This window comes from Oncorhynchus clarkii, chromosome 32 (genome assembly GCF_045791955.1).
Source record: "Oncorhynchus clarkii lewisi isolate Uvic-CL-2024 chromosome 32, UVic_Ocla_1.0, whole genome shotgun sequence".
Classification (NCBI taxonomy): Eukaryota; Metazoa; Chordata; class Actinopteri; order Salmoniformes; family Salmonidae; genus Oncorhynchus; species Oncorhynchus clarkii.
This window is the reverse complement of record NC_092178.1, coordinates 31,328,333-31,616,690: the sequence shown is the minus strand read 5'-3', so window position 1 is coordinate 31,616,690 and position 288,358 is coordinate 31,328,333. Positions and strand designations below refer to the sequence as shown.

The following is a 288,358-nucleotide window of genomic DNA, read 5'->3' as shown; positions in this document are numbered from 1 at the left end:
TTATGAATTTATTTGCAAATTATGGTGGAAAATAAGTATTTGGTCACCTACAAACAAGCAAGATTTCTGGCTCTCACAGACCTGTAACCTTCATTCTAGTGAAGGTTCTAGTCAGGAGGAAAAACCAACCAGAAGCCGTGATGATATTGATGAGAACCAACGACTGCTACCTGGTGAAGGTCTGTATATCAACCTCCCTCTCTATATTAATTACACACTTTCAGGTTGGTCATCTAAATGAGTAACTAAAGTTTGATTTTTTTCATTCAAAAGTAAATATGAATTGGAATTACAATAAATGCATATACACTGTTCAAAAAAATAAAGGGAACACTTAAACAACACAATGTAACTCCAAGTCAATCACACTTCTGTGAAATCAAACTGTCCACTTAGGAAGCAATACTGATTGACAACAAATTTCACATGCTGTTGTGCAAATGGAATAGACAACAGGTGGAAATTATAGGCAATTAGCAAGACACCCCCAATAAAGGAGTGGTTCTGCAGGTGGTGACCACAGACCACTTCTCAGTTCCTATGCTTCCTGGCTGATGTTTTGGTCACTTTTGAATGCTGGCGGTGCTTTCACTCTAGTGGTAGCATGAGACGGAGTCTACAACCCACACAAGTGGCTCAGGTACTGCAGCTCATCCAGGATGGCACATCAATGCGAGCTGTGGCAAGAAGATTTGCTGTGTCTGTCAGCGTAGTGTCCAGAGCATGGAGGCACTACCAGGAGACAGGCCAGTACATCAGGAGACGTGGAGGAGGCCAACAACCCAGCAGCAGGACCGCTACCTCCACCTTTGTGCAAGGAGGAGCAGGAGGAGCACTGCCAGAGCCCTGCAAAATGACCTCCAGCAGGCCACAAATGTGCATGTGTCTGCTCAAATGGTCAGAAACAGACTCCATGAGGGTGGTATGAGGGCCTGATGTCCACAGGTGGGGGTTGTGCTTACAGCCCAACACCGTGTAGGACGTTTGGCATTTGCCAGAGAACACCAAGATTGGCAAATTCGCCACTGGCGCCCTGTGCTCTTCACAGATGAAAGCAGGTTCACACTGAGCACGTGACAGACGTGACAGAGTCTGGAGACGCCGTGGAGAACGTTCTGCTGCCTGCAACATCCTCCAGCATGACCGGTTTGGCGGTGGGTCAGTCATGGTGTGCGGTGGCATTTCTTTGGGGGGCCGCACAGCCCTCCATGTGCTCGCCAGAGGTAGCCTGACTGCCATTAGGTACCGAGATGAGATCCTCAGACCCCTTGTGAGACCATATGCTGGTGCGGTTGGCCCTGGGTTTCTCCTAATGCAAGACAATGCTAGACCTCATGTGGCTGGAGTGTGTCAGCAGTTCCTGCAAGAGGAAGGCATTGATGCTATCCCCAGACCTGAATCAATTGAGCACATCTGGGACATCATGTCTCGCTCCATCCACCAACGCCACGTTGCACCACAGACTGTCCAGGAGTTGGCGGATGATTTAGTCCAGGTCTGGGAGGAGATCCCTCAGGAGACCATCCGCCACCTCATCAGGAGCATGCCCAGGTGTTGTAGGGAGGTCATACAGGCACGTGGAGGTCACACACACTACTGAACCTCATTTTGACTTGTTTTAAGGACATTACATCAAAGTTGGATCAGCCTGTAGTGTGGTTTTCCACTTTAATTTTGAGTGTGACTCCAAATCCAGACCCCCATTGGTTGATACATTTGATTTCCATTGATAATTTTTGTGTGATTTTGTTGTCAGCACATTCAACGTTGTAAAGAAAAAAGTATTTCATAAGAATATTTCATTCATTCAGATCTAGGATGTGTTATTTTAGTGTTAAGGCCTCTATTTAATCTCTAGCACAGATGCAGGGGCTCTTTGTGACATATTCATAGTACAAATAGATTGTATGTATACTGGTAGTTTTATACTGTGTGGACTACAGCAGTGGTGTCTAACATACATATGCTGGTCAAATCCGTCCCACAGGTGGTTTGTGTAAAAACAAAAGGTGTAAATATTTTTTGGGGGGCGGTGAAACTTACTCAATATCCTTAAAAATGACTAAAACCAAATCGTAACTGTGTAGAAATGATAATGGACCTAAATTAATTTATTGACTGCATAATCACCGAAATGAAAGCTAGACAGTCAGGTAGCATCGTAAATTCCAAAAACTATGGATAGAGGACTGTTTTGCCAATTCTGACGACGAGAAAATATTAACCAATTTTCGGTGCTGCCCTCCGGACCTCATTGAAGACCGGATGCGGCCCCGTAGTGTAGAGTCAGTGTCGTACATATCTTAATGAGTATCACCATATTTTTATCTTAAGGGAGCGAGAAGGACATTCAACTCCAGTGAAAGAACAAGAGACCCAGAACCCTCTGCTGGGGAAAGGATGGAGCTAATGTGTGTTTTATGCTGCTTTAAAATAGATTATTGTATCAGCTATCAATAATGTAAACATAGATACGCTTTCCCCCAAATATTTGATTATTTGTATAATTTATATTCTGGATATTTAACTACATGATCCTAATATATCTGTAATGAATACTCAGGGAGAAAACGGTGTGGATTCACGCGCAGAGCACGGCAGGTGTTTATTTCGCCTTATAGCAGAAGGCAGGAATCGTGGTCACAGGCTGGCAATGGTCATACACAGGTAGGCAAACAGGCAGGTGAATCAAAACTAGGACTGAAGGCTATAATTGGTTCTCACAAACGAGCTAGGAAAAGGCTTAGTAGAGTCAAAACGAACAATACTTCACAAAGGCACAAACAGAATGAACTGAACTAAATAAGGAGCTGATGAGACCAGGTGAGTAACTAACACAGGTAAAATCAATGAACAAAAATGAAAGCTAGGGCTACCTTCAAGAACACAACGAAACAGAACACAAGGCTGACTAAGAAAATAAATACAGAACCTTACAATGTCATACATATTTAACATTCTATTATAATTATCCTATTATATATCCTATGATGTGTATACTACATAAGTATTTGCAAAAGCGTAAGTGTTAGTGTTGTCTTGTAACTGTTTGGTACACCTTCTATCACCAAAGGGATATGTTCACAATATATAATGTAGACATTAGTTTTCCAAATGAAATATCTAAGGGGCATGATGATGAGCGAACACAGATATGAGTTGGCTAAATCACAAACAGACTGGACCACCAGGCTAGCATAGTATAGACAAATAATATAGAACGGAACAAAGAATTTAAGGGAAATTCCATTACCGTGGATTGTTACAATCACTATTACTTTAACTACTGAAGTAGTACGGAAATTAAACAAAAAACGTAGATATAATGGGGTATGGTTTATTTAATGGTTTATCTAATCTTGGGTGTGTGTTGCTGATAGCCCTTTTTTATACTTCAACAGAATGGGCTTCTTCGTGGTTATTTTACCACATACATTTAAGGGGATTTGTCGCTACAAAACAGTAGTAAGGCATTTAATAACCCAATAAATTACATATGAAGGATTTCATATGAGCCTTTGACTCGTACATCAAGTAACAATGCAATAATAACTTCATTTGATTTAGCTAAAAAAATTAGATGGGTTTGTTTCTTCTATCATCTTTTGGTATCTCATATGTAATTCTCAGACTTCTGACCTGATTTCTGTCTTTCAACAATTTCATTAAATGACATTGTGCTGTTCAAATGTGAAAGTAAATCAGATTATTTGGTATTGGTAAATAAATACAGAAAACAAAACATCTTTATTATTATTTTTATAATTTAACCATGAAATAACATTGTTTTTGGATACGCACATCCCATATTTTATTTTAGTTCATGCAAGAAATGATCATCCTAGATTACCCTATAATTTTGGATAACTACTATTTAAACACCCCAAATGTTCCTCTCGTCCCACATTTTACCCCTTTACCAAATGGTCTGTACCTTGTAGTAAAATCTCTTCCACCCAGGGGCGCTAATGTGTTTTTCTGGGCTCACCATACTGATAAGAATAAGAAAAAGACAACATGGAAGTAGATAGGGATGTTCCTCCATTGTTCCTCACAGATCCTGTTGTTGATCCAACCTTGGTAGGGAAAAGGGAAGATTGGTCAGAAGTCAGTGATATAGGGAAACGGGTTGGTAATTACATTGGTATAAGTTTTTATGCATTTTTACAGCTTTTCACAGATGGATCCAAGGACCCAGACAGTGGGCGCACAGGAGCAGATGTTTACTTTCCATAATTTGATGTGCAAATGTAGAAGATTAACAGATGATCTTTCAGAATACTCAGTTGAACTGTTGGCAATAGTAGTTGCCCTCCAGTGAGTGGAGGACATACAACCTGTCAGAAATAAAGTATGCTCGGATTCCTTGTCTGTATTTAATAGTTTATCATCTGGCAAATCTAATAGGAGTTACCTACTATTGGAGGTTTTCATGTTATTATGGAGAATTGAGAGACTGGGTGTAGTAGTGAGATTCTGCTGTGTCCCAGCCGTTGCTGGTGTGGAAGGGAATGAAATTGTAGACCAGTTAGCCAAAAGAGCTTTAAAATGAGATATAATTGATTTTAATGTTCCACTGGGTAGAGGTGAGGCCAAATGTAAGATCAAAGCCATTTTGATAGATGTGTAGCAGAAGAGATAGGACTCTGAGCCCAAGGGCCAACATTTATATGCCCTCCAAAGTAAGGTCGGTGGACCAAGATTCAAAGGTCAGATTCGGAAGGAAAAGGTTGTGTTTTCTCAATTGTGCCTAGAACATCATTAAATCAGGTGGGCAAGCATGCAAATGGTTTGTGTCTGGAGTGTATGGTCGCTGAAACGGTGGAGCATGTGTTGTTATATTGTTATAAGTATGTTGAAGAGAGGGAAAGATTTAAGTGTAGTGTCATTGAGGTTGGGGGGGCGGGTTCGAAGGGATTTTGGGGATGGGGGAGGGTCTATTAGAAGTTAGTATGGCAGTTTTTTGTCCCCTCAGAAGTACTGAGTTAGGTAGGAGGATTTAGAAATGTGGAGCTTATGTTGTAAACCGTGATTGACCACACACTCCAGCACAGTAGGTGGCGGCATGCACCTTTAACGTTTGTTTGCGGCCCGCTATTATATTATAGATGAAGAAGACGACGAAAAACATCAACAACACGGACGTAGAACTGAGAGGAAGGAGGGAGTTTGTTTTGATTTTGAACATTCTTTCCTCGCGGACGAAGCCAAACACTCAAGAGGGTGAATAACCACAAAACATGTCTAAATTACTGTATTTGAATGCGTTTCTTTCTGAGCGTTTAACGGATGTTTGGGACAGTTGAGAAAGCGGTAGTTGAGTACCAGATCTCCCGATCTAAACAGGAGAATGATTGGCTACGAAGACTGCTAGTATGGATCACACCGGAGATAAAACGATGTGCAATAGGTTCGTTGCTATGTAGGTATTATCTACTCAATTAATACATTGTTTATGGCTGACTAACATCGATTCACCTATCAACAACTTTTAAGTTGAACTTTCACCATTAAATAGCTAGCTAGTGCTATCTCGAAAACCTTGTACTAGTAGCTACTTAGACATGTCTAAAGGCTTTAGCTAGCTATAACTCAGCTTCTCTCTTATTCCCACCAGACTCCCAGCAGCTCTCTCACCCCGTCTCTGAAGGGGAGGTTGGCCCTGAGCAGCAGCACTGTGGGTCCTCCAGTCTGGGGAAGGAGGAACCAGAGCCCACACAGATTAAAGAGGCACAGGAGGAACTCAAGACCAGCCCTGAGGAAGTACAACTTCAAGGGCAAGAGGCTAATACGAAATAGTTAATTTCTTGCTGTGTGAAAAGTGAGTTGAGATGAAGAGGATCCATTTCAGTCCTTGTTTCTTCCCAAAACTCTGACTGTAAAATATTTTGGCACTGTGACCCAGCTAAAGTGTTTCGACATTCCCTCCAGATAATCAAAACAATGCCTCCAGCTACAGCTCAGCCGTAAGCAGCAACTCAGTACGACTTTACAGCAGCGCACCATTGGATCCCGACCCACCAGTGGGAGAACACTGTTCAGAATGTAGCACCATGTCTAATAAATCTCACTGCTGCTGTGACTGTGGCAGAGCATTTGCTCTGAAAGCTGGCCTGCATAGACACGTCACTCTTGCAAGGGAGAGACCCAGCGAATGCCCCATCTGCAAAAACTGCTATAATTTCACCTGTCAACTGAAGGCCCATGTCCAACTCTGTCAGCCTGCAAAAACCTGCCGTGCTACAGCTCTTCAGTACAACTAAGAAGAGAACGTACATCAACTACCTCCGAACACAGCAGTGCTGGCCAAAACTAAGCGCCGGGCACTGGTTGGACCACATCTAATCATGCCAAAGATACCTGCACAGAGGCAGCTATTCACCAAAGCACCAGCTGTCTGTAGCACCAGTGGTGGTCTGGTTGTTCAAGTCCCATCTGTCTCTGGACAGTACTTCATGCAATTTGTTCCCCAGGTGACGTTACAGACAGCACCCACTGTTACCATAACAGCTTCATCCGTGACCATACCCACCCACAAAATGGGCTGACAAGGTAAAAATCTGTCGTGCTTCCCCTGAATAAGGCAGTTAACCCACTGTTCCTAGGCCGTCATTGAAAATAAGAAGTTGTTCTTAACTGACTTGCCTTGTTAAATAAAGGTAATATATATATGTATATTTTAAAAGGGACTGTTTACTGCCCACAAGCAGACTTTCTCCAAAGAGGAGTGGCTGGAGACAATGTGCAGGTAGCAGCAGTGAATAACTCAATATTTCTGTGATTTATTTGTTTTCTCATAACATTAGCACATATGTTTAAACTTTTTTTTAAAAACCTTTTGTATTGTCCGTGTCTCTTTTTATTGTAGCCTATTGCTGTGTTTTGGCAACTTGGCCAGGTATTTTTTGCAAATGAGAACTGGGTCTGGGAGATAAATCATTAAGCTGTGGTGACTGCAGATAAAGCTTCAATCAGAATGGGAACCTAACCCAACATATACGGACTCACACAAGAGAAAAAACATTTAGCTGTGGTGACTGCTGAAAACGCTTCAATCACAAGGGGCATCTGACAATACTGACTCACACAACATTAGCCAATGAACAATTCCTGGTTGAATGTTTTGGAATGTCTCTCAGGGTGATGAGAAAATGGTCAGACTGATGTTATTGATAACATTAAAGAATATTATATACATTGCAGAAGAGATCTCCTTGTATTTGTTTAAGAGTATTTATCTTCCATTTTCACCTGATGCTGCTCATTCATGATATACAATAGACACCTGTAAAGTGCAAACTATTTTTATATGCATGTGCACTACAGTTGTTCAGTCCCAATTAGATTACATTCATTTTCATTCCTTCTGATAAACATCATTCATTATTAAAGTTCATGCAAAAAAAGTATCATCCTATATATCCTACAATTTAAAATTACAACCACACGTGGATACAATGCATTTAAAATGATTGAGGATGACACAATAACAAATGTATTTCCATTTTGGCCCTCTTGATGAAAACACAATATATACGCAAGATTATATCATAAAAACAAAATACATCATCTCATCAATAGGGAGGTACCATAACTTTTTTGTTGTTGCCTGTTCTCTCTTAAAGCATTCATCCCCCTGTTACAGTATGACTTTTTGCCCTCTATGGAGTTATCTGTAGCAAAACCCGATCCACCCGGGGCGCCAACTTTTGTTTCTGGGTACTCACCCACTCATAAGAACATAAGAAGAAGACAACACGGATGTAGAACGGGGATTGCAAGTAAAAATATATATTACATTCCTTCTTCGTAGACGAATTCTAGTTAGTTAAAACCAGAGATTTAGATTATTTTGGCAATAATAATTCCACTACTACAAGTCTACAAAAATGTATAAATTACAGTCTTTGAATTCGTTTCTTTCTGAGTGTTTAACGGCGGCGACAGTGGAGATTTTGGGGGCAATTGAGAAAGTAGTAGCTGAGTACCAGGAGGAGATATCCCGATCTAAAGAGGAGATTGATAGTCTACGGAGACAGCTAAGGATTACACCGGAGATAAAACTATGTAGAACAGGTTTGTGTGTATATCTCACCTACTCAATTAATATACTGTAATAGTGATGAACATTTCAACGTTTTAGTTTAACTTGAACCATGCATGATTATTTTGTCGCTGTCGCGAAATGCATGTGTAGTCTATGGAACGCCGTTTGGATCTTTGCATGTCAAAAAAGATACGCGTTAAATAAGCTTTTCATTTGACACGTCAAATAACACGATTCTATTATAGAATGTTGTGTGTCATGAATTTACACGTGCAAGCCCAGCGCCACCACTACTATCAGTAGCACTCAAACTGTACCAAAAAAGTCTGCAAACAAGCACACACCGGCCACGAACAATGTGTTTTACAATACCGCGTTGGTAATAAGGCATTATTTGTTCGACCGCAATTTCTGGGGTAGCTAGCTAGCTAGCTAGCTTTAGCTTGGTACCTAGCTAGCACCAATACAACCAGTCTGAAAACAATTACAAGTAGAAACTGCAGTCATTTTCATCATTCTTAGCAATGATTTAGGAATCCTTGTGAGTAAGTATTGGCTAGGTAGCCACTTGTTGTTCGCCTATTGAAATTGAACCCTGTTGCCCAAAGCTAAGGTTATAAGCAGGTTGGGGCAGGTAGCCGTTGGGCCAGTAACCGAAAGGTTGCAAGATCGAATCCCCGAGGTAAAAATCTGCCGTTCTGCTCCTGAGCAAGCCAGTTAACCCACGGTTCCTAGGCCATCATTGTAAATAAGAATTTGTTCTTAACTGACTTGCCTAGTTAAATAAAGGATAAATAACAGCCACCTAGCTTCATCTGGCTAGTGAGGCTAGCCACAATAAAGATTAGGCACAAGAGTCGAATTTGCCGGTTGCCTTCAAAATAAAAGTCCCAATTTGAAGTGATGCGGAAGGTGGAGTCATGCCGTATTTAGACTAGATAATTAAACAAGGTTGGAATGTGAAGTAATGAAATGGGGTATCAGTCTACACGTTGACACCAACAGACCACAACTGTGAAGCGTTTACACAAATGTTAGTGTTGTAGCTAATATTGTGTGAAATCCCCAGCCATGACATTCATATTGCACTGGAGGATTGGGGATCAATGAACGTCCTCCTCAGAGTTGTCAGACTCCAAAACATCCACGCAGAACTGTTTTTCCTCAGAAATAGTGTTCAATACACATAGCAGGTTGACAATACATGTGGCTCAATTTACAGTGGTTTCAGAGTCCCGTAATAAGAGCTACGATGCTAATGTTCTCTGGGTGTCACTGAGTACCCCATGTCATTGAACAACAATCCGTAGGTAAGGCTCTACAGTGAAATAAGTATGCCCCCAATGCAATTTTAAAGTCTAATACATCCAGTGTGATTTCAACAGATTTTTGTCAAATTAACAAATTACTGTCTTTTGTTGATTTTATATAACAACATTCTCGTTTAGCATGATCTATTCAATTATGGCATAATTATACTATTTGTATTCATTTGCATCACTATCAATGACATACTTTTATTTTGAAGGCTAACCGCAAAGTCCACTATTGTGGCTAGCTTCACATAGATGGTCCCGCCACCATTAATCAAATAAGAACTGTTTTATAAATTAGGGTTATTTTAGATGATGACACCTAGCTATATAGTTAACTAGATTATGTCGCTTTGCTATGTTTTTGGGGAAGAACATTGTTTGCATCTATCAGCTAGCTAGCTTTTTTTTATGACCAACACCGTAGGTGCGCGAGACAACTTGACCAGCACCATAGCACACGTATCGATGAATCTTTGTGACAAATGAAATACTTGTGATATTGTTATCAATGTGTAATAACTACGTAAAAATGTATTAACGCGTTAATTTATTATGTGAAGTGCAGTCATATTCACGTCCTGATTGGTCAACACACGTATAGTATTCTTGTTTTTGACACGCAAAGACCAAACGGCGTTCCATAGTAACCATGCTTGTCTGCGACTGTCTCCCCCCCCCCCCCCCCCCCCTCCAGACACACAACAGCTGTCTTTACCTGTCTCTGAAGAGGTTCCCTTTGAGCAACAACACTGTGAGCAGGAGTGGTACCCCACTCGGGGACAGGAGGAACCAGGGCCATCACAGATTAAAGAGGAAAAGGAGGAACTCAGGACCAGCCAGGAGGAAGAGCAGTTTCAAGGACTGGAGGGTAATACCATAGAGTTTATATTTAGTGGTCCCTGTGTGAAAAGGGAATGGGATCATGAGGCCTTAAGCCGCAGCTCAACTGTAATTAGTGACCAAGTAAATAGACCACCATTGGATCCCAAACCACCATTGGGAGCACACTGTTCTGAACTCAGCACCATGTCTAAAAAATCTCACTACTGCGGCAAAGTATTTGCTCTGAAAGCTGACCTTCAGAGGCATGTGACTCTCGCCAGGGAGAGACCCATTGAATGCCCCTACAACGCCACATGTAAACTGAAGGCCCATGTCCCACTCTGTCACGGTGGGAAACCCTGCCCTGTTTGTGGCAAGACCTTTAAAAATAAAGACCATCTATCCCAGCACATGAAAAAGGAAAAAGGAAAAAGTTTCTATAGCAAGGGGCTGCTAAATGTGCATATACAGACTCATAAAGGAGAGAAACCATTCATCTGTGGATACTGCGGGAAAAGCTTCTATCAGAAGGGGAATCTAAACCAACATTTACGGACTCACACAGGAGAGAAACCATTTAGCTGTGGTATCTGCGGAAAAAACTTCAGTCGTAAAACGCACCTGAACAGGCATATCCTGACTCACACAGGTGAGAAACAGCATGGCTGTTCTGTGTGTGGTAGAAGATTCGCTGAGAATGCTGACCTGCTGAAGCATGTGGATAAAGTCCACAAATAACAAAACCAGGATCAAAACCGAATGGAGAAAGAAATGTTGCGAAATGTTTTCAGTTTGTAGTAAACGAATCGGCTTAATGAATACACCCCTGTGTTTCTTTGTCTTTTGGTTCCGTGGCAAAGGAATGTTGCCACTGAGGATATTGTTTGTATATGCATTGAAATGATCTAATTATAAAATTATGGTGGATATATTTTGTAAATGTTTTGTAGTTAATTATTTGTTTAAGAAGTATGAGAATTATGACTAATAGGTTTTATATAATGATGATGAATCTCAATGCAATTATGTAATGTTGAAGTCATTATCATGATTATTCTGATTTGGATACTGGTTCTGAAATGTGTTGGAAATAATGATGTTTATGACTAATAATTGTTATCTTATGATATTCATATATGATAATGTGAATTCTTTATGAAATTATTTTAAATATGCTAATACACATTTTTTGGGTTTATATTTAGCAGATAAATCAATAAGGAAACAAGGCAAAAGTAAACATGCCATCCCTCACGAATGATGCAGTGTGCACCTCATCTCTCCTGTCACATCCAACCACTGAGCACTGAATCAGCGTACCATGAGTTTTAATGCTCGGTGGGAGACGGCACATTATTCCCATTGAGTCAGGAACTAAAACTCCCCCACAGTGACCCGTGAATTCGATGTCTGCAGCATTCGGTCACATGACAGCTCGATCAGCTGTTAGATTTCCGGCATGTCAACTAAGCCAGGATCACAGTCAAACATTTTGCTGATCAGATTTTGTGGATTCGGTCACTCATCTGTATAATTGTTTGGTATTTCCCCTGCATGCTTGCGTTCAGTTTGTTCAGTTTCCCAAATATGCCTGTTACATAGGCAAGGAGACACCATTTTATTTTCATTACACAGAAAGTCTGTTGTTTTTTGTTCTTTTTTTTAATTTTTTTTTTTTACATCTATTGCGAATAACAACAGCTCCTCTCTCAATTGAAAAAATATTTTCAACACTCTCCCCTCGACAATCACCAACCCTCGGTGTGAAATAGAACATTGTCATGTTATGATTAAATATCTCCACATCAGTGGCGATCAGTGCCTTTTAAGATGAGGGAGGACAATTTACTTTTCTTCATGAGCATGGCCTTATTTATATTACAGCATATTGTAGTATTTATTTAACCAGGAAAATATTTAATTCATATTCCAATTCACCTAGTTCAATGTAACAGCGATGGGTTTAGGCTACTATATAATTCTTCTAATTTGACCTATACCAATCATGAGGTTGCTACAACCTAGCCTATGAATTAAGGTTTATAATGTACAGTACCAGTCAAAAGTTTGGACACCTCCTCATTCAAGGGTTTTTCTTTATTTTTACTATTTTCTAAATTGTAGAATAATAGTGAAGACATCAAACTGGTACTGTAGGTGCACACAGGTCAATCAATACACATTCAATACCGCCTTGCACACTTTTGCCTGCATCTATCTGATATAGGGTGTAATCATTAGTCCAACACTTGCAAATTAGAGTTTCTATTGGACAAAATCATGTATGTTTATCCCTGTTATGTTCCGTTTTAAGATTTATTTTCAACAGAATAGGCAGAATGAATACACCCCTGATCACACGTAAACACAGTTAATTTTCATAACAGCCACATTGTATTCCTTCTCGCATCTATGTCCTCTACTCCTCTCACCTTTTCCCTTTGTTGCTTGTGGACGTCAATGCACAACACATCAGCTGTATGTGACCAGGCGAGACAACCTTTCCAAGCCAAACCATATCATAAAGTAACGACATAGTCAACATAGCTAATAGAACTAATGCATTAGTAAACCTGCTACAATCATGCAGTAACGTTAGTGTACAGCAGTTAACTGCTAACTGTGTAAGCAGTTAGCTCTTACACAGGCGGGCCCTGGGGGCAAATACATTTTTAAACCCGAAAGCTTACCTTGACTTGCAAGAGTTCCAGTGTTGTTGGATAGTCATAGACCGCTAGCTAATATAGCATCCCTCTGTTTGAGTAGGCTAAACTAGTTAGCTGCATTTGCTAGCTAAGTGAAACTGAAAGTGAGGGAAAAACACACGATTGCTTCTCCATTTTGGAAGAAATTAATTTGTTCAAAACTGTTCAACTATTGTCTTTTTCTCTCTGAGTCAACTACTCTATCTTACTCTATTCATTCTCTGATCCTTTGATTGGGTTGGCAACATGTCAGTTCATGCTGCAAGAGCTCTGATAGGTTGGAGGACGTCCTCCGGAAGTTGTCATAATTACTGTGCAAGTCTGTAGAAGTGGGTGAGAACCATGAGCCTCCTAGGTTTTGTATTGAAGTCAATGTAGCCAGAGGAAGACGGAAGCTAGCTGTCTTCTGGCTACACCATGGTGCTACCCTACAGAGTGCTGTTGGGACTACTGTAGACCATTGCATAATAGTATGTTTTAATCAATGATTTGGTGACGTGATTATATTTAGTATAGTTGTATCTAAAAAGGATAACTTTTTAAATGTTTTACCAAAATGTTTTGTTGTAAATCATTGGTCCTTCTCTGAGGAGCCTCCACTGCTCTACATAGTTTTGCGAACAGTGGTTTAGCCTACAATCGAAGTTACCTGCTACATATCTCAGAGTTCTCTACTCAGCTCTTTTGCTGCCTGTTGCACTCGGTGTATCCATTATAGCTCAGTAGGTGTATCATACAATGCGTCCATATGGCAGGAGACGCATTCATAACTAGAGTGCAGAGGCCTGCCCGTCGTCCTGCCATAGATGGAGCCCCATCTGTTCAAAAGCACACAATTCGATCCCATGGAATCTGTTTTTCATCAATATAGCTATGCAGCACACTGAACATTCGCTGTGCCATTTCATGCTCGGGAATCGTGAGACAGAACAAAATGTCCTCGTGAATACCACCCCCCGACATGGAGCGAACAAAGGTCAATGCATCTCGGCCCTCACAGCTAACGTCCATTTGGAGAACATAAGGTGGGGGAGTTTGAGTCGTTCAGTCAGTTTCCTCTTGATTGCTAGCTATAGCATCAATTCTTAGTTTCACAGTGTTATCTGACAAAGGTATTGATGTGAGTGTCTGTACCTCTGCCTCCCCACACATTGTTTTCACCATATCAATTGCGGTCAGTAATATCAAAGTCTCTACAATAGTGTGTGGTTTCATAGTGTAGTGGGCTTAGCCATTCACCGTGGGAATGATTCAAGTTCAGCCTATTCCCATGATCTCAGGGCGCTCTGGTTGAATTTGAACTTAGATTTGAATAATTTTAATTGTGGTTTTTAAGGTTAAGCACATTATAATGATTGAGAGACAAAGATGATGTTACAATATAACTTTTTTTTAACCAGGATTGTGGAAATGCTCCGACCCCATTTCATATCCGGTACTTTGGGAGTCAGGGAAAATGTGTGGAGTAAAAAGTACATTATTTTCTTTAGGAATGTAGTGAAGTAAACGTTGGCAAAAATATAAAAGGTAAAGTACAGATACCCCCCAAAAAGTACTTAAGTAGTACTTTAAAGTATTTTTACTAAAGTACTTCACACCACTGGTAATTATTAGTCCAGTTGAACGTTTGCAACTAAAACGAGAGTTTCTATTGGACAAATTCAGGTCAGTCCCTCCCCGTTTGCTTCCATTTAAAAAACATTTTGCAAGGGAATCCCCATATATCCTTTCCACCCCAGGCGATGTAAAACGAACGCAGCCAGGCATACGGTTTGTGACGTGGATGGTGCCAGAATGCTGTGTTTTGAAATTATACACGCACAGTAGTTTTGACATCTCAAAATTGGCTAGATTGTCGTTAACAATCTGCAATTATATGGAGATGGTAAGATCGATACATACCATTGTTAACATTGCAATTGTGAATAATTGACCGTAATATTAGCTAGTAAACTCATTAAACGCGCAGTTTATTCAACACGATGGTGATCATACGTAGCATTTCGGAAGCACACCAATCAACACTTCAGTCTTCACAACCAGACGCCGACGTTCCATCCCAGCAGACTTCATGGAGAAAGTCCGCACGCTTGACTAACGTGAGTTGAACAAATGACAGTCAGTGCGTGAACAAACGTTCTACGGTGTCCTCATATGAAAATATTGTCAGTCACCTCTGTGCAAACGGCAATCTGTAAATAATGTCACCGAATTTTTAAAATCTTAATTGTAGGTTAGCTATGCAGAACATTTCTAAACTTTGTCAAAACAAACTTAATTTATATTCAACAGATGGAAGACAATTGATTGTCAATGCCTTCAAGGTTGACCAATACTTTTTTATTTGAGTTCTGCTGTTCTCTTTCTCAGGGATATGTTGGTCAGAATGATCGGCATAATATCCTCTTGGAAGAGCTAAATGGACAAACATCGGAGAATGGGAGACCTGTCATGAAGATAACAAGGTAACTCAGTTCTCAATAGTTAAATCTTGATTGGTAGGCTAATGTTTCTATCCATAAACCAGATATAAAGTCCAGATGCGTCTTTGTCGGGAGTCAGTAGCATGGGTACCAGTCTGTTTATCTAACTTTCCACTCCTTGTAGGCCTACTCTGTGTGTTTGCTGAATTACAGGGAGTGGAATGTTAACTAAACATAATGTTACTCAGGCTAGTCCTACAGACCATTTTGATTCAGATACCATCAAGCATTCTTATGATATTTTAATGTTATTTTTTAAAAATTCCTTCACAGGAAATCACCCAGGTTTCAGGTCAATGGGGCCTGTGAGGATGACCAGCCTAAAGCATGTTTCACATTATGATGCAAACAAGATCTATTTAGACATGCATGTCATAACACACACAACTACAAAACACTTTTTACGAGGATGTCACACAATTTACTCCATGTAAATAATCATTCTCATTCACAGACTCATTTACCTACATGGAATTGTGAATGACATGAACTGTTTTGAATACCTGTTCCAGAGGGGTCTCCTAGACCAGAAGGACCCCAGGGGGTTGTGCGACGCAGTACCAGAACCACCAGATACCAACAGTCCATGATTTACTGCCTCATCCCTAAGTAAGGAGCGTCACAACATAACCCTGACCCCCCCCCCCCCCCCCCATGTGTCCTTGCTCCACAGTCTCTTGTTTACTTCCCCAGTAGAGTGTGTAACATGGGAATAGTCCTAATACAGGGAGTATTTTAAAATATTTTTTATTTAACCTTTAACTAGGCAAGTCAGTTAAGAACAATTTGTGACGGTTATTACTAATTCCTCTACTTCAGCCCCAAAATGATAAGTACACAATTTTTATTCTTATTGCATTGGGACCCAAAACCTCCATGAAATCATGCTAAAGAAAGATACTATCAGAAGTTATATTGTTACTTGATTTTCTCCATAGCACTGCTGAGGCAGTCCTCCACAAGATTGATGGCATGAATAAGATGCACTGCCACTTGAAAAACTCAGAACAAACAGTGAGGCTTTTTCCAGTTCGTAAAATATAATTTTGTCATTCAGCCATCCACAAAGACGGGGATGAAATACAATACAGGGCTATATTTATGCCGTATAATTAGCAAATAATAAGAAACCATTCATTGACATGCTCCCCCTTTGAGATTGGCATTGAAGACTCACACTAACTCTACCCAAACCCAAGGGCTTGTTGCACTGTAGAAATGTGTTTACATAATAACCGGCCACTTTTTCTAGGCTCTATATCTTCTGCTGCCACACACAATCTCTTATCAGGCCATTGTAAGGGTGTTGCACCCATCTGTGGTCCACCACCCTCTCGTGCTCTCTCTCTGCCCTCAGCAGCCCTCTGTGTTGTGTATTTAGGAACCGAATTCACACTGTTGTCACATTTTTGCCTCATTCACCAGCAGCTGACTGAAACTCTACACTGTGTCAAAAGCGTTCCACAGGGATGCTAGCCCATGTTGACTCCAATGTTTCCCATAGTTGTGTCAAGTTGTTTGGATGTCCTTTGGGTGGTGGACCATTCTTGATAAATGCAGGAAACTGCTGAGTGTGAAAACCCCAGCAACGTTGCAGTTCTTGACAAACCGGTGTGCCTAATACCTACTACCATACCTCGTTCAAAGGCACTTACATTTTTTATCTTTCCCATTCACCCTCTGAATGGCACACATACACAATCCCTGTCACATTTGTCTCAAGAGCTTAAAAACCCTTCTTTAGCCTGTCTCCTCCCTTTCATCTACACAGATTTTTGAAGTGGATTTAACAAGTGACATTAGTAAGGGATCATAGCTTCCAGCTGGATTCACCTAGTCAGTCTATGTCATGGAAAGAGCAGGTGTTCTTAATGTTTTTGTATATTCAGTGAACGTTCATTTGAATTTCACCAGATTAACCTTGAGATATGGGAAATAAGACTAGTGGAAGGAAATGACCAATAATACCTTTTGAGATTGAAGTCTCACTGAGATATGTGCCATTGTGTCATGCAGGCCACTGATGAAAGGAAATGGCAATACCATACCAGTTGTATCTATGAAGTTGTTTGAATTTCAGAGGATCTCTTCTAAAGCCCAGCGGAAGAAGACCACTGATTGTCCAACTGTAAAAGCAGTTTCCAAACAAGAAACGGAAGGTCTGTTTCCATTGTAGTTTAGGTCAAAGTCATGTTTGACCATAACATGAATTCATTAACTTTTGATCCAATACCTATTTCCAGAGTACTCTGGTGACGATGGTGAGGAGGATGACGATGATGAGGACCACGGAGATGAGGAGCACGATGAAGACAACAATAACAGCAAGCGCTATGAACCTCGAACAGAAAAAAGCAGTGCTTCGCTACCAGGCCCCTCTGGATGGTTATTTCTCTTTGCTGAACTAGTCTTCTGAAAAATGTTCTCCGTCATTTACTTAACTATTCATCTCAATTAATGAGCATAGCAGGGTCGTTCCACCAATTCCTTTTGAGAAGTTGGTCCAAAAAAACAATTCACTTTATTTAATCTAATTGAAACATTCTGTCATAAAGAGCACATGTTCAACTACTTCATAAAAAAAAAATGTTTCCCCATCTCAAGAGGTTAAGTGAAAAGATTATTATCATAAGTGCCAAATATAGTAGCAGGGTTGACCGTAAAGGGTTGACGATTTCCTCTTAACCCAACCATAAATCCCCCCCTTTCACCCCCCAATAATGAAATTAAAACATTTCTAGCCTATCTATCTATGGGTAACAGGCTTGACGTGTTTTCCATCACAAAACACCAGCAAATGGTCCAAAAGAGTAGAACAAGCTTTTACACTAGGGTTCGACTATTCAATGTTCAATTTCTTTCAAAAATATGTTTTAAGGAATTGTTTCACATAACAGGTTTGACCTTAAAACGAGGGAAAGATGTCAATTAATCACATTAAATAAATAATAATCTTCAGAAATGACTTTGTCAAAGCAACAAAATAACTAGGGCTGTCCAATAATGGTGAAAACTTGGAGGAATTCTGGGGTTGAGTTAGTTAAAATCTGCAGAGGGTGCACGGAGGGACATGCTGAGTTTGGGCACTTTAGCAAGTCTTTATATAAATAATCAGATTAAATTCTCCATGTGGTCTTTATTGAAGGGCACTTAATTTAATATAACAGGCTTTTAATATTCAATATTGGTGCACAATTTCTACTTAAAATATCAAAAGGCACCCATTTTGTGGAAGAATGCCACAGTGCTGATTGGGATCAGGTCCCCAGTCCATGTTATTCATGATGATCTCGTATATAATAATAAGAGTCTACCGCACACCCAAAACCAATAAGTAAAGGGTGCTGGAGGCAAAATATGAAACTGGAAAAACAGGAAAAAGTCTATGCACACCTCAAGTCAGATGCAAATGTATTTTAATAGTAGGTAAGCCTTCGATCAGTCGACCTTCATCAGAGTATATCTCCACAAAATATTCTGATCTAAAAAGCAAAAAAAATAATCCCCCACCTTTATTTAACCAGGTAGGCTAGTTAAGAACAAGTTCTCATTTACAACTGCAACCTGGCCAAGATAAAGCAAAGCAGTGTGACACAGACAACAACACAGTTACACATGGAATAAACAAGCCAATAACACAATAAACAAGTCAATGACACAGTAGGAAAAAAGTAAAGTCTATATACAGTGTGTGCAAAAGGCATGAGGAGGTAGGCAATAAATAGGCCATATGAGCGAATTATTACAATTTAGCAGATTAACACTGGAGTGATAAATGAGCAGATGATGATGTGCAAGTAGAGATACTGGTGTGCAAAAGAGCAGAAAAGTAAATAAAATAAAAGCAGTATGGGGATGAGGTAGGTAGATTGGGTGTACTAATTACAGATGGACTATGTACAGCTGCAGCGATCGGTTAGCTGCACAGATAGCTGATTTTTAAAGTTAGTGAGGGGAATAAGTCTCCAACTTCAACGATTTTTGCAATTCGTTCCAGTCACTGGCAGCAGAGAACTGGAAGGAAAGGCGGACAAATGAGGTGTTGGCTAAAGGAAAGATCAGTGAGATATGGAACGTTTGCTACGGGTTTGTGTTGTTATCGTGAACTGAGATAAGGCGGAGCTTTACCTAGAGTAACGGATGTGAAACGGCTAGCTTAGTTAGCGGTGCGCGCTAAATAGCGTTTCAATCGGTGACGTCACTTGCTCTGAGACCTTGAAGTAGTAGTTCCCCTTGCTCTGCAAGGGCCGCGGCTTTTGTGGAGCGATGGGTAACGATGCTTCGTGGGTGACTGTTGTTGATGTGTGCAGAGGGTCCCTGGTTCGCGCCCGGGTATGGGCGAGGGGACGGCCTAAAGTTATACTGTTACACTAGCATAGACTTATAGATGACCTGTAGTCAATGGGTCTGGCGATGAATATGTAGCGAGGGCCAGCCGACTAGAGCATACAGGTCGCAGTGGTGGGTGGCATAAGGTGATTTGGTAACAAAATGAATGGCACTGTGATAGACTGCATCCAGTTTGCTGAGTAGAGTATTGGAAGCTATTTTGTAGATGACATCGCCGAAGTTGAGGATCGGTAGGATAGTCAGTTTTACTAGGGTGAGTGGAGGCTTTGTTGCGAAATAGAAAGCCGATTGTAGATTTGATTTTGGATTGGAGATGTTTAATATGAGTCTAGAAGGAGAGTTTACAGTCTAGGTATTTGTAGTTGTCCACATATTCTAGGTCGGAACCGTCCAGGGTGGTGATGCTAGTCGGGCGGGCGGGTGCGGGCAGCGAACGGTTGAAAAGCATGCATTTGGTTTTACTAGCGTTTAAGAGCAGTTGGAGGCCACGGAAAGAGTGTTGTATGGCATTGAAGCTCGTTTGGAGGTTAGTTAGCACAGTGTCCAAGGAAGGGCCAGAATTATACAGAATGGTGTCGTCTGCGTAGAGGTGGATCAGGGAATCGCCCGCAGCAAGAGCGACATCATTGATATATACAGAGAAAAGAGTCGGCCCGAGAATTGAACCCTGTGGTACCACCATAGAGACTGCCAGAGGTCCGGACAACGTGCCGATTTGACACACTGAACTCTGTCTGCAAAGTAGTTGGTGAACAAGGCGAGGCAGTCATTAGAAAAAACAAGGCTGTTGAGTGCCGATAAGAATACGGTGATTGACAGAGTCGAAAGCCTTGGCCAGTTCGATGAAGACGGCTGCACAGTACTGTCTTTTATCGATGGCGGTTATGATATCGTTTAGTATCTTGAGCGTGGCTGAGGTGTACCCGTGACCGGCTCGGAAAACTGATCCTAGATCAGCACTCCCACTCTGAAATTATTGACTAGTGGCCAAGATCAGTGCTTATCATGATGTTATGCCTCTCTCACTGTTTCATCTGTAGAATTCAGGAAGCAGCCGCCCATGTTTTTCGACCGCCAGGCATCTTCCACTAGAGAGAGCTACCGCATCAGTGCCTCAGTGCCCAGGAGTGTCCACACCACCAGCCGAAGGAGTGGCAGGTCCATCCCACAGTACTGTACTTCACAGTACTGGCACTTGACCAATAGTCTTAGCCCGTACATTGGTTTCATAGTGTCCAGATACTTGTTTTGACACAAAAAAATCTTTGTTTTGACCAAAATATGTTGTAGGGTCCATTAATGCTGTGTTTCATGGGTTGGGTCCTTATAAATGGTTATGGTTTTATATATGACTATGGGCTATTATTGTAGGGTCTTGTCAATATATATTACTTTTCATTGTGATGGTTAATAGTTTTTCACTGTTTCAAACAACAGGATTGGGTCCATAGGCAGGTGAGTCTTTGGCACAATTTAAACAACTTAAGTCTCTCATTTGTTATTGGGGACTGACAACGTTGGGAGAGAGCAGTACAGTAAAGCAGTGAAGTTTTTTTTCCTTTCTCTGTCTCCTTATGGTTTGCTTTGACCCGCAGGAGAAAGCATGCTTGGCGCACACCTACAAAGCCAGCTCCTCTGATGAGGAAGACACAGAGCAAGAAGCCAAGAACAGGTCAGTGAACATGTCATCACGAGCAAGCCATTTGACACACTTCAACAGTTTGACTTGTCCCTATAATGATAACGTGTTTAATTTAGTTCACAGTTAAAATCTACCCTGGAAAGTAGTACTAAAGAAAGGAGAAAACGATGTTTTGTTGCATATTACTTGATTGTTTTTTATATTTGTTTACTGATCATCTGTTATTTGCCATGGCATATTATCTTGGACACGATTGAATCATATTTAAAGGATAATGAACATGGGTGAGCAGAGCAATGATTCCCCATTCCTGAATGTTTTTGAACTGTGTCTATGACATCATGAGTGGTGGTGATCGATGATGTAATAATAATAGACGAAGGTTCCATCTGGGTTATTCTGGTGATATCTCCTTGGTGAGCTTCATTGGGTGCCAGACCTTTTGTAGTGAACACATGATGTTGCTCAAGAGTTTCTCTGTATGAGACTGACACCACAAACAGAACATAATTATTTGGATTTTAAAGCAAAATCTGTCCAATATTTCACACCAGTGGAATCCAGTGTGGTTTTGAGCTTCTGGTCAGAATAAGCTTGCCAAAACCACAATCTCTTTCATTTGGAATCTCTCTCAGGTGTCTGCCTCTGAATTTGCGCAAAGAAGACATTTGGGGAATCCATAAGGACAGAATGAAGATGGGTGTGAGTCTTGCGGATGTCGACCCCATGGCGATTGACCAGTCGGTGAGCTCTAAACATCACAATTCAATTATTTGAAGCCGTTTTAATTTCAAAAGTTGGTTTGCCTATATTATATGATCTTTAAGTTATCAGACTGCATCTCCTATGTAAAGATCCAACCCCCTCTCTTCCCTCCAAAGGTGTGCTTTGACACTGTTGGCGGTCTGACAAGCCACATTTCTGCCCTGAAGGAGATGGTAGTCTTCCCTCTGCTCTACCCAGAGGTGTTTGAGAAGTTCAGGATCCAGCCCCCAAGGTGAGAAATTGTTTTAGGTTTGAATAGCTAACATATTTTGTTGGGTAACTTGCAGTTATTTTGACTATTGATTTATATTGCCTTTGGGGTAGCTTACCATAATGACATTGTGAGGAATTAGCCTACAACAGGATGAGGAACTTACTTGAGTGAGCAACTAGAATGGATCCTGTCAATGGACTGAAGCCCCACCCCACCCTAACTCTAATCACAGCCTCATTCACTCTTCATTTCATTGGCTCTTGGATCCTTTGAGTCCTTTGCAAGGATCCATTCAAAGAAAATTCCCTGTCTGTTGCAGGGGCTGCCTGTTCTACGGTCCCCCTGGTACGGGGAAGACTCTGGTGGCCAGAGCGCTGGCCAACGAGTGCAGCCAGGGGGAGAGGAAGGTGGCCTTCTTCATGAGGAAGGGGGCCGACTGCTTGAGCAAGTGGGTGGGAGAGTCGGAACGCCAGCTCAGGCTGCTCTTTGACCAGGTACAGTACAGTCCCTCATACAACACACTAAAGATCATTAATATAGTTATCACTGGTGCATTCAGTCTTAGTGAGACCATTGATTCTAGTATTTGCCTATCAGCATTTCCTGCTCAAGTCACTATTGGTCTCTTGTTGTAACTCTGTAAGGTGAAATGTAAGGGTGGCTGGCTATACTGTGTTTGACGGTCATGTCTATTATATAGGGACATACTTGCATTGATAGGATGACTCATTATTTGTACCCACAGGCCTACCAGATGCGGCCAGCCATTATCTTCTTTGACGAAATCGATGGGTTGGCTCCGGTTCGCTCCAGTCGTCAAGACCAGATCCACAGGTGAGACATTTCAGCCACTCTCATTTCTCACTCCACTGATTACAGAGACTTACCATTGATTGTGCCTGCATACTAAACATTGTATACTCCCAACTCGTGGTTCCTTCCTGCAGTTCCATCGTGTCCACCCTGCTGGCACTAATGGATGGCCTGGATAGCCGAGGAGAGGTGGTGGTGATCGGCGCCACCAACCGACTGGACTCCATCGACCCCGCCCTCAGACGCCCCGGACGCTTCGACAGGGAGTTCCTCTTTGGCCTCCCTGATCGCGAGGTAAGACTCACTTGAGTTAATATGTGTGCGTGCAAAACTCAAATGTCCATCCAAATCTTCCTTTGACTTGAGAGGCCTACATGCAGTTACTTTTTATTTGTGCACTTATCTTTCATTTCTGTCGACAACTTCAGTCCCGGGAAGATATCCTAAAGATTCACACCAGACAGTGGAATCCTACACCGTCCGATCCTTTCCTGGAGGAGTTGGCTGATAAATGTGTCGGTAGGTGATTTAATGTATACCAAATCAACTCTAGCGTTGGGCAAGTCAAGATTGTACAACAATTGTAAGAACAGAAATAGCTATGGCGTTTTGTTGTCTCATAATATTCAGACAGATCACCACAATTCATCTATTGATTTAACACAGTTCCACAGTCAATCTGACACATGCCACGTATTAACCACAACCTCTTCCCCCTCTGCACCCCAGGCTACTGCGGCGCCGACATCAAGGCGGTGTGTGCCGAGGCGGCCCTGTGCGCGCTGCGCCGGCGCTACCCCCAGATCTACGGCACGTCCCAGAAGCTCCTGCTGGACGTGGGCTCCATCAACATCAACAGCCGGGACTTTGTGGCCGCCATGAGGAAGATGGTGCCAGCCTCCCAGAGGGCTGTGTTGTCCCCTGCCAAGGCCCTGACCCCTGTGGTTACGCCCCTGCTGGGCCCCGCCCTCACCAACGTGCTGGACGCAGTGCAGAAGCTCTTCCCCCACGCCGAACAGGGCCTCAAGAGGAAGAGGGATGCAGGTGGGTCGGGTTAAGTTTTGTCTGAGAACTAAGTCACGGCCATTGTTATCTGGTCCCAGATTGATTTGTGCTGTCTTGCCGAATCCTATGGTCAATGTCATGCCAATGTTGGCTATACAACACAAACAGATGTGGGACCAAGCTAGGTCACTATTAGAGAGGATCATTGGTTAAGTTCAGTTGTTGCAATTACTTGATCAAGTTTTTCCTTTGATCAGATCTGACAGACAGCATTCTGGAGGATGAAATCATGTACAGTGAAGACGAGGGCCCCTCGTCCAATAATTCCATCACCAAACACGCCACCACCAAAGGGAGCTTCCTCCATTTTGCCAGGTAAGATGTAGCCCACCTGTAATTTGTAGATACGTTCTGCCTTGAAAGAAACACCCTATTCTCATTGTTTCCATTCATAATCACATCCCTGAGTCTCCATTCACTTCACCTCTCCGCTCGCCTCTGTTTCAGGAGTGCGATCTGCCACCCCACCACCTACCGGCCCAGGCTGCTGCTGGCTGGGCGTCCCGGGGCGGGTCAGAGCTCCCACCTGGCCCCCGCCGTGCTCCATGCCCTGGAGAAGTTCCCCGTCTACACCCTGGACATGGCTGTGCTGTTTGGAGTCAGCTGTACCTCACCCGAGGAGGCCTGTGCACAGGTACTGGCTGGAACTAATGTAGCCTTTAGAAGTAAAATGATAAAATGCATACCGACTTGCTACACTCGTTTGTGGTGCAGAGAATTATAGCCCCAGAGTTGACTTCATTGTAGAAAGGCAAACACCATCAAGCAAATAATTACTCAGTCAAATGCAGCGAGATGTCGGTGCAGTGCTGATAGTTTCAATCCCGACCTAAGTGCTAGGTTGGCAAGTGATAGTCATTGACCTCTTAGCCCCTCTCGCCCTGCCTGCCCCAGGTGTTCTGCGAGGCCAAGCGGACTTCCCCCAGCATAATGTACATCCCCCACATCCAGCAGTGGTGGGACACGGTGGGCTCGGCCCTCAAGGCCACTTTCCTCAGCCTGCTGCAGGACATCCCCTCCTTCTCCCCCATCATGCTGCTGGCCACCAGCAACGTGGCTCACCGCGACCTGGCCGACGAGGTAGGTCATATCTGGGCCTCTCCCACCATGCATTACACTACAAGTACTGTAGAGAAGTGATCCCTGGACCTTACTGGGCTACTCAACCCATGAGTAGATTCGTAACCACGTTCTTTTTTTTTGACACTTCAGTAAATACTCTTTGTAGAGGTGAAAACCCTAAATAGTCACTGAGGTAATTATTCTACACTTTGTCTCTCTCAGATCCAGACTCTGTTCCGGATGGAGTACGGAGAGGTGCACTCTATCCAAATTCCCACCCAGCAGGAGAGAAGGAAGTTCTTTGAGAATCTCATCCTTAGCCAGACTGCCAAGGCACCCGCGTCCAAGAAGAAAGCCTGTACCTACTAGATATTTATGCCTTTTGATAATCACTTGGTATAATTGCTGTTTGTGTCCCATCTCCATTTTAACCCTCCTTCTTTACCCCCCTCTTCCTCCCCCTCCCCTGACTTAGTGATGCATGCCATGGAGGTGCTCCCCCTTGCCCCCCCTCCTCTCCCCAGGCAGATGAGTGAGAGGGAGCGTCTGCGTCTGGAGGAGCAGGAGGAGGACACACTCAGGGAGCTGAGGCTGTTCCTGCGCAATGTCACCGAGCGCCTCTCCCAGGACAAACGCTTCAAGGCCTTCACTAAGCCTGTGGACATCGAAGAGGTAGGGAGAAAACACTGGGGGGAAAAGAGAGGAACAAGGAAGGAAAGAGGTGTTTTTGTGGTGTTGTAGTCCAGGGTGCTATTCAAGATTACTCTAATGGAAGCTATATGTTGACTGACCCAAACATAGTCAATACTTAACTAGCAAGTCTGAATACAAGTACATGCATTCTAAGTGAGCTCTGGCCCCTTAGAGGAATGCACTGTTGTCACTTCAGATTTCTGTAGCTTCGCTCCTTTACCGACGCTCTCATCCGAAACAACCAGAGTGGTATTGTGTCCCCCATCTTATCAATGGTTTGTCTTCTTCTCTCGCCAGGTTCCTGACTATATTAAGGTGATCAGGCATCCCATGGACCTCTCCACTGTACTGTCCAAGGTCGACCTCCACAAGTACGTGACCGTCAGGGAGTTTGTCAACGACGTGGACCTGATCTGGAAGAACGCCCTGGAGTACAACCCTGACAGCGACCCATCTGGTATACCTACAAGTCTCCACCTTACTAAACCGAGTGCTGTTGTCGTTATTATTATTATTATATTATAACTGACGTGTAATTCTAGCCTGGTTCCAGATCTGTTTGCGCTGTCTTGCCAACAACCATAGGAGTTAGCAAGACATAACAAACAGATCTGGGACCAGGCTAATCTTTCTCCAATATTATTTTTGTTCAGTATTTCTCTGAAGATATCTTTTTCCGTTCTCATTGTTCTGCAGCAGTTTAGTTGGTCCCATGGATGACGAGGCCCCCTACTGTGTACCTCTGTCATCAATGTCTCTCTCTTTGTGTTTCCAGATCGTCAGATTCGTCACCGGGCTTGTGCCCTGAAGGACACGACCCACGCCATCATCCGCGACGAACTAGACGAGGACTTCAACAGAACCTGTGAGCAGATCAGAGAGTCGCGCAACAAGAGAGGTAACTGCTGCTGCTTATAACGTTGACATATTGCTGTGATTTGAACGCTGAAGTAGTGACCTAGCTACATGGTAAAACCTCTCAGTAACACTTTATTTGAATAGTCTGTAGTCCATCTGTAGATGCTCTGCAATCAGTAACATTTCAACTAACTATGTACTAACCCTAGCCCAAACCTAACCCTAAACTTAACCCTAACCTTAATCCTTACTCTAAACCTAACCGTACCTTAGCAAGCAGTTGCTTATCAACAGATAGTTTGTTGATAGTATGACCATCTGTAGAGCATCTACAGATGGAAATCCGGACTATCCAAATAAAGTGTGCGCAACCTGTCTCCAGTTGTTGTCTCTCTTGCCGTGTTGTGTGTTTTGTCATATATATTATTATTATTTTTATCCCCACAGGAGGCATTTTTGCCTTTTGGTAGGCTGTCATAAATAAGAATGAGTTCTTAACGGACTTGCCTAGTTAAATAACCCAAAAAATAAAATAATGTGAGTTCAGCTAGCTCTTGTATTAGTTTCAGTGTCTCGTGTCGGCTTCTTTAACTATTTGTCCAATGATTAGATGAACCTTCTCTTATTTTCCTTAAAACATCTTTGTTTTAATTGACAATGCTAACAACATATTTATGTCTACTAACAGGGTGCACGTCCTCAAAGTTTGTCCCCTCCTACTACCAGACTTTGCCCAGAGAGGAAGGATTTGCCGAGTCCAAGAGGCTAGGCGGTAACACTGGCAAAGACGCCAGCACCCCGTTCGCTGCCAACACACCACGGCCCGCACGTAAGTCTCACCACTCTACTCCTTAACTGTTTATTGGTAGGTTATTTGTTACAGAGCAGAGTAGCATCCAGTGGAAATGATGGTAGACACTGGTCAACCACCAAGGGACAGCACTCAGGATTGAGCTTTTTACTGCTTGATTTGCAGTACATAAGCAGTTATTATTATCAGTGTTTAAACGTTTAAGGGCAAAAAACGAATACCTCCCAGATGTGTTACGAGTGATAGAAAGTGGAAGTGCCAAGGATCAGGACAGGAACAGAAGTAAGTGTAGCCACAGTGAAAGAGGAGGATTCTTTCCAGTTGAGTGAACCAGTCAAAAGACAAGACCAGAGTTAGAAAACCACGATGGCAGGCAAGAGCAGAAATTGAGAGCCAGGGGATATTCATTGATATAGAGAAGTCTCTGTCTGTCTGTCCCGTTCTCTATCATGTTAAAGGACCATCTCTTCTCTATTTAACTTTCCTAGCCTGTCCTCTAGCCCGTAAAAAGAAACCGCCCAAAACACGACGCGAAAGCAAATGGCTCTTCGGCATCATAAAGAAGAAGGAAAAAGAAACCTACTTCTTCCTTCGAACAAGGAGATCACAAACTCAGGGGCTGAAGAAGCGGATGTGAGTGATGGCATAGAGAAACAAGCTAAGGCTTTGGAGACTATTCTAGAGAACGGCTGTGGAGACTCCCCTATGGAGTGTACCTCAGAGAAGACCACTAAGCCTGCTGAGGATGTGGAAGAGGCCTGTGTTGCAGAGCAGCCCACCACCACTCCCATCCCCAATGGAGACTGGCAACAGCGAGCTCCAGACCCCACAGACGACTCACACCAGCCAGGCCTCACACAGGTCCAATCTGGGATCCAAGCCAGTCCAGTGGTGGCAGTCAATGGTGTTAACCACCAGCCTTCCAGCCCTCCAGTGGAACATGGCCCAAGTCCAGTCAACAACACCCCTACAAGGGAGGTAGATCAGGGGGAGAAACACACCACAAAGACCAAAGAGCCTGTAAGGTTGGAGGATGACTGGGACATAGGTCTGTATTAGGGTCCCAGACCCGGGCAGCAAGCAAGCTACTTCTTCTGGCCTCAGGGAACAGCTCATTCAGTTTCACTGACCTTTGGCCTCTTGGGCTCCAGCTGTTGGGGAGCTCTAACTCAACACAGCACATCAGTTAAAGGGATACATCCATAGCTGCACTGATTTAAATACTCTGTAAGAGTGAGTTCCTTTGGTTGTAAATGTGTTCACCACAGCATGAGGGCCAATGAACGCATGCAAAAAGGTTGACTTTGTTGTAGAAAATCAAACTACATTAATAGTGCAAATGCTTGTAATTGTGTCTTCTGTGCCTTAGTTCTAGAATAGGAAACCATACCCCCCTACTTAATGCTTGAGATCCAATGTTACTGGGTAGAAACCTCATTTGCATGTTAGGAGATATGCATATCAACACCAATAGCCCATTGTGTTAGCATTAGCCTGTTCAGCCAGCACTGATTAAAGGGACTTGAGCTTATCAGCTCCCCATCACACCCTCCTGATTGCTTCCTGTGTTTCCTTCCAACAGTGAGGCGTGTGACCCGTGCCACCAGGACTCTGGTGCAGCAGCAGCAGTTGATCGACGTGGACAAGGCCCTGGAGATCCTGACCCAGAAGACTCCTCAGCTGGTCGTGGACCACGACAAACTCAAGGTAACCTCCTGAACAGTTTTTTTTTTTTAGAAGGTTAGGCCATGCTTCTTACAATGTAGTTGTATCAGAAGTACACCCAGAAAATTGGAGACCAGAAATATGGTCATGGCAAGTCACAGCCAAACACTTATTCATTCATCCTATATTCATACATTGATTTGTGTATAATTTATTGTCCAGGAATTGCTCAAAAGAGTTGTGCCCAAGACTGAGGGCTATGAGGTGCATCAGCTGGAGAAGCTGTATGCTCTGTTGTGTCAGAGCATCTACAGACACCGTCAGAACTTTGATAAGACAGAGCTCTTACAGGTATGTGGCTTACAACTTCTCCGTCTTTTACGTCACTTGTTGTAGGAAATATATTGATTATGGAAACAAACCATTCCCTACATTGAAATGTGTGCATAATTAATTAACTGGTGTATGTGCATGTGAGTCACTTGAATGACTTAAAATCCTGATAAGTGATTTATACTTTGACATGCATTTTAATTTCCTTCCACTCATTTTAGGAAATGAAGAGAGAAATCAACAACTTTTCCTAACTTCCTCGCTTGATGTTTTCCTATTTTCCATATTGTAATAAAATGATGCATTTCAAGATTCCGTTTTTTTTTTTACCTATTACAATGAGCCTAATCATGCATTACATTGGTCAGAAATGTGGTTACCATAATTTATAGTATTTCAGAGGCACAGACTTGAGTCAGAATTGACTTGAGACGTGTATATTTTTCTTACTTGTGACTGACTCTAACACAGTGTGTATTTTTACGTATGCATTTGAAATATGTCTGAAATCACAGTCGCACACAGTATGTGCGCATATGCACAGGTTCACTTCACGCTCTTCCAGTGTGGGAGCCACGGGACCAAAACAGTGGCGAAGTTGAAACCTGTGCTTCAACACTCTTAGTGAGTCAATTTCTGCAACAACTATGCGGTTTACTTTCTGCATCTGTCATATCTCTGAGTCTACCTTTTTAATTGCATATTATTAAAGTATTTGTATCTTTTGTATGACTTTTTGATTTCTTTATGGGGCAATTTTATCCTCTTTTTCCAACATTTCACATCAACATTATTATGGGCCTTCAGGATATTTGAGAAGGGGTTAGTTCTTCTTAAGATTATCTACATAATGAGCCTATGATGTACTACAAACCCATGGCAGGATTAGACAGATGGGTATACAGATAAGATTTAGTTGGGTCCCAGCCCATGTGGGGGTGGAGGGGAACGAGGGAGTTGATGTACTGGCTAAATAAGCACTTAGTAGTTGGGATGTTGTAAATTCAATGAGCAAGGCAGAGGGCAAAAAGCCTGATTTGGACAGTGATGGTGCAGAGATGGCAGTGGAATAGAGATACTAAGGGCAGAGGAAAGTTGGTGAGGGGAAGATAGGCTATTTTTACATGATTAAGGGTGGGACACAGCTGGTTGAAATAAGACTTTAAATGTGATAAGAAAGCATTCAACAGGAATGTGTGATTACTGCCAGGAAACAGAGACCGTGGAACATGTATTGCTACATTGTGGGCAGTATGAGGGAGAATTAGATACAGGACATTAATTTAAAGAGTTTATTGAGTAGAACGCCATTAGATATGGTATCAAATATTTTATCTTATTTAAAAGCAACAAGGCTGGCCCACACTCCAGTACAGTAGGTGGCGTTAATGCACCATAACGTTGAATGCCAACCGCCGATAAACCCCACCGAAGAAGAGGAAGAAGGAAATAAAATAATGACTATCGTTAGATTCGATGAGCCATCGGTGTCTACATCTAGGCCGGTTTAAATGCATGAACAAACCAAACAAGGTGATGTTTTGTAGGCAAAGGGAAAGGGAGTGAAAAACCAACCGAATCTCGGCGCATTCACTATTCTGCGTCTATGATAACAACAGATGGACTCGTTGCTCCTGTGGGCCACTGCCGGAGTCGACAGTGCATTTGTTGGGGAGGGAACGACTGGGCAAAGGCGGAAGACGGCGCATCAGCAGTCAGATTGGAAGCTAACTGGTTGTTGCAAGATGCTTGTAAGCGACAGTTCTCTACGCGGGTAGGTAATAAAATTAACACCACGTGAAGGTAGTTTTACACACGTAATAGTTCAAATGAATAAGATTTGACTATCATTTCCCACTTTTTGCTAAATACTCCCACCCCCCCCCCCCCAAAACAGAAAAATACGTACACTCGTGACCGGCACAAGTGACAGATGAATATTATTTGCAGTGTGACTGACTGACAAGTTGGTTAACAAACTGGTAGTTAGCAGACTAATGATACGATACAGAGGCATTAGTAATACTACATCGATTTAGGAACAAAATGTCTTGTCCTGCAGTTTTCTCAAATCATTTTGCTTTGGGCCAGAATGCATATAAACAGCCACTTATTAATGGTGTTTCTGTGGAGCGCTTGCGCTATTTGAAGACTTCAATTGTGAGAGTTTTTAGTATTGGCAGTGGAAACAATGTAGCGACTTGCAAATGTATTAGTGAAATGAAACTTTCTCTACATGTCCCACCACACCTATCTGTTAAAGGACACTGCAGTGTCCTTAAATATTGTAGTAGATAGGCATTCATGTTTAGACCTTGAATTTTTCTCTCAATTATGTGCATATAATATGGATCTATTTCTTGCAGGATTTAAGTATAAGTCAACTTTGAAGTTTGAACTCCTGAAGTAACCTGCATGGATCGACAAGGGCTGAACTAAAATTTAGATTAAAAAAAAAATATATATATATATATATTCAACACAAGCACAGATAAGACACAATGGCGAGCAGAAGAAAATCAACAACGCCTTGCATGTTCCCTCCCGTTGAAATGGTGGATTCAGACCCTGACATGGAGGTCGTTACAGAGGGAGATGAACAGACTGACGAGGGGGCAGCTAACTGTCCTGTGGAAAACTCAACTGAAAGCAACCCGAGTGAGGAAGACACACAGGCCATGGACCACTTCATTAAAACTATGGACTCGAGTACAGCAGAAGGAGGTTATGAGTGCAAGTACTGCAGCTTTCAGACATCACAGCTCAATATGTTTACCTTGCATGTGGACACTGAGCACCCAAATATAGTTCTAAACTCATCTTATGTGTGTGTTGAGTGTGACTTTCACACCAAGAGGTATGATGCATTGTTGGAGCATAATGCACGCCACCACCCTGGAGAAGACAATTTCACCAGGACCATGGTGAAGAGCAACAATCAAACCATCTTTGAGCAGAGAGTCAATGACTTGACCTTTGATGGCAGTTTTGTTGAGGAGGATGAGGACACATTCTGTAAGGGTATTGCCCTAAGCAAGACACCAATCATGAAGCTCAAGAGTAGGGCTGAGGCCAAGAAGTTTACAGGCTCACACAAAATGGCAGATAACAATGTCATTAAAGTGGAGAGTGATGGGGAAGAAGAGGTGCCCCCCCCTCCTGTCACCCCCACTGTAGTGGCTGTGTCAACCCCTCTGACCATTCAACCTATTCAGCAAAGCATAATGGTCAACAGCCCAAATGTGCTCCAAATAAAGACCACCAACTCCACCACAATGCTCCCTCCAGGGACATTGGCTCAAGTTCTGTCTGCCTTGCAGAATCAGCAGACCTCCCAGACCCAGCTCCTCATCCCAGTCAGTAGTATCCCCACATACAATGGGGCCATGGACAATAATGTCCTGCTGGTCAGTGCCTATAATAGGTTCCCTTACCCATCTGTGTCAGAGATCATGGGTCTAGCAGCACAAACCAAGTTCACAGAGGAGCAGATAAAGGTGTGGTTCTCTGCTCAGCGGCTGAAGCACGGTGTGAGCTGGACCCCAGAGGAGGTGGAGGAGGCCAGGAGGAAGAAGTTCAACGGCTCAGTGCAGGCGGTGCCACAGACCATCACTGTCATCCCAGCCAATTTTGCTACGGCAGCCAATGGCCTGCAGTCCATCTTTCAGACTTGTCAGATTGTAGGGCAACCAGGGATGGTTTTGACTCAGGTAGGGGGTGGCAACGCTGTCCCTGTGGCCTCACCCATCACGTTAGCTGTTGCTGGGGTCCCCAACCCCAGAACCAGTGTCAGTAAGGTAACAGAACCCTCCACCTCTGAGACCGCTTCTCCACTCAGTACCGATTCCCTGGGAGCGCGACCCAAAAAATCCAAGGAGCAGCTAGCAGAGCTGAAGGCCAGTTACCTAAGGAGACAGTTTGCCACTGAGGCAGAGATCTCTCAGCTGATGAAGGTCACTAACCTCACCAAAAGAGCAATAAAGAAGTGGTTCAGTGACACACGTTACAACCAACGCAACTCAAAGGACCACCAAGGCATTGCCTTAAATGACATTTCAGTCAACACCAACAGTAACGATGGCAGCAGCAGCACAGCCATTGTGATCGACTCCAGCGACGAAGCCAGTGAATCCTCTCTCACAACCCAAGGGCCCATCTATGATCCACGAATCAAGTTCCGCCACGCCTTTCCTGACTTCACACCTCAGAAGTTCAAGGAAAAGACTCCGGAGCAGCTTCTGCTTTTGGAGGCCAGCTACCAGAAGTCTGACACGCCAGGCGATGAGGAGCTAAGTAGGTTGAGGATGGAGACTAAACTGACCAGGCGAGAGGTGGACGCCTGGTTCTCTGAGAGGAGAAAAATGCCACTGGACTCTGATGGCACAGAGGAGCTAGAGAGTGAAATGGTCAAGGTGCCTTCCTCTGGGCAAGAAGCTCGGACGCCATCCAGCGGCCGGAAGATAATGAAGAAAACCCCAGAGCAGCTCCACGTCCTGAAAAGCGCTTTTGTTCGTACCCAGTGGCCCTCTGCTGAAGAGTACGACAAGATGGCCAAGGAGAGCGGGTTACCCAGAACCTACATTGTCAACTGGTTTGGAGACACCCGTTATGCCTGCAAGAACAGTAACCTGAAGTGGTACTACTTGTATCAGAGTGGAAAGGTTAACGAGGCAATGAACGGAGGTGATCTTAAGAAGAAGCCACGGAAACGCTTTCGTGGTTGGTCCAGGAGAACGAGGCGGCCATACCCCTGCAAACAAATACCCCCTACCATCAAAGTCAAGACGGGTAAAGATATTTTAAAGGAGCACTACCTCAAGCATAAGGTCTTAAATGAGAAAGATTTGGATGAACTGGTGGCCAAGTCCAGTATGAGCTATGAACAGGTGCGGGACTGGTTTGCGGAGATCAGCAGGAGGGAAGAGAAGGGCCTTGACCCTTTCAGTGAGGGTAAAGAGGAGACACACGGTGACAGTGAGGGAGAGATGGAAGTGAAAGAGAAAGGGGATGATGAAGAAAACGACATTGACGACAAAGATGATGAAAATAACAATGATGAATATGAAACGAATGACAATGAAACCACGGAAGAGCCTCTATGTTTCAAGCAATCACAGTCAGAACCAGAAGATCAGTGATTTATAGGTCCAGGTGAGTAATGACAAGGATGTGTAGAATGAGTACATTTTCTAATTGTAAAGGCATTTGTTACTCGTGTGTCCTGAATTATTATTAAATGTTTTTAACATGTCAAGATCTGTCCTCTGAATTTAGCCTAATACAAATTGAATTACTTTTGACCTTGATTTCCTCTTTATACAGTCAGTGAGGAAATTTGCACACTAATCTCATGTTTTCTTAATTATGATGTTTTTGCTCCCACAGAATTCTCATTGGTTGCCTACAGAAGAGAAGAGATGGAAAACACAGGTGAAATGTACCAAGTGTTTTGGTGTTAAACTGCGTGGACCAACCAGGCACAAAGAAGCCAGAAGATGTATGATGCCAAATCATTTTAGCAAGGGATTATATACTGAACAAAAATATAAACGCAACATGTCCCATGTTGGTCCCATGTTTCATGAGCGGAAATAAAATATCCCTGAAATTTTCCATATGCACAAATCATCAAATCAAATGTTTATAAAGCCCTTTTTAAATCAGCAGATGTTACAAAGTGCTTCTACAGAAACCCAGCCTAAAACGCCAAACAGTAAGCAATGCAGATGTAGAAGCATGGTGGCTAGGAAAAACTCCCTAGAAAGGCAGGAACCTAGGAAGAAACCAGGCTCAGAGTCCTCTTCTGGCTGTGCCCAGTGGAGATTATAAGAGTACATGGCCATTAAGGCCAGATCGTTTAAAAATATGTTCAAATGTTCATAGATGACCAGCAGGGTCAAATAATAATCACAGTGGTTGTAGAGGGTGCAACAAGTCTTCACCTCAGGAGTAAATGTCAGTTGGCTTTTCATGGCTCGTTCAGAGGTCGCGACAGCAGGTGAGGGAGAGGATCAAAACAGCAGGTCCGGGACAAGGTAGCATGTCCGGTGAACAGGTCAGAGTTCCATAACCAGGGTTGAAACTGGATCAGCAACACGACCAGGTGGACTGTGGACAGCCAGGAGTCATCAGGCCAGGTAGTCCTGAGGCATGGTCCTAGGGCTCAGGTCCTCAGAGAGAGAGAGAGAGATGGGAGCATACTTAAGTTCACACAGGACACCAGATAAGACAGGAGAATTTTACCAGATACGAAATAGTGACCCTAGCTCCCCCCGGCACAGACTATTGCAGCATAGATACTGGAGGTTGAGACCAGGGGGTCGGGGGACACTGGGCCTGTCCGATGATAACCCTAGACAGGGCCAACCAGCCAGGATATAACCCCACCCACTTTGCCAAAGCACAGCCCCACAACAATAGAGAGTTAAACAGACAACCAACTTACTGCCCTGAGACATTTCTGAGTATAGCGCACAAAGACCTCTTCCACCGCACAAGCCCGAGAGGGCGCAAAACTGGCTTACTTCTCTCAAATTTTGTGCAAATTTATTGACATCCCTGTTAGTGACCATTTCTCCTTTGCCAAGATAATCCATCATCTGATAGGTGTGGCATATCAAGAAGCTGATTAAACAGCATGATCATTACACAGGTGCACCTTGTGCTGGGGGAAAATAAAAGGGCACTAAAATGTGCAGTTTTGTCACACAACACAATGCCACAGATGTCTCAAATTTTGAGGGAGCATGCAATTGACATGCTGATTGCAAGAATGTCCACCAGAGCTGTTGGTTGATAATTGAATGTTCATTTCTCGACCATAAGCCACCTCGTTTTAGAGAATTTGGCAGTACGTTCAACCGGCCTCACAACCACAGACCGCGTGTAACCACGCCAGCCCAGCACCTCCACATCTGGCTTCTTCACCTGCACGATCGTCTGAGACCAGCCACCCAGACAGTTGATGGAAACTGAGCAGTATTTCTGTCTGTAATAAAACCCTTTCCCTTGTGGGGAAAAGTACTTCTGATTGGCTGGGCCTGGCTCCCCAGTGGGTGGGCCTGGCTCCCCAGTGGCTGGGCCTATGCCCTCCCAGGCCTACCCATGGCTGCCCAGTCATGTGAAATCCATAGATTAGGACCTAATGAATTTATTTCAATTGACTGATTTCCTTAAATGTACTGTAACTCAGTAAAAACATTGACATTGTTGCCTGTTGGGTTTATATTTTTGTTCAGTATATATATATATATATATCTTACATTACCTTAGTTGAAAATACTATTTGGTTTTCTGGGATATTTTAGTAATATTTTACCTTGCTATCTTAACTAAATCCAAGACATTTCGATTTGGTAAATCCTTATTTTTTTCTTGTAGGTTATGTAATAACGTTTTTAAATCGTGAAATTGTGTCCAGGTTGAAGGGAATTTCAAAAGGTTTTTTATTTGATGTACTGACAAAACGTTTTTTTTTTAAATCTCACAGTTTTGTGAATATGACTTAAATCAGTGCCATCTGTTTTTGGATTATGTTTTAAATGGAATCAGTGGTTCTACAAAACTGTTTTTATATGTGTTCAAATAATTTGTTGGTCTTAAATGACAAAATATGGAGTAATCCAGGTTAATATTCTGCTCAGTTTTCTGGGGTGGGATTCTTTGTATGTTGGTTTTCCAACATGCTGTCATTCAGGATTTAGTAAACATTACCTCAGTCTTTTAAGCTATGAGTGGAAGACAGTGACTTTGTTCAATTTAAATGGGTTTTAAAAATACACATGATACAGGTTCATTCACAGTTTGCTTGAGATGGCAGTTTTTTTTAAAGTAAGTAACTTTCAATGCATAGTTGTACTTAAAAAAAAAAATACGGGTTAAAATCTTTCAGGTGTACAATGAGAACGATATAGGGTGAAGATACCACAAGCACTTGGTATGGTTCCTCTTTTAACGAGAGCCAATTTGACTTTAGTCAACCTTTTAACTTTTCTTCCTCTGCTTATCTTCCTCTTATCTTGTAGGTCTATATTCAAATCTGGATGTACAGGTTTTTATATGCAACCATACATCAAAGAACAGTCAATGAGGGGATGGTGAATTATAAATTATTGTTTTGCTTCTCTATGTTTTCAGTAATGACAAGGACCCTTATGAATTCTGCAATATGGTATAAGCCTGTTGGCATCTTTAATTGCTGTAATATGATGATTAATTGATTAGTATTATTAGTTAATTTATTTATTATATCTTACTTTCGTGAATACTTTGCCAAGAAAATGTATTTAGTTTCAGACCAGTGCTTTTGCAGGTAAGAAACAGATTTTCAGTAGTCATTGTCAAGCCATAGAAAAAGTGCAACTAACTCTGTTAGCCATTGAAATCAACCACAATACTAAATTTACCACATTTTACAGTTGGACAATACATTTGTTTGTGACATGCTTGTTATTAGAAGTGTGGAAATCCATTGCCAATGCAGAACACTGCCACCTGATTTTTGACTTCTGTGCAATTGTTGTTCTATCTTCTACAAACTCAACTTGAGTCATGATGCATTTGTGTTCAACATTGTATCATAACTGACATGCCATTTCAGAAGTCTTTTAATAGACATTACGCAGCAAAAAAATACTTGTCTGAGGGAAATATGATTTAATATGATTGAATGTCATTATTTGAACCTTACATCATTAAATGGCAATATTTGTCAATCCAGTTGTATTTATACCACCTGATAAGTTTATTAAGAATAAGCCATGCTGAGGTAGGCTTATTAAGAATACACCATGCTGAGGTAGGTTTATTAAGAATAAGCCATGCTGAGGTAGGTTTATTAAGAATAAGCCATGCTGAGGTAGGTTTATTAAGAATACACCATGCTGAGGTAGGTTTATTAAGAATAAGCCATGCTGGGGTAGGTTTAATAAGAATAAGCCATGCTGAGGTAGGTTTATTAAGAATACACCATGCTGAGGTAGGTTTATTAAGAATAAGCCATGCTGAGGTAGGTTTAATAACAATAAGCCATGCTGAGGTAGGTTTATTAAGAATACGCCGTGTTGAGGTAGGTTTATTAAGAATAAGCCGTGCTGAGGTAGGTTTATTAAGAATAAGCCATGCTGAGGTAGGTTTATTAAGAATACGCCATGCTGAGGTAGGTTTATTAAGAATACGCCATGCTGAGGTAGGTTTATTAAGAATACGCCATGCTGAGGTAGGTTTATTAAGAATACGCCATGCTGAGGTAGGTTTATTAAGAATAAGCCGTGCTGAGGTAGGTTTATTAAGAATAAGCCGTGCTGAGGTAGGTTTATTAAGAATACGCCATGCTGAGGTAGGTTTATTAAGAATAAGCCATGCTGATGTAGGTTTATTAAGAATACACCATGCTGAGGTAGGTTTATTAAGAATAAGCAGGTAGGTTTATTAAGAATAAGCCGTGCTGAGGTGCTGAGGTAGGTTTATTAAGAATACAGCCGTGCTGAGGTAGGTTTATTAAGAATACACCATGCTGAGGTAGGTTTATTAAGAATAAGCCATGCTGAGGTAGGTTTAATAACAATAAGCCATGCTGAGGTAGGTTTATTAAGAATACGCCGTGTTGAGGTAGGTTTATTAAGAATAAGCCGTGCTGAGGTAGGTTTATTAAGAATAAGCCATGCTGAGGTAGGTTTATTAAGAATACGCCATGCTGAGGTAGGTTTATTAAGAATACGCCATGCTGAGGTAGGTTTATTAAGAATACGCCATGCCATGCTGAGGTAGGTTTATTAAGAATAAGCCGTGCTGAGGTAGGTTTATTAAGAATAAGCACCATGCTGAGGTAGGTTTATTAAGAATAAGCCATGCTGAGGTAGGTTTATTAAGAATACACCATGCTGAGGTAGGTTTATTAAGAATAAGCCGTGCTGAGGTAGGTTTATTAAGAATAAGCCGTGCTGAGGTAGGTTTATTAAGAATACACCATGCTGAGGTAGGTTTATTAAGAATAAGCCATGCTGAGGTAGGTTTATTAAGAATACACCATGCTGAGGTAGGTTTATTAAGAATAAGCCATGCTGAGGTAGGTTTATTAAGAATACACCATGCTGAGGTAGGTTTATTAAGAATAAGCCATGCTGAGGTAGGTTTAATAAGAATACGCCATGCTGAGGTATACTGTATGGTTCATTCTTCTGGTATGGATGTCTTTTTATTCCAGGAGGTGGAGCTATTTGCAATGTTATTGTTTTTCTATGCCAACATTGCATAAGGTAAGCCAGAATGGGATGGTATAAAATTTGAAGTAGCTTTGACTATAATTTAAATTGTTATCCTCCGTCCTACCAGTGTTAAAACGATGGAGATGGGGTAGGGCAGGGTTTCCCAGTCAGTCCTGGGCCCCCCCTGGGTGCACGTTTATTTTTTTTTGCCTAGCCCTACACAGCTGTTTCATCAAACTTTGGCTCTTTGAATCAGCTGTGTAGTGTTAGGGCAAAAACCAAAATGTGCACCCAGAGGATGCCCCGGACAGACCCTGGTGTAGGGGACTGGATTGGTAAAACTAAAGTACATTTTGCGGTTAACCTATATTCTATTCATATAATTCATTATATTATGTCCAGTGTAATTCTGGGGGGGCTAATTTACCAACTGCACAGTTGGCAAATTAGATTAAGTAGGCATAACTGAAAACTGTGAATTGGAACAGCTACATTTTCATGTAGTACAGTACTGTAAGTGTGGTACTGGAGATACATTTACCCAAAGAGAAATGTCCCGCAGTGCTGAAACTCACTACAAAAATTTTGTTGGCAGGCTGAAAATCCCCACTAATATGTATTGCCTTGCTCATTGGGAGCCTGCTTGATATTTGGCCATCGAAGAGTTAATGTTAAAGAGAACTATCCAAATCAAGGGTGTGACCAGCTGTGGGCTTCCATCCTAATCAGAGAGAGGGGAAGAGAGAGGGAAAATAAAAGTAGATATGCAAGATTTTTTTAAAAGGGTGTCAACGACCAGCAATGAGATAGACAATAATACAATACCCTTTCTCTACTGACCCAGATAGACATACCCAGGCAGTGCTACGTAAATACGTATGGCAGCACGCTCTAGTCTTGGGAGCAGCGGCATCTGTGTCAGCCGCAGCCCCGCTTTTTTTCCCAGCGATTACGTAGCAGAGGGTGTGCGAGGAGAGCGCAAACCAGTTTCTGGTGCTCACTGGGTCATGCTAAGGACGACTCTCCCCCGGTCTCCCCTCCCTACCCCACGCGTCTGCTGCTGCAGCCCGAGGTCCCTGCTCACTGCGTCCGCCTACATATCAAAACGCCTGGCTGCCTGCTCCCATGATGCGGCACGCTGCAAATAAAGCATTCCCAACGTCTGTCGCACAGTTTTTTAAATCCAGTTAATCCCCTGTCGCCCCCACCTGGGATGTAGCCTATATGTTACGAATACAGAACACAGAGTTCTTAAAAAAATGTACAAAAATTCAGGGGGTAGATCAGCTTAAATATTGAAAATAGATTGTGGCTTCTATCAATGTAATTGTCTACATCATTTCTAATCCCACATATATATTTTTGGGTCAATAGTTTAAACACCGACTGATTACAGGGCTTTTCTTTATTTTTTAAAACTATTTTCTACATTGCAGAATAATAGTGTAGACATCAAAACTATGAAATAACACATGTAGAAAGCAAAAAAATGTTAAACAAATCAAAATATATTTCATATTTGAGATTCTTCAAAGTAGCCACCCTTTGCTTTGCACACGCTTGGCATTCTCTCAACCACCTTCATGAAGTAATCACCTGTAATGCATTTAAATTAACAGGTGTGCCTTGTTAAAAGTTAAGTGGAATTTATTTCCTTCTTAATAGGTTTGAGCCAATCAGTTTTGCTGTGACAAGGTAGGGGTAGTATACATAAGATAGCTCTATTTAGTAAAAGACTAAGTCCATAATATGGCAAGAACAGCTAAAATAAGCAAAGAGAAACGACAGTCCATCATTACTTTAAGACATGATGGTCAGTCACTCTGGAACATTTCAAGAACTTTGAAAGTTTCTTCAAGTGCAGCCGCAAAAACCATCAAGCGCTATGATGAAACTGGCTCTCATGAGGACCGCCACAGGAAAGTAAGACCCAGAGTTACCTCTGGTGCAGAGAATAAGTTCATTAGTGTTACCAGACTCAATAAATGCTTCACAGAGTTCAAGTAACAGACACATCTCAACATCAACTGTTCAGAGGAGACTGCATCAATCAGGCCTTCATGGTCAAAAAAACATCAAGCAATGGACATTAGACCGGTGGAAATCTGTCCTTTGATCTGATGAGTCCAAATTTCAGACATTTGTTTCCAACCTCGGTGTCTATGTGAAACACAGAGTAGGTGAAGGAATGATCGCTGCGTGTGTGGTTCCAACCGTGAAGCACAGAGGAGGAGGGGTGATGGTGCTTTGCTGGTGACACTGTCAGTGATATATTTAGAATTCAAGGCACACTTAACCAGTATGGCTACCACAGCATTCTGCATCGATACACTATCCCTTCTGGTTTCGCTTAGTGGGACTGTCATTTGTTTTTCAACAGGGCAATGACCCAACACACCTCCAGGCTGTGTAAGCACTATTTGACGAAGAAGGAGAGTAATGGAGTGCTGCATCAGATGACCTGGCCTCCATAATCACCCGACCTCAACCCAATTGAGATGGTTTGGGATGAGTCGGACCGCAGAGTGTAGGAAAAGCAGCCAACAAGTGCTCGGCATATGTGGGAACTCCTTCAAGACTATTGGAAAAGCATTCCTCATGAAGCTGGTTGAGAGAATGCCAAGAGTGTGCAAAGCTGTCATCAAGGCAAAGGGTGGCTACTTTGAAGAATCCAAAATATAAAATATATTTTGATTTGTTTAACACTTTTTTGGTTACTACATGATTATGTGTGTGTTATTTCATAGTTTTGATGTATTCACTATTATTCTACAATGTAGAAAATAGTAAAATTAAAGAAAAACCATTGAATGAGTAGGTGTGTCCAAACTTTTGACTGGTACTGTACATATGTTTTTAGATATTTCCCTTTATTATTTTCTCCTAACCCTACCACCCCTCCCCTAATTAGAGTACACTTATGGACAACAACACTTTAGGCTTCTACTTCCAGTTCATACATACTATATACATTTTATGGACACAGTATATTTTACAATAGTTATCTCTTGTTTGTTTTTAGTCCCATCCTTCAGCTACCCTCAAACACTCCCATCTATCTTTGAAGACCGTTCAGTTTTGATTTCTATTTGTCATATATTTTTCAACTGTGCTGTTTCACAAAACTTCTGAAACTATATATATTTTACGGACACTGTATATTTTACATTCGTTATCTTGTTATTTTTAGTCCCACCCTTCAGCTCCCCTCAACCACTCCACTAATGGTTTTCCTCCTCTTCTGAGGTGGGGTAGGAAGGATCGGACCAACATGCAGCGTGGTAAGTGTTCGTCATTTTATTAAAACTAAACTGAACACTACAATACAAAGCAAACAAAAAGAACAACCAAAACAGTTCCGTCTGGTAACTAATACAAAGACAGAAAACAACTACCCACAAATCATAGTGGAAAAACAGGCTGCCTAAGTATGGTTCTCAATCAGAGACAATGATAAACAGCTGCCTCTGATTGGGAACCATACCAGGCCAAACACAGAAATACAAAAACATAGAACAACACATAGAATGCCCACAACCAACTCACGCCTTGACCAAACTAAAATAGAGACATAAAAAAGGAACTAAGGTCAGGACGTGACACTCACATCCGTCTCAGAACACCATCCAGTTTTGACTTCTATTTGCCATATATTATTCAACTGTGCTGTGATGTTTCACAAAAGTTCTGAACCTTTCTATTCTTATAGTTTCTACAGATTGTAAATTAAAAATAAATATTTTTGCTAAGAGTATTATTATATTATTGATCGATTGATTATGACTTTCCAAATCACCCAGCAGTGCTATTTGCAGAGTTAGCTCCAGGTAAATGTTGCAATTCTTCAGCCATTCCTGAACCTGCGACCAAAAACAAGCTACATATGAACAGTAGCAAAAAAAAATATCTAATGATTCTGTTTCTTCGCAGCTAAATCTGCAGATCTGGGATGGTTGTATCCCCCATAAATAGAACATTCTCTTGGTTGCAAGAATTTTGTATAATCATTTAAATTGAAAAACTCTTTTAAGTTTTGAAGCCGGCATTGTTTTGTGTATCAGTTCATAAATCATATGCCATGGAATTGGTACATCCAAAATATCTTCCCCAACTATTCTGCAATCTATATGGCACATCTGTACATTTTTTGGTCCTTAAATGAAACTTGTATACTTTTTTATTTATCACAATTATCTTTAACCAATTTTGGTGTTTAATGCAGAGCCGAACAACAAGTTCCTTACTTTCACAGTTCTTTACTGGGCTGAATCAAACCACGTGAGCGACTGCTTTGAGTGACACAGCTATGGCAGTGTCCAGAGATGCCCCTCCCCTGCACTTGTCCTTCCTGGTTCACAAGGCAAAGGGAATTCATGCTGTATAGTTGTTGACAGATATACCATTAGGCCACCATCTCTAGACTCCCAAACAGGTCTGCCCACGCACGCCACTCATCATGCCGAATCCAGTCTGTCGTCTCATATTTGCCTTTGTCTTCTGAGTTTGAAACTGGGGTATGATCCAGGGTAAAGGGTTCACTGCTGAACAGAGTTCTGTTCTCAATGTACTGCGCAGCACTGCTGAGCCGAGCCTAAAAAAACTGGGCTGAAGACACCACAGATGGATCTCCCTGTCTGAAAAGGGGTCTGTTACACAATTGAGGGCATTGAAGTCTGAAGTGTACAAAGAACGTATTCAAGCAGTGCTTTATTTTTCGGCCAGCATGTTCTGTTTAAAATCACATTTGCCATCTGGTGGCTGATGGACATTGTTCTCGGCTGCATCAGTTTCTTACCTGAATAAGGCTGCATGGCGATCCCATTCAAATCGGTAGGAGACACCCCTTCAATGTATCGCAGTGGAACGGTCTTGAAAATGACTAGTCTGAACGAATAAATGTGTTGCTACTGTAATGACTGTACTGTTGTGTAATGATGTCATGTTTTTGTGACTCTTGCACAAGCTTTACAGTTGGACACAGGAAGCCGGTATTTTCATCTCACCATTTATAGTTTGGGACATTGTCTCTGTTATGGTTCCACTAGTCTCAAATATTCATGTTGAAACCAATGTGAAGAGTAAATAGACAAAAATAATAACAATCCTGACCAGGGTAGTGACCCAATTTCAAGTTCATGTCTAGCTTTAACTTTGTCTTCTCTCTGCTCACAACGTCATATCCCATTCTTCATCGATCTACTGACTGACTGACATGTATGCATTCATTGCCCCTGTGATACAATCCAATGATATTGATGTTCATATGCTGAAGTCATGATACACTATATATACACAAAAGTATGAGGACACCCCTTCAAATGAGTGGATTCGGTTATATCTGCAACATCATTGCTGATAGGTAGGTCTAAAAAAATCGAGCACACAGAACAACACACACCATGCAATCTCCATAGACAAACATTGCCAGTAGAATGGCCATACTGAAGAGCTCAGTGACTTTCAACGTGGCACCGCCATAGGACGCCAAGTCAGTTCGTCAAATTTCTGCCCTGCTAGAGCTGCCTCTGTCAACTGTAAGTGCTGTTAAGCCTAAATTCACTATGCGCAATGCCAAGCGTTGGCTGGTGTGGTGTAAAGTCTGCCACCATTGGACTCTGGAGCAGTGGAAACACGTTCTCTGGAGTGATGAATAGCGCTTCACTTTCTGGTAGTCCGACAGACAAATCTGGCTTTGGCAGAGGCCAGGAGAACGCTACCCACCCCAATGCATAGTGCCAACTGTAAAGTTTGGTGGATGAGGAATAATGGTCTGGGGCTGTTTTTCATGGATCGGGCTAGACTCCTTAGTTCCAGTGAAGGGAAATCTTAATGCTACAGCATACAATGACATTCTGTATTTCCAACTTTGTGATAAGAGCTTGGGGAAGGCCCTTTCCTGTTTCAGTATGACAATGCCCCCATGCACAAAGTGAGGTCATACATAAATGGTTTGTTCAGATTGGTGTGGAGGAACGTGATTGGCCTGCACAGTCCTGACCTCAACCACATCAAACACCTTTGGGATGAATTGGAACACCTGGCCAACATCAGTGCCTGACCTCACTAATGCTCTTGTGGCTGAATGAAAGCAAGTCCCTGCAGCAGTGTCCCAACATCTAGTGGAAAGCCTTCCCAGAAGAGCGGAGGCTGTTATAGCAGCAAAGGGAGGACCAACTCCATATTAATGCCAATGATTTTGGAATGAGATGTTTGACAAGCAGGTGTCCACATATTTTTGGTCATGCAGTGTATGTTCTGAATAGTTTGTGTTGCGTCTGACGTGTTCTTTCAATGCAGTCACTGCTGACAGCAAAGTTCCTCTTGGGGTTAGATAAGTGCCATACCCTAACCCTCCTGGTTCCGGTAGTCCACCCTGCATTGTTACCAGTTCACGTTAGTCTGCCTGACGTTTGAGTTGTGTCAGCGAGGTACCTTGCCAATCGCACCAAGTCACACCACACAGTGTGCAGGTTTATGTACAGAAATTTTAATCACGCTCGCTCTAACCAATCCTTCAATGGCAGTTTTAATAAACTGTTCCCAGACGTTTGAACAATGTTGCACCCCCCTCTTAGTTTCGATGTCGATGCATCTCCTGCACGGCCACCGATAGTAAAGTCAGCCATTTGGTCCTCAAAGAGAATGCAGTGTCCTCAAAGCGCCTTTGACATTCTCTGGTGCAGTTTCCTCCTGTGGTGCATCTATTTATGGTCAACTATATATATTTTTCTCTCATTTTGATCAAAGTCACTAGTCCCTGAGGTTTTCTTTGACATTGTAGATTGTTTCCTGACTTCAGAAGCCCCCGTTTATACCTGCAGCATACATGTGTCCTCATCTTGCCAGTTTACACTTGTAAGATCTGACCAAAATCAGTTTACAATGAGTCTGTCTACACTGGTCTAAAAATGTAGGCACAATCAACATGAGGACAAGATCATGACAAAGGGTGCATGTTAGAAGCAGGTATAAACGTGGATAGAGACCCGACAAATACATGCATACTTTGTCCCTCGTGTCTCAGGTCAATACAAATATTTAGATTAATATTTTCAGCAAGTCACACGAATTCGTCTGTGACATCTGAAAAATGGACCAAGAGATCTGTTCCATAGCCAGATCAATGATTATGTGTCACTCGTAGTATTCTTCAGCTGTGTTGACGACAGATGTACTTGGTTATTAGTCTATTAACTCTAATCCTCAACAAATTCATACTCTTATCTTTCACTCTCAGACATTGGACCAAAACATTACGATAGGGGTTTAAGTATCAATACTTCCAGTTTTGTTTTGGGAGCCGATGAGGGACCACCTGCTCACCTTCCTAATGTTTGAGTAGACATGGGCGGCAGCACCTTTTTGTTGACACCGAAGTTCCTGTGAGCTCATTATCACTTCCTCCTGTTAAGCACTTCGCAGTGTTGGCCGACCTTGGCTCGGAGGCCCAACAGTGAGCAGCCTGGAGGGGTATCTGATTTCTGTTCCACCTGGCCCATTATTCCTGTGTTTGACCAGCCAAAATATAGGCCTGTAGGTATTGCAGATGGTTTTGCAGGCTCCCTTTTCTTCTTCTTGATATCGTGGCAAAATAACAAGTAAAGCACACTTCAAAACTAAGGTTTTGCTAACTTTGTGTACTCACTGGGACAACTTGTGCTGTCACGTATGAGAATACTATAAACAGGAGGCTTGCTGTTTGTCTAAACGAATCACACTGGAGTATTGGGTTCTGTTGGTGGGCCCATGGCCAGTCAGCCGAGAGGGATTATCCCTGTACTGTACCATTCACATCTCCAGCTAAACCTCCCGAGACACATTAAATCTGCCAAGAGTAGAGGAGAGAATGCCAGGCCAGTGCACTCTGTGCCCCATTACAGCTGTTACTCTCCTCTCTAAGCCTCTAACATACTTTAAAATTAGGTTGGTAGATGGTATACCGACATCCCAAAATGATTTTTGTTAAAAAATAGCCCTGACCATCAGGAAGTGGAAGATTTCCAGGAAGTGAACCACTAATATATTGGATGTAAAAAATATAAAAAATCCCCCCAGAAGTAGATGGCAAAGGCCAGAAATCATATTCCCGTCCAATAGTGGCACAAGATTGAAAGCTGAGCGGAGTTATATGTATCATCATTGTGGAGTACAGGCTAAATAGTCCCCTCTCGTGTCATGAGATTGGCAAAGTGGTTCATTTAGAGCAGGAAGCTGTGTTTTGGAAATCAAATAAACAGTCTGCAGATTAGGGCATTAGCACTGAAACAGTACAAGTTTCATATGGTCTGAAGTGGTAAAATGTGTTATAGGTAAAGGCTTAAAAACAAATCCTCATTGATACACCCCATACAAGCTTGTTCAATCCAAAAGGAGAGAGCACACTTCCAATATGCATGAATTACTTCATTCATACAGTATGTTTAGGTAACATTACAAGGTGGAGCTTGTTCAAGTTTAAATGATTTTGTTTGGAAATGCCCACATTAAATCCCCCCCCCCCCCCCCACAAAATTCATAATGAAAACATCCAAAACAAAAGCAATAGATACATTATGTAATGATAATTGCATACGAACTAGACTGGCTCTCACAAGCTTTGTTGTGGGCTACATGGAAAGATGGCCACTATTAACAGCCCTCTCAATTATAACCACACAAATAAGATGGTTACATAATGGTTTTCACACAGGACTAATAGTGAAAGGTTAGTGAGCCAAGGGTAATTTGATTGGTAGTCCAGCCGAAAGCACTCACAGGGTTTAACACAAGATCCAAATGTAGCTGATCTCAGAAAGGTTTCTTTACTATACACTGCATCCAAGAAACCTCATGACATGCTGCATACATATGACAAAGAGTAAACACCGTCTGCTACCTTTAAAAAAAGGCTTCTGTTATTATTAGATTACAGCAGACATCAACTGGTTTTTGAAAAGAGTAAGCAGGACCTTGGCATAAATACAGTATTTATTGATACAGTATGTCTTGACCATGACACTACGGCGGAAGCAGTACATAAAGAGCTTGTATTGGTTTGTTTCTACTGTCAGAATTAGTGCTAGTTCCATTCAATTAAGCCAACATGTATGTATAAAGGCTATTACACATGTGTATGTTCATCTGCAGAAACAACAAATAAATCAAATAAAGAAAGATATTAGAATATGATGCAGGCAGCATGATTCTGGATTTGTTTCAATGTGATTTTTTCTTTCTGGTTTTGCCACTGACTGTTCTTTTTCTCTAACGTAGGTCCACAACATCACATGGTCAAACAAGCATGTTCCTTACAAGAGTGCAGGTTGGCTTTGAGGCCAAAAATAGCACTTCAGAACAGTAAATAGTTTGATTTGATGTGAAGTAAGTCCACATGACAAGAGGGAACTGCAACGGAAGTTCAGCATTAGAAAACTGACTGAAGTATTGCCAACAGTTGTAGTGGTTCATTGTGTTTCATTACAAAATGTAGGACAGACCACTGTAAGACAGACCACTGTAAGACCCAACTGGAGCGAAAAAAAGGGGCGAGTTGCTCCCATTATAAAATGTAACAAAATTCCCCCAAAATTTTACAAATCTGTAGCAATACAGAAAAAAATATATTTACAATAACCTTTTTTTAAAAGTGTAATAATGCAGCAAATCCAGCTTTGGCACTCTACGATCACCACCTGGTCAGTGCTTCAGGCACACATTCAGTGCTCTGTGTCTTCTACATCCTAAATCACACACAAAATTACCACCATGTTTCTTTAAAAACGTTCTACGAAGTTAGCTCAACCTTGAGGAAATGTTGGGCACAAACTGGGATGGAACAAGCAAGAAATAATTTGTTCAGAAAATACAATATTCAATAATTAAACTCTTTCCTTTTCTTCTCAGCTCCTGTGTGCAACTGACAGTGGCAACTTTTCTCACCTGCAAGGAAGAAAAATTGTCCAGTCATTAAATTTTACACAGTTGGAATAACACTTTCACAAGAGCCCTGATAATTCCCCAAAGGGATTAAAACGCTATTCTACTGCCAGCAGTCAGGGCTTTCAATGCCTTGGTCCCATTGGTAACTAGGACATGTTGTGAAATGCAGCTACTATGGTAAAAAACATGCGCTATTCTATAAAACCTGTGACTACTCCCAGACATCTATTAGTAAGAGACTGATTTCTATGTTGTTTTGGGAATGTTATTTAATCAAGTTTGATACACTTTCTTACCCTTTATCCAGTCAACCTTCCAGAAGCATCCTCCATCACCCTGTCTTTGTCCGAGACCAGTTCCTTAGCACTCATGAGTGCATCCACCCCCTTGGTTTCATCCATCCAGCTCCCGAACTCCTCTCGAAAGCCTCCATTTTGGCCACCATTCTGGCTGTCATCAGATGTGTTTTGTTTAAATTTTCCAGCAAACCATTCTTTGATCTCTTGGCTGCCAAGACTGGCATGCTCTGCTAGCCTCCCAATATCCTCCACCTTGGGTGCTTTTACTTCCTGGTAGCGTTTGATTATGCTGAAAGCATTCTCTGTGCTCAGTAGCATCCCCTCGCCATTTTTCCCACTGCTGTTCAGTTTATGGAAAAGCTCCATCCACTCCAAGGTCCCACTCTTCAGGGCTGACCTGCTGTCCTTGAACCAGCGGACGATTTCTGTGCGAGCCAGGCCTGTCTGGTCCTCAAGCTGATTGTATTGTTCAGGGGAAGGCCACTGAGTTTGTGCAAAAACATCCTTGAGAAGCCCCAAGGATTTGCTGTCTAGAGGCACTGAACAAGTGGTGGTTGGGGCAATGATGGCAAGGGGAGAGCTTCTTGGATGGCCACCTGGTTTACACACACCATTCAGCGGTCCATGTTGTTGCTGCCGCTTATCAATGTACAGTCTCTTTGAGCCCATGGAGTTTAGAAGGGCTTGTTCAAGGTTGTCACGCAGCGCCCGGCGCTCTAAAAACCAGCTGTCAATTTCCTCCCGTGACAGTCGGGATGCATTTACCAGATTGTCAACGTCATTGTATGTTGGAGAGCTGTTTCTCTGGAAGTTCTCTTCTAGAATCTTCAGCTGCTCAGAGGTCTTTCCTTTCATTCTCTCCAAGAGTGGAAATTGAGTGGGGACTGATTTTTGCTGCTCTGGCTTCGATGCTAGCTCATTGTCCAACTGTAGAATGCCATTGTCTGCATGGAGCCCTTGGTCATGAACCCACTTTGCATCCCCTCGAGAGACACCATTGGCTTCCCCAAGAGGGGTAAGCACTTTGTCTTCTGAGAGACGTCCTCTGATATATCCGGCTTTCAGCTCTGTTATTTGCACTTTTGTTTTCTTGCTGTCTGGGGAAAAGCTAGGGAGCTGGAACGGGCCCTTGAGGGAAGTCCGTGCTGACTTGATTATGGTTGGCCTCCTCACTTGAGGGGCAATGAGAGGGGGTGAGATTGGTAACTTTAAGTCTAAAGCCAATAGAGAGTGGGTGATTGGAAGCTTGTATTTAGGGACTAATGAAGGAGGAGGCAGCATGCAACTCTTGAATTGAGGGGCGACAATAGGGGACACAATAGGTATCTTCATCTCGGGGAAGACTGGAGAAGGTGCCATTGGCAGCTTGTTTTTGGGGTTCACATGTGGAGGTGCCATGGACAGTTTTCCTTTAGATGCCATGAGAGGTGCTGCCGAGGACCTCTTCATCTCAGAGGCAATAATAGGAAGTATTACAGATCTTTTCAGTTCAGGTGGGACTGGGGGTGGGGCCATGTGAAGTTTCTCTTTTCGGGGAACTGGAGGAGGGGCCATTAGTATCTTCTCTTTTGGGTCGTCTGCAGGGGCCGCCATAAGACGCTTTAAATCTGGGGCGAATGAAGGAGTTGTCAGGGGTCGCTTGAGAGGTTGCACATAACTGGCTACAGTCACTGCAACAGGAGCACAGGTCATGGTTGATCCATTAGCAATACTTGTCAGTACTAGACTAGACTGCCCAAAGCTAGTCTGAATAAGGGGCTGGGTGGCTTTGGCAGGCTGAGAGATTGGGGAAGGCAGAACGGTGAAGGTCTGATGCATGGGTGGGATGGAGCCATTGAACATTTTCTTCCTGGCTTCCTCAACTTCCTCTGGTGACCAGGTGATGCCTTGCTTTAGCCGTTGGGTAGTGAACCACACCTTTATTTGCTCTTCTGGGTGCTTGGACGCAGCAGTGAGCCAGGACAGCTCAGCATGCGTTGGGTAAGGGAATTTGTTAAACGATGTCATTAGGGTTGTATTATTGTCCAATGAAGTATTATATTGGGTGGAGTTCAGAGGAACAGCAATTGTTGGTACAGAACTGAAGTTGGGTGGTCGTTGGAGCAATGGCATTACATATGAAAGCCCTTGAATGATCGTTGGGTCAGGAATGATCATCGTGCCGTTTATGTTCACAGCTGTGATTTGATCTTTTGGGATAAGGTTTTCCAACGGGTTCTCCAAGTCATTCCCTTGGTAGAGGGAATGTATGTTCATTTTTGGCTTGCCGTTCTTCACCGTAGTTGGTTTTCTCGGTGGAAAAGTGACAAAGCCGTTACCACCTTGTCCGTCTGCAGTATCGCAGACAACTGAATTGGTCTTGCCTTCGATTGTCTGCTCCAAGAGGGTCTGGTTATTCACTTTTATCCTCTTGAACTTGAAGTTGGTCTCTCCAGGGTGTTGGGTCTCATTGTGGTCTGTTAAAGAGTCAAACCTTTTGGTGCTGAAGTTGCACACGGCACACAGGTAGAGGGGGTTGAGTATAACATTAGGGTGACTGGAGTCTACGTGCTCTTTAAAGTCATTCAGGTTCTGGGTGGAGAAGGTACAGTATTTGCACTCATAACCTCCATGCTGCCTCCGCCGGGGCATAGGATCAGCTTCTGCCACAACTTTTGCTTCTATAGATTCTGAAGACCCATTTTTGGTCACAATGTCAGTAGACACTTCCATTTCTTCCGAGTCATCCTGCTCCATCATGTCACTTACCCGGATCATGCAGGGGGTGGAGGATTTCCTGCGTCTGGACATTGCTGGTGACTGCTGTGGGATGTTATTTGGGTCAAAGGGAGGGTAAGTCTCCAGTGTTTGAGGAAGACCCTGCTCCACTTCTGTCCTGGGTTTGCAGTGGTGTCTCCTGCTGACTGTGGACGTCAGCTCCCGTGTGCGGCTTCATTAGAGTTCATCACAGATGTCATTCACCTGGAATCAAATTGGAAAAAATGTAACTGCAATCCGCAGTTCAAAAAAGCTGACATCAAAATGATAGTTTTAGACATGTTTTGAGGCTATACAGTGTTTGTTTAAATGTACTTTGTATACAAACATTGGAGTTAACAAGCTTATATTTTGGGTTCTGTTGGGGTATGACAGTTAGTTTGTTAAACTAAGTTCATGAAGTATTTAGAAGTTATAATCTTCATGAATCAAATGGGTATATATCATTCATTGATAGTCCAAAAATGTATGTAGCAATGTAGACATCATGTAGACATCACCTTCTAATCTCACTCTTGTAAAACTAGTTCAAAACCACAGCTATACAGTAGCTCTATAAATTCGACATATTAAATATCTACAGAGTGTGGGCCTAAACTGCAGAGCTGAGGTGTGACTTTCAATACAAAGTGTAACTTCAAAGAATATCCTTGTGTCATTTTATGGTAGACTCTTCTGACATTAACACAAAATCAAATGTTTTTGAGTGCCGAAAGAGTCATATTCAGGCATTCTGAAGCGTAACATGTGCGCCGATGTTAGCACAAAGCAGAAAAACTAGGCCAGGGCCTGAGTGAGACTTGTGATGGGGGGAGGGAGAGAAGTAAAAATCTAAGATAACTTACTTATCTATCTAATAATGACAGTATCCGAAACCTTAATGTATTAGCCATTTTAAGTCATTGAACTTGTAGCTTTATCATTTTAATTCAATTTGTAGGCTACATGCAAATGGTTCTACCCAAGCTAGCCTACAATAACTAAATAACATTCATTTAGGCCTATAGTATATTGTATTACCAACAAACTTAATTGCCCCTAGCAAAACCGTGAACGTTTTTTGTTCAGGTTAATAGACAGAAGTATCATTATGCCATGTCAGCGTGGTTTTATCAATTGCATACCTAAGTCTGTCTTGACAAACTTTACATCTAGTTTAAAATAGTCTGAACTTAAATGACGCCTAGAACTTTCAACACCAGTCTGAAAATAGCATGACTATGCTCTGTAGGAAAACAACCATGTTAAATATTCATTAGCACCATGAGACGCGTGTCTGAAAAGCATTCATTAAATCAATCATTCATTATCCACACAGGGCCTGAAACAGTAAATAGGATACATAGTGTCAATGTGCCTAAAGGCACATGACACACCAAGAAATTGACCATATGACTTCCTTCCTGAAGTTTGCATACAGTATTGACTATTCATGTGACGCAGAAAAACAGGGCATGTTTTTAAAACAAAAACTGACAGCTCTAGGCCAATATTCTGTAATCAAAGTAATATTGTATAAAAAGTTTGGCAACAGTGTCCTCCACTCTGTCTGTCAACACGCTGGGCTGAAAGGGATCATGTTTACTTGCAGTTTAAGAATGCAACATGCCATGTATCTCGTCACTTCTACCTGAACAACAGTCTATGGCATGACCACAAAAGATTCTCCTTAAAATATGGAAGATTATTCAAACACACTTGCCTCAAACATTATTCAGCCTCATCAAGGCAGGCCGAATTCTACTCAAACTTTATTTTTCATGCCCACATTGCCCAGAACTGAATAATAAACTCAAAGATTAATAAAAAATTATTATATAAGTATTTTATGGGCACGTCCTCCTTCCCAAATGAAATAGATTCAGTGGCTCCTTATAAAACGTACAAAATTAAGACTGCCTTAATTTCCATGGTGTCACTATGGCAACAGCAGAGACAGCGAGGTGCCCTTCTGCTACCTCACCGCTGCATATTAACGATTTCTTCTCACAGGTGCTAATTAGGCGAGGAGGGCTTGCTGTCGAGCAGAGCTCGGGCCAGCCACAGTGAACAGCGTGTGGCGAAGGGTCCTCTGCAAAACCCGTCGGGACGATCCGTTCCGTCTGATCAGTGACGCTCGCCTGGGCAGGCCTTCACCCCGCCACGGAGGCAGCAGGACTGGGCTGATCAAACATGCATGAGCCTGTCTGTCTCGTGTCCTCGGGTAACTCTCAAAGCGCCAGTCAGCCAAGGGGGGACATAAGCCGGCCTCCAGACTGCCTGGGATATGACTTAAACCTCATACTGGCAGATTAACTCACTTCATAAATGGTGGCAACACCGACTGCCTAAAATCTAGGCAATTCCCTCTAAAGAAGACTGACAGTGACATATGCCAGGGATGTTCAGGGATATATACAGTGCAAAAAAGTGCTGAAGATTTCTAAGTGGTGCAGGGAACTCCTCCGGTGCCAGTTGAGAGAACAAATGCAATGAATCATCGTGGATGATCAATGTCCTGTGCAGCCAGAGCCGACTGGGTAAAACCCCTGAGGCAGCCTCTACTGAGTCACATGCACACAGCCCTGCCCCGCAGTCAGCTCTCCATCACAACAGAGAGAGAGAAAGTAAGAGGGGAGAAGAGGGGACAGAGAAAAACAAGAGACTGAGCATGTTATGTTGGGTCCAAAACAATTCTACAAGTGGATAACGACATTTGTGATCAGACTGTAGGCTAATTACTAACACAAAAAGGAACTTCCTATTTACTATAAAACTATGATTATATCCTCTGAATATTAACACCAGTAAGGATAAGGATTCCTGTAGGATTTTAGACTACACCCCCTAAAGACGAGGCATCATTTTTTTTTATCTCAAATGAAGACAGGTTTTCATTTGTTGTCCTCGAAAACACAGACAGCCGAGTTCATTCAGCATCATGCAATCCAAACAAGCAGTTCTAGAAAGGATCATGTTCTCTTTTACCCCTGTAGTCATTTCCAGATCAAAAGGTGGTGACTGACTGACATTCAATATCAAAGTCCTCAAATAGTGCAGTGCACTGAGGAAACTTTGCATGGGTCTGATTTCAAAAGCATGTTAAATCTAAGCTCATCGGCTAAATCTTGCTCCATTTGGTTAAACGTTTTGTTAGGAAGTGCTTTGCCAGTGAGAGGAGACTAAACCCAAATAATACAGCAGCTCATCTCAATGAGACAGGCACATTTGAATGAGCACAGAATTAATTTAAATCTCATCAGGCCGCCCTTTAATACCTTATCAGTTCTGCATGGAGACAACGGACGTTACCGCATTAGTCCCCCTTTGGTGTTTCGTAAGTCAGTGTAGCCTAATTGAAGTGGTTAGACCGTTACCTTTTAGGGGAATAGCTCATGGGAAGTTATGCACTGTGCTGTTGTCTTTGGCAACATAGGTCAGTTTAATATCTTCAGTGTAGAACTGTACAACATACACTACATGACCAAAAGTGTGTGGACACCAGCTTGCCGAACATCTCATTCCAAAATCATGGGCATTAATATGGAGTTGGTCCCCCCTTGCTGCTATAAAAACAGCCTCCACTTCTGGGAAGACTTTCCAAAAGATGTTGGAACATTGCTGTGGAAACTTGCTTCCATTCAGCCATTAGTAAGATCGGGCACTGCGATTAGGCCTGGCTCGCAGTCGGCATTCCAATTCTTCCCAAAGGTGTTCGATGGGGTTGTGGTCAGGGCTCTGTGCAGGCCAGTCAAGTTCTTACACACCAATCGACAAACCATTTCTGTATGGACCTCGCTTTGTCCATGGGTGCTCGACTATGGAAACCCATTTCATGAATCTCCCGACGAACAGCTCGTGCTGACATTGCTTCCAGGGGCAGTTTGGAACTCAGTAGTGAGTGTTGCAATCAATAATTTTTTAAAGAGCTGTGCACTTCAGCGGCCCCATTCTTTGAGCTTGTGTGGCTTACCACTTCGCAGCTGAGCTGTTGTTGCTCCTAGACGTTTCTACTTCACAAAAAACAGCAGATCTAGCAGGGCAGAAATTTGACGAACTGACTTGCTGAAAAGGTGGCATCCTCTTCAGTAAGACCATTCTACTGCCAATGTTTGTCTACGGAGATTGCATGGCTGTGTGCTCAATTTTACACACCTATCAGCAACGGGTGTGGCTGAAATAGCCAAATCCACTAATTTGAAGGGATGTCCACATACTTTTGTATATATAGTGTGTACAAGTTCTTACAAAACCAATGTGCTACAAGTCAATAAATACAACTAAACACACACAAATATTGGGATGTAATAGGCATATCTATATAAAAGGTAGGGGAAAGATGGTAGTAGCATCATTGTGCAAGGGTTCATTCCAAACAACTCTTACCATGTTCAATCGTTATGCTCAAATTGATGCCCCTGAAACTTTGATGGCAGATTTGGGTCCAGGCTACAGGAGTGAATTTTCCTCAGACGGCCATGGGACTGGCATGTTGCTATGGAAACCGCCAAACCGGAGATAAGAGTGATTCAATCTACTCCAAGACCTTTTGATGGAAATTGTTTCGTTCCGATTAAATTCAGTGACGCGAGGGGCTTATTTTTTATACTGTTGAAGGACATTCATTTATATTTTGGTTTGGGAGTGTAATTGTCAATTTATGGGCCAACAATTGTGATAAATATTCCTATTGCTTCTTGTCCTTTGTGTTTCTTCACGTTTATTCTCCTGCGAATATATCAAACTGATGTTTGACGTTTTTATGATGTAAGAGACAATCTTTAAAAACTTTGTACTTTTCATTTCAAAGACTAACAAACACACAGACAAAGGATTAGAACTGTTTAGGCAGAATCCCGTCCCGCCCACCTGTGAATAAAAGGGACGAGACCACATGAAATCCACAGGGACTGCTGTTCTCAGAGAACTGAGGACTCCATCTTGTCCGCAAACTCCACACATTAAAAGACGTTTATTTCAAAAACACCAGCCAAGCAGGGAAATAGTTTGGCTGCACATCCTGTGCTGCTTGTTTAAGCTCCGATATGGAATACTGCAACATTTGTGTGTTTTGTTCATGCTTTCCTGCTTACACCCCGACAGACAAAGAAACAATTGATCCTTACATTGTGGTAAAGCAGGGTTTGTGGTCACTAAACAATGGCAAAAACACAGTAAACGATTTTCTGTTGACCACTGACCTGCGGATGAAAGGCTAAAACGTCAACCCACTCAAATTTGGAGCTTGCTTATGAAAAGTTATGAAACAATACATTAGCCCATTACAGTGTGATGCTGTAATCTGTGGTGGAGAAACCATTCATTTGTAAGTGCAAACAGACTGGGAAAAGGGCTACGTAGAGGAGAGGCACTCGTGTGTGTGTGTGTGTGTGTGTGTGTGTGTGTGTGTGTGTGTGTGTGAGTGTGTGTGTGAGAGAGAGTGAGAGCACACACTGGAAGGGGTGTGTGCTGAATCACTGTGTGGTAGCCAGCTGCTTCTCTACATGTGGGGATGTCCAGCAGGAACTGGAGCCAGTGGAGCGGCAGACTCCATGGCTTCTTTCCCAGAGAGTTTAGAGGGGATGTCTGGGGGGAGAGAGAGAGGGGGACAAGGGGGTCTGATGGAGACAAGGCGGAAGGAGTGGGCAGAGTTTTCGGCTGTTGTTCGACAGTAAATACATATATTTTGCCAGACACATGGTCTAGGCAATAAAACGGTTTCAGAACTTGTAGCAAGGGGCCTCCCGAGTGGCGCAGTGGTCTAAAGCACTACATTGCAGTGCAACTAGAGATTCTGGGTTCGAGTTCAGGCTCTGTCGCAGCTGGCCGCGACCGGGAGACCCATGGGGCGGCGCACAATTGGCCCAGCATCCGGGTTAGGGGAGGGTTTGGCTGGCAGGGATTACCTTGTCCCATCGTGCAGCGACTCCTGTGGCGGGCCGGGTGCAGAGCATGCTGACACGGTCGCCAGGTGTATGGGGTTTCCTCCGACACATTGGTGCGGCTGGCTTACGGGTTAAGTGGGCACTGTGTCAAGAAGCAGTGTGGCTTGGTTGTGTTTCGGAGGACGCAAGGCTCTCGACCTTCGCCTCTCCCAAGTCCGTACAGGAGTTGCAGCGATAAGACAAGATTCTCCTGGCAGGTCTTTTTGTCTTTATAGACAAATGAAGGAGACTGTCTAAAATATAATGTTCATCCAACAATGTATGCATGTAGGTAGGATACATGCGAGATGAAGTTTCTAACACTGTCCATAAGTGAATTATGAGAGCAGCCAAAAATATGGCTAAACATAGGCAAACAAAGTATGGAAGTATGAATTAAGCCTCCCATGTACCAAGGACAAGCACACAGGTGAGATTCAAGGAGAGGGACATAGATCACTTGATGCCAGAGAACACATTGGGGAGAGCATCTGCCATTAAGGTGTGCTTGTCATCAGGTATGAGATATACATTATGTGTGAGTGTTTAAATTGCAGTTCCTTGCATGGCTTTTAACGTTGGGCATTCTTCATGGTTGTATGTGAAGCTGTTGAAAGACCTAGTCTAAATCTGCACCAGAATGAATCACTGTTTTCCTGACAGATATGAATTATTCTATTACCACTGGCAGGGTAGGAGACATCACTTGGGTGAACTGCTTTAAAATGGTAGAGGTCGAGGTGAACTAATGTAGTGACGTGTGAGACGGATCAAAGACTGTCATGACCCTTGGTGACACGCCATTGCACAAATAAACAAACCCCAGATGGGTCTCGCTCCAACATTCAAATAAATACTGAAAAGTGCAATTTGTTATGCGGCCCATTAATTCCAGACACAATATTCACTTAGCTGTACCAAAACTCATTATTTATACTAGATGGAAAAACATAGGCTAGATGCTGTATATTGTATGGTTGTTTCCCTGAAAAAGTCTGAGGAACCTACAATGAACTTGAACCAGATGGGAGAAGCAAAGAGGTGTCAAATTTTAGGTTAATGAAACATCTACTACACTTTAATAAACCCTGAATGAACCCTTTAAGATAACTTTGAGACACATTCATCTTGCAAGAAATTAGTGAAAAATGTCATCCATGTGTGTAGTGATTACTGTGTACAGTATTCTAGAGGTAACACTGGAATTCCCTTTGCTGCATGTTCAACCATCTGACTAACCATCACAGGGATTTTTCTGTTATTGAAATCTTTGGGTGGGAAACCAAGGCCTTTTGTTTTTTTTCTTCCCTTCTCAGGCCGCCTCAGTCCAAAAAGTGTAAAAATAATAATAATAATTGGGATGGAAACACTTTCAGCGTAAACTTAGATGACAAAAAAAAAAGTATAAAGTATGTAGAAAATACAATGGACACAAATTTTGGGTCACTTGAAATTAGTTGCAAAATGAACTCCGGAGAGGCGAAGGTCGAGAGCCATGCATCCTCCGAAACACAACCCAACCAAGCCGCACTGCTTCTTGACACAACGCACATTCAACCCGGAAGCCAGCCGCACCAATGTGTCGGCGGAAACGCCGTACACCTGGTGACCTGGTCAGCATGCACTGCACCAGGCCTGCCACAGGAGTCACTAGTGCGCGATGAGACAAGGATATCCCTGCCGGCCAAACCCTCCCTAACCCGGACGACGCTGGACTAAAATAGTTTGGACACCTACTCATTCAAGTGTTTATTTTTTACTATTTTCTACATTGTAGAATAACAGTGAAGACATCAAAACTATAAAAAAAACACATATGGAATCATGTAGTAACCAAAAAAAAAAGTGTCAAAAATATATTTTAGATTCTTCAAAGTAGCCACCCTTTGCCTTGATAACAGCTTTGCACACTCTTGGCATTCTCTCAACCAGCGTCACCTGGATTTCTTTTCCAACCTTCTTGAAGGAGTTCCCACATATGGTGAGCACTTCTTGGCTGCTTTTCCTTCCCTCTGCGGTCTGACTCATCCCAAACCATCACAATTGGATTGAGGCCGGGTGACAGTGGAGGCCAGGTCATCTGATGCAGCACTCAATCACTCTCCTTCTTGGTCAAATGGCCCTTACAGAGCCTGGAGGTGTGTTGAGCCATTGTCCTGTTGAAAAACAAAATGATTATCCCATTTACACCATCTCACCTGGTTTGGGCTATCGCTGTAGAATGCTGTTGTAGCCATGCTTGTCAAGTTTGCCTTGAAATCTGAATAAATCACTGACAGTGTCAACAGCAAAGCACCCCCACCATCACACCTCCTCTTCCATGCTTCACAGTGGGAACCACACATGCAGAGATCATCCGTTCACCTGCGTCTCACAAAGACACAGAGGTTGGAACAAAAAATCTCAAATTTGGACTCATTCTATCAAAGGATAGTTTTCCACTGGTATAATGTTCATTGCTCCTGTTTCTTGGCCCAAGCAAGTCTCTTCTTATTGGTGTCCTTTAGTTGTGTTTTTTTTGCAGCAATTCAACCTTGCAATCCTGATTCACGCAGTCTCCTCTGAACAGTTGATGTTGAGATGTGTTTTACTTGAACTCTGAAGCATTTATTTAGGCTGCAATTTGAGGTGCAGTAAACTCTAATGAACTTATCCTCTGTAGCAGAGGTACAGTGAGGGAAGAAAGTATTTGATCCCCTGCTGATTTTGTACGTTTGCCCACTGACAAAGAAATGATCAGTCTATTATTTTAATGGTAGGTTTATTTGAACCGTGAGAGACAGAATAACAACAACAAAAATCCAGAAAAACACATGTCAAAAATGTTATAAATTGATATGCATTTTAATGAGGGAAATATGTATTTGACCCCTCTGCAAAACATGACTTACTTTGTGATTACCAACAAGGGTTTTGCCACCGAGGTCAGATGTTTCTTGTAGTTGGCGACCAGGTTTGCACACATCTCAGGAGGGATTTTGTCCCACTCCTCTTTGCAGATCTTCTCCAAATCATTAAGGTTTCGAGGCTGACGTTTGGCAACTCGAACCTTCAGCTCCCTCCACAGATTTCATATGGGATTAAGGTCTGGAGACTGGCTAGGACACTCCAGGACCTTAATGTGCTTCTTCTTGGGCCACTCCTTTGTTGCCTTGGCCGTGTGTTTTGGGTCATTGTCATGCTGGAATAACCATCCACGACCCATTTTCAATGCCCTGGCTGAGGGAAGGAGGTTCTCACCCAAGATTTGACGGTACATGGCCCTGTCCATCGTCCCTTTGATGCGGTGAAGTTGTCCTGTCCCCTTAGCAGAAAAACACCCCCAAAGCATAATGTCTCCACCTCCATGTTTGATGGTGGGGATGGTGTTCTTGGGGTCATAGGCAGCATCCCTCCTCCTACAAACACAGCGAGTTGAGTTGATGCCAAAGACCTCTGTTTTGGTCTCATCTGACCACAACACTTTCACCCAGTTGTCCTCTGAATCATTCAGATGTTTATTGGCAAACTTCAGACGGGCATGTATATGTGCTTTCTTGAGCAGGGGGACCTTGCGGGCACCGCAGGATTTCAGTCCTTCACGGCGTAGTGTGTTACCAATTGTTTTCTTGGTGATTATGGTCCCAGCTGCCTTGAGATCATTGACAAGATCCTCCCGTTTAGTTCTGGGCTGATTCCTCACCGTTCTCATGATCATTGCAACTCCACGAGGTGAGATCTTGCATAGAGCCCCAGGCCGAGGGAGATTGACAGTTCTTTTGTGTTTCTTCCATTTGCGAATAATCACACCAACTGTTGTCACCTTTCTCACCAAGCTGCTTTGCGATGGTCTTGTAGCCCATTCCAGCCTTGTGTAGGTCTACAATCTTGTCCCTGACATCCTAGGAGAGTTCTTTGGTCTTGGCCATGGTGGAGAGTTTGGAATCTGATTGATTGATTGCTTCTGTGGACAGGTGTCATTAATACAGGTAACAAACTGAGATTAGGAGCACTCCCTTTAAGAGTGTGCTCCTAATCTCAGCTCGTTACCTGTATAAAAGACACCTGGGAGCCAGAAATCTTTCTGATTGAGAGGGGGTCAAATACTTATTTTCCTCATTAAAATGCAAATCAATTTATAACAGTTTTGACATGCGTTTTTCTGGATTTTGTTGTTATTCTGTCTCTCACTGTTCAAATAAACCTACCATTAAAATAATAGACTGATCATTTCTGTCAGTGGGCAAACGTACAAAATCAGCAGGGGATCAAATACTTCCTTCCCTCACTGTAACTCTGGGTCTTCCTTTCCTGTGGTGGTCCTCATGATAGTCAGTTTCCTAATAGCGCTTGGTTTTTGCAACTGCACTTGAAGAAACTTTCAAAGTTCTTGAAAGTTTCCACATTGACTGACCTTCATGTCTTAAAGTAATGGACTGTCATTTCTCTTTGCTTATTTGAGCTGTTCTTGCCATAATATGGACATGGTCTTCACCAAATAGGGCCATCTTCTGTATACCACCCATACCTTGTCACAATACAACTGATTGGCACACATGTTAATTGAAACGCATTCCAGGTGACTAGAGGTCGACCAATTATGATTTTTCAATGCCGATACCGATTATTGGAGGACCAAAAAAAGCCGATACCAATTAATCAGCTGATTTTTAAAATGTATTTGTAATAATGACAATTACAACAATACTGAATGAACACTTATTTTAACTGAATATAATACATCAATAAAATCAATTTAGCCTTAAATAAATAATGAAACATGTTCAATTTGGTTTAAATAATGCAAAAACAAAGTGTTGAAGAAAGTAAAAGTGCAATATGCGCCATGTAAGAGAGCTAACGTTTAAGTTCCTTGCTCAGAACAGATGAAAGCTGGTGGTTCCTTTTAACATGAGTCATAAATATTCCCAGGTAAGAAGTTTTAGGTTGTAGTTATTATAGGAATTATGGGACTATTTCTCTCTATACCATTTGTATTTCATTAACCTTTGACTATTGGATGTTCTTATAGGCACTTTAATATTGCCAGTGTAACAGTATAGCTTCCGTCCCTCTCCTCAGGCTCAAACCAGGAACACAACGACAACAGCCACCCTTGAAGCAGCGTTACCCATGCAGAGCAAGGGGAACAACCACTCCAAGTCTCAGGGCGAGTGACGTTTGAAACGCTATTAGCACGCACCCCGCTAACTAGCTAGCCATTTCACATCGGTCACACCAGCCTAATCTCAATCTAAGCTTGAAGTCATAAACAGCTCCTGGCAAACACACAAAAGTGCCTGCTGCTGCCTACCATCGCTCAGTCAAACTACTTTATCAAATCATAGACTTAGTTGTAACGTAATAACACACAGAAATACGAGCCTTAGGTCATTAATATGGCCGAATCCGGAAACTATCATCTTGAAAACAAGACGTTTATTCTTTCAGTGAAATACAGAACCGTTCAGTATTTTATCTAACGGGTGGCATCCATAAGTCTAAATATTCCTATTACATTGCACAACCTTCAATGTTATGTCATAATTACGTAACATTCTGTCAAATTAGGCGGCCCAAACTGTTGCATATACACTGACTCTGCGTACAATGAACGCAGGAGAAGTGACACAATTTCACCTGGTTAATATTGCCTGCTAACCTGGATTTCTTTTAGCTAAATATGCAGGTTTAAAAATATATACTTCTGTGTATTGATTTTAAGAAAAACATTGATGTTTATGGTTAGGGACACATTGGAGCAACGATACGCACCGCATCAATTATATGCAACGCAGGACACACTAGATAAACTAGTAATATCATCAACCATGTGTAGTGCAATGTAATCAGGTGGTTAGAGCGTTGGACTAGTTAACCTGTTGCGACGACCAAACCCGGATCCGGGATTCTATTTATAGACCTAAGCTCATTACCATAACGCAACGTTAACTATTCATGAAAATCGCAAATGAAATGAAATAAATATGCTAGCTCTCAAGCTTAGCCTTTTGTTAACAACACTGTCATCTCAGATTTTCAAAATATGCTTTTCAACCATAGGAAAACAATCATTTGTGTAACAGTAGCTAGCTAGCGTAGCATTTAGCGTTAGCATTAGCGTTAGCATTTAGCAGGCAACTATCACAAAAACAAGTAAAGCCTTCAAATAAAATAACTTACCTTTGAAGAACTTCTGATGTTTTCAATGAGGAGACTCTCAGTTAGATAGCAGATGCTCAGTTTTTCCAAAAAGATTCTTTGTGTATTAGAAATAGCTCCGTTTTGTACATCACATTTGGCTACCAAAAAAAAAAAAAAAAAAAAACGAAAATTCAGCCCTCAAAACGCGAACTTTTTTCCAAATTAACTCCATAATATCGACTGAAACATGGCAAACGTGGTTTAGAATCAATCCTCAAGGTGTTTTTCCACATATCTCTTCAATGATATATCCTTCGTGGAAGCCTGGTTTCTCCTTGCTCTCAAATGGAAAAATAAATGCACCTGGCTTTACGCTCCAATTTCGACGCAGGGACACCAGGCGGACACTTGGAAAATGTAGTCTCTTATGGTCAATCTTCCAATGATATGCCTACAAATACGTCACAATGCTGCTAACACTTTGGGGGAACGACAGAAAGTGTAGGCTCATTCCTTGCGCAATCACAGCCATATAAGGAGACAATGGAAAACAGAGCTTCAGAAATTCTGCTCATTTCCTGGTTGACGCATCATCTTGGTTTCGCCTGTAGAATGAGTTCTGGGGCACTTACAGACAATATCTTTGCAGATTCTGAAACTTCAGAGTGTTTTCTTTCAAAAACTGTCAAGAATATGCATAGTCGAGCATCTTTTCGTGACAAAATATTGCGCTTAAAACGGGAACGTTTTTTATCCAAAAATGAAATAGCGCCCCTAGAGATCAAAGAGGTTAACTGTAAGGTTGCAAGATTGAATCCCCCGAGCTGACGAGGTACAAATTTGTCGTTCTGCCCCTGAACGAGGCAGTTAACCCACCGTTCCTAGGTCGTCATTGAAAATAAGAATGTGTTCTTAACTGACTAGTTAAATAAAGATTAAATAAAATAAATAATATAAAATAAAAATCGTCCAAATCAGTGTCCAAAGATAACGATTTCCGATTGTTATGAAAACGTATAAAATCGGCCCCAATTAAAATCGGCCATTCCGATTAATCGGTCGACCTCTACAGGTGACTACATCATGCAGCTGGTTGAGAGAATGCCAAAAGTGTGCATAGCTGTCAAAGGCAAAGGGTGGCTACTTTAAGAAATTCAAAAAATATATATCAAATCAAATCAAAAAAATATATATGTTGATTTGTTTAACACTTTTTTGGTTACTACATGATTCCATGTGTCATTTCATAGTTTATGTCTTCACCATTATACTACAATGTAGAAAATAGTAAAAATAATAAAGAAAAATTAGTAGGTATCCAAACTTTTGACTGGTACTGTACATGGATGGACGCTTCTCCCTCTGTCACGATTGCCATGGTTGCCCTGAGTTTGAAGATGTAATCCGGAGACAGGTGTTTTATACAACAGCCTTCGGCGTGTTTCTTCGACTCCCTCTGAAAATTTGCAATCAAAACGCCAGAATTTTCTCCATCTCCTTCGCTATCATACTCTAATTCCACTGATTTCAAAACTCGCTCCTCCAGAAAGTGGAGCGCAACACCTTTGCAGTTCCCCTACGTGATACTTTTCAAAAAAGCTGTGCTAGAAAAGGACCACCTACACATGCTGACCAGCTCATGTTATAGATAGAAGCTTGCTACATGGCAGACCAATCCGTGGCTAAACCAACTAGGCTCATAATTTAACAATTGTATTAATATTTACAGATGGCATACAAATTGTTAATAAGGCACATGAAAGTTCACATGTTCCAGAAGGCCAAAAAACTAATTTTGATTAAAAAAAGTACATTTAAATGCCTCTCCTAGAAAGTAGTGACAGGTGACATACACCTAGTTTCCTGAAACGAGTCACATAAAATAAAATTGAAAAAGTGCACATCTTATGTCAATGAAAGGCAGAGCCGATTGTAATTGCTAAGTCTAAAGAGGGCCTATTTGAGCAAGCATAGCCAATACAATTGTACTAGACTGGTACCCGTTTCCCCGCTGTGCATCCCACCCCCACCGGAGTGTTGCCCCGTGGTGAAAAGGTACTCACTGCACTTCAGCAGTAGGGTGGGGCTTCCCTGGGTGGAGGTGTCCTATCTGGCTCCAGTTCCGCCTCCACTCTCTTCCCTCTCCAGCTCTCCTTTGGTCTCCGGTCCAGCGGCACTCTGGGTAGCCTCTTCTGGAATCTGAGACGAGAAAAGAATGTCAGCAGCGGAGAATGGTTGGGGGAGGGGGGGGCAGCTCGGAGGCAGAGCCCCACAAAGGCCCGGAAAACTGCACCGCTTTGTGTTTGCCGAAAAATAGAAGGTTGTTACCTTGGAAACATGTTCCAAAAGAGACAGACAGCTTCGGAAGGTTATTTGAATGACAAACACCACCTGGGTGGGATGTATCGTTTCATTGTGCTTCACTTATTAGAATTAATCACATTACGACTTGTCAATGAACGCTGTTACGAGTTAAACTCATCGTCGATACAGTTAGGCTACTTTAAAGAGTGTGCAAGAGTGGGATAAAACCAGGAGCAGAAAGTTCCATTTTATAACAAACAATCAGCCTAAAGGGATGATAAAGGAATGTGTGTAAAATGGGGCTAGGCAGCAAGCCACATTATCCTACTAGGAGGGAACCATCTTGTTTTTGCTGCTTGTTCGAAGATAGCGATTACAATACACAATACATGTAGGCCTATGTTCTGGAAAATATGCCAAACATACTGTATGTTACAGGATATCTATGACAAACAAAAACATCTTAACAAAATGGAGTCAATCCACCTAGGGACAGGATGATACCAGTATCTCAATGTTTTTTCAATAGCAAAAATTAAAACACGAAATAGACCAATATTTGGTCCTTTAAAATACCTGCTGAATGTTAAATACTTTGTGTGCTATAGCTTGGGAAATAAACAACTGACTCTGGACGACAACATAATGATTTGTTTCCAACATTAGTTCTCCTAAAAGTTAAATTTGCTTCGTGTTTTGTTGCCTTGCCACAATACTAACGATATCGCGATACTGGTTTTGTCCCGGCCTATGATCCACCCCACATACAGCACTAATGACGAAAGGGGTTGCAGACTGTACAGTACAACCAGACAGCCGCTGAGAAGCTCCCCCTCAGGATGAGATCATCGCTACAGGACGACAGAGTACAACAACGTGGCTTTCAAGGGAGCTTAAACCCACAGGAGTAACATCATTCGTCCACCTGAAAATGCTGCTTAGTCACCAAAAACATAGCATCCACATGAGAACCATAGCAAGTGGTTGCCACATAGAACTACCAACTACTCCCATTCAATGTATTGATAAACAAGTAGGCCATGTAGATGGTCATGTAGATGGTCATGTAGATGGTCATGTAGATGGTCATGTAGATGGTCATGTAGATGGTCATGTAGATGCACTGAAATACATTTTCATATGTTTTGCATATCTTAAAATCAGCACATTGTGCAATATGCAGGGGTTGAGCAGACTAGCTTATTATTTTTCTGTAAACCGGGCTAACTATGCCATGAATGATGTTTGTGAACCTGTGGTAGATGGCTCTACACTACAGACTCCATGGCTACAGAGCTCCCACATGCAGCTCTCTGGAAAGAAACAGACACTTGATTCAGTGAGAACTGAATTCAAATGCATTACCTGAAGCATTAAATATTAATCTAATGCAGCATGCAGAAGTTGTCTAATCTATATTCTACAATTCAAAAAAATGTAACATTTATTTAACTAGGCAAGTCATTTAAGAACAAATTCTTATTTAAAATGACGGCCAACACCGGCCAAACCCTGACGACGCTGGGCCAATTGTGCGCCGCTCTATGGGACTCCCAATCACGGCCGGTTGTGATACAGCCTGGATTCGAACCAGGGTGTCTGTAGTGACGCTTCGAGCACTGAGAGGCAGTGCCTTAGACCGCTGCGCCACTCGGGAGCCGTACTCTTATGAAGTACATTATATGTACAAAAGTATTTCAGTCACACCCAGGTCTATAAAAATCAAGCACACCGCCATGCAATCTCCATTGACAAACACTAGCAGTAGAATGACCTTACTGAAGAGCTCAGTGACTTTCAACATGGCACAGTCATAGGATGCCTCCTTTCCAAAAAGTCGGTTCAAATTTCTGCCCTGCTAGAGCTGCCTCGGTCAACTGTGAGTGCTGTTATTGTGATGTGGAAACGTCTAGGAGCAACAACGGCTCAGTCGAAGTGGTAGGCCACAAGTTCACAGAATGGGGCTGCCAAGTGTGTAGCGCATAAAAACCGTCTGTCCTCGTTTGCAACAATCACTACTGAGTTGCATTGTCACTTTTGTACATATTACCTCGACTAACCGGTGCCCCCGCATATTGACTCTGTACCGGTACCCCCTGTATAAAGCCTCGCTATTGTTATATTACTGCTGCTGTTAAATTAGTTACTTTTATTTTCCTTTTTTTACTTAAGAAGTTAAACGCTACAGCATACGATGACATTTAGACAATTCTGTGCTTCCACCTTTGTGGCAAGAGTTTGGGGAAGGCCCTTTCCTGTTCCAGCATGACAATGCCCCCGTGCACAAAGCGAGATCCATACAGAAATGGTTTGTCGAGATCGGTGTTGAAGAACTTGACTGGCCTTCAGAGCCCTGACTTCAACCCCATCGAACACCTTTGGGATGAATTGGAACGCCGACTGTGAGCCAGGCCTAAAGGGCCATCATCAGTGCCGACCTCACTAAAGCTTGTGGCTGAATGGAAGCAAGTCCCCGCAGCAATGTTCCAACATTCAGTGGAAAGCCTTCCCAGAAGAGTTAAAGCTGTTACAGCAAGGGGGGGGGGGGGGCAACTATATTAATGTCCATGATTTTGGAATGAGATGTTTAATGAGCAGGTGTCCAAATACCTTTGGTCATGTAGTGTATTTACAGGCTAGGTATACTACACCTTGCTTGGTCTGCATGTTACAAAATGGAGTAGCCTATGCATGTTAAAATCCAAATTAGGCAAGCCTGGCACAGTGGAGGAAAGAGGACAAGAACCAAGCTGCCGAATTTGGGGGGGGGGGGGGGGGGGGGGGGGAGTCAGAGCACATTGTTTGTATTTGCACCACATGACTTTCACATTTTTGGCACAAGTGCATGCTTGCCAAGCAGCCCTCTGGAGCTCACATTAACCAAGAATTATGCAAGCAGGAAATTCAAATAAGATGCAGATGAATTAATTCCTTGAGCTGGAACCAAAAATCGAGTAGCACCAGATTTTGCAGCAAAATGTTCAGTAAGGGCTAGTCTGAAGACAAAATGGAAACATCTGTGTTTTTCCTGATTATTGCTGAGCACCACTGATAAGAATAGTACAATACTTATATCACTCAAAACTAACAAGTAACTGATCACCGTAATATCACATTTTAAAATTATTAACACCATTTTGCATAATTTATCCATGAACCGAGAATCTCTCGCATGGCACACGATACTTGGAAATGACAGGCATTACTTTTTTGTTTGGGCACAGAGACTCCGAGGCTTTAAAAACTAGTCGGCAATCAGCCTAGCTCCAATTGTAATGTCTCTACATTGTTGCCATTTTATAAATATCTTTCAGCAGAATGGATTTGTTTAACACCTTGTATTGAAATAAGGGGAGTGAGTGACAGAACAGTGTAGGCCTACGGTATGTTGCAATGGCTTAAGGAAATGGGGTCCTGTCAAGAACCCTTACATTTCTATTATTGGGCCTACATAATTTAGGCTACAAAACATGACATCAAACTACAAAAACGTAGACTTACTACTAGCCTCTTACCCATGTCACCATATCTGGCCATGGCTATAAAAGAGTTGAGCCTACTTTTGAGTGAAGGGACAGTGATACCGGTAATTCAAAGCAGGCCTTAGAGATACAGCATAAAAGTAGCCTGAGCCCGACAACCCTAGTGCTTTGTTTACTCGCAAACGAGAAACCATGTCTGACCATTTCCAGCTAAACCTTCCCATACAGTAAGCCTTATCAGTAAAATAGAATGAGCTGTGGTCATTGAACTCCACAGAGTGACATCCGCTTCTGTGATGTGCTTGTGTCAAAGGAGGATTGTCATTCTGAAAAGGGCAGTATGATACATGTCGGCTCCCCTCTGACTAGCCTATGTACTCTTAGCAGGGATAGTCTTTTAGATTTATCTGACATCACTAACTAACGTCATGACCAAAAGGCACATCAAGACCAGTGGATGTTCCTGTTTCCCCTAGGATTTTCTTCAGCAGTGGCAGCAAAGGTAGTGGAGGGGGTGTTTCTGCCAAGATGCTCAATTCAAAAGAGCATCTCGGCAGAAACATACATATATACACACACCATTGGGCAGTATTAGAGACACATCCAATAAGTGGATTTAACAAAAATAATGTATAGCCCTACCCAATGGCATTCACCTTATTTTTACATTCTAAAATGTCAGAATAATGATGCCCATTGCCTGCCTAAATAGACAGCATGCTCCCGACAAACACACTAATGAAGTGTCCATGTGGTAGATAGTCTCACCATTTCAGATGTTGAAAAGTAATTGGATCATGTTTAAAAATGAGAAAGAGAACAAAAACCAGACTCCCTTCGTATGGAAATCAAGTTGATGCCAACATTCAATGTTGTCTTGCTCCTAATAACCACACGTGGTTTTACCGCAACAGACTAGTGCAACACAAATCAAATCAAAGTTTTCAAATCAACGTTTATTTGTCACGTGCGCCAAATACAACAGGTGTAGTAGACCTTACAGTGAAATGCTTACATACAGGCTCTAACCAACAGTGCATAAAAGGTATTAGGTGAACAACACCCTTCAATTGAAACAGCAGGAAACAAACTAAAGCAGCTACATCTCTCATAAAATCTGATCAGAAATTAAATCACAGAATAATTATATTGGAGCAGTAGAAGGTACAAATATACCATCATAATTTCAATGACTTTTCAAGAACCAAAAAGCCTAGAGGAAAGGTCTGATTTTCAATGCATGCTAATCCATGATGACTGAATTGTGCATCGCATATATTCAACCAAGACTATGAACTTTTCAAATACCTGGTTTGCATACCCATTATTGACTTAGCATTTACTGGTAGATAACTTGAAACATCTTTCCTACCCCTACCGGTCTTCAGTGAGCTGCTCCACATAACAACCAGCTGTTTTAGAGCTGCGCACTCTCTGCACAACAGATTATTTATAGGATATGTATGTGCAGCGTGCAATAAATAAATCAACATAACAAACAGCTTCAGGAATCCATCCGTTTATTAATCAATTACAGTGGGGCAAAAAAGTATTTAGTCAGCCACCAATTGTGCAAGTTCTCCCACTTAAAAAGATTAGGCCTGTAATTTTCATCATAGGTACACTTCAACTGTGACAGACAAAATGAGAAGAAAAAAACCCAGAAATTCACATTGTAGGATTTTTTATGAATTTGCAAATGATGGTGGAAAATAAGTATTTGGTCACCTACAAACAACCAAGATTTTTGGCTCTAACTTCTTTAAGAGGCTCTTCTGTCCTCCACTCGTTACCTGTATTAATGGCACCTGTTTGAACTTGTTAACAATATAAAAGACACCTGTCCACAACCTCAAACAAACAGTCACACTCCAAACTCCACTATGGCCAAGACCAAAGAGCTGTCAAAGAACACCAGAAACAAAACTGTAGACCTGCACCAGGCTGGGAAGACTGAATCTGCAATAGGTAAGCAGCTTGGTTTGAAGAAATCAACTGTGGAGCAATTATTAGGAAATGGAAGACATACAAGACCACTGATAATCTCCCTCGATCTGGGGCTCCACGCAAGATCTCACCCCGTGGGGTCAAAATGATCACAACGGTGAGCAAAAATCCCAGAACCACACGGGGGGACCTAGTGAATGACCTGCAGAGAGCTGGGACCAAAGTAACAAAGCCTACCATCAGTAACACACTACGCCGCCAGGGACTCAAAATCCTGCAGTGCCAGACGTGTCCCCCTGCTTAAGCCAGTACATGTCCAGGCCTGTCTGAAGTTTGCTAGAGAGCATTTGGATGATCCAGAAGAAGATTGGGAGAATGTCATATGGTCAGATGAAACCAAAATATAACTTTTTGGTAAAAACTCAACTCGTCGTGTTTGGAGGACAAAGAATGCTGAGTTGCATCCAAAGAACACCATACCTACTGTGAAGCATGGGGGTGGAAACATCATGCTTTGGGGCTGTTTTTCTGCAAAGGGACCAGGAAGACTGATCCGTGTAAAGGATAGAATGAATGGGGTCATGTATCGTGAGATTTTGAGTGAAAACCTCCAACAGCAAGGGCATTGAAGATGAAACAAGGCTGGGTCTTTCAGCATGACAATGATCCCAAACACACCGCCCGGGCAACGAAGGAGTGGCTTCGTAAGAAGCATTTCAAGGTCCTGGAGTGGCCTAGCCAGTCTCCAGCAACAGCCCCAAAACGTCACTGCTCTAGAGGAGATCTGCATGGAGGAATGGGCCAAAATACCAGCAACAGTGCGTGAAAACCTTGTGAAGACTTACAGAAAACGTTTGACCTCTGTCATTGCCATAAAGGGTATATAACAAAGTATTGAGAAACTTTTATTGACCAAATACTTATTTTCCATCATAATTTGCAAATAAATTCATTAAAAATCCTACAATGTGATTTTCTGGATTTTTTTCTCTCATTTTGTCTGTCATAGTTGAAGTGTACCTATGATGAAAATTACAGGCCTCTCATCTTTTTCATTAAGTGGGAGAACTTGCACAATTGGTGGCTGACTAAATACTTTTGCCCCACTGTATATAGCTTAGATTTAAAATGGCATTATTATACAGAACAAAAATTTAAACTCAACATGTGAATAAGTGTTGGTCCGATGTTTCATGAGCTGAAATAAAAGATCCCAAAAATGTTCTATATGCAAAAAAGCTTATTTCTCTCATATGGTGCACAAATTTGCGTACATCCCTGTCAGTGAATATTCCTCAAGTCTCTTCGCCAAGATAATCCATCCACCTGACAGGTGTGGCATATCACAAAGCTGATTCAACAGCATGATCATTACACAGGTGCATCTTGTTCTGGGGACACAACACAATGCCACTGATGTCTCAAGTTGCAGGAGCGTGCAATTGGCATGCTGACTGCAAGAATATACATCAGAGCTGTTGCCAGAGAATTTAATGTTAATTTATTTGCCATAAGCCACCTTCCACATCGTTTTAGAGAATTTGGCAGCACATCTAACCGGCTTCACAACCGCAGACCATGTGTAACCAGGTCAGCCTAGGACCTCCACATCTGGCTTCTTCACAAGCGGGATCAAGTGAGACCAGCCCCCCCGGACAACTGATAAAACTGTGGGTTTGTACAACCAAATAATTTCTATCAGAAACCGTCTGACAGGCGTCTCAGGGAAAATCTGCGTGCTTGTCGTCCTCACTAGGGTCTAGACCTGGCTGCAGTTTGGCTTTGTAATAGACTTCAGTGGGCAAATGCCCTCCTTTGATGGCCACTGGCACACTGGAGAAGTGTGCTCTTCACGGATGAATCCCAGTTTCAACTGTACCAGGCAGATGGCAGACAGCGTGTATGGCATTGTATGGGCGATGTCAATGTTATGAACAGAGTGCCCCATGGTGGGGTTATGGTATAGGCAGGCATAAGCTATGGACAAAGACACACAATTGCATTTTATCGATGGCAATTTGAATGCACAGATACCATGACAAGATCCTGAGGCCCATTGTCATGCCATTCATCCGCCGCCATCACCTCATGTTTCAGCATAATAATGCACGGGCCCACGTCGGAAGGATCAGTACACAATTCCTGGAGGCTGAAAATGTCCCAGTTCTTCCATGGCCTGCATACTCACCAGACATGTCCCCCATCGAGCATGTTTGGGATGCTCTGGATTGACATGTACAAGAGCATGTTCCAGATCCCACCAATACCCAGCAACTTCGCACAGCCATTGAAGCAGAGTGGGACAACATTCCACAGGCCACAATCAACAGCCTGATCAACTCAATGCAAAGGAAATAGGTCATGCTGCATGAGGCAAATTAACACACATACTGACTGGTTTTCTGAACCACGCCCTAAAGGTATCTGTGAGAAACAGATGCATATCTGTATTCCCAGTCTTGTGAAATCCATAGATTATGGACTAATGAATTTTTTTCAATTGACTTTTTTTATTTGAACTGCAACTCAGTAAAATCATTGAAATTGTTGCCTGCTGCGTTTTTATTTTTGTTCAGTGTACAGGGATGATCGACTGGCCAGGAAATTCCCAAAACCTCGCCAGGCCAGCCCTGTATGTCGAGCCCTGAATGACTTTATAAGATGATTACTCATGATTTGGATCCAACCAAATAATGGACTGGTGCCACCAACAGTAAAAGTTAGTGGCACCAGTGACTCCAGGGGAAAATGTTTGTCTGGAACACTCTAATAGTAATTGGTGTTGATTCAGAGGAACATATGACAGGCACTAATTTGCAATATAGCCTAAATCGTAGGCTTGGCTTTTATAACTTAAGGCTTAAGCAGACAGGCAGACAGACAGAGAGAACAAGAAGCACAGAGTGACACAGAAGATGCTGAGACAGATAGACAGCGCAACAGGGAGTTAAACAAATTGGCTAGAGCAGAGGCACAGTTAGTGTTGAGTTGTATCTCTAGCGTAGGGCCGTGCACAGACCTATGGGGGGTGGGCAGGTGCACATTTATTATTATTTATTTTTTTTAAACATTGGCCTATTTATTTTCTGCAACACACTCATCACAAGGAAGCTAGTGCCAGTGACTTCTAGTAGGCTACTAACTAGAGGTGAGATGAGTGACATCAAGAAAAAAAAGGGGCTATCAGCTGATGATAGCAAATTAATAATGAGGTAAATCTGCTAGTTTTTCTGCCTCTTACTAAAAACACTTTAATTAACCCCTTCTCAGTCTATAACAGTTTCACAAACATTACAGGTCCAACTCAAATGTAGCCTACCAGTATTCAAACTCACTGCCCGGCACCCATAGCCAGCACAAGGCACTAGCATGCAGAAGTCAGGAGAGTGTGTGCTTGAGGTGGGAGGGCGGGTATTTTCCAAGATTCAAGATAAATTAAATTAGCTTGTTTGACATGCAATTTGTTACATTTAAAATAAATATATATATATAAATAAATATATATATATATATAAAAAGAGACTAAATAAAATTAAGTCATTCATAAAATTAACAAAATCCACAGAGCAGATAGGAGGCCAAAAGGGAACTCTCTTATAGGAGGGCAAACAGGCAGGTGTTTGCGCACTGGTCGAGCTCTCTGTAAAGTGCATGCTCCAGTTGTTTTATTTTTTACATATTGTACTTATTTTAAACATGAGCCTGTTAAAAAATAATAATAGAAAAGAGGACAGTGTCTCCCCAGTCACTTCTACAAAAACGGTTGAAAAACGCGGTACTGTAAACTGACAATGTTATGTGTCAGCACTTCTGCCTGTGTCTAAGTTGGGTGTGTAGGGTCGGTCAGGGTGTATGTGCATGGCTGGTGGCCCGCCGGTGGTGGGGGGGTGGGGGGGGGTGGGGGTGAGTTGGCAGTGATGTCAACTGGTGTGGATAAAATGCCAAGGCCGAATTCTTGTCCCAGTCCGCCACTGCTGGTGGAACTTACCACACTGCTGTCACTGGGCAGCATAGCCGCGCGCGCTGCCTGTGCCAGCACCAATCCATACCGCGGAAGGCGTCACCTCATTTAACCTTTCTGCCTGGCTGGCTGGCTATCTGCTATAGCCAGGCTGCTAACATACTAGCGTCATCCAGCTACGCAACAAAAAAACAAAGCTATATAGCAGCAATGAACATTTACAATAACTAAATTAGCTACATAAGTGTGCCTCTTCATACACAGGACTTTTGTTCAATTAAACTAACTTGTGAGACAAAACGAATGCACTTCGTGACAAAAGACGACAAAATATTCACATAGCTAGCTAGGTAACGTTACGTTTCGCCGGTGATAAGAGAAAGGCAATGGCTGGGCTGTTTAATATGTAGGATGGTTCCCATTACTGTCCTATAGCTTGCTACCAGTAGCTAGTATAAACTCACAACTAGTCAACAAGCTCGACAAACGTAGGCCAACTCTTCAAATAATTATGGGACTATTTAACTAGCTAACTATGTAAACAGACAATTTATAACTAACCAGTTTTAAAGCACGAATCTTTAGCACGTTTTCAAACTTCAGAAGTGAACTGGGTCGCGAGCTAGCAAACTAGCTAGCCAGCTAGGTGACACGGCAAGCTAAACGATACATTCAGGTGCCCACTTCAAATGGGCACAAAAGTTAAACGCATAACTATTTTTGTTTACAAAAAAAAGTATATTTACCTAAACGTCAAGTTAATGTAGTTAGTCAGAGTAAACTAGACGTTTAGGTTTTGGCGTGATTTGATGGCAAGCGGATTCCAAATCAAGTGTGACAACAATGCGCGAGTAGTGATGGAAGGGACGTCGCTAGCACAGCCACACGAGCTGGGCAAGCCAGGCGGCTCGTCTCGCTTGCTACCAAACCAGTTATAACTTAATCTTTGAAATTAGTTTTGTCCAATATTCTTCACCATTCTTGAAAATGTATATTGTATTCTTACCTGCCTAGAGCCTTTCGGTGCTGGGACGATAAACTAGCAGTAAAATTCCCAATTATAAGTAGTCTGTGGTGACGCGCATATAGCGCTGGTAATTCTAAAGATTCTGGCATAACCTAAAGACAACAGTAGGAAGAAAAAAAAGGTCGTCGTTCATAGATCTACGACAAAAACCACATGATCTTTTACGTCAGCATATATTTGCATACGACGCCAAAAATATGTTTAATTCAAGTGCCATGAAAATGTACTTCAAAGTTATATATGGCAATATACATTTGCCAATTGAAGACAAGAGAAATTGACAAAATGTGCGAATTACTCTGGTGAGCAGATTAAATTCGCATGCATCTTCAAACAATGTCTACACTACATATCAACAAACTTAGTGTGTATACCATAACATACATAAGAAATAACACGCTGAAATACACAATCTGAATTCAAGTCATTTTCACATTTCCTCCAGTGATTGGTTTTATCCAATAAATCTTTATAAATCATGTTTTATTCATTGGATTCTATGGGTAGAGACTGTGCCAAAACCCTGCTAATTCATAGTGTAGACTACGATGAATTGACATTAGATATAACAAAGAAATATAAGGAAAACTAGACTATTTAGAAATAATATTCATATTATAAACCTAGCATTAAAAATATTATTGGGCATCAATCACATTATAGACATGTTATATTAAATGTATAGACCTCGCATGGAAAATTGATTGGCATGCATGGTTATCAATGCAATTGACTTTGATGGGAGAAAGGCATCAGCCTATAGCTCAGTGTATCTCAACGTTTCAAATATCTACTTTTACAATTTCTATTGTCTGTGAACAGGAACTTAATGTACATGACCAAATTCAAAATAATAATACAACGTCAATGTAGCCACTGTCCAGCTCTAGTACAAACATGACTGACAGCGACATCTTCTGTCCATATGGAGAACAGCAACCATACATGTATACAATACACGCAGCCAAGTCCGGGGATACCACCATACCATAATATTTTAACTCTTAAATGGCTTATTTTTTATATGAACACATTGAAGAGGAGTATGTAGCTGCTTGTCACTGATGATTAGGCATTGATACTACAATAGCAACGTGATCAACATGCTACACCACTTAGAACACCTACAACTGATGCACACCAACAGTCAGTCTTAGGCTACTCCTCTGGATTCAGTGACCTTAGGGCCAGGAGTGACATTGAATAAGCAGAGAGGTGGATGACTACACTTTTGATGAAGTACAGTGAGTTCGCCTCTAACTCTGTCTGTTATGATCCGATGAATTACAAGTGGGGGGAAATACACATGATAAATTGTGAGAAAAAGTTATTTGCACTCCACTGCAGCATGCTCGCCTCATGCAATATTCATGAGGCAAAACTGGACCGCCATGGTGTCTGGGCACATTTACATACAAATGAGCTGTGAATTCATTATTAATACACCCCTCTGCTGCTGTCTTTGGCCCGGTGCTTCCACGTCTTTTCTTCTGTGCCACTGATGTAGTGGATGCCAATTATAAATGTCACTACCCAATACAGTATCAGTGTTATTGTAAGGCAAAGGAGTATGCACTCTGCTAGTGATTCTTGAGCACTTCATCAAGTTTGTTGAAGTGATCATTTGTCTTCTTGTTTATGTTACCCTTGTAAATTTGTTGGTGCATGGAGCAGGTTGAAGGCACTTTGTATTTTCGGAACTGTTGCATCATCAGTTTTTTGATATTGTCCACCTGGTCTGTATAATAAGGCCCACCTCACCAGGCGCACACACACACACACACACACACACACACACACACACACACACACACACACACACACACACACACACACACACACACAGTCATGTGCTGTTTAAATGTTTATGATTGCATGCACTGTGTAGGGTCTATCAATATTTAATCTATATAGTGATACCAGACCAAAGATAAAGTTTTGCTTTGTAACTTATTTTTTTTGTATGTATGTTACATCACATTCGCATGTAAGTACATTTGGCACATCAAGCATGTTCTCTCCATTTTGGAATATCTGAGAATAGACTATTTATCTTGATATATCAATCACAACCTTCTGATATATATTTCAATGTCAGACAACAAAACTAAAGTGATTGAAATCTCACTTTTTCTTCAAACAGTTCAAATCTAGTTGTATTATCTATGGTAAAGAGTAACGCCTTGATCACACCGACAGAGTTTAGCGCAAAATGGTACGCAGATTCATCTGTATATTTGTGCAACAAAAGTTCAACATTCACCTTCTGCTACCATTTCTGTCAAGCCGCCTACCCATACAGTTTGACGCATACGTTCGATAAATCAAATTTATGCACCACACAGAACACACTGCAATTGCCTCTGCAACACTGCAAGGAAAACGCACCAGTTCCATTGGAAATAAATTTACTTCTGGTGTACCAAAATGCAATGACAATGTAGGTGTGATCAAGGCGTAGAAAGGAACTTCAGTAACATTATTTTGGTCTAAACGATGAGACCCAATGATAACGTCAACAGGCACGACTAATTTGATTGAATGTGATTATGAAAATCTAATCTAATTTCAAACAATCTAATCTAATTCCACATGCTCTGATATATTCAAATCCAAATGACTACCCTATTGGAAAGATTAGATATTTTTTCCCGGGCAGTTTGGCCCATCTTATGTCTTGTTCAAAACATAAAAATGACTGTGGTAATCACATTCATCAGACCTATCGCTATTTAGTGATCTGAGATAATGAAGTTCTTCAAAATGTATGTAACCCATACACATCCAATATATATCAAATAGAATAATATAATATATACAGTATGTATGTACAGCGCAGACATTTCTTTCCAGATCATGCATCATCTGAAAATCCACACTAGGTGGGGAACTAGGTCCACATTTGCAAATCCTTTCTCAAGCTTATTATCAAGGCTGCACGTTTCTCACGTTCTCTCACAGTGAAAGTAGAACAATAACATTTACATTTACAAGATACTTCTCTACAAACGGACAACACAAGTGAAAAATATTGGTGTAAAACATGGTAATTGTAGCATCTTTATGTAAACTCAATATGTCATCGGAATGTACCTGTAAATGACCTGGTTGTTTGCTTTGACAGCTCGCACAGTAGAGAGCGAAACATCTGTCACTCCGTATTCTTTCCCCGGATGATACTTCTCTTCCTTCACTTGACCTAAATACTTAGTAACCTAGAGGTGATCGTGACATGACTTGTCTGAAATCAGATACAACATTCCTTATAGGGTGTTTATGTTTTTTGCGTGTTTGAGTTTGTGAAAGTGAAAGAGGAAGAAGGGGAGAAGAGAAGGGGGAAAGACCAGGAGAAAGTGATTTGTAACTTTGCCTTTAGGGGATCCTTTTTTTGAGTATGGAGGCCGTTATGTAGGCAGGCTCCTCTTCACATTATCGCTGTTTCTATTACGTTTCAAACGCCCTTATATCCTACAAGTAACTGAATTAAGTCTAAGGTCAGACATTATTCAGGCATTCTGTCTTGAGATGAAGTTCAAAGGTACACTTTGACAATGTTATTTTATGCCTTCATTATGCATTGATAGACCAACTTTGAGCTATCTGAATTTCTATTTGAACTATTACAGCCTGTAAATAGCACATTGCAGTAGTCTACACTTGTATTCAAACTCCAACACTGTAATTGCACTTACATCCACCAAAAGGAAGATGAATGATCTACCATCTACAGTTGAAGTCGGAAGTTAACATACTTCAGTTGGAGTCATTAAAACTTATTTTTCAACCACTCCGCAAATTTCTTGTTAACAAACTATAGTTTTGGCAAGTCGGTTAGGGCTTCTACTTTGTGCGCTGTCAAGGAAAACAACATCTCACTCAACGTCAACAAAACAAAGGAGATGATCGTGGACTTCAGGAAACCGCAGAGGGAGCACCCCCCTATTCACATTGAAGGGACAGCAGTAGAGAAGGTTGAAAGTTTTAAGTTCCTCAGTATACACATCACAGACCAACTGAAATGGTCCACCCACACAGACAGTATAGTGAATAAGGCTCAACAGCGCCTCTTCAACCTCAGGAGGCTGAAGAAATTTGGCTTGTCACCCAAAACCCTGACAGACTTTTACAGATGCACAATCGAGAGCATCCTGTCGAGCTGTATCATAGCCTGGTACGACAACTGCACAACCCTCAACCTCAAGGCTCTCCAGAGGGTGGTACGGTCTGCACAACGCATCCCCGGGGGCAAACTACCTGCCCTCCATGACACCTACAGCACCCGATGTCACAGGAAGGCCAAAAAGACCATCAACGACATCAACCACCTGAGCCACTACCTGTTCACACCGCTACCATCCAGAAGGCAATGTCAGTACAGGTGCATCAAAGCTGGGACCCTGAGACTGAAAAACAGCTTCTATCTCAAGGCCATCAGACTGCTAAACAGCAATCACTAACTCAGAGAGGCTGCTGTCTACATGGAGACCCAATCACTGGCCACTGTAATAAATTGATCGCTAGTCAATTTATACAATGCCACTCTAAATAATGACACATTAATCATGTTTATATATTTTACATTACTCTTATCACATGTACAGTTGAAGCCGGAAGTGTACATGCACTTAGGTTGTAGTCATTAAAACTTGTTTTTCAACCACCACAAATTTCTTGTTAACAAACTATAGTTTTGGCAAGTCGGTTAGGACATCTACTTTGTGCATGACGCAAGTCATTTTTCCAACAATTGTTTACAAACAGATTATTTCACTTATAACTAACTGTATCACAATTCCAGTGAGTCAGAAGTTTACATACACTAAGTTGACTGTGCCTTTAAACAGCCTGGAAAATGATAGGCTAATTGACAACATTTGAAGGTGTACCTGTGGATGTATTTCAAGGCCTACCTTTAAACTCAGTGCCTCTTTGCTTCAATCAAAAGAAATCAGCCAAAACCTTAGAAAAAAATTGTAGACCTCCACAAGTCTGGTTCATCCTTGGGAGCAATTTCCAAACGCCTGAATGTACAATGTTTATCTGTACAAACAATTGTACGCAAATATAAACACCATGGCACTACGCAGCCGTCATACTGCTCAGGAAGGAGACACGTTCTGTCTCCTAGAGATGAACGTACTTTGGTGTGAAACGTGCAAATCAATCCCAGAACAACAGCAAAGGACCTGGTGAAAATGTTGGAGGAAACGGGTACAAAAGTATCTATATCCACAGTAAAACGAGTCCTATATCGACATAACCTGAAAGGCCGCTCAGCAAGGAAGAAGCCACTGCTCCAAAACCGCCATAAAAAAGTCAGACTACGGTTTGCAACTGCACATGGGGACAAAGATCGTACTTTTTAGAGAAATGTCCTCTGGTCTTTTGAAACAAAAATATAACTGCTTGGCCATAATGACCATCGTTATGTTTGGAGGAAAAAGGGGGAGGCTTGCAAGCCGATGAGCACCAACCCAACCGTGAAGCACGGGGATGGCAGCATCATGTTGTGGGGGTGCTTTGCTGCAGGAGGGACTGGTGCACTTCACAAAATAGATGGCATCATGAGGTAGGAAAATTATGTGCATCTATTGAAGCAACGTCTCAAGACATCAGTCATCAGCTTGGTCGCAAATGGGTCTTCCAAATGGACAATGACCCCAAGCATACTTCCAAAGTTGTGGCAAAATGGCTTAAGGACAACAAAGTCAAGCTATTGGAGTGGCCATCACAAAGCCCTGACCTCAATCCTACAGAAAATTTGTGGTCAGAACTGAAAAAGCGTGTGCGAGCAAGGAGGCCTACAAACCTGACTCAGTTACACCAGCTGTCAGGAGGAATGGGCCAAAATTCACCCAACTTATTGTGGGAAGCTTGTGAAAGGCTACCCAAAATGTTTGAACCACGTTAAACAATTTATAGCCAATGCTACCAAATACTAATTGAGTGTGTGTAAACTTCTGACCCACTGGGAATGTGATGAAAGAAATAAATGCGGAAATAAATAATTCTCTCTACTATTATTCTTGACATTGCACATTCTTAAAATAAAGTGGTGATCCTAACTGACCTAAGACAGGGAATTTTTACTCGGATTAAATGTCAGGAATTGTGAAAAACTGAGTTTAAATGTATTTGGCTAAGGTGTATGTAAACTTCCGACTTCAACTGTACCTGCCACATGGTTTATAAGGGGGCTGTTTGCTGGTTACTGGGATGGTGGAGCCCTGTTTGTTATTGGGATGGTGGAGGCCTGTTTGTTATTGGGATGGTGGAGGCCTCCGCTTGTTATTTGGATGGTGGAGGCCTGTTTGTTATTGGTATGGTGGAGGCCTGTTTGTTATTGGTATGGTGGAGGCCTGTTTGTTATTGGGATGGTGGAGGCCTCCGCTTGTTATTTGGATGGTGGAGGCCTGTTTGTTATTGGTATGGTGGAGGCCTGTTTGTTATTGGTATGGTGGAGGCCTGTTTGTTATTGGGATGGTGCAGGCCTCTGTTTGTTATTGGGATGGTGGAGGCCTGTTTGTTATTGGGATGGTAGAGGCCTGTTTGTTATTGGGATGGTGGAGGCCTCTGTTTGTTATTGGAATGGTGGAGGCCTGTTTGTTATTGGGATGGTGGAGGCCTCTGTTTGTTATTGGGATGGTGGAGGCCTGTATGTTATTGGGATGGTGGAGGCCTCTGTATGTTATTGGGATGGTGGAGGCCTGTATGTTATTGGGAAGGTGGAGGCCTCTGTTTGTCATTGGGATGATGTAGGCTGGTATGTTATTGGGATGGTGGAGGCCTGTTTGTTATTGGGATGGTGGAGGCCTCCAGAGAATATAAGTACTTCCGCCTTTGTTTCAGAAGCAGCCGCAGATTCTCACACCAAGGGACAACAGAACACCCAGGAGCGTGACACCCACTTCTTGATGCCATCTCTGTGATTGTGTTTTTCTTTTGATGGCCTCAAAGTGTCATCACCTACTGTAGTTTTCCTTAAGGCATGGTAGTGGTTTCCCTATGGCTATGAAGCACTTGAATGGAGGTAAATGTAGTAAATGCCTGGGCTGGGCTAATCATCTGGAAATTAAGCTTTGCCCCAAGGTAGGTTTCAGGGCAAGTTGCTCAATCTGGGCTCTGGCTGGCTGTTGAGAAGCAGCCGGATGAAATGGAGGAAGAGCATGATTGGAGATCGTAGAGGAAGAAGAGCGCAATTTTATCAGATACTACTTAACAAAAGCCTTGCACACTTAATTGCACATATTTCGGTGTGTATCTTTCATGACTCTGGCAATTACATTCAGTCCATGGTGTTCACAGCAACGATCTTTCATCACCTGGAGAAAAAAGGCAGACCAATGTACAGGGGTACCTGTCTGTCTGTATGTCTGTCTGTCACTAGGCCCCACTTAGCAGCGTGATTCCAGGGGATCTAACATCTGGCCTGGAGACTTCCTGGGTGCAGATCATGTAATTACACCTCCCCTTGGGAGGCGGCAGAAATTAATAGCGAGGCAGACTCTACTCTCACTCTGCAATTAGACAGAGGGAGAACGTTTCTGGCGTCACACCGTTTCGGTGTGTGTCAGTTCCATCAGTTCATTTGGTTGTAAGTCCTATGTAGAGTGCAAGATGCTGATGACGAAGGGAGAAAAGGGAAAAAGGCAATGTACTGAAAAAGCTGTGATAGTGTATAGCTTAGTGATTAAAAATAAGAAAGTATTGCCCACTGCTTGCTTGCAAAGTTTCAGTGCATCCCTTTTCAAGTGCAGATTGCTAAGAAAACCACAACAAGTATTAAGGATGTCATCTAGAAGACTCTCAGCTATAGCAAGTACACATTGCTTTGGAGTTGCCATCTATGCGGGTCCTCTAGTAATGAAAAGTATTTTAACTGAAAATGTAATTTAAGTTCTACCATTGGTTCAATTGAAGTGCATGCTATTAGGCCTGCTAGTCGGAGAAAACAAACACATCCATATGAACAAAGAAGCAGTGTTGAGAGTACCCACTGTGACTAATGGTTATACTTCAATTTTATTGTTTGAAAAATCAATACCAAGTAAAAAATAAATTACTTTCTTGATAGAACCATATTCTGATGAGAGGGGCCACAGTGGCCTGTTCCACATAGTTTATCTCTTGAGCTCTGCAAGGCTAATAGACCACAGGCCTAACAACTCATCACAATACTTTAGGGGTTCTGGAGACCATATTCCGAGACACTTGAAATAAAACAAACATTTATTAAAAAATAATTTAACTAATAATCTTGTTATATTACATGTTTAGCGCCTTCTCAAACACCCTTTGAAGACATATCCTAAAAATACAAAGAGAGACATGTTTGTAGCGAACACTGCAATGGAGGTATTAGTTGGGCTATATGGCTTGACCCTGTCAAGATATGAACACATATATGTTGTATCCTTTGGCTGGGGACAAAATAGCACTATAAATTGATATGGAATGATTAGATGATAAACAAACACACATGCAAATATTACAATATGGGACATTTCCTCAAAATAAATAATAATAATTGGAGAATAACTTGTCATATTGAGTCTGTTTATAATGTTAGTTGGGTAGTTATCAATATAGGTAGTTATATTCACTACTAATATGACCAAGTAGTAGATCGTTAATATTCAATTTTATTTTCAAAATGTTCAAATAGCACTTGCTATCCATTCTTGAGTAATATCCTAGCCATAAAAGCTCCCATTGAACTGAAATATTACTACTATACTATTTACTATACTATAACATACTAAACTATATTATATTATACTATAGCACTTGAAGTAAACCGCGACCAGGAAATTGATAAATTGCATTAAATGAGATTAGGTGGTATGCTGAAAACGAAAAGAAAACAACAATACAAATGTATCTCTTGATGTAACTGATTTACACACACAAAAATCTGACCACACTGGAACCAACAGTACATAACCCCTATCTACACCACCAACCACAACACTTCCAGAGAGAAGAAAAGGAGAAGATGGTCCCTCCCACTCTCTCCTCCAACCTCCACCACCCTTCCCCTCCTATATGTCCCTTTGACATTGACATCAGGCACTTTATGATAGTCCTTAGACCCCCCTTTGGATATTTATCCCTCCAACTGAACAGTCCCAACTCCTGTCGTGTATCCCCGACTTCCACAAGGCTCTCCTTAGCTTGTTCTCCCTCATGGGACAACCATCTTCCTCTCCCCCGGCCCCTCTTCTTCTTTCTTATCATTCTTGTCAGCCAGGCTCCTGTAGGAGCGGTGGATCCCGGGGGACCTCAGCACCTCGTCACCCTGGGTGAGGCCTGGGTCCTCGGGCACGACCGGTCGAGGCGCCGGGTAGTTGGGCTGATAGTACTCGGAGGGGTAGCCCCCCTCGCCATACCTATAGGGGTCCTCCTCCTCCACCTCGTCATAGTTCTGGTAGGTGTTGGGGGGCAATTGGACTAAGGGAAGATTGTGGCGGTCAGATGTGTCACCACCGATGCCACCCTCTATAGCCACCGTGGCCACCCCCAAAGCGTGCATGTGTTTGTTTGTTTTTGATTGGGTTAGCGGGACAGGACAGGAAGGAGGCAGAGACACACAGGAAGAACAGTGTTAGCGTCGACATCAAAGCGGCCAGAAGAGTTAAAGAGGAGTAGGGAGGAGCAACACTGACAAGGTAAGGAGATCTAAGTGGTTCTCTTACTAAATATATGAGAAAGCTCAACTGAATAACGCATCAAATGACAATCAGTATTAGTCAACCACTGGCTCCTTTTGGAATATAAAAACTGTACACATTCACTGCAGAAGCATAGAGAAGCCTTGGATAAAATATATACTAAACTCAGCAAAAAAAGAAACATCCCTTTGTCATGACCCTGTCTTTCAAAGATAATTCGTAAAAATGACTTCACAGATCTTCATTGTAAAGGGTTTAAACACTGTTTCCCATGCTTGTTCAATGAACCATAAACAATTAATAAACATGCACCTGTGGAACGGTCGTTAAGACACTAACAGCTTTCAGACGGTAGGCAATTAAGGTCACAGTTATGTAAACTTAGGACACTAAAGAGGCCTTTCTACTGACTCTGAAAAACACCAAAAGAAAGATGCCAGGGTCCCTGCTCATCTGTGTGAACGTGCCTTAGGCATGCTGTAAGGAGGCATGAGGACCACAGATGTGGCAAGGGCAATAAATTGCAATGTCCGTACTGTGAGACGTCTAAGACAGTGCTACAGGGAGACTGGACAGACAGCTGACCACCCTCGCAGTGGCAGACCACATGTAACATCACCTGCACAGGATCTGTACATCCAAACATCACACCTGCCGGACAAGTACAGGATGGCAACAACAACAGCCCGAGTTACACCATTAACGCACAATGCCTCCATCAGTGCTCAGACTGTCCACAATAGGCTGAGAGAGGCTGGACTGAGGGCTTGTAGGCCTGTTGTAAGGCAGGTCCTCACCAGACATCACCGGCAACAACGTCGCCTATGGGCACAAACCCACCGTCACTGGACCAGACAGGACTGGCAAAAAGTGCTCTTCACCGACGAGTCACGGTTTTGTCTCACCAGGGGTGATGGTCGGATTCGCATTTACAGTCGAAGGAATGAGTGTTACACCGAGGCCTGCACTCTGGAGCGGGGTCGATTTGGAGGTGGAGGGTCCATCATAGTCTGGGGCGGTGTGTCACAGCATCATCGGACTGAGCTTGTTGTCATTGCAGGCAATCTCAACGCTGTGCGTTACAGGGAAGACATCCTCCTCCTTCATGTGATACCCTTCATGCAAGCTCATCCTGACAGGACCCTCCAGCATGGCAATGCCACCAGCCATACTGCTTGTTCTGTGCGTGATTTCCTGCAAGACAGGAGTGTCAGTGTTCTGCCATGGCCAGCGAAGAGCCCGGATCTCAATCCAATTGAGCACGCCTGGGACCTGTTGGATTGGAGGTTGAGGGCTAGGGCTATTCACCCCAGAAATGTCCAGGTGCCTTGGTGGAATAGTGGGGTAACATCTCACAGCAAGAACTGGCAAATCTGGTGCAGTCCATGAGGAGGAGATGCACTGCAGTACTTAATGCAGCTGGTGGCCACACCAGATACTGACCGTTACTTTTGATTTTGACCCCTCCTTTGTTCAGGGACACATTATTCAATTTCTGTGAGTCATATCTGTGGAACTTGTTCAGTTTATGTCTCAGTTGTTGAATCTTGTTATGTTCATACAAATATTTACACATGTTAAGTTTGCTGAAAATAAACACAGTTGACATTTTCTTTTTTTGCTGAGTTTAGCTTGTATGCGCTGAAACATAAAAATGCATTTATGGCTAAATGAGTTATTGTCTCAGGCTCAGGTAGAATGCTTTTCTACAAAGAGAAGGACTTTGAACATCTTTATAGGAAACAAAGCAGTAGTTGTTGTTGACTGAAAAAAAACAGGGGATATTGGAAGGGGGTAGAATGAAGCGACAAGCCTGTCTAGCCTCACACCTCCACTACAACCCTTTTTGAATGCTGCTCGCTACCAATACTTTTGTTGGACTTCAGTAAGAGAAAGTAGAGGGAGAAAGAGGGAGACACACACATACCACAGGTCAGACAGACGAGACAAAATCACATGCTGGTATTACTCACACCGAGGAGTACATGGAGAACACCGCCGGCCTTTCTAGCCGTACAGTGTGCTCACCGTACCGTCTTTTCCTCGGAGAAAAGGGTGATAGAGACAGACATCATCGATGGTCTAGGTGTCCATGCACACATGCATTTACAGTTAGGGCGCTACAGATTGTATCCACACTCACAATATCCAGTATATTAGATGATGAACCACCTAAGAAATAAGGCTGAGGGAGTGTGGTATATGGCCAATATACCACAGCTAAGGGCTGTTCTTTTGTACGACAAACGCGGAGTGCCTGGATACAGCCCTTAGCCGTGGTATATTGGCCATATACCACAAACCCCCAAGGTGCCTTATTGCTATTATAAACGGGTTATCAACGTAATTAGAGCAGTAAAAATGCATGTTTTGTCATACCCGTGCTATACGGTCTGATATACCACGGCTGTCAACCAATCAGCATTCAGGGCTCGAACCACCCAGTTTATAATGTTGAATTAATCATGATCACATGACTGTAAAGATGCAGAATTGTCTTTTTGAAACTTGGTAAAATATGGCCATATTTGACGCAATAGCGTGGTATGTACATGAACATACTGAAATATGACTTATCGTGATAAGGCTTTAAAAGTTTATAGATATTTTGTCGGAATAACTATATTTGACATAAATACATGTCACAAGCATTCACAAATATCTATTAGGTCTATAGAACTTTAAACAAGCAAGATTGTTTGAATTCAATTCCACAACCTAAGATACTGGGATAAAGACATGGCGGCAAAACATTTATTTTTCTCACATACCATTCATTGTATAAATTCAACACATTGTAAGTCATTGTTTCCAAGCTAAATTCTGCATCTTGGGTGCATTTTGTCTTTCAAGGTGCTTAAATGACAACAGGAACTATTGGATTCATAAATAAACCATATGCTCAAAGACATCTTACTGTAAAACCATCAGATAATAGAATGGGCAAACATTTTTCCCAAGCTGTCAAAAACAGAGAATAAAGGACATCCACTCATTTATTTTAATGAGGTTCAGTCCTGAGGTTAATCAAGTGAGTCTCAATTGATTTGAATTCGAAGTCTATTAAGTATAAAGTAAATCAGAAAATAAATGGCAATTACTTAAATATATCTCTGTATGGGCATCCAAATTAAATTTGGGTAACTGGTAAGTTAGTACTACAATAGAGTAGATGATTCTGAGAACTTTCTTTTCAAGATAGGTCATGTTTAGGGTTTAATATTTTCCCGGTATTTTACAAATGTTCCATCGCGAGAATAAATCAATTTTCTCCTGGGTAACCCGGAATTTCCCACCAAAACCTTAAGTGTCATTCTAAAGCATTATAAACATATACATACAGTGCCTTGCGAAAGTATTCGGCCCCCTTGAACTTTGCGACCTTTTGCCACATTTCAGGCTTCAAACATAAAGATATAAAACTGTATTTTGTTGTGAAGAATCAACAACAAGTGGGACACAATCATGAAGTGGAACGACATTTATTGGATATTTCAAACTTTTTTAACAAATCAAAAACTGAAAAATTGGGCGTGCAAAATTATTCAGCCCCCTTAAGTTAATACTTTGTAGCGCCACCTTTTGCTGCGATTACAGCTGTAAATCGCTTGGGGTATGTCTCTATCAGTTTTGCACATCGAGAGACTGAACATTTTTCCCATTCCTCCTTGCAAAACAGCTCGAGCTCAGTGAGGTTGGATGGAGAGCATTTGTGAACAGCAGTTTTCAGTTCTTTCCACAGATTCCAGTTAGGATCACCACTTTATTTTAAGAATGTGAAATGTCAGAATAATATCAGAGAGAATGATTTATTTCCGCTTTTATTTCTTTCATCACATTGCCAGTGGGTCAGAAGTTTACATACACTCAATTAGTATTTGGTAGCATTGCCTTAAAAATGTTTCACTTGGGTCAAACGTTTCGGGTAGCCTTCCACAACCTTCCCACAATAAGTTGGGGGAATTTTGGCCCATTCCTCATGACAGCTGGTGTAACTGAGTCAGGTTTGTAGGCCTCCTTGCTCGCACACGCTTTTTCAGTTCTGACCACTAATTTTCTGTGGGACTGAGGTCAGGGCTTTGTGATGGCCACTCCAATACCTTGACTTTGTTGTCCTTAAGCCATTTTGCCACAACTTTGGAAGTATGCTTGGGGTCATTGTCCATTTGGAAGACCCATTTGCGACCAAGCTTTAACTTCCTGACTGATGTCTTGAGACGTTGCTTCAATATATCCACATAATTTTCCTAACTCATGATGCTATCTATTTTGTGAAGTGCACCAGTCCCTCCTGCAGCAAAGCACCCCCACAACATGATGCTGCCAACCCTGTGCTTCACGGTTGGGATGGTGTTCTTCGGCTTGCAAGCATCCCTATTTTTCTCCAAACATAACAATGGTCATTATGGCCATACAGTTCTATTTTTGTTTCATCAGACCAGAGGAAACAAAAAGTACGATCTTAGTCCCCATGTGCAGTTGCAAACTGTTTTTTTTATGTCGGTTTTGGAGCAGTGGCTTCTTCCTTGCTGAGCGGCCTTTCAGGTTATGTCGATATAGGACTCGTTTTACTGTGGATATAGATACTTTTGCACCTGTTTCCTCCAGCATCTTCACAAGGTCCTTTGCTGCTGTTCTGGGATTGCACTTTTCGCACCAAAGTACGTTCATCTCTAGGAGACAGAACGTGTTTCCTTCCTGAGCGGTATGACGGCTGCGTAGTGCCATGGTGTTTATACTTGCATACTATTGTTTGTACAGATAAGCGTGGTACCTTCAAGCTTTTGGAAATTGCTCCCAAGGATGAACCAGACTTGTGGAGGTCTACAATTTTTTTCTAAGGTTTTGGCTGATTTCTTTTGATTTTCCTTGAAATACATCCACAGGTATGTATTTCAAATGTTGTCAATTAGCCTATCATTTTCCAAGCTGTTTAAAGGCACAGTCAACTTAGTGTATGTAAACTTCTGACCCACTGGAATTGTGATACAGTTAAGTATAAGTGAAATAATCTGTTTGTAAACAATTGTTGGAAAAATAACTTGTCATGCACAAAGTAGATGTCCTAACCGACTTTCCAAAACTATAGTTTGTTAACAAGAAATTTGTGGAGTGTCTGAAAAACAAGTTTTAATGACTACAACCTAAGTGCATGTACACTTCCGACTTCAACTGTACATGTGATAAGAGTAATGTAAAATATATAAACATGATTAATGTGTCATTATTTAGAGTGGCATTGTATAAAGTGACTAGCGATCCATTTATTAAAGTGGCCAGTGATTTGGTCTCAATGTAGACAGCAACCTCTCTGAGTTAGTGATTACTGTTTAGCAGTCTGATGGCCTTGAGATTGAAGCTGTTTTTCAGTCTCAGGGTCCCAGCTTTGATGCACCTGTACTGACCTCGCCTTCTGGATGGTAGCGGTGTGAACAGGTAGTGGCTCAGGTGGTTGATGTCGTTGGCCTTCCTGTGACATCGGGTGCTGTAGGTGTCATGGAGGGCAGGTAGTTTGCCCCCAGTGATGCGTTGTACAGACCGTACCACCCTCTGGAGAGCCTTGAGGTTGAGGGTTGTGCAGTTGTCGTACCAGGCTGTGATACAGCCCGACAGGATGCTCTCGATTGTGCATCTGTAAAAGTTTGTCAGGGTTTTGGGTGACAAGCCAAATTTCTTCAGCCACCTGAGGTTGAAGAGGCGCTGTTGAGCCTTCTTCACTACACTGTCTGTGTGGGTGGACCATTTCAGTTGGTCTGTGATGTGTATGCTGAGGAACTTAAAACTTTCCACCTTCTGCACTGCTGCCCCTTCAATGTGGATAGGGGGGTGCTCCCTCTGCTGTTTCCTGAAGTCCACGATCATCTCCTTTGGTTTGTTGACGTTGAGTGAGATGTTGTTTTCCTGACACCGCACTCCGAATGCCCTCACCTCCTCCCTGTAGGCTGTCTTGTCGTTGTTGGCAATCAAGCCCACTACAGTTGTGTTGTTTGCAAATTTGATGATTGAGTTGGAGGCCTGGGGGCGGGCCGTCAGAAAGTCCAGGACCCAATTGCACAGGGCGAGGTTGAGACCCAGGGCCTCCAGCTTGATGATCACCTTGGAGGGTACTATGGTGTTGAATGCTGAGCTGAGGTCAATGAACAGCATTCTTACATAGGTATTCCTTTGGTCCAGATGGGATAGGGCAGTGTGATGGCAATTGCGTCATCTCTGGACCTGGCGGTATGCAAACTGAAGTAGGTCTAGGGTGGCCGGTAAGGTGGAGGTGATATGATCCTTGACTAGTCTCTCAAAGCACTTCATGATGACAGTAGTGAGTGCTACAGGGCAGTAGTCATTTAGTTCAGTTATCTTTGCCTTCTTGAGTACCGGAACAATGGTAGCCATCTTGAAGTATGTGGGGACAACAGACTGGGATAGGGAGCGATTGAATATGTCTGTAAACACACCAGCAAGCTGGTCTGCCCATGCTCTGAGGACGCGGCTAGGGATGCCGTCTAGGCCAGCAGCCTTGCGAGTGTTAACACGTTTAAATATTTTACTCACATCAGCCACAAGGGAGAGGGGGAGGCGTAGTCCTTGGCACTGTATTATCCTAAAAATAATTATATTATAACATAACTCAAAATAAATGAGTTTGCATTTTGGCGCAGTCCAGGCAGTGCTGAGAGGGATATTTTGGCCTGCTCTTTGTTCGGGGAGCCGCAACGGTGGCACTATATTATCCTCAAAGCAGGCAAAGAAGGTGTTTAGTTTTTCTGGAAGTGTGACATCGGTGTTCGTGACGTGGCAGGTTTTCTTTTTGTAGTCCCTGATTTCCTGTAGACATATGCCACATATGTCTCGTGTCTGAGCCGTTGAATTGCGACTCTACCTTGTCCCTGTACTTGCATTTCGCTTGTTGATTGTCTTGCGGAGGGAATAACTACACTATTTATATTCAGTCATATTCCCATTATCCAATACATACAGTGCATTCGGAAAGTATTCAGACCCCTTCCCTATTTCCACATTTTGTTATGTTACAGCCTTTTTCCTCTTCAATCTACACACAATGACAGGTTTTTAGAAATCTTTGCAAAAAAAACCAACGTATTTACATAAGTATTCAGACCCTTTGCTATAAGACTCAAAATTGAAGGGCCTTGGTCAGGGAGGTGACCATGAACCCAATGGTCCCTCTGACAGAGCTCCAGAGTTCCTCTGTGGAGAACCTTCCAGAAGGACAACCATTTCTACAGAACCCCATCAATCAGACCTTTATGGTAGTGGCCAGATGGAAGCCACTCCTCAGCAAAAGGCACATGACAGCTCGCTTGAAGTTTGCCAAAAGGCATCTAAAGGTCTCTCAGACCATAAGAAGCAAGGTTCTCTGGTCTGATGAAACCAAGATTGAACTTTTTGGCCTGAATGCCAAGCATCATGTCTGGAGGAAACCTGGCACCATCCCTTCGGTGAAGCATGGTGGTGGCAGCATCATGCTGTGGGGATGTTTTTCAGCGGCTTGGGCTGGAAGACTAGTCAGGATCGAGAGAAAGCTGAACGGAGCAAAGTACAGAGAGATCATTGATGAAAACCTGCTCCAGAGTGCTCAGGACCTCAGTCTGGAGTGAAGGTTCACCTTCCAACAGGACAACAAGCCTAAGCACACAGCCAAGTCCCTGAAAGGCCTTGAGTCGCCCAGCCAAAGCACTTGAACCCAATCAAACATCTCTGGAGAGACCTGAAAATAGATGCTCCCTATCCAACCTGAAAGAGCTTGAGAGGCTCTGCGAAGAAGAATGGAAGAAACTCCCCAAATAACACAACTGACTAGGTTTCCCAGTGCCAACCTTGTAGCGTCATACCCAAGAAGACTTGAGGCTGCCAAAGGTGCTTCAACAAAGTACTGAGTAAAGTGTCTGAATACTTATGTAAATGTGATACTTAATAATCTTTTTGCAAAAAAAATAAAATAAATGATTTTTGCTTCGTCATATTGGGGTATTGTGTGTAGATTTATGAGGGGAAAAAAACTATTTAATCCATTTTAGAATAAGACTGTAACGTAACAAAAACAGTCAAGGGGTCTGAATCCTTTCCAAATGCACTGATATATTTTATTTAACCTTTATTTAACTAGGCAAGTCAATTAAGAACAAATTCTTATTTACAATGACAGCCTACCCCGGCCATATCCGGCTATGATATACAGTAGACTACTGCACATTATGCACGGCAGAAAAATATAAAAGCCCATAGTTGTACCTAGCTATAGGCTATGCTCTCTTGGGGAAATAAATTTAACTAGCTCCAGTAGGCTAATCTTTTTGAGTGTGTATTGTATTGCAATATACTGAATTACACAAATTGTTCAAACCATGGTAAACCAGAAGAGAACATGCAATTCTGGTGCGAAACATGAGGCCTAAAAAGTTACAAGTATACGCTAGCAAATTTGATTTTAATTTTGAAATATAAAGGGCTTGTAAGTAAGCATTTCAGTGTAAGGTCTACTACACCTGTTGTATTTGGCGCATGTGACAAATAACATATGAAGAATTTGTCACATGCGCCAAATACAACAGGTGTAGTAGACCTTACAGTGAAATGCTTACTTACAAGCCCTTAACCAACAATGCAGTCAAGAATAAATAAATAAAACATACATTTGTATAATTAGTAGGTTGACGCATATATAGCGTCAGAGGAAGGCCCAAAAAATTGTCAAAGACTCCAGTCACCCAAGTCATAGAGTGTTGTCTCTGCTACAGCACAGCAAGTGGTACTAGACCGCCAAGTCTTGGACCTAAAGGTTCCTTAACAGCTTCTACCCCCAAGCCATAAGACTGATTAACAATTAATCAAATGGCCAGCCGGACTATTTACATTGACCCCCCCTTTGTTTTTACACTGCTGTTTATTACCTCTGCTGTTTATTACCTCTGCAGTCACTTTACCCTTACCTACATGTACAAATTACCTCAACTAACCTGTACCCCTGGCACACATTGTCTCGGTACCGGTACCCCTTGTATATAGCCTTGTTATTGTTATTTTGTTGTGTTACTTTTTATTTAATTATAAATTTTATTTATTTAGTAAATATTATCTTAACTCTATTTCTTGAACTGCATTGTTGGTTAAGGGCTTGTAAGTAAGCATTTCACGATAAGGTCTACACTTGTTGTATGTGCATGTGACACATAACATTTGATTTGATATATCTTTCATAATATTTCCCCTATTGTTATTAGCCAACATACTCTTTCTCACTCTATTTTTGCTTTATTCCTTCCTCGCTTTCAACAGTTAAATGGAAAACGTTTCGTGGTCATAATCTTCCTCATTCTAATGTTATCCTTGAATAATATAGGACTAGAATTAGATGCAGAAGGCGAAATAACTGCTATAGCCTACCACCATTGCACATTCGCTCTTCTTTCAAACTACCCGTGAGTTCTATCGGCTGGAGGTATTTATCATTCAGCAAAAAAGAGCTTGTGCCCCTCTTCGAATAGTCTATTGGTATAAGAAATGCTAAAAAAGTTATGTCCAGCAAGCTATTTAGTCTAGCTTTTCCTGCATGGGACTCCAAGAGCTAAGGAGCGTTTATTAAGGAGAGGTCTGCGGAGCACAGGTGCTTGCATACTGCGCAAGAGACAGAGGCATTAAGTTAGAAGCTTATTATACATAACCCATCACTAATTAGCTAAATATAAGGCTAATACTGCATTGGATGTATTACCTGAAAGAGGTAGGCTAGAACATATACTGTATATAGGGCTATATATCAAATATAGAAGAGGATTATCTATTTTGTATGCAATTTGAATGGAATTGATGGAGAGAGAGAAAGACTGCGAGAGACTGCTTGCACGTGTTCTGATTTAAAGCAAAGATATTCGAGTGATATGCTTTTTTTCCCTGCAGCTGCAAATAATAAATAAACATCTTTACAATTACAAAACAAGGTGACACCGAAAGTCAGATGGATATGGGTAAATTAGAGGCGCATTCGGTCTTTATATTACTGTAGCATAGGCTATGCTGCAGCAAATGTAGGCCTACCTGTCTCACGAAAAAAAGTGACCATGATGAGATGATACAGTAGGTCTACATGCACTGTGAATTGCGCTCCATACAGAGATGGGATGTCTGTCCCCACCCTGAGCGTTAATTCATCATGCAGAGACTGTAGAGAGGCCAGATTTAGACATTGCATATCCTTTAACAGTTCCATTTCACGCCATGCTGTTCAGACAAATAATTTATAATAATTTACAGTATTCTCACAGTTATTTATCCCGGGAAAAGGGAGTGATTTTGGGAGGTAACCGGGTTCCTGCCATTCAACCCTAGTCATGTTGTCTTAGCTTCACCTTGAAATACAGTGAGTGTGGATAAAGGTGTGATTCGGGTCAACCCTCTGGCGGATTTAACCCAATGAGAGCTCTTTGCTCAGGTCTCCCTGTCAAAGAGCTTCTGATGGATTAAATTCGTTAGTGATTGATTGACAGGGTATGATACAATACATCAGATATAAAGACATAAAAAAAGGCCAGATTCAGTCCGAACCCTTTGACATATTCTCTGATTACAAACCCTCAGCCTTATTCAAGACTTTAGGGTTTTTAAAGCATTCTCAGAGAGTGTATCCCCAGGTAAGTGTTATCTACCCAACAACATGATGGGAATGACATTGGAATTCTCTATATATGGCAAAAACAATTAGATCTAATGTATTGGACTTTGTATTTTATATCATTTTATGTTGCCTTGTTGTGTTTTGGTGTGTTTACAGTGGTAGGGGATGAAGAATGGTCATAATTACCTCCTACGTTGTAGCCCACACAGGAGTTCTGGTCACAGTATCCAGGAGGTCCAGCCGACCCCACTGGTCCAGGGATACCCGGCCGCCCAGGGGTTCCAGGGTTCCCTGGCCGACCAGATGGACCCTGGCTTCCTGTCCGGCCCTGACCCGTTGGTCCTGGAGGAGAGGTAAGGAGTGGTGAGGAGAAGGCGGAGAAAGGGAGGAAGTGTGTTTTATTACAACAAATACATTTTCAATTAACATTGAAGGTTTTAACTTTGAGCTACATTCCGAAGTGAAATCATCATGTGAATTATTATTATTATTGTCTTCATTGTGACATTATTATTGTCTTCATTGTGACTAAGAACACTGCATATAGAGGTAGAATTCACCAAGTTAAAGGGGTAGTTCACCCAAATTACACATTGGTTTCCTTACCCATTTGTGGCGCAAATCCCAAACAAGTCACGGGACCGATATTAGCATCATGTCCAAATAATACGAAAGTATCTAAAATGTATTATAAAGCTCAACAAAGTAATTTATAGATGTTTTGAAGATAATGTGCGAAAAATGCTAATATCAGTCCCATGACTTGAATGCGATTTGTGCCGCAAATGATAAAACATTAGCATGTGGAAGCAGTGCCAGAGAAATTAAACCAAAGTATGGATTGCTGTCATATCTTATCCATAGACTGCTTACAGGGTTAGGGAACCAATAAATAATTTTATAATTTGGGTGAACTATCCCTTTAAATCTAGAAGTGTGCTTTGAAACATAATCCATGATTAGGCCACTGATTGGCCAGACTTCCGCACATTTACCATTTCCCAGTGGTCAGTACCAATAAGCATAAGCTTTTGTGTCTTTTCATCAGACCCAAAATGCTATTTTTACTGAGCTGTCTACACCAGGAAATGCTATGAATATCCTTTTTCAAATATCCTTGGGGGTACTCATCTCCCGCATGCCAGATTCCTGAAGTGTTCTCTCAGAGTTCTCTCCTGTGGCCCAACCTGGCAACTGCTTCAGGATTTCAATCAACACACTGTATCAGCTAGACCACAATCAATACAGGAGTCAATAGCTATGCCCTCTAATAAGGTTTCATTAAACCAGTAAGGGCAGCTTAATGAAAAACAACCAAAGTAAATTAAATAAAACTCAAGCTACTCTCTCCATTCCATATTTTACCCTTGAATCAAGACGGGTGTGCTTAATCAAAAACAGATCGGATGACTTCCTATTTTCTAATCCACCTGCTCAACAGATGTTGATTTCCTCTGCAGAGGCTCGGTGGCAAAGGAAGTCCCTGGAGGAAAATTGAAGTTGGAACTGTGCAGTTTTTTTGGGGGGGGTGTTTATCAGCGGTTCTGGTTACCTGGGGGCCCGACAGGGCCTCTGGGACCCTGGACTCCTGCGCCTGGGCTTCCCTTGTCACCCTTCTCTCCTGACAAACCTGGACAGACAGAGATCAACGGGACACACACTTTGACAAAAGCAGAGAAGTGGGCATGCTTATCTCCTTTCCGTATTATATCACCATCAGCACTAAAAGTGGCATGAACAATATTGTAGATCTACCTGTGTAATAATTTTATTCTGATTATATTAATGTGTCACACCCTTATCTGTTTCACTTGTCTTTGTGCTTGTCTCTACCCCCTCCAGGTGTCACCCATCTTCCCCATTATCCCCTGTGTATTTATACCTGTGTTCTCTGTTTGTTTGTTGCCAGTTAATTTTGTTTCATGAAACCTACCAGCGTTTGTTCCCCTGCTCCTGTCTGTGCTTGCTCCTGTTTTCTAGTCCTTCCCAGTTTTGACCATTCTGCTTGCCCTGACCCTGCCTGCCATTCTATACCTTGCCCCACCTCACTGGAGAAATGTTTTTTGTTATTTCAAAAAACATGTTCTCTTTTTCGTGGTTTCTAATTGGCAGTTACAGTCTTGTCTCATTGCTGCAACGCCCATATGGACTCAGGAGAGGTGAAGGTCGAGAGCAGTGCGTCCTCCCAAACACAACCCAATTGAGCCGCACTGCTTCTTGACACAATTCCTGCTTAACCCGTGAGCCAGCCGCACCAGTGTGAAGGAAGAAACACGTACACCTGGCAACTGTATCAGTGTGCATTGCGCCTGGCCCGCCACAGGAGTCGCTAGAGCTGCGACAGAGCCTGGACTTGAACCAGGATCTCTAGTGGCACAGCTAGCGCTGCTGTGCAGTGCCATAGACCAATGTGCCACTCGGGAGGCCCTGCCTCACTGGATTATTGACCCCTGCCTGCCCTGACCCTGCCTGCCGTTCTATACCTTGGCCCAATTCCCTGGATTATTGTCCCCTGCGTGCCCTGACCCTGAGACTGCCTGCCGTTCTGGACCTTTTGTACCTTCTCTGGATTACTGACATCTGCCTGCCTTTGACCTTTTGTTTGCCTGCCCCTGTACTAGAAATACATTTTTGTTTCTTCGACACTGTCTGCATCTGGGTCATACCTGAAACCTGATAAATTATGTTTTAATACGTTACCTGGCAGTATCATTTACTGTAATATCGTATCCCACAAGCTTATGGCATAAGTTACATGACTCTATCTTCACTTGAAATCTTAAGTTTAATCGGAGTCTTCTCTATACAGTACCTCTTGCTCCTGCTTGTCCATTTTCTCCATTGGACCCGGGGAACCCTGGTCTGCCCGGGGGCCCCTGCTCTCCCTGTGGTCCTGGGCCGCCCTGCCGCCCGGGCTCTCCTGGGGGACCTGGAACGGTGCGGACGGAGACGGGTGCGCTCGGGATGTGGTTAAGGATGGAGCTGTAGCGAGCCATGTGACCTGTGGGACAGACGTCAGACAGAGGTCAGTGAAGCATGAACGGATGACAATGGCAAAATACACTTACACTTTCATAGACAACACTCACATTTTCATGTACTGTATACCCCTTCCACAAAATACACTTACACTCAAAGACACAAGACCTATGCAATCACACATCCACACACACACAGGAAGAGAGCCAGATGGAGGATAAAAAAAATGACTCACTCTGTATCAGTTGCTCACAGACCTGCCGGGCGATTGCTTGGACCGATGCCTGGGATTGCAGGTCACCCTGGAGAGGAAAAAACACATGGTGACACCAAGTCCACGGCTACACTCCAACCTGTTTTATCGTCCCCACAGGTAAAATATCCTCCACCATTACTAGAAAGCCTGCCAGCCATGAATTTGACATCCTCTTTTAATTGGAAAACATAGCTGTTGTGGCCAAGCCTAGATGTGGCCTTTTGAGCCTTGTCTAAAAATCTTATTAGCCATTCAATGCTGTTACGGGCGACACCAATCCGTAAAGTACTTAAAACAAACCGCCCTTGCTGTCTCTGCCTGGCCGGTTCCCCTCTCTCCACTGGGATTCTCTGCCTCTAACCCTATTACAGGGGCTGAGTCACTGGCTTACTGGTGCTCTTTCATGCCGTCCCTAGAAGAGGTGCGTCACTTGAGTGGGTTGAGTCACTGACGTGATCTCCCTGTCTGGGTTGGCGCCCCCCTTTGGTTGTTCCATGGCGGAGATCTTTGAGGGCCATACTCGGCCATGTCTCAGGATGGTAAGTTGGTGGTTGAAGATATCCCTCTAGGGGTGTGGGGGCTGTGCTTTGGCAAAGTGGGTGGGGTTATATACTTCCTGTTTGGCCCTGTCCGGGGGTATCATCGGATGGGGCCACAGTGTCTCCTGACCCCTCCTGTCTCAGCCTCCAGTATTTATGCTGCAGTAGTTTATGTGTCGGGGGGCTAGGGTCAGTTTGTTATATCTGGAGTACTTCTCCTGTCTTATCTGGTGTCCTGTGTGAATATAAGTATGCTCTCTCTAATTCTCTCTCTCTCTCTCTTGGAGGACCTGATCCCTAGGACCATGCCTCAGGACTACCTGGCATGATGACTCCTTGTTGTCCCCAGTCCACCTGGCCGTGCTGCTGCTCCAGTTTCAACTGTTCTGCCTGTGGCTATGAAACCCTGACCTGTTCACCGGACGTGCTACCTGTCCCAGACCTGCTGTTTTCAACTCTCTAGAGACAGCAGGAGCGGTAGAGATACTCCTAATGATTGGCTATGAAAAGCCAACTGACATTTACTCCTGAGGTGCTGACTTGCTGCACCCTCAACAACTACTGTGATTATTATTATTTGACCATGCTGGTCATTTATGAATATTTGAACATCTTGGCCATGTTGTTATAATCTCCACCCGGCACAGCCAGAAGAGGACTGGCCACCCCTCATAGCCTGGTTCCTCTCTAGGTTTCTTCCTAGGTTTTGGCCTTTCTAGGGAGTTTTTCCGAGCCACTGTGCTTCTACACCTGCACTGCTTGCTGTTTGGTGTTTTAGGCTGGGTTTCTGTACAGCACTTTGAGATATCAACTGATGTAAGGGCTATGTAAATAAATTTGATTTGAACACTAGAACAATAGCTCTTTAAAATATAACTGCTGTGAAGTAGAAACCCTTTTTCTACAGCTGAGTAACACGGCTCTAAAGCTTTAGCTTATAAGGTATTCAAAATGGGTTCTGGTTGCAGTACAACGTGTGATATTTCTCTTCAGAAAACTTGTTGTAATGGTAATTGTTTACTGTCAGACTGTCAGATAACCCCTATAACTCCAAGCTGAGGAGCAGTAATTACTTGAAAGGAGGGCATTACTTGTTTTGAAAATTGATGTTAAGAACAGTACTTACGCCACATAATTATATTATACAGAACAAGGTAAGTATCATAAGATATCTCAATTAAATTTAATAAATGCTGTTTTGGCATGAATGGGTGGTTGCCACTGCTGCCAAAGCAATATGTTTGTTATCTATGACTTACTCTTTCTCCCTTCTCTCCTTTGTTTCCGGCGGGACCCTGCAACAGAACAAGAGGTAGAATGACAATGGACAGAAAATAATGAAGTAAAACTGTACAAATTGTTTGAGTTGTCAATTGCTGTCATCTTTTTCCTTTTTGCTAAGGTCATTATTTTAACCCTGGCATAACCATTTCTCTGCAAAGGTCATATAATAACTATGCAGTACCAGTTATTACATAGAGGCACTACTATGCAATAACTGCTAACCTTCTCTGGCTCTTGGTCTTTGATTGGACGATAAGCTGTCCTAAAAAATTCATGTAGATAATCTTGTGAGGAAGTTTAACTGAAAATGTTTTGATTTTATTCTCGTAACAAGGCTTGCTTCCCATTTGAGGCTAGAAAGATGCTTGTTCAAGCCACTTTTCTTTCTGAAATTGATTATGGTGACTTAATATACAGTGCATTTGTAAAGTATTCAGACCCCTTGACTTTTTCCACCTATTTTTTTAATGTTACAGCCTTATTCTAAAATTGATTAAATTGTGTTTTCCTCCTCAATCTACACACAATACCCCATTATGACAAAGGGAAAACAGGTTTTAACTTCACTGTGTAGTTCCTTAAATAATTTTCCCTGTCTCTGAATATCCCCACTGAACTGTTACCCTCTCTCCCAGATCCTTACACATACACATAGAAATATGGTATATTCCTGACCATGTGACCTGCCCTAGAATAATGCCTTGTGTTCATTAGAGTGTGTAACTTTCGTTGGTCAAGTCATGCAGTCAGGAAAAACTCTGGGTCTAATTATGATAGATACACTGTACTGTAGGACTATGTACAATATATTTACATACTATGTGGCTTTGCTGTCTCCCAAGACCTCCCTCCCTAATCCTACACAAAGCGAGCAAAGCTGATTGAAATGACATCATACTGACGTATCTTGTTGTAATGATGCAATTTCAATCAGTTCCGCTTGCTGGGTATTTCCTCAGCTAGTGGGTCAGCTCTGCTTCAGTAGTAGTAATGGACATAGAGGTTCAGATAACTCACAGGAGGTCCCTGGTTTCCCAGTGACCCTGGAGGTCCACTTGACCCTGGTGACCCAGGAGCTCCTGGAGTGCCCTGTGGGTGAAACACAAACAAACAAATTGTCATCTCACTGATTGAGCAATCACTCAAACGTACAATGTGTAACTTCAGTTTTTCCAGTGGTAACTTGAGGTACTACAAAACATTTGGCCAAGAAGCAAAGAAGAAAACAGTCACATTCGCCAAGGGGCACAAACAATTAACCTACAGGGATAGTACCTTTGACAAGAAAGTATTATAAATTGCAGATTTAATTTTACAATTCATTGACATTAAATCAAATGAATTCATCAGTTCCTGATGCTAAATCCACAAACAATAATACTCACTATAGTCCCCGGAGGTCCTGTTCGCCCCTGGGGTCCATCTTTACCAGGAAGTCCCTGTGGAAAGGTGTTACAAGTACATATTAATGCCTATGAGACTGTTCTATTATGGCAGCTCATATACCACAACTTCATATTCACATAAATCTATTCCTTTTGATTACAATGCTTTCAGAAAGTATTCAAACCCTTTGACTTTATCCACATTTTGTTACGTTACGGTCTTATTCTAAAATGGATTCAAGTTTTTTTCCCTTCGTCAATCTTCACACAATACCCTATCATGACAAAGTAAAAACAGTTTTTTATACATTTTTACAAATTTATGAAAAATATGAAACTGAAATATCACATTTACATAAGTATTCAGACCCTTTACTCTGTACTTCGTTGAAGCACTTTTGCCAGTTATTACAGCCTTGAGTCTTCTTGGGTATGACGCTACAAGCTTGACACCTGTATTTGGTGAGTTTCTCCCATTCTTCTCTATAGATCCTCTCAAGCTCTGTCAGGTTGGATGGGGAGCGTCGCTGCACAGCTATTTTCAGGTCTTTCTAGAGATGTTAGATCGGGTTTAAGTCCGGGCTATGGCTGAACCACTCAAGGGCATTCAGAGACTTGTCCCAAAGCCAAGCATGGACATGGCTGTGTGCTTAGGCTTGTTGTCCTGTTGGAAGGTAAACCTTTGCCCCAGTCTGGGGTCCTGAATGCCCTGGAGCAGGTTATCAAGGATCTCTCTGTACTTTGCCCGTTTATCTTTCCCTCGATCCTGACTAGTCTCTCAGTCTCTGCCGCTGAAAAACATCCCCACAGAATGATGCTACCACCACCATGCTTCACCGAAGGGATGGTGCCAGGTTTCCTCCAGACGTGATGCTTGGCATTCAGGCCAAAGAGTTCAACCTTGGTTTCATCAAACTAGAGATTTAGGTGGCTTTTGGCAAACTCCAAGCGGGCTGTCATGAGCCTTTTACTGAGGAGTGGCTTCCGTCTGGACACTTTACCATAAAGGCCTGATTAGTGGAGTGCTGTAGAGATGGTTGTCCTTCTGAAAGGTTCTCTCACCTCCACAGAGGAACTCTAGAGCTCTGTCAGAGTGACCATTGGGTTCTTGGCCACCTTCCTGACCAAGGCCTTCTCTCCGATTGCTCAGTTTGGCCGGACGGCCAGCTATAGGAATAGTCTTGGTGGTTCCAAACGTATTCTCTTTAAGAATGATGGAGGCCACTGTGTTCTTGGGGACCTTCAATGCTGCAGATATTTTTTATATAGCTTTCCCCAGATCTGTGCCTCAACACAATCCTGTCTCAGAGCTCTACGGACAATTCCTTTGACTCATGACTTAGTTTTTGCTCTGACATGCACTGTCAACTGTTGGACCTTATACGTCCAATCAATTAAATCTACCACAGGTGGACTCCAATCAAGTTGTAGAAACATCTCAAGAATGATCAATGGAAACAGGATGCACCTGAGCTCAATTTCGAGTCTCATAACAAAGGGTCTGAAAATGTATGTAAATAATAACAAAATGTGGAAAAAAGGGAAAAGGTCTGAATACTTTCCGAATGCACTGTAAACAGACCGACAAGACCTTACCCTTGTTCCTGTTTGTCCCGCTCGACCTGATGGCCCAGGAGATCCAGGAATGCCCTGCAACCGTAGAGAGAGAAAACAAAAAGGTGAAAACAAAAAGGCCAGTTAAGGGTGTCAGCATGAATACATTTGTATTGACAGGCTCGGATGGTTGGACCATTATCCTAACTCATTACAGATAATTAATGTTGTGAAGCTGGAGCTGTTTGTAATACACAGTCTCTTGTATGACCTTCACAGCCGTCAAAGTCAAATTCCCTCACTCAGACACAACGAGTACTGAATGCCAATGGCATGGCTCAAAGCCTATTACAAACAAAAGTATACATCTCCCAACCTCTACAGTTATTGACAGGATCCATCTTAATTTGCTCAGAGATGGATTATAATGAAAGTGTATTGCATCTTAAACATGAGTCATTACAACAGAGGGGAAATAGCTATTGTTTTGTAAAAACTGCTGTGATGTCTTGTTACGGTCTAGGCAGGCGCTGCCCATAACCACAGATCTAGGATCAGATTACCCAACCGCCAATGCTCAAATTTACCATTAGGAGGATGGAAAATATCTGACCCTGTATCAGTGGTTAAGACCAACTTCTTCCTTCTCCTCTTATTTATTACCTGTGCAAATCCTTTAATGCATTGAAATAAAACTGACATCACATCAACCAAACGGTAGCAGAAGCTCTTTCACTCAAATTATGCAGCAACTCTCTTACCAGAATTCAGAATGACATGTTCCCATTAACAGTTCCCTTACAGAGATAGATATTCAATATGCCATTCAAAAGATCACCATTTGGTGCAATGGTGTCATTTGAAGACTGAATGCCATTTTGTGATGAGGGAAAGTGTGTCTGAAAGGGCAGGAAGTGAATGGTGGTCTTTACCTGTATTCCTGGAGCGCCAGCTGCACCCTTCTCACCTCTTTCTCCTGGACCACCCTGAAGTTGGAAAAAACAACAATAAATATCAACAGCAAATATCAAGTTTATTTGGAGGCTATTTCATAAGTTGGGGTCGTCACTATATGGTCACAGTGTGCTTTCTAACTACAAATGCCATTTGTTTCCAAACTCTTCCAGTAGCTGTACCTTTACTTATCCCCTACCTGTCACCATAATTGTCATGCCCTGACCATAGACAGCCCTTGGTTCTCTAAAGAGTTGTAGGTCAGGGCGTGACTAGGGGGTGTTCTAGTTCATTATTTCTATGTTGGTGTTTTGTATGGTTCCAATTAGAGGCAGCTGGTAATCATTGCCTCTAATTGGGGATCATATTTAGGTAGCCATTTTTCCCACCTGTGTTTGTGGGATATTGTTTTGTGTATGTGCATGTGGCACCACTACTTTCATGTTTCGTTGTTGGTTTATTGTTTTTGTTTGAAGTTTCGCCATAATAAAGATGTGGAACTCAACACACGCTGCGCCTTGGTCTGTCTCTTATCACGATCATGACAATAATCCTGAATTAACAACAAATAGATAATGTCTTCAATATAGCACTTCTGTATGTTATACCATCAAATACTTTACCATAGGCTGGCTTAAACATGGCCTTAGTAAAGTTAAGACATCTGGGCGTATCCTTTAATGTTTTACCTGTCATTCATTAGTCATTGATCTGTTAATACCAATGCAGGTGTAACCCAGTACTTCATATTTGACTGTTCTGTTTACAGTCTATTAGGTTACGATACATCCTCCCTCCTTTACGGCTTACGTTTAACAACATCCTTTGGGCAAGAAAGAATCAACATCTGAGTATTACAACACCTTTTAAAAGGCAGTCTTTATAGCATGCCTAGGTAAATCAGGTACTGTAGCTACTGTATGTTATGTGTGTTGGGATACTAGACTCCTCTAATATGTGCAGTATTAGATGGTGTGTGTCTCAATTAATGTGTATGTGTGGCTTACCGGAGGGCCCATGATGGTACGTCCGCCGGGCCCCTGGGGTCCAGGAGGCCCCTGCAGCCCAGGAGAACCAGCGTCCCCAACTGGACCTATCGGTCCCTGTCACAGAGACAGAAGAACACATTGATAAAGTAAATTAGAATATAGTTAACATTTTACTATAGTTCTAGTTAAATTCCCTGCTTTCTACAGTTATTACAACAATCTAGTATCACTGGAACGAACAGAGGAAATACACACCAAATTACAAAGTAAAATCTAACTGAACACTAGTACTGTAAACATGTTTTATTTACATATAGGCCAATAATAAGATAAGATCGTCACCAGACAACATTTTAATCAACCATCTCCCTGACCACCTTCCTCTGATCAAGCCATAAACTGTCCCTCTCCATCTTTGGAGAACGCATGCACCCACATGATCTGGCCACTATTGGCTAACCTAACCAGTGGTGGAAAAAGTACCCAATTATCATACTTGAGGAAAAGTAAAGATAACTTAATAGAAAATGACTCAAGTAAAAGTTAAAATCACCCAGTAAAATACTACTTGAGTAAAAGTCTAAAAGTATTTGGTTTTAAATATACTTAAGTATCAATAGTAAATGTAATTGCTAAAATATACTTAAGTATCAGTAAAAGTATAAATCATTTCAAATTGCTTATATTAAGCAAACTAGACGGCATTATTATTATTATTTATGGATAGCCAGGGGTACACTCCAACACTCAGACATAATTCTATACACCTGTCAGTAACGGATGTGGCTGAAATAGCCGAATCCACTAAATTGTATATATTTTATTTTAACTGTCTTCATCCTTTATACATTACCTGACCTAGGTCTGGGTGTCTGAGAGGGGGCTTTAGGCTAACTCAGTGATTTAACTGCAAGTCAGAGACCCGTGAGGCTGCTCTCTGTCTGTCTTGTCAGGAGCCTACCAGTCGCAGGTCATTGACTTTCATGGGAGCACGTTGCATCTCCAATGAATATGAAATTCATGAGAGTAGAAAGACAGCATGGGTGCACTGCGAGGACGGCTGCATTACAAGGACCTTTACATGCTATAATAACACCCCATTCAAACACCAGTACAATTTTCTGGGACTTTCAAGACCCGTGCAATCCAAGTCTAATAGCATGAGAGAGTGAGAAATGAATAAAAGATTAGAACTTTGCAAAGGGCATTTATAGAAAGAGTGGGTTTTCAGCTTAGCAATACACAAGGGATATTTTATGGAAGAGAGGTATCCAAGAGGGTATGTGTCTGGTATCCATCAATGAGGGTATGTGTCTGTCCCCCCACCCACCCACCCACCCACCCACCCACTGAGTGCTTGTGGAATTGTTACAAGCTGCATTGACTTTCATTGTGTTTTTATTTACATGAGTGTGTGTGTGTGTGTGTGTGTGTGTGTGTGTGTGTGTGTGTGTGTGTGTGTGTGTGTGTGTGTGTGTGTGTGTGTGTATATACTGTACCACAGCTCCTGGTTCTCCACGGTCCCCTCTCCCTCCTCTGATCCCAGGTCCTCCCTGTTGATAACACAAACACCCACACACCCTCTGTCACACTCCATCAAGATAAGGACCACATACCTTAAAGACACACACTATCAACACATCCTAAACACACTATCACACACCGGGTGTATGTACTCTCCATCCCCATATGTCACACTGTGTTATGTTCATCAGCCACTGAATGCAATGAATGAATGAAATCCTAGCTCAACAACAGCTGTAAGTAACACATGATGCTGATTAAGGAGAGAAGGAGGGTCCTCACAGGGGGTCCAGTGGGGCCAGGGGGACCTTTGCTTTCCTGGCTGCAGGTGCAGGCCCTCGGCATGGCAGGACAGTCCTCCTCCTTCCTCTTAGAGATGAGACAAATACCACCATAACATGACTGTATGACAATACATGCAACACAAGAGTACAATGACCTAATGATTATGATAATGACCAAAGCATAATGATAATGACGATAATGCTAAAACAAATAATAGGATAATGACCTTATGATAACACAATAACAAGATGACACAATATGACATCTATGACTATCCTACAACATCCTACGACACATTACAACAAAGGTTAAGGTCATCCCACGTCAGTCAGTAGATGAGATCAGTAGCGAGGCGTGAACTCACCAAACCAGGAAGCTCACAGCACTTGTCTCGGCTGGCCCAGGACGTGCTGCAGACGATGTCAAACGACTGCAGTTGGAACTGAGGACAAAAAGAGCAACAAACACACACATCTTTTCTTACATTCACTACAAACATGTTGTTACTTGAATAATTGTCTCTTGATAGAACTAGCAGCAAGCTGTGAATCTCCTAAATAAGACCTGAGAGAAAGTATGATAATTATTCAGTATTACGCATTATTAACAGAATTGTTGCACATCTCTTATTGAGGAGGAAGAATCTATCAATAATTGGTCTCTCCAAACAGATTGCTCTGTTTTCTCCTGTCCTGAAAGGGGTCAATTTGAAAGAAAAGTGTGAAGAGTTTTTGTCAAATAAAGAAAATGATCAAGCCTATCAGAGAGTACATCTCACTGCTATTCCTGTATGAGGGTATCTGGGCAATTTATGGAACTGGGAGATTGGATATGAAAAGTACAGTTGTTTCTATGACTTGTTTATTTTTAGTGGAAAATAGATCTTGACGTGCTGATGTGATTATACTTTATTCAAACTCTCTGTCTTAATGCTGTTATAAGAATACATAACCTAGGTAGTTTATCACCACTCTATTGAATACTCCATGACACTAAACACCATAGTGTATGTTAGAATTCAGCCAGACTGCACATAAAATAAGAAGAATCAAGGGGTTAAAAATGCATAGAAATCTAATTACGGAATATTGACATGGATATTGAATGGGGATGTCCTTAGAACTACAGTATATTCTAGTAATTCTACATCGATGTCAAAATGTCTTCTTGTATACCTTCTCTGATCTATCTGTCACAGCTTACCGGAGCAGAGCTGTCCTTCTTCCCCCTGGAGCGCACCATGCGTCCCAGCACCTCCAGGCCATCCGTGGTGATGTTGCCCGCCGCGTTGATGGCCTTCTCCCCTACTAGCTTACAGTCAATGACAGCCTTGGCGCTGGTCTTGCTAATAGCCATGTGCAGCTACAGGGAAAATGAAGAACCAGACCTGGGTACAAATACTATTTTAAATCTTTCAAATACTTTGAGCATTTGCCAAAGCCTGCTTGGAGTGCCAGTTTGGCAGGGTTTACACTTTTGCGGCTATTCATATTGGTACCATGGCGCCAGGCAAGCTCAATTCTAAACACAGATAAATTATCCTAAATGATTTGAAATAGTATTTGAACCCAGGTCTGTTTGGAACACAGACGCAGTGCGATTGAAACATCTTATATGCGCGTCTCAATAAATCACTGGGGAGCATTAAAGAGTTACGGTTTCAGAAAACAGAAAGAGGTTCAAAGAGACACAGGCTGTAAAAGAAGGACAGATTTCTGCGCAAGCATTCCACTAGTCACCCGAAACAAGAGTCGGTTTTGAAGTCGGTGGATTTCAGACGGTTTTCTACCTTTGACACATCAAGTTTCTCCTGTATGCTTCGTTGGAAATGGGATGTCTCGTGGGGGAAATATATGGGGGAATTTCAAGACATTCCTCTAGCAAATATCTATTCATACCTGATTATCAACTGTGAACGTATGTCTTTATGAAACAGCACTTTCAGCTTTGTTTGACATTGGTGCATTACTATGTTAAAGCGCTTTACCTCTTTTTTTCGACAAAAACAGATTCCCGATGAATCATTTGAATTAGGCGTCTTAAAAAAAACACCTACTGCAATGCAAGGAGTCAGAGAAGTATCTAGCCGTTAGTCAAGTCTTCTTGAGAGGTAATCTAATATGTTACCACATTATCACCAAGCCTGATGGGCGAAGTGCTGACAAGATGACACATGAGAATACTTATGGATTGGCAGGGGAAAGAATTGCAGTAATCGTTGGTGATAATTTGCTGAGGAAAAAGGCAACAGTGGTTTACATGAATCCAGGCCATAGTCACTTTCAGTCACATCAATTTCCTCCTCCCTGCATAGTTTAGTTTGTTTAGCTTGTTTGAAAGTGGCTATGATTCAAATGTGCATACATTATCCTGGCAATATTTCGGGTGTCAGCTTCATTCCACATGGTTAGCATTTTTTAAATATTTTATTTTATTTCAACAGATAGCAAGTCAAATATGATGGCCATTTCTTGTGAACATTACATGGCACAGTACTACCCACACTATATATTAATGCTACAGCTACACATTTTTTAGTGGTCCTGTGTGGCTCAGTTGGTAGAGCACAGTGCATGCAACACTAACGGTTGTGGGTTCATTTCCCACTGGGGCCACCTGTATGCATGAATAAAAACATCTGCTAAATGGAATATTATATTATTATTGTGCAGCAAAAAAGTTGAAACTATTTGAATAGTCAAAACATAAGTGATTTAAGAACTGCATCAAAAAAGGTAGGTGTTTGTTTCAGGTGCTACATCTCACTCATGGATGATAATGTAAGTTGCCAAGCAAAGTTTTGGCATCAATAGAAAGAGGATGATTATGACATTGGCAAGTGGGTGACTTGAATACACTATCAGATAACTGTGCCAGTGAAGAGAAAAAGCATATCATCATTCACTTAAGCAGCAGGCCATGGATGTGGGCAAAGGTATTGTTAGAACATAGGAGTCTACAGGCATGTCTCAGGCCTAAGGTATTGTTAGCCCTGATAACATAGGAGTCTACAGACATGTCTCAGGGCAAAGGTATTGTAAGCTCCACTGAAAGCCAGACAAGAGTGACTTAACATCACTCAACAAGCTGGCTTATAGCCAGGAAGCAGGACATTCCCTGAGGTGTTAGGGTTATGTTGCAGCAGCCTTGCACTGAGGAAGTGAGATAACAAAGAGTGTTTTTGAAATTTGACCTTGTGGAAACTGCCGTAGAAGAGCTTCTTGATCTCAGGTCCCTCGAAGGTCACAGTCTGAAACTGTCCTTTGTAGTCATGGTTGAAGAAGGTGAGGGTCTTGCCACTGTCTAGCGTTGGAAAGAGAATGTTAGCCTAACTTTCTGCAGTTTCATAACATATTCAGTACAAACTCGAAAATAGTGAGGAATGTTCTCGTTTCAAATAGAGGAGGCATAGAAGGTTTACTAGACCTGTAGCCTACTACACATTGATAAAAAATTTCATTTACACACAAATCATTCTGCTGCTCACAATTGATATATGAGCAAAGACACCTGGCAAAATGTCCATTGCTTTGCCTATCTTATAACAGCAACCAAACAATGGGAACTTGACACACGGTCCCAGCTAAGACCCAGTCCCGTCCCCCGGCATCCTACTCACTGTCCAGGATGACGCCCACCAAGGGCTCGTTGTCCTTGTTGAGGATCTCCCACAATGCAAAGGGCTCCTTGGGCGTTTCAGGCAGCAGGCGGAACAGCATAGTGATGGTGTAATCAGAGGGCAAACCCTCGGGGTGGATAAACCTGGGGTGGAAAGTTCCCAGATCAATAGGCTCTAGTCTGAACATACAGTGGCTTTTGTTGTAGCACCTTTACAGAGCTCAACTGCTATCAAACACCATTTCAAAAGCTGTTTCAACTTGCCAATTCAATTCCTTCAATAGTGTCATTCAATTCTTAAAAGAGGCTAAGAGCAGGAAGCTATTGTTTCTTCATACTGTATATGTACCACATTTGCTGCATTATAATTTGAGAATGAGACACAAAATGACTATGTTTTCTGTGATGTGGGATTGTTGCAGATGAAGGAGATGAAATACACCAGGTGAGGCCAGCTGTCTGTCATTATCACCACCTCTTCATTGTAATAACAGCATTTTCAGGCCAAGTGTCAGGAAAAGAGGATTCAATGTTATCATTGGGTAAGTGGTGCCAATACTTACCGCTGTCATAGAGTAGCTTTACCTGTATCATGCTCATTGTACTCACTGACGTTTTGTCGCTTTGGACAAGAGTGTCTACTAAATTCTACATGATTGATAGAAGGCAATGTACTGTTATGCCTTTTAGTTAAGATGCTAGTGTCCATACTTAGTGGGCTGGGCAAGGAGGGAGTTGTTGTGCAGGCGGAAGCAGGGGAAGCTGTTGAAGGTGCCAGGCTCCATGGACACTCCTGATACATGTCCATACAGACCCTCCACCAGGCCAAACATCTCCATCATCCTGAAACCTGCAGCCACAACATAAACAACCATGAGTTGGTTTAAAAGCAGACATGTCCATGCACAGTACTACTGACAAGTAAAAATAATCTGTTTTTTCATTGTGACTGGCTCTGTTTTCATCATGACTTCTCAATTCTGAGCTTCTACTTCTTATCATTAAGATATTCTGACTTACATGTGCACTCGGGAAGAGGCCATTTTACGTAGTCTTAAGTCCAGAGTTTGCACTAATCTGATGTGCACTTAGCAGGAGTCAACTGTACTGTACCTGTCCAGTTTACAGTGATTTTGTGCATAACAGTTATACTGGGGTCATAACTAGTCAACGGGTATGAGAGTAGAGAGGTCTTGACTGTGCCCTGTGTGCCAGGACACATGAATAAGTAAGTATGCTCCAGTCTCTAACCTGGCAAGGTACTGCCACTCATCGCCACCGAAGGACAAGCTGAAAGACAAAACATTTATGTCACTGCATGGATAAAAATGCACACAATAATATGCCCCCTGTGCTTTTATATGACATATTTAGATTGTGCTCCTGTAGGACTCACTGGCAGTGGCAGCCTCACAAACAAAAGTGACCAGCTTTTCCTCAATTTTCTTGAAGGCGTCTAAATCATCCACAAAGAAAACGTGTCTCTCGCTAGGCTTGCTGGCGATGCTCACCAGCTCCCCGTAGTCCGCATCCGCAAAACCAATGGCAAAAACAATGTACCCTGTGAAGAAGGTAAGCATACAGTATTGCCAATAGTGTGTTATGTACATGCCTAACTAAAACATTTTGTTGGATTAACATATACAGATACTTTTTTGTAGAATGTTCTTTTCATGTACCACAATCTATTCAATGAAATTATTGCATCATGTGCCTCACCTTCCATCTGCATCTCTTTGGAGACCTTGTTGACATCGTCCTGAGAGCGCCCGTCAGTCAACACCACCAGTACTTTGGGAATGCCCCTCCGGATACCTCCTCCCACTGTGAAGATGGTGTCTTTCACATGCCGGATGGCTAGCCCTACAGTAAGAGAATTAGAGGGAGGGATGGAGGGAGAGAAAGAGAGAGGGAGGATAGGAGGGGAAGATAAAGAAAGGAGTTACACTCAAAGCGATATCGACAGCAGGATATAGCCAGGCTCCTTGGTAGAGGATCGTGGTGTTGGGTTATCAGTATCACTGCAAAAATATTCAGCAACAACACATTTTCTTCGTTATTATTCCCACCCCACCTGCAACAATACACATTACACACAAATACAGCATATTCAAAGGAGAAAACAATGCAACAATTAGCATTACCAAGCGGACTTCTTCGTTGCACCCGTTTGAAAAAAAAAAAACATTGTTAGATGAATGCATTATCGCTTCCCTTGGGGATCCACTGATTAATGACAGCATCTCACTGTTCTTCGGAAGCTGGGCTTGATTACTCTGGCCTGCTTGATTACAATGACTGATTATTTTTCAGCAGGTTACAAAAGGAAAGTCAATAAAGGGTATTTCTGTTCATCTGGCATCTACAGCTGTCTCAATGGGATTCAGTCATCCTGTTAATTTACTGTTATGGTAGTCCATTTAGACATAAAAAAAAGAAAAGAAAAAGGAACTTAAAGGGAAACTCCAAAATATTTCTACTTCATATTCATCATTTCCAGCACCACCCCAACATCAACATATGTCAAAATGGTGCGTTTCTATGTTTTGTCGTAAACAGGAAGATAAGTGTTTCCAATGACTTCATCGGTGTGCGTCGTGTGATTTTGACCAATTGTGAGTAAGTATGTACTACTAATTACCTACTAATTGTCTACTAATTGGTTGACGATGTCATTGGAAACACTTATCTTCCTCTATTTTTTTTACTACAAAACATAGAAACGTGCCATTTTCACATATGTTGATGTTGGGGTGGTGCTGGAGATGTTGAATATGAAGTAGATTTTTTTTTAAATTTCCCGTTAAAGTATGCGTCAGAGTAATAGTATGACACTCTACATTGGTAGAGAGTGAATAAGGTTTGACAAAGGTTTGCCTTGATGGTCAAAACATTGTTTTTAATATAGTGAATAAGGCCCGATGTCCACTTGCCTGTCTTGGTGTTCCCTCCCTTATAGGAGATGCGGTTAATGGCCTCTAGCAGCCTCTCCTTATTGTCGTACGAGTTAAGTTTGAACTCGGTTCTGGCATCGTCACTGAACTGGACAATGGCCACCTGATGGGAGAAAGATATTTTGAGTTCAATTGAAATTTCAGAGTTTTGTGTGTGTGTGTGTGTGTGTGTGGGGGGGGGGTAATGAGTGGACTAATAATGGACAGCGTAAATGTATTGTTCATAAAAGCACACGTGACACATAGTCAAACATAGGTGTTCCAAGACCATTTATGACAATTTATTTGAGTATATCACTTACAAGATGAAGTAAAATACTGTACAGATGTAGGATCGTAATTTGAGCTAGTTTGGTACAGCAGGAAAATAATCCTGCAGCAACAGGAAATAGGAAGTATTATGTGGATTATAATTAATGGACATTTTTGTAGAGATTGATACAATTTACAAGGGAAAATAAAATCTGAAATGTCAAACTTCAGAAGCCTTTTTAAACCTCAAATACACCATAAGTTTTATATTTCCTGGATTGCAGGAAAGTTCTCCTGCAACAGGGTGATCCAATTAAGATCCTACATCTGTAAGTGCTAGCTGGCCACAGGACCATCGGTTAGTCAATATTTACCTGAGTACCATCTGGTCCAATGATGTCGAGGGCTCCTGTTGTGCTGTGCAGGAAGCGGATGATTTTCAGGAAGTTGTCATCACCGATGCTCCAGGAGCCGTCCACTAGAAATGCCAGGTCTGCCTTGGCCGCCTTGCAAACTGTCAGGTGAGAACAAGGGAGAGAGAGGAGAGAGAAAGAGAGAAGTACATAAAAGTAAGTGCAGGGAGGATGAAGAATGTTGAGATGAGGAAAGAGGGGAGAGGGATGAGGAGTGAGAAAAGGAGAAGAGGAGAAGGTAGAGATGGGAAGATTGAGAGAAAGTAGTACACAAACAGAGAAAGAGACAGAGGGAGACAGAAAAGGACATTTACATTTCCAAGCCACTGAGAACATGCTCTTATCAAGAGCAATTTAAATTCAGTGCATACAAAAAGAGTTCTGACAGACAGCATATATATAGGTAATACAAACGGATACTAGCCTCAGCAAGCAGCAGTGGAAGAATCACAATGGCGAGTGGAGAGAGCGTTCTCTTTCTCCACAGTTTACGAGAGAGGAGCTGTGATGATTGGCAATTATCTCAACAACTTTCCTCTCTAATACCAGGGCCAGCCAGGGTCAGATTGACCAGTATAACACCTAAATTCCTGTTGTTTGCTTTCGTTTTTTGTTCTGTTCTGCTCTGTGATTTTCAAAGGAACATTGATAGTAAAAGTTGCTAGTATGTGGGATGCAAAGTAAACTAAAAGTTGCATTTGTTGATATTTCCTATGCCAACAATAACAATAATAAAAAAAACGATTTACAGGCTTTAAAATGGACTTGGTCTGAGTTCGAACAGAGAGGGGAGTGAGTTTTCAATTAACTTTTACAAACTCATCCCAGAAAACTGCTAAAATGATTGTTCTCAAAAATGGCAAATAAAAGTAAACATTTCCTTATTTTCTACACGTTATATCTTCAGATAATATTATGTTGCATGTGTTTGTTGGAGAATTGTAAACTCTGAAATATTCTGACTTGATACAAGACTGTAACACAAGTTCCGGCTCACAGTATTATCTCAGACTCAAAAGCTCATAATGGGACCATTTTTGGGAGTCTGAAAAGATTTGTGATTATTCCAAAAGCACATTAAACAGCTTTACTGTTGTTTAAGATGTCTGTAGTCATGACTGCAATAGACACTGCGTATATGAACTTATATTAGAGTCACAAATATGTGTCAGGAGTCATTTGACGTTTGAATGTCAGTCAGGGGCCGGTTGAAAATTGACCCAGCAACTTGACAGAGTGATTTCCATGGTAACTGCCTGTTCTGAGGGCTCTCTGATTTACCTTCAATATCTTTAGTCCTGACTGCGCTAGTGCTAGTTATTCCATTGGGGGCATTGCCTGGAAGCCAAAGCCCTTCAGAATTTCCTTGAGCACCAGACAAAATTATGTTAAGGTTAATGCCACTCAAAGTGAGTTGCACAAAAATACAAGTGTAGATAATCTACCATAGGGGATATCTCTACAGTATATGTTCGCCAATGCCTGGTGACTTGTGAGCATTCGGGTGCAAAATGGCTACGATACACCACCCAGGTAGATGTTTACAGTGGTGGTGGACAGTATGAGTTCCCTTTACCCCATTTAGGTACATGAAGTGCTTTGAGACCAAGCCAAAAGCACTATAGCTTACTAAACAAAATACAGACCTAAAGTATTTCTCTCCAGCAGCCCACCCAAGATATTACTAAGGAAAACACTGATGACATAAGTGCTGGTCACCATATAGGAATGGAGTGGAAATACCCTCTTATTAGAAGAGTGCACCACAATAGGGCCCACAGGTATTTGTTAACAACAGGCCTTTTGTCTTACCTTCCTTGACTGAGGGTATACTGGGAGGAGCGGTCGTGGTGGGTGGTCTGGTGGGTGCCGGGGTGGGAACAGGGACTGCATGAAAGCAATGACATAAGACACACACAAGTCATTATAACATCCTTATTACACGTCTATGTCACCTCACCTGACAAACATGCTTGGTGAGGCTTTCATTTACAGTAAAAAAAAAAATCCTCACAGAAGATCCCTCATTGATACTACCATCAAACATAATATATATAATCAGTCGGATGGTAGAAGAATAAGAAGGAATTAAGAGAGTAAATCTGAGATGGTAGCTTATGCTTAGAAGCATGCTGAGTTTATGATTAAGTTACCCATGTAATTTTCTAGCTTGATCACTACCAGCAGCGGTAGTCAAATTGAAATGAATTGTACCGTTTTTTTCTAGCTCAGAAACCCTGCTGAAAACCACATAGACTTTATCGCCATAGTAATTCAGCTACCTCAAACTGGGAATTACTTTTGATGGCAGCCTGGGGAAACGCAGGGCAATTTAAAAAGGCCTTTAAGCTGTAATCTGTATCAAAACAAAGCTATAAATCGGTGTCTAAACTCAACGTAAATGAACTCAATGCAAACAAATGCCTGGTCGGTTGGACAGAGTGCCTTGATTACTGCTGTGAGTTGGCCACAGACCCAATCACAATTCACTCCTAATCAAATCAAATATTATTGGTCATATACACATGGTTAGCAGATGTTAATGCGAGTGTAGCGAAATGCTTGTGCTTCTAGTTCCGACAGTGCAGGGAGGAATTAAAGTGCCTCACAGGAGACTAATAATGTTGTGAAAATGTTGTGATTGTCTGTAAATCATGCAGCTGTATGTTTGGTTTGGATAATCTTCTAAGAATGTTGCTACAGTCTAGAGGGAATCATTTTTAGTACAAGTATGTTCTCAGTGTTTTGTCGAGAAATGTGTTGAGAAATGTGTCAATTGTTCTTAGGCTTCTTATCAGCTTTCTGTGGACTGATGTTGTAACTAATGTTGTCATAACATTGTGACAATGTTGTAGCTATGCTGTGAGAATAGTATGTAGCAAGTTGGTTGTAGTAGTACTGTATGTCGCATGTAGAGTAAAGAATACTAAGCATCTATACCAGGGGTAGGCAACTAGATTCAGACACTGGTCGTTTTTTGTCGGAAAGAATGGTCGGAGGGCCAGGACATAATTCAAATAATTTGTACACTGCAAATTGACCACAACTAAGCCCAAAAAGAGATTGTATTTCAAAATACCTATCATTTCATACCGAGATTACATTGAGACACAATCATATACGTTTATTTTTTTATGTGTGGTGATGGGGGTCATGATAGGGGCTGCACCAAATGATTGATATATTATAATAAATGACTATGCTTATGTTGTATTAATAGAAGGGGAAGACCCCCCCCCCCCCCACTACATTAATAGGGTCCTGGACCACAGATTAGCAATACAGTGGGGCAAAAAAGTATTTAGTCAGCCACCAATTGTGCAAGTTCTCCCACTTAAAAAGATGAGAGAGGCCTGTAATTTTCATCATAGGTACACTTCAACTATGACAGACAAAATGAGGGAAAAAAATCCAGAAAATCACATTGTAGGATTTTTTATGAAATGGAAAATAAGTATTTGGTCAATACCAAAAGTTTATCTCAATACTTTGTTATATACCCTTTGTTGGCAATGACAGAGGTCAAACGTTTTCTGTAAGTCTTCACAAGGTTTTCACACACTGTTGCTGGTATTTTGGCCCATTCCTTCATGCAGATCTCCTCTAGAGCAGTGATGTTTTGGGGTTGTTGCTGGGCAACACAGACTTTCAAATCCCTCCAAAGATGTTCTATGGGGTTGAGATCTGGAGACTGGCTAGGCCACTCCAGGACCTTGAAATGCTTCTTATGAAGCCACTCATTCATTGCTCGGGCGGTGTGTTTGGGAAAAAACAGCCCCAAAGCATGATGTTTCCACCCCATGCTTCACAATAGGTATGGTGTTCTTTGGATGCAACTCAGAATTCTTTGTCCTCCAAACACGACGAGTTGAGTTTTTACCAAAAAGTTATATTTTGGTTTCATCTGACCATGACATTCTCCCAATCTTCTTCTGGATCATCAAAATGCTCTCTAGCAAACTTCAGACGGGCCTGGACAGACGGGCCTGTGTGGTTCTGGGATTTTTGCTCACCGTTCTTGTGATCATTTTGACCCCACGAGGTGAGATCTTGCGTGGAGCCCCAGATCGAGGGAGATTATCAGTGGTCTTGTATGTCTTCCATTTCCTAATAATTGCTCCCACAGTTGATTTCTTCAAACCAAGCTGCTAACCTATTGCAGATTCAGTCTTCCCAGCCTGGTGCAGGCTTACAATTTTGTTTCTGGTGTCCTTTGACAGCTCTTTGGTCTTGGCCATAGTGGAGTTTGGAGTGTAACTGTTTGAGGTTGTGGACAGGTGTCTTTTATACGGATAACAAGTTCAAACAGGTGCCATTAATACAGGTAACGAGTGGAGGACAGAGGAGCCTCTTAAAGAAGAAGTTACAGGTCTGTGAGAGCCAGAAATCTTGCTTGTTTGTTGGTGACCAAATACTTATTTTCCACCATAATTTGCAAATAAATTCATTAAAAATTCTACAATGTGATTTTCTGGATTTTTTTTCTCATTTTGTCTGTCATAGTTGAAGTGTACCTATGATGACAATTACAGGCCTCTCTCATCTTTTTAAGTGGGAGAACTTGCACAATTGGTGGCTGACTAAATACTTTTTTGCCCCACTGTATATCCATTATAAGGTTTAATACTGTTCCACAGTTCTTTTCTAGTCTCTGCCTCTTATAGAAACGGTCTGAGCAGATGTGTGAGCCATTGCAGTCAAAACTGGGTGTCTGTGAGAAAGCGCGTCAAGTCTAAAAGAGATAGACACAGACCCCTGCAGGGGAGTAAATAGATAAGAGACTAGTCAGGCATACCACTGTAAGCCACATGTGAATGGAAAATTACTGCCGAGCCCTTAGAAAACACTGGACTATTGTTTTCTCCTGCAAGTTTGTATAACTGTATATGCATGGGTTTGGTCTCATGAGTAGAAGGTGTTGATGTAGGTGGTTACATCACTAGGGGTTGACTGCAAGTATATTAAAGCAAATTTGACATGTTTTATTTTGCAGAACTTACTCTGAAACATACGTGCTGTGTTTCCGTTGTCAACTTCTGTCTGCAATTGCATTAATAAAGGTTTGATTGATTTCCTTAAAGAAGATATTGTCTGACTGCTGATTTCACCAATAAGCCAATGATGGACAAGAAACAAGGAACCTACCCAGGCAGTGGGGATACTTAGGAATATATTTCGTAAATTAAACACATTTTTAGCTGGTGATTTTACAGTTTTTAATTTTTTTTACTAAACACTTTGGGGGGCCAAAATACATTTTGGGTGCCAGTTACGGCCCGCGAGCTGCCTGTTGCCAACCCCTAAGCTAGAATGTTGAGGCCGGGCGACAGCGACAGGTCTTTACAGTGGTGATGTTGGAACATATGTTTTCACAATATTGTCACAATATCGTAAGAAACCTTTCTGAGCATAGTAGCAAGTCGGTTGTAGGGCTATAGTAGAGTGTACACTAAGCAGCTGTTGAAGAGAACACCTACAGGTCTTCTCTGTGGTGGAGACTGCAGGTCCCTCTGTATCCTGGAGTTGGGCGTACACACTGATCTTGTACTGCGTGTTAGCTGTCAGGTCATTGAAGCAGTGCCGGGTGGTTCCTCCTCCCAGTTTTGCCTCCTGCTTATATCCATCTAAAATGAAGACAGAATTACCATCACATACAGTACATAGTTTACCACTAGTTACCATCACAATCAATGCTGTTGTCATTAGCAGGAGCATGTTCACCATAGAAATGTATGTAATGAATTCCAATTCTTAGAATTCCAATTCAAAGATGTCCACATTCTATTGTACAACCTCTCTTCCAGGGTTTGGATCTACCATATTTATTTAAAGGGATACGCCGTGATTTTGGCAGAGGCCCTTTATCTATTTCCCCAGAGTCAGATGAACCCGTGGATAAAAAATGTATGTCTCTGTGTCCAGTATGAAGGAAGTTAGACATAGTTTCGCAAGCCAATGCTAACTAGCGTTAACAAAATTAGTGGAAGTCTATGGGTCTCTAGCAAAGCAAGCTGGTAGATACACATAGACATTTCAGTCATTGAACTAACGCTAGCTAACATTGCCTCGGAAAACTACCTCTAACTTCCTTCATACTGGACACAGAGACATAACATCTGACAGTGCATTCGGAAAGTAGTCAGACCCCTTAGACCTTTTTCAAAATTTTGTTACATTACAGCCTTAAAAACGAATTAAATTGTAGTTTTTTTCTCATCGATCTACACACATTACCCCATAATGACAAAGCAAATACAGGTTTTTAGAAATGTTTGCAAATAAACATTTTGGCAGCGATTACAGCCTCGAGTCTTCTTGGTTATCTAAGATGGCACCGACAGAGAGGGCTGCCTCGCTTCTTGCTCTTAGGAAACTGTTAGTTGAGAATTATCTGTCAATTGAATGATTAGAATATTCTGCCCTGAAACATATAATTGTATGGAAATAATTAGAACGTATAAAATCATAGTCAATAAATGTGTAGTCCAAGTCAGAATTAGGGTAAAACAGTATGTCTTTATGGTATTTTAAAACACAGACTGTCTGAGCTCGGTGCTGAACTGACTAGAGATTTGGGAGAGAACGGGGAGTACGTCTCAAGGACAAGGTCACTAATCTCTGTTGGCAGGGTAGAGGGACAGACAGTGTGTGCGTAGCAGGACATTGTGTGCGTCTGTTTGTGTGTATGTGTGTGCGTCTGTTTGTGTGTATGTGTGTGCGTATGGTTGTGTGTATGTGTGTGCGTGCTTATGAAGTCAGTATAAAATGAATTGCTTTGTACTGTGCACGACAGAACGTTCCTGTGAATAAACCTTTTGGACTATTTTAGCTGGGCCTCCGTCTGTTTCATTCGACCAGGATCTTACAAATTCTGGTTTGCAGACAGAGTAATATAATTAAATTGGGTTATGTACCTGGAGAACATAATTCTCTTATCAGAAACTTTACAGTATTTTGTTTTTTTTAATGTATTATTTCGTACATTTTTAGCCAGGAAAATGTTTTGTGTTATTTCATACAGCCGGGAAGAACTATTGGATATCAGAGCGGTGGTAACTCACCAGCACTACCAGCATTACGACCAGGAATATGACTTTCCCAAAGCAGATCCTTTGTTCGCACCCCCCAGGGCAATTTAACTGATTCCAGAAACTGACCAAAAACGATGCCGGCGGAGGAGAGGTACTCGAAGTGGTCTTCTAGTCCGATATAGGAGGCGCACACACCACCCACCGCTTCCGAGTATATTACTCGCTAATGTTCAGTCTCTGGATAATAAAGTTGACGAGCTCAGGGAGAGGGTCTCTTTCCAGAGAGACATCAGGGATTGTAACATACTCTGCTTCATGGAAACATGGCTCTTTCGGGATATACTGTATGAAGGGCGGGGGTGTATGTTTCATGATTAACAATGGTGTAATTGTGATAACATACCTCACAAGCAAATGCGGACCGTATTATCACCGTTTTATCTTTGGTTATAGTCACGGCCGTGTATATCACCCCTCAAGCTGATACCATGACGGCCCTCAAAGAACTCCACTGGACTTTATGCAAACTGGAAACCACATAACCTGAGGCTGCATTTATTGTAGCTGGGGATTTTAAGAAAGCAAATTTGAGAAAAAGGCTGCCGAAGTTCTTTCAACATATCAACTGTAGTACTCGCGCTGCTGCAACACTCGATCACTGTTACACCAACTTCTGACATGCCTACAAGCCCCCCCCCCCGACCGCCTTTCGGCAAATCAGTTGTACCCACTGTGACTATTAAAACCTACCCTAACCAGAAACCGTGGATAGATGGAAGCATTCGCGCAAAACTAAAAGTGCGAACCACCGCATTTAACCTCTCTGACCAAGGTCCTTCTCCGCCAATCGCTCAGTTTGGCCAGGCGGTCAGCTCTAGGAAGAGTCTTGGTGGTTCCAAACTTCTTCCATTTAAGAATGATCCAATCAAGTTGTAGAAACATCTCAATGATGGAAACAGGATGCACCTGAGCTCAATTTCGAGTCTCATAGCAAATGGTCTGAATAAATATGTAAATAATTTCAGTAAACATTTTTAAAAATATATTTACATAAAAAAATGAAAACCTGTTTGCCCTTTGTTTATTATGGGATAATGTGTGTAGATTGATGAGATTTTATATTTTATTTAATCCAGTTTAGAATAAGACTGCAATGTAAACAAAATTTGGAAAAAGTGAAGGGGTGTCACGCCCTTTAGGTCAGGGTGTGACTAGGGTGGGTACGCTAGTTTTGTATTGTCTATGGTTTTTGTATTGTCTATGGTTTTTGTATGTCTAGGGTTTTGTAGGTCAAGGGGTTTTTGTAATTCTATGTTGGCCTGATATGGTTCCCAATCAGAGACAGCTGTTTATCGTTGTCTCTGATTGGGGATCATATTTAGGTAGCCATTTCCCTTTGGTGTTTGTGGGATCGTGTCTATGTGTAGTTGCCTGTCAGCACTCGTTTGTATAGCTTCACGTTTCGTTTTGTTATTTTGTTAGTTTGTTCAGTGTTTCATTCTTTAAATAATAAGAATGTACGCATACCACGCTGCGCCTTGGTCCGATCCTTATAACGAATGTGACAAGGGGTCTGAATACTTTCAGAATACACTGTAGATAAAGGGCCTCATTTAAAAAATCCCGAAGTATCCCTTTAAGCATCAAGTAAATATCAATATCTGAGCGTGACACAAGTGAAGCATCTTCTGAATTGGAGGACTAGTATTATTACAGCCATAATGACAGATGATACCAGGGTACAGTTGGCATATTTTGTAATCACTGACAATGTAGCCGAGTAATACATTGAACTTAAAGGTGGGGAGATTCTGACAAAGTAACAGCCTCATTACAAACACATCCAATTCAGTAATTTCCAATGACTACTGTGTCTAACACTGTATTAAGTCATCAAAAAGCACAGAGCTGAATATGCACACAGTATTAGCACCTATTGAACATACTAAAGCTGTGTCTTAAACATGTATCAAGACCTGTGCCTCTTACAAAAACTGTGGGGGTTATTCAAAAATCTGGCAACCCAAGCGGTGGCCTTAATCTGAATAGAATCTCATTGTTAGGTCTCCTGTATAGGTGGCGGGCTCATTTCTCACCCCATACTTTTTATTTCGGAACGTTCCCCTTAAGGCCTCAATTCAAGCCATTTTCCAACATACACCGAGGTGGTATTTTCTCTGGGTAATTATATATTTATCTAGCCATCATAAATCCTCATTTGGGCCTAATGCCGGCTGATAGATGTAATATTTCAGGAGCTCCCAAAGGTAATGCTGTGAAATTGCAATGTGCGAAACGCTACATGATAATAATTAAGTTTTGGTCTCAGTGTTAAACTTGATGAAATGCTTGCATTATTTCCCTATCTGACAGATTATACTCATATTTGGATCGACACAGCATTGATGTGACATAGACATTTTAAATGTTCTATAACTGAAATATTGTCACGCCCTGACCTGAGTATTCTTTGTTTTCTTTATATATTTTGGTTAGGTCAGGGTGTGACGAGGGTGGTATGTGTGTTTTTGTCTCATCTAGGGTTTTTCACTGTCTAGGGGTTTTGTAGATTTATGGGGTTGTTTCCATCTAGGTGTTTATGTAGGTCTATGGTTGCCTAGATTGGTTCTCAATTAGAGGCAGGTGTTTATCGTTGTCTCTGATTGGGAACCATATTTAGGCAACCATCTTCTTTGGGTATTTTGTGGGTTATTGTCTATGTTATGTTGCATGTTAGCACAGTGTTCATTAGCAGTCACGGCCGTTTGTTGTTTTGTTCAGTGTACTTCGTGTTTTTTCGTCATCCATTAAACTATGCATTCACACCACGCTGCGCTTTGGTCTACTCCATACGACGATCGTGACAAATATTCCACCTGTTGCACAAGTCCCACTAATGTTAACTGTATATTAGGAGAAATTGTTAATTGGATGTCATTAATTGGCTAGAATTAGATGAATGCCAGGTTATCTCATTAATTCAGGACTTATTTTGTATAATCCTATGGAAGGGCATACAATATGAAATTTAGACCAATTTGAGGGCATTAAAACTTCTCATAAACTTTAAATATCTATTTAGGACTACGGCACTGACTGAGTAGCAAACTCTCACTTTGACATCAGGTTTAATTTCACTTCCAGACACCCACCCACACTGACAGTTGGTTGGAAGTCTCACGTCTGTGAAGTGATAATTATTACTTAGAAGGTAAAAGGCTCCTAGAATCTTTTCCTGAATATAATTGTTTTGCCTAATAATGTGCTGCTTCGATGCCAATTCAGTATCTAGTTAACTACAATCTGGTACAAAAGTGTCTGGAACTCCCTGTCAGAGCACGTTGAACAAGAAACCCAATTGTTTTTCTTTCTCATCCTAACATTTTCAAAAATGAGGTGCAATTACGGTCATCCGCATAACAAGTACAGTGCCTTGGGAAAGTATTCAGACCCCTTGACATTTTCCACACTTGTTACGTAACAGCCTTATTTTAAAATTGATTACATGTAAAAAAAATCCTCAGCAATCTACACACAACACCCTATAATGACAAAGTGAAAACAGGTTTTAGAAAATGTTGGCATATGTATTAAACCTAAAAAACAAAAATACCTTATTTACATAAGTATTCAGACCCTTTGCTATGAGACTCGAAACTGAGCTCAGGTGCATCCTGTTTCCATTGATCATCCTTGAGATGTTTCTACAACATGATTGAAGTCCACCTGTGGTAAATTAAATTAATGGGACATGATTTAGAAAGGCACATACCTGTCTATATAAGGTCCCACAGTTGACAGAGCAAAAACAAAGTCATGAGTCAAAGGAATTGTCCGTAGAGCTCTGAGACAGGATTGTGTCGAGGCACAGATCTGGGGAAGGGTACAAAAAAATGTCTGCAGCATTGAAGGTCCTCAAAAACACAGTGGCCTCCATCATTCTTAAATGGAAGAAGTTTAGAACCACCAAGACTCTTCCTAGAGCTTGCCACCCGGCTAAACTGAGCAATCGGGGGAGAAGGGCCTTGGTCAGGAAGGTGACCAAGAACCGGATGGTCACTCTGGCAGAGCTCTAGAGTTCCTCTGTGGAGAAGGGAAAACCTTCTAGAAGGACAACCATCTCTCCAGCACTCCACCAATCAGACCTTTATCGTAGAGTGGCCAGACAAAAGCCACTCCTCAGTAAAAGGCACATGACAGCCCGCTTGGAGCTTGCCAAAAGCCACCTAAAGACTCTCAGACCATGAGAAACAAGAATCTCTGGTCTGATGAAACCAAGATTGAACTCTTTGGCCTGAATGCCAAGCGTCATGTCTGGAGGAAACCTGGCACCATCCCACGGTGAAGCATGGTGGTGGTAGCATCATGCTGTGGGGATGTAAGCACAATGCCAAGACAACGCAATCTCTGAATGTCCTTGAGTGGCCCAGCCAAAGCCCGTACTTCAACCCGATCTAACATCTCTGGAGAGACCTGAAAATAGCTGTGCAGCAACGATCAGCATCCAATCTGACAGAGCTTGAGAGGATCTAGAGAAGAATGGGAAAAACTCCCCAAATAGAGGTGTGCCAAGCTTGTAGTGTCATACCCAAGAAGACTCAAGGCTGTAACCACTGTCAAAGGTGCTTCAACAAAGTACTGTGAAAAGGGTCTGAATACTTATGTAAATGTGATTGCATTTTTTTATGTTTTTGCTTCGTCATTATGGGGTATCGTGTGTAGATTAATGAGGGAAACAAACTATTTAAAACATTTTCGAAATAGGCTTTAACCATATAAAAAAATCAAAGGGTCTGAATAGTTTCGAATGCAATGTATATCTTGTCCCCACTCACACTTGGCTAGCCATCGTTCACTTTTTTAACTATAGGATATGTAAATGTCAAATCAGCTCACCTTTTTAAAAGCCTTGTAGGCCTACTGTACTGTATATGACTCTAAACCAAAACTCTAACCCCAAATACTAGCCCCTGTACCAAACCTGTACAGTCTGACCTACTGATATTATATCTTATGCTTTATACTGTATATAATATAGCATAATATAACTGTCACACCCTGACCTTAGTGTTCTTTGTTTTCCTTGTTATTTTGGTTAGGTCAGGGTGTGACATGGGTGATGTATGTGTTTTGTCTTGTCTAGGGGTTTTGTTTGTTTATGGGGCTGTTTCCTTTCTAGGTGTTTATTAAGTCCATGGTTGCCTAGATTGGTTCTCAATTAGAGGCAGATGCTTATCGTTGTCTCTGATTGGGAACCATATTTAGGCAGCCATGTTCTTTGGGTATTTTGGTGGGTGATTGTTTCCTGTATCAGTGTTTGTGCCACACAGGACTGTTTCGTTGCCAGTTTACTTTGTTGTTTTGTATTTGTGTTCATGTTGAGTTTTCTTATTAAATACCATGGACACTTACCACGCCGCATATTGGTCCGATCCTTGTTTCACCTCTTCAGGAGGAAATCTGCTGTGACAGAATCACCCACCAACCAAGGACCAAGCGGTGTGGTAACGGGCAGCAGCAACAGCGGCCGAAGACACAAGACTCCTGGACGTGGGAGGAAATCCTAGACGGGAGAGGACCCTGGGCAAAGCCAGGGGAATATCGCCGACCCAAAGTGCAGCAGGAGAAGCAGCTGCAGCAGGAGAAGCAGCTGCAGCAGCGGCAGCAGCAGCAGGAGAGGCAGCAGCAGCAGGAGAGGCAGCAGCAGCAATGTCAGGATTCCTGGACATGGGATGACGTTTTGGCTGGCAAGGGTTGCTACACATGGGAGGAGATCCTGGCTGGTAGGGATCGCCTACCATTGGAACAGGTGGAGGCAGCGAGGAGAGCAGAGGCAGCCGGAGAGAGGAGCCAACGATACGAGGGAACGCGACTTGCAAGGAAGCCCGAGAGGCAGCCCCAAAAATGTGTTGGGGGGCACACAGGGAGTGTGGCTAAGCCAGGTAGGAGACCTGTGCCAACTTCCTGTGCTTACCGGAGAGCAAGAGGGACCGGGCAGGCACTGTGTTATGCTGTGGAGCGCACGGTGTCTCCAGTGCGGGTGCATAGCCCGGTGCGGTACATTCCAGCTCCTCGTATCGGCCGGGCTAGAGTGGGCATCGAGCCAGGTGCCATGAAGCCGGCTCTACGCATCTGGTCTCCAGTGCGTTTCCTTGGGCCAACGTACATGGCACCAGCCTTACGCATGGTTTCCCCGGTTCGCCAGCACAGCCCAGTGCGGGCTATTCCACCTTGCCGCACTGGCAGGGCGACCGGGAGCATTCAACCAGGTAAGTTTGGGCAGGCTCGGTGCTCAAGAGCTCCAGTGCGCGTGCACGGTTCGGTCTATCCAGTGGCAGCCCCCCGCACCAGGCTGTCTCTCCGTCCTTTGTCTACAGGTGCTCCCGCCTGTCCAGCGCTGCTAGAGCCTTCCTCCTCTCCAGCGCCGCCAGATTCTCCCGTCTCTCCAGAGCTGCTAGATTCACCCATCTGTCCAGAACTGCTAGAGTCTCCCGCCTGTCCAGAGCTGCTAGGGTCTCCCGCCTGTCCAGAGCTGCTAGAGTCTCCCGCCTTTCCAGAGCTGCTAGAGTCTCCCGCCTGTCCAGAGCTGCTAGAGTCTCCCATCTGTCCAGAGCTGCTAGAGTCTCCCGCCTGTCCAGAGCTGCTAGAGTCTCCCGTCTCTCCAGCGCTGCTAGATTCTTCCATCTGTCCAGAGCTGCTAGATTCACCCATCTGTCCAGAGCTGCTAGAGTCTCCCGCCTGTCCAGAGCTGCTAGAGTCTCCCGCCTGTCCAGAGCTGCTAGAGTCTCCCGCCTGTCCAGAGCTGCTAGAGTCTCCCGCCTGTCCAGAGCTGCTAGAGTCTCCCATCTGTCCAGAGCTGCTAGAGTCGCCAGTTTGCAAGGAGCCGCCAGAGCCGGCAGTCTGCAAGGAGCCGCCAGAGCCGGCAGTCTGCAAGGAGCCACCAGTCAGCCAGGAGCCGCCAGTCAGCCAGGATACGCCAGAGCCGCCAGTCAGCCAGGATCCGCCAGAGCCGCCATTCAACCAGGATCTGCCAGAACCGCCATTCAGCCAGGATCTGCCAGAGCCGCCATTCAGCCAGGATCTGCCAGAGCCGCCATTCAGCCAGTATCTGCCAGAGCCGCCAGTCAGCCAGGATCTGCCAGAGCCGCCATTCAGCCAGGATCTGCCAGAGCCGCTGTTCAGCCAGGATCTGCCAGGATCTGCCAGAGCCGCCATTCAGCCAGGATCTGCCAGAGCCGCCATTCAGCCAGGATCTGCCAGAGCAGCCAGTCAGCCAGAGCCGCCATTCAGCCAGGATCTGCCAGAGCCGCCATTCAGCCAGGATCTGCCAGAGCAGCCAGTCAGCCAGTATCTGCCAGAGCCGCCAGTCAGCCAGGATCTGCCAGAGCCGCCATTCAGCCAGGATCTGCCAGAGCCGCCATTCAGCCAGGATCTGCCAGAGCCGCCATTCAGCCAGGATCTGCCAGAGCCGCCAGTCAGCCAGGATCTGCCAGAGCCGCCAGTCAGCCAGGAGCTGCCAGAGTCGTCAACCAGCCTGAGCTACCTCTCAGTCCTAGACTACCTCTCAGTCCTGAGCTACCCCTCAGTCCTGAGCTGCCCCTCAGTCCTGAGCTGCCCCTCAGTCCTGAGCTGCCCCTCAGTCCTGAGCTACCCCTCAGTCCGGAGCTGCCCCTCAGTCCGGAGGAGTTTGTTTAGTCCAGAGGTGTCCCTCAGTCCTGTGGGCCCATTTATTAGGGTCCCCAGGTCAGGGTCGGCGGCGAGAGTCGCCGTTCCTAGGAGGCCACAAAAACGGACTAAGACTATGGTGGAGTGGGGTCCACGTCCCGCGCCAGAGCCGCCACCGTGGACAGACGCCCACCCAGACCCTCCCCTATGGATTTAGGTGTGCGGCCGGGAGTCCGCACCTTTGGGGGGAGTACTGTCACACCCTGACCTTAGTGTTCTTTGTTTTCCTTGTTATTTTGGTTAGGTCAGGGTGTGACATGGGTGATGTATGTGTTTTTCTTGTCTAGGGGTTTTGTTTGTTTATGGGGCTGTTTCCTTTCTAGGTGTTTATTAAGTCTATGGTTGCCTAGATTGGTTCTCAATTAGAGGCAGGTGCTTATTGTTGTCTCTGATTGGGAACCATATTTAGGCAGCCATGTTCTTTGGGTATTTTGGTGGGTGATTGTTTCCCGTGTCAGTGTTTGTGCCACACGGGACTGTTTCGTTGCTAGTTCACTTTGTTGTTTTGTGTTCATGTTGAGTTTTCTTATTAAATACCATGGACACTTACCACGCCGCATATTGGTTCGATCCTTGTTACACCTCTTCAGAGGAAGAGGAGGAAATCTGCCGTAACAATAACATGGTATATCACAGCATTTGAATAATGTTACAAATCACTATCCCCTAGTTCCTTATTCAATTATGTTGGGATGTGTGAAATCTCTGTCAGGATTACAAGTGAATCCTCCTCCTGGCAGGCTTCCGTGTCCCGACCATGATTCCTTGCCAGGAGCATAATTCCTGACCGGGATCACATGTGGATTTTAGGGGGGAGCTGACAGCCTTATCCACATGGAGACGTGTGGCCGCATGGTAATCACCTCCTTCCACTAGAGTGGCTGTGTCAGTGTGTGGGAATACCAATGTGGATTTGGTTGCATATACTGTACTGTACAGTGTAAGTCTGCACACAGCATTGTTAATGCTAAATTATAATTATTTAGCCTATTTGGCCTATTTATTGTCTTACCTCCCTACTCCTCTGTACATAGATTTTTCTATTGTGTTATTGACTGTACGTTTGTTTATGTGTAACTCTATGTTGTTGTTTGTGTCGCACTGCTTTGCTTTATCTTGGCCAGGTTGCAGTTGTAAATGAGAACTTGTTCTCAACTAGCCTACCTGGTTAAATAAAGGTGAAATAAAATTTAAAAAATACTGTCAATGAGAGGATGTGGATATTTTCCTGCCACGACAAATTACTTGCCTTTAGTAAGCTCAATACCATAAACAAACTGTTGTTGGTTCAAAAGGCACAGGGTAGTTGATAATAGTGTATGTTTGTGTGGTGCTCGGTACTCACTGAGCAGCGACTCGATGACCACACGGTACAGAGTGGCGTGGCGGTGGGCACCCCACTGGGTACACACGCTGGTCATCCTCACCTGGTAGGTGTTCAGATTGGTCACTCCAAGGTACACTGTGACAGAGAGAGACAGGCACATTATTACTGTAATAGATCCACCACATCACACTGGAAACCATACCACTCCTCTGAAGGAGATACATAGTGTGCGCATGGACGCCAGATCTGCCTCTGCTTGAGCCAACTCCTTTGTTGTTGTCCTGCATGTGGCAGATCCACCATATCATACTGGAACCCATTTCACAACGGGCCTAATACTGAAAAGCATGTCTATGGATCAGTATCCAGTAGACTGTAATGCTATACTGCAACATATTGGATTGTAATCTTGTCATCGTGACTTGACTTTAACCAGAGCAGTGACGGTAAAAACACCAGTGATAAAATGATACAGCACAAGACCTGCATATCCTTAACGATACCGAGCAGACATTTACCGTCAGGCAGTACATCTATCGCCACACAGCATATGTCTCCATTTGAGTTGGACTCTAAATATATGGAGCCTTGGCTTCCGTAACCCACGCATGCATTTTTCATTGCGGAAAAGTTATTTTGAGAGTTGAAATATGGTGCCGGTATGTTACTCCTAACGATCAACAGTACAAACCATTTATGCAAATATATGCATGCATTTCTTAATCTCATTATTGCGTGCTGCTATGGGTTTGAATATTTCAGTGGGACATACAGTACAGTTTCATTCCAAAACGCTACATATCCATTTTCAGAAATGTTAGTAAATTAGGTTTTATTGTTTAAAGAAAATATGAAAAAGATTGGTATGTTTTTTCACTATTTAATCATGGCATGGAGTTGTTCAATGACAGACATGTATTCATTTAAAATCTATCACTTGATGGTTTCATTTCAGAGAGACAAATAATTATGTTTTTTTGCCAAATGCTATATATCCGCCTCACTCTCAGAGAAATAAGTAATACAGCTATGTTTTACAGAGTCAAATGTAACAAATAACTACATTTTTAACAAAGAAATGTACAAATTATACATTTGTGACATCAATATTTAAACATGATATTGAACATGACATTGAGCCATCCCCATTTTCTCTTATTATAGTGCCGTGTTCATTAACATGCTCACTGTATGTCAGTCAGGCATCAAACTCCACCCAAGAGACACCCCTATCTTGATGGCTATATTGCTATCTATGCCCTTCAAAATCGCGCGCTACCCAAGCGTGCTTTGCTTAATTATTATGCACAAGGTGATATCGTAGTCTTAACGCAAACGAATGCGAGTCTCTAGTCTCCACTCCTCCCTACAATCTGATTATCTGGGAGCTGCCAGCTCTAATAAGACAATGATCTCTGTTACAGTGCTGAGTTGCTGACACTGGTACTACATTAGGCACGCATGCCTGACCACTTGATATCATTGTGGCGTCTTCAGTCTCTGATGGAGTGAATCTATGCTACTCAATAATTCACACTGACTCAGACAGTTCCAGTCAACCTACAGGGGCGGCAGGTGGTCTAGAGGTTAGGAGCTTTGGCCCAGTAACTTAAAGGTTTCTGGTTCAAATCCCTGAGCCAAATAGGTGAAAAATGTGTTGACGTGCCCTTGAGCAAGGCACTGAACCCTAATCACTCTGGGTAAATGTAGAGGGGTCTAACTCAACCTTACATTGGCATGGAAAGAAGATGATGACTAAGTGGTATAATATTTAAAAATGTCTTTATCTTATGTAAATTGTCTTGTTTCTGATGAGCGATCAATGTGACCAAAAATCTTGTAGTAAGTATTAAACTGTTTAGTATAAAGGTTTGTTATGTTCTGTAGGCATGAAGAGGATAAGTCAGTAAGTAATTATGCAGTTACAGTATACACAGGGTCCATTCTGGAGTCCCGTTCTACCTGGAGGCGCTGAGTTAAATAAGTTCAATAAGTTGAATTATCGATTCATTAACTGTTTATTATGCAAAGTATCCATTCTCAAGTCCCATTCTACCTGGGGCTAGTCTACTCACATGTCCTGGCCTTGCCGGTGAGGGTCTCGCTGGAGCCGGTAGTGTAGGAGGCGATGACCCTGACGCCGTACTCAGTACCGCTCATCAGGTTCAGGATCAGCATGGTGTTCACGTCCTCGCCCACAAAGGTCTCCAAAGCAGGTCCCGGAGCTGTGGAGAAGAGAGGTATGTGTGTGTGTGTGTGTGTGTGTGTGTGAGAGAGAGAGACAGCTCACATTCACTACCACACATACTACACTGCTTTCAGAACTCGTAGGCTACTCTCACCTAAGGAGCATTTAAAACATTATTGATTTTTTTTCAGCTGTCCGTGATTGCATGAATTTCATGAATACTGCATCGTATTAAGGGTGAAGTGGAGTTGAGTGTATTGGCTTGTCAGTCAGAAAACAGCTTTAGACATAATTGTGTGGAAAGATTTAAATATGTTTTGTGTCAATGCGATTTTGCCCTCTACCAGAGGGCATCCTATCAATAGCATGATAGGTATTTCTCTGTTAATAAGCATTTTGTGCTTAGAAGGTGATGAATTGGACAGATCACATGTGAATAGGATCACAAGCGTAGAAGGGGGCCCAGAATATCATCCTTTGTAGTTAACAAAATATATTGAATTCATGCACTTTTTCACTGTGTGTGTGCAGTAGTAGTAGCAGTAATATTAGTAGTAGTGATAGTAGTAGTAATAATAGTAGTAATAGTAGTAGTAGGAGTACTGATAGTAATACTAATATTAGTAATAGTACTAGTAGTAGTAATAGTAGTAGTAGTAGGAGTACTGATAGTAGTAGTAAACGTAGTACTAGTAGTAGTGATAGTAATATTAATAAAAGTAGTAGTAATATACTAATAGTAGTAGTAATAGTAGTAGTAGTAGTAGTAGTGATAGTAGTAGTAATAGTAGTAGTAGTGATAGTAGTAGTAGTAGTAATATACTAATAGTAATAGTAGTAATAGTAATATTAGTAATAGTATTAGTAGTAGGAGTACTGATAGTAGTAGTAGTACTAGTATTATTAGTGATAGTAGTAATACTAGTAGTAGTAGTAATATACTAATGGTAGTAGTAGTAATAATAGTAGTAATAATAGCAATACTGTAGCAGTAGTAGTCAAATTAGTAGCAGTAATAGTAATAGTAGTATTAATAGTATTAGTAGTAGTAGTAGTAGTAATAGGAGTACCGATAGTAGTGGTAATAGTAGTTGTAGTACTAGTAGTAGTAGTAGTGGTAGTAATATTAGTAATAGTAGTATTAGTAATAGTAGTGGTAGTAATAGTATTAGTAATAGTAGAAGTCGTAGTAATAGTACTAGTAGTGGTAGTAATAGTAGTAGTAGGAGTACTGATAGCAGTAGTACTAGTAGTAATATTACTAGTAGTAGTACTGATGGTAGTAGTAATAGTAGTAGGAGTACTGATAGTAGTAGTAATAGTAGTATTATTACTAGTAATAGTAGTGACATTAATAGTAATATTAATAGTAGTAGTAATAGTAGTAGTAGTAATGGTGGTAGTAGTAGTAGTAGTAATAGTAGTAGTAGTACTAGTAGTGATAGTAGTAGTAGTAAAATACTAATAGTAGTAATAGTAATAGTAGGAGTACTGATAGTAGTAGTAACAGCAGTAGTGGTAGTAGTAGTAGTAGTAGTAGTAGTGATAGTAGTAATAATAGTAGTAGTAGTAATAGACCAATGGTAGTAGCAGCAATAATAGTAGTAATAACAGCAATAGCAGTAGTAGTAATAGTAATAGTAGTACTAGTAATAGTAGTATTAATAGTATTAGTAGCAGTAATAGTAATAGTAATTGTGGTAGTAGTAACAATAGTAATAGTAGCAGTAATAGTAGTAGTAGTAATAGTAATAGTTGTAGTAAAAGTGGTAGTAGCAATAGTAGTAGTAGTAGTAAAATTAGTAGTAATAGTAATAATACTAGTAGTAATAGTAGTAGTAGTAAAAGGAAGAGATGGACCGTATAATATATGCTTTTAATAAGCAGTATAGATAATGTAGGGTTTATGTGGGTAAGATGGGCTGGGGGGGGGGGGGGGGCATGAATGTATGTGTACATACCAGAGATGGGTTTGTAGACGACTCTATAGCCCATAGTGGGGGATGGGGACGTGTCCCAGGTGATACGGAAGCGGTTGTACCATTCCTCCGACACTCTCAGGTTCCTAGGAGCAGACAGTGGCACTGCAGGATGAATGAAAGAAGAGATGGATAGGTGGGAAATAAGTATTGAGACATGAGACAGATAGATATAGAGAGAGTTAAATGGAAAAAGAACAAAAGAGACAGACAGACAGAAAGTTAGAGAGAGAGAGAGAGATAGAGGTATAGAGTGAGTGAGCGATGGACAGAGAGAGAGAGAGAGAGAGAGAGAGAGAGAGAGAGAGAGAGAGAGAGAGAACAGAACTCACTCAGGAATAAGGTACATTTTCATCAAGTACAGTTATGAATTGTAGATGAGAAACTCTGCATACATATGAGTCACTCCATCCTCCTGTCCTAAAAAGAGAAGCACACTGGGGAGTTCTTAAATTAAACACGATACATGTCTGATGGGCTTTAAGATGACTAACTTTGAGTCAGACTCACAGCATTGGACTGAATTACAACTGGATTCAGTAGAGTTAGCATGACTTCTCCAGACCTGTTCCATACAGTACAAATCATTCACACACACACATACATATACACACACACACATTCAATGTGACATTGTTGTTTGAGGGATTGCCGCATTTTTCATTCTTAAAGTGGACAATATATTTCAAATTGGTGTCCAGGGACTGTTATTTTCAGAGCAGGGAAAATAATCAGTAACTACTCATGTAAGCTTTTGAGGAAGATAAAGAATGAAAATGTGAATTCCATTCAAAAATGTTTGTTAATGATGTGAGTGCTTTCAGCTTCTGACAACCACCGGGGACGGGCTGCTGGCCATGTTGACTCCAATGCTTCCCACTGTTGTGTCAAGTTGGCTGGATGTCCTTTGGGTGGTGGACCATTCTTGATACACACGGGAGACTGTTAAGCATAAGAACCCAGCAGCATTTAAGTTCTTGACACACTCAAACCGGTGTGCCTGGCACCTACTACCATACCCCGTTCAAAGACACTTACATTTTTTGTCTTGCACATTCACGCTATGAATGGCACACATACACAACCCATGTCTCAATTGTCTCAAGGCTTAAAAATCCTTCCTTAACCTGTCTCCTCCCCTTCATCTACATTGATTGAAGTGGATTTAACAGGTGACATCAATAAGGGATCATAGCTTTTACCTGGATTAATTTAGTCAGTCTATGTCATGGAAATAGCAGGTGTTCTTAATGTTTTGTACAGTCAGTGTGCAAAGAGCGTGCAGAGCTGTCATCAAAGCAAAGGGTGGCTATTTTGAAGAATGATTTGTATAACACTTATTTGTTTACTACATGATTCCATATGTGTTATTTCATAGTTTTGATGTCTTCACTATTATTCTACAATGTAGAAAATCGTAAAAATAAAGAAAAACCCTGGAATGAGTAGATGTGTCCAAACTTTTGACTGGTACTGTATATCTCAGAGTCCGTGTCACCATGGAGAGAAGGTCATGCAGACAGACTTACAGGTGCGTCCCATGCGGCTAACACCGGGGCCGTCTCCGTCGGCGTAGACCGGGGTGACCGTCACCTTGTACTCCATGTCAGACAGCAGTGGCTGCAGCAGGAGGCTGTTCTGACCACCTGTGACCATTTTCTAGAACACACACACACATTTGCCAATCACAATATGAGGACGACAAGGTTCTGGTATTGTCTGGAGTGGAGGGACATGCTGGGTCAATGTGACTGGTGATTAAATGTACTGGAGTTGTAGCCTTGTAGCAGACCTGTCTGACCATAGGAGTTGGCAAGACAGCCAAAACTATCTGGTATCAGGCTAGCTAATAGGAGCTCTGTGATGTCTTTGTTTTTAGTGATAACAGAGAAATTGATCTGACTTCCGTTTTCACGTCTTTTACATTACATAATTTAGCAGCCGCTCTTTTCCAGAGCAACTAATAGCAGCAATTGGGTTTGTGCCTTGCTCAAATCGGCTCTGAACCAGTGATCTTTTGGTTACTGGCCCAACGCTCTTAACCGCTAGGATACCTGCCGCCAAGCAAATCTTCATCTCCTTACGTTATGTGTAATAACGTGTGATAGTGCATGAATGAACATGCTGTACTGAAGAAAACCATTCAGCAAATGACTGAGTAAACTGAATGATTACAAGACACAGATGAAGGAAGTTGATACTGTATTCAGGAGAATCTCTAGTCTAGGGCATGAAGGGGAATCAGTGAATGACAAAGAAGAATTCCTCCCAAAAATAGCTAAGAACATGTCAGGAATGCACTTGAGCAAAAAAAAAGATCTGAATCATACTGGCTCTGGTTGCGTATAAATCTCTGTATGTACTGTGGCAGACAGCAGGGAGAGCTGAGGGGAGTGGTAATTGAGGAGAGATATCTTGCAGAAACCTGGCTCCACCCCCAAGCCTTATATGGACTTCCTGCCACAATGAGGAAAGGTTGTGGGTCGTTAAGCCAGGGAGTGCTTGGGGATAAAGGAGGATAGCAGCCTGCACAAAGGGGCAGAGGTGAGAGACAAGAGTGGGAGAAACGAGAGCAAAATCTGTGTGATTGCCCGTTGTGACCTGGACTGTCGGACTACAAAAGTAAACAATTAAAAGTATGTTTTTTTGTACTTTGCCCCCAATTTATGAACAAATGTAATTAATAATAGTCTATACCTCCATTTCAAATTCAATGTCTATCTAAACACTGATATCAGTACATTTAATTGGAAAAATAGTCAAACAAGATACTTAAACTTTCAGGAGTTAGGCTATAGAAGTTAATTGACTAATGTACGGCACAACGCATAACTCAACATGTGAACACTGTGAATTTGTAATGTAGGCTGTCTAATTTCAGAATCACCTAGAATGTCTGTCATTTCTGGACTGCAGCCACTCCTCCTCCTCTTCCCTCTCTCTCCGTCTCTGTTTCTCCCTCATCCACTCTCCATTCCTCCTCTCATTCCTGTTTGCATTCCGAGCGTGTGCGGTCTAGCCTCGCCTCCATCCCAAAAAGTTCCACAGCCGTGACAAGTAGCGAGTTTGACAAATCAATTTCAGGCCAACTTGATGAAAATAGCAGCTATCTTTTTCGAAGTGGGGGACCGCAGGACGGAGTGTGACCCAAGTAGCCAAGTCCCAGTGCTACCGCCGTTGCCTAAAAAAAATTATAGCTTGGTCGCTCCCTCAAACTATTTATAATTTATCCGGTTCAAACTAGTTGGGAATGAAGTATCTGTGAAGAATGCAAACTCTCAATCCCCTTGACTTTACTACAAAGTATGGCTGTGGGTTCCACTCTACTGCTCTTATTCCCTGGCTGGCCTACAATAACCTGTGTTTGGATGGGAGCTGTTCAGGCTGTGGTGCTGAAAGTTGCCAGTGAATTCAGAAACAAAATGCGAGGCGTCAGTGGCTTTTCCCGGTTTTCCTGTACTATAGCAGTGGACTAGGAATGAATTGGTGTTTTGTCATTGAAAGTCATGATTGCATTGTAAAGTTATCTTTCAATGAGGCTGTAACATTGGTTTGGGATGCCGCATTACAAAACCAGCAAGGTTTATACAAGAGATAAGTACTACTTATCGACTACATTCCCACCACCAGTTTTCAAATACAAAGCGGACTACAACATTCTGATATCAATAGATAAGGAATCTGATTAAACACTATATCACTATGCATCTGCCACAAACGCTTAAAGACTACCATACAACCCCAATTTCTCCCATACATACATATCTAATCATTGGAAGGTCACCAAGAGCAGTGCGTTCTCAAGAGACACTGGCTGAATGAATGGCATCAATACAATACTAATCCATTCAGACAATGTAAGCTTATCGCTAATGGGAGAGCGAGGGGCTGGTTTTATTGTAGTGGCCATATAAGAGGGTCATACTAGGAAGCATGGGGGGGTCATACTCTGTTTATCTTAAATATGAATTAGAGGAAGGGCTGACATTGAAAAGAGCTAGGCTGTGGAGATCTTGGGAATCATACTAACGGAGAAGAAAGGAATTCTTCTTGTTTGCGTCTTACCGTCTCCTCGGCACGATCGCCCCTGGCGGTGACATAGGCGACGCGGTACTGACGCACGATGCGGTCCTGCTGCTCCCAGGACACCTCCATGCTGAAGGTGGTGTGATCGCTGAGCAGGAGGTTCCTCACACCCAGACGCACAACTAGGTGAAGGAGGGAGGGAAGAAGGGAGGGAGGGAGAGAGGGTACAGGAGGTTGGAGGAAGGTAGAAAAAGAGGGCAGTGAGGGAGAGTAAGGGTGGAGGGAGGGGAGGTTGGAAAAGGATGAGTTGAGAAAGGGAGGTGGAAAATGGGGTGAGGAGAGAGACACCAGGTGGCTTTACTATGCAGACGGTGTGGGTGGATGCATACATTTGAATAAACACAATATCATTAGACTAATGACGCAACAGTGCAGAAAGAAACAGCAAACAAAAACACAGAGATCCTGGTGAGATCATAGCTACATATTATTGATGAGGTGAGTTGCAATTTTAAACCAAGTGAAAAGCACTATTTAAATGCAATCCATTATCATTACCATCACTATTATAATCAACAGGACAAGTTGGGGAAAATACTATTAAAAGCTCCCGCAAAAACCCCTTTATAAAAATCTTTACAGTATGTCATGACGTTGGCCTGGGGGTAGGTTTATGACAGTCATAAATACCTCTTCCCCCCCTTTTCCTCTCTCTACCCTACTGATGTGACATTTGAAAATACCTTGGTTAACATAGAGATTCTGGAAACATCAGAAGGTGGGGGGGAAATTAACTATATTCTGGTAATTCGACCAATGCGGTGGTACTTAATGAATATGATGTCAGTTCGGTTGTCATCGGAGACATTCTCATCAATGATATGATGACATAAACTCTACAGTGGAAAGTCGGCACATTGTAGTTATCGGATTCACATGGAATTGTTGTTCAATTTAAATGTTTGAATATAAAATGATTGGTGAAGAGATGAAATGTAATTTTAGCTTCCAAATGAGAGATTTGGGTTTTCATAAGGTTAGGGCTCTGCTCAATCAGTGGCCCGCCCTTGTGAAGAGACATGGGTTATAAAACTTTTCAAACACACCCTTCTCGCTCCACTATATAAAGCCTTGACGAAAATATAACCTCCTGTTCCGAGGATGTGATGACGACGGTCCATACGTTAAAAGGACTAACATGTCAACTACAGAACTAAGCCAACCTCAGCATGAGCTTTGGTTGCGAATGGTATGAACTTTGAACTCTTATTCACTATAGAAGTGATACCTCCTAGCCGTTGAGTTCACAACAGCAGCTGCAAACGTGGGCTAGGAAAGAACAGACAGAGTATCCCGTCTACCACACAATGATGTTACTACAACTTATCCAATTTACCATCAGATACATTCTTCAAAGGACTCGGTTGGGCAACACGGCCTTCCATCTACCCCCAACCTACCGAAGTGCAGTTCAGAGTAAATATTTATTGCATTATCCTTTTCCAAATGGGCGGTAATTTAGAATGCATAAGATACTGTATTTACGATAGAGACATCGCTTCTCGCATTGTTCCTCAGTCTTCCCGCTCTTTCACTCAAACCCAGACCCTTTTCTTTGTGTAACCAGCTGTCAAATCTGTTCCCTCCGCTAGGGACGTTTTCCTTCATGATATAATTTGTAATCAAGGTATCATTCATTCTGTGTATATGTAATTCTGTGTGATTAGTTAGGTATTTCGTAAATAAATGATTAAACCCAATTTTGTATTGCTGATTCAACTTGTTTACAAGGGTTCGTGAAGATAACCAAGAATTTACAACTTTCAGATGAGACTGAAATAAGGTGACGATTAATATTGACTGCTATTGATGTAAAATATTACTAGGTCTTTAAGAGTTTATTCGGAAGATAAAAGCTCTATAAATATAATTTCGTGGTGCCCCAACTTTCTAGTTAATTACAGTTACATGATTAGCTCAATCAGGTAATATTAATTACAGAGAAAGGATCTTATAGAATAGCATGTCATATCACTTAATCCGGCATAGCCAAAGACACGACAAGTACAAGACCGAAAAAATCTAATTTACCTGCTGTGGTGGTAGCTTGTGTGGTAGTTGTGGTAGTTGTAGCTTTTGTGGTAGTTGTAGCTTTTGTGGTAGTCGTTGTTCTTGCCACTGAAAAACAGACAAAATGGTCAGATCAATTAAGTAAATGTGTACATTGATTCTTCAAAAGAAAAATAAGAGGGGAGTCTATAGTTTAGACTGTTTAATGGCAATGTTTCAGCACCAAGGTCTTTCTCAAGACCAGTCTCACTGTAGCAAACATACAAGACATGGGTATGTATCTAAGCTGTGTGTGGTGGACATGCACGATTCTAACAAATGCATTGAAAGTCACAAAGTGCTTAATCGTAACCCGCCTCAAAGCCCCCAAAGAGCAAGCAGTAGCACAGTGGCAACACTAAATCAATACAATCCCCAATGTTCAATTAACCCTGATTGGAGTGGAGTTTTCTTTAATTACCTGTTGACTCTGTGAGGGTCACGGCGTTGCTTTCTTCCTCGTTTCTGAAGACAGCAATCAGAGAGACCTCGTACTCAGTAATGGGCCTCAGTCCAGTCAGCAGGTGGCTATTCATTTTACCGTTCACTAGCATCTTCACCATAGAGGGAAGGAGGGAGGAGAATGTAGTGAGAAGTTGAGTCAACGTCGGATATTTCTGCTGCTACCAAATGCACGTACGGACTGGAATGCTACAGTCACCAAAAGGGCTTCAAAATAACCCTTCAAACACATACTGTAGAAGGTAAGTAAGCAATCCATATTTGTATCTAGCATGACTGGCTTTGTGTCAACATTCAATGAGTGCCTGATAGATGGTCAATCTTAAACTGCTCAGGGATGTGATAGAAAGTATGCCAAGCATTTGGGAGGTGAGTCATACAACTTCCAATACAGCATGCATAACCTGAGAGAAATCACGTAGCTGAAAACCTTCTAGCAGAGACAATTCAATTGCAGTCATAGATTCTGTAGCTGATGTGAGACACCAGAATGAAACATAATTGCAGTAACAGACAGAAAGAGAACTGTGCATTCATTCAACCAGCCAGCCAGTCAGTCAGTCAGTCAGCTAGATAAGACAGCCAGACACAGACCTCTTTAGTGTCTCCTCCTCTGATGGGGGTCCATGTGAGTCTGTAAAGAACCACATCTTGGGCTGAGTGTTCCCAGGTGACCCTGAAGCTTTCTGTGGAGACTTCACTGCTCCTCGGGTTCAGAGGCTCTGGGACCGTCTCTGGTTTAGACACAAAGGGTAAAGAAGCCTAAAAATAATGGAAGGAGTTCCACATAATTTTGGCATCCCACATATGAGTGGTCATATTCAGTCAGCACTCTCTTTTAGATACACTTTATCACATGTAAGAAAGTGTTCATGACTTACATCAGTGTTTCCTCTTCAAATGCAGCTAGATAATTTGGTAGCACTTTCCAGAGAAATAGAATGCCCATCCATCACGGAACGTTGAATTGAATGGGAACGTCCGTTTTAATAATTATATTTCTATGGCACATTCTAGAAGCCACAGCATTTATGGCCTTTTTTGTATTATAAAGGCTGTTGTTGAAAGCCAAGAGCTGACAACAACATTGCTTATACAGGTAGAGGCAGTCTTACTAGTAGTGAAGCTGTCAGTCAAGGGCTCTGCCTGGCCCTCGTCATAGATAGCAAAGATGGCCACCGTGTACTCGGTCAATGACGTCAGGTTCCTTAGCAACAGGGTGGTGATACGGCCAACGTCCATCTACGGCCACCGAAGAGAGAGGTCAGGGTTAACGATCAGTGTGAGTCCCTCTATGTGACAATAAAACATATATACTGTATATAAATATATGTATTTATTTTATTTATCCTTCCAGTGATGCCTACTTTTCTATACATCAGGCAGAATCATATATCAGATTATATATCACATTCTATAAGGTTTATATGTTAGCACAATGCTAACTGTTTTTTGAAAGTTATTTCTTTAGGGGGAAAGTCTGCGACATTAACATTAACACAATCTATTCATGGGCTTAAAGTCCAGCTACGTTATTGGCCAAGTGCCGTGAGCACTCACCTCATTGGTCTGCACTCCATTGGTCTTGACGTACATGATGCGGTAACCGCTGGCCATCTTGGACGTCGCCTCCCAGGTGAGTCTGGCAGAGCTGTGGTCGACGTTGGAGAAGCGCAGGTTCCGCGCCGGGGTCAGGGGTACTGGGAGAAGAGTGGGGCAAAGAACAGGAACACGGCTCACAGGTCAACCCTAATACGGTTGCAATTAAACACAAGAACCTGAGTCACCCTCCCGCTGGTGCATGATGTGACTCTTTTTGTTTGAGAGTTCCTCTCCGAGGAACAAAAGTGCAGAAGAATGGCCTTTTGCGCACAAAACACATTCTCTGGCAACGTTAAAATTTAACAAGGAGCTTCACTTTAGGTAGGGATAGAAGTCCTGCTTACAATTACTCCCTGGATTTTCTTGCTGCGCTTCATTCACCTCAATTTAAATCAGGGTCAGCGTTTAGTTATAGACGCAGGGAGCATGAAAAGGATGCAGTGAAGGTGAACTGGGTTCATGAGGGAATTGGAAATAAAGTTGGAGAAAAAGGTTTTAAAGTTTGGCAAGGATCTACACTATCATTCAAAAGTTTGGGGTCACTTAAATATGTCCTTATTTTTTTAAAGAAAAGCCGTTTTTTTTGTCCATTAAAATAACATCCTAGAAGGCCAGCATCCCGGAGTCACCTCTTCACTGTTGATGTTGAGACTTGTGTTTTGCGGGTACTTTTTAATGAAGCTGCCAGTTGAGGACTTGTGAGGCGTCTGTTTCTCAAACTAGACACTCTAATGTACTTGCCTTCTTGCTAAGTTGTGCACCGTGGCCTCCCACTCCTCTTTCTATTCTGGTTAGAGCCACTTTGCGCTGTTCTGTGAAGGGAGTAGTACACAGCATTGTACGAGATCTTCAGTTTCTTGGCAATTTCTCGCATGGAATAGCCTTAATTTCTCAGAACAAGAATAGACTGACGAGTTTCAAAAGAAAGTTATTTGTTTCTGGCCATTTTGACCCTGTAATTGAACCCACAAATGCTGATGCTCCAGATACTCAACTAGTCTAAAGAGGGCCAGTTAAACTGTTTTGTAATGATCAATTAGCCTTTTAAAATGATAATCTTGGATTAGCTAACACAATGTGCCATTGGAACACAGGAGTGATGGTTGCTGATAATGGACCTCTGCACGCCTATGTAGATATTCCATCAAAAATCAGCTACGTTTCCAACTACAATAGTCATTTACAACATTAACAATGTCTACACTGTATTTCGGATCAATGTGATGTTATTTTAATGGACAAAAAAAATGCTTTTCTTTCAAAAAACAGGACATTTCTAAGTGACCCCAAACTTTTGAACGGTAGTGTATTCCAACGCAGTTTGCATTCAGGAAGAACAGATCAGTGGAGGATGCAGTCCTGACGTTGTTGCACAGTGCCATGACACACCTGGAGAGGGCTCACTCTTATGTGTGCATCCTTTTCCTCGACTTCTACGCTGCTTTTAACTGCATGCAGCCTCACCTTCTTTCCTACCTATAGATTGACCCCAGCATTACCTTGCGGGTGGAAGACCAAGTTCAACAACACAACATCCCTTCCTCTGTGTTCATCTACCGGTTCCACCCAAGGAACTAGCATCTCCCCAGTCTTATTCTCCATATACACCAATGACCTGAGTGTCTCCGACAGGGACTGCTTGGCAGTGAAATATGTAGGTGACAGCGCCGTTGTCGACCTCTCAGATGACTGCATTTCCCAACAGAAGTGAACAGGGTTCATTACTGGTGCAATAACAACTACCTCACACTCACACTCAACATCAACAAAACAAAATAACTGCTCATTGATTTCAGGAGAAAGGAAGACCCAGTGAGCCACCTAGTCCTGGGTGGTAAACAGGTAGAGAGAGTGGGGAGTTTACCTGGTCACTGGGCACAGACGTCAGTTCAGCGTCTAGTTTTGATGTACATTTGGTTGAATTGTCAACTAGTGTGAATTCAACGTCAAATCAATAACAAGTTTCACCATGTCATTGGAATTAGGTTAAAAGAAGTGTGAAGATAATATGAAATTCCCAACGTTGAGGACTTTTTTCAATTCCAATCAGTTTTCCACGTTGATTCAACGTCATCACATTGAATTTTTGGGTTGAAATGACGTGGAAACAACATTGATTCAACCAGTTTTTCCCCTGTGGCTGGGAATCATCATGGACAGCGCACTCTAGTTTAATGCCAACACCCAGAACATCAATAAAAAGTGGCAACAACTCCTGCGCAGACTGAGACAACTGAAATGTCAACACCTGGATCCTCTCCAACTACTACACTTGTCATATAGAGAGTGTGCTGACTTTCTGTTCCTGGTCTGATACAGAGGGCTGTCAGTGGCTCATAAAGGTGTCCCCATGAAGAATATGAACCTGGGTTCCAAGCTCTGTGGGCTGCAGTGCAAGGGGCTTCAGGGCCTCTACGATAAATGGGCAAGGGCCAATGCCAAGCGCATCAGAGAGGACCCCACCAACAATCTTGCCCAATGTTTCGAGTTGTTGCCCTCTGGAAGGAGATTAAGGGTCCCCACTGTTCAGTAAGAATAGGAGCAAGGCAAGTTTCATTCCATCAGGCTGCTGAACAGTGGGACATAGGACAGATGTTGAGATGAGTTGAGAATACACAATATGTTATTTAGATCATGTTACGTACCTCAATTCTAACAGTGTTTAAGACCGTGTTTATCTTTCACATTCTATTAGGGTTGAGACATATAGGCTGGATCTACACCACATCCAACAAAGTTTTTATTTTGAGTGAACTATACCTTTAAGGCACTATCCTGTAGCCTTAAAACAAACAAAACGTGTAAGGACAACTACTTTCTAAACTGTTTTTAAGTCTCTGTATGGGTCGTTCCACCAATTCCGTGCCTTTTGAGAAGTATAACTTGGTCCAAAAAAAACTTTTGATTTTACTATATTTTAACATTCTGTCATAAAGGGCACATGTTCAACTTAATAAAAAACATGTTTTCCCATCTCAAGAGGTTACATACAAAAAATGACTATAATAAGTGCCTATTAAGTGCCAAATAATGTAACTGGGTTGACCATAACAAGGTTGACAATTTCATCTTAACTCAGCCATAAATCCTATTGTGACAGGTGGAATGGAAACTTGATGTGTGAAACAGGGAGTGGCAATTGAATGTAAGTTTTACAAAACAAATGAAATTGTTAAAACATTTCTTGCCAGTCTATCTAGGGTTGATGTGTTATGCTCGACCGGCTGTTTTCCACCACAAAACACTAGAAAATTGACAAAAACAATATATCCAGCTCACCTCCTTTAACACAATGATTTGACTATTAGATGTTGAATGTTTCTTCAAAAAAATTAAGGAATAGTTTCACAATATTAAAACGAGACTTCAGTTCACGTAAGACACATGTAAATTAATCACTAATCACATTAAATAAAGAATAATCTTCAGAAATGACTTTGTGAAATCAACAAAATATCTAGGGCTTTACAATGATGGTGAAAACGTGGAGTAATTCTGGTGTTAAGGGGGTTTATATCTTCCTAGAAGTGACAGAGGGTGCATGGAGGGACATGTCAGAATGCTGAATTTTGGCACTTTAGCAAGTCTTTATTCATTAAAAAAATCTGATTGATTGAATTCTCCATGTGGTCTATATTAAAGGACACTTCATTCAATATAGCAGTTTTGTCAAATGTAATATGGGTGCACAATTTCTACTTAAAATATCAAAGGAATGCAAAAGGCACTCATTTCGTGGAACGACACATACAGTTGAAGTTGGAAGTTTACATACACCTTAACAAATACATTTAAACTCAGTTTTTCACAATTCCTGATATTTAATCCTAATAAAAATTCCCTGTCTTAGGTCAATTAGGATCACCACTTTATTTTAAGAATGTGAAATGCCAGAATAATAGCAGAGAAAACGATTTATTTCCGCTTTTATTTCTTTCCTCACATTCCCAGTGGGTCAGAAGTTTACATACACTCAATTAGTATTTGGTAGCTTTGCCTTTAAATTGTTTAACCTGGGTCAAACATTTTAGGTAGCCTTCCATAACCTTCCCACAATAAGTTGGGTGAATTTTGGCCCATTCCTCCTAACAGAGCTGGTGTAACTGAATCAGGTTTGTAGGCCTCCTTGCTCGCACACACTTTTTCAGTTCAGCCCAAAATGTTCTATGGGATTGAGGTCAGGGCTTTGTGATGGCCACTCCAATACCTTGACTTTGTTGTCCTGAAGCCATTTTGCCACAACTTTGGAAGTATGCTTGTCCATTTGGACCAAGCTTTAGACCCATTTGCGACCAAGCTTTAACTTCCTGACTGATGTCTTGAGATGTTGCTTCAATATATCCACATAATTTTCCTGCCTCATGAAGCCATCTATTTTGTAAAGTGCACCAGTCCCCCCTGCAGCAAAGAACCCCCACAACATGATGCTGCCACCCCCGTGCTTCAAGGTTGGAATGGTGTTCTTTGGCTTGCAAGCCTCCCCCTTTTTCTTCCAAACATAACGATGGTCATTATGGCCAAACAGTTCTATTTTTGTTTCATCAGACCAGAGGACATTTCTCCAAAAAGTACGATCTTTGTCCCCATGGGCAGTTGCAAACCGTAGTCTGGCTTTTTTATGGCGGTTTTGGAGCAGTGGCTTCTTCCTTGCTGAGTGGCCTTTCAGGTTATGTCGATATAGGACTTGTTTTACTGTGGGTATAGATACTTTTGTACCTGTTTCCTCCAGCATCTTCACAAGGTCCTTCGCTGTTGTTCTGGGATTGATTTGCACTTTTCGTTAATCTCTAGGAGACAGAACGCATCTCCTTCCTGCGCGGTATGACGGCTGCGTGGTCCCATGGTGATTATACTTGCATACTATTGTTTGTGCAGATGAACGAGGTAGTTTCAGGCGTTTGGAATTGCTCCCAAGGATGAACCAGACCTGTGGAGGTCTACAATTTTTTAATTTTTTTCCCATGATGTTAAGATTTTCCCATGATGTCAAACAAAGAGGCACTGAGTTTGATGGTAGGCCTTGAAATACATCCACAGGTACACCTCCAATTGACTCAAATGATGTCAATTAGCCTATCAAAAGCTTCTAAAGCCATGACATAATTTTCTGGAATTTTCCAAGCTGTTTAAAGGCACAGTCAACTTAGTGTATGTAAACTTCTGACCCACTGGAATTGTGATACAATGAATTATAAGTGAAATAATCTCTGTAAACAATTGTTGGAAAAATTACTTGTGTCATGCACAAAGTAGATGTCCTAACCGACTTGCCAAAACTATAGTTTGTTAACAAGAAATTTGTGGATTGGTTGAAAAACAAGTTTTATGACTCCAACCTAAGTGTATGTAATCTTCCGACTACAACTGTATATCTACAGTACATGTCGTGACATCTCCCTTATGAACGTTCAAAGAAAGATAATAACACATTAGTTAGCAAAGTGGTGACTGACAGATTGTCAACTTCAACACTAACATGATGCCCCCAAATTGCTCTGAAATGTCAAATCAGCACAAACACCATTGTTTTGGCAGCCTGTTCATTCGGTCTTGTTCTAAAGCTTGCCAGGGCTTGATATCACTCATTCAAGATACAGGCAGAAGTATGCAAATTCACTAGGCCTGATGGCTAACCAACCATCTAAACACCTACAGTTAATATCTCATGCTCAGCCGGTAGATATCCATCTCATGTTCTGATAGAGATTTACATTTATTACGACAGCTTCATCTACTCATGTTGTTACAAGCGACACACCTGTTTTCTTACGGGAAGCTCAGTGTTTCTGGAATTGTTATGTGTGGGTATGTGTGTGTGTGTCTGCTTATGCATGCGTGTGTGAATCTGTGCATGCACGTGCATGAGTACGAGTGTATGATGCGGTTACTCACGCGTGGTCTCCTGACTGGTCATAGGGTCACTGGCCTCCTCTCCATACATGGCGTACACCGTCACTGTGTACTCTGTGTCTGGGGTCAGGTTCTCCAGTTCCACTTCGTTCACCGTCTCAGCCACTTTCACCTGTACAAACAGTCATCAGAGTCCTTAGACAAGGTGACAGACAGGTACACAGAGAAGTTGGCAAAGGAGCAAGATATATACAGGGGGTTGATGAAGACAGAATCAAGCATCAAACAGACGAGGGCAAGGTGGTCAGACAGCCAGATAAAGTGGCAGCGAGCCAGCCAGCCAGACGTGATACTTAAGAATGTGAAATAACATATTTTTAGACAATGGAGCATTCTGCCCTAGAATTCCTTTTGTTTTATGCTAATCTAGCTAGAGGCTACAGCATTTAACTAAACAACTGAGATATGCACTTAAAACCTGTCTGAATCGATCGACAACCGCCAGTGTAACTTTATTTGAAAAAGGATTCAAGTGTTGTGCCCCAACAGGCTGAGCAAGTGAAACTGTGAACCTGAACTGATGACTGTGCCTAGAGAGTGTTCTTTTTTAATGAGCACTAACAGGATGGGTGGAATTTGTTGGGTGGAGGAACTTCTCTCTCCCTCTCCATCTCACCTCCCCCATTTCCATTGCACTAGTTAGAGCAGTGGTCACCAACTGGTCGATCTCCAAGCCATTCCTAGTCGATCACCAAACATTTCTGTAAGAAAAACAACGATAAAGCCCTGCGTTCCTATTTTTTTCTTCGTTTTGTGCTGTTGGTAATAGGTGCACTTGATTCAGCAGCCCTAGCAAGAGTTATGAATGGCTATGAACCATTTCATGTGTCTGAAGGTAGAACCTACCTGGCAGGCCCAGAGAGTAAATCAAGTGCACCTATAAGCCTACACCTGGCCAATCAGATAGCTCAGATCACTGTGTCTGCACAGTTTCCTCGCACCATAGACCATAGCACCATAGCATCGAACGCAGAGCAAAGTTGATCATGTGAGATTTCTAAAATGTTCAAATCATGACTAGAGACTTGCTGTTTTTATGACTAAGTTCATGATTAAGTTGTTATTTACTGTCAATACTTTGTTCAAAAGTTTTATAAGCCATAAAATGCACGCTCGCTACTTCCACTCACGCTACAACCAGCACTGCAGCTGCAATCAATAAGTACAGCAAGGTGTTTCCATAAACTTGCGTTGTTATTAGCCGCTTGTGTATTTTTTCATATCGAGGAATATTTCACTTCTCTGGTCATAGGAGAAACACCATGAATTGGTGCATGAGGCAGAAATAATGCAGTGCAACTTAAGTTTGGCCATCAGGAAGACGGTGTCCTCTTTTTTCTCAGCGGAGTGAGGAGGGATGGTGAGTCGAGTGATAGACAGCCTCACCGCTGCTCCCTCCCCTCAGACTGACCATCAGATGCAGGCCATCAGTCCAGTAAATAAAAAAACACATTATTATGCTCACTAAGCTGTGCCTCACAAGTAATACAACACATTATCGATTACCAGTGTGATCATATACCTACAATTTATTTTAGATAATTTCAAAACGTCTGAGAAGAACAACATTGACAGGGCAATTCAAGTGTAGCCAATATGCAGTGATAATGTATTGGGCCTATAGTCTACTGCACAAACCTCATTCCATTTTTAGTTGGTTAATGTTGCATAGGGTTACATTTTTTAAGTCAAGTAAAAAAAAAATTGGAGCGGTAAATCTAGGCTTGCATTTTGACTCAGAAAAGGTTGGCGACCACTGAGTTAGAGTGTCTTCTAAATATTTCCTTGCTTTGAGTCTAAATTCCCTCTCTTACTACTTCTTTACTTTCCTCTGTATTTAAATGTAACCACTCCATTTCTTACATCCTCTTCTCTCTCCCTCTCCATCTGTCTTCTTTCCTTTTCTTTCTGACAGTCTTTTCTCCTCCGCTCTGTCTTTATTTTACCATCTCATTCCTCTTCTCTCTCATTTTCTCATCCTCCTTTCTCTATTCTCCCTTCTATCTCCTTTTTATCACCTCCTTCTCATCGGCGTCGTCTCCCTCGGTCAGCGGGGCATAGAGGATCATGAAGCCAGAAGCCCCCTCTGCGACCCTCCAGCGGGCCCTCATGGTGTTGTGGGTGATGTCAAACAGCTCCAGGTTGTTCACCGTGGGCAGGGCCACTGTAACACACAAGGGTCACATAGGTCATATATGGGTGACAACATAGAATTACTAGAACATGCAACAGCATTCAAGTCAACGTTTAGGATTACAATTCCATATCAATCAAATTGAGTGTACCCATGAGGGTGCAGTCAAGTTGCTGAGGTCAGCGGGGCTTCAGCCTGTTCTAGTAATTTTATTTCTATGGGTCACACAGAGGTCACACACAGGTCCCGCAGGGTTAAGACTAGGACATGACTTAGACCAGTAGACCAGGGTTAGCAAAACCCTCTTCATGGAGAGCTCAGATAAAATCACATTTTATTCATCACATGCTTTGTAAACAACAGGTGCAGACTAACAATGAAATATTTACCTACTGCATATGCAGGTTTTTGCTCCAGCCCTGTTCTGTCTAATCAGGGGTTAGAGCTAGGGAGGAGGTTAGGACACCGTTAGCAGTCCATTTTCCCTCTTCATATCCCAGCAGCAGCCGGGCCAGGTGCTTGGAGTGCCGGTAGGGAGTGATTGCTCACAGGTAGGAGTGATTATCTAGCTGAGACGCTGATTGGGAGTGGCCTCCTGACCAGGCAGGGTTTTACCATTTGTGTCTGAATACTTTTCCTTTGTTTGGCATGTCTTTTTTTAAATTTTTTTTTTAAAATTTTTATACTATTATCTTTGTCACCACTTGAACCTAATAACCTGCTTGGGCTGGCTGACTACAGAGTCCCGACTGAGCTCTACCTGGACCCTGGTGAGTAGGCTATGCTGTCTCCACTAGGGACAAAGACATACAACACCCTGTTCGCTTACCTCGACTCAAAGGTTACAGACTTGTTAGTATGTCCTAGCTTCCCTTGATTGGCCAGAGTTTATATGCACTCTTAGAAAATAAGATGCTATCAATAACCTAAAATGGTTCTTCAGCTATCCCCATAGGATAACCCTTTGAAAACCCTTTTTGGTTCCAGGTATAACCCTTTTGGTTCCAGGTATAACCCTTTTGGTTTCATGCATAACCCTTTTCGTTCCAGGTAGAACCCTTTTGGGTTCGATAAAGAACCCTTTCACAGAACGTTCTACATAGGGACGTAAAATGGTTCTATCTGAAACCAAAAAGGGTTTTTCAAAAGATTCTCCTATGGGTACAGTTGAATAACCCTTTTAAAACCCTTTTTTCTAAGAGAGTAGGTTTGCTAACCAGTTTTGTAACATGGTAAATGGAGAAACAAAAGTCAAATTGTAAACTATTAAATCAACAGGCATAACTAACAATTCACACAGCAAAGTAATCTCCATTCCCGTTAACCTGTTTGGCCAAGAGTGGCCACATCCCCTCCCTTAAATTACCGGTCTATAGAAATACATAAATATAGGCCTAAATGCAATACGGGATACTTAAGCGCTCCAAAAGTGAGAGCATTTACAGCATTACTGGATGGCGTAAATTGTCTTTCTTCCACCTCCATCTGTATGTCAGTCTGACAGCGGTAGGTTACTCACCACCCCTTTTAACCCCTTTAAGGTCATTTGTGTACTTAGTATTCACAAATATCCAAGGGGGATTTCAATGTCCTTCATCAACTTCTAGCCCTCACTAAATCAGATGAGATTCAGTTTTGTAACTAGACTTACATGTGGTAGCGCTGCCTCGGAGGGCCTCGCTAGCTGAGCTGGCGTAGATGGCGAACACGGCCACCTGGTACTCAGTCAGGGAGAGGAGGTAGTTGAGCACCACTGTGTCCACTGTGCCCTGCACTACCTTCTCCTCGGGCTGGCCCCCGCTGGCAGGGTAGTACACCACCCGGTACTTCTCCACCGTCCCTGGGGCGTGGGTCCACGACACCCGGAAACTCCTGGCTGTCACCTCTGAGGTCACCAGGCCTCTGGGAGAGGTCATGGTGACTTCTGGGCCTCTGTCGCCTGAGAGGATGTAGGGTGGGTGAAGAAAGAGAAAGGGTGAGAGGATGGATTTGTTTGCTTTCATGTGGATTTTTCCAAAATGGCTGAAGTGACACATTTCAAACACTGTTGGTTTGTAAAAAGGGATACTATATGACTAAATGTCTATAATGCTCACCTGTGATGTAACCAGACCTGGGTTCAAATACTGTTCCAAATATCTCAATTACTTTCACATACATTCAAAGTAGGTATTCAGATAGATTTTTGTTGAAAAGACAAGTATGTTTTAATGTATTTAGAAATAAACTTGAAAAGTATTTGAAAATACTCAAATATACTCCCATGCATTTAACCCAGGTATTTGAAAATAGTATTTTAAATAAGTATTTGAAAATACTGTCAAATAAAATTTGGTAGACTATTTGGTTTTTACAAATAACCATTCAATTAATGACTCAAATAGAAGTACTTGTTTTGGGTTGTGCATTTGAAAATACTCATAACCACAGATTTTAAATACCAGATACTGAAATACACATGTACTTGAACCCAGGTCTGGATTTAACCTTCTCAATTCTCTCTTCTGAATCTACTACTCTACTTGAATCGGATTCACCTTTGATGGCCTTGTCGAGCTGTTCGACCCGGTCACAGACGGTCCTGGTCAGACGCTCCACGATAGAGCTCATGACGCTGAAGTCGGCCACGTTATAGACATGCGTCTCCTCTGGAGGCGAGCCGATGGCCTTCAGCTCTTTCACATCGGCGTTCTTCACACCTTTGCAGAGGAAAGAGGTAGAGAGCGTGAAGGAGGAAAAGGGGGAGAGAGAGAGAGCGAGTGAGAGAGAGAGAGATACCGACATTAAGAGAGGGAAAGATGATCAGGATGAGTAGAATGAGACATCTCTAGATTACATATCATTACACTGAGCAGGTGACAGAACACGTGGCTTCACACTCAAACCAGTTTTCATAAATATAAATGTTAAAGGTGAAAGAATGTCCTCCATCCGTCAAGAAAAGTGCATCTGCATTCAAGCTATCCCTTTAACTACAGAAATATATGAGCATTTAGAGAGAACTAAGATGAGGCTTTGTCTCATACCAATGGCAAACAGCTCTATTCCCGCCTCTCTCAGACTCTGAGCCGGGGGTTTGACATCGTCTTGAGACTTCCCATCTGTGATCAGGATTCCAATTTTGGGAACGCCGGCCCTGGATCCGGACTCAGGTTTATAACTGTTCTCCAGGATGTACGTCAATGCAAGACCTAGAGAGAAGAATATCAGCATACTGTCTAACTCCTAGCGGTTCTTGAGGAGTGTCACATACAGTATTAGCATCTTTGTTAGATTATTGGGTTACCTGTCTAAAATAGATGAATCATGTTATCGGGACATCTAATACAATGTGGTAGAATAACATAATGAAAGTAATTTGTGCCAGGTGGGTAATGTGTATTATGTGGAGTTCAGTAGTATTACAGAGTACAGAGGACGAAAGGATTATTTTCTAGTACCCGTCAGTGTGTTCCCTCCTTTGTAGGGCAGGTTCTTCACAGCGTCGATGACTGCTTCTTTGGTGGTGAAAGTGTTCAGGTGCCACTCCATCCTGGGGTCACCACTGTACTGGGCCAGACCTGTGAACAGGGTAACACTATGAGCTTCTCTCAACACACATTCACACTCCATTATTGTACTGACGATAATCCTTTATTACCCAGATGAAACACAGCAACACAACAACACAGAAACTACAGTACCTGTGACTCCAGTGGGTGGAATAGACAGGCCATGGCCATATGGCTAATTGGCTATCACCATCTAATCATGAGCGCTTTAGCAATACTGCTTTCTCATAATTATAATGATGATGACAATGATAGGGAAAAAACATTACAGATGATGATGATGATGATAAAGAAACCAGTAGAATAGATGACAGATTGTTTCCTCACCTATCCGTGTCTTGTCAAACTCCACATGGAAGGCGCTAACCAGATTCTCCAGGAACATGCGGACCAGACGGAAGTTTATCCGTCCGATACTCCATGATCCGTCCACCAGGATCACAATATCTGCAATGGCCGGGGTCTTACACATGAACTGCTCTGTAGAGGAAAGAAATACAGACCAAATCTGTTAATACCAACATACTAATGACAAAGCATTAAAACATTAGCCTAGATAAAACACAAGAATGCACAACACACCACTACTGTAGCATAAAGGGGAAAGTAAGGTCACTGAAGATAGTAACTTATCAAATACAGGTAAACTGAATCAAACAATTAAAATGTTATCATGATTTTTCTAAATTCATTTTTCATTATTTGAAGTGCAGCTTAGGTCCAAAGCATTTGTTTATTCAGTTCAAACCATCTTCCCACAAAATTCCCTGAAGGACAATTTAGAGTATAATTAATGCTAAATTATTCTGGTGCTTACGAATACACCCAGTCAATGAAAGAAAATATGCCTTAATTAGGTGACATTTTATTTCAACACTTTGCTACATAGCCTTTCACATAATAATATATCTTATTATGCCTCCTCTCACAATCTGTGCCAATCCATTTAAGTAGAGACAGGCCTGTCATTAGAGCACAAACAGACATGACAGCAATGCGCTATTATCCTGATCCAACACACTCAGTGTGAGGGAAAAGCATTGACCCAGAACTCTCTGTGTGGATTCAGAAGGTTTCTGCAGGATATGCACAAACCTGCATTGAATATGCTTATGTATCTTTAGTTCAGGAAAAAACTCTTGACTTTCACAGTTCAGAAAACTGTCAGACTTTCAGTCTTACGCAATAAATAATATACCCGGAATCAAGATTATTATTTTTGTTGTACAGTATATTTCTCCTATACCAACTGATGTGTGTGTGTGAAAATTGTGAAATTGTGTGACCAGCAAAGACACAAATAAGAAAAGGGCAGCAGTTTATTGATTAAAAGCAAAATACTGTAAAAGTGATCCAACATTCCATAACCCTTTGTGGTGGATTACAATGATTGATTTCAGATTCTGAATGGCATAGTGCCTTCAGAAAGTATTCACACCCCTTGACTTTTTCCACATTTTGTTGTTACAGCCTGAATTTGAAAATGTATTAAATTTAGATTTATTTTGTCACTGGCCTACAAACAACACCCCATCATTTCAAAGTGTATTTATGTTTTTCACTTTTTTTTATTACAAATTTGTTAGAAACGAAAAGCTTGAATGTCTTGAGTCAAAGTATTCAACCCCTTTGTTATGTCAAGCCTAAACAAGGTCAGGAGTAAAAACGTGCTTAACAAGTCACATAATAAGTTCCACGGACTCACTCTGTGTGCAATAATAGTGTTTAACATTATTTTTTTAATGACTACCTCATCTCTGTACCCCACACATACAATTATCTGTAAGGTCCCTCAGTCGAGCAGTGGATTTTAACCACAAAGACCAGGGAGGTTTCCAATGCCTCGCAAAGAAAGGCACCTATTGGTAGATGGGTAAAACATTTACAAAAGCAGACATTGAATATCTCTTTGAGCATGGTGAAGTTATTATTTACACATTGGATGGTGTATCATAACACCCAGTCACTACAAAGATACAGGCGTCATTCCTAACTAAGTTACCGGAAATGAAGGAAACAGCTCATTGATTTCACCATGAGGCCAATGTTGACTTTAACATAGTTAGTTTAATGGCAGTGATAGGGAAAAAAAGGATGGATCAACAACAGTATAGTTACTCTACAAAACTAACCTAATTGACAGTGAAAAGAAAGAAGCCTTATACGGAATAAAAATATTCCAAAACATGCATCCTGTTTGTAACAAGGGACTAAAGTAATACTGAAAAAAATGTGTCAAGGCAATTTACTTTTTGTCCTGAATATAAAGTGTTATGGGGTAAATCCAATACAACACATTACTGAGTACCACTCTGCATATTTCAAGTATAGTGAAGGCTGCGTCATGTTATGGGTATGCTTGTAATCGTTAAGGACTGGGGAGTTTTTCAGGTAAAAAAATAAACGTAATGCACAGGCAAAATCATAGAGGAAAACCTGGTTCAGTCTACTTTCCACCAGACACTGGGAGATTAATTTACCTTTCAGCAGGTCAAGAACCTAAAACACATGGCCAAATATACACTAGAGTTTTTACAAGAAGACAATGAATGTTCCAGTGGCCGAGTTACTGTTTTGACTTAAATCTACTTGAAAATCTATGGCAAGACCTAAATGTGGTTGTCTAGCAATGATTAACAACCAATTTGACAGAGCTTGACAATTTGGGTAAATAATAATGGGCAAATGCTACACAATCCAGGTGTGGAAAGCTCTAATGCCGTGTTCACATTGGCAGTTTGAAGTGACTCAAATCCTATTTATTTGCATATCTAATTAGAATCTGTTACTTTTCCTGCAGTCTGAATAGCCAGAAAGCACATGGAATCTGATATTTCAGGCCACATTTCAAACCACCCATGAAGCTCAGGTACAAATCTGATTACTGGCCATCTGATTATTTGCCCTCAAGTGGTTTTTAGACTGTTATTTGGCATATCTTGTTGCTTACTAGCTAGGTTACTCTGTTGACAGTTAGACAAGAACATGTGGTAGCTACCTAGCTTGTTAATTTTTACAAATAAATCAGTGAATGTGCTAGAAAGCTAAATAGTTAACTAGCTAGGACTCGTTTTGAAAGTTGGATCCTCTTATCCTTTTGAGGCTTTAAAAGTGGCATTTTCTCCCCAATTTTCCATCTTGTCTCATCGCTGCAACTCCCCAACGGGCTCGGCGAAGGTTGAGTCATGCATCCTCCGAAACATGACCCACCTAACTGCGCTCCTTAACATCCGCCAGCACCAATGTGTCGGAGGAAACACTGTTCAACTGGCGACAGGAGTCAGCCTGCCACAAGGAGTCACTAGAGCGCGATGAGCCAAGTAAAGCTCCACCAGCCTAACCCGGACCACGCTGGGCCAATTGTGCGCCGTCCTATGGGACTGCCGGCCACGGCCGGTTGTGGCACAGCCCGGGAATGAACCCAGGTCTGTAGTAATGCCTCTAGCAGTGTGATGCAGTGTCTTAGACCGCTGCACCACTCAGGAAGCCCCACTGCATAACTTCTGAGTGACAGGAAGCATGAGCACCACCACCAATCAACCTACACCACTGTACACACCCCCGTTACTATGACAACTAGCATAGCCTTGTCAGCAAATGACTGCTGTCTGAACACACACAAATCCAATTTGGTCACTTGTAACTTGCTGTTTGGACAGCCAGTAGTCCAAAACGGATTTGAAAAACAAAACTGATTTGAGCATTAAGGCCTGAACAATGCTTTAAAGACTCACTGCTGTAAACGCTGCCAAAGTTTTGACTCAGGGGTGTGAATACTTATGTAAGTGAGACCTTTCTGTATTTCATTTTCAATAAATGTGCAAAAATAAAATCACTTTGTCATTATGGGGTATTGTTAGTAGATGGGTGAGAAAAATATATTTAATCAATTTTGAATTCAGGCTGTAACACATCAAAATGTGGAATAAGTCAAGTGGTATGAATACTTTCTGAAGGCACTGTATATGCCACTTTTCCCATTGAGCATTCCATGCACACAGCTGCAGTGGTACACAGATTCAGTCTCAGAGTTCGGTGAACAGACATCTTCTGGAAGTTTTGCTCATTATCTCTGGGGAGAGAGAACGTACAGAACATCAAGGCAATGTAGAGATCATCATTTAAACATTGTTACAATCAAAAAGGTGTTTCAGTTATCAAATCCATGCAAAACATAATGAAACAGTTGTATATACTTTTTTCATTGGAAAAGAGAGAATATAACTCTATAAAAATATTATCCCCCAGATAAAAAGACTGCTTACCAGGCTGGAACATGTTAGGAAACCAAGAGTGGTCTACCTACCACTGAGTGGTCTACCTACAAGTCTGAGTGGTCTACCTACAAGTCTGTATAATTCTGGAGTTTCAGTTTCCAGATTATACCAGAAAACCATTCAATATCTCATCATAATAGACCTTAGTAAAGGAAGTAAAACGTCAAATAACTTTACAGTATAAAGTGCTTTGTGTGTCAACCTCATAAAATAACCTCCCAAAATTGAATTCTGTTTTCTGAACATTCAATTGGAGGGAACAATTTTGGACTGAGTGAAAGAGCAATGTCTGAGTGCCTTTAATAGCAGGGCAACAAACATAGCCAGGTGGATAGATAGGGGGGAGAGCGAGAGAGAAGGATACTGAAAAGTAGAGAGTTGGATAGTAAGAATGGAGAAAGGGGCGAGGGAGAGATTATTTTAGAACATAGCTATTAGTGGAGAACCTCAGGCACTTGTGGCTCTGACGGGTCACAGTGTCAACAGTCAAGGCCAAGGCGGGGTCAGGGTTAAGGCGACTGCGGTAACGCCTAGGGGGAGAGGGAGCCAAGAGTTCCCATTTCTCCATGTCAAAGCTGGTCCATGCACCTTTCTCTCATCCCATCCAGATTTATAATGTGTGTAATTTACACACACAGAGGAGAGAAGACACCATAACCTCTAGCTAAGGGCCTAACATTCCTCTTCAAAGACATGAAAGGGCAAAATAGTTGTGTGCAGAAGCCAGTTGCAGATTCCACACGTGTGTCCACTAGGCAGGTATCCCCAAAGGTCTGCTCATTCATCTACAGTATGAACAAATTGCAGCGTTAAAGTGATGGATTAGTGAAAGCTACTTATGACAAAAGTGACACGTGCACACACATATGCACACACACATTTATTCCTATAAATAATCAAGTAAGAAGAATATAAAATCCTGTCACATATACCATGAATGTATGCAACTACAACTACTGCAACAACTCCAAACGAACTACTGTAGCTCCCTCTGACAATAATAGATGTGATCAGCCAGTGGAGCTCAACACCAACCCTCCCCCCATACCCCAGTAGCAAATCAAACCCTAATCATCTCATAGGGTTGACATTATTCACAGGAGCTGTCTTCGAAGAGCTCCACCATACAGGAGAATAATTCAATCATGCAGACCATACCATCATGAGGAATCTCCATGCTTCCCTCCCACAGGCATCTCACAGACAAGAGGCAATAAATACAAGCCTCAAAATAGCCAAGCTAGTTGTCTCTTAATTCTATACTAGTATATGGAATGTTGGAATATGTGGCTGAAATATGTAAGGGTTTAGATATGGGCAGTGCCTTATTAATAGTGATGGGATGGTGTATGCATTCATTATTCCCTAGGGGGTCGAGGTGGATTTTCCCTCACGCATTTCTATAAACAATGCAGGTATAGGCTAATGTCTTTCGATGGGTCATTTTAAAAAGAATCAACTTAAAATCTACTTCAGCCTCTGCCTGATAAAGGTTGTTGTGACAGAAAAATCACCTTGTTCAAAGCCTTTTGTCCAATAAAATCCAAAATGTGTCTACAGAATGTATGGCCTTCTGTCTGCATATTTCCACCATACCTCATCATACCATAAGCCTATTTGTGAAGATGTTAAGCTGAGAGGCCATACGGCCACACGCCCAGTGAGTGATGGGACTACAGCGACTGGGGTAGAGTGGAACAGGTAAAACCTCACCTCTGGGTATTGGCTTTGTGATTGTGAGGCGATGCAACATATGGAGAAAGGGCCACGCTGTCGATCGAGCGAAGATTAACAAGTAACATCTGTCAGCATCATCCGGCAGAGAACAAACAATGAACAGACAATGTGACAACGTTCAGACGTTGTCGTGGGAACCCGGGGGAAATTACTGTAAGCCAGATGCATCCTGCGAATATTAAAATGCACTTCTGTCGCTAGAAACAGTTAACAACAGACGGGAAGTGTTGGGTGATGTGACAGGAACTGTGTGCGTGTGTTTAAGAGTGAGAATGTGTGTGTGTGTGTGTGTGTGTGTGAGAGAGACCTCTCAGAAAGTGCAATGAATGATGAATGATGCTGGTCAACAGAGGCCAATTCCTCCAGACCATATGGATGTAATCACATGGGATCTTCTCTCTGGCGGGGTTAACTAGGTGCTTTTAAACTGGTGCCTGCCTACCCGCCTGAGAGCATCTGTCACCTGTCACATTCCTATCCCCTCCAAATGACTCTGTTTCAATGTCAAGTTACATTGATGGAGCTTTTGCTCCATGCTTCATAACTCAGTAAAGCCTGCACTTATATTAATGGAATCCCAGACTCTCTCTGGCTAGGCTACAGCCCTCTTTTGCTCACTTTCAATTTGGCTATATGAACAGTGCATCCGTCTGAGATGAGGCATGCTTTGTTGATTCATCATGGTTTTGTAGCATGGGGAAATTAAATTGCGTTGAGTTGTTTATTTATTGCTGATTTTGTACATAATAAATGCTGTAAGTTTGCAGTGGTATGCAATGTATCCATCAGCTAGAGCGGGGATGGGCAACTGGAGGCCCGCGGCTCCCCTTTTGTAAGTCCGCGGATCAATAGTAGAATACACAAGGTGCAATTTTGAAAATTGGTTGTGCATCAGCAGTTTTTCTCTTATTATGTCAGTCACTGACAGTCACTCAAATAGCCCAACAAAGTTTAGCTTAGAGCCCCCAAAAGGCTACGGCCGACTCTGACTGCATGTGTGGGTATGGATGTGGGTACGCAGCCCCGCGATCCACTGCGGCCCCTCAAGATGAGTTCAGAATTGTTTGTGGCCTCCAACCCCATCAATGTTGGCCATCCCTGATCTAGAGCCATATAGAGTAAACGGGTTCCTTTCACAACAAGCTGACTGACTGAGCCAGCCAGGTATTTTTTTTGTGCCATGAAACTGTTATAAAACCTGTCATAACACCATCCTATGAATGACACAATGCCTCTCTCAATAGGAAGTAGTATACCTAGTATCCCTATCTCACTCATCATTTTTTGACTGATCGCTGTCATTTCCGTTCACAACTTGCAGACTTGTTTACGTGCTGCTGTGTGTTTTGTTGCTAACCTTACTTTGCTACCTGACAACTTTACGGTTTTTCTTTTTAATTACCATTTATATTTTTTGTTTTTCCCTCACTCAACTTTTTATCATTCAACTTTTTCACCCCGGGCACTTTATCTGGATGTAGTTGTGAGGACCTCCACCAGCCGAAGCTAAGTAGTAACATTAACATGATGCCTTCTAATTGCAATCGCTGTATTCATAATATACAGGAGAACGGTCGCCTTATGGCTAGGATAGCTGTGCTGCAAGCCCAGCTTCAGGAGCAATCGTCAGGCAAGGGTAATTTCAGTGTAGGAAAGGATGAAACAGCGTCTGTGCCACCAGTAAGTACAGATAGTAACGTTCGTATAAATCCCCTCGCACGGTCCCCGCAGCCGGACAACTTTCTCATGTCTTCTGGAGGGAAATGCTTTAGGAATGCTCAACCGGTGTCGCTCATTCAGCTGACAGAAACTTTCAACCGGTTCTCCCCATTAAGCAGCGAGTCGGAGTCAGAGGCTGAGCCTTCTCTGGTCTTTACTCCTCCCGTTACGGGGTCTGAGACGCCGAAGCCTCCCACCATTAGCTCTGACAAATTAAAAACCCTAGTCATTGGCGACTCCATTACCCGCAGCCTTAGACTTAAAACGAAATATCCAGTGATCATACACTGTTTACCAGGGGGCAAGGCTACTGACATTAAGGCTAATCTGAAGATGGTGCTGGCTAAAGCTAAAACTGGCGAGTGTAGAGAGTATAGGGATATTGTTATCCACGTCGGCAAAAATTATGTTAGGATGAAACAGTCAGAGGTCACCAAGCGCAACATAGATTCAGCGTGTAAATCAGCTAGAAAGATGTGTCGGCATCGAGTAATTGTCTCTGGCCCCCTCCCAGTTAGGGGGAGTGATGAGCTCTCACAACTCAATCGCTGGTTGAAAACTATTTTCTGCCCCTCCCAAAAGATAGAATTTGTAGATAATTGGCCCTCTTTCTGGGACTCACCCACAAACAGGACCAAGCCTGGCCTGTTGAGGAGTGATGGACCCTATCCTAGCTGGAGGGGTGCTCTCATCTAATCTACGAACATAGACAGGGCTCTAACTCCCCTAGCTCCACAATGAAATAGGGTGCAGGCCAGGCAGCAGGCTGTTAGCCAGCCCTGCCAGCTTAGTGGAGTCTGCCACAAGCACAGTCAGTGTAGTCAGCTCAGCTATCCCCATTGAGACCGTGTCTGTGCCTCGACCTAGGTTGGGTAAAACTAAACATGGCGGTGTTCGCCTTTGCAATCTCACTAGAATAAAGACCTCCATTCCTGACATTATTGAAAGAGATTGTGATACCTCACATCACAATTTAGGGCTACTTAATGTTAGATCCCTCACTTCCAAGGCAGTTATAGTCAATGAACTAATCACTGATCATAATCTTGATGTGATTGGCCTGACTGAAACATGGCTAAGCCTGATGAATCTACTGTGTTAAATGAGGCCTCACCTCCTGGTTACACTAGTGACCATATCCCTCGCGCATCCCATAAATGTGGAGGTGTTGCTAACCTTTACAATAGCACATTTCAATTTACAAAAAAAAAAAAATGTTCGTCTTTTGAGCTTCTAGTCATGAAATCTATGCAGCCTACTCAATCACTTTTTATAGCTACTGTTTAAAGGCCTCCTGGGTCATATACAGTATTCCTCACTGAGTTCCCTGAATTCCTATCGGACCTTGTAGTCATAGCAGATAATATTCAAATTTTTGGTGACTTTAATATTCACATGGAAAATTCCACAGACCCACTCCAAAAGGCTTTCGGAGCCATCATCGACTCAGTGGGTTTTGTCCAACATGTCTCCGGAGCGACTCACTGCCACAGTCATACTCTGGACCTAGTTTTGTCCCATGGAATAAATGTTGTGGATCTTAATGTTTTTCCTCATAATCCTGGACTATCGGACAACCATTTTATTACGTTTGCAATCGCAACAAATAATCTGCTCAGACCCCAACCAAGGAGCATCAAAAGTCGTGCTATAAATTCTCAGACAACCGAAAGATTCCTTGATGCCCTTCCAGACTCCCTCAGCCTACCCAAGGACGTCAGAGGACAAAAATCAGTTAACCACCTAACTGAGGAACTCAATTTAACCTTGCGCAATACCCTAGATGCAGTTGCACCCCTAAAAACATTTCTCATAAGAAACTACAGTGCCTTGCGAAAGTATTCGGCCCCCTTGAACTTTGCGACCTTTTGCCACATTTCAGGCTTCAAACATAAAGATGTATTTTTTTGTGAAGAATCAACAACAAGTGGGACACAATCATGAAGTGGAACGACATTTATTGGATATTTCAAACTTTTTTAACAAATCAAAAACTGAAAAATTGGGCGTGCAAAATTATTCAGCCCCCTTAAGTTAATACTTTGTAGCGCCACCTTTTGCTGCGATTACAGCTGTAAGTCGCTTGGGGTATGTCTCTATCAGTTTTGCACATCGAGAGACTGACATTTTTTCCCATTCCTCCTTGCAAAACAGCTCGAGCTCAGTGAGGTTGGATGGAGAGCATTTGTGAACAGCAGTTTTCAGTTCTTTCCACAGATTCTCGATTGGATTCAGGTCTGGACTTTGACTTGGCCATTCTAACACCTGGATATGTTTATTTTTGAACCATTCCATTGTAGATTTTGCTTTATGTTTTGGATCATTGTCTTGTTGGAAGACAAATCTCCGTCCCAGTCTCAGGTCTTTTGCAGACTCCATCAGGTTTTCTTCCAGAATGGTCCTGTATTTGGCTCCATCCATCTTCCCATCAATTTTAACCATCTTCCCTGTCCCTGCTGAAGAAAAGCAGGCCCAAACCATGATGCTGCCACCACCATGTTTGACAGTGGGGATGGTGTGTTCAGGGTGATGAGCTGTGCTGCTTTTACGCCAAACATAACGTTTTGCATTGTTGCCAAAAAGTTCAATTTTGGTTTCATCTGACCAGAGCACCTTCTTCCACATGTTTGGTGTGTCTCCCAGGTGGCTTGTGGCAAACTTTAAACAACACTTTTTATGGATATATTTAAGAAATGGCTTTCTTCTTGCCACTCTTCCATAAAGGTCAGATTTGTGCAATATACGACTGATTGTTGTCCTATGGACAGAGTCTCCCACCTCAGCTGTAGATCTCTGCAGTTCATCCAGAGTGATCATGGGCCTCTTGGCTGCATCTCTGATCAGTCTTCTCCTTGTATGAGCTGAAAGTTTAGAGGGACGGCCAGGTCTTGGTAGATTTGCAGTGGTCTGATACTCCTTCCATTTTAATATTATCGCTTGCACAGTGCTCCTTGGGATGTTTAAAGCTTGGGAAATCTTTTTGTATCCAAATCCGGCTTTAAACTTCTTCACAACAGTATCTCGGACCTGCCTGGTGTGTTCCTTGTTCTTCATGATGCTCTCTGCGCTTTTAACGGACCTCTGAGACTATCACAGTGCAGGTGCATTTATACGGAGACTTGATTACACACAGGTGGATTGTATTTATCATCATTAGTCATTTAGGTCAACATTGGATCATTCAGAGATCCTCACTGAACTTCTGGAGAGAGTTTGCTGCACTGAAAGTAAAGGGGCTGAATAATTTTGCACGCGCAATTTTTCAGTATTTGATTTGTTAAAAAAGTTTGAAATATCCAATAAATGTCGTTCCACTTCATGATTGTGTCCCACTTGTTGTTGATTCTTCACAAAAAAAATACAGTTTTATATCTTTATGTTTGAAGCCTGAAATGTGGCAAAAGGTCGCAAAGTTCAAGGGGGCCGAATACTTTCGCAAGGCACTGTAGCTCCCTGGTATAGAGAAAATACCCGAGCTCTGAAGCAAGCTTCCAGAAAATTGGAACGGAAATGGCGCCACACCAAACTGGAAGTCTTCCGACTAGCTTGGAAAGACAGTACCGTGCAGTATCGAAGAGCCCTCACTGCTGCTCGATCATCCTATTTTTCCAACTTAATTGAGGAAAATAAGAACAATCCAAAATAAATGTTTGATACTGTCGCAAAGCTAACTAAAAAGCAGCATTCCCCAAGAGAGGATGGCTTTCACTTCAGCTGTAATAAATTCATGAACTTCTTTGATGAAAATATAATGATCAATAGAAAGCAAATTACGGACTCCTCTTTAAATCTGCGTATTCCTCAAAAGCTCAGTTGTCCTGAGTCTGCACAACTCAGCCAGGACCTAGGATCAAGGGAGACACTCAAGTGTTTTAGTACTATATCTCTTGACACAATGATGAAAAAAATCATGGTCTCTAAACCTTCAAGCTGCATACTGGACCCTATTCCAACTAATCTACTGAAAAGAGATTGGAAACCCAAATTGATCTACACGTTCAAGTTCTGGCCTGGTTTAGATCTTATCTGTCGGAAAGATATCAGTTTGTCTCTGTGAATAGTTTGTCCTCTGACAAATCAACTGTAAATGTCGGTGTTCCTCAAGATTCCGTTTTAGGACCACTATTGTTTTCACTGTATATTTGACCTCTTGGGGATGTCAGTCGAAAATAAAATGTTAACTTTCACAGCTATGCGGATGACACACGGCTGTACATTTCAATGAAACATGGTGAAGCCCCAAAATTGCCCTCGTTGGAAGCCTGTGTTTCAGACATAAGGAAGTGGATGGCTGCAAATGTTCTACTTTTAAACTCGGACAAAACAGAGATGCTTGTTCCAGATCCCAAGAAACAAAGAGATCTTCTGTTAAATCTGACAACTAATCTTGATGGTTGTACAGTCGTCTCAAATAAAACTGTGAAGGACCTCGGCGTTACTCTGGACCCTGATCTCTCTTTTGACGAACATATCAAGACTGTTTCAAGGACAGCTTTTTTCCGTTTACGTAACATTGAAATAATCAGAAATTGTCTGTCCAAAAATTATGCAGAAAAATTAATCCATGCTTTTGTTACTTCTAGGTTAGATTACTGCAATGCTCTACTTTCCGGCTACCCGGATAAAGCACTAAATAAACTGCAGTTAGTGCTAAATACGGCTGATAGAATCTTGACTAGAACCAAAAAAATGTGATCATATTACTCCAGTGCTAGCCTCCCAACACTGGCTTCCTGTTAAGGCAAGGGCTGATTTCAAGGTTTTACTGCTAACCTACAAAGCAGTACATGGGCTTGCTCCTAACTATCTTTCCGATTTGGTCCTGCCGTACATACCTACACGCACGCTACGGTCACAAGACGCAGGCCTCCTAATTGTCCCTAGAATTTCTAAGCAAACAGCTGGAGGCAGGGCTTTCTCCTATAGAGCTCCATTTTTATGGAATGGTCTGCCTACCCATGTGAGAGACGCAGACTCGGTCTCAACCTTTAAGTCTTCATTGAAGACTCATCTCTTCAGTAGGTTCTTATGATTGAGTGTAGTCTGGCCCAGGAGTGTGAAGGTGAATGGAAAGTCACTGGAGCAACGAACCGCCCTTGCTGTCTCTGCCTGGCCGGTTCCCCTCTGTCCACTGGGATTCTCTGCCTCTAACCCTATTACAGGGGCTGAGTCACTGGCTTACTGGTTCTCTTCCATGCCGTCCCTAGGAGGGGTGTGTCACTTGAGTGGGTTGAGTCACTGACGTGGTCTTCCTGTCTGGGTTGGCGCTCTCCCTTGGGTTGTGCTGTGGCTGAGATCTTTGTGGGCTATACTCAGCCTTATCTCTGGATGGTAAGTTGGTGGTTGAAGATATCCCTCTAGTGGCTGTGCTTTGGCAAAGTGGGTGTGGTTATATCCTGCCTGTTTGGCCCTGTCTGGGGTTATCATCGGATGGGGCCACAGTGTCTCCTGATCCCTCCTGTCTCAGCCTCCAGTATTTATGCTGCAGTGGTAGGGCTAGGGTCAGTCTGTTATATCTGGAGTATATCTCCTGTCTTATCCTGTTGCCTGTGTGAATTTAAGTATGCTCTCTCTAATTCTCTCTTTATCTCTTTCTTTCTCTCTCTCGGAGGACCTGAGCCCTTGGACCATGCCTCAGGACTACCTGGCATGATGACTCCTTGTTGTCCCCAATCCAACTGGCTGTGCTGCTGCTCCAGTTTCAACTGTTCTGCCTGCGGCTATGGAACCCTGACCTGTTCACTGTGATTACTATTATTTGACCATGCTGGTCATTTATGAACATTTGAACATCTTGGCCATGTTCTGTTATAATCTCCACTCGGCACAGCCAGAAGAGGACTGGCCACCCCTCATGTCCTGGTTCCTCTCTAGGTTTCTTCCTAGGTTTTGGCCTTTCTAGGGAGTTTTTCCTAGCCACCGTGCTTCTACACCTGCATTGCTTGCTGTTTGGGGTTTTAGGCTGGGTTTCTGTACAGCACCTTGGTATATCAGCTGATGTAAGAAGGGCTACATAAATACATTTGATTTGATTATGGTCCAGCATAAAAGTTCCAATGCTCCATTTGTCTATCAAATTATTTTCACTTAACAGTTTTCCTGCAAGTCTTAAATGGACAGCATAAAGGCTGAATATCAAAGGTACTATACAGCCTGTTACCAAACAAATTAATTAGAAGGAATTATAAATGAACATTTATGGAATCCTGTGCCTTTGACACCGAACAGAGAAGTCCAACAGTTGTACTAGTTCAGCCTTCAAAACCATGTCTGTGACTGTGCCCATGGTTATAGGGATACTGTAGCTATATTATTTTATCTTGGGCTGTTCTTATGTCTTATGAAAACACTGTGTTTTCCAGACATCCAAGAGAATTTGGAAAGTAATCCATGCCTGTTAGTGCTGAATTAGTGCAAACTGTCACATTTTTATCCACTACTGCACAGATATTCAATCACATCTTAACCAACAGAAAGGCAAGATAACGATCTCCTCATTCACTAAACATGGCCTCAAATGATACCACTACCATTACATCTTCTGTCCACATCTCTCAGCTGTTATTCATGAGACTAGAGAGAACCTCTCTGTCCTCTAAGCAGCTCTGTCTGTAGGCTACTGGAGACCACTAAAAGTCTTTCATGCTTAAAATATAACCTGTGGTTCCTGGGGGCGACACTACAGCTCGTTAGGGTCCCCTGATGAGTGGGGGACATCAGGAGCAAGCTGTGATCTCATTATCTCGCCGGCCTCTCCGGATACGGTCCAATTGCCTCCGTGTGAACAAATGACCGTGTAATTAAAGTTAAACAAATGGGACATGTCATCGCAGCGTAATACTGTCTGGTTGTACCACTTCCCCAACCACCTGCTAGTTAAGGGACATTGAGGAGGCGTAATATTTTCCTTGACCCCAACGCGACAGGGCAGATAAGGTAATGCTAACTTGAGCAGGTAGCAGGAACTGAAAGCAGTCTAGCTGAAAGGTAAAGGATATGGTCTGGTACTGGTAACTGCTTATGCTGCTGCCAATAGAATATACCTAAAAGCTGGCATTGGAAGCACAAACTGGAATGAAATTAAGAGGTTAAGTAATACCTATGATAATGTTACGGCACTGTAATATACCACACAGCACACGCCCATAACCGTCTATTCCTCTTGAGCCAAAAGGGGCTGAAAATAAATGTGTCATACATAAACTACGCCATTTTATGCTTTAACTGACTGACACCAATCATTTTTCTGCTCAATAATGTGTCAATGAACCCCGAGCCCTGCACAACATAAGCGCTGCCATGGTGACGCATGAGTCATATGGCCTTAATCACTTGTATATGTCCCTTATGACACCACCGCCACGTCGGAAGTGGCCCCAGAAGTTTGGCCCCAGAATATTCAATTAGGGCATCAATATCAGAGTCCAGTATCCTTCCTGGGACCAGTTCAGAGAGGATATGCATGGAGCTAAGTGCTAGGTTGTGTGGGACTGAGGCATCTGCCAGGCCTTGGGCACACCTGTATGCCCTCTGGCATCCCTGCACACCCAGGCAGGCAGGCAAGCAGGCAGGGAGCTACAGGGGGTTTACTTACCAAGGCTGGAGACATCCTTGAACGGGCCCCACGATAACATAGCAACGGTATTCTGCAAGTGTGGGCAAGGAGATAGCTGCCTGTGTCAATTGTCTACATGCAATGGATAGAGCGAGGGAGAGTGCCGAGGGAGGGAGAAAGAGAAAAAGGAGAGAAACAGCGAGGAGGAATAAATGAGAGCTTGAGAGGATAAGAAAGAGGAGGAAAAGAGAGAAAGAAGATGGAGTGAGGGAGAAACCAAAGCAGCATCATTATATCTCGAGTTAGTTTCCACCTTCTGTCTTTTACCCATAGGCATTTTAAGAGACGGCAGGTGATCCATCGCAGATCTCAAAGCACCACAGGGATCCTTACACCACATTCCATAATTGCAAAGCCTTCCCTCAACTACTTTTTGACACCTCGGCCAAATCATAGCTCTTTATGCCAGAAACACAGACGAGGTCCAGGTCGCCATGAGACACACACACCACAGGAGTTTTATAAACACTGTTACGCTCTTTGTCTGAAAACAAACTCCTAAATCTCCCACTAATAGCCTGTTTCAGCCCACCAACAGCTCTTACAAAATCCCTGTTTTTTTTAAATAACGCTGAATACAGGCAAGTTGCAATAATGTGGCAGAAAATTGTTTTCTTGCAGACAACTCTGTTCAGACACTTTGAGATCAATCCGTTGCAAAGAATCAATACTTAGTCCTTTACATCTCTTTTATCTGTTTGAACGAGTGTTAAAACACCTCTGCAACTATTGCATACATAACATCTGTAAGGGTAAAGGTTATTTCAGTTGGGGCACTACAGCTATGACACTCCAGCTTTCTATCAGGGTTAATGCACTATTTATTTGATGTAATGTATGTGTGTATTCTACTGTTGTTTCTTCTCTGAAAATTGTATAGACATCTACAACCATGTTTGGTGGTTCGTGATGACTGTTGGTAAACTTCGTCATTCCTGTTTTTAGATCCTGGGCGATCATTTATCATGACAGATTTATAACAACGTCATGCTCATTTTAAAAGGAAAATAGTTAAGGTTTACCTTGGTTTTGTGCAACACAGCAATCACAAGTAGATCATTGCTCCAAAATGCTTTGAAATGTACTGTGCTCATTTTTAATGGACCATTTTCCAACCCTGAACTTTCCTTCAAAGTCTACTTGAAATGAAGCACATTGCAGTTGTTTCTCCAAAGAGCGAGTGGGAATGAGGATCACATTCAAGGCCTTTCTTCTTCAGAAAAGTTCAAACAAAAATATCACAAGGGCAATGATTTCTAATTGTCGCATCCACTCCCAATGACAAATGTACAGCAGTCCACTCCACCGCTAGGGATAGCCTCAGCACCAACCAAGAGGCCTCTGGAGCTCAAACTTACCTGTGTGTCGTCAAGTGAATCTTCTCTATGCTGAGATCCTGGTTGAAATCCAGGTTTTGAATTGCGATTTGAAGACTGAGCCACAGCAATTTCCAGATTTCAGAGGTTGGTCACTCATACCTTCCACCTTACCTTCAGATATCTCATTGTTCTCCTCGGTGACACTGGTGTCTTTCTGGTTTTTGGGTCGTACATTCTGGGGCTGTACATTCTCATTGTCAGGCTCTGAAAGTTGGGCAAAAACAAACCAAACACATTTCCATTGACACATTATACTGTAGAATACATTTTGTCAAAGATGTTAGAACAATGGCAATCATACAGATCAACTATTTCCTTTGATAAACAACCTCATGAAATCATAGAATAAGTTGTAAAAGTTAAAAGGCTCTTCTCACTCTTAAATGTTCCTTGAAGTGGCTTGCTCTCTTGAGCACCTTTCACAGCAGTGACCTTGACTGTGTACAACATTCTGGGGTCAAAGTTTATGATCACTTTGGCTTCCTTTTTTGTCATCTCTAGTTCAGTCTCCTCTGCATCTGTAATTGGATGAAAGTAACAAACAAGAACAAACTTAGAAATTGGTTTCACTTGTGTTCTGATTTGTTTATTAAATGCATTCTATTGAAAATGAGTTTATCATAATAAAGAGTTTAAAAAAATTAAAAAATTAAATTATACTTTTTTGAAATCTCCTTTTCAGGTGAAATGTCAGGAATGACAATGATGTTGAGTTGACGTGCTGGTCGCAATGAAGGATACTACTGCTACGGGGGTATATTGGCAGTAAACGAACTAGTCAGCGGCTAAACGGCTGCTGCAGGACAAGTAAAGAGAGGCCTCCGCGCTCCAACACACCTGAATTATTTTAAGCAGTACCCACAGCACATGAAGAACCTCAGTTGGACTCACTCAACTGTCTCTCTCTTCAAAAACAACTTAACAGGGCTGTTTGTAAAAAAAAAAAAAGGAGAATGCACTCACAGTGTCGCCTACTGATTCCAAATCCATTTAGATCAATTGACACTGGCAGAGCATTGAAGCACTTAAGGTAATGTAGCTAAGTAGCTAAAATGTACTATTTATGCATTGACCTTAGGTTTCGTCATTCTTGTTCTGCATATCAGAACAGAACTACAGAATTACAATTATCATGACATTTAACACTCATATTTCACGTGTTCACTGACACGTACAGTTCCTCCTTTATTACAATTATGGTGCATCTGCTTTGCATGACCTGAAGGCAACACGTTGCAAATGGAAGTGAGTGGGCATGTTGTAGAAATGGGGGTGTCATACCTTGCCAGATCTTGTTAAAAGATTATTCAAAAAACTATGTAATGAGGGGGTGTGTCCATCATAGGTCATTCATAGGCATTATTGACCAATACTTCCGAATTGACCACAGCATACTTGAAAACCACTGATTGTTTTATATTTTTCAGCTAAATGTCTGTGTTGATACAGCACACTCCCTATACATGATACATAATGCATCAGAAATGCACAGTGGTCACACTTACCTTACCCTGAATCTTATAACGGTCAAGTCAATGTGAATTTTGAAACCTGACGAAGATGGGAGTGTAAGGGCTCTATTTTCGGCTGGTGTTAAGCCAGCGCAATGTCAAAATCACGCTCATTGGCAATTTGGACTGGCGCTCGGCTACTTTCAAACACATGCGCCAGGATTGGTAATTTACCTTTCTTATATGAGCTCTCTTGCGCTGAGGTGGGAGGGGTGGCAATATCTGAAGTGTGTCCTTAAAAACGTACACCAAAGTGCCAATTTCAGGCAGCGCTGGTGGGGATATTTAAGACCAACCAAAAGCTGGTCTTAGCAGTAACGACATGGATTTTGACAGCAGAAGCGCAGCCTATCCTTCCGTGATGTACAGAGCCCATATGCGCAAATATGCACATGGAACAAGAGAGGTGTTCTTTTTGTGTCCCTAAACCTGAACCTCATTTCCTTTCATTTGATTAAAATCCAAGCATTGCTTCCCCTCCTCTCAATGAAGGCTGTTTTTTTTTGTCCTGCCCAATGCATTCAGTAAGTACCCAAGACTATTGATTAAGAGTTTGGCCCGTGAGACCGCTTTGAAATACATCTTAATCACCAAAGCTGTATTAAAAGATCATATTTGGGAGCAGTAAAAAATGTGAGCGGATATCCCCTTTTTATTTTATATTTCTTATCCTGGCCATGCATTAGCCAAGGAGACTATCGATAAAGGGTTTCTAAAATAATGGTCTACTTGTGAAGCTTTTGCCCTCATGCTTTTGCATTATTCACAATTCACATAGGCCTAACTGCAGTGAGACTTCATTCAGCTTGTATTCATCCCCATTTCCAAAGAGCGCCTCTTGTCTGGCTACCAAAGACGTGCTCCGTCAAAACATATTCAAATTATTCAGTCAGTCCTATAACACCATATCAAGGGTAGGCTATATCTTGCTTATTGAGAACATGCCTCACACATACAAAACAATTTATGGGATGCATAAATACATTTAGGCCTATGCTCGTTGAAGCCAATTTCAACAATGTTGACTGTCAATTACTCATTACTGTAGCATATGCTATTTAATAAATGTAATATCAATCCACAATGGACTAGGATGAGAATATTTCGTGCCCCCTGCCAAATTGACAACAATGCAAAGACTGTCAATAACCTAAAGAACTTGTCACTGCATGCAGTATTAAGCCATGAAGCGTATTGATTGGCCAGTGAGTGGCCAAGCCCTCATCACACCTCCAATTTATGTATTAATCAAACCCTAACCCTTTCGTGCCACTACCAGCTACTACGGCTATAATTCTGGTTGTGAAAATAGCAAAAATATTTCTGACACACCCCTAAACCTATAGAGCTACTGCCAGTGCTAAGATTTACCATTACATTGGGTTTGTTAAAATAGAGCCCTAAGTGTTGGAGAAGGGAGTAAGAGTTACTACCCACAATCCAGTGCTGCATTCAATTCCACCCCAATCATGATGATTTGTGTATGTCTGCGGGTGTCACCCACTGTCAAAGCAAGTCTTCTTCAACGAACAAAGGCTCACTGACTAGCCTCTCTCAGGAGCTCCCATTTCAACCCACACGTAATATAAAAACTCTGACTGACTCCGCAATTGGAATGCCATTCTGAGCAATGACAAACACTGAACTGCAGGGGTGGAGAGAAAGAGAGAAGAGGGAAATCAGACCTGGTTTCAAATAGCATTAGTTTTCTTTAAAATACTAAAATACTTCAGCTGCGCTAGATTGAGCTTCCCTGGTGCAAAGGAACCAACGGAATAGCCCCAAAAGGGCCAGCCTCGACCACCCGTACTCCAGGTAGGCTCGATCAAAAGCTCATAGCATTTAAAAAGATAAACAAATACTATTTGAACCCAGGTCTGGAAGAAAAGGTTGAAATATCCTCCATTCTGCAGCTGGCATGAAGAGAAGTTCACCAGAGGAAGCCAGCTTGGTGGGGAAATGTGCTCGTTCAGCAGGGTGCCAGGGGTGGGATGAGATTGTGTCCCATGCCCCGGCTGGCCTCAGGCAGTTTAGATACAGCTGCTTCTGCTCTGCTCACTGAGTCTTATCTGACGCTTACTCCATTATCTTGACCAACACCAACTCAAGGCCAGGCAAGCCACTGAAGCTACAGCTTCAAGTAAGGACAAAGTAAAAGCCATGGTGGAATGTCATGGAGTAAATCTATACATTGAGAATGGGCCATTTATTAATATGTTTCCTTAAGAACAACTTGAGAAGTGAAATGGTAGGCTGTACTACACAGTGAGTCACCTAATAGGTGTATCAATCATAGTGATTATTATAGATTACAAAATCGATGTTTGGGGTTAATTTCTCATTGTGACTATAAAATACAGGAAAATCACACACTCTGAAGTACTCCTATTTCTTTACTGCAAGTGCACGCCAAAAACATTGGCTCTCTCACTGCAATAAGAAAATGGGTGTACAAAAGTGTGTGCCACTCTCCTCTTTTCTTCATGATTATTACCCATCAGTCTGTGTGTTCTTCAACTCCTACTCCAACTATCATGACTATAGTCAAACCTCCAGAAGACATTCATGTCATAGGAGATGAGTAATAACCCGATTACATTATCATCTTATGTTTAGCTGATATGTAATTATGTTTTCCACACTGCAAGTATAAAGCTGTTGTGAAACACGCAACATAAGTTAGACAGCCTCCTTCAGGGCCGAATCGTAACTTGATCGTTCGTTCTCATTGCTGGACCTTACCTGACTGTGTGCTATAAATAAATCTGTAGCTTTCAAATTCTCCTTTCGGTTCTTTCCATGACACATGCAGCTGGGTTGCGCTCAGGACTTTGAAACGAAGTCTTCGTGGGGTGGCAACTAGACAAAAAAAAGACAGAAAACACAGTTTTACAATAACTGACTAACTCAAGAAGCGTTTGTATATAGTATTCAAAAGTAATATTGAATGCATGGTTAATGACACCAAGACAGTGGTTGGAGTTCAATGAGGCGTAAAAACCAATGTTTTTTGAAAAATAATTCTCCAAATTCAGTAACTAGCAGAGTTTGAAGGGTTTGGGGATTTTTTTGCCAATGGAAATGCATGAAACTCGAGATTCCCCAGTTAAAAGTGATTGTGAAACAGTTAGATTGAACTCCAGCCAGTGTTTGGCGAGGTAACAGGCACTCTCCATCTGTGTTTCAACAGTCCTAAAAGATTGAATCTTGGCCAATTAAAAAGATACAGATTCAAAGAGTACCACAGATGTCACAAAAAAAGCAAAGTCACATTCTCTCCCTTCCTTTGCCATTGATAGCTCTCATATCTCTTTTGGCGGGGGGTCTTTTGTGAAGCACTTATCTCAGCACCAAAGTACCATCCCCGATCTCATCATGATTGCATTTCACCGGAGCAGTCGAATTGAGATTGTATTACAAAGAGTGTGCTCTTTACTTTGAGGCCTTTTCAGAGTAGAATGTGCCTTTTTTTTTCAATTGCAGCAGCGACAAATTGAAAGGCACTGGAATAGCATTTATTCCTGTCTTCAAGAAGATATCTATCTGCAAGTAGAGCGATATACCACTTTCACCACTTCCTCTTGGGTCAACATCCCATCAGCTTTGCACATCAGGCAGTAATAGGCATTACCAAATCCCAAAGAAAAACAAACAAACCACCCAAAAAAAACATTCCCCATCCAATTTGGTAACAACAGAAAAGACTGCAAAGTCACACAAACTTGTCTTGTTTGTGTCCTCATTAAGAGCAGGCAATATATATTTTGCCAATGTATTCTTTAAATACCTTCAGACATTAATGTAGGTATGGAAACAATACAATCAAGCGCATAGAAAGGAGTAACTCATCAGAAGGTAAAGAGCCCGAAGATGGTGCATGGTGCAAACAGGCAAATGATAATACTGTACCGAGCTCACCAACCTGAAAATGGGGGGTGGGTATTCAGCAGGGCTTAACTCTCTCTGAAAAAAAGATGCCTCTTCTCTGAAGAATGTCGCTTCCCCGAGTGAGAGAATTAGAAATTGTGTTGTTTGTGTGTGTGTTTTTTTTTTTAAACCTTCAGAGACTTGGTGCATTCATTTGCACATTTCCAAAACAAACTAATAGTACAACATCTCCAAGACAAAATACTTGCCTTTGTGAAGATAGGGTTAAGTTCTTATATATATTTTTCATAGCTGTCTTTTGCAAACAGACAGAAGGCTGGTGAGGGTTTATGAGGCCTCAAGCACCCATGGGAAGTTTGGAACAAGTCAGACATGGAAAGTGTAATGCATTTTAAATCATCTGTGAAAATGTGTTACTTCAGTGCCAGCCTCTCTACACTGGCTTCCTGTTAATGCTAGGGCTGATTTTAAGGTTTTTACTGCTAACCCACAAAGCATTACATGGGCTTGCTCCTACCTATCTTTCTGATTTGGTCCTGCCGTACATACCTACACGTACTCTACGGTGACTAGACACAGGCCTCCTTATTGACCCTAGAATTTCTAAGCAAACAGCTGGAGGCAGGGCTTTCTACTATAGAGCTACATTTTTATAGAATGGTCTGCCTATCCATGTGAGAGACGCACACCTGGTCTCGACCTTTAAGTCTTTATTGAAGACTCATCTCTTCAGTAGGTCCTATGATTGAGTGTAGTCTGGCCCAAGGGTGTAAAGGTAAATGGAAAGGCACTGGAGAGACGAACAGCCCTTGCTGTCTCTGCCTGACCGGTTCCCCTCTCTCCACTGGAATTCTAACCGTACTACGGGGGCTGAGTCACTGGCTTACTGGTGCTCTTCCATGCCGTCCCTAGGAGGGGTGTGTCACTTGAGTGGGTTGAGTCACTGACGTGATCTTCCTGTCCGGGTTGCCGCCCGCCCCCGGGTTCGTGCCATGGGGGAGATCTTAGTGGGCTATACTCTGCCTTGTCTCAGCGTAGTAAGTTGGTGGTTTGAATATATCCCTCTAGTGGTGTGGGGGCTGTGCTTTGGCAAGGTGGGTGGGGTTATATCCTGCCTGGTTGGCCCTGTCTGGGAGTATCGTCGGACGGGGCCACAGTGTCTCCCGACCCCTCCTGTCTCAGCCTCCAGTAATTATGCTGCAATAGTTTGTGTCGGGGGGCTAGGGCCAGTCTGTTATATCTGGAGTATTTCTCCTGTCTTATCCGGTGTCCTGTGTGAATTTAAGTATGCTCCCTCTAATCCTCTCTCTCTCTTCTCATGCAGGACCTGGTCCCTAGGACCATGACTCAGGACTACCTGGCCTGATGACTCCTTGCTGTCCCCAGTCCACCTGGTCGTGCTGCTGCTCCAGTTTCAGCTGTTCTGCCTATGGCTATGGAACCCTGACCTATTCACCAGATGGGCTACCTTGTCCCGGACCTGCTGTTTTCGACTCTCTCTCTCTACCGCACCTGCTGTCTCGAACTCTGAATGATCGACTATGAAAAGCCATCTGACATTTACTCCTGAGGTGCTGACCTGTTGCACCCTCTACAACCACTGTGCTTATTATTATTTGATCCTGCTGGTCATCTATGAACATTTGAACATCTTGGCCATGTACTGTTGTAATCTCCACCTGGCACAACCAGAAGAGGACTGGCCACCCCTCAGGGCCTGGTTCCTCTCTAGATTTTTTCCTAGGTTCCAGCTTTTCTAGGGAGTTTTTCCTAGCCACCGTGCTTTTACATCTGCATTGAATTCTGTTTGAGGTTTTAGGCTGGGTTTCTGTATAGCAGTTTGTGACATCGGCTGATGTAAAAAGGGCTTTATAAATACATTTGATTGATTGATTATAAGGAGGGGCATATTGGGTGATGGGCATGTGGCCACATGCCGTTGGGTGACAGTGGCCTGTGTTACCAGACCTCCTTCCCTTGTTGATCGCTGTAAGGTCTGGATGCTTTCAGTTAAACCTCTCTGGTGTACTGTACTGTCCAAGGTGTAATGCTACAATACAACTCAAAGCGGCACTATACTGTAGCCCAGGTTAGCATAGCGCAGAGTCCACTCTTAGCACAGGAATGCTGTGGTTTGTTTCACTTGAGGACTGGGCAACGGTGTCAAGACAAGCCCAGATAAACAAACTGCAGCTGTTTGAGGATGCAGTTCTTATTCTTCTTCACATCAACAAGGTTAAGGTCAAAGGCAGATATATACAGTAAGGGTAGGTAGTTCATGTCAAAGCACATTCTGAAAGCACTTGAGTCGACTGCAAATGGAATGTTAATGATGTGATATTATACACAAAAATGTGCCAATATACCAGAAGATTGTGACTTTTCCCTTTGAAATAAAATAATCACAAAGTGACAGCAACACAAAGACAAATGCTTCGACAAAAGCTGCACATCAAAAAGACACACACCAGACGTCTGAGGATAAGGAGCAGCCTATACGATTGTGTTTACCTTGACCCTGAGCTTGCACAGGTAAGAGAGAGATAAGAACCAGACAGAGTAGAGGACTCCATACCCACGTCTTCAGTCCTATAGCTTGCATCCTTCACACTGGTAAAGGAGAGGAGCTCAGAAAACCTGAGGAGACATTAAAAGGGAATGACAATGCTTGATGCTATAGAAAAAAATTACTTCCATTATTAAAGGGATAATTTAGGGTTTTCACAATTATCTATACCTTCCCAGAGTCAGATGAACTTGTGGATACCATTTTTATGTGTCTGCGTCCAGTACGAAGTAAGTTAGAGGTAGTTTCGCGAGCCAATGCTAAATAGCGTTAGCGCAATAACTGGAAGTCTAGAACTGTAACAGCTTGACTGAAAATCTCAAACTATCCCTTTAATGCATTTTCAAAATAAGGGATGGAATTAGAAAAGTTCTTATGGATGTAACAATTCACAGATATGCATAGGTCCCCGATTAAGTGCGTAGGTTTGTGGACCCCAAACAGGTCCAAATGTAACATTACAAATCGCCTGTTCACAACAATTTTTTTTCTCTCATATTAAATTCTTTCTACCTTCCAAAAACCTCATATTTTGTGACAACTGATGCGTCCTCTCCTTCACTGTCGAACTAGATGTAACTGTGTTGACAGTCATTGATCTAAATGTCATTTTGCATGCCGAACAACCCCAGGCAAGATCAGTAGTCTAGTCAAACAGCACATTGTGCTCAGATTCGCATGCTGACCAGGATGTTCCTGATCTTGCACATCTGCGTGACACCTTCAGAATTCAAACATTAAAATGGCTTGCGTGTGTGATATTAGGCATTATTAGTTGAGTGGCAACCTATGTAATTTGCTAGGTTATTTTTATCTATGTGCTTTTGAAAATAGTGTTTTACCGGTATAAAATTAAGCTACCTGAGACACAACCCAGTGTTGTTTCCTCATAATTTCAACCCAAAAAAAGCAATGTGATGACGTTGAATCAACGTGGAAAACTGTTTGGATTTGCTAAAAGTCATTAACGTAAGGGCATTTTCTCTTTTTTTAACCCATCTTTTAAACGTAATCCAATGATGTTGAATTCACGATAGTTAAAAACTCAACCAAATGTAAATCAAAACTAGATGTTGAACTGAGGTCTGTACCCAGTGGAAACTCTCATCTGGCTATACCTGCTGAACAGGGCTTACTACAATAGATTTTATTTGTATTGTTCAGGTTCACCATCAGCAATAGTTTTGGTAGTTTTACTTTAAACAATCAGTGTATATAATTATTTGTAGATACACAAGGTAAAGTTGATAATTTCATAATGAGGACAGTAATCACACGAGGCACACTGCATGGCCAAAGCAAGAGGTGAAGAGAAGATCCCTCAGTAAAAACTTCCAAGTGGTCAAAACAATTCCATTTTGAGATGGGGTGGAATCCAAAGTTGTGCAATATATTCATTGGCTATGTAATAACAAATTTGTAAACAACTAATATTGATACATTAGTAGCTCAAACACATAATCTGCAAAAATGACAAGTTAATTAGTGGGTGACAATTTCAGAACCAAAGTGGGGGGGTGGACAAAAAACCTAGGCTACATTGCCCCCAAATCTGATAGTGGTATTGGGATGGTAGATGCCTTGTCTCTCTTATGGCTCAGCTAAGGTGCCTAGATAGTACATACACCATATACATACATAATTTACACACACACACACCACACACACACACAAATCCAGCTCAGAGAGGCCCATTTCATGAGCTCCATCAGCAGCAGATTTTAATTTAGAATAGAAAATGTACGTGTTTATGCAACAAATGTTAGTGCATCGTATCGTATTACATCAAACCAAATCGCTTCGACTCGTTCTCTAATCAAACCAATTCGCATGGAATCATTTCAAACTAAAACGTATTGTTCCTGTATCGTATTGGAGCTCATGTATCTAGCACGGAGGAGGTTGGTGGCACCATTTTTGGGGAGGTCGGGCTCGTGGTAATGGCTGGAGCGGAGTAGGTGGAATGGTATCAAATACATCAAACACATGGATGAATCATCTTGAAAGGGAAAGATGCACATCCCTATAAGTTATAGAGCAATACAATAAATATTATTAATAAACTTCAAAGAATGTAGATACAAAAGTGCATTCCCATTTAAATTTCAAATAACTTTGGAAACAAAGAACTCATCAAAGCATTTAAACTTTGACATAACCATACTGACACCCATAAACCGTTCAAATGATCTTTGAAACGTGGCATGATCCTGCAGAGTACCGTGGCAGGAATAAAATGCATGCAAGTATGCAAAATGAATTAGTATTTTTTTTTATTTTTATGAGGGTGTAAAAAAAAAAAGATGATGTCACACCTTCACCTTTAACTCAAACTTATGCAAACATTTCAACAGGAATACTTCATCATTAGGCTAGCTGACATTTCAAAGAGCACGTCAATTCGCCATGCCTAATCATTCTCCTCGGCTAATAAATAGCATTCTAATCGTTGCATTTTGAGAAATTGCAGGAGTAACCTACAGGCAAAGCACAGTAGTAGTCAACTATCCTCGATAATGGTTCGTGTAGGCCTACAGATTTAGGAAAACATTGAAAACGACTGTACGTTATATTTTAATTATAAATGAGATAAACAAACAGTATCGACGATATACAACAGATAAAGTAAATTGACAAAACCAAATTTGCATAAATTGTCAAACGCGCCCCCACGACCACCACTGACAGGTGACGTTCCACTTCCTACCACTTCTACTTTGAATGTGTAGACATAAAACACTTACTTTATCCCAAACGAAAGAAAATATATCATACCTTTTTCAAAACATTTGTTTACAGGTAGTATTGCTCCAAATGGACCCTTCATGCGTGTCTTCCTTCGCCGGCTGTTGGCAAACTATCTTCAGCTCGCGCTTCTTCAGTGTCAGATTTGCGAAAGTGGGTGTATCCCGCGTTGCTATTCGTTCACCCATCCCTTGAGCTTTTCATTCACCCATCCCCTGAGCTATTCATTCACCCATCCCTTGCGCCAATCATTCACCCATCCCTTCACCTCGTTAAATCTCGATAGAGGCAGATAAATAAATGTCTGACCGCCCGCGGGGCAGACTATCTGTTTTTAACATTCGTCTGCGAGCTTTTTTTCAGGTATGTATTTTTCGCGCGCTTCTGGTCAGCACGAGCGCGTGCAATTGTTCGTTCCTCTTAGGGGAGAATGTACTGATTTGGTTGAAACATTTAGGTAGCTTAATCAGCCAGCCATATGGCATCTTGGCATAATGCATATTATTATTATATTACATACACACACATACATTCGTGTTGTTACGTAGGCCTATAACAACAATATTTACCTGTGAACCTGCTACATGAGTGGTTTCCGAGTAGCCTAGTCCTCTCAAAATCTGAATATGTCAACAATTTTAGGTTTCAATTTATAATATCTATTATTTGTTTGCATTCCATCTATCTGGCTGTCATATCATCAGGGTGCATGATGCAAGTTGTTCTTGGCTAAATATGAAATGGGACATGTATGAAAGTGTCTATCAATCTTATACTTCTGTAACCAAAATATGTACCATCAGGGTACGTTTTATTTGATTGGTTGGGTAAGGGCTAAAATTATTTCTGGAAAGTAACTTTGTTAAAAAATACCTTTCTTGACCACATCAAATGTGTTAATGCCTGTGGAAGTAAGCCCAGTGGAATCCAGGAACCTTGGGACATCCCTACCTGAAAACCCTAACCTTAACCCCTGCCCTAATCTTAACCATAACCATAACCCTTACCTAGCCCTAACCTTAACCTTTTTAAATGTCAACTTCAATGGAGTAGGGGCGTCCCAAGGATCCATTTAGCACGCACCCAAGTTAAGATACTATTAACTTAGAACATATAGCAGCAACCTTAGTACAACCTAGCAACTGCTTCAGGAGGTTTGGACCTATTGGAATAATGGTTAAGGTGTTGAACTGATGGTCAGAGTCCCTGGCAGGTTACCCCCGAATTTGCCACATTGGTGTTATGAGTAGGATGGCACTCCAGTGCAGCCTAAACATTTTTTTATGAATATCCAATCAAGTTTAATGTTTCACACAATTCATTTTTTTATTAAATGGTTCCAAACACACTGTCCATTGATGAATGAGCAGTAGTTTGATGTGAGATGGTCTAATCAAAACAGCTATCCCGAAGTTTCTCAAATAAGTTAAAAATATATATATTTTTCAACAGCAAGGGCTGTTTTTGCTGTTGAATTATTATTATTATTTTTTACTTATTTGAGTAACTTCGGGATAGCTGTTTTGATTAGACCATCTCACATCAAACTACTGCTCATTCATCAATGGACAGTTAACACGTCATTGACTTAAGGATGACTGAATGCAGTACAGTTAGCATGGGTAACCCCATGCAGTCTTAGGCTACGCACCTTTCCCAGTTGGCCCAATGTCAAATGTTTCTCTATAAACACAGAGGGGTAGTTAGGAACGCCATGTTTTAGGTATAGTCATGACAGCAAGGTCATGGTCATGACATAGGTGATAAAGAATAATATTTATAATAATCCCCCCACTAGATGGAGTTTGAAATAGCTCACTATTTCTGCCCTTGACACATGCCCTGACCCATCTAAAGAGCATGCTATGCTACTGCACTTAAACCCTTGAGCCCTTAGCCCCTGTAATGCCCTCAAGAGAGATATCTTAACCTACATTTCCTACACTAACTGGCGCGAAGCTGGATATGTTTGTATCCCTCTATTACTCTGTAGTGATAGCAGCCCTAATAATAATGTGGGGAAACAATCTATAATGCAGGGAAATAGCTTGTAGTTTGTTATTGGCCATGCACTCTTATAATCTCCACTGGGCACAGCCAGAAGAGGACTGGCCACCCCTCACCCCTCAGAAGCTGGTTCCCCTCTAGGTATCTTCCTAGGTTCCTGCCTTTCTAGAGAGTTTTTTTCTAGCCACCTTGCTTCTACATCTGCATTGTTTACTCTTTTGGGTTTTAGCCTGGGTTTCTGTATAAGCTCTTTGTGACATAAGCTGATGTAAAAAGGGCTTTATAAATAAATGTGATCGATTGATTGTAATATTGTTGTGGCAGGTGACATCAAACAAACATGATGACAAAACAAAAAAACATATTAAAGTACTGAAAAAGCCTGTTAAAGAGATTTGGATATTCATTCAATGAGATCCAATTTGCGAATATGAGTTGTATATGTGGTACATACTGCCACCTGGTGGTCAGAGTCATGTATAATCTATGGCTCTGTTTACGTTGTTGAATGTTGTTCCTTATATTATAGTTCATTATGTAATCTATGATATTATAGCACCATGCTCTCCTTGACCAGATATTATGTCCACTTAATCTATGAATGCCAATGTGATCCTGTCGATCTTGATCTTCAAGGTCATTTCTTATTTTATTGCAGTTTAAAGTACCTGTCATGGTTCAATACATGCTGTTACTTTATTGCCATTAGATTGAAACAGAGTAAAAATTCTAGCCATAATCTTGATGTAGCTAAAATAATTTGCTTCATTTGATGTGATTCCTTTTTTTTTTAAGATTATAAAATGTATTATTTGCAAGTGATGAATCATATCATAAACATTGATACATTGAAATACACATTTGCTAATATTTTGAATTGAATTACTTTATTGTATTAATTCATTGGCTAATTGAAATATTTACACACTAATCAAACACTAACACAAATGTAGATACTCCTTGCTGGCCTGCCTGCACTAATACCCTCTAAAGATCAGTTGATCATAGCAAATGTATAGGGTCCGGCTACAGTGTATGGCTATATACAAGTACACATCCTTTAGTGCTTTTGGTCCTTCATACCTTATGTTGGACCATGTGATCATGCATTACACTTGAAGTATTCTACAAAATGCACAATATCACTGCTATAACCTATCTATTTCACTTTGACATAATACATTCATTTGTTGTTTTAAAAAAAAGAAGGATTAACATATTGATAGGCTACTACTGACTGATTATTTGAACTTTTGTCAGTATTGTGGATTTCCAAAAACATTGCAATGGAATCAGATTTGTTTTAATTTGATTTGAGAAACCGAGATGACATTCAAGCCTTTTTATGCAGCTAGGCAGTATGTGGTCTGCAGTTTGACAGTATTGTGCTATTTCCAGGCCAATATAAGTAGAATGTTTAAATTGCTCCTGCTACCAAACTTAAGAATTCAATGCCAAACATATTCAAAGCAAAATGCCAAGCTAATTCAACAAAACAACTTATATTTAAAAACACCTCTGCCATGTCAGAAAGCATGGAGTTGTTTACAATATGTGCCACATCACTTATCAACAACACCCTAAATACTAGTCTTTCTAGGAAGGAACCCTCTATTGGAGCATAGGAGGGAGTGGATGGAAAAGCAAACAGCAGGGGATGAGTAGGCAATGAGTAGGCGAACAGGTCAAAAGTCTAAACCGCCTCAAGAGAACAAAAGCACAAGCTGGAACCATGTTAACCACGGAACACTGGTCAGTCTTGGACTGATGATGTAAACACACGTCTTCACAGTGGGGCCCATCAGGTTTCTGTGGGGTCGCTGTTTCTGTGACCCTCGTCTCAGGTCGATGATGTAGCTAAGTCCATTTGGCTCCATATCAAGGTCATAAGGTTTCTATGGATTTATTTGGGCCAATACAGTCCACATTCTTACTCTACGTTTCCAGCGCCAAGAGCCAATGGGTGACTGAGACCTTAAATTGACTGTAACCGAATACAATACAACCTCATCCTCAACAATCAGACTCCTCCATAATCTCCATGACCACGGTTCGTTTTCCAGTGAGGATGAGGTTTCTGACCATCTTGTAGTCCAGAGACAGGACGTTCAGACCATTGACAGAGACCACAAACTGGCGCACCTGGAAAACAGACTTTGGTCAAATATTGTACGTACTGAATATAATTTATGAGAGCTGCATATAGCAGAGGAAGACGTTTATTGCGTACCCATCTAACAATATTGATTTGACAAAGCTATCAACCTGGAGGCACTGGAGCTGCTCTTTACACTACATGTCCCACAATGCCATGGTACTCACCTTCACTCCTACTGCTGCTGCAGGCCCACTGGGGTCCACTGCCTGGATGTGACATGGCCTACTCCCCCTGACCACAAATCCCCAGCCCACCGCATCACCCACAATCTGGAGATAGATTGATCAGATTACTTAAAAAGAAAATAGTCAGTAAAATCACAAATATAATGTACTCATGAAAAAGGTTATGGATTTGAATGATATTTGGTTGAGTTTCATGCTTTTGGCATGAATAAGAGATAACACTGTGGTAACGTACTGTAAATGTCCTCTTTATGTATGGGCCTCCTGGTCTCTGCAGCTCCTCTGGACTCACTTGTCTCTTCAGCACTGTCAATGGAACAAACACTTAATCAGCAGGTTCTCAGTGTAATCATGAACAGTGGTGTTTATATTGAATCTGTACAGTAGATAGGACGTGATAGAGCTTTAGATGAAGACCAAAGAGACTCTTACCTGATTTGGGGTTTGACAGCACAGGTGAGGTAGGGGTAAGCGTGGGGCCTCTGTTATAATACCCACTGTTGCCACTACTAAGACTGTTATCATGCGCCCCAGACACCATCTTTCTTTCCTTGGATGGAGTGACTGAGAGGAGAAGAAGAATATATAGAGATATCGCACAGAGAGAACATATACATGTTGCATAATTGAGAGTGATTGACAAAGTGTACTGAGAGGAAAAAGCACTAATAACGAAAGGAAGCCATGTTATTCATTCTGAAATTTCATACACACATTCAGAACTGTTTACTGTGCTGTAGTATCTATAGTAGAACACATCAAACACACACCACACCCCCCCCCCTGCCTCCCATTTCATATCTGAGTGTTTTGAAAGAACTAAGCGTCTGCTGTTAATCAAATATAGCCACACAATGTGCTGTATCAACACTCCCTGACCTGATTGATATCACAATAACACTTCCTGACAAGCTAATATTTATGTACCAGCCTATCCATGTAGCTATGGATACTGCAGTTAGCTACATAACAATCACCAGCATACCATTATGATGGCACATAAAGTAAAGGTAGAATTCACCCCCCGTCAAACTCAATGCAATAATGCTTTCATCTATGTTCTGCATCTCTTCTAATTTATAGTTTAATATAATCTATCATTTGTCATCAATAAAATTGTTCTCAATCTCTCCAAAATAACAAATAAATGTGATCATTTAAAAATACTTAGTAGAGCCCAAGTACAAGTGAAAACAGTTCCACATTTACTTGTGGACAAATTCAATATACCTAAAATCAACACTTTTTTTTTTTTGCCTCACATAATAAAAGTAGCCCTTACCAGCTGTCCGAGGTCCCATAATAAAATTAAATTCACTTCAAAGGTTTGCCAGCCAAAGTGCCAAGTAACTTGGAAAGTTGCTGTCTAATATTTCTGATGCTGCAGTCAGCTATGGTGCTCCGGTGTAAATGTTAAATGTTAACCCCCAGAAAGAGTAAACAGTCTAGGCTTGCTGGGAGGGAGGGAGAGGGAGGGAGGAGTTGAGGGATGCCTTGTTGCCAGGCTATCCCAGGGTAGGAGATAAGAGCTGAGAAAGGCATTGGGATCACTAATGCTCTAATGGAGGTAGGGACAGACACAGTGGAGTTTTCCACTGGTCACTGTGGTCAGGCAAGATGGAGTGGAATGACTGGACATTCTCTGTTACACATACGCACACATAAACACACACATTCTCTGTCATGGTATATGGATGAGAGACGTGGACAGCAGGAAGGTTCAACCTTATCAACAACAACAACATCCACAATGACATATAGACAAACAAACTGCTGATAATGGCCTAGTGATAGTGGCATTCTGTGAGATAAATCAAGAACATTCCTAGCCGTTGTCAGCATGATATTCAACGTATTTACCCAATTATATAAGAGGCCTATATAATAGCATTGGTCATTTGAAAACAAAGAAGCTATCAGAAATATAAGAGCAGTAGCAAATAGAACATAATAGGATCAAACATACTTGTTTCTAGAAACAAAAGTGTCCATGAGTTTGCTGGCTGTCATTGAGGTCAATGAACCTGTTCAACCCCTTTTAAAACAGTATGATACAGTGATTTTGCTGTATAGTTTACTATCACTGTCCTGGATTATGTGAACTATATCCAAGAGAAAGTTTCTTGTATAATTCAATGACAAACCAAGATGATCATCAAACCAAGATGATCATTGACCACACACCAACACTGAGTGCACCCTAATCCGTAGTATAACATTAATGACCTCTATCCTGCAATAGCAATGTCTCTTTCCTCTCACATTGCTAAACGGTAGAGACATACATCAAATCAAATGTCATTTGTCACATGCGCCGAATACAACATGCTTACTTGCAAGCCCTTAACCAACAATGCAGTTCAAGAAATAGAGTTAAGAAAATATTTATTAAATTAACAAAAAAATTGTTTTTTAAATATCAAATCAAAAAGTAACAGAATAAAATGACATCAAAATAACGAGGCTATATACCAAGTGGGTACAGGTTAATCTGTAAAGTGACTATGCATAGATAATAAACAGTGAGTAACAACAGTGTAAAAACAAAGGGGGGGGGGGTCATTTGAGTAATTGTTCAGCAGTCTTATGGTTTGGGGGTAGAAGCTGTTAAGGAGCCTTTTTGGTCTTGGCGCTCCGGTACCGCTTGCCGTGCGGTAGCAGAGAGAACAGTCTATGACTTGGGTGACTGGAGTCTTTGACCATTTTTTGGGCCTTCCTCTGACATCGCCTAGTATATAGGTCCTGGATGTCAGGAAGATTGGCCCCAGTGATGTACTGGGTCGTACGCACTACCCTCTGTAGCGCTTTACGGTCAGATGCCGAGCAGTTGCCATACCAGGCGGTGATGCAACCGGTCAGGATGCTCTTGATCAGGCCTGGGCAACTCCAATCCTCGGGGGCCTGATTGGTGTCACACTTTTGCCCCAGCCCCAGCTAACACACCTGATTCCAATAATCAACTAACCATGATCTTCAGTTAAAATTCTATTAGTTTAAAGCAGGTGTGTTTGCTAGGGATGGGGGAAAAGTATGACACCAATCAAGCCCCCAATGACTGGAATTGCCCAGGCCTGCTCTTGATGGTGCAGCTGTAGAACTTGTTGAGGATCTGGGGACCTATACCAAATATTTTCAGTCTCCCGAAGGGGAAAAGGTGTTGTCGTGCCCTCTTCACAACTGTCTTGGTGTGTTTGGACCATGGTAGTTCGTTGGTGATGTGGACACCAAGGAACTTGAAACTCTCAATCAGCTCCACTTCAGCCCCGTCAATGTTAATGGGGGCCTATTCGGCCCTCCTTTCCTATAGAACACAATCAGCTCCTTTGTCTTGCTCACATTGAGGGAGAGGTTGTTGTCCTGGCACCCCACTGTTTAGAGATGAGTCATGATCAATAGGCCGATAAAGTCTGATATGGATGACACACTGCCTCTGGTATTTAGAAAACATACAGCTCAATAACTTTATATAGGCCTTATCTTACATACAGATGTACGATCGTCATTTGATCACTATTCTGTTGCCTCAGTAGGAAATGCAAACTTGTAGGCTATTCAAGATTTCAAAAAGCTTCTAAAGTTTGCAATTTCCACTTTAAAATGTCAGACTTGATTTGTCCTAATGAAAAATGCATCAACCCCTACAAAAACCTGTCCATGAATTATAATCCACATAATGATTGACATTTCTTGTTGCTGCAGGATTATTTTCCTTCTGTAACAAACTAGCACAAATTAAGCTCCTACATCTGTAGACTTAGGGCTCAATTCAATAAAACCCACATGTAGCGCAAAGCTCTTTCCCATACGTCTACAAATAAAATAACAGCATATTCCTGGATATTATACTACTAATACTAACAGTTAGGCTCTGTTCAAAGATAGATGCCTCCGGAATACCAGAAAAGGTAGTGTGTGAGTCACATAAGGCCACTGTTATATAAAGTGCAGTAAGCTGTAAAGTATGTACTATACTGTATGTGGACTAACGACCTTCAAGGCATGTCACCGCATGTCAAGATGACCATAAAAGCCTGCACTGAACAGTGACAAAAATATAGACGATAAGCTAAGTTTAGAGAATTGCAAGATGACAGTACAGTCAACATGATAGTATTACCACGACTGTTTATCAGCACATGTAATACATTTGAACCACAAATGTAGTTTAATTTGTCCTTGCTTTGTATCATGTGTAACAGAGTCCACCCTTGCTATAGGCCCACATGATAGCAATAGCAGGCACACAGTGTCATTTCAGTCCTTTTTTTAAACATTTGCCATTTAAAGTCAGTTGACAGATGGTTGAAGGAATGAGACACTTTCCAAGAGACAATGGTTGGTCAGCTGGATGTAGTGTTGCAGTGCGGGGCTTGAGCAAAAGTGTTAACAATACCAGGGTTGGTGACCACTGTTACGGTGCTTTTTGTATTAGCCCCATGTGGCTCACTTGGTAGAGCATGGTACTTGCAATGCCAGGGTTGTGGGTTTGATTCCCATGGGGGACCAGTAGAAAAATGTATGCACACAAGTAAGTTTCTCTGGATAAGTGTCTGATAAATTACTAAAATGGACATGTATTATAGATAACATTGCCATCTACTGGCCATAGACAGACTAACAGTGACTACCAAACCACAACCATTTTGTTGATCATGATTATTGAGGACATCTAAATTTGTTTCTAACAATGGACAAGTTAAATAACAAGCAGTCCTGATCCAGCCAGACGTATATTTGTAGTCGTACAGCAACAGTGCTGTAACAAAGAGCATATGACCGACCAACCGTAGGTTACACAGAAGTAGAAATTACGACAGTACCACTATTCACCAGCAGAGACAGTAGGTTTCAGCATGAGGAGTTCAAGAGTCCCAATGCAGATGGTAGTAGATCATACTGTATTTTTCTTTAAATTCAAATCAATGTCAGATTTGACTTGGTAAATTAGTTTCAAAAATACCTATTTTTAATCAAGCTGTCGACGCTACAGCACCAAAGTGCAAATTTGTTTAAAACGGCAATTTGCAGTTCCTACATTTTTTTACTTAAAAATTGATGATACAGTTGAAATCAGAAGTTTACATACACCTTAGCCAAATACATTTAAACTCAGTTTTTCACAATTCCTGACATTTAATCCTAGTAAAAATTCCCTGTCTTAGGTCAATTAGGATCACCACTTTATCTTAAGAATGTGAAATGTCAAAATAATAGTACAGAGAATAATTTATTTAAGCTTTTATTTCTTTCATCACATTCCAGTGGGTCAGAAGTTTACATACACTTAATTAGAATTTGGTAGCATTGCCTTTAAATTGTTTAACTAAATTGTTTCGGGTAGACTTCCACAAGCTTCCCACAATACGTTGGGTGTCACGCCCTGACCATAGTTTGCTTTGTATGTTTCTATGTTTTATTTGGTCAGGGTGTGACCTGAGTGGGCATTCTATGTTGTATGTCTAGCTTGTCTGTTTCTGTGTTTGGCCTGATATGGTTCTCAATCAGAGGCAGGTGTTAGTCGTTGTCTCTGATTGGGAACCATATTTAGGTAGCCTGTTTTGTCATTGTGGGTGATTGTCTATGTTAGTTGCTTGTGTTAGCACATTTTGGTATATAGCTTCACGGTCGGTTTTTCGTTTCTTGGTTTGTGTTCAGTGCTTTCTTTAATTAAAATATCATCATGAACACATACCATGCTGCATTTTGGTCCGCTTCTTAAGACGTTTGTGACATTGGGTGAATTTTGGCCCATTCCTCATGACAGAGCTGGTGTAAATGAGTCAGGTTTGTAGGCCTCCTTGATTGCACACTTTTTCAGATCTGCCCACACATTTTCTATGGGATTGAGGCCAGGGCTTTGTGATGGCCACTCCAATACTTTGTTGTCTTTAAGCCATTTTGCCACACCTTTGGAAGTATGCTTGGGGTCATTGTCCATTTGATGGCATAGCAGTCAGATGTCTTTTGTCCTTGTTTCCTGTATATATATTTATAACTTTCTTCCCATACCTTTTTATATATTTTTTTTATTTTCCATAAACTCATCTTCAAAACACTCTCCTGCAACCCGTCTCACCAATTTATATAAAAAAGAAAAAGTATTATTTACCTCATCTGTAATCCTCCACAGAAGCTAGCCAGAAGCTAGTTAGTTTCTTTACTGGCTAATCATTACTATTCCGCTAACCACGGTTTGGTCATCAGCTATCCTTTAGCTTAAATCTATCGCCAGTTTTGTGCGGCGCAGCTCGGACCGGAACTTACCGGACTATTTTTCTCTCCATGTCCCCGGATTTCAACCGCAAGCTCTGGACATTTATATCTGGATCTCGCAGCTAGTTAGCTGCTATCCGTGTTCCGATTCCGGAGCAAACATCAATTATTCTGGAGCTAGCCAGCTGAAGTGTTCCATCAGTCACTCCTGGGTTACAATCACCTATCCGGACCTGTTTTACTGCCAACGCGGAGCCCCACCGGGCCTTCACAACTGGACTACGGATGTTATTATGCAGCTGGCTCCTCCATCACGACGTTACCTGAACGCACATCTGCGGTCCGCTAATCGTTAGTTGTCTTAGCAGCCGATAGCAGCCGATATCTGAATACACCTATCGGACAATTACTTAATTTTTTTCTTCTTGGGCCTCTTTTTTTTTTTTGTGAATTGGATTGATCCCCTCTACCACACGGAACCACACTAATCCTACCGACGGAAACGCATGAGGTGGCTAAAAACAGACCTCCATCCTATGCTAGCTTGCTACCGATGGCCCGGCTAGCTGTCTGAATCGCTGTGACCCCAACCAACCTCACTACTCACTGGACCCTTTTGATCACTCGACTAGGCATGCCTCTCCTTAATGTCAATATGCCTTGTCCATTGCTGTTCTGGTTAGTGTTTATTGGCTTATTTCACTGTAGAGCCTCTAGTCCTGCCCACTATACCTTATCCAACCTATTAGTTCCACCACCCACACATGCGGTGACATCTCCTGGTTTCAATGATGTTTCTAGAGATAATATCTCATCACTCAATACCTAGGTTTACCTCCACTGTATTCACAACCTATCATACCTTTGTCTGTACATTATACCTTGAAGCTATTTTATTGCCCCCAGAAACCTCCTTTTACGCTCTGTTCCAGACGTTCTAGGCGACCAATTCTCATTGCTTTTAGCCGTACTCTTATCCTACTCCTCCTCTTTTCCTCTGGTGATGTAGAGGTGAATCCAGGTCCTGCAGTGCCTAGCTCCACTCCTATTCCCCAGGACTTCTGTAACTGTAATAGCCTTGGTTTCATGCATGTTAACATTAGAAGCCTCTTCCCTAAGTTTGTTTTATTCACTGCTTTAGCACACTCTGCCAACCCGGATGTTCTAGCTGTTTCTGAATCCTGGCTTAGGAAGACCACAAAATTCTGACATTTTCATCCCTAATTACAACATTTTCAGACAATATAGAACTGCCAAAGGGGGCGGTGTTAGCCTGAAGAGTTCTGTCCTACTATCCAGGTCTGTACCCAAACAATTTGAACTTCTACTTTTAAAAATCCACCTCTCTAAAAACAAGTCTCTCACTGTTGCCGTCTGCTATAGACCACCCTCTGCCCCCATCTATCTTCAGAGCTCGTGCTGCTAGGCGACCTAAACTGGAACATGCTTAACACCCCAGCAAACCTACAATCTAAGCTTGATGCCCTCAATCTCACACAAATGATCAATGAACCTACCAGGTACCTCCCCAAAGCCATAAACACGGGCACCCTCATAGATATCATCCTAACCAACTTGCCCTCTAAATACACCTCTGTCTTCAACCAAGATCTCAGCGATCACTGCCTCATTGCCTGCATCCGTAATGGGTCAGCGGTCAAACGACCTCCACTCATCACTGTCAAACGCTCCCTGAAACACTTCAGCGAGCAGGCCTTTCTAATCAACCTGGCCGGGGTATCCTGGAAAGATATTGATCTCATCCCGTCAGTAGAGGATGCCTGGTTATTTTTTTAAATGCCTTCCTAACCATCTTAAATAAGCATGCCCCATTCAAGAAATTTAGAACCAGGAACAGATATAGCCCTTGGTTCTCCCCAGACCTGACTGCCCTTAACCAACACAAAAACATCCTATGGCATTCTGCATTAGCATCGAACAGCCCCCGTGATATGCAGCATTTCAGGGAAGCTAGAAACCATTATACACAGGCAGTTAGAAAAGCCAAGGCTAGCTTTTCAAGCAGAAATTTGCTTCCTGCAACACTAACTAACTGTAAAGTGTCCCAGAACTTGGAGAATAAGAACTTCTCCTCCCTGCTGCCCACTGCACTGAAGATAGGAAACACTGTCACCACTGATAAATCTGCTATAATTGAGAATTTCAATAAGCATTTTTCTACGGCTGGCCATGCTTTCCACTTGGCTACTTGGCACACTCAAGGTCCTAAACGATATCTTAACCGCCATCGATAAGAAACATTACTGTGCAGCTGTATTCATTGATCTGGCCAAGGCTTTCGACTCGGTCAATCACCACATCCTCATCGGCAGACTGGACAGCCTTGGTTTCTCAAATGATTGCCTCGCCTGGTTCACCAACTACTTCTCTGATAGAGTTCAGTGTGTCAAATCGGAGGGTCTGCTGTCCGGACCTCTGGCAGTCTGTGGGTGGCACAGGGTTCAGTTCTTGGACCGACTATTCTCTGTATACATCAATGATGTCGCTCTTGCTGCTGGTGAGTCTCTGATGCACCTCTACGCAGACGACACCATTCTGTATACTTCTGGCCCTTCTTTGGACACTGTGTTAACAACCCTCCAGGCAAGCTTCAATGCCATACGACTCTCCTTCTGTGGCCTCCAATTGCTCTTAAATACAAGTAAAACTAAATGCATGCTCTTCAACCGATCGCTGCCTGCACCTGCCCGCCTGTCCAACATCACTACTCTAGACGGCTCTGACTTAGAATACGTGGACAACTACAAATACCTAGGTGTCTGGTTAGACTGTAAACTCTCCTTCCAGACCCACATCAAACATCTCCAATCCAAAGTTAAATCTAAATTGGCTTCCTATTTCGCAACAAAGCATCCTTCACTCATGCTGCCAAACATACCCTTGTAAAACGAACCATCCTACCAATCCTCGACTTCGGCGATGTCATTTACAAAATAGCCTCCAACACCATACTCAACAAATTGGATGCAGTCTATCACAGTGCCATCCGTTTTGTCACCAAAGTCCCATATACTACCCACCATTGCGACCTGTACGCTCTCGTTGGCTGGCCCTAGCTTCATACTCGTTGCCAAACCCACTGGCTCCATGTCATCTACAAGACCCTGCTAGGTAAAGTCCCCCCTTATCTCAGCTCGTTGGTCACCATAGCATCACCCACCTGTAGCACGCGCTCCAGCAGGAATATCTCTCTGGTCACCCCCAAAACCAATTCTTTCTTTGGCCGCCTCTCCTTCCAGTTCTCTGCTGCCAATGACTGGAACTCTGAAACTGGAAACACTTATCTCCCTCACTAGCTTTAAGCACCAGCTGTCAGAGCAGCTCACGGATTACTGCACCTGTACATAGCCCACCTATAATTTAGCCCGAACAACTACCTATTTTCCTACTGTATTTTATTTATTTTGCTCCTTTGCACCCCATTATTTTTATTTCCACATTCTTCCACTGCAAATATACCATTCCAGTGTTTTACTTGCTATATTGTATTTACTTTGTCACCATGTTCTTTTTTTGCCTTTACCTCCCTTATCTCACCTCAAGTTTTAATCAAATCAAATCAAATTTATTTATATAGCCCTTCGTACATCAGCTGATATCTCAAAGTGCTGTACAGAAACCCAGCCTAAAACCCCAAACAGCAAGCAATGCAGGTGTAGAAGCACGGTGGCTAGGAAAAACTCCCTAGAAAGGCCAAAACCTAGGAAGAAACCTAGAGAGGAACCAGGCTATGTGGGGTGGCCAGTCCTCTTCTGGCTGTGCCGGGTGGAGATTATAACAAAACATGGTCAAGATGTTCAAATGTTCATAGATGACCAGCATGGTCGAATAATAATAAGGCAGAATAGTTGAAACTGGAGCAGCAGCACAGTCAGGTGGACTGGGGACAGCAAGGAGTCATGTCAGGTATTCCTGGGGCATGGTCCTAGGGCTCAGGTCAGTTGAAACTGGAGCAGCAGCACAGCCAGGTGGACTGGGGACAGCAAGGAGTCATCATGTCAGGTAGTCCTGGGGCATGGTCCTAGGGCTCAGGTCCTCCGAGAGAGAGAAAGAGAGAAGGAGAGAATTAGAGAACGCACACTTAGATTCACACAGGACACCGAATAGGACAGGAGAAGTACTCCAGATATAACAAACTGACCCTAGCCCCCCGACACATAAACTACTGCAGCATAAATACTGGAGGCTGAGACAGGAGGGGGGGGGGTCAGGAGACACTGTGGCCCACTCCGAGGACACCCCCGGACAGGGCCAAACAGGAAGGATATAACCCCACCCACTTTGCCAAAGCACAGCCCCCACACCACTAGAGGGATATCTTCAACCACCAACTTACCATCCTGAGACAAGGCTGAGTATAGCCCACAAAGACCTCCGCCACGGCACAACCCAAGGGGGGGGCGCCAACCCAGACAGGATGACCACATCAGTGACTCAACCCACTCAGGTGACGCACCCCCTCCAGGGACGGCATGAGAGAGCCCCAGTAAAGCCAGTGACTCAGCCCCTGTAATAGGGTTAGAGGCAGAGAATCCCAGTGGAAAGAGGGGAACCGGCCAGGCAGAGACAGCAAGGGCGGTTCGTTGCTCCAGAGCCTTTCCGTTCACCCTCCCACTCCTGGGCCAGACTACACTCAATCATATGACCCACTGAAGAGATGAGTCTTCAGTAGAGACTTAAAGGTTGAGACCGAGTTTGCGTCTCTGACATGGGTAGGCAGACCGTTCCATAAAAATGGAGCTCTATAGGAGAAAGCCCTGCCTCCAGCTGTTTGCTTAAAAATTCTAGGGACAATTAGGAGGCCTGCGTCTTGTGACCGTAGCGTACGTGTAGGTATGTACGGCAGGACCAAATCAGAGAGATAGGTAGGAGCAAGCCCATGTAATGCTTTGTAGGTTAGCAGTAAAACCTTGAAATCAGCCCTTGCTTTGACAGGAAGCCAGTGTAGAGAGGCTAGCACTGGAGTAATATGATCAAATTTTTTGGTTCTAGTCAGGATTCTAGCAGCCGTATTTAGCACTAACTGAAGTTTATTTAGTGCTTTATCCGGGTAGCCGGAAAGTAGAGCATTGCAGTAGTCTAACCTGGAAGTGACAAAAGCATGGATTAATTTTTCTGCATCATTTTTGGACAGAAAGTTTCTGATTTTTGCAATGTTACGTAGATGGAAAAAAGCTGTCCTTGAAATGGTCTTGATATGTTCTTCAAAAGAGAGATCAGGGTCCAGAGTAACGCCGAGGTCCTTCACAGTTTTATTTGAGACGACTGTACAACCATTAAGATTAATTGTCAGATTCAACAGAAGATCTCTTTGTTTCTTGGGACCTAGAACAAGCATCTCTGTTTTGTCCGAGTTTAAAAGTAGAAAGTTTGCAGCCATCCACTTCCTTATGTCTGAAACACATTCTTCTAGCAAGGGCAATTTTGGGGCTTCACCATGTTTAATTGAAATGTACAGCTGTGTGTCATCCGCATAGCAGTGAAAGTTAACATTATGTTTTCGAATAACATCCCCAAGAGGTAAAATATATAGTGAAAACAATAGTGGTCCTAAAACGGAACCTTGAGGAACACCGAAATTTACAGTTGATTTGTCAGAGGACAAACCATTCACAGAGACAAACTGATATCTTTCCGACAGATAAGATCTAAACCAGGCCAGAACTTGTCCGTGTAGACCAATTTGGGTTTCCAATCTCTCCAAAAGAATGTGGTGATCGATGGTATCAAAAGCAGCACTAAGGTCTAGGAGCACGAGGACAGATGCAGAGCCTCAGTCCGATGCCATTAAAATGTCATTTACCACCTTCACAAGTGCCGTCTCAGTGCTATGATGGGGTCTAAAACCAGACTGAAGCATTTCGTATACATTGTTTGTCTTCAGGAAGGCAGTGAGTTGTTGTGCAACAGCCTTTTCTAAAATTTTTGAGAGGAATGGAAGATTCGATATAGGCCGATAGTTTTTTATATTTTCTGGGTCAAGGTTTGGCTTTTTCAAGAGAGGCTTTATTACTGCCACTTTTAGTGAGTTTGGTACACATCCGGTGGATAGAGAGCCGTTTATTATGTTCAACATAGGAGGGCCAAGCACAGGAAGCAGCTCTTTCAGTAGTTTAGTTGGAATAGGGTCCAGTATGCAGCTTGAAGGTTTAGAGGCCATGATTATTTTCATCATTGTGTCAAGAGATATAGTACTAAAACACTTGAGCGTCTCTCTTGATCCTAGGTCCTGGCAGAGTTGTGCAGACTCAGGACAACTGAGCTTTGAAGGAATACGCAGATTTAAGGAGGAGTCCGTAATTTGCTTTCTAATAATCATAATCTTTTCCTCAAAGAAGTTCATGAATTTATCACTGCTAAAGTGAAAGTCATCCTCTCTTGGGGAATGCTGCTTTTTAGTTAGCTTTGCGACAGTATCAAAAAGGAATTTCGGATTGTTCTTATTTTCCTCAATTAAGTTAGAAAAATAGGATGATCGAGCAGCAGTAAGGGCTCTTCGGTACTGCACAGTACTGTCTTTCCAAGACTTCCAGTTTGGTGTGGCGCCATTTCCGTTCCAATTTTCTGGAAGCTTGCTTCAGAGCTCGGGTATTTTCTGTGTACCAGGGAGCTAGTTTCTTATGAGAAATGTTTTTAGTTTTTAGGGGTGCAACTGCATCTAGGGTATTGCGCAAGGTTAAATTGAGTTCCTCAGTTAGGTGGTTAACTGATTTTTGTCCTCTGGCGTCCTTGGGTAGACAGAGGGAATCTGGAAGGACATCAAGGAATCTTTGTGTTGTCTGTGAATTTATAGCACGACTTTTGATGATCCTTGGTTGGGGTCTGAGCAGATTATTTGTTGCAATTGCAAACGTAATAAAATGGTGGTCCGATAGTCCAGGATTATGAGGAAAAACATTAAGATCCACAACATTTATTCCATGGGACAAAACTAGGTCCAGCGTATGACTGTGACAGTGAGTGGGTCCAGAGACATGTTGGACAAAACCCACTGAGTCGATGATGGCTCCGAAAGCCTTTTGGAGTGGGTCTGTGGACTTTTCCATGTGAATATTAAAGTCACCAAAGATTAGAATATTATCCGCTATGACTACAAGGTCCGATAGGAGTTCAGGGAACTCAGTGAGGAACGCTGTATATGGCCCAGGAGGCCTGTAAACAGTAGCTATAAAAAGTGATTGAGTAGGCTGCATAGATTTCATGACTAGAAGCTCAAAAGACGAAAACGTCTTTTTTTTTTTGTAAATTGAAATTTGCTATCGTAAATGTTAGCAACACCTCCGCCTTTGCGGGATGCACGGGGGATATGGTCACTAGTGTAGCCAGGAGGTGAGGCCTCATTTAACACAGTAAATTCATCAGGCTTAAGCCATGTTTCAGTCAGGCCAATCACATCAAGATTATGATCAGTGATTAGTTCATTGACTATAATTGCCTTTGAAGTAAGGAACCTAACATTAAGTAGCCCTATTTTGAGATGTGAGGTATCATGATCTCTTTCAATAATGACAGGAATGGAGGTGGTCTTTATCCTAGTGAGATTGCTAAGGCGAACACCGCCATGTTTAGTTTTGCCCAACCCAGGTCGAGGCACAGACACGGTCTCAATGGTGATAGCTGAGCTGACTACACTGACTGTGCTAGTGGCAGACTCCACTATGCTGGCAGGCTGGCTAACAGCCTGCTGCCTGGCCTGCACCCTATTTCATTGTGGAGCTAGAGGAGTTAGAGCCCTGTCTATGTTGGTAGATAAAATGAGAGCACCCCTCCAGCTAGGATGGAGTCCGTCACTCCTCAGCAGGTCAGGCTTGGTCCTGTTTGTGGGTGAGTCCCAGAAAGAGGGCCAATTATCTACAAATTCTATCTTTTGGGAGGGGCAGAAAACAGTTTTCAACCAGCGATTGAGTTGTGAGACTCTGCTGTAGAGCTCATCACTCCCCCTAACTGGGAGGGGGCCAGAGACAATTACTCGATGCCGACACATCTTTCTAGCTGATTTACACGCAGAAGCTATGTTGCGCTTGGTGATCTCTGACTGTTTCATCCTAACATCGTTGGTGCCGACGTGGATAACAATATCTCTATACTCTCTACACTCGCCAGTTTTAGCTTTAGCCAGCACCATCTTCAGATTAGCCTTAACGTCGGTAGCCCTGCCCCCCGGTAAACAGTGTATGATCGCTGGATGATTCGTTTTAAGTCTAATACTGCGGGTAATGGAGTCGCCAATGACTAGAGTTTTCAATTTGTCAGAGCTAATGGTGGGAAGCTTCGGCGTCTCAGACCCCGTAACGGGAGGAGTAGAGACCAGAGAAGACTCGGCCTCTGACTCCGACCCGCTGCTTAATGGGGAAAACCGGTTGAAAGTTTCTGTCGGCTGAATGAGCGACACCGGTTGAGCGTTCCTACAGCATTTCCTTCCAGAAACCGTGAGAAAGTTGTCCGGCTGCGGGGACTGTGCCAGGGGATTTATACTACTATCTGTACTTACTGGTGGCACAGACGCGGTTTCATCCTTTCCTACACTGAAATTACCCTTGCCTAGCGATTGCGTCTGAAGCTGGGCTTGTAGCACAGCTATCCTCGCCGTAAGGCGAGTACAGCGACTGCAATTAGAAGGCATCATGTTAATGTTACTACTTAGCTTCGGCTGTTGGAGGTCCTGACGAACCGTGTCCAGATAAAGCGTCCGGAGTGAAAAAGTTGAGTAGGAGTAATGACTCCAACCTAAGTATAGGCAAACTTCCGGCTTCAACTGTATGTTCTGAATGATTCATGAAGAATATAACTTAAATGCCTCATGAGCTTAGTTCAACTGGTGCACCCCATCAGAACCCAAAATATACGCTTTTTTTTTTACTCCAATGTTTGTAAATAAAGTAAATGTAAACAAACACTGTATTGCCTCAAACTATGGTTATGTTTATACTTTTATATCATGGATCGTCAGTCCTTGCATCCATAGTTAAGTCTATACATTTGAGTGGCTACATTTCTCTAGCTCCATCCCTTACCCTTTTACTGAAACAGTGACAGGGATCACGCTTTGTTATTGTTTCAACTGCTGATTGCTCCTTTAAGTCTTGCATCAGCAAGCAGCACCTTACACCAGTATCTAGCAAAAATTGTCTCTCCCAAAAATATGCTCCCAAATTCACAAATCTTTTGAACTTGCATGTCAGATCATTCAATCATCGATTGGATGGGAAAGATTTCAATTGCTACTGCAAGAGATCTGAATGGTTATCTGTTCATTCTCCCCTCGATAATGTAAAACATTCAGAACTCAAGTTACCTTTCAAAACAGCAATGGTGGGTAGTTTGACCAGAAACTTGCAAAATATCCCACTGATAAGTTTAATAACGATAGAAAAATGGACAGATGAAAACATACGGGTGCCGAAAGCAGAAGAACAGAAGGGAAAATTCAAGACATACACTACATGACCAAAAGTATGTGGACACATGCTTGTCGAACATCTCATTCCAAAATCATGGACATTAATATGGAGTTGGTCCCCCCTTTGCTGCTATAACAGCCTCCACTCTTCTGGGAAGGCTTTCCACTAGCTGTTGGAACATTGCTGCTGGAACTTGCTTCCATTCAGCCACGAGCATTAGTGAGGTTGGGCACTGATGTTGGGTGATTAGGCCTGGCTCGGCGTCGGCGTTCGAATTCATCCCAAAGGTGTTCGATGGGGTTGAGGTCAGGGCTCTGAGCAGGCCAGTCAAGTTCTTTGACACCAATCTCAACAAACCATTTCTGTATGGACCTTACTTTGTGCACGGAGGCATTGACATAATGAAACAGGAAAGGGCCTTCCCCAAACTGTTGTCACAAAGTTGGAAGCACAGAATCGTCTAGATGTCATTGTATGCTGTAGCATTAAGATTTCCCTTTACTGAAACTAAGGGGCCTAGTCCGAACCATGAAAAACAGACCCAGACCATTATTCCTCCTCCACCAAACTTTACAGTTGACAGTATGCATTCGGTCAGGAAGCATTCTCCTGGCATCCACCAGACCCAGATCCGTCCATCGGACTGTCCGATGGTGAAGCGTGATTCATCAGTCCAGCGAACGTGTTTCCACTGCTCCAGATGGCAGCGAGTTTTACACCACTCCAGCCGGCGCTTGGCATTGCCTATGGTGATCTTAGGTTTGTGTGGGGCTGCTCGGCCATGGAAACCCATTTCATTAAGCTCCCGACAAACAGTTATTGTGCTGACATTGCTTCCAGAAGCAGTTTGGAACTCGGTAGTGAGTGTTGCAACCGAGGACAGACAATTTTTATGTGCTACACGCTCTTGGTGGTCCCATTCTGTGAGCTTGTGTGGACTATCACCTTATGGCTGAGCCATTGTTGCTCCTAGACGTTTCCACTTCAAAATAATAGCATTTAGAGTTGACCGGTGCTGCTCGAGCAGGACACAATATTGACGAACAGACTTGTTGGAAAAGTGGCATCCTATTACGGTGCCACATTGAAAGTTACTGAGCGAGTCAGTAAGGCCATTCTACTGCCAATGTTTGTCTATGGAGATTGCATGGCTGTCTCAATTTTATACACTTATCAGCAACGGGTTTGGCTAAAATAGCTGAATACACTCATTTGAGAAAGTGTCCACCTACACTATACTGTCTATACAAAAGTATGTATCAGATTGTGTTTGCTTGCTGACTAACATTAAATGTTAACGTATTGATGCGAACTCATCATCAGCTATTTAAATGAACAGTTAAACCAGAGAGGTTTCAAACTCTTTGGCTTAACAAACTCATTGGGAATTCAGGAATGTGTAAATTATAAAGCCATGAACCATTTTTAAATACTGAATAGGAACCTAGAGGAGGACAGAAAATAGGGTGTGCTGTTTCCTTAAATACAGATACTGTATTGCAAAACAGTGTTTTTATCCAGATACTGTATTTAAGGAAAGGGTGAATACCTAGTCAGTTGTACAACTGATATGTGTTATCTGCATTTAACCCAACCCCTTTGAATTAGAGAGGTGCGGGGGGCTGCCTTTATCGACATCCACGTCTTCGGCGCCCAGGGAACAGGTTAACTGCCTTGCTCCAGGGCAGAACAACAGATTTTTACCTTGTCAGCTCAGGAACTCATTCCAGCAAACTTTCAGTTATTGGCCCAATGCTCTAACGACTAGGCTACCATATTTAGTGACAAGACATGATATTTATTCAGTATAGATTCATATTTTTCCATATGGGAAAAACATCATTTTAGATTAATCTATACTGAATAAATATCATGTCTCATCACTAAATATGGTAGCCTAGTGGTTAGAGCGAATATATGTGTGTTTTATTCCATTTAAATAGAGGAATGTTCCTCCCCTTCCTCCAATGACATTCAAGTTCCTAAAAACTGATACAGTATAACATATTTTTTAATCCCACAAATGGTTAAGATTAGAATTGGCAGTAGGGTTATGTGATTTTAGATATGTGGTTAAGGGACCCTCTTCTACTATGTACCTTGAGCATCACAAAGCACAAAAGCGCAAACATATCCCATGGCATCATGGATGTGGTAGTTTTGAAGGGCAGTGCATTAGAGGACAAACCTTACGTACAGTAGTTCTTGTGCTTTTACCCATTACCAATCCATAGAAAGGTCATTTGGGGGAAGCATGTTTGGCATACCTTTGAAGTCTGTATCCAAAATGACTACTGAGAAAGAATTAATTCAATTGGGGAAATTAGTGACATTTTGGCCTTCATTGTTGTAGTGTCTAAAGGAAGGACTGGGTAAGGCCAAAATGTAACAAATTTCCCAAATTCAATAATTATTAAACAGATTTCAAAGGTATGCCAAAACATCCTTCCCCAAAATGACCTTTCTATGGATTTAATTTCTTGAATATCCAAAACAAAGTAAAAATCTTTGGGCCAATCTCATATGGAATCACCCGATGAACAATACTAATTCCATGCTGAAACATGTCTTTTGAAGTTGCTTATTGTGCAGAGCATAGAGACAGCCTCAAACATGTCAGCCTTTCAAGGAGCAAACTGCCAACGTTCACAATTCTCAAACTTGTGAACTATGGCTTGGCCTTCAAAATACAATAAATGAATAATACCCCTCAACCGGCCTCTCAGCATGCAGTACAAGAAGTTCAAATATGTTTTTTTAGTTACATTACATAATTTGAACTACAGTTGAAGTTGGAAGTTTACATTCACCTTAGCCAAATACATTTAAACTCAGTTTTTCATAATTCCTGACATTTAGTAAAAATTCCCCGTCTTGGGTCAGTTAGGATCACCACTTTATTTTAAGAATGTGAAATTCCAGAATAATAGTAGAGAATTATTTATTTCAGCTTTTATTTCTTTCATCACATTCCCAGTGGGTCAGAAGTTTACATACACTCAATTAGAATTTGGTAGCATTGCCGTTAAATTGTTTAACTTGGGTAAAATGTTTTAGGTAGCCTTCCACATGCTTCCCACAATAAGTTGGGTGAATTTTGGCCCATTCCTCCTGACAGAGCTGGTGTAACTGAGTCAGGTTTGTAAGCCTCCTTGCTCGCACACGCTTTTTCAGTTCTGCCCACAAATTTTCTATGGGATTGAGGTCAGGGCTTTGTGATGCCCACTCCAATACCTTGACTTTGTTGTCCTTAAGCCATTTGGAAGTATGCTTGGGGTCATTGTCCATTTGGAAGACCCATTTGCGACCAAGCTTTAACTTCCTGACTGATGTCTTGAGATGTTGCTTCAATATATCCACATAATTTTCCTACCTCATGATGCCATCTATTTTGTGAAGTGAACCAGTCCCTCCTGCAGCAAAGCACCTCCACAACATGATGCTGCCACCCCCGTGCGTCACGGTTGGGATGGTGTTCTTTGGCTTGCAAGCCTCCCCCTTTTTCCTCCAGACATAACGATGGTCATTACGGCCAAACAGTTCTAAATCAAATCAAATGTATTTATAAAGCCCTTCTTACATCAGCTGATATCTGTCACGTTCTGACCCTAGTTATTGTGTTAATTGTTTGTTTTAGTTGGTCAGGACGTGAGTTGGGTGGGCATTCTATGTTTTGTGTGTCTAGGTTGTTTTTCTGTGTTCGGCCTAGTATGGTTCTCAATCAGAGGCAGGTGTCGTTAGTTGTCTCTGATTGAGAATGATACTTAGGTAGCCTGGGTTTCACTGTTGTTTTGTGGGTGATTGTTTCCGTGTCTGTTTCACCACACAGGACTGTTTCGGTTTTCACATTTATTGTTTTGTATTTTTGTAGTGTTCTCCATTATCGTCTTTATTAAAGATGTTTAACACTAACCACGCTGCATTTTGGTCCTCTCCTTCAGAGGAAGAAAACCGTTACAATATCTCAAAGTGCTGTACAGAAACCAAGCCTAAAACCCCAAACAGCAAGCAATGAAGGTGTAGAAGCACAGTGGCTAGGAAAAACTCCCTAGAAAGGCCAGAACCTAGGAAGAAACCTAGAGAGGAACCAGGCTATGAGGGGTGGCCAGTCTTCTGGCTGTGCCGGGTGGAGATTATAACAGTACATGACCAAAATGTTCAAACATTCATAGATGACCAGCAGGGTCAAATAATAATAATCACAGTGGATGTCGGGGGTGCAACAGGTCAGCACCTCAGGAGTAAATGTCAGTTGGATTTTTATAGCCGATCATTCAGAGTATCTCTACCACTCCAGTTGTCTCTAGAAAGTTGAAAACAGCAGGTCTGGGACAGGTAGCACATTGATGACCAGGTTAGGATTCCATAGCCGCAGGCAGAACAGTTGAAACTGGAGCAGTAGTATGGCCAGGTGGACTGGGGCTCCGAGAGAGAGAAAGAAAGGTCCTCCGAGAGAGAGAAAGAAAGAAATAAAGAGGGAAAGAGAGAGAATTAGAGAGAGCATACTTAAATTAACACAAGACACTGGATAAGACAGGAGAAATACTCCAGATATAACAGACTGACCCTACCCCCCCCGTGTCACGAACGTCATCAGGGAAATGACCGGACCAAGGTGCAGCATGGTGAGCGTACATTTTCCTTTATTTAGAATGTCGCCTCGGGCTATACAGACCACTAACAAAGATAACTACCCACAACTAAAGTGGAAAAACAGGCTGCCTATGTATGATTCGCAATCAGAGACAATGATTGACAGCTGTCCCTGATTGAGAACCATACCCGGCCAAAACATAGAAACAGAAAACATAGAATGCCCACCCCACATCACATCCTGACCTAACCAAATAGAGAAAAAACGGCTCTCTAAGGTCAGGGCGTGACACCCCGACACAAACTACTGCAGCATAAATACTGGAGGCTGAGACAGAAGGGACACTGTGGCCCCATCCGACGATACCCCCGGACAGGGCCAAACAGGCAGGATATAACCCCACCCACTTTGCCAAAGCACACCACTAGAGGGATATCTTCAACCACCAACTTACCATCCTGAGACAAGGCCGAGTATAGCCCACAAAGATCTCAGCCACGGCACAACCCAAGGGGGTGCGCCAACCCAGACAGGAATATCACGTCAGTGACTCAACCCATTCAAGTGACGCACCCCTCCTAGGGACGGCATGGAAGAGCACCAGTAAGCCAGTGACTCAGCCCCTGTAATAGGGTTAGAGGCAGAGAATCCCAGTGGAGAGAGGGGAATCGGCCAGGCAGAGACAGCAAGGGCGGTTTGTTGCTTTAGTGCCTTTCCGTTCACTTTCACACTCCTGGGCCAGACTACACACAATCATAAGAACCTATTGAAGAGATGAGTCTTCAATGAAGACTTAAAGGTTGAGACCGAGTCTGCGTCTCTCACATGGGTAGGCAGACCATTCCATAAAAATGGAGCTCTATAGGAGAAAGCCCTGCCTCCAGCTGTTTGCTTAGAAATTCTAAGGACAGTTAGGAGGCCTGCGTCTTGTGACCGTAGCATACGTGTACGGCAGGACCAAATCGGAAAAATAGGTAGGAGCAAGCCCATGTAATGCTTTGTTGGTTAGCAGTAAAACCTTAAACTAGCACTGGAGTAAAATAATCAAATGTTTTGGTTCTAGTCAAGATACTAGCAGCCGTGTTTAGCACTAACTGAAATGTATTTAGTGCTTTATCCGGGTAGCCGGAAAGTAGAGCATTCCAGTAGTCTAACCTAGAAGTTACAAAAGCATGGATACATTTTTCTGCATAATTTTTGGACAGAAAATTTCTGATTTTTGCAATGTTACGTAGATGGAAAAAAGCTGTCCTTGAAACAGTCTTAATATGTTCGTCAAAAGAGAGATCAGGGTCCAGAGTAACGCCGAGGTCCTTCACAGTTTTATTTGAGACGACTGTACAACCATCAAGATTAGTTGTCAGATTCAACAGAATATCTTTTTGTTTCTTGGGACCTAGAACAAGCATCTCTGTTTTGTCTGAGTTTAAAAGTAGAAAATGTGCAGCCTTATGTCTGAAACACAGGCTTCCAGGAAGGGCAATTTTGGGGCTTCACCATGTTTCATCGAAATGTACAGCTGTGTGTCATCTGCATAGCAGTGAAAGTTAACATTATGTTTCCGAATGACATCACCAAGAGGTAAAATATATAGTGAAAAAATAGTGGTCCCAAATCGTAACCTTGAGGAACACCAAAATTTACAGTTGATTTGTCAGAGGACAAACCATCCACAGAGACAAACTGATATGATACTGATGACCAGAGGACACTTTCATCAGACCAGAGGACATTTCTCCAAAAAATACGATCTTTGTCCCAATGTGCAGTTGTAAACCGTAGTCTGGCTTTATTTATGGCAGTTTTGGAGCAGTGGCTTCTTCCTTGCCTTTCAGGTTATGTCGATATGGGACTTGTTTTACTGTGGATATAGATACTTTTGTACCTGTTTCCTCCAGCATCTTCACAAGGTCCTTTGCTGTTGTTCTGAGATTGATTTGCATTTTTTGCACCAAAGTACGTTCATCTCTAGGAGACAGAAAGCACTTCCTTCCTGAGCGGTATGATGGCTGCATGGTCCCATGGTCTTCATACTTGTGTACTATTGTTTGTATAGATGAGCGTGGTACATTCAGACGTTTGGAAATGACTCCCAAGGATGAACCAGAATGGTGGAGGTCTACAATTTTTTTCTAAGGTTTTGGCTGATTTCTTTTGATTTTCCCATGATGTCAAGCAAAGAGGCACTGATTTTGAAGGTAGGCCTTGAAATACATCCACAGGTACACCTCCAATTGACTCAAATGATGTAAATTAGCCTATCAAAAGCTTCTAAAGCCATGACATAATTTTCAGGAATTCTCCAAGCTGTTTAAAGTCACAATCAACTTAGTGTATGTAAACTTCTGACCCACTGGAATTGTGATACAGTGAATTATAAGTGAAATAATTTATCTGTAAACAATTGTTGGAAAAATTACTTGTGTCATGCACAAAGTAGATGTCCTAACCGACTTGCCAAAACTATAGTTTGTTAACAAGAAATTTGCGGAGTGGTTGAAAAACAAGTTTTAATGACTCCAACCTAAGTGTATGTAAACTTCCGACTTCAACTGTAGGTCAATGGTCTTACATTAGTGGGCTGTGTGGTCAAAATTCTACGCAACTCGCCACTACACACTGAGCAATAAACAACATGAATAAGGTAAAACAGTCAAATATTACATCTGTCCATAGGCTATGTGATATTAGTATTATGAGGAACAATTCTACTGGCGCTCTGGTTTTTGTGTCACTGTTTCTTTGGACGAATACCAATTTTGTATGAGTGTACCTACACCTGGCTGGCATCTTTTGAATTTTGGAAAAAGGAGAGGTTCATTTGGCTCTTAGACTTGGCCGAGGCTTTAAGAAGGGAGGGGATGTTGATTTGTCTGCTACCGACTTGTCCACCGTGGTTCTGCCACTTGTACTAGGCGAAACATCTCAGCCTTTCCCCGCAAGTAACAAGTAATCTTTACGTTGTTACAGGTGAACACTGTGTGTGTGTGTGTGTGTGTGGTAGGGCAAATATTTACAAACTTTGTCCAAAGTGCAGTGGTGTGCTCTTTCACATTGTTTGAGAGCAATGTCAGCACAAGCTTATTTGAGTATACTCTTGACCTGACTTCCTATAACCATATTACTGTCAATTTTATTCCTGGGCAATTCTTAATATGTTCAATTAATCTAGAGTAGCAACAATGTTTCCTTTTAGGTCTGTCAGAGTGGGTGACACTTTTGACTGTACAAAGACTGAAGCAGGGTGGGTCTTGAGCAATACTGCATGTGGAGCAGTGATAAACTCACAAATTCATAATATTCTTCTTTGTCTAATGTATTTTCTTTAACCATTTCAACCTGTGGTGTGTATCTGGAGTTAGAAAAAATAAACTCCAGGGCTCTTACATGCAGGATTCTCTGGTCAAAAATTGCAAGATAGCGTTGTTAGAAACCATATCCAATAAGTGTCCTTATAGTAAAGTTAGCCAACCAGAGCCTGAGGGGGAACGAGACTGTGTCCAATCCAAGACAGTCTGTCATTTTAGTCCGTGTCGGAAGTTGAATGAAGCCCTTTTTCAGAGAGAAAGAGAGAGAGAGAAAGAAAATGTTTAATTAATCTGGTTCCCAGGTGACATGGAAGTTGAAACCCTATCCAATCCAACTTCCTGTAGGATCAGAGAGGTAAGCATAGCTCCATGTAGCAGAGGTTCACGGTCCAATCAAATTGTTCCATGGCCATGCCAGATAATGCTCCAGAGGCCTAATAGCTTAATTAGACAGGACAAGCTTTAAGTCTTAATGCTGTGTCATTCAACAGCTACCCATGACTCCCTAAGCCTCCAACGGCTGAATAAAAAAACATTGATTCATAAATATTTCATAACATCAGTGTACATTTTAGGGAGTGGATGCCCTCAAGCAAAGGTTGTCCTGATTAGTTTCAAAACAGTAAAGCAGTGACAGAGAGGCTCCTGTAAAGAGCTTGACTGCCATAAAAATACAGATTTCAGAGTATTGGTAACATTGCAGTCTTTATAATTCTGTGAATCAGAGCCCCTGCGAAATGAATGGAATATAACATTGTGTACTGTACTGTATATCAGCATGCACTGAAAGATGCCCCTGTGGGCGGGTTGAACCCTCTATACTTCTGGGACAGCCTTGAGAGGAGCATTGAGTAACTGTTCCCTTTGCATTGTGACATCCCCCTTTGACTCAGTAAACAGAACAGAATGATCGGTAAACTATACAGAATGGGGAGTATTTGTTGTAGTAAATGAAATCAGGGCCTCATACCTAAAAAGGTATGTGTTACCCTGTCAACATCACACAGGCAATTACAAAGGGCAAGTGAAGTTCTTTTCCATGCATTTTCACAACATATTTCAATAAGGTGTCAATTTCAAGTCAAATCCCTAGCATCACAAGTAGAGGTCGACAAGGGGACACATGCCATATCTGACATATAGTAGAGGCCTAGCTGTTATCTGAATCACTCTGTGCGCTCACCTCCCATGCAAGGGTGTAGATATTTTGAGGGTTATATGGAGGGGTATTTTGAAAACACAGTATAAGTGGAAGGATAAGTGAAAGGCCCCCCATCATGAAAACAGCTTACTTCCTGCATTTCAACACATTTTGCCATGGGGCAGTTTAATAATGCTATTCTACACATTGTGTCATGAATCTGAGAGACAATTTTGCAGTTTTAAAGCAAATTCTAGGGCAGGGATTAAAATCTTCTGTTTTATAGCTCATCTCATGCTATTCTCCCCATGTTGCCAAGAGGATGAGGGGAAATGTTGCAGTTTTAAAGTAACTGTCCAGTGAAAATCTCACTTTTAGAAGTTAATATTCTTTTAACTCATACCCAAGTAATGTTGTTTACTCATCCTATACTCATATTTGTGGCCACAGCATAAATAGGAGAAAAAAACTCTTTAAAAAACCCACCTCAAACTTGTATCTCAAACATGCTGTTAAAAAATGCTTGCTATTTCCTTATAGAGGATGATCTGGCCAATCACCGTTCTACTCGCAGGAATATTTTGTATGACCGGTATACGCTCACACCATTCTGTTGTTGGGGTACGCTCACACCATTCTGTTGTTGGGGTACGCTCACACCATTCTGTTGTTGGGGTACGCCCACACCATTCCAACACAGAAAAGCTGCTGTAATTAATTATAGGTCATATTTCATAGAAATCTGCAAACACTGGACAGTTACTTTAAAGGTTGACAAAAATGCAAAAATAACCGCTTTAAACTGTATAACTGATCAATGCACCACCATACCAGGTAATTTAATGCTTAAAAATCTAAATAAATGAATGAATAAGATATTTGGCAACAGAAGTGCCATTTCTTACCAATCTCTACAGCTTCCGTCATGTGAAATGACATCAAGACATACTGGAGGAGTTACTGGCTAGCTACAAGTTGCTAGCTTAGTTAACAAACTAGCTACGTTGAAGCCCAAAGTAAACAGTTAAAGCAAATTTCCCGCAATTCTATACATGTTGACATTGCTAATGACATGTCCCTATACTATCTGGGTTGTTCTGACCTCCAAGGGGCTCCCAACCCCCCCCCCCCCCCCCCCCCCCCTAAATAATATAGGATATATATCATTGGGGGGAGGGGGGGGGGCAGTCGACCTTTTCAGAATATTGGGGGGGAGGGTTGGGAGCACCTTGGAGGTCAGAACAACCCAGATAGTATAGGGACATGTCATTAGCAATGTCAACATGTATGGCAATTTAATCTATGCTCCCAAGGCCTTTTCCAATCAAGTTCTTGGGGTGGTGTTTTCTCAAATTTGGCAGCTACATGATTTTACAGCTGTCATTTCAACATAAACTGTAGTAGAGAAAGTTGTTTTTATAAAAACCCACCCCCTTCTCTCTCTGAGCGCCTCTCTCTCCCTCTCCCTCTGTCATTGCGCGAGTCGAGTGAACCCACAGTTTAGTGCTGACTATGGTTTACAGAACATCTGCCAGCAGCACCCTTGTACCACAGTGCAGCTGTCACCATTTCTTAATCCGCTGTGGTTTGCAGCAAAAAGCAAATTGAGCAAGACAACTCAACAGCGCTGAACCCCTGTGCCCTGGTCATCGATTCAGAACGGTCAGGGGTGGACTTTGCCCACAATTTTTGGACTCTTTTGGGGAATGCTAAAGAGGAGGATACGCTATTTGGAACATGTTACTGGGAAAATTGGTACGGTAAAGTTGTTGCATAATTGTTGTATTCTGAAATGTAGTCTTGAAATTCTTGGATTTCTTTTGGACAACCTGACAAAATGCAAAATGCGTCCTTGCAACATATTGATAGGTGTAGGGAAGAAAATGTACTTTGAATCTTATTGACAGGCGTCCAGATCTTGAAAGATGGCTATTAGAAAACGTATGTAATTATTCATCCTATTCATTAATATATTGTCTTCAATGAAAATAAACAATTAATTAATAGCCTAATTGTCGGTAGGCTACGCCTAATTGTCGATAGGCTACAGTCTGTAAATAGTGGCACACGCACTTGTTTACCCGGGCAAGTAAACAAGCTAATTGGCTAATGATTAATATTTTGAACAGTCATGTACTATAAGGCTCCATTCTGTTCTGTGACGAATTGTTCTTCATTCCTTTTAAATGGTGCCAGCTATTATTTGAACGTTTCAACTGAAACGGAATAGGCAGGCCTGTGTCAGATGTATCAGTTTAACTGCAACAGTTTGGATGAACTTGAAACAATATTATCGCAAATGAGTGACAGGAATCGTCTGTTCAGATTGATTAACCTATAATTAATCACATTCATTTAAGTCTTCTCTTAATTTACTTAAATATCAGCATCTTATTTATTTATCCCCACCAGAAAATGTCACAGATAAAAATATTTGTTTCAATAGCCCAGTAAAAAATAAATAATAATCTAAATAAATACACCTGGTGGTCTATACAGGGATCAAAGTACCTCGTTCAAAATACAAGAACATGGGGGTAGTTTTTAAAAAGCAACATTTGTGTAGGAAATATTTTGCCATGATAATTAAGTTTTTATACGTAAATTCAGATTTTCTGTTCTCCATTAGGAAAACAAACCTCTCTTCAAACTGCGTCAATCCGTGGGCTGTTTATGGAATAACAAAAGACAACCACTTGTTGTGATGAATTTAAAGGAGTATTTCAAGCTAAACAAATATTATGTTCCTCTCTTCAATGATTGTTGAATCACATTTCAAGCTCAACACATACAGTACATACTCTAGTAACAAAATATTTGTCAAAATGATGGTGCTATGGTTAGACCAGAGTCAAATATAGGCTGTAGGTCAAATAGTTATTAGCCTATTTGAGGTGCACTTGATTTTGCTGTAAATGTGCACTTTTGGGACTATTCCATTGGTTACATTTTACAGTGTAAGATAAATCATGCTCAGCTTGAGTATTTGAATGTAGTTGACATCGACCAGTATACAAATATCTAAGTTGTCACAGTACCTACCTATAACTGGTACTTTCGCACTAGTAGAAAATTATTTTTGGATCTGTTTGAATTCATCAGGTGGAATACCTCATGGTCTAGGCTTGACTCCTTGATTCTGATGTTGAATGAACAGCTTTAGGATGACATCTATCTCTTCTTCTCAGTTAGTTGTTCTCTTCGCACTCCTTACCGGATCCGGTGTTAGTGTGGCATATGTCTTTCAAGCAAGTCGACCTGGAGAAGATGCAGGATCTCCGCCACAAACCAAAAGTGAGAAATTCATCTCTGTGTTGACATCTGGCCTGTCCTGCCCTGACACTCAATTGGCTAATAATGCTTTTATTACAGTGGAGTAAAATAGAGAATAATATAACTGTTTTGTCCCTTCAAAGATGGAAATTGTTCTTTGGCATCACCACTGTTCATTTTCTTCCATATTGCACCTTTTTTCTGGAACTGTAGTAACCCAATATTTAAGATTGACGTTTCATTTTCTGCAGCTTGATCGCCTTTAGCCTTTGTCTTGTCATAATTCCATAGCTTATTATGTGCAACACACAAGCTGTGTTTACCAGGCTACATTTTCAATGCACTGACTTATTTTCTAGTGAATGTGGTATCCATACGAGGACACGTCCATGGAAGTTGAGTCAGAGTCACTTGGAGTTGGCGTGTCTCTTTAGCATTGTGTAATGGTGTTCTCTTGTCCCAGCTATCTCAGACTCCCTGTGGGTTAGCTCAGCAGGATCATGTAAGGGCAGATGTTTCGAATTGGAAGAAGCTTTACCGCCAGGTTGCAGATGTGACAACTTGTGCAAAACCTACTACAGCTGCTGCTCAGATTTCGATGAGCACTGTTTAAAAACAGGTTTGTGTACCAGCTTGTCTTCGAACTATTTTCTCTTACGGTGTCTCTTACTGTGGTGCCATGGTATAATTGCACAATAGGCCCGATGGGTTGTGCTATATGGCCGTATACCACTAACACCCAAAGTGCATTATTGCTATTATACCATGGCTACGGGCTGTTCTTAAGCATCACGCAACAAGGAGTGCCTGTATACAGCCCTTAGCCGTGGTATATTGGCCGTATACCACAAACACCCGAGGTGCCTTAATGCTATTATAAACTGGTTACCAACGTAATTATAGCAGTAAAAATGCATGTTTACCCATGGTATACGGTCTGATGTAGCATGGCTTTTAGCCAATCAGCATTCAGGGCTCGAACCACCAAGTTTACAATCCCCAATATGAACAGATTATAACCATCCACTACTGTTGAAAATAATTCAACCAAATTAAACAATGGCTGATATTGAATTTGCTTTCTGATTGATTTGTGTCCATGAGTCATGACTAGTCCTGTTGTAGCTAGTTGTTGATGCTGAATACAGACTCTTATGTCCCTTCCCTGGTGCAGCGGGTGGCTTTGAGTGCAGTGAAGATCGCTGTGGGGAGATGAGGAATGATGAACATGCATGCCACTGCTCAGAAGATTGTCTGAAGAAAGGAGACTGCTGCACCAACTACAAAGCCCTCTGCAAAGGTACACACTCAAACTTGGGATGTCTGAAAGGCTGTTGAAGAAAGTTAATTTAGGTCAGTTCATTCCATATTGAGACCCAAATGGGAAGGCAGTTGGTTAGAAGGTGACATAGGATGTGGGCTTTGGGTTCTTGTCTTGCATCTTCCTTTGGACAGAAGTGCATTAGCTTCACATATGTTGTTTGCTCTAAAATGAACTGATAAAAAGTGCAAACTGTGAGTAACTTTCACATTCTTCATGGTATACATGTATTATATGTATCATCCTCATACTCTGACAACCCTTGCTAATCTGCATACTTTCGAAATGAAGAAGTGAAACTTTGCAACAAGCAGTGTGAAGAAAATTCTTATTTTGAATCAAATTCCAATGTACCAGCAACAGACTTTTACTAGATCATGTGTTAGACTTTTCAAATTCTCCTGTTGCAGGAGACACTAAATGGGTGGATGGTGAGTGTGAGGACATCACAGGCCCTGAATGTCCTGCAGGGTAAGTTTGAATCAAAAACTCAAGAATGTTTTCTTATTAGTTATGATTTTATCCTCAGAAACAGCGACAATAACTTCATGGTCTGGGGAAAGTGGCAGCAGTTGAGCAGTCACCTCCAACTTGGACTGGAACCAGTAGCCCTGTTGGCACTTTTTGACCTAACACTGCTAGGCCATATGGTTCCCATATAATTTGTGTAAACTAAAGAAGTGACATCTTATCAACATTTAATTTTCCATGACAGCTTTTGAGTATTTGATCATTCTTCACAGTTTTATCCGTCCTCCTCTGATCATGCTGTCGGTGGATGGGTTCCGGGCATCCTATATGAAGAAGGGCAAAGCGGTGATCCCCAACATGGAGAAACTGAGTAAGTCACTCCCACTCACATCCTGACACTAGATAGGCCATACTGTAGCTAATGGCATTGAAGGCAGAAAGGCATTTTAATTCAATTTAAAATGTTTAAATTTGGTAGTTTCATTTGGTAGCCACTAGCAACTTGCATGTCAATCACATTTAATTTGTAAAGTCGTTTTTATGTTAGCAGTTGTCACAAAGTACCTTACAGTACCCAGTCTAAAACCCCAAAGAACAAGCCATGCAGAGGCAGAAGCAGTGGCTAGGAAAAACTCCCTAGAAGGCAATAGGGTCTCTAGGGGGGAAAAAAACAGCTACTCTACTCTATTATGTTTTAGATCAGAATGGATGTGTTTAGTTGTCATGTAGTGTGATGAAAGATTCTAGGCTACTGATCATTGGCTAATTTATTTCCATATAGGAACATGTGGCACTCATGCACCCTACATGCGACCAGTGTACCCCTCCAAAACTTTCCCCAATTTGTATACTCTTGCCACGGTATGTTTACTTATTCTGATGCATGTCCACATGAATTTACACTGTTTTATTGAAACTTGAAATAAAATAGGTTTTCAATTAGATGGTTTCCAATACATGTCCATGTACAGTGTAAAAACATGTAACGACATTATAATAACACTGCAACAACTTTTAAACCGATCAATGATGTTTCAATGATGCTTCTCTCATAAATCTGTGAGTTGTGATGTTTTCAAGGGGCTTTATCCTGAGTCTCATGGAATAGTGGGAAACTCGATGCACGACCCCGTGTTTGACGCCAACTTCCACTTGAGGGGGAGGGAGAAACTGAACCACCGCTGGTGGGGTGGCCAACCTGTGAGTGTATAGATACTGTCCAATTCTTCACACTTACACGTTTTTTAAACTTAGGGAAATACACCATTACGTTTGCAGGAGCACAATGACATTTATAGTGTAAGAAAGCAACTTGGAGCAGTATCAAGTGGTTAGGAATGGATAAGATAATAAGTGAATGGATTTGTTGCATACTGTATGCCTCATGTTTTATATCTGTGCTTGGAACAATGCTTGTTTCCCTGTATGTCTGTAGATCTGGATCACTGCAGAGAAGCAAGGGGTGAAGGCAGGCACCTTCTTCTGGCCATGGTGTGTTAATTCTCTTAGTCAATTACTTTATGTTTTTTTGACTGTCAGTTTTGCCATTTATGAATGTGTTATTCAGTGCGTTTCTATGGGCTATAGCAGTAAAGGCCAAATTCGATATTGTATCAAATCATTTTTATATATATTTTTTATACCTAAAGGAGTCCTAATATTCCAAATCAAATAGCTAAAGGATCCATGGTATTACCATCTTTAAACAATCCCCCCCCCCACATTGAGTGGTGAAACTTGGTATAAAGATGATGATAAGGGTCAATATAAATACAAATAAGTTGTGATTTTACTTGTGAAATGACGCAAATCATTTGCATATCTATGACCTAATAAGCACGAGGGAGCTGGTCCTTCCTACAGCACATCTTTACAAACAATACCCCCCATTCAAGCAGACACATTGGCCATTGAGCTCTCAAAGCATGGTAGTGTAGAGCCCAGCTGGTTTTGCTAGCAAGTTTCGCTAATTAGTATACACACATGAGAGCCACGTTAGACTGCCAGACGAACACTTTGGTTGATATTTCTATGTTTTGGCACCCTTTTGGATTTTTTCTAAAATGTTTTACCCCCATAACATGCAGTTATTCTAGAACTAAACCATGAGATACCTGCAAGTATACTTGACTGACATGTCTGTGTCGTTGCAGGGTGATTCCACTGGAGAGGAGAATCCTGACCATCTTGCGTTGGCTAAGTCTTCCTGACGATGAGAGGTTAGATATTCATCCCCAGTGCTCATTTCATGTTAACATCAACCTGTGCCAACCTCACTTCCACCAATTTGTCCAACCAAATTTCCCCAAGACACTCAGATGGACTAATTTGGGAGGGGGCGGGGGCATTAATATATATAAGAGTATTAATAGATACTGAATAGAGAAGCAAGTTACTGTACTAATAATGGGTCAGTGGTTGAGCAGTGTGTCTGCACTGAGGTCAGTGGTTGAGCTGTGTGTCTGTACTGGGGTCAGTGGTTGAGCTGTGTGTCTGTACTGGGGTCAGAGGTTGAGCTGTGTGTCTGTACTGGGGTCAGTGGTTGAGCTGTGTGTCTGTACTGGGGTCAATGGTTGAGCTGTGTGTCTGTACTGGGGTCAGTGGTTGAGCTGTGTGTCTGTACTGAGGTCAGAGGTTGAGCTGTGTGTCTGTACTGGGGTCAGTGGTTGAGCTGTGTGTCTGTACTGAGGTCAGAGGTTGAGCTGTGTGTCTGTACTGGGGTCAGTGGTTGAGCTGTGTGTCTGTACTGGGGTCAGTGGTTGAGCTGTGTGTCTGTACTGGGGTCAGTGGTTGAGCTGTGTGTCTGTACTGAGGTCAGTGGTTGAGCTGTGTGTCTGTACTGAGGTCAGTGGTTGAGCTGTGTGTCTGTACTGAGGTCAGTGGTTGAGCTGTGTGTCTGTACTGAGTATTGGTCAGTGGTTGAGATGTGTGTCTGTACTGGGGTCAGTGGTTTAGCTGTGTGTCTGTACTGGGGTCAGTGGTTGAGCTGTGTGTCTGTACTGAGTATGGGTCAGTGGTTGAGCTGTGTGTCTGTACTGAGGTCAGTGGTTGAGCTGTGTGTCTGTACTGAGTATTGGTCAGTGGTTGAGATGTGTGTCTGTGTGCTATTTCTAGGCCCTATGTGTACGCTGTCCACTCAGAGCAGCCAGACACCTTCGGACACAGACTGGGGCCCTTCAGCAATGAGGTGAGCTCCTCTGATTGGACCAGAAATAACCTCATCCCCAGGCTCAAATTGGTTCGACAGAGAGAGCGAGAACTGGCTGGTGGACGAAATTAGGCCAAAGATGGTTAATGGTTGCTATGGGAAGGTGTGGGGGATGTTTCACGTAAGAGCAACTCATTTTAAGCGGCTAAATAATGCTGTGCTCTCTAACTACGGTGATATTTACGCATCGATACTGTAAATACAGGTCAAATGTTATCATGAACCATAATTGACAAATTCCAGAGATTGTTCTTGAGGCATGACTTGTAGTAACCTTGGTGTGTTTTGTGTGCTGTAGTTGGACAACCCCCTGAGGGAGATTGATAATGTCATTGGACAGCTGATGAACGGCCTGAAGCAGATGAGCCTACACCGCTGTGTCAACATCATCGTCGTTGGAGACCATGGTATGGAAGAATAGACCACAATTTTGAATTGTATCTGCACTAGCCTATGTCTTCTCTGGTTAACTGACTTAATATTTTGTTAATTTAACTAGGCAAGTCAGTTAAGAACAAATTCTTATTTACAATGAGGCCCTACTGGGGAACAGTGGGCTAACTGCCTTGTTCAGGGGTAGAACAACAGATTTTTACATTGTCAGCTCAGGGATTCAATCCAGCAACCTTTTGGTTACTGGCCCAACACTCTAACCACTTGGCTACCTGCCACCCCTGCATAACACCCAAACCAGATGTCTTTCCCTGATGTCTTGATAACATTGTGAAAATATCCATATGTACCTTGTTGTAATCTGGTTATTTGATGTCTCTACAACCAGAAAACCATTTTACAAGCATAAAGTCATGTTTATTTTGGCTTATGTTAACTTGTCTCTTTCCCCCCCTAGGAATGGAGGAGGCCCACTGTGATAGGACTGAGTTCCTCAGTACCTATCCTGTGAACGTGGATGAGATCAATCTGATCCCTGGATCTCTTGGGAGAATCCGGGCCAGGGATCCCAAATCAACCACCTGTGAGTTACACAGTACTGTAAGAGAATGGATGTAGCAGGCTAGATGTGTGAACTAGAATGTGTTCACACATATTTCTTTCTTTCTAGTTTATTTTCCTATGTATCTGTTTTACTTTTTTATGTTTACTTTTTTCAGATGACCCAAAAGTAGTTGTGGCAAATCTTACAGTAAGTGCACATGAAAAAAACGAACAAAACTAAACAATTATTATGTTTTTGTTAGATATTTTGCTGGCTGTGTAGAACTTACAGTAAGTCATCTACATGTGTGGTCACAGAGTCCATGTAATGACCTTGTTTTTCAGTGTAAAATGCCAACCCAGCACTTTAAGCCTTACTTGAAACAACACCTCCCGAAACGGCTTCACTACGCCAACAACCGCAGAATTGAGGCTGTCCACTTACTCATGGAGAGAAAGTGGCACGTTGCTTGGTATTGTATTTTTCTACACTACTAGTACTATCAACTCAACTAGAATAAGTTAAAAGCATTATATGGAATTTGTGGACTAATTGGTATTTGTGTAATGCTTTTTATTTTGTATATTCTTTCTATGTGATGCAGGAAAGTACCTGAAAACAGGAGGCATCCTGGGAGATGTGGTTTCTTTGGTGACCACGGATTTGACAATAAGATCACCAGTATGCGGGTAACCACTTAAATTAACATTCTATCAGTGCAACATTTTTCACATACTGTATTCTATTCTTAGCTGTTTGTGCTTACATTGTTTCCAATGTTTGTTCCCAATATAGACAATATTTTTGGGCTATGGACCAAGCTTTATGTTCCAGACCAAAGTGGCAGAATTTGAAAATATTGAGTTGTACAATGTCATGTGCGGTACGATTTCTTTCTGTACTTATTAAGTGCTAGTACGAGCTTATTTGTTGGCACCCCTGATTACTCTGAAACCAATATTTACAAGAGTTATTTCATAACCAGGAAATATAAAGTCTCTGTGGAAACTTTGTTGCATCCATCTCATATGCCCTTCTTTCCCAGACCTCCTGGGCTTAGTCCCTGCCCCTAACAATGGAACCCATGGCAGTCTGAATGACATGCTGAAAGCTCCTCCTTTCACACCGATCATGCCAGAGGAAGTGACCGCACCCACCACCTCCGACACCACCTCTGCCACAACCTACGATTTGGGATGTAGCTGTGACAATGAGGTCAGTGGTGAGGTCATGACTGGAAACCAACTCAAAGAGTTTCATAGAGTAACAGGGTTGGGGGTCCATTCCATTTTCATTTCAGGTCATTTGGGAGCTACATTAAAATTGCAATTCCTTTCCATTTATTTCAACTTAATGACACATAAATTCTTGAAATCACTTCTTAAAGGTAACAATTAAGTACCTTACTGTTGTTGTTTTCAATTAAAATGGTCAAAAAGAAACAAAAATAGCTTCTTATCAAAGAGCAATTTCTCAAGCAAGAATTTAGCTAGGACTGTCTGGGACTGGTCTGATTAGGGAAGGTAAAACTAAAAACTAGCTGGTATTGGCAGAGAGGTTTGGAACTTTCTTTCTTATAATGGCGCCGGAGGGGATGGCTGCCGTTTTACGGGCTCCTAACCAACTGTTCTATTTCGTTTGTTTTTTCGCATTGTTTGTAACTCATTTTGTACATAATGTTGCTGCTACCGTCTCTTATGACCGAAAAGAGCTTCTGGACATCAGAATAGCGATTACTCAACTCGAACTGGACAAAGACTTTATTTTAATGAATCCGACGCGAAGGATATACTGCTTTGTCAAGACAAGGCCCAAAACCCCATCATATGCGGAAGAAAACACAGAGGAAAAGGTGGAGGAGGGCGGGGTGCCTTGTAAGAATTTGCAGACGAGTAGGTAAACCACCACTTCCCTCCGTACTATTGGCCAACGTGCAATCATTGGAAACAAACTGGACGATCTACGATTGAGACCATCCTACCAACGGGACATTAAAAACTGTAATATCTTATGTTTCACCGAGATGTGGTTGAATAACGACACAGATAATATAGAGCTGGCTGGCTTCTCCGTACATCGGCAGGGCAGAGCAGCTACGTCTTGTAAGAAGAGGGCAGAGGTGTGTGTCTATTTGTCAATAACTGCTGATGCGCGATGTCTAATATCAAAGAAGTCTCAAGGTATTGCTTGCCTGAGGTAGAATACCTCATGATAAACATTAGACCACACTGTCTACCAAGAGAGTTCTCCTCTACAGTGGGGCAAAAAAGTATTTAGTCAGCCACCAATTGTGCAAGTTCTCCCACTTAAAAAGATGAGAGAGGCCTGTAATTTTCATCATAGGTACACTTCAACTATGACAGACAAAATGAGAAAAAAATCCAGAAAATCACATTGTAGGATTTTTTATGAATTTATTTGCAAATTATGGTGGAAAATAAGTATTTGGTCAATAGCAAAAGTTTATCTCAATACTTTGTTATATACCCTTTGTTGGCAATGACAGAGGTCAAACGTTTTCTGTAAGTCTTCACAATTACTTAAAAATCATACAATGTGATTTTCTGGATTTTTGTTTTAGATTGTTTTAGATTCCGTCTCTCACAGTTGAAGTGTACCTATGATAAAAAAAATTACAGCCCTCTACAAGCTTTGTAAGTAGGAATACCTGCAAAATCGGCAGTGTATCAAATACTTGTTCTCCCCACTGTGTATACTAGGAGGTGTCAGAGGAAGGCCCGATAAATTGTCAAAGACTCCAGTCACCCAAGTCATAGACTGTTCTCTCTGCTACAGCATGGCAAGCGGTACTGGAGCGCCAAGTTTAAAACCAAAAGGCTCCTTTAACAGCTTCAGCCCTAAGCCATAAGACTGCTGAACAATTGATCAAATGGCCACTCTGAATATTTACATTGAACTCCCCCCGCTTTGTTTTTACATTGCTGCTACTCGCTGTTTATTTACTATGCATAGTCACTTTACAAATTACCCCGACTAACCTGTAACACCACACATTGACTCGGTACCGGTACCCCCTGTATATAGCCTCATTATTGTTATGTAATATTCTTGTGTTACTATTTTTATTTTTTAATTTAGTTTATTTTGTAGATATTTCCTTAACTCTATTTCTTGAACTGCATTGTTGGTTAAGGGCTTTAAAGTAAGCATTTCATGGTAAGGCCTACGCATGTGACAAATAACATTTGATTTGATTTGATGAACTAATTTACCGCCTGGTGATGTCACCGGGCAGGCCAAAACTCCATTCCACTAAAACAGGCTGAAATTTCAGGTGTTTTTTTTAAACAGCACTAAAAGTGCATTATCATAATTTTCACAATTTCACAGTATTATTCCAACCTCATAGTGTGGAAATATATATAAACTCAGCAAAAAAAGAAACGTCCCTTTTTCAGGACCCGGTCTTTCAAAGATAATTCGTAAAAATCCAAATAACTTCACAGATCTTCATTGTAAAGGGTTTCCCATGTTTGTTCAATGTACCAAAAACAATTAATGAACATGCACCTGTGGAACGGTCGCTAAGACACTAACAGCTTACAGACGGAAGGCAATTAAGGTCACCATTATGAAAACCTAGGACACTATAGAGGCCTTTATACTGACTCTGAAAAACACCAAAAGAAAGATGCCCAGTGTCCCATGCCTTAGGCATGCTGCAAGGAGGCATGAGGACTACAGATGTGGTCAGGGAAATAAATTACAATGTCCGTACTGTGAGACGCCTAAGATACGCTAGAGGGAGACAGGACGGACAGCTGATTGTTCTCGCAGTGGCAGACCACGTGTAACAACACCTGCACAGGATCGGTACATCTGAACATCACACCTGCGGGACAGGTACAAGGTGGCAACAACAACTGCTAAAGTTACACCAGGAACGCACAATCCCTCCATCAGTGCTCAGACTGTCCGCAATAGGCTGGGAGAGGCTGGACTGAGGTCTTGTAGGCCTGTTGTAAGGCCTGTCCTCAACAGACATCACCGGCAACAACGTCGCCTATGGGCACAATCCCACCGTTGCTGGACCAGACAGGACTGGCAAAAAGTGCTCTTCTCTGACGAGTCGCGGTTTTGTCTCACCAGGGGTGATGGTCAGATTCGCGTTTATCGTCGAAGGAATGAGCGTTACACCGAGGCCTGTACTCTGGAGCGGAGTCGATTTGGAGGTGGGGGGTCTGTCATGGTCTGGGGCGGTGTGTCACAGCATCATCGGACTGAGCTTGTTGACATTGCAGGCAATCCCAACGCTGTGCGTTACAGGGAAGACATCCTCCTCCCTCATGTGGTACCCTTCCTGCAGGCACATCCTGACATGACCCTCCAGCATGACAATGCCACCAGCCATACTGCTCGTTCTGTACTGCCATGGCAGTGCCCGGATCTCAATCCCATTGAGCACGTCCGGGACCTGTTGGATTGGAGGGTGAGGGCTAGGGCCATTCTCCCCAGAAATGTCCCGGGAACTTGCAGGTGCCTTGGTGGAAGAGTGTGGTAACATCTCACAGCAAGAACGGGCAAATCTGGTGCAGTCAATGAGGAGGAGATGCACTGCAGTACTTAATGCAGCTGGTGGCCACATCAGATACTGCCCGTTACTTTTGACCCCCACTTTGTTCAGGGAAACAGTATTCCATTTCTGTTAGTCACATGTCTGTGGAAATTGTTCAGTTTGTCTCAGTTGTTGAATGTTGTTATGTTCATACAAATATTTACACATGTTAAGTTTGCTGAAAATAAACGCAGTTGGCAGTGAGAGGACGTTTATTTTTTTGCTGAGTTTATAAAACAAAGGAAATCACATTTGTGACTGCACTGGGCCTTTAAATATACAAGTCAGTTAAGACAAAATTCTTATTTACAATGATGGCCTACCCCAGCCAAACATGCACTGCCCAATTGGACTCCAAATCACTGCCAGATGTGATACAGCCTGGATTTGAACCAAGGACTGTAGTGACACTTCTTACACTGATATGCAGTGCCTTAGACCACTGTGCCACTCAGGAACCCTGAAGGTCACTGTCTTCTGTTACAGAACAAAGTAGAGGAGAACAATCAGAGATTCAGCCCAGCAGCAGATGGTAAGTGTCTATCTTTTAGAGTGTGGTCGGTTACAGTTTACTTGAAGTGATAGTTCTCTTTTTTTGACGTTTTAGCTTATTTACCTAGGGTGTTGTGGAATCATCAAAACCATTTTAAAGTTTGTTAGCAGGTTATTTATCAACTTCCAGAATCTCCTGGCTTACAGTTTTTATGAAATATTGTATCAGTTAGCGGTGCATTCAAAGTATTATAACTGGCTTAGTCTCTCTTGACAAGGTGTGACATGAAATGTGACAAATGCTAATATGGGGAGATTGACTTGCATTGGATTTTGGACACAAATGTCCAGGTAAACAAAACCAAAGCATGGATTGCTGTCTTACCTTGTCCATAAACTGTTCACAGGGTAAGGAAACTACATCATTTTGTAATTTGAGTGAACTATCCCTTTAACTATTCTGAAACTCATACTCCGACATTCCCGTTTTACTGAGTGACTAAGAGCTTAGCAACCACCTGACATGTAACCGGTGGCATTGTGTGGCTTAACAGCTCTGCGTCCTCGCTCACACGTCCGCAACTGGGATTGATCTTATGTCTTCTGTATCCCAAACACGTGACCGCCCTCTTGTATCACATCCATGACGCTGGTGGGGGTATTTCAAGCTGAGGTGTGAGCTTTATCAACTCAACGTGGTTACACTCGCTCCTCTCAGTCCACAGCAACCCCAGCCTTTGAGCTGAGTGCAACTGCAGATCCGGTTCACGACACCACTTTAACCGGCGGCATGCTACTTGCTTAACAGCTTTGCTTCCTCGTTCACAAGTCCACTGCTGAGAGGGATTGATCTTGCGTCCTCTGTCTCGCAAATACACGTGACCGTCCTCTTGAAACACCTTAGTCAGCTTAGCCACGAAAAGCAATTAAATGGCACAGGTGGTGGTATTTCAAGCTGAAGAGTGAGCTTTACCAACTCAACTCGGTTACAGACAACCCATGACAATGTGAATGTGATTGGTCGAGAACCCGTAGTGCAGAGCGTTTACACATTGTACGCACATGTTCATTTTCCACTCCTGAGTGTCTCTAGCCAACTCCAACACATTTTCCCCATGGTTTTGAATGCGTTAACTAATGCAAATGCTAATGCTAACCCTAATGCTAATGGTAATCCTAATATAAATGCTAATGCTAACCCTAATACTAATACTAATGCTAATGTGATAACTGCATTTATTATCGCGAGCATCATATCAGTGTCTACATATGAAAACATATTTTTTACATTCTGTAATTTAAAAGATGACAACAACCAGAAAATCGTAGTATGCATAAAACATGCAATATTCAGACCATATAACATGAAAAGAGTGCTACACTGTAGAATTCAAATACAAAGTGACTCATTTCGAACCCAGGTTTACTACTGCCCTCCTTGCTTGATTAACTGGTGTTTTCACAGAAGCCACACACCTCCCCTTCGGTCGACCAGCGGTTCTTTTCCAAACGACGTACAGCCTCCTCCTCCACAGTGATTTCATCAGTGGATACAGCCAGGAGCTCTCCATGCCCCTATGGACGTCATTCACAGTGCCCAAACAAGTAGGCTATTCATCACATGGAACACAACAAATGTAACTGACCTCAAGTCATTTAATGACTCGATCCATATGATTTGAGAGTTTGTCCTCAGACCTGTGTCATGTTTGTTTAGTTGATTAGTGGTTTCCGAATGTTGTTTTTTTACTTGTGACCCACATAAGGCTATTCTAGTTTTCTTGTTACCCATAGAATAGACACACAAAAAAAATTTATAGCCCCAGCCCAGGGCTATAAAAATGTTTTTGCACCAGTATGTCTGGAGCCACCATTTTGGAAACATTGCATTAGGTCATATCTTTCCAAAGCTCTTTTGAAATGTATCTGTTTACTTGAATGGTTGCAGTGAGTAGCATGCATGAAAACAATTAGTAGTCCTGTTAGGAGATCGTAAATGTAATTTTGGTCTTTGACTCAACTGGTTAATTGCATTTTGTATAAGAATGAGCCTGGTTTTGATTTATTGGGGGGAGAGAGCCTGGATATGGACTTGCGTAACACTAACCTAACAGAACCCTATACAGATTTAGAAACGATACAGCACACAAATCAACTAATGACATGGCCCCAATCACATACAGAAACACTGTATTGGGTGTTTGTAAACAATGGGTGTTTGCCATTTCTATCTCATTTTACGATGGGATTTCACAATGTGTTACCAATGACAACATGTTCCCTTCCAGGAAGAAGTCACACCCCTCCCTGAGCCTGAGCCAGTGAGTGAGTGTGTGAGAGCAGACCTGCGGGTTCCTCCTGAACACAGCCAGGCCTGCACCACCTACAGCCAGGATACAGACGTCTCCTATGGCTTCCTCTATCCACCAGGTGAGTTGCACACTAGTCCACCCTGGGTCATGTTCATTAAGGCACACTGAAGCAAAACGTTTTGCAATGCATAATAAAAACAAACGTATGTTATTGGACAAGTTCAGACAGTATCTCCTGTTTCACTCAGTTTGGTACCTAATGAAGATGACCCTGGTCTTGGGGGTGTGCAGGCTTTTTTCCAGGCCTAAATGGGAGGTAAATTAAAGTATATATTTACATGTTTTATGCTAGAGCTGGCCCTGTCTCCTGAATCAAAATATGATGCATCACTGATCACAAACACCGTTCCCATGTACCCTGCATTCAAAAGTGAGTATTCATTTATTTATATTTACATATTACATTTTTATTTGTATATTTCCAACCCATTTGAAAATGCTGGTTCAAATGCTTTATAAATCTGCCACTGTGTTTTGTTAAGCAGGTTGTTGTTATCGGTTCTCTAAGGAGATCCTTGTTGCTCAATATTAGTTTTTCTCTGGTAGATGCTTCCCTCCAAAGCTATTACAGTTACCAATCACATAGTTTATAGTACATGTGGCCCTCTGTGAGTGTTGTGCTGTATCTTTGCTTGGACTGGCCATGCTAATGTGTGGAGGGAGAGGTAGGAGGGGGAGTGAGGGGGAGGCTAGTCTGATGACCTCAGGTCTGGGAGAGAAGGGACAGGCTGACACCCATTGTCCTCTCACTGGAGAGAGACGTCCAGTACCCACCCACGCACTCACTCACTCACACACGCACTCACGCGCACACACACGGGTGCGCACACACACGGTCTTGCACACACACACACACACACACACACACACACACACACACACACACACACACACACACACACACACACACACACACACACACACACACACACACACACACACACAAAGAGAGAGCCTCAGTGAAGCCTGGTGTGGTGAATGATTGTAGAGATGGATGTGAAGAGCAGTTCCCTTGTCTGGGTACTTTTAGAGCAGGGCATGACTTTCACTTCTTCTTGAAGGAATGTGCATCAAAATTAAACCAGACTTTGGCTTTTGAAATGCTTACAAGGTGCCCTGCTATAATTTAAATGGTGTAAGACCACATTGATAACATGTATTCACAAAACGCTATACTCAGATGCAGTCTAGAGAGTATTTTTCAAGGCTGGCTATAAGAATTCATTTCAGTTCATGAGTCCTTATAACGTCCCAAATGCATTCATGCAACAGGTGTTTTACAGACAATGTTAGAAAGCATTTGTTTTGGTTATTTGTTTTGCTGTACCAAAACAAAACCACATTTGCTTGTACCTTTTTCTCTTTTCCCTTCAACTCTGCAGAAATATGGAGCTACCTCCAGGGGACTCTTCTCAAGCGCTACGCAGAGGAGAATAACGGCATCAATGTGGTCACCGGTCCCATCTTTGACAACAACTATGATGGCCTCCGGGACACCACCGTGAAGATAAAAGAGTAAGAGCTCAGAACAATAGCGTTTGCTGGCCGAGAGCACTTAGCACCTCTGAACGTAATTTGCGAACCGAGTGCATACCGATTTTACATGTTGAATCCCATGAAAAATGTCGGCAGTCAAACATCTACAGTAGATTCACTTTACTGCAGTGAGCTAAATCATGGTCACACAGAGTGATTCTTTGAAACAAAAGTATACACCTCACACACATGGCTATGGGCTTAAAAAAAGAAGACACCTGTACCATGTCAGATATAGAGTTGAAATGTATTCAATTTTGAGTTTACATCCCAAAATGACACTTTATTAACAGTACCAGTCAAACGTTTGGACACACCTACTCATTCAAGGGTTTTTCTTTATTTTTACCATTTCTACATTTTAGAAATAGTAACTATAAAATAACAAATATAGAATCATGTAGTGTTAAAATTCTTCAAAGTATTTGGGGTGGCAGGTTGCCTAGTGGTTAGAGCATTGGACCAGTAACCGAAAGGTTGCTAGATCGAGTCCCTGAGCTGACAAGGTAAAAATCTGTCATTCTACCCCTGAACAAGGTAATCAGCCCACTTTTCCTAGGCTGTCATTGTAAATAAGAATTTGTTCTTAACTGACTTGCCTGGTTAAATAAATACAAATATTTAATAAAGTCACCCTTTCCCTTGATGACAGCTTTGCACACTCTTGGCATTCTCTCAACCAAATCATCCCAAAACCATCTCAATTGGGTTGAGGTCAGGTGATTGTGGTGGCCAGGTCATCTGATGTCAGCCCTCCATCACTCTCCTTCTTGGTCAAATGGCCCTTACACAGCCTTGAGGTGTGTTGGGTCATTTTCCTGTTGAAAAACAAATGATAGTCCCACTAAGTGAAAACCAGATGGGATGGTGTATTGCTGCAGAATGCTGTGGTAGCCATGCTGGTTAAGTGTGCCTTGAATTCTAAATAAATAACTGACAGTGTCACCAGCAAAGCACCCCCACACCGTCACAACTCCTCCTCCATGCTTCATGGTGGGAACCACACATGCGGAGATCATCCGTTCATCTACTCTGCATCTCACAAAGACATGGCGGTTGGAACTAAAAATCTCAAATTTTGACTCATCAGACCAAAGCACAGATTTCCACCGGTCCAATTTCAATTGCTCGTGTTTCTTGGCCTAAGCAAGTCTCTTCTTCTTCTTGGTGGGTTTTAGCGTTTGCTGTCATTACTGTAATATCACGGGAAAATGTTTTTTTTAATTTCCTGAATATAACGCTTCAGATATTTTATTATCTTATCAATTAGTCTTCTGTTAATGTATTGTTACCTCATCAGGCTAATTTCTGAACATCGCAAACCCTTGTGTCACGTTCTGACCTCTATTTCCTTTGTTTTTGTATTTATTTAGTATGGTCAGGGCGTGAGTTGGGTGGGCAGTCTATGTTTGTTTTTCTATGTTTTGGGTCAGTTCTATGTTTTCGGCCTAGTATGGTTCTCAATCAGAGGCAGGTGTCATTAGTTGTCTCTGATTGAGAATCATACTTAGGTAGCCTGGGTTTCACTGTTTGTTTGTGGGTGATTGTTCCTGTTTTTGTGTTTTGCACCAGACAGGGCTGTTTTGAGTTCTCACGTTTCTTGTTTTGTTTTCGTTAGTTTGTTCATGTATAGTTTCGTCAATAAATACAATGAACAACCACCACGCTGCGCTTTGGTCCGCCTTTACTTCACAAGAGGAGAACCGTTACAGAATCACCCACCACAACAGGACCAAGCGGTGTGGTAATGGGCAAAGGAGAAAGCAGCAGCAGGAGCAGCGCGAGGAGGATTGGACATGGGAGGACGAATTAGACGGTAAAGGACCTTGGGCTCAGCCAGGAGAATATCGCCGCCCCAAGGAAGAACGGGAGGCGGCGAAAGCGGAGAGGCGCTGGTATGAGGAGGCAGCGCGGCGTCGTGGATGGAAGCCCGGGAGTCAGCCCCAAAAATTTCTTGGGGGGGGGCTAACAGGGAGTATGGCTACGCCAGGTAGGAGACCTGAGCCAACTTCCTGTGGTTACCGGGGGGCTAGAGAGACCGGGCAGGCACCGTGTTATGCTGTGGAGCGCACGGTGTCCCCAGTGCGGGTGCACAGCCCGGTGCGGTACATTCCAGCTCCGTGTATCGGCCGGGCTAGAGTGGGCATCGAGCCAAGTGCCATGAAGCCGGCTCTACGCATCTGGTCTCCAGTGCGTCTCCTTGGGCCGGCTTACATGGCACCAGCCTTGCGCACGGTGTCCCCGGTTCGCCTGCATAGCCCAGTGCGGGCTATTCCACCTCGCCGCACTGGCAGGGCGACCGGGACCATTCAACCGGGTAAGGTTGGGCAGGCTCGGTGCTCAAGAGCTCCAGTGCGCCTGCACGGCCCGGTCTATCCGTCACCACCTCCACACACCAGCCCTCCGGTGGCAGCTCCCCGTACCAGGCTGTCTCTCCGGCCCATCCGTCCAGAGCCTTCCTCCTCTCCAGCGCTGCCGGAGTCTCCCGCCTCTCCGGCGCTACCAGAGCCTTCCTCTCCAGCGCTGCCGGAGTCTCCCGCCTCTCCGGCGCTACCAGAGCCTTCCTCCTCTCCAGCGCTGCCGGAGTCTCCCGTCTGTCCGGCGCCTCTGCCGGAGCCTCCCGCCTGTCCGGCGCCTCTGCCGGAGCCTCCCGCCTGTACGGCGCCTCTGCCGGAGCCTCCCGCCTGTCCGGCGCCTCTGCCGGAGCCTCCCGCCTGTCCGGCGCCTCTGCCGGAGCCTCCCGCCTGTCCGGCGCCTCTGCCGGAGCTTCCCGTCTGCCCAGCGCCGCCAGCGCCGCCCGTCTGCCCAGCGCCGCCAGCGCCGCCCGTCTGCCCAGCGCCGCCAGTGCCGCCCGTCTGCCAGGAGCCGCCAATGCCGCCCGTCAGCCAGGGGCCGCCAGCGCCGCCAGTCAACCAGGGGCCGCCAGTGCCGCAAGTCAGCCAGGGGCCGCCAGTCAGCCAGGGGCCGCTAGAGCCCCTCCGCCCGGAGCAGCTGCCCCTATGTCCCGAGCAGCTGCCCCTCTGTCCCGAGCAGCTGCCCCTCTGTCCCGAGCAGCTGCCCCTCTGTCCCGAGCTGCTGCTTCACCTCTGTCCCGAGCTGCCCCTCTGTCCCAAGCAGCCCCTCTGTCCAGTGGGGTCATTGAGAGGGGTGGGCATGGGGAGTAAGCCACGGAGGCGGACAATACGGCGGACTAAGACAATGGCGAAGTGGGGTCCGCGTCCCGCGCCAGAGCCGCCACCGCGGACAGACGCCCACCCAGACCCTCCCCTATAGGTCAAGGTTTTGCGGCCGGAGTCCGCACCTTTGGGGGGGGGTACTGTCACGTTCTGACCTCTATTTCCTTTGTTTTTGTATTTATTTAGTATGGTCAGGGCGTGAGTTGGGTGGGCAGTCTATGTTTGTTTTTCTATGTTTTGGGTCAGTTCTATGTTTTCGGCCTAGTATGGTTCTCAATCAGAGGCAGGTGTCATTAGTTGTCTCTGATTGAGAATCATACTTAGGTAGCCTGGGTTTCACTGTTTGTTTGTGGGTGATTGTTCCTGTTTTTGTGTTTTGCACCAGACAGGGCTGTTTTGAGTTCTCACGTTTCTTGTTTTGTTTTCGTTAGTTTGTTCATGTATAGTTTCGTCAATAAATACAATGAACAACCACCACGCTGCGCTTTGGTCCGCCTTTACTTCACAAGAGGAGAACCGTTACACCTTGGATATTTGCACGAACCCTAGCATCAAATCATGAATCAGTGATATACAAATTGGCTTTATTATTTATTTCCTAACTAACTAATCAATCCCAAAATTACATAAACACACACACAATTAGTTATACAATGGGTACTAACATGACACATGGAAAAGTCCCTAGTGGACGAAACTGATATGACGGCTTGGTAGACAAAGGAAAAGGGTGGGGACAGCTCAAGAGCGGGAAACTCGGAGTGGACCCACTGTATTACAGTTCATAACTACACTCATGTAAATGCTAATACTTGGAACATGAACAGCCGCTCATTAGAAAATAAATATCAATTTACATATTTGCGAGTGTATGCCTTTGTTGTCCCTTTCTGTGATCGCCGGTCCGTCTGCTAGATAATAGTTCATCAGAGAGTCTCTGGTTGCGTTCCCCAGAAGTCCCAAGATCTTTCGTGGTTGTAGGTTGTTAGAGAGGATACGTCAGAATACCATTCGAAAATGTTCTTAAATCGGATGCATTTACCAGACTAAAGTATTTAAACAGCTGCAGCCTGAATAATCTGTCTTTAGTTTGTAGATTTCTTTACCATTTCAGCGTGGGGATGATCTCCATGTTCTCCGGTATTGTGCTTTTGTAGAGTTGTAGTTTAAACCACTTCACACACCAGCATCACCCGGCGTTTTGGTCTAAAGTAGTAGCCATTTCAACGTGGGGACCCTGTTATCTTGACTAAATGTACATTTTGTCACAAGCCATTTTATTCTGGAGTAGAAAAGGGGGCGTTCCATGATGCTGATGTAAATGTCTGTGCTCACGGTGTGTGGTCACTGACTAGTTATAACTTTATATAAAAAACCATACTCTCATTTAGAAGGCTAACATCATCTTCTCACAAATAGTTTCTTATTTTATCATATATTCAGAAGCAAACCCCAAAATTGAGAAGTGTACAATCGTGGCCAAACATTTTGAGAATGACACAAATATACATTTTCACAAAGTCTGATGCCTCAGTTTGTATGATGTGTTACATCAGTGGTTAGAAGGAGACCAAGGTGCAGCGTGGTAGGCGTACAATATACTTTTATTTTAAATGAAAAAACAACAAAATATACAACGAACGTAAAGCTATATGCAGTGCAGAAAGCAACTCCACACAAACAAGATCCCACAAACTCAGGTGGAAAACAGGTTGCCTAAGTATGATTCCCAATCAGAGACAACGATAGACAGCTGCCTCTGATTGGGAACCATACCCGGCCAACAAAGAAATAGAAAACAACTAGAATGCCCACCCAAATCACACGCTGACCTAACCAAATAGAGAAATAAACAGTCTCTCTAAGGTGAGGGCGTGACAATATTCCCCCCCCCCCCCCCCCCCGCCCCCAAAACCTGACTCTATGAGCGAGGATCCGGGTGGGCATCTAGCCTCGGTGGCGGCTCCGGTTCGGGGCGTAGACCCCGCTCCGCTTGCTGATCGCTCCGCTTCCGTGGAACCGGACCATGGATAGTTGCCGGAGGAACTGGACCGTGGATCGTCGCAGGAGGAACCGGACTGATGATCGTCGCCGGGGGCTCCGGACCGTGGATCGTCGCCGGAGGCTCCGGACCATGGATCGTTGCCGGGGACTCCGGACCGTAGATCATCGCTGGGGACTCCGGACAGTGGATCATTGCCGGAGGAACCGGACCGTGGATCGTCGCCGAGGACTCCGAACCGTGGACCGCCTCAAGAGGTTCCGGACTGTGGACCGTCTCAGGAGGTTCTGGACTTTTGACCATCGTTGGAGGTTCCGGACTGTGAAACGTCGCCAGAAGCTCTGGACTGGGAAATGTCGCCGGAAGCTCTGGACTGTGGAGGCGTACTGGAGGCCTGATGGGTGGGACCCGTACAGGTGGCACCGGGCTGATGACACGCACCTCAGGGCAAGTGTGGGGTGCTGGCACAGGACGCACTGGGCTGTGAAGGCGCACTGGAGACACGGTGCGTAGAACCGCATAACATGGTGCCTGAATGGCGATACACACCCCAGGGCGAGTGCACGGAGGAGACACAGGTCGCACCGGACTGGTGAGGCACATCGGAGGCCAGATGCGTGAAACCGGTGCACATAACACCGAACTGGTGTCACGCTCCTCAGCACGCCCGCTCTGCAGCGCTCTCAACGCCAGCACCTCTCTCCGGAATCTTGCGTTGAGCTCCTCACTCGACTTCCTGACTGGCTCTGGTTCAACCCTCGGCTCCGCCGACCACTCCGTGTGCCCCCAAATTTTTTTTGGGGGGGGCTGCCTCTCGTTCTTGCGTCGTGTCCAAGATTCCTGATCTCTTCACCGTTCCTCTCTTTCTGCTTCCGCCTGCTTCCATGGCAGGGTCTTGTTCCCTGCCATTACCTCCTCCCAGGTCCATGATGTCCTCCACTCCAGGGCACGCTGCTTGGTCACTTGGTGGTGGGATCTTCTGTTACGTCCGTTGTCGGAATGAGACCAAAGCGCAGCGTGGAAAGTGAAAATTTTTCTTTATTTTAAATGACACCAAAAACCAAATAAATGCAAAACGAAAGTAAAGCTATATGCAGTGCAGAAAGCAACTACACACAAACAAGATCCCACAAACTCAGATGGAAAACAGGCTGCCCAAGTATGATTTCCAGTCAGAGACAACGATAGACAGCTGCCTCTGATTGGGAACCATACCCGGCCAACAAAGAAATAGAAAACTAGAATGCCCACCCAAATCACACCCTGACCTAACCAAATAGAGAAATAAACAGGCTCTCTTAGGTCAGGGCGTGACATGATGGCAATTTGCATATAATCCAGAATGTTATGAAGAGTGATCAGATGAATTGCAATTAATTGCAAAGTCCCTCTTTGCCATGCAAATGAACTGAATCCCCCCAAAAACATTTCCACTGCATTTCAGCCCTGCCACAAAAGGACCAGCTGACATCATGTCAGTGATTCTGTCGTTAACACAGGTGTTAGTGTTGACGAGGACAAGGCTGGAGATCACTCTGTCATGCTGATTGAGTTCGAGTAACAGACTGGAAGCTTCAAAAGGAGGGTGGTGCTTGGAATTATTGTTCTTCCTCTGTCATCCATGGTTACCTGCAAGGATACACATGCCGTCATCATTGCTTTGTACAAAAAGGGCTTCACAGGCAAGGATATTGCTGCCAGTAAGATTGCACCTAAATCAACCATTTATCGGCTCATCAAGAACTTCAAGGAAAGCGGTTCAATTGTTGTGAAGAAGGCTTCAGGGCACCCAAGAAAGTCCAGTAAGCGCCAGGACCGTCTCCTAAAGTTGATTCAGCTGCGGGATCAGAGCTTGCTCAGGAATGGCAGCAGGCAGGTGTGTGTGCATCTGCACACACAGTGAGGCGAAGACTTTTGGAGGATGCCTGGTGTCAAGAAGGGCAGCAAAGAAGCCACTTCTCTCCAGGAAAAACATCAGGGACAGACTGATATTCTGCAAAAGGTATAGGGATTGGACATCTGAAGACTGGGGTAAAGTCATTATCTCTGATGAATCCCCTTTCCGATTGTTTGGAGCATCCGGAAAAAAGCTTGTCCTACAATGTGATTTTCTGGAGAAAAAAAATCTCATTTTGTCTGTCATAGTTGAAGTGTACCTATGATGAAAATTACAGGCCTCTCTTATCTTTTTAAGTGGGAGAACTTGCACAATTGGTGGCTGACTAAATACTTTTTTGCCCCACTGTATGCTTTTCCTGCTGAGACGGCCGCAGTGCTTGCGGAAGTGTCCGTAGGGCAAGAGAAGTTCATCTCAACCACAGTATTGCATGACTTCAAGGAGAAGGGAAGTTGCTCATTCACAGAGACTGCTGGCTCAAAATCATGAAAATAATGGTCAATCAAGTTTGCTATTTGAATGTGTTGAGCTATCGTAATATCCACTTGGATCGGATTCTGCACCAAGAGGTTTCGAGGTCTTTTTCCCAAGGGGTGCTTTCGACAGACACCCCTCGTGGATGACTGCATTGCAGTGGAGAAGATACTGTGACCTGTGACCATGGTTGGTTTTCCATCAAGTCAGCTCCTAGTAGCAGGGTTCAAATTTGAGGATGGTCACATACAAGCGAACAAGCAATACGTCCTAGAAGTGTAGCTTCAGCATGATTCTCAATGTGAGAGGCGAGGTAGTCTGAGTGAAACCTCGAAGTGTAGTGTCGCATCGTTCCGCTTTTAACCCACGTTTAGTTGGCTTCAAAGCCATTTTGAGATCATTGAACAATGTTTGAGAGATGAGCGATATTGTCGTGTCCGAATCAATTAGCACATGACAAGTTAAGCAGTCCTCCAGGACTGTTTCCACGTATGGCCGTTTAGAGTGGCTATTAGTGGACATATTCCCCACAAAGTGGAGTGGTCGTCTGCAACGACATGATTTGCCATTTTAGTTCAAGGTGAAAGGAGATCGACTTTTCGGATTTTGAGTGGGCTTGGCTTTAGCAAAGCTTTAGACCTTTTTCTTTGCAGCCTTTGTATCAGAGTCTATAGACAAAGCCTGTGGGCTTGTTTCTTGAGCGAGCAGGCCATGGATAGGGTCTCATGTGAGAGTGGGAGAAATTTGATTTTTAACGTCCTTGCTAAGGGTGTTAATTCCTGCGGACCTGGTGTCCGGCAATTCCCCGTCTAGTCCTTGTGACTTATCTTTCAGCCTTTTCTCCAAATTTTCTCACTTTAGTTCTTCACGTAGCGGAACTTCTAGAGGACATTGGTCTATGTTTTGATTGTCCTTTAACTCTTTGTTACCCTTGTGCTCTGACACTTTGTGTGGGTTGGGTGCAGTTACGTACCAAAAAGGTCGATTGTAGTGGTAGTCATTTCGATGGCGACGTACTGTACAGTTATTTTGACCGAGGTGGTTATTGGAGTCATGGTTTCATGGTAGAAACCGTTGTTGTGCGTCATTTCTCAACACTCCAATACCTGATAATTTACCCTCTAACTGGATTTAGTGCTCCTGGTCAGGGCTCTTAGCGTTGCGTTTGTTTGAATGGTAACAGCTCTTCCATTCCTGTTTCAGTGAGTAGGCCAAAGTAAGCTGAATGAAGCCTATAATAGTAAGCTTGTGGGTGTTCATTCTGAGCTTATTTGACAGTGTTAGCCAGTGAGCTATTGTGTTTGTGAGTCGCAGAACCACTGAATTCTAATTTCAAAGCTGTGGCAAGTTTAGCGTAGTCATCTAGCATTTGTTGTTGTTGTAGACTAATGAACTTCGTCATGTGTCTATTCAACGTTCGCTTCAACTGGTAAAGCCTGTTATAACCCGTAGCATTCGGGTAGCCATCCAATGCGTCCTCTATGTCAGCTAGGAATTTCTCTGTGTCGTTTGGCTGACCTGGAACGAGGTGGGAAAATTTTGGACGAGTTTGTCAAGGCATTCCGCGCCAAGTGGGCGAAGAGGGTTGGCCTCATCCTGTGGGGATGAAAAAAGAGGAGAAGCCAAGCTTTGGCTTTGTTGGCAAAGATGTGCCATATTACTCAGTGCCGAAATTCCAAGAGGAGAAGACTGGGGGACACATGAGGGAGGTAAAGTCTGAAACCTTCTATGGTCTTCACTCCTTTGAGTACTGGGCTCCGGTTGCTTGGTTGGGTAGTCAAGCTGTAGTGTGTGACCATTCTGGAATTCCTCCAGATGGTACCTATTCTGCTTCATTGCAGATTTTGGACACGTGAGTGTAGCACTTGCTCCCTTCGGTCTCATACTTATCTGTCATTGTTTGCAGATAGAGGTCTTGAGTAAGTAGCGAGAGATTCAGTGATGAGATTTCCCCCAATTCCTTAGAAATCAATATTTCCATCTTCATCACCTGAGTTCTCTCATCATTCATTTGGTCAGCGACTTTAATGAGTTATGCTGATTTGTCATCCAACTTAGTCATTGTGTTCATTAACTAATCGTCTTTGGTCTGCAGCATTTGGAGTAGAACATTGTTACTTTGAGTACCGTTCAACAAAACGGTACTGTTTGTAGATAACTCGTCAGATTAATCTAGTTTTGGCTTGGACATCGTCCTATTTAGTTTTGGCTAAATCGAGTTGTTCCTGTAGAAGACGATTTTGTTCCTGTAGAAGACGATTTTGCTGAAGAGTTTGTGCTCGATCATCATCATACGTTTTTGCAATTGCATTTAATTGTTCAGTTTTCAACCGCAGTTCTATAGCTAGCATAATATTTCCCTTTTCTGCTTTTGTCATTAGTTTCCCGGTTCTCTCCACCTTTCCCTTTATGTCTACCGTTTCCTGCTCGTGCTTCAGCTGTGCACTGCAGTATTGGACCGATGCCAATCTCGGATGGCAAAACATCAGGGCTAAACTGGAGAGACCCTTTACAAGGCCTGCGCCCGATGGTTGATTTTGGAGAGCATTTGTCGCGATTTCTACTGTTTTTCCTCTAATGGCGTAGTTAAGGTTGGTACCGCTGATGTCAGAAATCAATCCTTTTATGGGTGAGGGTTCATATAGTATTGTGAGAATCGCAATACAGATAATATTGGCACCTAAGTATCGTGATAATATCATGTTGTGAGGACACTGGCAATTCCCAGCCTTAGTGACAGGTCAAGATGTTGCCCTTTCACTCAGGTTTGTAAGATGCCTCAAAGGGGATCTTGTTTTGTGTTATTGTATTTTTATGTTCATATGGTTATGGCTGTTCCAATGGAGTAATCTGGATTCATTTGTTTGTTTTTTAAATAATTTTTATTTAACTTTTATATAACTAGGCAAGTCAATTAATAACAAATTCTTATTTACAATGACAGCGTACCCCGGCCAAACCCTAATCCGGACGATGCGGAGCAAATTGTGCACCGCCCTGTGGGACTCCCAATCACGGCCAGTTGTGATACAGCCTGGAATCAAACCAGGGTCTGTAGCAACACTGAGATGCAGTGCCTCAGACCACTGTGCCACTCAGGAGCCCGAAATACATAATTAATCAAGGGTCTCCAACAGGTCGATTGCGAGCTACCAGTAGCTTGCAGACCTATTAGTAGCCACCAAACAATCATGAAAGTACCGTAATTTCTAGACTATTAAGTGCACCTGAATATAAGCGCACCCACTGAATTATTAAAAAAACATGTATTTTGTACATAAATAAGCCGTACATGTCTATAAGCCGCAGGTGCCTACCGGTACATTGAAACAAATGAACTTTACACAGCCTTTAAACGAAACACGGCTTGTAACATAAATAAATAGGCTTTTAAACGAAACACGGCTTGTTACAGAAATAAATAGGCATTTAAACGAAACACGGCTTGTAACAAAAACAAAAAAAATAGCAATAAACAGTAGCCTACCAAGAAAGTCATTGGTCACTATCTTCCTCCTCCTGTGCACTGAAACCACTGAAGTGATCTCCTTCGGTGTCGGAGTTGAATAGCCTCAGAATTGCTTCATCCGATGAGGATCGTTTTCATTGTCGCCTCTTCACTTTCATCCGGAGGCAAATTCCCCGCTGAGCTCATGCTGCCCTCTTCAACATGCAGCAGTCCAGCCTTTCGAAACCCGTTGATGATAGTGGATTTTTTGACAATGCTCCACGCTGTCAGGACCCACTGGCAGACTTGACCATAAGTTGCTCTTCGCATGCGGCCCGTTTTAGTGAAGGGTTTCTCCCTACTTGTCATCCAAGCCTCCCACTGAACACGGAGCGCCACCTTAAATGCACGATTTACACTGATGTCGAGTGGCTGCAAATACTTTGGGCCATCTGCTTTTCTTCCCTCTGAAAGTTTTTGTTGTCTTTTTGCACTGAGTCAGTTCCTCACGCTGCTGTTTCCAAGGCCAAGCTCCCGTGCACCAGCTCTATTTCCTTTTCCAACAGCCAGATCGATCGCCTTCAACTTGAAAGCTGCATCATATGCATTTCTCTGTGTCTTTGCCATGATGAGGGTGACAAAATGACTACCGTAATCAGAATGATGGGAAGTTTGAGCGCGCTCGATTTACGTCACATAATGTGACGGTGCTCAGTTTTTTGGCGGCATGAATCTTGTGAAAGCGGGAAAAATCCATAAATTAGCGGCGTCATTGTATAAATCGCGAGGTTCAAAGCGTGGGAATAAAGTAAATAACTTGTGTAATAAATCAAGGGGCTTGGAATACTTTCTGAAGGCACTGTATCCAAAATGAAGTTGCTGGGATATTTTTGATGATGGGGGGGGGGGTTCACACTGCTTACTAAAATTGCATTGGCCTATACAGTACTGTAATACCATAATATATGCCATTTATATAGCACACACTTATATCCAAAGTGACAACAGTCCATACATTTTGGTATGTGACCACAGTGGGAATCAAACACAAAACTCTAGTTGCTTGACCCATGCTCTTATGAACAGAACCACGTACACGATCACTACAATACAGAAGTACAATACAATACTGTAAAATACAATACACGATTACAATACAGGTGGAAGGCCATGGATGAGGCATGCAATGATTTCAATCCAGACCTACAGTATGTCAGGCATGGATTCGCAAGGTTTTTCCGCAGCTGCATGAACAATGAGGATATTTACTGTGATTTCGATGACAACTTATGGCCAAATACTCCAGACAGGCTTGATGCAAACTAGTGCTGCTAAATATTACGTTTTTTTTCTTTCATTTCTTTCAATTCATTACATTGTGAAAGATGTCTTCAATGATCACACCTTTGATCACACATGGGATAGAAATTATGGACATTTGATGATCAGTACATTTTTATGGGTAGTGCAAGTATACTGCTAATGTGAAAACAGTGTAATGTACTGTAGTTTACAGTACTGTAGCATACTGCATTTAAAGGGCCATTTTGGAACATGTATCTTACATGTTTTTCTATTGGATTAACTTTGTTAAAATTACTAAATTGCAAAGATATCGTTATGTTTTTGTGATTAAACCAATGTACTCATTATATTTCACAGTAAACATTTTGGATCAATGGCTGTGTGGTGAAAGATGTCTACAAACAAAATTAATGCACAATAAAAAAAAAAGTGTTGGATGTAAAACTGGCTGTGTTACAAGTGTTACCAATTTGGAGTTTTGTTCTAAGATTTAGAAAATTCACCACATATTTGTGAAAATGGTAGCAAAGCTATAAAAAAAAAACTAAGACCTACCAGGTCAGGTTCCTCTGATCATGTTTGTTTTTGTGTCTGCAATAGTGCGTCTTTCTGTGTAAAAGAAAAGGGTAATAACTAGTCATTCGCACAACTCAGTGCATTCAATCGAAATGTGTCTCCCGTTGAATCAGAGAGTTGCAAAGAGCTGCCTAAATGAACACTTTAGCAGTTCTTGTTGCGGGTTATTTGCTTTGTTCATGAACGGCAGATTTTTCCACCTTGCTGACTCAGGGAATTGAACCAGCAACCTTTCGGTTACCCAATGCTCTTAACAACTAGGCTACCTGCCACCCTTCCATGTGTGTGTGTGTGTGTGCGTGTGTGTGTGTGTGCTTGCCTGTATCTTCATTAACGTGACTACTTATGACTGTGGCCCACATATGACCCCCAGATACGCCGCAGTCTCGGCTCCAGTCCCTACACACTACTATGTAGTGATCACCAGCTGTCAGGATGTCAACCAGACGGCCGGGGTGTGTGACGGCCCCCTCAACGTCTTCTCCTTCCTCCTACCCCACCGCTCAGACAACGACGAGAGCTGCAAGGTAATTCTCTCACCACATGGGGGCACTATGTCTATGGCTGTCTCTCTGCTTGAAGAAGCCTACTCAAGAAATGGCTATGGCTTTCCAGATCGCCCAACACTGCTATTTGTAAGGTTAATTTTGTTGTTGTGATGTTGTGATTTTTTAACCATTTCTGAACCTGTGACCAGAAACAAACTAAATAGGGGCAATACCAGAATAAGTGATCTATTGATTCTGTCTCTTCGCAACAAAATCTACAAACTTGAGATTGTTGTATGCCCCATATATATTGCATTCTGTTGGTGGCAAGAATTTGATAGAATCATTTAAATAGAAAAACTCATTGTTGAGTCAAGTGTATTTTTTTGTACCAGTTCATAAACCATGTGCCATGGAATTGGTACATCAAAAATCTCCGCCCATTTACTTTGCAAGCTGTATGGCGCAGCTGTCAACATTTCTGTCCTCGGGTGAAACTGGTATATTTTTCTATTTATGCCAGTTCCTTTCAGCCAATTTGTATCTTTAATATATGGCAGGCAAACAAGTTCCCTTCCTTCTGCCTTTTCCACTTGTGGTAGTGCTGCAATCAGTTGGTTGTAAGTTTGGATTGAGCAGAAATTCCATATATTTTCAATAACTGCATATGTGACATAACTCCTCCATTTCTATTCATTATATCATTAATAAATATAATTTTTAAACATTTCTTCCATAAAGAATGTTTTTTTTATTAATCAATATATTTGAGTTTAACCATAGCATTTGTGGTAATATTTGTTCTTTCATTTCTGGAGGATAAAACTGAAATTGTAACCAGCTTTGTATGGCTTGTTTAAGATGGGGCGATACTTTATAAAAAAAATCATTTTCAATTAGTCGGAAATTAGAAGTTATAATCTATATACATGAATGCTCATATTTGAAAGTCCTAGCAGGCTATAAGCATGTCCGCCTAGCCTGCTCAGTTCATTGGATACAGTTGTTCGTTAAAAAAAAAAAAATTAAAAGAGAAAACAACATAAATATATCGCAAGACCAGTCCTTTTTTATGTCCATTACATGCAAGACATATTTCATGGAGTCTTCATTATATCATGTTATATTCCGACAGTAAAAGGAACAAGGAACGTAGATTCTAACGGCCGCTAATGACTGCCAGTAAAAATGTGTCTTAGGCAAGAACTTATATCCTGTTGTATCATACAATGGCTGTGCCAGAGGCAACTGCAAGCCAACACCGGGCACTCTCTTATGGGAAGGCATACTCAAGTTCAAACTCACAATGGATTCCGACACAGCCACGGCACGACAGCCAAGAACACATGCAGTACTGACAATCCGGAGTGAGTAAACCTGTAAAACCAACCCTCTCTCCACCCTACACATGATGTTTTTTATTCCAGAGTCATTGCTCTATCACAGCTGTTTTACACCTAGGTCTATATCATTAGGATCAAGAATATAAAATATAGCATAAATAGCTTATATAGAAATATATAATATACCTTTCTCTCGCTTAGAGAAGTGCTTCCATAAGCCAATTATTGTATTAGTTATACCGTTAACTTTAATCACTGTATCCCAGTGTTAACCAGCCCACACACACACTAGAGACAACAACCCTGTTGACAATACCTAATCCATCCATTTGCCAGTGTGTATCGGAAGAATAATCATCCTTTATATTTTTTATACTTACTGTAATTGATGGATTATGTACTGAACTTACTGTAATTGCTCGTCTGAGGCTACATGACCATGACCACTTATCGGTCTGTAACTTTTACTGAACGTACTGTAATTAATCGTCTGAGGCTACATGACCATGACCACTCATCCCACGATGTCAGTGGTGCTGCATTGTGCCCTTCTCCCTGAGTGTGCTGCGCAATCCGAAGCGTCTTTCACTCGCATTGCTCTCCATCACGTGAACGGGTCTTTCTCACAGGCTACAAGTGAAGACAGACACATCTGGGACGCAACTGCGCACGTCCTTATCCAATTCCAAGGTGCATATTGAAGATATTGGAAGAACTGTCCACATTTACCAACAAGATGAGTAGGCCTAACGAACAGCAAAAGCACTAGCCTATGTCAATCTACTATGCCCCCTAGTACAAAAGTCAACCTATTCTGTGTGAGAAATGAATGTTCCAAACATAGTCTGGGACAGTTGTGGAATGTGATAGATCCCAAATTAATAGAACCACTAGCATCAAAACACTTTTTTATGCAATGTGGCTGATACAACAGATCAGAAAGTGTAGCGTAAAATGTTGGTAAACTATTAGGCTATTTTATTCACATTATAAGCGCAGCAATGTGCACATGGTAGTAGGCTGTAAGCGTGAATGTTCCATTAGCAGAAAACACCATTATCAAAAGTGACTGCAAATGAAAATATGCATGTAATGCTTTAATTATAAAGGTTTTTATGGTGAAATGTATCTTCTCCAAACTTGAAACTCACGTACTGCTTATATATGCCAGTTAGGCTCTACACCCCTTGTAAAGCGGATTCATGTGCTTAATTTTAAGAAGTTATTTGGCCACTTTAGTTGTGCTACTAATCTTATTACATCATATAGGCCTATGGGCTGGGCTACATGAGGTGTAGACTACCACTATGATAGGAAAAACGTTTTTAAAAAGGCCATTGCATCATTCACAAGTGATAATACATAATTCACAAGTGATAGGCTAATATTGTCACCAATCAGACTATTCTTGATTGAATCCTGTCTTTACATATACTAAATAATATATGTGTGACATTTGTATTGATTTAGAATGGACCATTATCTTGCACCTGTATCAAAACAGGGGCAGCGGCAAATCTTTTATTTAAAATATGCACTTAAATAGTAAAAAGGACGCTTTTCCCTGTGGTTTATTTTCATGCCAATCAGGTAGGCTATACTCCTGTTGTAAATAGAAGTAATATGCTTAATATTAGGAAAGTTGAGAAATAAATAGAGTAGGCCTAGCCTATAGAATGCTGATGAGATCCTCCTCTTTTATTTTGCGGCCATCACTCTGTTTTCTCCCGCAATTGTATAGCCTATAGAAAAGTTGCACAACATGAGCTCATGGGCTCCCATGAAGTGTTTGATTAAATTTTCGAAGACATTTGCATTGATGTCAGAGTGATTACAGGGACAATAGAGTGCTGAGTACCAGACAGTTAGCAAGTTTAGTAGGCTACTAATGACCAGCAGCAGCATCAGAGCTTGGAGAAGCCTAATTACCATGACTAAACGGTCATGTGGAATTTGACTGCCTTCATGACTCGTGACCCGCCGGTGTGGTGATAATACCGTCACTGCAACAGCCCTACTTGTGACAGTCATATAGTGGGTTTCCTATGAGTGCAGTTCTGTTTTTTTCTGGTAACGTCATTGTAATTTCCGCTCTATCAATATTGATGACCTTGTAACGCTGTGTGTAGTCTTTTGAAATGCTTTCTATAAATAATACAGAGATTGAATGAGCTAGCTGATAATGCCCAAATTACATATGATTTATACGTAACACACATACAAAATATGTTCACCTCGTCTTATGGTGGTCCTGCAGAGCTCAGAGGACGAGTCGCAGTGGGTGGAGGAGCTGCTGAAGCTGCACACAGCGCGGGTCAGAGACGTGGAGATCCTCACAGGGCTGGACATGTACCGCTCCACCACCCTGAACTACACCCAGACCCTCTCCCTCAAGACCTACCTGCACACCTTCGAGAGTGACACCTAAAACAGACACACACAAACTCACTCTCACTGTATCTCTGTATCGTTTTCTCTTTCTTCTCAAATTTCATACTGTGTTTCACTTCCACTCTTTGTCTCTCCCCTCTTTGTCCCACTGGGCACAGATGTAAATTCAACGTCTATTACACGTTGGTTCAATGTAATTTCATTGAAATGACGTGAAAAACAACTTTGATTCAAACCATGTGTGCTCAGTGGGGTCTCTCTCTTTCTCTTTCTCTCTCCCCAGTACATGTCGGATCCTTAGGTGTATATTTTTTATAGTATTTGTCATATTTATTATGTAGAGGATAATAATGCTGCCACTTCGTCACACTAATCCAGAGAGCTCGTGTTCGAAATAGGAGTGGAGTTAGAATTTTGTTGTGTATGGTTTGAGAGAAAGTGTTGTGTTGTGAATTAAGTGTTTGTTTGGGGAAGTGGAGGAATGGGTTGGATTAGGTTAATGGAAGCTTTCGGTTGCAGGAAGATGATGTCATATCCAGTGGTGGAAAAAGTACCCAATTGTCATACTTGAGTAAAAGTAAAGTTATCTTTAATAGAAAATTGAAAGTCCCCTAGTGAAATACTACTTGAGTAAAAGTCTAAAAGTATTTGGTTTTAAATAATTGTTAAAATATACTTAAATATCAAAAGTAAAAGTATAAATAATTTCAAATTCTTTATATTAAGCAAACCAGATGGCACCATTTTCTTGGGGTACACCAACACTCAGACATCATTTACAAATGAAGCATGTATGATTAGTGAGTACGCCAGATCAGAGGCAGTAGGGAGGACCAGGGACGTTCTCTTGATAAGTGCGTGAATTTGACCATTTTCCTGTCCTGCTAAGTATTCAAAATGCAACCAGTACTTTTGGGTGTCAGGGAAAATATATGGAGTAAAAAAGTACATTATTTTCTTTAGGATTGTAGTGAAGAAAGAGTAAAAGTTGTCAAAAATATTAATAGTGAATTAAAGCACAGGTACCCCAAAAAACGACTTAAGTAGTAATTTGAAGTATTTTTACACAAGTACTTTACACCACTGGTCATATCTATTAATACTGCAGAGTGATGATCTACTATAGCCTGACGTGTCTTTGTAATTGGTGTGAAGACTTTATTGCCACCTCCTACACTTACATAAGGTTTACATAAGGATGACATAGCAAATGTTAAAAACAGTCGAGACACCAATGACAATTTTCTGTAATACTTTATTGGTGACATAAAGTGTTGTTCAGGTTAGCTAACAGGCTAGTGGTGTGCATTGGTATTATGGGTGTTAAAAGTGCTGTTATAACTGTGTTATAACGTAACTTTAGCAACTGGTATATGATGTTTATGACAGTGGAGTCAAGTGCAGTGTTTGGCTGTTTGGCTTTGAGCGTACTGTACTAAATCTACTACTGATAACGGCCCTGCTTGCAGAACACTTGACTCCTTGAAAGTCCTACAGATTCAGCACAATTAACAAAAATTTTCATGTCACTTAATACAACCTCCATTGATGGCCTCAGATGTTATGTTGATGGTGTCTGGTTATGTTTTTACCTTCTAAATGGTGTATTATTAACATGTGGCAAGGTTCTGATCAGAATAAATTCTTAAAATGTTGCAGATGAGCATTTGAGTCATTTTTGTTTCAATAACCATGAAATTAAAATAACTGGTTATACAGTAGGAAGCCTGGCACGCCAAAAATAGTTCAGAACTTATGTTATGTATAGAGACATTTGAGAGCACCATCTAGTCAATATTTGAACCCTGGGGGTGTGGTATATGGCTAATATACCACACCCCCTCGTGCTTTATTGCTATTATAAACTGGTTACCAATGTAATTAGTATTCAGGGCTGTTTATAATTGGCTGTTTATCCATGAGAAACGATTGTGCAAGCTACCCACTAACATCTGGGTGGTTGTTATTTCAGATTTCGATGACTGGCTTTGCAAAGTCCAGATAATGTACGAAGCGCCGTTCCCTCCTTCAGTGGAAGTGTTGATTTCCTTCAAAGAGCCGTTAGGCTTTGTATTTGGTGCCAGTAAATCGTGGTAGTCCTGGTTCATAAATTAATTTGTGGATGATATCGACACTAGTTCGCCGGATGTCAAAGTGTGGCCCTTTTTATTGTATAAAGCACTCAGGCCCGTCCGATAATGTCTGGGTTGTCTTCCACAAAATGCTACAAACAGTCAGGGAGTCAGGGCCGCGGTCACCCCCCTCTTCAAAGGGGGAGACACTCTAGACCCAAACTGTTACAGACCTATATTCATCCTGCCCTGCCTTTCTAAAGTCTTCGAAAGCCAAATGACCAAACAGATCACAGATCATTTCGAATCCCATCGTACCTTCTTCGCTATGCAATCTGGTTTCCGAGCTGGTCATGGTCCAAAACAATATCATAACCGCCATCGATAAAATATAATACTGTGCAGCCGTCTTCATTGAACTGGCCAAGGTTTTTGACTCTGTCAATCACCGTATTCTTATCGGCAGACTCAACAGCCTTGGTTGTCAAATCGGAGGGCCTGTTGTCTGGACCTCTAGCAGTCTCTATGGGGCTGCCACAGGGTTCAATTCTCGGGCCGACTTTCTTCTCTGTGTACATCAATGATGTCGATCTTGCTGTTGGTGATTCTCTGATCCACCTCTACGCAGACGATACCATTCTGTATACTTCTGGCCCCTCTTTGGACACTGTGTTAATTAACCTTCAGACGAGCTTCAATGCCATACAACACTCCTTCCATGGCCTCCAACTGCTCTTAAATGCTAGTAAAACCAAATGCATGCTCTTCAACCGATCGCTGCCCGCACCTGCCTGCCCGACTAGCATCACTACTCTGGACGGTTCTGACTTAGAATATGTGGAAAACTATACATACCTAGGTGTCTGGCTAGACTGTAAACTCCTTCTAGACTCACGTTAAGCATCTCCAATCCAAAGTTAAATCTAGAATCAGCTTCCTATTTCGCAAACAAAGCATCCTTCACTCATGCTGTCAAACATACCCATCGTAAAACTCACTATCCTACCGATCCTTGACTTCGGCGATGTCATTTACAAAGTAGCCTCCAACACTCTACTCAGCAAATTGGATGCGGTCTATCACAGTGTCATCTGTTTTGTCACCAAAGCCCCATATACTACCCTCCACTGCAACCTGTATGCTCTCGTTGGCTGGTCCTCACTACATATTCGTAGCCAAACCCAATGGCTCCAGGTCACCTATAAGTATTTGCTAGGTAAAGCTCCCCCTTATCTCAGCTCACTGTTCACCATAGCAACACCCACCCGTAGCACGCGCTCCAGCAGGTATATTTCACTGGTCATCCCCAAAGCCAACACCCCCTTTGGCTGCCTTTCCTTCCAGTTCTCTGCTGCCTATGACTAGAACGAATTGCAAAAATCACTGAAGTTGGAGACATATCTCCCTCACTAACTTTAAGCGTCAGCTGTCAGAGCAGCTTACTGATCGCTGCAGCTGTACACAGCTGTTAGTTGAGAATTATCTGTTAACTGAATGATTCGAAAATTCCGCCCTGAAACATTTGACCAGGATCTTACAAATTCTGGTTTTCAGACTAAGAGTAATATAATTAAATTGGGTTATGTACCCTGAGAACATAATTTTCTTATCAACAGCCCATCTGTAAATATCCCATCCAACCAACAACCTCATCCCCATATTTATTTTTGTATTTCTGCTCTTTTGCACACCAGTATTTCTACTTGCACATCCTCATCTGCACAAATATAATTCCAGTGTAAATTGCTCAATTGTAATTACCCCCGCCACTATTGGCCTATTTATTGCCTTACCTCCTTACTTCCTTTGCACACACTGTATACAGATTTTTCTATTGTGTTATTGACTGTACGTTTGTTTATCCCATGTGTAACTCTGTATTGTTGTATTTGTCGAACTGCTTTGCTTTATCTTGGCCAGGTCGCAGTTGTAAATGAGAACTTGTTCTCAACTGGCCTACCTGGTTAAATAAAGTATATACCGTGGGGCAAAAAAGTATTTAGTCAGCCACCAATTGTGCAAGTTCTCCCACTTAAAAAGATGAGAGAGGCCTGTAATTTTCATCATAGGTACACTTCAACTATGACAGACAAAATGAGGGAAAAAAATCCAGAAAATCACATTGTAGGATTTTTTATGAATTTATTTGCAAATTATAGTGGAAATAATTATTTGGTCAACTACAAACAAGCAAGATTTCTCCCTCGATCTAGGGCTCCACGCAAGATCTCACCCCGTGTGGTCAAAATGATCACAAGAACGGTGAGCAAAAATCCCAGAACCACACGGGGGGACCTAGTGAATGACCTGCTTAAGCCAGTACATGTCCAGGCCCGTCTGAAGTTTGCTAGAGAGCATTTGGATGATCCAGAAGAAGATTGGGAGAATGTCATATGGTCAGATGAAACCAAAATATAACTTTTTGGTAAAAACTCAACTCGTCATGTTTGGAGGACAAAGAATGCTGAGTTGCATCCAAAGAACACCATACCTACTGTGAAGCATGGGGGTGGAAACATCATGCTTTGGGGCTGTTTTTCTGCAAAGGGACCAGGACGACTGATCCGTGTAAAGGAAAGAATGAATGGGGTCATGTATCGTGAGATTTTGAGTGAAAACCTCCTTCCATCAGCAAGGGCATTGAATATGAAACGTGGCTGGGTCTTTCAGCATGACAATGATCCCAAACACACCGCCCGGGCAACGAAGGAGTGTCTTCGTAAGAAGCATTTCAAGGTCCTGGAGTGGCCTAGGAGTTGAAAGTCCGTGTTGCCCAGCAACAGTCCCAAAACATCACTGCTCTAGAGGAGATCTGCATGGAGGAATGGGCCAAAATACCAGCAACAGTGTGTGAAAACCTTGTAAAGACTTACAGAAAACGTTTGACCTCTGTCATTGCCAACAAAGGGGATATAACAAAGTATTGAGATAAACTTTTGTTATTGACCAGATACTTATTTTCCATCATCATTTGCAAATAAATTCATTAAAAATCCTACAATGTGATTTTCTGGATTTTTTTTCTCATTTTGTCTGTCATAGTTGAAGTGTACCTATGATGAAAATTACAGGCCTCTCATCTTTTTAATTAAGTGGGAGAACTTGCACAATTGGTGGCTGACTAAATACGTTTTTGCCCCACTCTATGTGACATTTCTGGGATCTTTTATTTCAGATCATGAAATATGGGACCAACACGTTACATGTTGTGTTTATATTTTTGTTCAGTATAGTTAGGATTACTATGAGATGGTCATAAGACATACAGTTCAAGTCGGAAGTTTACATAAACCTTAGCCAAATACAATTCCTGACATTCAATCCTAGTAAAAATTCCCTGTCTGAGGTCAGTTAGGATCACCACTTTATTTTAAGAATGTGAAATGTCAGAATAATAGTAGAGAGAATGATTAATTTCAGATGTTATTTCTTTCATCACATTCCCAGTGGGTCAGAAGTTTACATACACTCAATTAGTATTTGGTAACATTGCCTTTAAATTGTTTAACTTGGGTCAAACGTTTTGGGTAGCCTTCCACAAGCTTCCCACAATAGGTTTTATACTTGCGTACTATTGTTTGTACAGTTGAACGTGGTACCTTCAGGCATTTGGAAATTGCTCCCAAGGATGAACCAGACTTGTGGAGGTCTACAATTTTTTTCCTAGGTCTTGGCTGATTTGATTAGATTTTCCCATGATGTCAAATACATCCACAGGTACACCTCCAATTGACTCAAATGATGTCAACTAGCCTATCAGAAGCTTCTAAAAGCATTACATAATTTTCTGGAATTTTCCAAGCTGGTTAAAGGCACTGTCAAATAAGCGTATGTAAACTTCTGACCCACTGGAATTGTGATACAGTGAATTATAAGTGAAATAATCTGTCTGTAAACAATTGTTGGAACAATTACTTGTGTCATGCACAAAGTAGATGTCCTAACCGACTTGCCAAAACATTCGTTTGTTTAACAAGAAATTTGTGGAGTGGTTGAAAAACGAGTTTTGATGACTCTAACCTAAGTGTATGTAAACTCCCGAATTCAACTGTAAGTCTTACAATACATTATGACTGCATCATGATAAATATCTCCTGCAGGCTTTAAGTTTAGTGTTACCCATATCTCATTATACGCCATTTCCATTCGTGAAACATTCAAAAGAAGCTGGATGTTGGATGCACTTACGACAATAGTTTTCCTTCTCTGCAACTCCTTGCTTATCTCCATACTGTACTTGAGAGCTGTCCAGTTCACAGCCTACACAGGGTACTGCTACACACACATTATCAGAGGAATCACCACAACAGTGAACTCTGGAAGGCCGTGAGAGAGAGGAAGTAACTTATTGTCAGAAGAGAGGACCTCATGTTTCTGCCCTGGTAAAATGCAAGATATCAATTGACAGCTTTGGGAACCTGTCCAGATCTCACCTGATATGAATTATAGTTTTAATGATGTTTTGAAGCTACATTGTTTGTTTACAAACATTGGCGCAAAACAAGCTCATATGTTGGGTTATGATGGGGTACAACAGTTGAACTCAGTGCATGAGGCATTTATAATGTAAGTTACATTCTTTCAGAATCAATAGGTACATATCCTTCATTTATACTTAAAAAATAGTACATGTAGCAACTACTGATTGTCCCTATAACAGCATGACTATATAAGATCTGAGAAAGATAATAATACAATGATGGGTATTAAAGTATAAGAGCCTATAAATAGTTCATAACCACTGACTTTTGAACTTAAAGAAAACTTTGAGTCTCTGTATGTTAGATAAGTGTAAAGACTGAATTAACTTTTTTCTTTCAAAGCATAATGGAAACAGTAGCCTAATCCAGTAGTGATAACAAAACCCGATATATTACATATTCTCTTTGTCTTTTTCAGTTCACTGTGTCTGAGTGCTATTTTTTCTTAGTGGTATTTCTGTGACATGGATGTGTCCTTTAAAACTCACTCCCTCCTCCACTATCTCCTCATCCGATTATATCCCTGGTACACTGTCTGATTATATCCCTGACTCCCTGACTGTTGATTATATCTCTGACTTCCTGACTGTTGATTATATCCCTGACTTCCTGACTCCCTGACTGTTTGACTATATCCCTGACTCCCTGACTGTTTGATTATATCCCTGACTCCCTGACTGTTGATTATATCCCTGACTCCCTGACTGTTTGATTATATCCCTGACTCCCTGACTGTTGATTATATCCCTGACTTCCTGACTGTTTGATTATATCCCTGACTCCCTGACTGTTGATTATATCCCTGACTTCCTGACTCCCTGACTGTTTGACTATATCCCTGACTCCCTGACTGTTTGATTATATCCCTGACTTCCTGACTACCTGACTGTTTGACTATATCCCTGACTCCCTGACTGTTTGATTATATCCCTGACTCCCTGACTGTCTGACTATATCCCTGACTGTTTGATTATATCCCTGACTCCCTGACTGTCTGACTATATCCCTGACTCCCTGACTGTTTGATTATATCCCTGACTTCCTGTCTCCCTGACTTCCTGTCTCCCTGACTGTTTGATTATATCCCTGACTCCCTGACTATATCCCTGACTGTTTGATTATATCCCTGACTTCCTGTCTCCCTGACTGTTTGATTATATCCCTCACTCCCTGACTGTTGATTATATCCCTGACTTCCTGACTCCCTGACTGTTTGACTATATCCCTGACTCCCTGACTGTTTGATTATATCCCTGACTCCCTGACTGTTTGATTATATCCCTGACTCCCTGACTGTTGATTATATCCCTGACTTCCTGACTCCCTGACTGTTTGACTATATCCCTGACTCCCTGACTGTTTGATTATATCCCTGACTCCCTGACTGTTTGATTATATCCCTGACTCCCTGACTGTTTGATTATATCCCTGACTCCCTGACTGTTTGATTATATCCCTGACTCCCTGACTGTTTGATTATATCCCTGACTCCCTGACTGTTGATTATATCCCTGACTCCCTGACTGTTTGATTATATCCCTGACTCCCTGACTGTTGATTATATCCCTGACTTCCTGACTCCCTGACTGTTTGACTATATCCCTGACTCCCTGACTGTTTGATTATATCCCTGACTCCCTGACTGTTGATTATATCCCTGACTTCCTGACTCCCTGACTGTTTGACTATATCCCTGACTCCCTGACTGTTTGATTATATCCCTGACTCCCTGACTGTTTGATTATATCCCTGACTCCCTGACTGTTGATTATATCCATGACTTCCTGACTCCCTGACTGTTTGATTATATCCCTGACTCCCTGACTGTTGATTATATCCCTGACTTCCTGACTCCCTGACTGTTTGATTATATCCCTGACTCCCTGACTGTTGATTATATCCCTGACTTCCTGACTGTTTGACTATATCCCTGACTCCCTGACTGTTTGATTATATCCCTGACTCCCTGACTGTCTGACTATATCCCTGACTCCCTGACTGTTTGATTATATCCCTGACTTCCTGTCTCCCTGACTGTTTGATTATATCCCGTGACTTCCTGTCTCCCTGACTGTTTGATTATATCCCTGACTTCCTGTCTCCCTGACTGTTTGATTATATCCCTGACTTCCTGTCTCCCTGACTGTTTGATTATATCCCTGACTCCCTGACTGTCTGATTATATCCCTGACTCCCTGACTGTCTGACTATATCCCTGACTCCCTGACTGTTGATTATATCCCTGACTTCCTGACTCCCTGACTGTTTGATTATATCCCTGACTCCCTGACTGTTGATTATATCCCTGAGTTCCTGACTGTTTGACTATATCCCTGTCTCCCTGACTGTTTGATTATATCCCTGACTTAATGATTATATCCCTGACTCCCTGACTGTTTGATTATATCCCTGACTCCCTGACTGTCTGACTATATCCCTGACTCCCTGACTGTTTGATTATATCCCTGACTTCCTGTCTCCCTGACTGTTTGATTATATCCCGTGACTTCCTGTCTCCCTGACTGTTTGATTATATCCCTGACTTCCTGTCTCCCTGACTGTTTGATTATATCCCTGACTTCCTGTCTCCCTGACTGTTTGATTATATCCCTGACTCCCTGACTGTCTGACTATATCCCTGACTCCCTGACTGTTTGATTATATCCCTGACTCCCTGACTGTCTGACTATATCCCTGACTCCCTGACTGTTTGATTATATCCCTGACTTCCTGTCTCCCTGACTGTTTGATTATATCCCTGACTCCCTGACTGTTGATTATATCCCTGACTTCCTGACTCCCTGACTGTTTGATTATATCCCTGACTCCCTGACTGTTGATTATATCCCTGACTTCCTGACTCCCTGACTGTTTGATTATATCCCTGACTCCCTGACTGTTGATTATATCCCTGACTTCCTGACTCCCTGACTGTTTGACTATATCCCTGACTCCCTGACTGTTTGATTATATCCCTGACTCCCTGACTGTTGATTATATCCCTGACTTCCTGACTCCCTGACTGTTTGACTATATCCCTGACTCCCTGACTGTTTGATTATATCCCTGACTCCCTGACTGTTTGATTATATCCCTGACTCCCTGACTGTTGATTATATCCATGACTTCCTGACTCCCTGACTGTTTGATTATATCCCTGACTCCCTGACTGTTGATTATATCCCTGACTTCCTGACTCCCTGACTGTTTGATTATATCCCTGACTCCCTGACTGTTGATTATATCCCTGACTTCCTGACTGTTTGACTATATCCCTGACTCCCTGACTGTTTGATTATATCCCTGACTCCCTGACTGTCTGACTATATCCCTGACTCCCTGACTGTTTGATTATATCCCTGACTTCCTGTCTCCCTGACTGTTTGATTATATCCCGTGACTTCCTGTCTCCCTGACTGTTTGATTATATCCCTGACTTCCTGTCTCCCTGACTGTTTGATTATATCCCTGACTTCCTGTCTCCCTGACTGTTTGATTATATCCCTGACTCCCTGACTGTCTGATTATATCCCTGACTCCCTGACTGTCTGACTATATCCCTGACTCCCTGACTGTTGATTATATCCCTGACTTCCTGACTCCCTGACTGTTTGATTATATCCCTGACTCCCTGACTGTTGATTATATCCCTGAGTTCCTGACTGTTTGACTATATCCCTGTCTCCCTGACTGTTTGATTATATCCCTGACTTAATGATTATATCCCTGACTCCCTGACTGTTTGATTATATCCCTGACTCCCTGACTGTCTGACTATATCCCTGACTCCCTGACTGTTTGATTATATCCCTGACTTCCTGTCTCCCTGACTGTTTGATTATATCCCGTGACTTCCTGTCTCCCTGACTGTTTGATTATATCCCTGACTTCCTGTCTCCCTGACTGTTTGATTATATCCCTGACTTCCTGTCTCCCTGACTGTTTGATTATATCCCTGACTCCCTGACTGTCTGACTATATCCCTGACTCCCTGACTGTTTGATTATATCCCTGACTCCCTGACTGTCTGACTATATCCCTGACTCCCTGACTGTTTGATTATATCCCTGACTTCCTGTCTCCCTGACTGTTTGATTATATCCCTGACTCCCTGACTGTTGATTATATCCCTGACTTCCTGACTCCCTGACTGTTTGATTATATCCCTGACTCCCTGACTGTTGATTATATCCCTGACTTCCTGACTCCCTGACTGTTTGATTATATACCTGACTCCCCGACTGTTTGATTATATCCCTGACTTCCTGACTCCCTGACTGTTTGACTATATCCCTGACTCCCTGACTGTCTGACTATATCCCTGACTCCCTGACTGTTTGATTATATCCCTGACTTCCTGTCTCCCTGACTGTTTGATTATATCCTTGACTTCCTGTCTCCCTGACTGTTTTATTATATACCTGACTCCCTGACTGTTGATTTACAGTAGGTACAAAATGTGTATTTCTCTCAAATTTGGTGCACAAATTTGTTTACATGCCTGTTAGTGAGCATTCCTCCTTTGCCAAGATAATCCATCCACCTGACCTGTTTGGCATATCAAGAAGCTGAATTAAAAGCATGCTCATTACACAGGTGCACCTTGTGCTTGGGGAAATTAAATGCCATTCTAAAATGTGCAGTTTTGTCACAAAACACAATGCCATAGATGTCTCAAGTTTTGAGGGAGAAGAGCCTTGGTCTGGGAGGTGACCAAAAACCCGATGGTCACACTGACAGAGCTCCAAAATTCCTCTGTGGAGATTGGAGAACCTTCCAGAAGGACAAACATCTCTGCAGCACTCCACCAACCAGGCCTTTATGGTAGAGCGGCCAGACGGAAGCCACACCTCAGTAAAAGGCACATGACAGCCAGGTTGTAGTTTGCCAAAAGGCACCTAAAGGACTCTCAGACCATGACAAACAAGATTCTCTGGTCAAATGAAACCAAGATTGGTTTCAACTATTTGGCCTGATTTCCAAGCGTCACATCGGGAGAAAACTGGGAGACTAGTCAGAATCGTGGGAAATATGAACAGAGCAAAGTACAGAGAGATCCTTGATGAAAACCTACTCCAGAGCGCACGAACCTCAGACTGGGGCAAAGATTCACCTTCCAACATGACAACGACCCTAAGCACACAGCCAAGACAACGCAGGAGTGGCTTTGGGACAAGCCTCTGAATTTCCTTGAATGGCCCAGCCAGAGTCAGGACTTGAACTCGATCGAATATCTCTGGAGACACCTTAAATTAGCTGTGCAGCGACGCTCAGCATCCAACTTGACAGAGCTTGAGAGGATCTGCATAGAAGAATTGAAGAAACTCCCCAAATATAGGTGTGCCAAGCTTGTAGCGTCATACTCAAGAAGACTTGGGGCTATAATCGCTGATAAAGGTGCTTCAACAAAGTACTGAGTAAAGAGTCTGAATATTTATGTAAATGTGAATTTATAATAACCTTTTTTTGCTTTGTCATTACAGGGTATTGTCTGTAGATTGATGAGGGGGGGAAAACAATTGAATCAATTTTAGATTAAGGCTGTAATGTAACAAAATGTGGAAAAAAGTGAAGGGGTCTGAATACTTTCCGTATGCACTGTATGTGAGCTTTTTTCTATCATACAAGAAAATCTGAGAAATCTCACAAAAGGGAATCATGAAACACGTAGTGTAGCAGAGCGCTTTGAGTGGGGCATAGCTGATTGCAGTGAAGTCAGATTGTTCAGTCTTAACCCGTGTTTTATTTCTTGCTTTCATTAAGGTTTGTAACAGGTACACAGATTCCAATCCCAACCCATTAATCTGTGCTCAAGAGCTGTAAGGCGACCAGTGAGCAGCTGTAACAATGAGCTACAGACCGTTTCCTTCATGATACCACACAAAGCAGACAACTCAGAGAGCTGTATTGTAAAGCAACCATATCACTTCCAAAGCACTGGACTATTTATTTGTAAAAACAACAGCAAAATACAAGAAAAACTGTACAGGTCTAAGAATTGAAAGTACAGAGAGCTTTGGAATGATTCTGTACTCTCTTTCTCCTACCACTGACAAACACATAGGGAAATACAAAAAAAGTGTTAGAACATTGAGAAAACACCTATATTTTAATGTGTTTTGAAGACAGAATCACCTTTTGCATGACCCTTTCCCAACACTTGTCAACAATTTTGGTGGAAACCCCTGGTTCACACCTTGATGTGGATTGTGTTTAGTCTGTACTGCAGATTGGATTAGATTTAGGCCGGTGACGCCGTTACGGTTTGTTGTTCCTAGTTCATTGTGCTAATCAGACTCAGACATGAGTAACACCATAGCTGCATCCATTATTTAGTTTTGCCTTAGACAATACAGGATACATTTGTATGATCTACGAACTAACTTGCAAATCCAACTTGTAGGCTAACATCACCTAGCTTGTAATTAGCTAGCCTGCCTCGCTATCCTCATCAAATGATAACTTTGCATAACCAGAAGTATCTAGAAAATACACTTGTATGAACTACGACGAACTAACTAAGTTGTAATGAGGTAGCTACGCTAACGTTAGCTAAAAAAGTGTTATACAGTTGAGAAAACATCTACACTTTCATGTGTTTTGAAGACAGAGTCACATTTTGGCATGACCCTTTCCTTATACCTGTCAACTATCATGATATTTTGGTGGAAATCCCCTGGTTCGTAACTTGTTTAGTCTGTACTCGCATTGTTTTTGTCTGTACCTCAGTCTTGTTGAGTCAACACCTCTGTAGTCATAATTAGGGTCTGTATCACTGATCTATTCTTATACCTCCATAGAATGGTGACACCGCATCTCTACGGGTTGAACACCACCTGTGGTTCCACCAATCACGTGTCAGAGATGTAGAGTGGATCACAGGACTGGATTTCTATCACGGTAACACCTATTCCGGAACTTCTAAGAATAAAGACTCGCCCAACTGCTGCCATTCACAGAAAGCCTTGAAATGAATGATCTTTTGAAATATACCTATATTTATAAAGGCATTTGATAATTATGATGGAAATGTTTTGTATAATATATGTATATACAGTGAGTGTACAAAACATTAAAAACTCTTTCCATGACAGACTAACAGGTGAATCCAGGTGAAAGCTATGATCCCTTATTGATGTCACTTGTTAAATCCACTTCAATCAGTGTAGATGAACAGGAGGAGACATGTTAAAGAATGATTTTTAAGCCTTGAGACAATTGAGACATGGATTGTGTACAGTGGGGAGAACAAGTATTTGATACACTGCCGATTTTGCAGGTTTTCCTACTTACAAAGCATGTAGAGGTCTGTAATTTTTATCATAATTTTTATCACTTCAACTGTGAGAGACGGAATCTAAAACAAAAATCCAGAAAATCACATTGTATGATTTTTAAGTAATTCATTTTCATTGTATTTATTGCATGACATAAGTATTTGATCACCTACCAACCAGTAAGAATTCCGGCTCTCACAGACATGTTAGTTTTTCTTTAAGAATCCCTCCTGTTCTCCACTCATTACCTGTATTAACTGCACCTGTTTGAACTCGTTACCTGTATAAAAAGACACCTGTCCACACACTCAATCAAACAGACTCCAACCTCTCCACAATGGCCAAGATCAGAGAGCTGTGTAAGGACATCAGGGTTAAATTGTAGACCTGCACAAGGCTGGGATGGGCTACAGGACAATAGGCAAGCAGCTTGGTGAGAAGGCAACAACTGTTGGCTCAATTATTAGAAAATGGAAGAAGTTCAAGATGACGGTCAATCATCCTCGGTCTGGGGCTCCATGCAAGATCTCCCCTCGTGGGGCATCAATGATCATGAGGAAGGTGAGGGATCAGCCCAGAACTACACGGCAGGACCTGGTCAATGACCTGAAGAGTGCTGGGACCACAGTCTCAAAGAAAACAATTAGTAACACACTACGCCGTCATGGATTAAAATCCTGCAGGGCACATAAGGTCCCCCTGCTCAAGCCAGCGCATGTCCAGGCCCGTCTGAAGTTTGCCAATGACCATCTGGATGATCCAGAGGAGGAATGGGAGAAGGTCATGTAGTCTGATGAGACAAAAATAGAGCTTTTTGGTCTAAACTCCACTCACCGTGTTTGGGGGAAGAAGAAGGATGCGTACAACCCCAAGAACACCATCACAACCGTGAAGCATGGAGGTGGAAACATCATTCTTTGGGGATGCTTTTCTGCAAAGGGGACAGGACGACTGCGCCGTATTGAGGGGAGGATGGATGGGGCCATGTATCGCGAGATCTTGGCCAACAACCTCCTTCCCTCAGTAAGAGCATTGAAGATGGGTCGTGGCACCTGGTAACCTTGGTTAGCGCGCACTGCGCCCGGCCCGCCACAGGAGTCGCTGGTGCGCGATGAGACAAGGATATCCCTACCGGCCAAGCCCTCCCTAACCCGGACAACGCTAGGCCAATTGTGGGAGGCCGATCTGATGGATGTTGAGCCGAAAGTTATATTTCGTCTTGCCAAATCTCATTTGGTGTAAGTCAACTACAGTCACTAATGATCAGGAATGTGACAGCAATACAGTAGACATAATAATAGTGTGTGTGAAGATACAGTTGAAGTCGGAAGTTTACATACACCTTAGCCAAATTGAGGTCGGGACAATGTAATGGCCACTCCAATACCTTGACTTTGTCCTTATACCATTTTGCTACAACTTTGGAAGTATGCTTGGGGCCATTGTCCATTTGGAAGACCCATTTGTGACCAAGCTTGATGTCTTGAGATGTTGCTTCAATATATCCACATAATTTTAATTCCTATGATGCCATCTATTTTGAACCAGTCCCTCCTGCAGCAAAGCACCCCACAACTCACTTCTGTCATCATGAAGTGGTTTGAGAGACTAGTCAAGAATCATATCACCTCCAGCCCACCTGTTATCTTAGACCCACTCCAATTTGCCTACCGCCCCAATGGGTCCACCGACGATACACTCGCCATCACACTGCACCCTGCCCTATCCCATCTGGACAAGATGAATACCTATGTAAGAATGCTGTTCATTGACTACAGCTCAGTATTCAACACCATAGTACTGTTGTGTCTCTGACTATGATTAAATGAGATGACAGGCTATTTTATCAAATTGATTACCTACTGTTTAATTGATTACGTGATTGAATTAAACTAGGAAACAATTAACTCATTAGTAACCTGGGGCACCAAGGAAGAGTGTTCATAGAGCTGCTGTCTTCTGAGAGACTGCCATTGTCCTTTGAAGAATCTTTCTGGTCGTAGTGTTGTAGAGCGGACATGTTTAAGTACCCTCAGTTCTTAGGAGATTGTCTGTCCTTTCCTAGGCCACATACGTTTACAGCTGCAGCTGATAACTCGACGTGTAGGATGTATCACTTCTTCTTTAGTGAATAATAGTTCAAAGTTCATACCAAGTTACCAAAATCAACTTGTGCTGTATTCTGGCTAGTGTTGTCGAAATTCACCATTCCAGCATGGTGATCATCACCTGCATGTTGAAATTCACCCTTCTAAACATTAGGACAGTAGTCCTCACATTTCTGGAACTATATGTTAATGATTGTTACACAAGCTTTTGTACTAGGGAGGAGAAGGGGTGTGTATCATCCTTCTAACCAATGTCTGTGCTCCTGTGGGTGGGGTAACTGATTGAGCATAAGTTTACTTTTGAAACAATTATTTTATTTAGGAGGCTTAAATTACATTTAATATTTTCTCAAATAGTTTCATATTTAGACATTAACGATATCTCCACTCCCGCTGATCCAAAACAAAATCCCCACAAGGGTGTGTTCTCAGCCCTCTCCTGTACTCCCTGTTCACCTACGACTGTGTGGCCATGCACGCCTCCAACTCAATCATCAAGTTTGCAGACAACACTATAGTGGTAGGCTTGATTACCAACAACGACGAGACAGCCTACAGGGAGGAGGTGAGGGCCCTCGGAGTGTGGTGTCAGGAAAATAACCTCTCACTCAAAGTCAGCAAAACAAAATAGATTATCGTGGACTTCAGGAAACAGCAGAGGGCGCACCCCCCCCCTATCCACATCGAAGGGACAGCAGTGGAGAAGTAGAAAGTTTCAAGTTCCTCGATGTACATATCACTGACAAACGGAAATGGTCTATGCCCACAGACAGTGTGGTGAAGAAGGCGTGACACCCCCTCTTCAACCTCAAGAGGCTGAAAAAATGTGTCTTGTCACCGGAAACCTTAGTAACTTTTACAGGTGCACAATTGAGAGCACCCGGTACGGCAACTGCACCACCATCAACCGCAAGGCTCTCTAGAGGGTGGTGCGGTCTGCACAACGCATCACCAGGGGCAAACTACCTGCCCTTCAGGACACCTACAACACCCGATGTCACAGTAAGGCAAAAAAGATCATCGCATTACTCATCTCATATGTATATACTGTATCCTACACTATCTATTCTATACTATCTATTGCATCTCAGCCGCTCTGTCACTGCTCATCCAAATATGTTATACTTATATATTCTCATCTCATTCCTTTACTAGATTGTGTGTATTAGGTTTTGTTAGATATTAGGTTTTGTTGTGGAATTGTTATATATTACCTGTTAGATACCGCTGCACTTTCGGATCTAGAACCATAAGCATTTCGCTACACTCGCAATAACATCTGCTAACCATGTGTGTGACAAATAAAATTTGATTTTTGATTTGACAGAAAGTTAAGCTGCAGCTGGCCCAGAACAGAGCGACATGTCTTGCTCTTCATTGTAATCAGAGGGATGATATAAGTACTATGCATGCCAGTCTCTCTTGGCTAAGAGTTGAGGAGAGACTGACTGCATCACTTCTTCTTTTTATAAGAAACATTCATGTGTTGAAAATACCAAATTGTTTGCATAGTCAACATACACACAGCTCTGATACACACACTTACCCCACCAGACATGCCACTAGGGGTCTTTTCACAGTATTATAGTATTATATAGAGACATTATTGCATGGAACTCCGTTCCATCTCATATTGTATTGCACAAATAAACAGCAAACCTGGTTTCAAAAAACAGTAAAGCAACACCTCACGGCACAACACCTCTCCCCTATTTGACCTAGATAGCCTACGTATAAATGCATACACACAAACTATGTGTGCATTTAAAATAAAATGTATGTAGTTCTGTCTTTGAGCTGTTCTTGTCTATTAATGTTTTGTATGTCATGTTTCATGTTAAGTGTGGACCCCAGCAAGAGTTGCTGCTGCTTTTCAAAACAAATCAAATTGTATTAGTCACATGCCCCGGGCTCGTCAGAGTCATGAAAGGAAAAATAGGGATTCTGTTCATCCGTGTTGAGTAATCGCAGTCCTGATGTCTAGAAGTTATTTTCAGTCATAAGAGACGGTAGCGGCAAAATTATGTACAAAATAAGTTACAAAATAAGTTGGCTGGGGGCACGTAAAACGTCTGCCATCCCCTCTGGCACCATCTATCTTTTGCAATAGCTAATGGGGATCCTAATAAAATACCAAACCCTTATGGTCGGTCGCAAATCAACAGAAACCTCACAAAGCACAAAAGTTTGGGTACACCTGTCTTAGGCTCTTCACTCTCCTGGTTTGCTGCCCTAGATGACAGATTGACCCCTCTACATGTCATATGGCAGGAGCTATGTCGGTACCCCAGGGCTTGGTACTAGGTCGTTCTCTTGTTCATGCCAAGAGAGGTACACCGCTTGGCAGAGATTGGTGTGCTTCTTTCAGGCAAGTTCCCAACAACTTTAAAGCTGGGTGTGATGTATCATCAGTAAATGGTTCTAATGTACTGGAATGAACTGATGTCAGGTCAGTGGAATGGGTTTTCTAACTCATTCCACTTGTGAATGATCCTAACCATAACATTCTTAGATTGGCAGCTCACGCCCAGTTTTTATCAAGGTTATCTAAATGTTGATAAAACCGTAAGTTTATGCGGGGGTCAGTTCCTTGGCCCTGTCTCCAAATGCTGATTAGAGAAACTCCATGTGATAACTTCCATCTAGTCATGCTGAGCAGATGGGAAATTGTGGCATTGTGGATGCTTGCCATATGTCAACTTGACACATTGCGCTTGAAAGAGCTGGATTGCAGTGCTCTCATTTAGACTGGACACAATCATTCAGATAAACAACTGGTGAAATGATGTACTTAAAATCAAAATGTGTACTTAGTCATGCAATTTCTAAAATCATACACTTGAAGTTAGATATATGTCGTAATTCTGTTATTGGTATTATTACGACATAGGACTAATATGATCATCTATTTAAAAAATGAGCAAAAAATAAGCTTTTATGAACTTTCTCAATTTGGATAAGTAGCCTGTAGTTTGGATAAGTGCTGCAGAGAAGGATACTGTAGAGCAGTATCAAGCAGGGTCCTGTCTACCAAACAACATGACCTTGACTTTAGTGGTGTTTAGTATGTACTTAGTATTTGTGCTCCGTGACTGGATATATTTAGCATTTAATAAGTGAGTATTACAGTATCAGGACACTGATGGACAACAGGTCTAAATAGGCTGGATTTCTAATGGGTTCATGTTCAGTCAATACCGTTATGGCATGTGTATGGAGTTGTCATGGTACAAAGAGGCTTCTGTATTAACAAATCCACCATTTTTTTAAATAAATGTTCTGAATTTGAGCTAAACGGTAGCTGTCATAACTGTCATACCTATCATAAGGTAGAGGAAAGGAAATTGTGTCCCTGATCTAAGCACAATACCCCAGAATGTCAAAGTGAAATGTAGTTTTTAGAATCTTTTACAAATGAAGTATTTAACCACGTTGTTATGGCAAGCCTAAATAAGTAACAATGTGCTTAACAAATCACATAATAAGTTGCATGGACTCATCCGGAGTTCAATAATAGTGGTTAACATTATTTTTTAATGACTGCCCCATCTCTGTACCCCACATTTACAATTATATGTAAGGTCCTTCAATCAAGTAATGAATTTCAAGCACCGATTCAACCACAAAGACCAGGGAGGTTTTCCAACGCCTTGCAAAGGGCACCAATTGTTAGATGTGTACAACAACAAAATATCAGACACTGAATATCCCTTTGAGCATGGTTGAAGTTATTAGACTTTGGAATGCAGTGGAGGCTGCTGAGGGGAAGACAGCTCATAATAATGCCTGGAACGGAGTGAATGGAATGGCATCAAACACATGGAAACCATGAAACCATGTTTCAATATTAGGCTACATATAATTCAATGAAAGAAAGAGAATGAGACCTTAATGTCTGTGCTGTAAAATACAGTCAATTGCTACATTAAGGAACTGGCAGTCTCCCTCTCTCTGTTTTCTTCTATTGAATTCAGTATACAACCTTTAGTGTTGGTCAAAGAATGATGCTGGGACTAGTTTATGTGGATGCGGATAGATTTACAGTGTTGTGCTTCGTTTGACAATGCTGCTCCCGTATCTTTCTGCCAAGAAGTGAATAGGCCCTTCAGAGAATGAAATAAACAGGAGATATGCGGGACTTTCCAGCCTTCAGTGGCAGTGACTATGTACTGTAATCCAACACCTGAATCACTTGTTACTGCAGCTCATAAATCCCTGAATTGACCTTTATTGAAATACATGATGACTTGTGTTTAGTAAAACTCACTGTATAAATATCTAGTAGATGTCTATTGCCTTAGCTATGTGTTATTAAAGCAAATCTAACATCTTGTTAGGCTATATTGGAAGTAGCCTAGTGTCTAAATGTTTCCCCGAATCCCCCTTCCCTAATTAGCCTACTGTGGTAGGTATGAAATACATTTCATACAATATACAGCTTCCATTGGCATCCATGAATACACGCCACTGGTATGCTACATGACCTGTGTCAGTGTGCGTGAGTGTGTCTTTCTCTGTTTACTTCCTACCTCAACAGCACCACAGCAGCTGATCTGTCATTTATCACAGACACAGCACTTGGACCAGCAGAACCAGAACTTTTAGAAAATAAGTAGGTTAATTTCACACATTTAACAGCGTAGCCCTCAAGAGCCCTTTTTAATGGCATCACCTTTCTGCTTTTCTGTTTCGACAGGGGTGACTGACAGAGAGTAAGAGGGGGTCACATGCCACGTTCAAATCAACTGGGAACTGGGAAATCTCCGACTTCCAACGCAGTGCGTTCAAGACTCCTGGGAACTCGGAAATAAACAAGGTCCGACTAGGTTATCCAACTCAGAATTCCAACTCGGAATCTCGGGCCTCTTTCTAGAGGTCCGACTTTCCGACCTGAAGATCACTGATGTCATGATTTGACCTTGTATTTTTCAGAGTTCCCATTTGTATTGAAAGCACCATCACTCTTGCTGATAATGTGCATTTGACTTTGAATGTGAATTTGCACCACCTCAGCTCAACCAATCAAAAAACCGTCCTCCTAAACTGACCAAGACACACCTCCAATAGCACATAAAATCTTGCATAATTCTGGCCATAAACAAGGACAATTTCTCTCAAACAGTGGCATTATTATGGGCTTTTTAGGTGAGCGCTGATGCCGCTTTGTCAAAGGCAGGGACACAAAATATTTATCTTGTCCATTGATCTCAGCACGCTTCTCCAGAGAATACCATGAGTGTACAAAGCTATCATCAAAGCTGTCATCAAGACAAAGCGTGGCTACTTTGAAGAATCTAAAATATAAAATATATTTTGATTTGTTTAACACTGTTTTGGTTACTACATGATTCCATGTTTTATTTCATAGTTTTGACATCTTCACTATTATTCTACAATGTAGAAAATATTTTCAAGCATGGTGGTGGCTGCATCGTGTTATGGGGATGCTTGTCATCGGCAAGGACTAGGGCGTTTTTTAGGATAAAAATAAATGGAATACAGCTAAGCACAGGTAAAATCTTGCAAGAAAACCTGTTTCAGTCTGCTTTCCAACAGACACTGGGAGACGAATTCAACTTTGAGCTGGACAATAATCTAAATCACAAGGCCAAATCTACACTGGAGTTGCTAACCACAACAACGTTTAATGAGTGGCCTACTTAGTTTTGATTTAAATCGACTTGACAAGCTATGGCAAGACCTGAAAATGGCAGTCTATTAATGATCAACAACCAAATTGTCGCCAATTTATTAATGCACAATTAATTTGCCCAAATGGATAATAGAAACATTAAACCATTTCATTTTTATCCTACACTGTTTTTTTTTTGTGTGACATTATTACGTCCAGGCGTTTTTATCGACACAAGACAGTTTAATGGGAATGCACCGTAGCAGGCAATTATTGCATCTATTTCTATGCCACTTTTTCAAATGCCCCCCCCCCAAAAAAAATCACTGGACAAGTTCATGGAAACATAGCTAGTGACAACCTCTGAGGAAAACAACAAGCACTTTTAGCACCTTCAAGGCCAGTGTTTCCCTACTCTGGTCCCCGAGTACTGTCACGCCCTGACCTTAGAGCTTTTTAAGTCTCTATTTTGGTTTGGTCAGGGTGTGATTTGGGTGGGCATTCTATGTTCTTTTTTCTATGTTTTTGTATTTCTTTGTTTTGGCCGGGTATGGTCCTCAATCAGGGACAGCTGTCTATCGTTGTCTCAGATTGGGAACCATACTTAGGTAGCTTTTTCCCACATGGTTTTTGTGGGTAGTTATTTTCTGTTTAGTGTTTTCTCCACCTGACAGGACTGTTTCGGTTTTGTTTATTTCTCTTTGTTATTTTGTTATAGTGTTCAGTTACAATAAAAAGGCATGAACACATACCATGCTGCGCTTTGGTCTGATTCCTCTTCTTCAGACGATGACTCCCGTGACAAGTACCCTCAACAGCACACATTTTAGTTGTAGCTCGGGATAAAAAAAACCTGGTTGAGGGCTTGATAATTATTTGACAAGTAGAATCATGTGTGCTTGTCTGGAGTTACAACAAAAATGTGTTCTGTTGGGGGTACTCGAGGACTGGAGTTGGGAAACTGTGTCACCAGTTCTTATGACTGTTTCTTTATATTCTTGACAACTTTGCAACAGCTTTCTTGTGAATTTCTCAATTAATGTTTTGAGGTAAAGTGATTCAGTCTGTTGATTATGCAACAGGTAAACCATAAAGTCCTTTGCCATCCTCCATTATTGTAAAGTGGACACGTGTGGATTCAATTTGTTCAGGGACAGAAGTTCAAGGTAATACATGTGGATAGATACAACTAACAGGTGAAGATTGAGTTGTATTCCGTAAATAGAAAGTCACAGGAGTGAACTGACCTGTGGTGGAGGTGCAGTGATTACAAATGGTTGACTGTGCTCTCTTTACAAAACCTAAAAACACCACAATAACTGATATCTAGGCAAATGTCCTATGCGTGTATACACAGTTCTGTACCATTCCTTGTCATGATTTGTATTTCTTACATACGGGCACATAGCTAAGTGACAGTGTGTGAAGGAAGAGTGTACAGGGGGCTATTTTCTCCAGCTTGACTTCCCCACAATAATTGTACCAGATTGGGACAGACAACTGTCCGTAATGGGGCCACCAACCAGAACGCACCGTGTAGGAGAATGGGCAGAAGCCTCACCTCGGATTTTCTCAAGCCTCATCAATGGTGTCAGACAGGTAAATGTGTACCAACATTATCCAGAGTACATTAGCTCATACTCTAAACGTCATGTGTAGGTATTTCCTTAGTTCCTCTGATGAAGAACATCTTGAATAAAGTAATTACAAAACAATTGGGTTGTATCAGACTGAACTCCCAAACACCATGTCATTGAATACATGACTAATGTCATAGTCACATAAATCAGTTGTTTATCCATGTATAATCATGAATCATTTTGGTCAATCGACCCACTAGGCACAGATATCAATGCAACGCAATTTAATTGAAATGACGTGGAAACAAAATTGATTCAACCAATGTGTTTACCTGGAAAGTTAGTTAGTGCATCATCATTTGTTCCCTCTAGGGTGTACCATTGTATGTGTTATATCCACAACTAGAGTGACTGAAGATAATGTAATTCAAATGGCACAGAGAAAGGAAGTAGGCTCAATATCTTCGAGGCATTCATGAGAATGAGGTGAATCTGTTGTCAAGTGACACATCTTTGTGTCAAAAGCTCTGAAGAAGTCCATTATAATGTGGGAAAACTGAGTAGAGGGAATGTTAATTCATTGAGAACAGATGTGGGGATGTGACTCGGCCTGTGCTTGAAATACAATGACCGAATTCTGTGGTATTCTGGTTACCTAAAATGGGGAAGGTGTCACGCCAAACATTCCCTCTATAGGGTAAAAGGATAGTCAAGAAGTAGGTTGAACAGTTTGATTAGTTTGTAGATGTCCTAACTGACTTGCCAAAACTATAGTTTGTTAACAAGAAATGTGTGGAGTGGTTGAAAAATGAGTTTTAATGACTACAACCTAAGTGCATGTAAACTTCTGACTTCAACTGTATCTCCCTGGCATATTACATAATTTATCCAGCAGCATACAATACATTTTTGGACTCACCTTGTTGTGCTGTGCTCACTTGAACAGGAAGGTGGCGCGGCGGTCCAAATTTTGTCATCAAAGTCTGGCATTCTCTGGATTTATGGTGCTTTCAAAACAACTGGAGGCCGAATTTACAATTCCTAGTTGGATGACTGTTCAAAACCTATTTTCCCAGTCGGAGCTTGTTTATTCCCGATTTCCCAGTTGTCTTGAACTCATTGAAGTCAAGTTTTCGCAGTTCCGAGTTAACAGTTGTTTTGAGCGCGGTACAAATCATGCTTCATCTACAGCATGGCCAATGTTGAATGTTTATAATTTTAAACTTGGAAAAGAGACACTTAATGCCAGATTTGAGACCACACAGCCACTGTCACGGATTCCTTCAAAACCCCTCGTTGAATTTGAGATTTCCAACTTGTGTAACGTTTATGTCCAATGGCTGATGAGCACTGATCTATAATTTCTCTTCATATGACAAGGATTAAAAATGATTTGCCAGTAGATTGTCGACTTGATTCATGATAATGACTGCTAGCTAAGATTCTGAAAGAATGATGTTGATATGATCAGTCCAATCAAAGCTAATGTACATACAGTATAATGTGATTTGAAGTCATTTCCTGTAGCCAATGACCTTTATCCTTCTTGGATGGGCAAGTACACTGGGGAAAAACCAACAAATGCTAACTCTCAAACTCACTCAGAAACCAACCACACACAGTAAACAATTCAAGCATCATCATTTGTAGGTTAGCAGTAAAACCTTGAAATCAGCCCTAGCCTTAACAGGAAGCCAGTGTAGAGCACTGGAGTAATATGATCACATTTTTTGGTTCTAGTCAAGATTCTAGCAGCCGTGTTTAGCACTAACTGAAGTTTATTTAGTGCTTTATCCGAGTCTAACCTCGAAGTGACAAAAGCATGGATTCATTTTTCTTCATCCTTTTTGGACAGAAAGTTTCAGATTTTTGCAATGTTACGTAGATGGAAAAAAGCTGTCATTGAAACAGTCTTGATATGTCAAAAGAGAGATCGGGGTCCAGAGTAACGCCGAGGTCCTTAACAGTTTTATTTGAGACGACTGTACAACCTTCAAGATTAATTGTCAGATTCAACAGAAGATCTCTTTGTTTCTTGGGACCTTTAAAAGAGTTTAAAAGTAGAACATTTGACGCCATCCACTTCCTTATGCCTGAAACACAGGCTTCCAGGAAGGGCAATTTTGGGGATTCACCATGTTTTATCAAAAGGAACACCGACATTTACAGTTGATTTGTCAGAGGATAAACCATTCACAGAGACAAACCAATATCTTACAGGTAAGGCTAGAACTTATCCATGTAGACCAATTTGGGTTTCCAATCTCTCCAAAAGAATGTGGTGATTGATGGTATCAAAAGCAGCATTAAGGTCTAGGAGCACGAGGAGAGATGCAGAGCCTTGGTCTGATGCCATTAAAAGGTAATTTACCACCTTCACAAGTGCAGTCTCAATTCTATGATGGGGTCTAAACCAGACTGAAGCGTTTCGTATACATTGTTTGTCTTCAGGAAGGCAGTGAGTTGCTGCACAACAGCTATTCTAACATTTTTGAGAGGAATGGGAGATTCGATACGGGCTGATTAGTTTTTTATATTTTCTGGGTCAAGGTTTGGCATTTTCAATAGAGGCTTTATTACTGCCACTTTTAGTGAGATTGGTACACATCCGGTGGATAGAGAGACATTTATTATGTTCAGCATAGGAGGGCCAAGCACAGGAAGCAGCTCTTTCAGTAGTTTAGTTGGAATAGGGTCCAGTATGCAGCTTGAAGGTTTAGAGGCCATGATTATTTTCATCAATGTGTCAAGAGATATAGTATTTAAAAAAAGCTTGATTGTCTCCCTTGATCCTAGGTCCTGGCAGAGTTGTGCAGACTCAGGACAACTGAGCTTTGGAGGAATATGCAGATTTAAAGAGGAGTCCGAAATTTGCTTTCTAATGATCATGATCTTTTCGTCAAAGAAGTTCATGAATTTATCACTGCTGAAGTGAAAGCCATCCTCTCTTGGGGAATGCTGCTTTTTAGTTAACTTTGTGACAGTATCAAAAATAAATGTGGGATTGTTCTTATTTTTCTCAATTAAGTTGGAAAAATAGGATGATCGAGCAGCAGTGAGGGCTCTTCGATACTGAACGGTACTGTCTTTCCAAGCTAGTCGGAACTTCCAGTTTGGTGTAGTGCCATTTCCGTTCCAATTTTCTGGAAGCTTGCTTCAGAGCTCGGGTATTTTCTGTATACCAGGGAGCTAGTTTCTTATTACAAATGTTTTTTTTTGTTTTTAGGGTATTACGCAAGGTTAAAATGAGTTCCTCAGTTAGGTGGTTAACTGACTTTTGTACTCTGACGTCCTTGTGTAGGTGGAGGGAGTCTGGAAGGGCATCTATGAATCTTTGTGTTGTCCGAGAATTTATAGCACGGCTTTTGATGCTCCTTGGTTGGTGTCTGAGCAGATAATTTGTTGTGATTGCAAATTAAATAAAATGGTGGTCCGATAGTCCAGGATTATGAAGAAAAACATGAAGATCCACAACATATATTCCACGGGACAACTAGGTCCAGAGTATGACTTTGGCAGTGAGTATGTCCGGAGACATGTTGGACAAAACCCACTGAGTCGATGGTGGCTCCGAAATCCTTTTGGAGTAGGTCTGTGGACTTTTCCATGTGAATATTAAAGTCACCAAAAATCTGAATATTATCTGCCATGACCTCAAGGTCCGATAGGAATTCACGAAACTCAGTGAGGAATGCTGTATATGGCCCAGCAGGCCTGCAAACAGTAGCAATAAAAAGTGATTGAGTAGGCTGCATGGATTTCATGACTAGAAGCTCAAAAGACAAAAATGCAGCAGTTTTTTTGTCAATTGAAATTTGCTATCATGAATGCTAGCAACTCCTCCGCTTTTGCAGGATGCGCGGGGGGAGGGAGGGGATACAATGCAAATTAATTACTTAAAAATCATACAATGTGATTTTCTGGATTTTTGTTTAAGATTCCGTCTCTCACAGTTGAAGTGTACCTATGATAAAAAATTACAGACCTCTACATGCTTTGTAAGTAGGAAAACCTGCAAAATCGGCAGTGTATCAAATACTTGTTCTCCCCACTGTATAGTCCGATAACCAGGAGGGGAGGCGTCATTTAACACAGTAAATTCATCAGGCTTAAGCCATGTTTCAGTCAGGCCAATCACATCAAGATTATGATCAGTGATTAGTTAATTGACAATAACTGCCTTGGAAGTGAGGGATCTAACATTAAATACCCCTATTTTGACATGTGAGATATCACAATCTCTTTCAATAATGACAATAATTCGGTTTAAGTGTAATACAATGGAGTCGTCAATGACTAGGGTTTCAATTTGTCAGAGCTAATGGTGGGAGGCTTCGGCGTCTCAGACCCCGTAACGGGATTAGGAGAGACCAGAGAAGGCTCAGCCTCTGCCTCCGACATGTTGCTTAATGGGGAGAACTGGTAAAAAGTTTCTGTCGGCTGAATGAGTGACACCGGTTGAGCATTCCTACAACATTTCCTTCCAGAAGCCATGAGAAAATGGTCTGGCTTCGGGGACTGTGCAAGGGGATCTATACTACTATCTGTACTTATTGGTGGCAGAGACGCTGTTTCATCCTTTCCTACACTTAAATTCCCCTTGCCTAACGATTGCGTCTGAAGCTGGGCTTGCAGCACAGCTATCCTCGCCATAAGGCGATCGTTCTCCTGTATAGTATGAGTACAGCGACTGCAATTAGAAGGCATAATGTTAATGTTACTACTTAGCTTCGGCTGGTGGAGGTCCTCACAACTACATCCAGATAAAGTGCCCAGAATGAAAAAGTTGAGGGAAAAACAAAAAATATAAACGGTAATTAAAAAGTAAAAACCGTAAAGTTGGCAGGTAGCAAACAAGTAGCAACAAGCAGCATGTTAAAAGTCTACAAATTGTTACCGGAAATGACGAGACTGAGAGATGCCACAGGGATGAGACTGAAAATACTAATAGTATTTTCACCAGCCGTGCTTACAGAGGTTCTTCATAAACCTTCCAGCACCTTCCAGGTTTCTTGTAAACCTCGTTTTACAGGCGTCTTATTTAATTGGTCAGTTTGTTATCCAAATGCACATGCGGGTGTAATCAAATCATTTTAACGGTTAAGTACCTAAGAAGGTCTTCTCCTGAGTCACCAATGGAATCAAATATAGTTGCCTACACAAGCGTATTTTTGCAAAAAGAAAGTCTGTTGGGCATACTTGAGGAATGATTTGTTAATTATCCCATGCCAAAGGAATGAGCAAATAATTGTTTCCATTTACAGGGGAAATGTACATCAGCACTTTGTTAAATATATACAGCAACAGATTTTTTAAAACAATTTCAATAAGAGAACTTCTCACATACTTAGTCATACTGTCTGGTACTTCTAATGGTCAGGCATTGCCATTGAAAGATTAGTGGAATCTGTGTGGGTAGCTGGACAGGTAGGATGACTGACAGTGAAGGTGAACAGGTGGTCACGTGTCAGGTGACAGAGGAATGGATGAGACTGAGGCAGGAATTCCTTTAACCATAAAGTGGTATATTTACTGAGTAGTCTGTGGTGGATTCATGGACGCACAGAACTTCTGGATCAGATGGAGTTAAGGAAGAGAAAGCAGCGAGATCAGGCGATGGCAATTTCCTCCTTTTATGGTGTTGAGATCTGTCGGACATTTCCACCTGACCTAATTAAAGTGCCCCTGGCCCAGCTGAGTAAATGGCAATGAATTAAAGGAGTATTCCACCAACTCCATGGGCCTTTTCTACAGCCATGGTATTTGTATTGTTTTGCCAAATATGGAATTGTTTTAAGATGGTCATACTATGGATCATTTAGCTATTTGATTTAGAATTTTAGGACAGTTGGAATTTTAGGACAGAGGAAGACATCCACAGGGGATTTTCATATTGTCATGCTGGTCATTGGCTTTGAGATTGAATTGAACATACATTTACACATTGACATCTTCAAAGGTAGAAATTTTGCATATGGGTGTATAATTCTTTTGGTGAGTAATTTACACGTTTGGTGAGTAACTGATCAGTTGTTACCAGCTAAAATATTGTAATCAGATGAACGATACTTTAAAAAAAACTAGATGATTACTTATTGGATTACTTTTAAATCAGAAAGGATGTTTGTGAAAAAATACATTGACACTTTTCTGTTTTCTCAATGACATTCAATTTAGCACTGAAAAAAGTTGCAATTTTAAGTTTGTTCCACCTGAGCAAGTCTGACCACAAGTCACAGACCATTATTATGACGCACCAAATGTCCTTGATGGATCCATTTTGTCTTCTTCGAATGCTTCTTAAGGGGTAAAGTAATCAGATGATGTAATTAGGAACTGTAACAGGATTACATTTAGAAAGTAACCTACCCAACCCTGTTTGTAGGCTAATAGCAATTATGCATGGTGAGAGGTTCAGGAAGTTCATTAATATATTATTTGATATGTCCCTCCCCGAGGGTTCCTAGTATCTTATAGTGACATTTCCTCCTATGAATAGACTAACAAGAACAATAACTAGTATTTATTATCAGTGCAATTAATGTATGATTCCATGACTAGCCTAACATCTCAGGCATTTCTAACAGTAAATTAATATGAGAAGAACTCTGCATAAAATGCATATGCCATTGAAGGATAGAAATGGTCAATTCAGTAGAATAGGGGCTCTATTCAATCTGCAGAGGCTAATGCTCCTGCTTTAGCAGAGACTGCATTCACAGTAAACGCTGCATATGTCGGCTCAATCGGAAACGATCTTTATAGGAATTTGTAACGTTTCAGCTTGGTTAAAATTGGTTACTCATACCAACGTCAACACGTTTAACTGACTAATAGGCTATGTTAAAATCAACCTCAGTGACGCCCAATGCGCTTGCATAGGCGCGCCCTTAAATAGGCCGTCTTGTTTCTGGACCAAAGAAATCAAGCATCTATTTGAATCCAAGGAGAGGTGCATTAGCCTACATAATGACGGTATGTAGAAACATATGCTTAGTTTGTATGAAAACGGTCTTTTTAGTTCATTGCAATTAATTGAATATGAATTTGTGAACCAAATGCTGTATAAACAAAGTGAATGACAACCTGTCTGTTCTATCTCTACAGCTCTTTTTTATGTTGATGCTAGTCAGTGCTGATGGCAGTATGGCACTACACGCCCGAACTTTCAAAAACGATGATCGTTACTCTGGTCTTTCGTTAGTGTGTGACCGCTGTCCACCTGGAACGTACCTCCGCGCGCCCTGCAGTGCAACGCGAAAGAGCGACTGTGCGGAATGTCCCAATGGGGCATACACTGAATTTTGGAACCACATCTCCAAGTGCCTGCGCTGCAGCATGTGCGCCGAGAACCAGGTTGTCAAGCAGGCGTGTTCTCCATCCAACAACTGCGAGTGCGAGTGCAAGGAGGATTACTACTTCAACAAGAGATACGAAGCATGCATCAAACATAAAGAATGTCCCCCCGGGTATGGAGCGAATACTACAGGTATGGCTAAAATAGAGGCCGCGTTTTACATACAGAAAATGTTATACGCCAAATGACTATTTCCACTTAATCTATTTGATTTAAACACTTTCTTATCATCACCGTTTACAGTCTATAGTTCCATATGCATAGGTTGCATGTTCAGATGTCTCAGTCTCTCCTGATTGTGTTTGTCTTGGTTTGGATTGTAAAAATGACATTTGGCATCAATAACAAATCTGCGAATTAAGGTGAATTAAAGGGATACTTCAATTATTTCATTTATGTAGATATGATTCATTACCACAAAAGCAGTCTATAGACATGTAGTGACTGCAATACACACTATGGTTTAGTTAAACTAGCCACGCAAACAATTAGCAAACATGCAAATCAATCCCCCCGTTTAGCATGTATCGAATGTCAAACCCAAATCAAATCTTAAATGGATTGTGTTCCTCATTTAATTGGTAAAACATGATTTTGAGATAAATAACGTGGCACACATTTCAAAATATTTCCTCAGGTACACCACAAAAAGATACAGAATGTGTGCAGTGCCAGGCCGGATTCTATTCTGAAGTTTCCTCCGCAAAAGCGACCTGTCAAGCGCAATCAAACTGCAAAGTTGGTGGACTGCGCGTGGTTCTGAAAGGCCAGGACTGGCACGATACACTGTGCGCCTCATGCCATGACCTCAAAACTCGTGGTAAAACACATTTTGAATAACAATATTTATAAAGAACTAATCCTTTGTGGCCTCAACTGAGTTTAAGTTTCCCAACCATGTTTTTTTTAATTTTCAGATGGAGCTGAATATCTGCATGAAATCCTTCCTACGTTCTTCATTCAACTTCACCAGACGATGGGAATCAAAAGAATGCGTCGGTTAGCAACGAGGCTGCCACAAGAGGGAGGCAAGAAACCGCTCATAGGAACGGTCATGAAGCTTAATAGAAGGGGTCTTCACGACTTTATGAACAGTTGGGACCAAAGTGCAGGGAACGATCAGGTTAGGAAACTTCCTGAGGTGTTGAGGAAGATAGGGGCCTTCAACATGGGAGACAAACTAGAGCGTAAACTGGCATATATCGACCAGCAATCCAAACTCTGTGAAGAGTTAGTTGAAGTAGCCCAAAATTAGTTCAAGTAGCCTGTCATCCCCATCTTCTGAATAACATCTTGAGCAGGACAGCAAAAAGTTATTCAGTTCATTCAGTTCAACATTCATTTTAAATGGTCCATATAGGGTATGTGGGCTATACAGTCTAGACCAGGGTTCTCCAATAGGTGGCCCGTGGGCCAAATTCTGCGCTTGGGTTTTTTATTTGACCACACAAGTTATCTGGGCAAAAAGATGAATATGTTTTTTATAGGCCTATATAATTTTCTTTGTTGGACATAAAAGACTGTAAAATCACCAGGAAATCAGCTCAAAGTCATTTTAATTTAGGAAATCTGTTCCCAAGTATTCCTACACATACATAGGGGTATACTGTATGTGATTGTATCCCAATATGATCAAGGTTTGAAATTATTCTGCTTTTGTCAAACACTATATTTGTTTGGGATTCTTGCGGTCGATTTGCAGTGTACAAATTATTTAGAACTTTTCAAAAAACATTCCTTACCCCAGGATATTTCAACTGGTGACTATCCGGCAGAATAAAGAAAAAATGTGCTCTCAGTTTCTGCATAAATCTGATAGATTTCTTGATGGGACAAACCAGCTTTTTCTGTTAAGCTGGGCTGAATCGCGTTTGGGTATACCTTTTTTTCCATTATTTATAACTGTGTTGCGGCCCTCCGACCATACACTCAAGGAAAAATCGTCCCAAGGCTGAATGTAACTGGGGACCCCATGTCTAGATATATTGTTTTATTGATTGTTTCATTAAATGTATCATGTTCCTACCTCTGTTGCAATCAATAGTTACGCCTTCAAACACACACACACACACACACACACACACACACACACACACACACACACACACACACACACACACACACACACACACACACACACACACACACACACACAAGATGTTGCTGTTATGCAAACATGTTTTGTGATTTTGTTGCATTTTAGGAAAGATTTCAAGATTTAAGAAATATATTTTTATTTATTTAAGGCACACTTTTTGGATATGGAAAATGTTCTAATATAGCATAAGATAGAATCCATAAAGCTGTCCTTAAATGCTTTTTGCAATAATGTTTCTTCCTTTTCATGTAATTGTTCATGTGAGACACAAGGACTTTGGGCTACTCTTACATAAATGTCTCTCTACACTTCAAAGTAGCATTTTTTTTAATTTGTGAAAAGTTGTCTTTTTTATTTTGCTTTAAACTTTACACGGCACATATGTTTGCAGTAATCTCGGCACCCATAACCAAATAGACTATCTTTCGCACACGTAGATATACTACTATACAGTACAAGTTTCTGATCTGCTAAAGCCATTTTTCAGTTCAATAGTCAATAAAAACAATTCAACATACACGCTTGACTTCCTTGCCCTGCATCGTGAAGAGTTTTCATTATTATTTCAGCTGAAAGATTTCAATTTAATAACTTGACATAAGCATTGCTGTATCCACTCAAATAAAATAAACTCAATTTACACAAATAATCTGCAATGAAATAATCCAGTCAATAGCCCAACTATTGTGTGATCTAAATCATCGCTTACTTTTAGGCTACAGACAATAAACTGACATCTAGATCTAAAGACGTTTGCTTCCGAATGTTTTAAAGAAGTGCTCCTCTGTGTTCTCATCATCATCACCTAGGAAATATCATCAAATCAAATGTATTTATATAGCCTTTCGTACATCAGCTGATATCTCAAAGTGCTGTACAGAAACCCAGCCTAAAACTCCAAACAGCAAGCAATGCAGGTGTAGAAGCACGGTGGCTAGGAAAAACTCCCTAGAAAGGCCAAAACCTAGGAAGAAACCTAGAGAGGAACCAGGCTATGAGGCGTGGCCAGTCCTCTTCTGGCTGTGCCGAGTGGAGATTATAACAGAACATGGCCAAGATGTTGAAATGTTCATAAATGACCGGCATGTTCAAATAATAATAATCACAGGCAGAACAGTTGAAACTGGAGCAGCAGCACGGCCAGGTGGACTGGGGACAGCAAGGAGTCATCATGCCAGGTAGTCCTGAGGCATGGTCCTAGGGATCAGGTCCTCCGAGAGAGAGCAAGAAAGAGAGAATTAGAGAGAGCATACTTAAATTCACACAGGACCCCGGATAAGATAGGAGAAGTACTCCAGATATAACAAACTGACCCTAGCCCCCCCAGTGTCTCCTGACCCCTCCTGTCTCAGCCTCCAGTATTTATGCTGCAGTATATATCTATTAACAGCAGTTGATATCAGTGCAATTGGTGAGTTGTAGCATACGTGTTAGAATCAAAAATGCACACAGTCTGATTGTGCAATGTTGGTTAAAATGGTCTGACAAGCTGAAGGCTTTGATATACTGGACATCAGGGGACTTTATGGTTCTTATTCCAGTTTAAAATGGCCAAGTAACTTTTTTGTTTGTTACTTGGGGATATAACCCCACCCACTTTGCCAAAGCACAGCCCCCACACCACTAGAGGGATATCTTCAACCACCAACTTACCATCCTGAGACAAGGCCGAGTATAGCCCACAAAGATCTCCGCCACGGCACAACCCAAGGGGGGGCGCCAACCCAGACAGGAAGATCACATCAGTGACTCAACCCACTCAAGTGACGCATACTCAACACAGTGTTGTACTATTTGCATGCATCACATGCTCATCAGTACATTTGACATTTTATCAGGCTTCATCACAACCCCTTTTCGTGTGATATACCACATACAGTACGTGCCCACACTTAAGGATTCTCACCCCACATTTTCACCCCTTAAATGCGCAGTCATGGCCATCATTATCACTGACTGTACACAATGCCATCCACATTACACAGCCTTTTTGTCTGGTTATCTCAGTAATACGGACAGACGCTGCTGGAGGACATACTTTTCTGATGAACGATTAGGGAGTGTGTGTTAGGCAAGCATTGTGTCACACCACCCTTGTTTTTAAAGGCAGATGGCCTTCAGATGCTTTCTCATTATGTAAACACAGCAAAACACTGAAGGCTTTTTATGAGTAGAAGGAAAAAGGAAATAGTAGCTGAAGGGGAATTTGAGCATAGTAGTATTCACTTCAATGCATAGCAGCTGGCTCTGGGAAAGTACAGTAAAACTGGATTATACCCTGCTGAGAAGTGACAAAACAGCTGTTGTGTTTCAGGATACATACCTTGTAGGGACCCGGGATCAGTATTGGCCCCGTTCTGAGTACGAATTCGGACCATGGCTCGCATGGAAGTTAGAGAGGCGGACCAGTAGCTGGAAGGTTCAAGCCCAGGGCCTGGCGATAAAAGTCTGGTCTCTGCTCCCAGGCACCATTCACTGCCGTTGTGCCCTTGAGCAAGGCACTTAATAACCCAGCCACACTGATCTGCAACTGACACTATGCTACTCCTATCCTTGTGTGTGTATGTAATGGAGGTTGGGTATTGTGACAATGAATCAAGCAATTTCAATTGTAAAAAAGAGAATGTATTTTGATGTGTTTATACTTTTTTTTACAATGACAACAACAGCACAGTGACAACAAACATCAAAACATGACAATAAACAATAGAAGGGGAGGGGGTACCTTTCATAAATACCGACAATTGATATATTAGGCTATGCTCTATGGTTTACCAATCAAATCAAACTTGATTTCTCACATGCACCGAATACAACAAGTGTGGACCTTACCGTGAAATGCTTACTTAAAGCCCTTAACTCTTCCTAAACTGCACTGTTGGTTAAGAAAATATTTACTAATATTTATTTAAACTAAAGTAAAAAGTGATAAAAAGTAACACAATTAAATAGCAATACGAGGCTGTATACAGGGGGCACCGGTACCGAGTCAATCTGCAGGGGTACAGGTTAGTCGAGGTAATTTGTACATGTAGGTAGGGGTGAAGTGACTATGTATAGATAATAAACAGCGAGTAGCAGTAGTGTACAAAACAAATGGAGGGGTTGGTCAATGTATCGCTTGCCGTGCGGTACCGCCATGCGGTAACAGAGAAAACAGTCTATGGGTGACTGGAGTCTCTGACTATTTTGGGGCATTCCTCTGGCATTCCTCTGGCACTGCCTATTATATACAGTTGAAGTTGGAAGTTTACATAAACCTTAGCCAAATACATTTAAACTCAGTTTTTTTTTTTTTACAATTCCTGACATTTAATCCTAGTAAGAATTCACTGTTTTAGGTCAGTTAGGATCACCACTTTATTTTAAGAATGTGAAATGTAAGAATAAGAGTAGAGAGAATGATTTATTTCAGCTTTTATTTCTTTCATCACATTCCCAGTGGATCCGAAGTTTACATAAATTCAATTAGTATTTGGTAGCATTGCCTTTAAATTGTTTAACTTGGGTCAAACGTTTTGGGTAGCCTTCCACAAGCTTCCCACAATAAGTTGGGTGCATTTTGGTTCATTCCTCCTGACAGAGCTGGTGTAACTGAGTCAGGTTTGTAGGCCTCCTTGCTTGCACATGCCTTTTCAGTTCTGCCCACAAATTTTCTTTAGGATTGAGGTCAGGGCTTTGTGATTGCCACTCCAATACCTTGACTTTGTTGTCCTTAAGCCATTTTACCACAACTTTGGAAGTATACTTGTGACCATTGTCCATTTGGAAGACCTATTTGTGACCAAGCTTTAACTTCCTGACTGATGTCTGAGATGTTGCTTCAATATATCCACATAATTTGCCACATAATCCACCTCTACGCAGACGACACCTTTCTGTATACATCTGGCCCTTCTTTGGACACTGTGTTAACTAACCTCCAAACAAGCTTCAATGCCATACAACACTCCTTCTGTGGCTTCCAACTGCTCTTAAACGCTAATAAAACCAAATGCATGTTTTTCAACATTTCGCTGCCGCACCTGCCCACCCGACTAGCATCATTACTCTGGATGGTTCTGACCTAGACAACTACAAATACCTTGGTGTCTGGCTAGACTGTAAACTCTCCTTTCAGACTCATATCAAACATCTCCAATCCAAAATTAAATCTAGAATCGGCTTCCTATTTTTCAACAAAGCCTCCTTCACTCACGCCGCCAAACATACCCTCGTAAAACTGACTATCCTACCGATCCTCGACTTCGGCGATGTCATTTACAAAATCGCTTCCAATACTCTACTCAGCAAACTGGATTCAGTCTATCACTGTGCCATCCGTTTTGTCACCAAAGCCCCTTATACCACCCACCACTGCGACCTGTATACTCTAGTCAGCTGGCCCTTGCTACATATTCGTCGCCAAACCCACTGGCTCCAGGTCATCTATAAGTCTTTGCTGGGTAAAGTGGCGCCTTATCTCAGCTCACTGGTCACGATAACAACACCCTCCCGTAGCAAGTGCTCCAGCAGGTATATCTCACCGGTCATCCCCAAAGCCAACACCTCATTTGGCCACCTTTCCTTCCAGTTCTCTGCTGCCAGTGACTGGAACGAATTGCAAACATTGCTAAAACTGGAGACTTACATTTCCTTCACTAACTTTAAACATCAGCTATCTGAGCAGCTAACCGATCACTGCAGCTGTACATTCCATCTGTAAATAGCCCACCCAATCTACATATCTCATCCCCATATTGTTTTTATTTATTTTGCTGCTCTTTTGCACACCAGTATCACTACTTACACACCATCATCTGCTCATCATCATCTGCTCATCTATCACTCCAGTGTTAATCTGCTAAATTATAAATTACTTTGCTACTATCGCCTATTTATTGCCTTACCTCCTCACGCCATTTGCACACACTGTATGTAGACTTTCTTTTTCTAATGTGTTATTGACTGTACGCTTGTTTATTCCATGTGTAACTCTGTGTTGTGGTTTCTGTTGCACTGCTTTATCTTGGCCAGGTCGTAATTGTAAATGAGAACTTGTTCTCAACTAGATTACCTGGTTAAATAAAGGTGAAAATTAAAAATAAATTAAAAAATGTAAAATAAAGCTAACTGGATGGAATATGGGGGAAAATGCACCAAATTCTTGTATAATCTTCAACATAGAAATGCTACCAAAAATGATTTACTGAAACTTGTTACAAATTATGTAGTCACCCATAATTCACCAAATTATATTTGGAAAGAGGTAGCAAAGTACTTTAAGTATATGTTTTCGTTTCAGTCTCCTCCATCTCCACTAACCAAAGTTAATTTTAAGGATTTATTTCTATTCATTTTATTTTTTGTTTTAAAACTTCTCTAGAATAGGTGGGACGGAAGCTGGCAAACATCCAGCGAAAATGCAGAGCGCCAAATTCAAATAAATTACTATAAAAATTTAACTTTCCTGAAATCAGCCAACATGTCAGATTTGAAAAAGGTTTTACAGCGAAAGCATACAATGCTATTATGCTATTATCTGAGTATAGCACCTCAGCAAACAAACACAGGCAATCATATTTCAACCCGCTAGGCGCGACACAAAACGCAGAAATAAAGATATATTTCATACCTTACCTTTGAAGATCTTCCTCTGTTGGCACTCCAATATGTCCCATAAACATCACAAATGGTCCTTTTGTTCGATTAATTCCGTTGATATATATCCAAAATGTCCATTTATTTGGCGCGTTTGATTCAGAAAAACATACTTAATACTTATTTTTCACCATAATTTGCAAATAAATTCATTAAAAATCCTACAAAGTGATTTTCTGGATTTTTTTTTTCTCTCATTTTGTCTGTCATAGTTGAAGTGTACCTATGATGAAAATTACAGGCCTCTCTCATCTTTTTAAGTGGGAGAACTTGCACAATTGGTGGCTGACTAAATACTTTTTTGCCCCACTGTTCTTCTCAGAGAGTATTAAACTGTTAAGAGGAGTAAAACAAGGTTGTCCACTATCGGCATATCTATCTATTATGGCCATCGAAATGCTAGCTATTAAAATCAGATCCAACAATAATATCAAGGGTTTAAAAATCCAGGGTTTAAAACCAAAGGTGTCATTGTACACTGATGATTCATGTTTTCTTTTAAATCCACAATTTGGATCCCTCCACTGCCTCATAGAGGATCTAGATAATTGTTCTAACCTCTCTGGATTACAACCAAATTATGATGTAATTAAGTGTACTATATTACGTATTGGATCACAAAAAAATAAAACTTTTACATTACCGTGTATAGTTTACCAATAAAATGGTCTGACGGTGAAGTGGATATACTTGGGATTCATATCCCAAAAGAAAGAAATTCTCACTACAATGCATTTTAATAGAAAGTTTGCAAAAATAGATAAAATCTTGCTACCATAGAAAATAAAATATCTGTCTATTTGTGAAAAAATAACCTGGGTTAACTCTTTAGATATATCCCAGATTACCTATTTGTTTATGGCCTTGCTTACACCTAGCAACTTGTTTTAAAAATGATATGAGCAAAAAATATTACATTTAATTTGGAACGACAAGTCAGAGAAAATTAAACGGGCCTATTTATATAATGAATATGAATTCGGAGGGCAGAAATCATTAAATATTAAAGCATTAGGCTACTCACTAAAGGCTTCAGGCATACAAAAGTTATACTTAAATCCGAACCGGTTCTCTAGAAGATTAGTACGAATGTCTCACTCATGTTAAAGAATGGCGTTTTCCCCTTTATTCAGAATACATTTTATCACTTTTGGCTATTTGAAAACGAAAACATCTCCAAAATATCGCTATTTTTAAAACAAGCCATAGAAAGTTGGTTGCAATTTCAGTTTAATCCACCAGAAAAGACAAAACAAATATTGTTTCTATTCCTATTCATGAAAATCACAAGTGAAATATATTGAAACACAGCTTAGCCTTTTGTTAATCACCCTGTCATCTCAGATTTTCAAAATATGCTTTACAGCCAAAGCAAGACAAACATTTGTGTAAGTTTATCGATAGCCTAGCATAGCATTATGTCCAGCTAGCAGCAGGTAACTTGGTCACGAAAATCAGAAAAGC

The 288,358-nt window shown here is 42.1% G+C and overlaps 8 protein-coding genes and 1 pseudogene across 14 annotated transcripts; 6 read left to right on the top strand and 3 right to left on the bottom strand.

Moving 5' to 3' along the window:
- Positions 1-7,751: 7,751 nt before the first annotated feature.
- On the top strand, positions 7,752-10,955 carry LOC139392156 (oocyte zinc finger protein XlCOF6.1-like). Its single transcript, XM_071139925.1, has 2 exons — positions 7,752-8,076; positions 10,058-10,955. The coding sequence occupies exons 1-2, from the start codon at positions 7,890-7,892 to the stop codon at positions 10,921-10,923; spliced, it is 1,053 nt and encodes a 350-aa protein (XP_070996026.1). The 5' UTR covers positions 7,752-7,889; the 3' UTR covers positions 10,924-10,955.
- Positions 10,956-15,890: 4,935 nt separating this feature from the next.
- Positions 15,891-19,976, top strand: LOC139392122 (ATPase family AAA domain-containing protein 2-like; annotated as a pseudogene).
- Positions 19,977-21,178: 1,202 nt separating this feature from the next.
- On the top strand, positions 21,179-30,369 carry LOC139392121 (ATPase family AAA domain-containing protein 2-like). Of its 3 annotated transcripts, none has more exons than XR_011629644.1 (19): positions 21,179-21,395; positions 22,001-22,109; positions 22,247-22,362; positions 22,664-22,838; positions 23,090-23,178; positions 23,292-23,451; positions 23,586-23,676; positions 23,887-24,201; positions 24,420-24,537; positions 24,670-24,856; positions 25,117-25,302; positions 25,507-25,642; positions 25,760-25,956; positions 26,275-26,434; positions 26,753-26,875; positions 27,524-27,664; positions 28,135-28,666; positions 29,229-29,353; positions 29,534-29,579. XR_011629644.1 is itself a non-coding variant. In XM_071139842.1 (19 exons), the coding sequence occupies exons 1-19, from the start codon at positions 21,298-21,300 to the stop codon at positions 29,896-29,898; spliced, it is 2,688 nt and encodes an 895-aa protein (XP_070995943.1). In that variant the 5' UTR covers positions 21,179-21,297; the 3' UTR covers positions 29,899-30,369. The 3 variants fall into 3 exon arrangements, 1 of the variants encoding a protein (XP_070995943.1); XM_071139842.1 differs by lacking the exon at positions 28,135-28,666 and adding an exon at positions 29,866-30,369 and having other exon boundaries at positions 29,534-29,662; XR_011629643.1 differs by lacking the exon at positions 29,534-29,579 and having other exon boundaries at positions 28,135-28,624; positions 29,229-29,354.
- A 715-nt stretch (positions 30,370-31,084) lies between these two features.
- On the top strand, positions 31,085-35,265 carry LOC139392207 (zinc fingers and homeoboxes protein 1-like). Its single transcript, XM_071140008.1, has 3 exons — positions 31,085-31,418; positions 32,011-34,795; positions 35,030-35,265. The coding sequence occupies exon 2, from the start codon at positions 32,146-32,148 to the stop codon at positions 34,780-34,782; it is 2,637 nt and encodes an 878-aa protein (XP_070996109.1). The 5' UTR covers positions 31,085-31,418; positions 32,011-32,145; the 3' UTR covers positions 34,783-34,795; positions 35,030-35,265.
- A 13,533-nt stretch (positions 35,266-48,798) lies between these two features.
- Positions 48,799-77,723, bottom strand: LOC139392165 (zinc fingers and homeoboxes protein 2-like). The gene is made up of 4 exons (XM_071139937.1): positions 77,550-77,723; positions 66,913-67,048; positions 50,064-53,027; positions 48,799-49,767 (listed from the first exon to the last, which is right to left on the bottom strand). The coding sequence occupies exon 3, from the start codon at positions 52,854-52,856 to the stop codon at positions 50,067-50,069; it is 2,790 nt and encodes a 929-aa protein (XP_070996038.1). The 5' UTR covers positions 52,857-53,027; positions 66,913-67,048; positions 77,550-77,723; the 3' UTR covers positions 48,799-49,767; positions 50,064-50,066.
- A 7,850-nt stretch (positions 77,724-85,573) lies between these two features.
- On the bottom strand, positions 85,574-184,437 carry LOC139391739 (collagen alpha-1(XIV) chain-like). 2 transcript variants are annotated; one of them, XM_071139244.1, is made up of 47 exons: positions 184,366-184,437; positions 181,536-181,661; positions 177,879-177,995; positions 174,003-174,143; positions 173,737-173,829; positions 157,226-157,378; positions 156,788-156,907; positions 156,374-156,538; positions 155,870-156,046; positions 154,999-155,286; positions 153,232-153,377; positions 151,196-151,325; positions 145,262-145,401; positions 144,817-144,943; positions 144,296-144,435; positions 143,661-143,793; positions 143,222-143,308; positions 141,170-141,312; positions 138,634-138,763; positions 137,087-137,209; positions 135,013-135,162; positions 132,956-133,072; positions 122,332-122,478; positions 118,667-118,741; positions 116,816-116,955; positions 116,169-116,292; positions 114,955-115,098; positions 114,632-114,796; positions 114,487-114,525; positions 113,947-114,085; positions 113,237-113,379; positions 112,811-112,920; positions 110,821-110,979; positions 109,982-110,059; positions 109,615-109,701; positions 109,308-109,361; positions 107,827-107,922; positions 106,798-106,851; positions 105,908-105,961; positions 104,312-104,365; positions 103,944-104,015; positions 102,902-102,937; positions 101,083-101,149; positions 100,681-100,869; positions 99,421-99,498; positions 98,055-98,210; positions 85,574-87,020 (listed from the first exon to the last, which is right to left on the bottom strand). In XM_071139244.1, the coding sequence occupies exons 2-47, from the start codon at positions 181,624-181,626 to the stop codon at positions 86,755-86,757; spliced, it is 5,637 nt and encodes a 1,878-aa protein (XP_070995345.1). In that variant the 5' UTR covers positions 181,627-181,661; positions 184,366-184,437; the 3' UTR covers positions 85,574-86,754. The 2 variants fall into 2 exon arrangements, with proteins under 2 accessions (XP_070995345.1, XP_070995344.1); XM_071139243.1 differs by having other exon boundaries at positions 85,574-87,068; positions 155,885-156,046.
- Positions 184,438-187,212: 2,775 nt separating this feature from the next.
- LOC139391629 (DEP domain-containing mTOR-interacting protein-like) lies at positions 187,213-216,609 on the bottom strand. Of its 3 annotated transcripts, none has more exons than XM_071139010.1 (5): positions 216,475-216,609; positions 189,118-189,249; positions 188,921-188,991; positions 188,665-188,769; positions 187,213-188,484 (listed from the first exon to the last, which is right to left on the bottom strand). In XM_071139010.1, exons 2-5 carry the CDS (start codon positions 189,224-189,226, stop codon positions 188,356-188,358), a joined length of 414 nt encoding a protein of 137 aa, XP_070995111.1. In that variant the 5' UTR covers positions 189,227-189,249; positions 216,475-216,609; the 3' UTR covers positions 187,213-188,355. The 3 variants fall into 3 exon arrangements, with proteins under 3 accessions (XP_070995111.1, XP_070995110.1, XP_070995109.1); XM_071139009.1 differs by having other exon boundaries at positions 216,406-216,537; XM_071139008.1 differs by lacking the exon at positions 216,475-216,609 and adding an exon at positions 189,968-190,107.
- Positions 214,808-250,304, top strand: LOC139391627 (autotaxin-like). 2 transcript variants are annotated; one of them, XM_071139007.1, is made up of 25 exons: positions 214,808-215,118; positions 216,552-216,657; positions 217,100-217,255; positions 217,811-217,936; positions 218,368-218,428; positions 218,701-218,798; positions 219,210-219,289; positions 219,509-219,628; positions 219,864-219,919; positions 220,582-220,647; positions 221,543-221,615; positions 221,935-222,043; positions 222,487-222,612; positions 222,749-222,780; positions 222,918-223,045; positions 223,178-223,262; positions 223,369-223,456; positions 223,619-223,788; positions 227,636-227,681; positions 229,107-229,246; positions 229,930-230,071; positions 230,306-230,383; positions 231,396-231,528; positions 244,801-244,954; positions 248,516-250,304. In XM_071139007.1, exons 1-25 carry the CDS (start codon positions 215,101-215,103, stop codon positions 248,684-248,686), a joined length of 2,562 nt encoding a protein of 853 aa, XP_070995108.1. In that variant the 5' UTR covers positions 214,808-215,100; the 3' UTR covers positions 248,687-250,304. The 2 variants fall into 2 exon arrangements, with proteins under 2 accessions (XP_070995108.1, XP_070995107.1); XM_071139006.1 differs by lacking the exon at positions 214,808-215,118 and having other exon boundaries at positions 216,513-216,657.
- Positions 250,305-278,726: 28,422 nt separating this feature from the next.
- On the top strand, positions 278,727-281,181 carry LOC139392406 (tumor necrosis factor receptor superfamily member 11B-like). The gene is made up of 4 exons (XM_071140378.1): positions 278,727-278,774; positions 278,907-279,288; positions 279,794-279,976; positions 280,074-281,181. The coding sequence occupies exons 1-4, from the start codon at positions 278,769-278,771 to the stop codon at positions 280,409-280,411; spliced, it is 909 nt and encodes a 302-aa protein (XP_070996479.1). The 5' UTR covers positions 278,727-278,768; the 3' UTR covers positions 280,412-281,181.
- Positions 281,182-288,358: the final 7,177 nt, after the last annotated feature.

Excerpts from the sequence above, each read along its gene's own strand:
- LOC139392156 (XM_071139925.1), top strand. The coding sequence starts at position 7,890 with ATGTATAAATTACAGTCTTTGAATTCGTTTCTTTCTGAGTGTTTAACG. Across the intron at positions 8,077-10,057 it reads GATAAAACTATGTAGAACAG|ACACACAACAGCTGTCTTTA; the intron begins GTTTGTGTGTAT and ends CCCCCCCTCCAG.
- LOC139392121 (XM_071139842.1), top strand. The coding sequence starts at position 21,298 with ATGGTTTGCTTTGACCCGCAGGAGAAAGCATGCTTGGCGCACACCTAC. Across the intron at positions 23,677-23,886 it reads GTTGGCTGATAAATGTGTCG|GCTACTGCGGCGCCGACATC; the intron begins GTAGGTGATTTA and ends TCTGCACCCCAG. Across the intron at positions 25,303-25,506 it reads ACCGCGACCTGGCCGACGAG|ATCCAGACTCTGTTCCGGAT; the intron begins GTAGGTCATATC and ends TGTCTCTCTCAG.
- LOC139392207 (XM_071140008.1), top strand. The coding sequence starts at position 32,146 with ATGGCGAGCAGAAGAAAATCAACAACGCCTTGCATGTTCCCTCCCGTT.
- LOC139392165 (XM_071139937.1), bottom strand. The coding sequence starts at position 52,856 with ATGTCCAGACGCAGGAAATCCTCCACCCCCTGCATGATCCGGGTAAGT.
- LOC139391739 (XM_071139243.1), bottom strand. The coding sequence starts at position 181,626 with ATGCAAGCTATAGGACTGAAGACGTGGGTATGGAGTCCTCTACTCTGT. Across the intron at positions 99,499-100,680 it reads TGGACAAGCAGGAGCAAGAG|GTTTGTCAGGAGAGAAGGGT; the intron begins GTACTGTATAGA and ends CTGTCTGTCCAG. Across the intron at positions 98,211-99,420 it reads AGGCCCTGTCGGGCCCCCAG|GACCAACGGGTCAGGGCCGG; the intron begins GTAACCAGAACC and ends CCTCTCCTCCAG.
- LOC139391629 (XM_071139008.1), bottom strand. Across the intron at positions 188,770-188,920 it reads ACATAAAGAGGACATTTACA|ATTGTGGGTGATGCGGTGGG; the intron begins GTACGTTACCAC and ends ATCTATCTCCAG. Across the intron at positions 188,485-188,664 it reads CAGCAGCAGTAGGAGTGAAG|GTGCGCCAGTTTGTGGTCTC; the intron begins GTGAGTACCATG and ends TCTGTTTTCCAG.
- LOC139391627 (XM_071139006.1), top strand. The coding sequence starts at position 216,513 with ATGAACAGCTTTAGGATGACATCTATCTCTTCTTCTCAGTTAGTTGTT. Across the intron at positions 222,781-222,917 it reads TAGTTGTGGCAAATCTTACA|TGTAAAATGCCAACCCAGCA; the intron begins GTAAGTGCACAT and ends CTTGTTTTTCAG. Across the intron at positions 229,247-229,929 it reads CATTCACAGTGCCCAAACAA|GAAGAAGTCACACCCCTCCC; the intron begins GTAGGCTATTCA and ends GTTCCCTTCCAG.
- LOC139392406 (XM_071140378.1), top strand. Across the intron at positions 279,289-279,793 it reads GTATGGAGCGAATACTACAG|GTACACCACAAAAAGATACA; the intron begins GTATGGCTAAAA and ends ATATTTCCTCAG. Across the intron at positions 279,977-280,073 it reads CCATGACCTCAAAACTCGTG|ATGGAGCTGAATATCTGCAT; the intron begins GTAAAACACATT and ends TTTAATTTTCAG.